The sequence below is a fragment of the Malaclemys terrapin genome, chromosome 2 (assembly GCF_027887155.1).
Source record: "Malaclemys terrapin pileata isolate rMalTer1 chromosome 2, rMalTer1.hap1, whole genome shotgun sequence".
Classification (NCBI taxonomy): domain Eukaryota; kingdom Metazoa; phylum Chordata; order Testudines; family Emydidae; genus Malaclemys; species Malaclemys terrapin.
In genome coordinates this window covers 268,372,819-268,592,084 of record NC_071506.1, presented here as the reverse complement: position 1 = coordinate 268,592,084, position 219,266 = coordinate 268,372,819, and the positions used below count along the sequence as shown (strand labels likewise).

Below are 219,266 nucleotides of genomic sequence, written 5' to 3'. Positions count from 1 at the left end.
GGGACACAGGAGTGGGAGGCCTTATAGAGCAATACTTACTTTTTTAAAACTAAAATTGGACTGAAGCATGGGCAGGGGTACAATAGGCCTTTGCCTTCCCTGGCAGCCGGCCCTGAGGGACACCTGGACCGCAGTGGCCACGCCCCTTCCCTGAGGCCTCCCCACCCACCGCCTGCTGCTAATGCTGCCTGCCTACCTGCACTCCACCTCCCCCGCCCCCAGGTCCCCGCTGCTCAACATGTTGCTTCTCTTTGGGGGCGGGGGAGTGAGGACGGATGCTGCTAGCAAGCAGTGGGTGGGGGAGTCTAATGGGAAGTGAGGTGGCTCAGCCAGGCACTAGGGCCACGGGCTCGACGCTCGAGCAGGAGGGAGCAGCTCGGCTCAGCCCAGCGCTCTGGCCGGGTGCGTGTGTGTGTGGGGGGGGTAACTCGACTCAGCCCAGTGCTGGGGCTGGCCCGGCCCGGCCCAGTGCTGGGGGAGGGCAGCTCAGCCTGGTGCTTGGGCAAGAGAAGTGCAGCGCTCAAGGAGTGGGGGGGGGGGGGGGGAAAGAGGAAAAAACGACTTGACTCAGCCCGGCGGCTCAGCCCAGCGCTGGGAGCAGCCTAGTGTGGTGCTCGATTGGCGCGGGGGGGGGGGGGGACTGTCCCAGGGTGGTGGGGCCACCATTGACAACTTTGGCATCCAGACAGTTGTAAAAGCAGCGCCAATGGGATTTTAATCTGCCAAATGCACATCCCGCCACCACCCTACAGCTACTGAGCATGTAGTTGAACCTTCTTTTGCCAAGCCCTCTGAAATCAGGGCATGGTTTCACAGGCCATGCCAAAAAGGGGGTATGTGGGGCCCCCCTAAAATAACAGCGGGGACAGTGATTTCATCCATAATGCCAGTTGGTGGGAATAATATCCCAGCTTGACCATGAAGGTAGAGGCCTGATCTTAGGAAAACTCTCGCATCATGCACCTGGCCAGTAGATCTCATGTTTGTGTCCATGAACCTGCCTCTGTAGTGGATTAGGGCCTGCATAATGATGGAGTAGGACCCTTTTCAGTTTATGTACTCGTGCTCCTTGTGGAGAACAACCTATAGGCACGTGAGCCCAATCTCTCAAAGCTGGCAGTTATTTCAGGAGTGTTCTTTTTGCCTGCCACCTTTGGGTAAATCATAGTCCTCATCACTGCATAAAGTCCACTACCAGAACCCCTGCAGTTGACTTGCCAGCACCAAACTGGTTAACCAAGGACCTGTAGCAGTCTGGGGTAGCCAGCTTCCAAAAGGCTATAGTAATTTGTATCTGGACCAGCATTGCCTCTGTTACGCATGTGCCCTGATGCTGGAGGGCTGGAGAAATTCCTGGAACTGTGTGATCAACTGTCTGCTTCTTCATGCAGAAGTTTTGGACCCACGGTTGGTCATCCAAGGTCCATATGACAATGTGATCCCACCAGTCTGTGCTCGTGGCCCTGCTCCAGAAACAGCCATCTACACAATGGGGAATCTGCAGTTATGGAAACAGGCATGAGCAGCATCAGCTGGGTCATGGCTGCCGTGTCTGTATCCCGTCCAAGAGGTATCTTCAATAGGACAAAAACTGCCACCACAACATGCATCTCACAGTTGCATTGCCTGATTCCCAGAACAGGAGGGAAAGCATGAGCAGGAGAAGTTTTTCCACCAGTGCTGAATCCATGTGACTGATTCCAGTTGCAGGGAACATGAAAACCCAAAAACGGCTTGGCCAGTTGTATTAGTGGGCTAAGAGCACTTCCAGTCAAGTGCTGTGGGCTGGACAGACAAATGCTCCCACAATACATCATGAACAAGACCTAAAGTAGCTACAGTTAACAAGTGCCCTAAGAACCCTGGGATGTGCCTCCAGAACCAGCAAAGTCAAACTCATGTCTGCGTAGTGCATTGTGGATGGGCATGGGTCTGAAGCTCACATAGCAATGTGGTGTGGATGCTCAAGCATGAGCTTGGAAAGAATGGGTTTGCAGGTGCAGGTCCCCGAAACCCAGGTTGACTATGTACTGGAGATATACCCACTAGCTAGACCCAGCCTCTAAGGGCAGTTCAGTACAGGGGTCTACAGATAACCACATTATTGTAATGCCTTTGGACTGTTCTCTGGCCAGCAAACCTCAGACCTATATTCTCCTGCTACAGCTACTGCTGGCCCCCTGCCAGCACAGGAGGTTTCTCTGTCCACCATCCCCAGCCCCTAGGCTGCTGTCTTCAGCCTGTGGCTCCTGCACTAAGCCACTAATGCAGTCTCTGGGTATCTCCAGAGCCTAATCACCTCTGACTTCATGTTCTTCCCTTTCCTGTACCCTGAAGGTCAGAGTTCTCTGCTGGCTGGATGTTGAGCTGGGGCTAACACAGTGCCTAGTAATAAGCCCACAGGTTTGTTACAGATGTTTTGATTGAGCACATCTGCTAGGCAGCCTACGGCAGGGCTATCTGGCTTGATTTTAAGGCTGCCTCGCCTTAACAGAATCCCTGGGAGAGAGAAGCAGCTGTATTTCTGCTTGACCTTTTCTAGGTTGAATCCTCCCTTTGTCACAGCTGCTTTTATGGGCACAGTAGATGTGCCATTTGTAGCCACTGCAGAGAATCTAGCCCACTGTATAGATAAAAGCTTACATGTGTTAGATGCAGCGTTGTTGTAACAGTGTCAGCCCCAGGATATTAGAGAAGATGGGTGAGGTAAACTTTTAGTGAGCCAACTTCTGTTGATGAAAGAGACAAGCTTTTGAGCTTACATAGAGCTCTTCTTCAGGTCATGTGTGTAACCAGAGAACCCAGGCTGGAGAGTGCCAAATGTTGAAAGCAGCAGAAGGTGATGCCTGCCGGCTCTCAAAGCCAGAGAAATGAAGTCAAAGGGCAAGAAAGAGCTGAAAGCTGGAGAAATGGGGCACGGTGAGAGATGCTGGGGTCCTCTTGATGTACTGTTGGGGCTATGGTTGTGTAACCCACACATCTCCTGGGTGTGGTGTGGCCTTGGTGCCACTAGAGGGGACAAGACTTAGAGATTAAGGAGTCTGCCACCAGGGCTGGCTCCAGGGTTTTGGGCACCCCAAGCAGCCAAACAAACAAAAAAAGCCGCAATCGCAATTGCAATCTGCAGCGGCAATTCGGCAGGAGGTCCTTCGCTCCGAGCAGGAGTGAGGGACCGTCCACCAAATTGCCGCTGAACAGCTGGACATGCTGCCCCTCTCCTAAGTGGCCGCCCCAAGCACCTGCTTGGTAAGCTGATGCCTGGAGCCGGCCCTGTCTGCCACAGCCTTAGCTAAGGCACATGTGGCTTTTAGCTCATGCAATAGATGGTCATGCAGTTAGCGCCAGAAGTCCCAGGTTTGATCCCACCTGCCTACGCCAGGGGTCTGCTGGCATTACAGTTATAGGACTTGGCGTTTGGACTTGTTCTCTTACGGTTTATGTGCATGGGAGTGTTGTAGTAAATTAACCCCCCACCCCAACCCCCAGGACCATAGTACTCAGAAAGACTGAGTGAACTATTTCTGGGGATTCTGAAGGAGGCAAACTGAGGCAGGTCCACTTGCAATGTGGCCTGCCACAGGAGGAGGCTCCAGTCAGGGCCTCCCTTTGATACGAATGCCCTTCTCTTTTTCCATCTCCATCATTTTCTTGCCTTTCCCTTTATTTTTCCATTTTGAAAAAGGAGGCAGGGGAGGGAGAAGAGGAGGAGGGGCAAGTAATGACTTGGGGGGGGGGGGGAAGAATGTTCAGTCCAAGTAAGGAAAATTTAAGGAAAGTTGGGGGGGGGGGGGGGATGAACAGTTCCCACACGCATTCGGATTAACAAAAAAACAAAACAAAAAATTCAAGGGAGAACAAAGTTCTGGCTGCAAATTTGCAACCTGCTCTTTACCAGGCTAATGAGCAGCAATAAGGCAACTTCTGTACAGCAGCCCTCAGGAAGCAGCACTCTCCCTGAATTCACCCCAGGACAGTGGGTGTGAATCAGATCACCTGCACAGTTAAACACTGCTGCTAACAGATGCCTTACAGTGTATGACTAAAGTTTAGAAAGCATCGCATGCAACCAAAGATTAAAGGTCTTGAGAACATGACCTATGAAGGAAGGCTGAAAGAATTGGGTTTGTTTAGTTTGGAAAAGAGAAGACTGAGAGGGGACATGATAGCAGTTTTCAGGTATATAAAAGGGTGTCATAAGGAGGAGGGAGAGAACTTGTTCACCTTAGCCTCTAAGGATAGAACCAGAAACAATGGGTTTAAACTGCAGCAAGGGAGGTCTAGATTGGACATTAGGAAAAAGTTCCTAACTGTCAGGGTGGTTAAACACTGGAACAAATTGCCTAGGGAGGTTGTGGAATCTCCGTCTCTGGAGATATTTAAGAGTAGGTTAGATAAATGTCTATTAGGGATGGTCTAGGCAGTATTTGGTCCTGCCATGCGGGCAGGGGACTGGACTCGATGACCTCTCGAGGTCCCTTCCAGTCCTATAATCTATGAATCTATGAATAAGCTGGATACTATAATGAAAATGTACAATCAAGATACAATGCTCTAAGGCCTCTTGATCACTACGGCCCTAATCCTGCAAACTGAACTCAGTGGAGTTGCTCATATGCACAAGCATTTGCAGCATCAGCGTTTTTTGTTCCATGCTAAATTCAAAAAGGCTTGGTTAAAATTACATGACGATACTAGCACCATCAATCCTTACTTTATCCGAACCAGTTTATCCATCCCTAGTATACAGTATAGAATAACATGCTTAGCGTGGTCAGTGATGCATAAACTTGATGGGGGGGTGGCGGTGGGAGGTTCCCTTTGCATTCTATTCACAGCCAAGTTTCAAAACAACTCAGGCTGCTGCCTCAGAAACCAAATAGGCAATTTTCCAAACCTAAAAGTCAGCAACAAACTACAGTGTAAATAGAGATTTAAAACAAAAACAAACTACCTATGGCTAGAACACACCTTAGGCTCCAAAAGTACAGATCTTTCCCTGACATTTCCTTGACCTGAAAAATAAAGTTTGTGATATTGCCTTTACAACTGATCAGTGCAGAAATAAGAACCACCACCCCAGGACAATTCCAGGGTGTAATGGCACAGCACTCACCGTCGCACCATCACCTGCTGGTTGCTCCGGGAATTAGCTCAGTCCAGCTCCAGAGGCCCCTCTGCGGGTGGTGTCTTGCCCATTGTCTGCTCTACTCTGCTGTTTTGGACCCACGTTGCTCCCCCACTCAGCACTGCCCACTACTTCTTTCTCACCCCCCTTCCGGGGTCACAGCAGTCCTTTGGCTTGCACCCACTGCAGGGTGCAACTACAACCCGAAGTCTAGCCCCTCACTTCAGGAGCAAGTTGCAGTCTGTATTGGCTATGCTCCTCCACAGCCAGGTGCAGTGCAAGGGGGGGGGGGGGGGAGAACCCAGGCCTACCTGCTACTCTGGGTACCAACCCAGGGACCCTCTAGTGGCAGCCTTTCTGCCCTCCTTCTCTCCCCTTGTCTGCCTATTGTCCCTGGGCCACTTCCCCTTGCCCCTTCTTGGCCCTTTCTGACAGGGGCCTGCAGCCTAGCAAGTAACAGGCCAGAGCTCACCCTCTGCTCCCCTGAGTCTGCCCAGCACTGCTCTATCACCACTGCTATCCCTGGGAGCCAGTCCTCCTCCCTTGCTTGTCAGGGAGAGACTCCCCTCTGCTCTGCTGGGCAGCTCCTTATATCTGGGCTGCCCCAGCCGCTGCTTTCTAACAAGCCTCACCCTAATTAGCTGCAGGTTTCCACCGTCTCCCTGGCTGCTTCTGCCCCACCCCCAGCTGGAGTGTGCCACCTGCACGACTACACAGGGCCACCAGCAAGTAGCTTAGTTTACTTTAAATCTTTCAGGCAGAACCAATGCAAATTTGTAATGAAATAAAGAGATGCATATGAGGGAACAGATGAAAATCCATGATGTGATATTGCCTGTTTTTTCCATATACATGTAAATCTATGGCAGCATGCAAATAATAATCATTACACAGTACAGTTTGCAGGTGCGTTATTCAAAGGACATTCTGGGTATGTTAATATATGATATGGTGGGATGTACCTAAGGCTTACATAAACTTGATGCAGAATTAAATACAATTCTTCACCAGTTCAAAGACGCAGTTCCTCCTCATACCTCAAAGACCATGCAAAACGTACCTCATCAGTACGATGCCTTCCTTGTTCAATGACAATGAAAAGCCTTCAAAAGATAAAAACGGGGATATGATTGCAGAATTCTCTCATCATGAGCAGGGGGCAGTGATAATATATAGCACATGCTCTAGGTGGAAGAGCCAGATAAAAGGGGGCAGCCCAACTCAGATAGGGCTGGCTGCAGAGGAGGAAGGATGTGGACTGCAGACTCCTGTAGAGGTGCTGGTGATGCTCCAGGTGGCAGAGCATGTGGACTTGGACTATGCTGCAGATGACTTGCTGACTGCGGAGACTGACAGAGAAATTAAGCTACTGCCAGCTGAGGAGGTCTTCAGGATGCAACTTGTAGCAGGAAGTGACTCAGGGAAGGTGGTAGAGGCTGATGCCTGAACCCCTAATGGGCAGGTCCCTGGCTTCATGGGGCCCTGGGTTGGAACCTGGTGGAGAGGATGGGGCTGGGTTCCCCTACCATAGGCCCCCAGGCGTGGCTGCTGTCTGCTCTATGTCCCAGCCCAGAGGCTTATGGGCCATGGACTGCTTGTTTGTTTTGCTCTGCCCATGGGCTACAGGCTGATAGTTGTTCTGCCCTGTCCAGGGGGTCAGAACTCCAGTTGTGGTTGTTGGTCCCAGCCTGGAGGCTGAGGGGTTACGGACTGTTTGTTTACGCAGCTCTGCCAGGGAATTGGAGCCTACCTTGTTGCAACTCCCTGAACTAGCAAGAAATCCTGATGATTGGGTAATGGGGTGTTCCAACCCTGAACTGGGCCAATGGGGTGGCCCAGCTTGGCACTTGGAGCCCCCATCACAGATGGAATAATTTTCTACATTGATCAGCTCAATGATATTTTTGCACCTGTAACACATTTCCTCAGAAGAGAACAGTACTTTATGAACAATAGCTAACTGAGGGTGGTCTACACTGGGAACTTACATCGGCATAGTTACGTTGCTCAGGAGTGTGAAAAATTCACACCCCTGAGCAATGGAGTTAAGCCAACCTAACACCTGGTATAGACAGCGCTAGCTACCCCCTCTCAGGCAGGTGGATTGCCTATGTCGATGGAAGAACCTCTCCCATTGGCGTAAGTAGTGTCTACACTGAAGTGTTAAGTGTAGCATTTCAAGTGTTATGCAGCTTAGGACTGGTCAGCAACCTTGTGAGGTAAATAAGGGATATATCCCGATCATTCTTCCAGCCAGTGAAGTGCAACCACCTATGGGACGGAACGTTAAAGCTGTTTCAAGAATACAGCAGTGGTGCAGGATGAAAAAAATGAATGAAGGTATCATATGAAAGTTCTTTAGATCAGGACACCAGAACTAACCATTTTACTTTTACAAAAAACACAGGAACGATGAAATTTCTAGATTGGATCGGACTCATGGTCCCTCTAGTACAAAACCCCTGCTCTGATAGTGGCCAGTACCAGATGGTTCAGAGAAAAGTGCAAATTATTTTCACTTTTGATAAACATTTTCATGTTAAATGATAATAATCAAAACTAAAATATTTCAAATTCTATCAGCAAAAAGGGGAGGAGTAAAAAATGTGAATAAGGTGGGTTTTTACCCATCAAATCTATTCTCTTTAATTAAAAAAAAAAAGAATTTTGTGCACCTTTTTGAACAAAATGAAATTATTTTCATTTATTTCTAATTCTTTTGAGACATACACTTTTCTCTTTTGACAGCCTTTATTTCTGTCCCATTCACTGGCTCTATTTCTGACCCACTTTACAGCCATGCGTCTTGGCTGCTTTTCCAACCACCGCTGTGTAATGATCTGGGGTTCATTAAACAACAAACCAGTGAATGAGAAAGGAAAAAACTTTTATTTAAAAACAAAACAAAAAACCCCCCTAGAGAATGTCCATGGTAAAGTGCTGTACACAACTACACTTTGTTTTCAGCCTCCTGCTTCCAGGGCATGTCTCAAAATTCCTATACTCAAATATTGTCCCTTATGAGAGAAGCTCTCTAAATTATCATCTTTAGCAAATCTAGATCTACGTTTTCCCTCCTTGAAAAAAGTCAGCTCTTATATAAACAACTATCTAATAACAACCCAACTAGCACAGTTCCATATACCCAATGTGTCAATTACCTAGATGTGAGAAGTTACCACCACACCACTCCGGAGTGAACCTTTAGCACTCCCTTCTCCAGGCAGTTTCAGACATCTGAGGCCATGTCTACACTAGTGCGCTTACAGCGGCACAGCTGTACTGATGCAGCTGTGGCAGTGAAAGATCGCTCGTGTAGCTGCTCCATGCCGATGGGAAAGAACTCTCTCATTGACATCATTAAACCACCTCCAATGAGCGGTGGTAGCTATGTCGGTGGGAGAGCATTTCTCACTGACATAGTGCTGTCCACACTGGTGCTTCTCTCGGAGTAACTTATGTCACTCGGGTTGGTTTGTTTTCCCCCCCAACACACACACACACACCTGAGAGACATAAGTTATACTGACAAAAGTGCTAGTGTAGACATAGCCTGAGTCTTTCAGGACATTTGATCTCCCTCTTTGATTTTCACAGTACTGTGTCAGCTTTTCATTAGAGTCTTTGTTACTTGCCAGTTTCTCCTTTGTCTGTTGATGATAAACGATCCATTTGTTGGTAAATGCCAGAGTTCACATCTACTGTGTCAGCGTTTTGGAACTTTCTGGAATTATTCTTCGATTCCTTCAGTGACACTGAAATGTGTCCCCTTGTCCTGTCTGGACTACATAAGACTTTGAATGCAGCTGTTCTTTAATGGTCCCCTTTGTTCCCAAGCATTAACGGTGTGTGATTCCTCAGGCATACTCTATCACCTGATTAAGAGAAGGAAGGTCACGGGCCCTTTTGTCAAAATAATTTCTGCTTCCACTTCTGATTTTTCTTTCATCTTCCATATGGTTTCATTGTCCTGAGATTTTTGGCAAGTTATCAGTGATTGATAAATTAGATCTGATCCTTCTTCCCATTAACAGCTGAGCTGTAACACTATTCTCCAAAGGTGAACTGCAGTAAACTAATAAAAATTTATGGAAATCACTCCCACTATCAAAAGTCTTTTTCATAAGGTTCTTTACTGTCTGTATAGACCTGTCCACAAGTCTATTCAAGGGGGTAATTTGGATCTGATGTTTTATAACAAAAATCCCAATTTTAATTGCTTAAATCTGTGCTGAAAACTTGTGGCTCACTATCACTAAAGAAAAAACAATGAGGAGTCCTTGTGGCACCTTAGAGACTAACAAATTTATTTGGGCATAAGCTTTTGTGAGCTAAAATCCACTTCATCAGATGCATTAAGTGAAAAATACAGTAAGCAGTGTGTGTGTGTGTGTGTGTGTGTCTATATTTTACAGCACATGAAAAGATGGGAGTTGCTTTACCAAGTGTGTGGGGGGGTCAGTGCTAACGAGGCCAATGTAATTAAGGTGGACCTCGCCCATTCCCAACAGTTGACAAGAAGGTGTGAGTATCAGCAGAGGACAAACTACTTTTTGTAGTGACCCATCCACTCCCAGTCTTTATTCGGGCCTAATTTGATGGTGTCCAGTTTGTAAATTAATTCCAGTTCTGCAGTTTCTCGTTGAAGTCTGTTTTTGAAGGTTTTTTGTTGTTGAAGAATTGCCACTTTTAAGTCTGTTATTGAGTGTCCAGGGAGACTGAAGTGTTCTCCTACTGGTTTTTGAATGTTACAATTCTTGATGTCTGATTTGAGTCCATTTATTCTTTTGCATAGAGACTGCGGTTTGGCCAATGTACATGGCAGAGGTGCATTGCTGGCACATGATGGCATATATCACATTGGTAGATCACTAAAGACTTCATTTGGATTTCCATGTCTGGAAAATATTCCCTTCATGATGGCTATCACTGACTCACTACTAGCACTGTGCAATGTACAAATTTCTGAATACAGAGAATACTCATCTGTGTCTATTAAATAATCCTTTGATTGCCAGGTAAATAACTCAGTACCTACCGCCTCATAAGGCCTTTGTGGAACTGGATGAGGTCTCGGCAACTCTGCCTGTTGACATGGCTTGTATTTCAATCATGAAAAGTAGTTTCCTACAGCATTATTAATGTTGTGAGTGATCCACTGCCAATACATCACCTCTCATGCTCGTTGTTTGCACTTCTCAATTCCTAAATGACCACTGTGGATCTTCCACAGCATTTCTTTCTAAAGGCTGCTTGGAATTACAACCTTTCTGCTCCTGAAAATCACCCCATCTATCACAGCAAGTTACAATAGTCTCTTATACTTGGATAGTTACTGCTTATTTCTTCATGACAATTTTTTAAGGATCCCCAATGATTTGTCTTTTTCTCTGTCCCCTCTTATTTGTTGCAGTTTTTTGTTCGCCACAGGAATTGACTTTACAATCAAAGCTACATAGGCTTGCATCTCTATCTCTGTGGTCTTCTCTGGTTTCATAGTGGGACTCACCACTCTGGAATGTGCACCCGCAGTAAACGTGAATTTACTGGGCATGTAGATCACAATCAAATAATATTTTTTGAGTCTCATCATCATTCTTTGAATGCTTAAGATACAGCCATTCCGTGGTTGGCCAGACAATGCTACAAAATGTTTGTGGTCTGTTTCAACATCTACTGTCTGGCTGTAAATATTATTGATTGAATTGTTCGCAGGCAAGCAATATTCCTAAAAGCTACTTCTCAATCTGTGTGTATCTGGTTTCCTCAACAGTCAGTGATTTGGATACATCCACCACTGGTTGCCAATGATCATTTTGTTTCTGTAAAATCATTGCACCTAACACAGACTGTGAAGCATCTGCTGAAATTTCAATAGGCCTGGCCGGTGTGTAAAACTTCAACACTGGCTCTTGCATTTGTTGTTTCAAACCCATGATCCCTCCTGTTCTGCACCCCAGTACTTTTCCTTTTTTATTTTCTAGGCTTTTCCTCAAAGAGGTATGAATTTTCCAAGATAATTAACCATTCCCAGGAATCGTTGGACATCTTTCCTTGACTGGGTACGTGGCATCATTTCAATGGCTGAAACCTTCCTCTTATCAGGTTTGACACATTCAAAAGTCAGTTCGGTAACACCTGAACCACATTTCTCCCTATTTAATTTCAGATTTGCAGCTCTCACTGCTTGAGTTCTACAATCATGCTCCTCTTTAGTTGAGCCCCAGATGATGTCATTCACTGAGGTGTCAAAACCATTAATATGTTCATAGATCATATGTATGGTTTTGTGGTACACATCTGGTCCGGAAGCTATGCTAAATGGTAGGCATAAGAATCTGTATCTTCCAAATTGGGTGTTAAATGTGCATAGTTTTGAGCTTTCTTCAGTTAATTTTAGCTACCAAAAACCTAAGGAGGCATCCAATTTTCTTAAATATTGTGCGTTCCCAAATTGAGCCATAATCTCTTCTCTGGTTGGCAGTTTAAAATGTTCTCTGTTTATAGCTTTGTGGAGGTCTCTTGGATCTAAGCATGTGTAGCTTAGCCATTATTTTTCTCCACAATACTAGGGAGCGTGCCCATTCTGTTGGCGCCTCAATTTTTCATATTAGTTGCGCTGTTTCCATCCTTGCAACCTCAGCTGTGAGGTCATCACAGAGTGAAAATGGCACCTTTCTACATGGATGGTAACTGGACAGACCTGCTTGTTTATCTGGATTGTATGGTCATCCCGACAGCAACCCAACCCTTGAAACAGGTCATTTTATTCCCAAAGAAATGCCTCAGAGCCAGGTTCAGCATGATCTGGGAGTGAGAGCACCCATTTTACCAGACTGGGGTTTTTGATGGGTGGCCAGGCCTAAAACTGGTGCCACCTGCTTTGGTGCTCTAACAAACTGGAGTCTGCACACGGTGTTTTTATATTTGATGCTAGCAATGCACCTCCCTTCAATGGTATATTTGTTCCAGAATAACCAGTGACTTTTATTTTTGTTGGTCCCGGTTTTGGTCTTCGTTTCAGTCTCTCATAATCTTGTTCAGAGAGAATATTGATCTGAACTCCTATATCTAGTTTGAACAGAATAATTGTTTTCTTCACTTTCATTGGCAGCATCCAGGCCCTCTCATCAGTTTTTTTGCTTGATTCCAGCTCATTTACCTAAAATCCTCAACCAGGTTGTCATCAACTGAATGCACTTGACTTTTCTGCATTTGGGATCTGCAGCATCTTGCAAAACGATTATTTTTTTTCTATCTTTGTTACCCAAAGGCAAACCACTGTTGGGGGCAATGCTGCAATCTACACGTTCACATAACCATCTGTACCCAGTCTTCCCATTAGCAGTTGCTTTCATAGCAAGCGGTTCCACTTTTTGATTTGATCTTTTTTGGCTATAGTCTTTTGTACTTAGTACGTGGATAACAGCTCTTTGACTTGTGCTTTGATAGCTTTTTCCAAAGTTAAATCTCCTTCATGGAGCAGTCTCTCTCGTAACACATTGTCTTTAATGCAAATGATTCTATCTCTGACCAGAGACTGTTAACTAACCACAGTCACAAATCCTACTGAGTCCCCTTAATTCTGTGACATAGTGCCCTATGATATCATCAGCTTTTTGAATGCATGTAAAAAAATTCTCTCACAGGTCTCATTTCTTTTTGGCATGCAATGTTCCTCTGATTTGGGCAGTATTTTACTTAACTTCATGTTTTCACCTTCTTCAAACTTAGTTGTTATAAATATCCAATGCTTCCTCCCCAGTAACAGGCAAATAGATTGATTTCACTTGCTCTCTTTTCCTCTGTTTTCAGTTTCAAACACAGGAATTACTCTCACAATTACTGCAGCCTCTTTCTCATTTGGCACCTCTGACACCATGTAATGACTTTGGGGTTTATTAAATAACAAATCAGTGAATGAGGAAGGAATACGTTTTTATTCAAAACAACAAACCTAGAAAGCATCCAAGATAAACTGCTATGCCCTTTGTTCTACACATGCTATGCCCTTTGTTCTACACACACATACCCCCACTGCTTCCAGGAAATGTTTCAAACTTCTTATATTCATAATACTGTCCCATATGAGGGAGCCTCTCTAAATTGTAATCTTTCACAAACATATCTCTACACACTGCACATTAAGCAGAGATTTTGATTAAGCTGTCCACAGGGATGCCTGGGTCTTTTTCCTGAGTGGTTGCAGGTGATTTAGAATCCAGCAATATATATGAGTAGTTCAGATTGTCTTCCAATGTATGTGACCTTGCGTTTGTCAATGGTGACTGTTATGGAAAGACCAAGTGATCTTTAATGGCCACCTGTGGCCAGAACATCAATTTTGCACCTTACCAAACAACAAGACATCCACCATAACAGTGCCTTCTAACATCACGGTGGAACAGTGGCTCAGTATTAACCCAGAAGGATGCCTGTGATTAGAAAACCCAAACAGACAAAAAACATCAACCAAAGAAGAGATTTCAACACAAATCTCCAGTGCAGACAACTTTCAGTTATTGCTCTCCCCCAGATTAAGAGAAGGCCAGTAACATCCCCACCCCCTGTCATTTTTTTTCCCCATAGAGAGAACTCAACGCCTGCCAGCTTCATCAGCTGGGATTTTAAACCTTACCTAATGTGTAACGTCTCAGACTGAGCAGGCAACCAAAATTGTGTTATGTATGGCTCGGTGGGCTTTCAGGTTGGACTGAATCAAAAACTGATAGTGACGAATAGAGAGGGGGTCTCCTTAGTGCTGGATCCTTCTTCCTCCTGCTCTAGTCAGTCTGGCTGCAATGCTAGGCAGAAACAGCTGGGCAGCAAGTGTCACTGCCTGTTTGGATGGGCTCTCCCAGCACTGTTACAGTCAGCAGGTGAAGCAGCCAGTCAGCTGATTGTCAGGGATTTTAACCAATGAGGGAGCCACAGGTGGAGAAAGAGAAAGCCAAACAACCAGCAGCAACAGGCAGGTAGATCTTCTTGTCTTGCCCGTGAGAAAGCTCCAGCGAGGGGCCAGAAGCGAGAGGCTGGATCCCAAGGCACCATGGGGAATAACCACAGGAAAGGCCCTCCTGGGACATTTGCTTCTTCTTGGGTTTCTGGAGAATCCAGCGAGGCTCATCTTAATGCAAATTGTCCGACAGGGCTGCAGTGTCCAGTTGCTGAGAGCAGCTCTCTGCACGCCCTCCCCTCCCCCAGTGCCCGTTTCGCGTGAGAATCCGGATTGAAGTCACGAGTGGAAATGGCGTTTCACTAGTCCCCGTCTGGTTGCATCACAAAACCATTACCTGGACAAAACCAGGAGTCCCTGCTCCAGCGAGATCCAGGGCGGGGGCCGCTCAGGGCTGAAGGTTGTTGGCAGTACTCTGTGGGCACCTGGCACTGCACCAGTGCTGGCTCAAACCATTGCTTGCATGTTGGTTTTAACCGGTGCTAAGTACAATCACATGCACTGAAGGGTCCTTCATCCCAATACCGAGATGGATGTTAGGTTTAAACCTATCTTACAAGGTGACTCAAATGGTTTCTACTTGGCAGATCTGATTAAATGGTGTTGGAGGGAAGGTTGGGGGGGAACCTCTAACAAATCAAAAATGCAGGAAGGATCTGCCATCCTGTTAAACTTCATCTGGGGACTTCAGAATCTGAGTGTCTGAGGCTCGGTGGGAATACCATAATGCTGCTGTTACCAAACACAATGGTTGGGAGTTAGGGTACAAGAACTGAAATATAGATTGGGGGTGGCATCTGAAATCTCACCAGAATAGCAAGATTGAACTAAAGACCTGGAGTGGCTGTGTGGTTAGAGTACTGACAAGGATTCAGGTTACCTGGGTACTATTCTTGCTGCTATTTACCTGCTGTGTGACTTTAGGCAAACCCCTTCACCCTGTTGCTACCCTCCCATCAGCGCGCTGGCCTCAGGGAAAATCGCACCCTGGGCAAACCTGTATTTTGACACCCCTGACCCCTGCTGTCTCTCCATTCATCTTCCCCTCGTCCCAGCAGCCTCCCTGGGCTCCCCACCTCCCCCATCACCTCAGGGCCCCACTGCCTCTTGCCTGCCCCCCTCCTTGCCTCTTGATCATGGCAGCTGGAGAGCAGCAGCTGCTGGTCGGGTGCCCAGCTCTGAAGGCAGCGCTACTGCCAGCAGTAGCATAGAAGTAAGAGTGGCATGGTATGGTATTGCCACTCTTACTTCTGTGCTGCTGCTGGCAATGGCGCTACTGTCAGAGCTGAATGCCCAGCCAGCAGCTGCCCAGGCCAGGTTGCACAGGGAGGAGTTTCTGAGCCTAAGGGCTCCCCTGGCACCCCCTTATCACCGGGCCTGCAGGAAGGCGTGGCTCAGAGACTGGCCTGCTCATTCTTCGGGGCGAGCCCTGCTGCCTGCGCTTCCCCATCAGGCTGGCAGCTCCAGATGGCATTACCCAACCCCTGCCTGGCTGGACAGGGGCTCCAGTCCTGGGCTCGCCTGTACTTAACCCCACTCCAGAAGCCCTGGGCTGTCAGCTTGCAGCACTGGGATGGTGCCCCCCTTACCACATTGCCCTGGTCAATTGCCCATGTCACCCACTCCTAAGTTTGTATTAGATTGTAAGCTCTTCAGGGTAAGTAGGGACTGTCTCTCACTATGTGTTTGTATAGTGTGTGGCACAAAGGGCCAGATCTCAGTTGGGGCCTTTAGGCACTGCTATAATACAGATGGGGGTTGGGTTGAAACTCTTATTACATAGGGGAGGGGACAGAACATCGCTAAGGGGACAGAGGTTGCATTTAGAATACTTGTGATTGAATGGTGTCCTGTTCATGACCTTTCCTCACTTCATTCCTGACCACCTACCCATGGTCTGACTTCCAGTGTCCTCCATGCTGCTTTAAGATATGATCTTGAGGCCCAGCTACGTCTCCACATTGAACTTGGCTGCTTCATATCCTGGTCTCATGTAATGTGTCATGCTCCTCCAGAAGACATGACCATTCATTAGAGAAGCACCACCCTACCACAGAATCTGTAGGAAAGTTGTGGTGTATGGAAATGTGCAGTCAGAGAAGAAATATCTGTTCCCTGTGTTTGCAGATGGACTCTGGATGCTTACACATTCATGAAACACATTGTTTCTACCAAAATGTCATGTTTTTCTGAAATACTCGGTGCTACACCTTGGAGCATTCATTGGCTCTAAGTTCTCTATAATAATATATCTTGGTTCCCAGGATAGCACACATCTTACTTTAGCTTTGCCCCAACTCTACTCTTCATGGATTCGTAGATTTTTAGAGTCAAAAGGGACCATTATGATCATCTAGTCTGACCTTGTGGATAACAGTCTCATTGATCTACAGGATTGGTACTGTGCCCCCAGTAGTCTCTGCCTGGAGGAACCCCTTCAATGTTCCAGCCCCCAAAAGGTCTCACTCTTCCTTCAGAATAGGCCAGGCAGCCTCACCACTTCCTGAGACTGAACCTTTGGGCTCCAGCACTCCGGCTTCACATCATGAGCTCTACTCAGCAAGTCCAACTGAGACGGACTCCTGGTAGAGAGTGGTACGCTCTTCAGGAATTAATGCACCTCCCCAAGCATTTACAGTGATAGGCAGGTAGCATTTTCAAAAGGGTAGAATTTATTAGTCAACTGGATCACAGCATAGCAAGTCCTTAGGTTAGCATAGAGAAATGAAGGTTAAAGCATAACCCATTCTGGTCAACCCAGAGTCCAGCCAAGCTGTTGTGAACTCCATTTTCAGGCTCTGTCTCTGTCTGACCTCTTTATTCAGTTTCCAGGTGAGCGAGCACCCAGCTTCCTCCAGAAGCCAACACTTAACCTCAGACCTTTCCATCTTTTGTTCTCGAGCTGGAGTCTTTGCTCAGTTTACCTGCTGAGAGGTGGAGAAATTCATCAATCATTGGAGCTTTCATTGTTTCTCTGGCCCCCTTGTTGATTTGGGTTGGTTTCAACTAGTCCCTTCCAGACAGGGAGGTGACACTCACCTAGGTATCTTAGTCTGCCCTGATAGAAAACTTAATCCCTTTTCCCCCACACTGGGTAACAATGCAGCATATAGGGGAAACTGAGGCACGGGTAGGGGTCATAAAAATATTACAAAAAACTCCCATTTCATCACACACACACCCCCCCACAGATTTTTTTCCCCAAGTGATTCTTGCCTCAAGCCCATAATTTCTGTGTGAGTTAAGAGAGATCTTTTAGAAAGACACTCAATCTTGATGTAAAGATTTCCACTGGTGAGGAATTCACTATATCCCTAAATAGTCAGACACACACACCCCACATCCTTTTTTAGTTTGCAAATTTGAAGATCATCAAAACGGACTTATTTGTGAATTGTACACTGGATTAGTATCCAAACAAAGAGGAGTATTTTAGCTTGGGGACAGAATTTGAAGGCAAGTTTTGTTGCCAGCTAATACATTTTTGAAAGCACATGTCATTCAACACCCACTCCTGCTCCTATTCAGCTCAATGGTAAAACACCCACTGATTTCAACAGGAGCAGGACCAGACCTAAAATCTGCTAGTGATTTAAATGGGTGGTTTGGTTTCTAGAGCTGGTCAGGAATTTTTCAATGAAATGTTTTTCTTGGAAAACACCAATTAATTAAAACCAATTTTTTTCATGAAAATGTGTCAGCTGAGGAAGTTTGGGAAAGTTGATCAGAGGTTCCATTCTGGACTTGAGAAAAGTGAGCAAGTGAGACCCAAGGACAACCGACTGTTTAGGGTACTCATCTGGCCTGCAGGGCTGGAGAACCATCTTCAAATCCCTCCTTCAAATGAGGCAACATGTAATTTGAAGCTGAGTTTCCCACAGCCAAGGTGACTGACCTCATCACAGGCTGCAGACTCAATCTCTGTGTCTATCTATGGCCCAATTAATTTTAATTAGTTATACAAAGCAGAACAGCTCCTAGAGGAAAGATTGGCTTTATAGCCCAGTGGTTAGGGCACTCATCTAGAATATAGAGGATAGATGTGCAAGTCCCTCTTGAATCAGGCAAAGTACGGATTTAAATCTAGGGCACTGACATTCCAGGTGGGGGCTCTAACCATGAGGCTACTGGTTATTCTAGGGTGGAGTTTCATTTTTCACAAAAATCAGAAAAGTCTTGGCTTCATGCCAATACCGAAAGAAAACAAATTCTGAAATCTTGAAATTTTTCACAAAACAGAAATCTTGTTTTCCAGCCAATCTTACTCAGCAACATGCATGGCACCAACGCTCTCCTTTAGAGTCTGATACAGTGCAATTGCTCCTGTCAAGAAAAGTGAGGCACAAATCAGCAATACAGTTTAAATCACTTGCTCTTCCCTGTACAGTGGATGCCCAAAACAATTCTGAGAGCTGCAAGGGAAACTGGAGAGCTTTCATCTATCTAATCTACTAGGCCTAGGTGTTTCTACAGCACCAATCACAATGATATCTAAGAGCCATGCATAGGAGTCAAAGCTAATTTTTTTACTCCAAATTCTCTAAAGAAGAGGAAGTCATATACATTTATGGAGACTAAACAACAACTCAGCCCCATCCCATATCTCTATGTCCTGTTTTTTCCAGTGGTGCTTAGGATCAGGTATAAAGCCCGATCTACATTTTTGTTTTCTTTTTCAGGGTGTCAGTTGTTTCCTGAAGCAGAGATGATTAGGGAGACTATATTGATGACTGAAGATTCTCCTGAAGGGATCTGAATAGTTCAACTTGTTTGTTCTAGGTTCTAAGAGAGCTAAATTAAGGTATTTCTGCTTCTGATACTGTTGGCTATAGACTTTATAATGTCTACGGCCAAGTCTACATTAAAAACTTTTGCCAGCAAATATTGTTGGTTAGATGTGTGATTTGATTCTCTTCCCCCGCCCCCCCCCCCCCCCAACATTGCTATGCTGAGAAAAGCCTTGGTGTAAATGCAGTTATATTGGCATAAAAGTATTTTTGCCAGTCTAGTTTATTTAGCTCACTTTTTTGCTGGTATAAGCTGCATCTATACTATCAGGATTGTCAGTATAAAACTTTTAAATGTAGTCCACCTAAGTATAAGCCGAGTATTTAAATTACCAGTATGTTCCATTCTGACTTTTCCCAAATGCTTGTGGCTGTTTCATTGGATGTGGGATTTTCCTCATCCCCCTACAGTACACAAAATGTAGGGTTAGTATGGTCTGATTTTTTTTCTTCTTTTGGCTTACAGAGGAGTGGCTTCCTGGGCAAGTGCTGGCCATGCAATGTGCCTGATGACTGTTAACATGAATCCAAGGAACAATGTTAAGTCCATGATCATGTTTATATGTGGATATGTTTATTTTGCAATGTTTTTCAGGACTGACACATAGCAGTGGGGACCTTGTATGAGAGTATTTGCTAAGTTCCTGCTGCCACCCTCACCTCATAATCATCTTTTGAACACAATTCCCATGGTGGGGCTCAGATGTCTGAAACTTGTTTGTGCCACTATTGTATATTGTCAGGTGAAAACTGGCAATTATTTCCTCTCATGTTCAAGGAGATTTAACAAACATGTGGGCGTGTTACCCTTACTACACTTGGGTTTGTAACTATTAACCCTCTCCATGGCTTATTAACTGAAAACCAACAAACTGTAAATCAAAGCAAAAAGAATTTAAAATAAAGACAGGACGTTTTTCCTAATGTCCAACTAAACCTCCCTTGCTGCAATTTAAATCCATTGCTTCTTGTCCTATTCTCAGAGGTTAAAGAGAACAAATTTTCAGCCTCTTCCTTGTAACAACCTTTTATGTACTTGAAAACTGTTATGTCCCCTCTCAGTCTTCTCTTCTTCAGACCAAAAAAAGAAAATCCAAATTTTTAAATCTTCTCATAGGTCACATTTTCTAGACATTTAATCATTTTTGTTGCTCTTCTCTGGACTTTCTCCAATTTGGCCACATCTTTCCTGAAATGTGGCCCTCCAGAACTGGACACAATACTCCCGCTGAGGTCTTAACAGCACGGAGTAGAGCAGACTGTGGTAGCCAATTCCAGTGCTTAAAGCTTTCCAACTATGAGTATCCCACTGAATTGAAGTCAAGTAATCCCGTGTCAGTAGGGCCTTGATCCTGCAATCAGATCCATGAGGGCAGGCCCCCACACCTGTATAGAGTCCCACTGAAGTCAGTAGGTCTCCACACAGGTGCAAGGGTTTAGCCTTGCAGATCCACCAGCTGGAAGCATGGTTGCTCTCTGTGTATGGAAAACCATAAAGTCAGCACTATGGAGGGTTTGTTTTCATGGACAATGAGATGCCAAAATCTCTTGATGGGATTACAGCCTTATTAGGCATATTTGAAGTTGCAGGTGTATCACTGTTTAAAGTGACAATTGCTTTTATTTTTACACTTAGCCTAATTATAGGGACCATTACCAAACGCAGTGCACGAGAGCAGCAATGCTCCCACCCCTTTTAATTTTTGCATCTTAGTCATTTTCCCCACTCATTTCTGCTCTTATGCTGAGATATGAAATTTATAACCCCCCATTTTCTCTTAAGAAACAGGTTAATTGTTCCTCGCTTAAACGTACAAGAGAAAGCTCACTTTTTCTCCCATAGGTGTGTTTAAAAATAAATAAATAAATCAAGCTAGTTTCATTATGTCAATGAATGTTTTACCTGTCTCAAAGCTATTTAGTAGGACTTTCAAGATGCTTTACTCTTTGAGGCTGAAAAGTATGCTTGTCTGGGTAAATTTTGTCTATGCTTTGTTCCTTTGTCTAACCAAATAAATAAACTGGTGTGTGACCCAAGGATAATTATTGTATTTCATATCAGTGAGATCTTCAAAGAAAACATGTAAATTGTAGACTACAAAACTATTCTAAAATATTCACAGGCATATTCTGCTTCAGGAAACATATACATATTCATTGACAGTTTTTATTTGTCTTCAAAACACTGAAATAATTTGATTCTGAAAGAATAAATCACATGGAATTCTAAAAATAAATCCATTTGTTTCCAGCCAAGACTCCAGTATAGTTTCTCATTAAGTGATTAACATTTCTGCAATCATATTGAGCAGGCAAGAGTGCTAATTAAGACATATTGGTTTGCTATGGTGCTTTCTATCCTCAACAGGAGACTTTCAAATTATTGTAGTTTACATGGAAGTTTTCCATGAATACCAATTCTCCTCTTTCTAAAATTAAAGTTGCTTAAGATTTATAGCAATTCTTCTTACTCTACTTGGCTCATGTCATACCTTTCTTCGTATTTTAAAGTACTACACCTATTGAAATCAATTGCAAAATCCACAATGACTACAGTGTGAGCAGCATCAGGCCCAAAGTGTGTTTTCTCCGAGGCTAAGTGTAATTTATTGTGCTCTTTCAATGTGTAGCTGCATAATTTATGCAGGGGGCAGGGGGGCTGGTCTGCATACACTTACCTACAATACCAAGTTCCAGTGACTTCAGGAAAAGTAGACCCATGTTCTAGTCCAGGCTATGTTACAGACTTGCTGTTTAATTGTGGCCCTGCTATATAGCACAAGGAAAGATGGGCAAGTGGTTAGGATGCTAGTCTTGGATTTGAGACATCTGTGTTCAGTTCCATACAGCCTTCCTATGGGACCTCTGTGCCTCGGTCTCCCATCTGCAAAATGGGGATAATAGCCGCTCCTGGGATGTTGTGAGGATAAATATAGTAAAGAATGTGAGGTGCTCAGAAACTATGGTCATGGGGCCGTAGTACTGTAGAGAGATTAGACCCCACAAATGGTCTCTTTCATGCTCACATTAGAAGGCTAGGGCCTCATTTACAATGACATTGTGGGTGTTAAGCACTCATTGAAGGCACCCAAAAATTGAGGCATGTAAAATTAGAAGCTACTTCTGACTAACTGGCCCTCTATCTCCCATGTGACTCAATTTCACTCTCTGTAGATAAGGAATAACACCTGCCCTTGTAAAGTGCTTTGAGATCTTTGGATGAAAAGAGTTTATTCTACTTCCCAAGCCAGAATGAGCTATACTGGTATGACCACCTATATATTGGTATAACTGCCACACTAGTTTCCCCCCGACAAACACACTTCAACTATACCGGTATGGTTAAAAGAGCAAAACTTTCTAGTGCAGACAAGCCCTAAGCCACTAAAACCAGCTCTCACTCTGCCCTCTGTAAAACTGCACCAGAGATGAGGGGGAAATTTGAACACTGAGCATGCTGGAAGGCCAACAGAGATTCCCTTAGGCAACCACTTTAAAGGTTGATGCCTGTGGTCCATAAAAAAGGAGTGCAATGTAGGTTCTGTCAGCACTTAGCAAGTGTGCTGTTACTACATAATGCGTATAGATCTTGGTAGCAAAATCCTGCCTCTAGCAGGCTGGAAGGGCCCTCAGAGAAGAAGTAAAACCACTGCATGGCAGGGGGCAAGCTGGGGAAAAGCCATACAGGGCATCTCTGTGGCCCTAGCATAGTGCAGAGCAGTGCCCTCTCTACAATAGCAGGCAGGGGGCATTGGATGGTGGGGAGGCGATAGGCTGAGGGAAGGTAGAGAAGTGGCTGCTACCCACCCATCTTGTGTGCAGGTAAGGAAAGAGCTCAGTGCGGGAATCCTGGGGCTACAATCTGCCCCCACACATGCACAATATTATTTTGATTATTTATTATTAAAGTACAAGGTAAACCTTGTGCACGGACTGCACCTATGAACATGAACAGTGACCCTATGTAAATGGTATGAGATGGGACCATGGGTGATGGCATAAATGGCACTTAAGAGCGAGGTGATGGGGGAAGGTTGGGTTTGCCAGGCTCCCCTTGAAGCTGCTCAGGATCTGTACATTTAGGCACATTTTTACTTTTTCAAAAGTACTCACTAATTAAGGGGAAAACCTCTGACTTCTGCTTTGGAGCTAGCACTTCCTGTAGAGTGCCCCCACCTCCTTAAAAGGAGGCACCTTCCTTAGCAGAAAGGTGCCCTCAAATGCACAGTGCAGAATACTAATTTCACATAACTTAAGTGGCAGTGAGGTTTCATCATTTAAATTACACAAAAACCTGAGGTTGGCATGAAGTGGTGTTGCTAGCCTTAATGGTGATATTTTGAGAACACACTTAATTATGAAAGATCTCTTTAATAATATCAAAGTTTGAAAAGCAAACAAAACCACCCCAGTGCTATAAGCCATCAGCCCTGTGCTCTCCTACCGTATCACCTTAGTTGAAACAGAGGGATGAATACTCAGTTATAATTAAGGAGCAAGAGCTCAGTGAAAGCCTGGCTTTGTTTTGCTTTTAAGAGAGGGGTATTACCAGATTTGCCCATTACTTTTGGGTATGCTCATTTATTTGGTATCAGAGGGGTAGCCATGTTAGTCTGAATCTGTAAAAAGCAACAGAGGGTCCTGTGGCACCTTTAAGACTAACAGAAGTATTGGGAGCATAAGCTTTCGTGGGTAAGAACCTCACTTCTTCAGATGCAGGACTTGAGCAGGGGGTTGGACTAGATGACCTCTTGAGGTCCCTTCCAACCCTGATATTCTATGATTCTATGACCCTCTGTTGCTCATTTATTAGGGTTACTCTTCTGGGGAAGGGGATTCTGTAATCCTCTCAATATACTGCTTGTGTCACTTGTGTTTTCATATGGAGCTCTGCTCCCTGCAAGTCCCCTCCCAGTGGAGCTATCCTGCAGGACCTAGGTTCCCTAGGGCTGGGTTACTCCATCCCCAGAACCGGATGAACACACCCACACCCACACATATATTAACAGAGCAAGTCTGAGCGGACCAAGTCAATCAGCACTGTCAAGCTGACCCCTTATATGTCTCTGGACTCACTGGGCTGAATGAAGCAGCACGTTCAAGCTGCCTCTCCTTATATGTCCTTGGGCTTCATGGACTGGGTCAAGCAGCACTTTCAAGCTGTTACCTTTATGCGTCCCAGATTCAGCACGTCCCTATACCCACTCTCACATCACAATTGTACTTGCAGTAACCTACTTGATGAGCAAACCCCACAGTATTTTGGGCGCTGCAGGAATCTTTAGCTTAGGTAAAAGAAGCGTTGCTGTAGAGTGAATGGGGGAACCTAAAAACACAAAAGAATAAAGTTCAGCAAGAGAGAAAGAAGCAACCAAGTTAACCATAAAAGTTATTTATTGAATAATAGTGATAACTACACAAGGAGGGCTAAACCAACATAACATTCATTATTAAAGGTTAATACCTAAGGTAGAAAGGAAAACAGAGAGAAAGAGGGGGGATCTCACCTACTCCATGAGGCTTGAACTGGTTGGGGTTCCCAGGTGATGGTGGTAGCGGAGGGTCCTGAGTGCTGGAGACAGGCAGAGCCCCCAGCACGATCAGTCAGGAGAAGATGGATTTCCCGTGGAACTGATGCATAGTTTGGATCTAAGCATCAGAACCCTGACTAGAGGGTGAGTAGGGATTTTTGTAGAGAAAATACAATTGTTCAAGGGAGAACACTAGATTTGTTTATAGGTAAGCTGATGACTCAAGGGTTTTCTTTAGGCTAGACAATAGGAGCTGATCACTCTTGGCTATGGGTGGTGTCTTCTTCCAGGGAGCTCACAATGCAACTAGGCTGCTTCAGTATTTGGATATCAATTAAGGATTCATTACTAGAATTGGTCTGATAACTGCTGAGCTGGGTGTGTGCAGGGATAGGTTCATTAGCATCTGGAGCAGAGATTCCCAGGATGCAGTGCTTCCCTGCTTTTTCTGGTCCCAGAGTTCAGTGCGGTTCTATGTTCTCCATTCTGTATGGAAATTAAGATGTCTCCCTGTCCCATCTTTCATGCATATGAGGCTAGGGGAGTTGTCTTTGCTCTCCATTCTGTATGCTAATGGAGATGTCTTAATATTGTCACCCTGGTCTAGGTGTGTCTCCCAACGCCCTTCACTGCTCTCTGCAAGTTTTTTTTTCCTCTGATGGGTTTTGGTTTAAGCAGAGACCGGGGAGAGGGTGTCTTTCATGAGTCAGGCTGAATACTGCATCCTGGTTCCCCAAGAACACAGAGGTGTCTGGTATCAGGGGGCACGTTGGTTAGGATGCTGAGGTTGCTTTCCTACTCATTTGGAAGAGTCCCTTGGTAGCTTTAACTTCCACTTGGACAGTAAACAGAGATGAGCAGAACTCCCTGCTCTCCTGGTGGCACTTCCCTTGGTAGGAGGCTATCCTTCCGTTTTTGCCATGGTATATTGGAAAGGCAGAGCAATGGAACTATACTTTACTTACCAGCCAACTGAACTATAACCAGTGCAATCACCTACCATGCTGATGAACACAGTATAAATTACTCAATAGACAGGTTTTTCTATTTCCACATTGCAATGCACTGAAACAAGCTGAGTCTTTATTTATGACCGAAGCAAATTTATTCCAGACTGCAAAGAGACAACAGCTCTGAAACCCTTCCCTCCCCAGTACCAGTTTACTGAGTCACAGCTCAGAGCAGAACTACATTTCAAGCTGATTCATATTCTTCATCTAGTTCTGGTCCCAGTATGTGAAGCATGTAGCAATTGTTGTTGTTTAGTAATCGTATTGCAGCAGCACCTTAGTAGCCTTAATCGAAGATTGGAACCCATGGTGCTAGGCACTGTACAATGTTCAGCAAAAAAGACAGTCCTTGCCCTCAAATTGCTTACGATCTGAAACACAACAGATAGATCCAATGCACTGGGAGCATAAGGTTACAGTGAGTCAGTTAGCATAAGTGTAGTAAGTAGTAGTCACAGCACCCCAGCTTCATTAAAGACCAAGTCCCTCTCTTTTGTAAAAAGGAGCCTAGCCCTTTAGGCATTATCACAAGATACTATATATGTTAATCTCAAGAGGTTGGATTCACGGAGGGTGGTGTGAATTACACCCCCATCTTCCCAAAGGGACAGCTTTACCTGAGGTGGGATGTATTCGGGGGAGGCCAGGTAGCAGTTCCTATGTTCCCCTCCCCTAAGGGAGCAGCTTTAAGTTCTGGTCAGGTGCCACAGGAGCCCCTGAGAGAGGTGGCGTGCCAAATTCTACCAACTGGTGTCACCACTAGAGGTGTAAGGTAGAACAACAACATGGAGAGGAGCTGGACCAAAATGTATTAAACAGTAACAGGTGCTTGCATATTTGAAATCTTTGAAGGGGGAGGCCAATAGTTGCCCTGCAGCCCGCCCATTGTATCATTAACTCACCAACTGCACTTCACAAGCACTAGTGGCCAGATTGTGGCTTTTAAACCATGGCCTGGAGAGGGTGCAGAGCAGCCACGCTGAAGGATGAAAGCCCCAGGAGAAACTGTCAGACTCAGGGTACATCTACACTATGAAATTAGGTCGAATTTATAGAAGCCGGTTTTATACAGTCAATTGTGTGTGTCCCCACATAAAATGCTCTAAGTGCATTAAGTCGGTGGACCGCATCCACTGTACCGAGGCTAGCGTCGACTTCCAGAGTGTTGCACTGTGGGTAGCTATCCCACAGTTCCCGCAATCTCCGCCGCCCATTGGAATTCTGGGTTGAGCTCCCAATGCCTGATGATGCAAAAACAGTGTCGCGGGGGGTTCTGGGTACATGTCGTCAGGCCCCTCCCCCTCCGTCAGAGCAACGGCAGACAATCGATTCGCGCCTTTTTACCTGGGTTACCTGTGCAGACAACATACCACGGCAAGCATGGAGCCCGCTCAGCTCAGCGTCACCATATGTCATCTGGGTGCCGGCAGACGTGGTACTGCATTGCTACACAGCAGCAGCTAATTGCCTTTTGGCAGTAGATGGTGCAGTATGACTGGTAGCCGTCATCGGTTATCTGGGTGCTGGCAGATGTGGGGCTGCATTGCTACACAGCAGCAGCTCCTTGCCTTTTGGCAGTGGATGGTGTATTACGACTGGTATCCGTCATCGTCGTATTCCTCAGTGAGCTCAATCAGAGGCACCTGGGCAGACATGTTTTGTCTCCTGGCCTTTTGAACCATCTTAATGATGATGGCTAGCAGTTGTAGTACATCATTGTCTGCCAAGCACCCAGAAGATGCTGATGGCTATCAGTCATGCTGCACCGTCTACTGCCAGCTTAAGATGTAAAAACATAGATGGACCAGATTTGTTCTGTATTAATTTGCTTCCCCCTCCCTCCGTGAAATCAATGGCCTGCTAAACCCAGGGTTTTGAGTTCAATCTTTGGGGGGGCCATTCTGTGTGACAGTTGTTTGTGTTTCTCCCTGATGCACAGCCACCTTTGTTGATTTTAATTCCCTGTAAGCCATGTCGTCACTCGCCCCTTCCTCCCTCTGTCAGACAATAGTTTCGTGCCTTTTTTCAGCCCAGATGCCATAGCACTGGGATCATGGAGCCCGCTCAGATCACCGCGGCAATTATGAGCACTATGAACACCACGCACATTGTCCTGGAGTATATGCAGAGCCAGAACATGCCAAAGCAAAACCAGGCGAGGAGGCGATTGCAGCAATTGCATCGCGGCGACGAGAGTGATGAGGAAATTGACATGGACATAGACCTCTCACAAAATAGAGGCCCCAGCAATGTGCAAATCATGGTGTTACTGGGGGAGGTTCATGGCGTGGAACGCCAATTCTGGGCCCGGGAAACAAGCACAGACTGGTGGGACCGCATCGTGTTGCAGGTGTGGGATGATTCCCAGTGGCTGCGAAACTTTCGCATGCGTAAGGGCACTTTCATGGAACTTTGTGACTTGCTTTCCCTGCCCTGAAGCGCCAGAATACCAGGATGAGAGCAGCCCTCACAGTTGAGAAGCGAGTGGCGATAGCCCTGTGGAAGCTTGCAATGCCAGACAGCTATCGGTCAGTTGGGAATCAATTTGGAGTGGGCAAATCTACTGTGGGGGCTGCTGTGATCCAAATAGCCAACGCAATCAAAGACCTGCTGATATCAAGGGTAGTGACTCTGGGAAATGTGCAGGTCATAGTGGATGGCTTTGCTGCAATGGGATTCCCAAACTGTGGTGGGGTGATAGACGGAACCCATATCCCTATCCTGTCATCGGAGCACCAAGCCACCGAGTACATAAACCGCAAGGGGTACTTTTCAATGCTGCTGCAAGCCCTGGTGGATCACAAGGGACATTTCACTAACATCAACGTGGGATGGCCGGGAAAGGTACATGATGCTCGCGTCTTCAGGAACTCTGGTCTGTTTCAAAAGCTGGAGGAAGGGACTTTCTTCCCAGACCAGAAAATAACTGTTGGGGATGTTGAAATGCCTATCGTTATCCTTGGGGACCCAGCCTACCCCTTAATGCCATGGCTCATGAAGCCGTACATAGGCAGCCTGGACAGTAGTCAGGACCTGTTCAACTATAGGCTGAGCAAGTGCCGAATGGGGGTGGAATGTGCATTTGAACGTTTAAAAGTGCGCTGGCGCAGTTTACTGACTCGGATAGACCTCAGCGAAGCTAATATTCCAATTGTTATTGCTGCTTGCTGTGCGCTCCACAATATCTGTGAGAGTAAGGGGGAAACATTTATGGTGGGGTGGGAGGTTGAGGCAAATCGCCTGGCCGTTGATTACGCGCAGCCAGACACCAGGGCGGTTAGAAGAGTACAGCAGGGCGCGGTGCGCATCAGAGAAGCTCTGAAAACCAGTTTTGTGACTGGCCAGGCTACGGTGTGAAACTTCTGTTTGTTTCTCCTTGATGAACCCTCCCACCCCAGTTCACTCTACTTCCCTGTAAGTTAACCACCCTCCCCCCCCCCCTTCCAGCACCGCTTGCAGAGGCAATAAAGTCATTGTTACTTCACATTCATGCATTCTTTATTAATTCATCACATGACTAGGGGGATAACTGCCAAGGTAGCCCGGGAGGGGTGGGGGAGGAGGGAAGGAGAAGGACACACTGCAGTTTAAAACTTTAAAACTAACTCTTATTGAAGGCCAGCCTTCTGATGCTTGGGCAATCATCTGGGGTGGAGTGGCTGGGTGGCCAGAGGCCCCCCCACCGTGTTCTTGGGCGTCTGAGTGAGGAGGCTATGGAACTTGGGGAGGAGGGCTGTTGGTTACACAGGGGCTGTAGCGGCGGTCTCTGATCCTGCTGCCTTTCCTGCAGCTCAACCATACACTGGAGCATTTGAGTTTGATGCTCCAGCAGCCGGAGCATCGACTCTTGCCTTCTGTCAGCAAGCTGACGCCACCTATCCTCTTCAGCCCGCCACCTCTCCTCTCGTTCATATTGTGCTTTTTTGCACTCTGACATTGACTGCCTCCACGCATTCTGCTGTGCTCTGTCAGCGTGGGGGGACATCTGGAGCTCCGAGAACATCTCATCCCGAGTCCGCTATTTTCTTCTTCTAATCTTCACTAGCCTCTGCGAAGGAGAAACAATTGCAGCTGGTGGAGGAGAAGGGAGAGGTGGTTAAAAAAGACACATTTTAGAGAACAATGGAAACACTCTTTCACATTAAATTTTGCTGTTCACATTACACAGCACATGTGCTTTTGTTACAAGGTCGCATTTTTCCTCTTATATTGAGGGCCTGCCGGTTTGGTGTGAGAGATCACTCACGCAGTGCCAGGCAACAGAATTCGGCTTGCAGGCAGCCATGGTAAGCCACAGTCTTTTGGCTTTTTTAAACCTTCATAACATGTGGGAATGGTTTCAAACAGCAGCGCTCTCATTTCCCATACCAAGGACCCATTGGGTTGGCCATTTAAAATGGGTTTGCAACATAAAAGGAGGGTCTGCGGTTTCCAGGTTAACATGCAGCACAAACCCAACTACCCCCCCCACACACACTCAATTCTCTGGGATGATCACTTCACCCCTCCTCCCCACTGTGTGGCTAACAGCGGGGAACATTTTGTTCAGCCAAGCAGAAACGGGCACCTCTGAATGTCCCCTTAATAAAATCACCCCATTTCAACCAGGTGACCATGAATGATATCACTCTCCTGAGGATAACGAAGAGAGAGAAGGAATGGATGTTGTCTGCATGCCAGCAAACACCGGGACCATATGCTGCCATGCTTTGTTATGCAATGATTCCAGACTACGTGCTACTGGCCTTGCGTGGTAAAGTGTCCTACCATGGCGGACGGGATAAGGCAGCCCTCCCCAGAAACCTTTTGCAAAGGCTTTGGGAATACATGAAGGAGAGCTTTCTGGAGATGTCCCTGGAGGATTTCCACTCCATCCCCATACACGTTAACAGACTTTTCCAGTAGCTGTACTGGCCGCGATTGCCAGGGCAAATTAATCATTAATCATTAAACATGCTTGCTTTTAAACCACGTGTAATATTTACAAAGGTACACTCACCAGGGGTCCCTTGTGTGCCCTCAGGGTCTGGGAGCACACCTTGGGTGAGTTCAGGGGTTACTGGTTCCAGGTCCAGAGTGATAAACATATCCTGGCTGTTGGGGAAACCGTTTTCTCCGCTTCCTTGCTGTGAGCTATCTTCATTGTCTTCATCATCATCATCATCATCTTCCGCGTACCCCGAACCCACTTCCCTGTTGCGTGATTCTCCATTGATGGAGTCAAAGCACACAGTTGGTGGTGGTGGCTGCACCCCCTAGAATGGCATGCAGCTCCGTGTAGAAGCTGCATGTTTGCGGCTCTGCCCCAGACCTTCCGTTTGCCTCTCTGGCTTTGTGTTTGGCTTGCCTTAGCTCCTTAATTTTCACGCAGTACTGCTGTGCGTCCCTGTTATGGCCTCTGTCCTTCATGGCCTTTGAGACTTTTTCTAATATTTTGCCATTTCATTTACTGCTACGGAGTTCAGCTAGCACTGATTCGTCTCCCCATATGGCGAGCAGATCCCGTACCTCCCGTTCGGTCCATGCTGGAGCTCTTTTGCGATCCTGGGACTCCATCATGGTCACTTGTGCTCTCCACGCTGGGCAAACAGGAAATTAAATTCAAAAGTTCGCGGGGCTTTTCCTGTCTACCTGGTCAGTGCATCTGAGTTGAGAGCGCTGTCCAGAGCGGTCACAATGAAGCACTGTGGGATAGCTCCCGGAGGCCAATAACGTTGAATTTCGTCCACACTACCCCAAATCCGACCCGCAAAGGCTGATTTTAGCGCTAATCCCCTCGTCGGAGGTGGAGTAAAGAAACTGGTTTAAAGGGCCCTTTAAGTCGAAAAAAAGGGCTTCGTCGTGTGGACGTGTGCAGGCTTAATTCGGTTTAACGCTGCTAAAGTCAACCTAAATTCGTAGTGTAGACCAGGCCTCAGAAAGGCTTCTAAGGAGCACATGACAAAAATGGCATCTCTTCCACCCTTACATGTGTGCCTCTCCGCACCCAGGCAGCGCTGTTGGCCACGGAGTAGAGAAAAGAGGCCGTGGTCTCACCTTCCTGTTCCGGTTCCAGTACCTGTAAGTGGGTTCTCCAGAGAACCAACAAAGAGTGGGACCTTCACTCCCCAACAGGATTGTACTCTGTGGGGAATGCCGCCTGCTGCCACTCCTCCTCACTCTCTCACACACCTGCCCAGGACACGGTACAATTGGGTCCTAACCATTTGTATACATCAGAGGGAGCCCTGTCCCTTTGTAATGTCATCACCCGCTTGGGAGTTGTGCCTTTTTTTATAGGGATGTAAATGAAAAGTGAGGAGGGGGAAGTGAACTGATTCAGAATTCATTGCCTACACAGATAAGCCATGCTTTGCCCTTGGGAACCTTTTTTTCCTTCCAAACATCAAGTAAAATACAGTAACTCCTCACTTAAAGTCGTCATGGTTAACGTTGTTTTGTTGTTACGTTGCTGATCAATTAGGGAACATGCTCATTTAAAGTTGTGTAATGCTCCCTTCCAATGTCGTTTGGCGGCCGCCTGCTTTGTCCACTGCTTGCAGGAAGAGCAGCCCATTGCAGCTAGTTGGTGGGGGCTTGTAAACAGGGTGGACTGACAGCCCCCCTAAGTTCCCTGTGCTGCAGCTGCCCAGCAGGCTATCAATTGCTGGGCAGGTCAGCTGTCTCTCCCTGCACTGCCATGTGCTGCTCCTGCCCTCTGCCTTGCAGCTGCTCCCAGAGACTCCTGCTTGCTGTGCAGCAGGGAAAGGGGAGCCTAATGTCAGGGTGTCCCCTTCCCCCCTGCTCCTCACCCCACTTACCTCTTCTCCATATAGAGCAGGGAGGGGACACGGACAGAGAGAGACAGAGAGAGCCTGGGGCAGCAGCTGCTGTCTCAACTTCCTGATCCACTTAAAAAGACAATGCACTTAAGAGTAGGTCAGCTTATTTAAAGGGGCAGTGTGCATCTCTCTCTCTCTCTCCCACACACAAGGTGTGTGTCTGACTCTGTCTGCTATGCTGTCTCCCCTCCCTCATGTTCGTGCTGCCTTGTGTGAGAGGGTACATTAACAACAATGTGTTAACCCTTGAGGGCTCAGCCAAGTGCTAGTTCATCATTTAGCAGCAAGGCATTCCCTGGGACATATCCCTCCCTCTTCCACCCTCTAACTTCACCACCTCAACCAAGCTTCACAATCATCATAGCTGTGAACAGTATTAAATTGTTTGTTTAAAATGTATACTGTGTGTATAATATATAGTGTTTTGTCTGGTGAAAAAAAAAGTCCCTGGAACCTAACCCCCCCCCCCATTTACATTAATTCTTATGGGGAAATTGGATTCGCTTAACATCGTTTCGCTTAAAATTGCATTTTTCAGGAACATAACTACAACGTTAAGCAAGGAATTATTGTAACTTAACATTTGATCAACTAATTTCACTCTCTCCCCCCCAGCATAAATATAGTGCCAGTCCAACAACACTGGAGAGTACAATTTGCTCTATCTAGAGAAAGTACTGGTAACTTATAGCACAGCCTTTCCTGCACTGTGCCACTAACGTGGCTCAAGAGTCAGCTTTTAGTTCTAACTGCCAGAGGATAGTTCAGGATAGTTCAGTCCCTACACCAGGCAACTGTCCATCCTTGGTCTCTCTGGTGAAACTGTGAAGAAGGGCATCAGTTGTGATGTGTCAAGTATCAAGGGGTAGCCGTGTTAGTCTGTATCTACAAAAACAACAAGGAGTCTGGTGGCACCTTAAAGACTAACAGATTTATTTGGGCATAAGCTTTCGTGGGTAAAAACCTCACTTCTTCGGATGCATAGCACGAAAGCTTATGCCCAAATAAATCTGTTAGTCTTTAAGTTGTGATGTGGACACCTGTCTACAAGAAATGTGTCTGAGACTTTCCACTGATTTCCTACAGGCCATCAAACTGCCACTAGCAGCTTGGGCCAGAATTTAACCAGTGCCTTAGACGTAAAGGGTCCCTGGTCGATTTTTTTTTATGGCTGTTTTGGTGACTCACAGGTGGAAGGTACCTCACACCACCAGAGGCAGAAAAGAGGTGTCTCAGAACTTCCATGGTTTGTGTCTTCACGAAGTCTGAGAGCTGCTGTTTCACCCTCCGAGAGACATCCCAAATAGAGTGGGATTGACAGTGTCCTTTAGATACTCCCTCATACTGGAAAGAAAATTACTTCTCTCAAAACTTAGTTGGGAGCAGAGCACTAATGTATTTCATAAAGTAGAAAGGGAAGCTTGGACAACCCTCTGAGATACCATTACTGGCCAGAATGGAAAGGTGCATGGTTTTCACAACTTGATGCTGGGATGAGAAGGGGCGGGGGGAGGAAAGGGACAGCTGTAGCCTACCCAGTTGCAGCCTTAGCTGCATATGAACTGCAGAGACTCATTCCTTGCCACATACATGCTCTCGCTCCCCTGACCTGCCATCCAGCCACAGTCCTGCCAGACTCTGGCACCAGAGGCTGGAATCCCTAACCACTCTCCTCTGCTCTGAGGGTTGCTTTTCAGTTTCATTTCTGATCCATGTAGCAGGAGACCAGTGGAAGACTGAGCCTCACACATGGTTGAGGAGGTTGCCAGAGCCTGAGGTATGTAGCAAGCAGGCAGGGATGGAGATAGGGGAGAAGAGAGGGCCTTATTATAGGTGGTGGGGGGAGCTGGATTGAGCCCAAGAAAATCAAGGCCCCGCTTTGAGAGGATGGTATATGGAAGTCCACAGACAAGTTGTCTAATTACAGTGAGTATGAGTCGCTGCATGTGTGTGTTATTTAAAGATCACACCGTCTAAAACAAAGCAATGAGCAAGGCTTGTTCTTTGTTACCCTGACAGTTAACCTCTCCTAACGAGGATCATTAGGACCCTGATCCTGCACCCACTGAACCAATGGCAACATTCCCTTTGGCACCAGTGGATGCAGAATTGAGCTCTAGATGAAAACAAAAGTCCTTACTATCCTAGGGCTCAGTCCTAGCAATGACTTGGCACCCACCTCTCACGAGCATTCCTTCGGATCAGGTGGGCCTGTGGTCTTTAAATCATCGCAGTCCTGCTTGGGTGCAATGGTTTCACCCTTTTGGTCTATTCTAGCCCCAGCTGAGTAGTTCAGATCCCCTTCTGAGGGTTTATTATTGTCCAATTGTAGGCCATTTCCCTACAACTGGACAATAACAGGCCCACCCATTACTCCTGGTCCCAGCCCAAGGACCCCAAGAATAGCAACCACATGCCCCTATGTCCTTTTAACTACACTGCTTTCAGTTCCCTGGGCCACTTCCCCGCAGCCCCAGCCTTTGCCAAAGCTTCACCCGTACCTCAGAGACCATCTAAGCTCAGGCCCACAGCCAGCCAAAGCTCTTCCTCACTGCCCCAGTCCCTGCCAGCACTGAGCTATCCATGGGGCTACAGTTCCCTTTAGCCAACCAGGAGCACCATTTACACTCCTCTAGCTACAGGAAGGAACTGACTATCTCTAGCTCTGCAGCGACTTTTATACAGCCCTCCTGGGCCCTGATTGGCTGCTTCCCCTGCAGCCACTCTAGGCTGCTTGATGGACTCCTCTACTGCTCCTTTCCTGGGACAGGTGTTGCAGGACACTGAGGCCTCCAGCAAGGAGCCTCTGGGCCTAGTCCACCCTGTCATAGTCCTACAAATACCAATAGGCATAGAGCGTGAATAGTCCCACTGGCTTCCATGGGACTATGTTTAGTAATATGCTGTCTGGCAATACGTATTTGCAGGAGCAGGCCCCAGAGCTTGTTAAAATGGAAAGAATTAAACAAACAAACATGTTATAACCCCTAACGCTGCTTATCCAGTCAGTGGAATGACAACAGACTAGTCAGTTCCACTTCTGCTTCTATTATTATTTATAGTATGATGGCACCTAGAGGTCCCAACAGAGATCTGGACCTCACTGCACTAGACACTGGCCAGAGGCAGAGTACAAGATGGTCCCTGCTCTGAAGAGTTTATAGTCTAGATAGACAAAGGTGGGAAGAGAAACAGAGGCACCAGAAGGTGTCTTGCCTAAGATCTCAGAACAGGTCAGTGGCAGAACCAGAACTACAACCCGCATCTCCTGTCTTCCAAGCCAGTGCCCAGTGAACACACTGCCTCTCTTCCAACCACTCTCCCTTCTCTTGCACTCTGTTAATAATGCTGCTATGCTCTGACTGCAGGGAGATGTTTAAATCCAAACAATAGGCAGTTTTCATTAGTTTGCATTTATTAAATTCCTAAAACACCCTTTGCATTAATATTCAGTTTTGTAAAACTCAGAAAACTGCGCTAAAAATTGGCAATAAAATATGCATATTTATGGGACTGTATTAACACCTGACAGTGTCCTTTCAAAATCTGTTGCCTTCGACGAATGGCTGTACTACATTGCACATTTGGATGCACAAAACTTTTAAAACTGCAATAATAAAATTTAACCATAGTGTAATAGAACGTAATAGGATTGTTATTTCCTGCAAAATTATTACACTTGCAGCAGCTGTCTTTCTTGAATTTTTGCTTTAAGACTAAACGACTTATTCCTCATTATTGTCTCATATTATACAAAGTATTCTAACAGGGCCTGGAAACGGAATACCATGTTAACAATATATACTTTAGTAAATTTATGTCCATATTGATGCTGAAGGCATACCTGAGATTGCATAACCATACTGTATATTTCTATTATACTGTAAGTACAGTCTCAGACATAATAGGATTTATTCATAGTATATTTACTCCACGGATGCAAGCATAAATATGTAAATGTCTGAAGCTTAGACTGGGAATTGCCTACTGCTGCTTTCAAGTCATGCAGCATTCTCTGCACTCTAAATGAAGGTTGACAGCAGAAAAGGCAGAGCCGTACTTCCAAGGAAAAGTATTACAGAAGGATCAAGCTTGCATATCATTAGTTTGCCATTGAATTATAATACAGAATGACAGTGGACACACAGTTGGAGCTTCCACCACTACTTTCTTGAATTGAGCAACTGTGTAGTGTGAGAGTGAACATTTTTGATTTGGGAAGGTCCTGTCACAGAGTGGTTTGACCAAAGAAAGCCCTCTTTTTATATCAAATTCATGTACCAAGTAACTCTGTGTTGAAACTAATCTAATTAAAGGGTTCTGATCTTGTTTACAGGTTGTTAAGAATGAACAGATCAGCAGAATGCCTACAGAAGCAGTCAGACAATATTTTTTTTCTGGAATAAAAATTGGAATTCCAGAAACCTGTTGGGTCAGATCGTCATCTAGAGTAAATCGACATAGCTCGATTGACTTTAGTGGAACTGTGCCAGTTTTCACCAGCAGAGATCTGTCCCATTGCCTCCTCATCAGCAGGAGTTACAGAATGGGATGTCATAAGAAAAGGCGAGTTTGTGATTAGAACTTCCTCTGAGGCAACAAACTCAAGTCACAGAATCATTTTTCAAAGTTGGAAAAAAAAATTAATAAAAATTGCTCACAAGGCAGTTGCTGAAGGGTAGCTGGACTAAGAGAGAATAATCCAAGCTCGGCTGCTGCAGCTCCTGGTCTAAGTAAATATGTGAGTAATCGTCTTTAGCTTTGTATACATTTTAATTCACACCTTTCCAGCCACTTATGGCTTCTGCGTGCATATTTTTAAAAAAATGAATCAATTGCCCATAAAAGGTGTCTGATTGTCAACACTGGAAATGAAATCCTTTGGTTACTGAACAGACGCCAAACAGCATGTGCAAGCTTACCAGTCAATTTACCGCTAGTGTTACCTGGAGGTGCACACCTCATGGTGAGAAGGTGTCAGGAACAATTCCTCCAGCGGCTTCCATTGCAGTGTGACCCTTCCACAGCCTGTGACTTCAACCACAAACTAGCCCTTAGTCTCTTTTCTTTGCTTATGGCTTTGTGCCATTTGTCATGCTGCCCCCTATGCTGCCTGCAATGCTGTCTGGATCCTCATTTACCAAGTGTCCTCTCCTTCAGATTCCTCCCCAAACCTCACTCCTCCCTCAGCATTAATAATGCCTTCAACCTCCATCTGAAGTGTGATCTTGTGTTTTTCTTATTTAGACTGTAAGCTTGTCAGGGCAGGGATGTCTTTGCATTTGTGAAGTGAAGGGTAAATTCAGGATATTACACAACTGTTGTGAAATACTAAAATTAATGGGCCAGATCCTCAGCTAGTATAAATTGTCTTAGCTTCATTGACTTCAATGAGATTCAGCTCACAAACTGAGGATCATACCCAATAATTTTAAACAGTTGCCTTCAAAGTAAAAGGCTCTGTTAGAACCCTTTAACACTACTTCTTCTGAGCTTCCTGACACAGTGGGACAAATTCATTCCAGGAGTAACCACTACACCCCAAGATCAGCAATGAATTTGGCTCACTTAAGGGCCTAGCCCAGGGGTGGGCAAACTACGGCCCATGGGCTGCATCCGGCCCATCAGGCCTTTTAATCCATCCATCAAGCTCCCGCCGGGGACCGGGATCAAGGGCTTGTCCCGCTCCGGCACTCCAGCCGGGGAGCGGGTCGAGGGCTTGCTGCGTGGCTCCCAGAAGCAGCGGGGGGCTCTCCGCATGCTGCCCCCGCCCCAAGCAGCTCCCATTGGCTGGGAACTGCGGCCAATGGGAGCTGCAGGGGCGGCACCTGCGGACGGGGCAACGCGCAGAGCTGCATAGCTGGTACCACGCCTCCACGTAGGAGCCATTGGGGGGTATGCCACTGCTTCTGGGAGCTGCAGGGGTGGTGCCTGCGGACAGGGCAGCGCACATAGCTACCTGGCTGCGCCTCTGCATAGGAACCAGAGGGGGGACATGCTGCTGCTTCCGGGAGCTGCTTGAGGTAAGCGCCACCCGGAGCCTGCACCCAAGCCCCACCCTGTCCCAGCCCCGATCCCCCTCCCGCCCTCTGAACCCCTCAGTCTCAGCCCAGAGTACCCCCTCCTGCACCTCAAACCCCTCATCCCCAGCCCCACCACAGAACTTGCACCCCCAGCCAGAACCCTAACCCCCCCCCCACCCCATCCCGGAGTTCCCTCCCACACCCTCAACTCTTCATTTCTGGCCCCACCCCAGATCCCGCACCCCCAGCATGGAGCCCTCATGTCCTCCCACATCCCAACCCCCAATTTCGTGAGCATTCATGGCCCACTGTACAATTTTTATACCCAGATGTGGCCCTCGGACCAAAAAGTTTGCCCATCCCTGGCTTAGCCCCTTGAAGACAATGGGAAGAATCTTTTTGAACTCAAACTTCAGACCAGGCCCTCAATCTCCATCTGAATGGATGTCTTGATACATTGGAAATAAAATCTACAGGCACCATCACTTTCACCTAATGAAGGACAATGGCAACATTCCTTCTCATTATAATCTTCCTATAAAAACCCATCACAATCTTTACTGAACACTAAACCATCAGGTGTTGGAAGAAAAGGCAACAACCTAGAACTTAAAAATATAAAGGTCCTTTTAATTAAAGGTTTAAAACAGCAAGAAGGCACCAACGCATCTTTGTCTTATCTCTCAGATAAAGACCTCTTGGGCTAAGCTTGGCAAATCCTTATCTGACAGATAAAGGACCACTATCATGATGGGCCTTATCGCTTAATTAAATCGTAATACTATGAACAATGAAGTCAATAATTTGTTATACAAGAGAGCACTTCAAATTGTGTCTGTATTGGACAAAGCATCTCTATTGGCTCTCTGTATTGTGGATGCTGTAATGGGTCATGTTTTGTAACCTGTTCCTGGGCAGGAAGGAACTGATAATAAACAAAGCTTAACGTGGATAGCCTGAGATAAATAAATCTGCTGGACTGACCAGATAAATGAAAGAGCCCAGGAAGAAACTGATTTGACATATTAAGGGCCTGATCCTGCCAGCCCTTCATGTGTGGATGGACGTCAATGGAGGTTCTGCATATAGAACATTTATAGGATCTGGCCCAGCCACAAGGCAGCTCAGCAGCACAATGTAAAAGTGAATATATCCCTAAATCATTTTTAAAACATTGTGAAATCAATTAAACAAACACCGTGAATGAGAACAAACACCCAGGGGTGAGTCCTGATAGTAAGTAATAGAACTATAGTTCACATCAGTGTAACACTGATGTCTACGTACACCAGTGTGAGAGGAGAATTAACCCAATAACATATCAGTAGTGTTTACACAGCAACAAATACCATAGTACAGTGGTTTTCAACCTGTGGTCTGCGGATGCCTGGTGGTCCACGGACTATGTCTAAGTATTCCAGAGGGGTCTGCATCTCCATTTGAGATTTTCTAGGGGTCAGCAAACAAAAAAAGGTTGAAAACCACTGCCCTAGTATCAAGATTCCTTTTTTAAAATCAGCCTTCCATGAACATCAAAGCCAACCCAAAGTTATCTTGTTTGCTACTTCCAAGTGTATTTTTAGAAAACTGTTTAATACTTGCAATTCTTTACAAATAAACCCATTATTAAAATAAAGCACTGGCAAGATCTTTCATAGTATCAAATGCACATGCAAAACATCAAATAACATCCATTGTAAGGGACCAAGGCCTAGACAGTCTGGCCCTGTGATCACAGATGTGCTGGTGTCCAAATGCTGATGACTGCCATAAGACAAGTATCAGCTATGCATCCGAAGAAGTGAGGTTTTTACCCACGAAAGCTTATGCCCAAATAAATCTGTTAGTCTTTAAGGTGCCACCAGACTCCTTGTTGTTTTTGCCATAAGACAGTAGTCCATGAGCAGGGGTCGGAAGAATCACTAGAGCCAGGTTCAATAAGTAAGAGTCAGGGTTAGAGTCAGGCCTGGGTCAGAAACCAGAAGTAGTACGAGGTTGGAATCAGAAGGCAAGAGTCAAAGTCGGAGATCAGAAGACAAGATGTGGTCAGGAGTCACAACAGGCCAGAAAGCAGTGTGGTTGCCAAGACAACTTCCTGGGGCACCCTCCAGGGTTAAATAATGTACTTGACCAATCAGAGGGCCACAGGCTGTAGTAGAAAGAAAAACCCTGAGACACGAGGCCTGGTATAAGAGGCCCGGTATGAGCCTGAGGCCTGAACTAAAGTAGTAGTCAGGCCCTGCTAATATAAAGCAAAGTTAGCAAAAATCAGGCTGAGAGTAGAAGTCAGGCCCTGCTATAAAATGTGCCTACTTGCAAGTTCACAGAAACTAGCAAGAACAGGCCTGGTATTGCAAGAACACACACATTCCTAAGAAGTGCTAGGCACAGGACACTCATACAAACACATTAAAGAAGGGCATGGGCGGCGAGTATAATAGGCCCAGGGAGACTAAGCCTCCGCTAACCCAGGCCGCCCATGCAGAAGAGTGGTACCAGAACACCCCACTACAGGATTATGGTGTAAACGCACTCCTCAAAGATGATACAAGGACACACTGACCCCCTCGTAAAGATAAGGTTAGGTTGACAGGGTGATGAATAGAGATGTTTTGATCGAACCAACCTGTATAAGGTAAAGGGTTGTAACTAGTTATGTTAGAGGGGCAATATGTAACTTGTTTGTATCAATGTATAAAGGAGAGGCTCAGAGGGAGTGTCTTTGGCCAGCCAACGGTGGAATGGAAAGTCCTGCCATTCACTGAGCTGAGTCCATGGTCACGGGCATGCATCTCTTAGTATCCCTGTAGAGTCTGTCGGGTGCTATTAACATGCTTCGTCGACAGTAAACCTGGCTGGGTGCCTTCACTACTAAACCATGTCTTGTGGTCTTATTGGGCAGTTCAATGGGAGCCTGCTGTATGGGCTCTCTGGCCAGAACCATTGCAGCACACAAAGAGAACACACATGCAACCAATGACTAACTACACAGGCTACTGTCATTCTGGACCCTTTGGGCAGTACTTCCTGCAGCACTCAACTTCTACAGTGTTGCCTGGATCTGGCTCTGCCTGCTGTCCTAGTAGGAATGTCAGCTAGCTGTCGCAGACTCTACAGACCTGGGTTCTAGTCCCACAGATCCTTACATTACCCTTCTTCAGGGGTGCCCCACTGTTGGGCCTGGTTTGTCCAGGTGGTCTTGATGAAAACTTTTGACCAGGTCAGGGGATGGATATGGACACCAGGTTTCCAGGAGTGATCTTCAGGACCTTAGCCCTCCCAATCAACTAAGTAGTACAGTCTCCCCCTCTGCAGTTTAGAGTTGAGGCCAGCCTCTCTCATTCCTTTGGGCCTGGACTAGTAGGGGTGGCTGTTGGGACCAGTCAGGAGGGAGGTCCTCTATGTAAGGCTTCAGGAGGGATACATGGAAAATAGGGTGTATTTTAAGGGATCGAGGGACCTGCAATTTGAAGGTGACTGGATTGATTTGCTAACAAATCTGGAACAGTCCAAGGTCTAGGGGATGTCCTGTTTGTACAGAGATATTTTGCTGCAAGCCAGACCTTCTGACCCACAGTGAGAGCTGGGCCTTCCTGGTGTTGATGGTCTGTATAATGCTGGTAGTCCCTTTTCGCATCTTTGAGGTGGTCCTTGAGCTCCTCCTGGATTTGATGAATTCATTGGATCCAGCTGGCAGCTGCTGGATTTGGGAAGACTGCTGGAAAGGCCGGGTGGAAGTGAGGATGGAACCTGTAATTTGAAAAAAAAGGGGATCTGCCCCATGGAGAAGTGGTTGGTAGTGTTGTATGAGAACTCGGCATAAGGATGGAGGGAGAACCAGTTATCTTGATGGTAGTTGACAAAGCACCTTCGGCATTGTGCTAATACTTGATTCACCCCCTTTGTCTGCCCATCTGGCTGGGGGGTGTGATGCAGAAGAGGTAAAAGGCTGAAGGTCCATTAACCAGAACATTTCATGCCAAAAGCATGAGACAAACTGTGGGCCCCAGTTTGAATTGATATTGTCCCAAAGCCCATGAAGATGGATCACATGCACCACTAGGAGTCGAGCCATTGTTTCAGCAAAGGGCAGGCAGTCACAGGGGATGAAGTGTGCCATTTTGGTCAGTTGGTCTATAACAGTCAAGACTACTGTGTACCTGAACAAAAGTGGGACGGCGCATAGGTGGTCTGGCCTAGTGGTCACAGCTGGCTGGTGTCCACACATCAAGGACAGCCATAAAAAAGTAGTCCATGAGCAGTGTTCATAGGAATGGCTAGAGTCAGGTTCAGTAAACAAGAGTCAGGGTCACACTCAGGCTGAAATTGGAGACCAGAGATCAGAGGTAGTACCAGGTTGAAATCAGAAGGCAAGAGTCAGGGTCAGAGTAAAGCTGGAGTCAGAGACCAGAGATTGGAAAACTGGATGTGGTTGGGAGTTGCAGCAGGCCTGAAGTCTATGTGGATTGCCCAGGGTTAAATAGTGCGCTTGACCAATCAGAGGGCTGCTGGGTTCTGCGTCACACTGTCTGGAGCAGCATGCAACTGTGAGTGCCCACTTCAGGGCAGACTGTCAAAAACAGAGCAGACACCCCAAACTGATGGCATGTTCTATAATTAGATTTCACCAAGCCAGTTACAAATATCTCCTGTTGACAATAGTTCATCTTAATTAATTGGCCTCTTAGAGTTGGTTGGGCAACTCCCACCTTTTCATGTTCTCTGTATGTATATATATATCTCCTCACTATATGTTCCATTCTATGCATCCGATTAAGTGGGCTGTAGCCCACAAAAGCTTATGCTCAAATAAATTTGTTAGTCTCTAAGGCACCACAAGTACTCCTGTTCTTTTTGCGGATACAGACTAACACACTGCTACTCTGAAAAATGCCAGCTCTGGATCACTATACCAGTCATACCATAGAGTCATAGACAGTCAGTCCCCTTAGACTCTCCAGTCTATCTTGCCACCCTGGCAAGCTGGACTTAGCGATAAATGGTCAGTCACACCAAAAATCACAAAACATTCAGGTTGCTTCCAGTCCCAAGAGTCCAGTCACTTACCCCAAATCAACTGGTACTTTAAATCTTACAAAGACAATCGCTGTAACCAGTCCTGTAATAAACTATCTAAAGGTTCATTAACTAGGAAAAAGAAATAAAAGAATTATTTACAGGTTAAAGCAAGCAAACATATACACACACAAATGAGTTACCATCTATGATTCCTAAAGATGACAGAGATGTGGTAAACTGTCCTTTCAAAATATCTTTCAGGGTGGACCCAGGGGGCTCCTGTGGTGAGCTCTGCCTTTGTTTAATGTCTCTGGCCCTGTGACAGTTCAAACAGCAACGAGAGGATCAATTTTCCTGTGACCCTGTTTTATCTTTTACTTTTGGCCTCCCAGTCCATGAGACGAGCTCCCTTGCACATAGCATTTCCAAAGTGAGATAGGGCCATTCACCAATCCTTTGTATTGTGACATTTCTTAATGGCCATGCCTGGATTCACAAGTTCAGAGCAAACATTTTCAGAGTTGTAGAGCAAAACTTACGTATTTCCTTATAGCCTGGAATACTGACATTACAAGTGAGATTAATGCATGTAGCAACTTACAAGCATTCCATAGAGTCTAAACACTAAATACATTCTTATCAGACTAATATCTGTTTTTCACAAAACTAACATACACGTGAGCTGGTTTGGTTTCCTGCTATGCTTGTCAGTTCTTAGCTAATGCCTATGGCCTTGGCGAGAGCTGGCACTTAGCTTACCAGTGCCACATATTTTCACTCTGGACCTTTTGGGTGGTACTGCCTGTGGCACCCAGTCTCCACAGTGTTCCCTGGCAGTAGCTCTGCCTAGCCTTCCAGTGGCAATGTGGAAATATTAGGCATCCCAGGTTCTAGTCCCACAGCTCCTTACATCCGTTCAGTCACTAAATTCAAGCAGGATACAAGATCAGGATCAAACCCTACCCCATACTAATTCTGAACTCATGTCCTCCCAATCCATCCCAGCAGGCAGAAGCCTGACCAAATGGACAGATCCTGCTGTGAGCTCTTTAGGCCAATAAATCTAGATTCTGTTCTAGCAGTGGGTGAAGCAAAATACAAAGTAGAGGCCCTGTAATGCCTGCAGTTTCACCCCGCAGTGTGAAAATGTAGACTGTTAGAGAGTCCCTGAGACTACCTGCTGGAGTCGTTCTGTAACACAGACCTCTGTCTGCTAGGAGTAGGACATCAACATACTTAGTGCTTGTTACCAGGATGATCAATGTAGTATAAGCACTGTGTTTTGGATCTCATTCCCACAGAAGGCGATGGGAGTTTTAAAATGTATGTGATTAGTGCTGACAATGGGATTAGAATGGTACATTAAAAGCAGATTAAGACAATCCCTGACCACAACTAACGTCAATGGAAGAAGGATCAGGGCCCATGATAGACAGGTTATCACATAGCAGTTAGATGTTGGAGCTACATTCTCAACAGTGTCAAGCTGTAAGCCACCTTTCCATCTGCCCAAGGACCAAAATTGGCCATTAGTGTAGTTAGAGCAGTCACAAGGCTGCTCCAACTTGTATCAGCTAGAATGGTCCCCCTAGGGAACATTCTGTAGGCCTGAATTCTCTGGAGCTCAGATGATTGGGCCACCATCATTTCCATGCCACACTTCAGGCCCACCCTCACACAACCCCTGCACAGAACAGGGGAGTGGGTAGCATAAAGCCTGGGAAACCGCAGCTCTCAGTTTAGGATAGTCATAAGTATACTTTGTGTTGCTAGTGTGGTGCAAAGGGGGCTAACCTAGGGCCAAAGGTCTAGCCCTTGGATTTCAATGCTAGATCTTCCTGGTAAATTACACTCCTATGTATGCATTCTCTGGTCCCTGTAGGACCTGTGCATCCCCAACTCCTGCATATTTGGCAAGCTTTTCTCTATATACCTTCCAAATTTTAAAGGGCAGAACATCAACAGTTGGTAATTTATGCCAGAAAACCACAATGGGCCAAATTACTCCCTGATGTAATTCTAGTGAAGCCAATAGAGTTCCATTAGGGAAGCATTTGGCCTAGTATTTATTTTATTGAAATTTAAGGAATACACAGCATAAATTAAAGCAAAATTAATAATTGCTATTTATTATTTGCATTGCAGTAGTGTTTACGGGCCCCATTGGGACTGCAGCCCCTTTGTACCAGGTGCTGAACCACAAGCTTATATGTGGGGGAAGATCTCTCTATGCCTGTGCAAAACTCCACTGAATTCAGTGGGACTCCATGTGGGAGCAGGGCTCCGCTCATGCGTATGAGTTGGTGGATCTGGGTCACATTAGAAAGTTGTTGCCCTGAAGAGCTTAACACTGAAATGAGATGCAACAAGTGGGTTAACAACCAACAATAACGGGGTGGGAAACAGGATGAAGACTACAGTGATAAAACAAGCAGACATACAGTTTAGCTACTGCACAACATGGTTATTTCAGATTTCATTGCAGAATTGTTTTGTTTTTCATATTTATGGTAAATCCTCTGCCTATTTCCTTTAATCTTCTTTCTGTTCCCTCTTCTGCACTTATCACTCTGGGAAATATAATTAAAGATAATGGCTGTCTTATATGTGTATATATCTTTTAACTCTTCGGCTCAAGGTCAGCAACAACCAATATGCCATTGTCATCAGTGCACACGCCCCAACATTTGATGATGAGGAAGACAACATGGAGAAGTTTTATAGTGCTCTTGATGCAGTTCTCACAGCCACACCTAAGGCAGACAAACTCATCCTCCTGGGAGATTTCAATGCCAGAGTCGGATGGGACTCCCAACCCTGGAGTGGCACAATAGGCAAAGAAGGGGTGGGAAATGTGAACTCCAATGGTATTCTCCTCCTCAGCAAATGTGTGGAGCATGACCTGCTCATCACAAATACCATCTTTAGGCAGAGTAACAAATTTAAGACCACCTGGAACATCCTCGGTCCAAACACTGGCACTTCCTTGACTATGTTATTGTCAGAGCCTGAGATTATGCCGATACCAATATAACACGAGCCATGAGAGATACAGATCACTGTTGGACAGACCATCCATTAGTAAGATCAATCATGTACCTGCAGGTCGCTCCACCACACCGCAAACACCCAAAGACTAAGCGAAAGCGGTACAATGTGAAAGCACTTCAAGATGAAGCCAGCAGCGAGACATTCCAGCAACACTTGTCTGAGAAACTCTCTAAGTTGCCTGATAAAATCACTGACATTCAAGAGCACTGGGATCAACTTAAAAATACCATTCACAGTGCATGTGCTGAAACTATAGGATATTCCACTGATCGGCACCAAGACTGGTTTAAGAAAAACAACAAAGAAATCCTAGAATTAAGTCAACAGAAAAGAAATGCATTCTGTAACTAGCAAAATGATTCCTCTAACCAATGAAAACATGAGGCTTATCACCTACTCAAAGCCGAAGTCCATAGGAGGCTATGTGACATCAAAAATAAGTGGCGGCAAAAGAAGGCCTCTGAGATCCAGGGTTTCGTAGACCAGGATGACATGAGAAGCTTCTTTCAAGCAACAAAAGCTATATATGGATCAAGCTCCAAAGGCCCAACCCCCTTACATTCACAGGATGGTTCCACCCTGTTCAAGGACAATGCGGCCACTAAACAATGCTGGAAGGAGCACTTTGAGAGCCTACTAAACCGTGAATCCATGGTCTCTGAAGACACCATCGAGCCTATTCCACAACGCTCAGCAATGAAACACCTTGCTGATCCCCCATCTTCTGAGGAAGTCCAGCATGTCATCACAGAGACAAAAAATCACAAGGCACCAGGCCCAGATGGCACCCCAGCTGAGGTTTTTAAAGCTGGTGGAACAATGCTCCAGCACAAACTTTGCCAACTCCTCGACAAAATTTGGACCTGCAAAGAAATTCCACCTAAGAACGCCAACATTGTTACAATATTCAAGAAAGGGGACAAATCTTTGTGCAGGAACTACAGAGGTATTGCCCTCCTCTCCATCAGAGGGAAGATCCTTGGCCAGATCCTACTAAACTGCCTTCTCCCCCTTGCCAAGGGACTCCTCCCTGAATCACAGTGCAACTTCAGGTCATCCCAAGGCACAACTGACATGATCTTCCTGGCACGACACATTCAGGAGAAGTGCAGAGAGCAACACCAGGAACTGCTCATGGCATTCATCCATCTAACCAAGGCCTCTGACTCTATCAATCATGATGCCCTATGGAAGGTGCTGTGTAGGTTTGGCTGTCCACAGAAATTCATTTCCATCATCAGACTACTCCATGGGATGGCTGCCACCATTCTGTGCAACGGCTTAGAGACTGAACCATTCATCATTTGCATTGGTGTCAAGCAGGGCTGTGTCATTGCTCCAACACTCTTCTCTGTTTACCTCACCATGATCCTGCTTCTCATCCATGACTGCCTTCCTGATGGAATCAGGATATAGATGGCCAACTCCTCAATCGCCGACAAAAAATCTAAGATCACGAGAATTGGCTTAACTGATAACAGTGCTACCTCAGGAAGATTCTCAGGATCAGCTGGGAAGACAGACACACTAACATCCGCATTATAGAAGTGCATGTCATGAAACACCAACTCCGCTGGGCTGGCCACTGTGTACGTATGCCTAACACTTGCCTCCCAAAGCAAGTACTCTTCTCTCAATTAAGTCTGGGAAGAAGGGCTCGCAGAGGGTAGCGGAAGTGCTTCAAAGACATACTGAAAGTACACCTTAAAAAGGAAGGTGTCAACCCAACAAACTGGGAGGACTCAGTGCAGAACAGAACACAGCGGTGTCACACCATACACCAAGCCACAGCTCACTTTGAGGCGAGCAGACGTGCTCATGAGACAGAGAAGCAACAACAGAGGGAAGAAAGGGCACAACAGTCCAGCCAACAACTATGTCTCCTCCAAGATTACACCTGTCGCTTCTGTGAGAAAATCTGCAGGGCACAAAATGGGCTTCCTTGCTACTTAAAAACCCATCAATGAACCCCCTTAGCAGACATCATCCTCGCATTGAGGGATAGCGAAAGAAGATTTTTAACAAGTCCAGTCTCCCCCACTACCAGTATACAAGGCCTGATTAATTTCAGTTGGCATTGGATCAGACCAATAGACACCTATAAAAAGAACAACCTTGCACACCTTGTCACCTGTGTATTGAATCCACCATTTCTCATCAGGTACATGTTGGTACAGTGTGATGATTGTGGGCTTAACTGCAGCAGGAGCAACAGAATGTTTACTTGGCCACATGGCACTGTCATGACAGCCAAGGATGCACATACAGAATGCATCTTGTGGTTTACTTTCTGCACTGGAAGAGGCAGGCTGGGGCTGGAACTAACCTTGCTTAGAAGAAGGTTGCCAAGAGCTCAGACACCATTTTGAAAGGAAATGACGTGTCCAGGCTCACGATTTAAGGGCTGACAGGCTGGGTCTAAGGATGGGGCATCCATCTACCTCAGCCTGGAGAGATAAGAGACCAAAGCCATATGTATTTGTTCTGGCAGACTAGATGGGTACTTGAATACAAGTTTCTGAGGAGGGAAGCTGTGGTAAAACCCTTAACCCTAAAACTATGACACCAGAAAAACAATACAGGTTATTGTTGGGGTAGAAACTTTAATACCTCCCTAGCTCTTATATAGCACTCTTCATCAGTAGGTCTAAATTGCTTTACAAAAAGAAGTCAGTATGATTACCTCCATTTTACAAAATGGGAAACTGAAGCACAGAGAAGCAAAGTAACTTGCCAAAGGTCACCCAGCTGGCCAGTGGCAGAGCCAGGAGTAGAACCCAGATCCCTACTCTGTTCAGGGAAAAATCTTAATTGGTATGGTTCTCCTCTAGTCTCCATCTTGTTTTACAAAACAACAAGTAGGACTCCGTTTTGGGCACCCTCCTTCATGAAGAGCTCCCCGTCCCTTCTCCCCTGCCTTTGTCAAATTAGAGTGGGAAAGGGCATGGAGTTGGAATCACGTGACAGAATAGTCTGCCTAGCAACCGCAGACTATTTCGGTGGCAGCCTTACTGCTGCTAGGGGCTGTCCATCCTAGCGACAGTGAGTGTCTCCTGCATTGCCAGCCTGTGAAAGGAGTCCTAGCTAGGCCAGGATTGTAGTATGTGATACCAGGTTACCTCTGTTGTCATAAACCGCATGCACCCATTTCCATCAGCAAGTCCGCATACTACCACTCAGGATGACGCACAGGGAATGGAAGACAGAAGAAGGAAGAGGACAAGCCATTCACCTGGTGATCATCACGTCCTGTGTTCCAGCATTCCAAATTTCATTGGTTCAGTCCAGGATTCCAGAACCATCCTCGTTGCGTGGTTGGAGTTCGTTCCCTTGAACAGCCGGGGTTTGTGCCTAGGACAAGAAGACAGATGGTACTGTAGTTTCCTTTTATTGTCTTTTGGTTATCCCAGGGTATCAGGTTGATGGGCTCCGGGCTTCAAGTCCTTCCATTCTCTGTTAACAACCGAGCCCTTACTGTTATTACTTGTATTTGTGTCTGTTAATTCTTTGTTAATTCTATAACAAGGGTTCTGCTTAAGACCACGTTGGTCTAATACATCTCACTGTATTTACTCCTTAACCCATTGGCTTCATTCTTAACTACCCCGGTGATAGATACGGGAGGGGGAAGGGCCTGCAGATTTTCCCATCTTCTGAGTGGCCTCAAAAGGTAAACACCTTAAATCTGTTTCGGGCTAGGTCTAAAGTGGTTTACAAAAGGAGGTCAGTATGATTATCCCCATTTTACAAAATGGGAAACTGAAGCACAGAGAAGCAAAGTAACTTGCCAAAGGTCACCCGGCAGGCCAGTGGCAGAGCCAGGAGTAGAACCCTGAGTTCTAGTCCAGTACTCAATCCCCTAGGCCACATAATTTTCCATAGTTATGATTAATCCACCTAAAAGATGATCTGCCATATTCCCAGGTCACGGTCAGCTAATGACTCTGCACTGGAAGCCATGATGACAACACATGATTTTCATTAAACTCTCAGTAATATTTAATAATTAGCTCTTCTATACTGGTTTTCATCCATAGATCTCAAACTGTATTGAGAAGTATCTTTAACCCCACTTTACAAATGGGGAAACTGAAGCTCAGGGTCTTCATACAATGTAACTACTGTACACAGTTAGGTACTACAACTACAGTCCTAAATAACAGCAGAGGGAGAGAGAAACTGAGAGATGTACAGTAGGAAAGAGAAAAAAGATAGAGGCAAAATGTGCTGGAGAGAGAGTCAGTGAGTTCTAGAGATACAGGGAGGCTGTGTTGGATAACAACAGACATGGAGGAAAAAGCTCCTTCCACCAGCAGTGATGAGAATGGATGGAGAGGGGATTGGATATTTTTCTTTAAAAATATGCTCTGATTCAAACAGGAATTAGTTAATTCAGGAAAGTTCTGTGGCCTGTGTTATACAGGAGGTAAGACTAGATTATCACAGTGGTCCCTTCTGGCCTTTATAATCTATGAATCTATGAGGTCAGCACTAGATAAGCATAACGCAAAGGAAACGGAGCAGAGGCAGTCAAGGTCCAAGCAATCCAGGAGATGCGTCTAAAAGAATCATGGTAATTCAGAAGAAAGACTTAAGGACTTTGAGCCTGGAGAGTCCTTATGAAAAATAAAGAGCATTTACAGTAGCTTGATATCAAAGATGAAGGACCACAACCTCACTTAAGGGAAAGTCTCAAGTAAAAGAGAATGGTGCTAGTAGAGCAGCGCCCGCAGCCATACTTTTATTAAATGCAAATTCTATGTCAGGCACAGTAAAAATCATAAGAAGTCAGGAGGAGATACAGGCACCTGTTTGGACAAGGCTCAAGACAAAGGTCTGAGATATCATCATGGCCTGAATCATCAGAAGCTTTAAAAATCAACAGCACAAACTTGAGATGTAAAGAGCACAGGGTGAATGTCGTAGGATAATGGTTGTTCAAAACAATCAGCAAACATGTTGCTGCATTCTGACCAAGTTGTGAACGATACAAGGGTGCAGCCAAAAGCCAGAGACAGTGGGAATGATGGTAATTAAACCTCGTAGTATGAGGGCATGCATTACTTTTGCAAAGTTGTCACAAGGTAAATAGGGGAGGAGCCTGCACAAAATGTGCAACTGGAAAACACCGTTGTACAATAGCTGACACATGGCTTTCCACGAAAAAGTCATACTTATCAGGATTCTTATCAGTGTTATCAGGATTCTTAATCTTCCTTTGCATATCATCAGCAAAAGGATGAAGCTCTAGCTTATGTTCTGAAATGATCTCAAGAACCAATGATACAAATCTCTCATTGATGAGCCATAGTGCCCCATTGCCACAGATTGACTTTTGTCTTTTGCTTTTGTTGCCTAAGCATTGTCCCACTTGTGGGATGCATGCACTAGTGCAACTGGGGTTTGGAAACCTTAAAGAAATGGCCTCTTTGTGCCATCAGAATAGTATCAAGTGCCCAAAGCAGGATGAAAAACTTAGCCCGAAGTGTGATATCAATTTAATATAACATGTTTGTTTAATCCTCTATATGGCTGATATAGTATAACTCAATGAAAACGTTTAATATACATTACTGGTCATTAAAAGCAATCAAACTGGTAGAAAAAGAAAACAATAAAGAAAATACTATAAATGCCAATTTATACATTGATGCTATGTCCTCACTTTGAATACTGTTTTCAATGAACACAATTTTCCATCTGAGAAATAGAAGAGGTTCAGAGAAAATCTGCAAAAATAATTAGAAGCCTGGGCAGACTTGCATCTTGTAATGGCTTTTCATTAGGGGTCATTGATGCAATCATCAAACCTTTCCTTAAGGAGCATAGGCAGGTTTAATTCACTGTCCTGTTTGGAGGGAAACCTCAATGAGTTTCCTTTTGTGTTGCAAAGCATCTACACAAAAGGAAGGTTGACACCAAGATGTACTGGGGGAAGTCCTGGCTCCATTGAAGTCAATAGAAGTTTTACCTTTCAGTGGGGTCAGGATTGTACCTTCTGACTCCATAAAATTCAATCTGAAGGGTTGTGTTAAAGTACCAGCAGGCAGTTCCTGCAGAAGGACTATGTGTTAAAATGCAGTTAATTTTTGGCTGTAAGTCTGGGTGGGCCCCTGGAAAGAGACAAAAAGTAAGTCTCTAATCATTATTATTGAGACGAAAACCTCAAAAAAGAGACTGAATTTACAAATTTACATTGGCATAACTACATTGCTCAGGGGTGCAAAAAATACACACTCCTGATTCGTCCTGAATGACAGTTATACTGACCTAATCCCCAGTGTAGACAACACAGTATGTTGATGGGAGAGCTTCTCTCGTTGACATAATCCACTTCTGCGAGAGGCAGTAGCTAACTACACTAATGGGAGAAGCTCTCCCATTGGCATTATAGTATCTCCACTAAAGTGCTACAGCTTTTTAGGGTAGACCTGCCCTCAGTGTAACTGATGCAGAGATGAGACTGGCACAGTAGTTCTCAGAGGTATGAACCATCCATTCATCTCAGTGGCAGCTTAGTCAGATGCCCTGTGGTGGTCAACATAAGTGACCCCTCTTTGGTGTCACCAGTGCGTGGCATTTGGGAAATACAACTTTCCCCCCCCTACAATCAAGGAGCTGAACCCAAGAATTCTGGCTGGGCCCATGGGCATATTCAAGCCCCAGTGAAGGAGCTAAACTCAAGAAGGCCATCTGCACAATTGACTGTGTAAATAGCATCTCATTTTGGTGATTCAATGGGTGGGATTTATTTTGTGGGTGGAGTTTATAGGAGTACTGCCACCTTTTTTCACCCAATCTGAGCCCTAGGCAGGGGGATGCATGATCTAGTTGGTCTTTTCTATTTCTAAGCACTAGCACAGATGCTAGAAAAGATATGTGAAAGCATTATAAAATTATCAGCTCAGACACAAAATCTGTTTGCCTGCACTGAGATGTGACCTCTACTTGGCACTGGTCAGGCCTCAGCGTGGAGTACTGCGTCCAATTCTGGGTTACTCACTTTAGGAAAGATGTGGACAAACTGGAGCGAGTTCAAAGGAGAGCAACAAAAATGATAAAAGGATTAGAAAACCTGACTTATGAGGAAAGCCAAAAAAAAAAAAAAACGAGCAAATTTAGTCTTGAGAAAACAAGACTGAAGGGGACCTAATAATAGTCTTTACATGGCAAGGGCTGTTGAGGATGGTGATCAATTGTTCTCCATGTCCACTGACGGTAGGACAAGAAGTAATCTGCAGCAAGGGACATTTAGCCAGGTTAGCTATTAGGAAAAACTTCTAATTATAAGGATAGTTAAGCACGGCACATGCTTTCCACCACTGAAGACTTTTAAGACGAGGCTGGACAAAAATCTGTCAGGGATGATCTAGAGCAGTGGTTTTCAAAAAAATTTTCTGGCAACCCAGTTGAAGAAAATTTTTGATGCCCACACCCCAACGGAGCTGGGGATGAGGGGTTTGGGGTGTGGGAGGGGCTCAGGGTTGGGGCAGAGGATTAGGGTGTGGGGGTGAGGGCTGTGGCATGGGGCCAGGAATGAGGGGTTCAGGGTGTGGGAAAGGACTCTGGGCTGTGGCAGGGGGTTGAGGTGTGGGAGGGAGTCAGGGATGAGGGGTTAGGTGTGCAGGAAGGGGCTCTGGGTTTAGAGAGGGCTCAGGGCTGGGGCAGTGGCTTGGGGCACAGGCTTACCTCTGGTGGCTCCTGGTCGGTGGCGCAGCCAAGATGCAGAGGCAGGCTTCCCGCCTGTCCTAGCACCACGGACCGCACTGAGCCCTGGAAGCGGCCAGCAGCACGTCTGGCTCCTAGGCGGAGGCTCGCAAATGGCTCTGCATGGCTCTCACCAGCAGGCACCCAGCTCCCACTGGCTGGGAACCAACCAATTGGAGTGTGGAGCCAGTGCTCAGGGTGGGGCCAATGCGTGGAGCCCCATGGCTGCCCCGCCTAGGAGCCAGACTTGCTGCTGGCCGCTTCTGGGGCACAGTGCGGTGTAGGAACAGGTAGGGACTAGCCTGCCTTAGCCAGGCAGCACCACTGATGGGACTTTTAACGGCTGGTCGCCGGTGCTGACCAGAGCCACCATGACCCAGTGCCTTACATTCAACCCTCGGCTTGAAAACCACTGCTCTAGAGTTAGTCCTGCCTCAGCGCAGGGGGTGGGAGCTGATCTCGCAAGGTCCCTTGCAGCCCTACATTGCCATTATTCTCTGATCGGATTTCTACACATGATCCCTGACCGGCCACCAGGGGCCCCTGGGTCGCCTGGGCAGGAGGGTGCAGCATCTTGCCAGACCAGCTTGCAGCTCTCTCTGTCAGGCAGCGCGGGTGTGCTCGTCCTAGGCCCTGCACCCACCAGGGCCTGGGTTTGCCAACGCTCTGAGCAGCGCTGCGCCGCGTCACTCCAGCGCAGCCAGTGCGCACGCCCTAAGGCGGGACGACTTCGGCCCACCGCGCTCCCTGGAGCAGCTTTCCTTCAGCCCAGCGCCAGCAGTCCTATGCGCATGCGCACTGAAGCCCGCAGCTCTGTCTCCAGCATCCCCGGCTGTAGCTACATGCCTGTCCAGTAGACTGCGGAATACGTCACCAAGATTGGCTCGGTCACTTTTGGCGCATGCGCATTGCGTCTCAGCCAGTCTTTGTATTTCCTGCAGAGGCAAGTGCGGCGCATGCGCCCATCGTAACAGCCTCGGTGCGGTCTTCCTCAGCCAGCTAACCAGCGGCCTTTCTTTGCCTTCCGCTCTTGGGGGGAAGGGTTAGCCCTCCACGATCCCATGATGCGCTGCGGCAGCGAACCCCAGCCGTCAGTGGCGGCCGCCATGTTGTGTTAGTTTGTTGTTCTCTTGCGGCTGGTGGTGCGGAGCAGGCGGCGGGAGGGCGGAGTACCCTCGCCCCCTGCAGCCGGGCGCCGAGCGGGGCCTGCGTCCGAGGCCTTCCCCCCACTCCGAGCCCTCATTGCAACTGCGGGAGGCACCGCCAGGAGCGGCCGCCGCCCGCGCAGGAGGAGGCGCCATGGCTGCTGCCTTGGGAGGAGCAGGTACCTGAGACCTGCGGTGCGACTGCCTGGGGAGGGGGCGTGGGCAGCAGTGGCGCTAGGAGTTATGGCGCGGGCCTAGGACGACTGTGGGAGAGCTGACGAGAGCTCTGGCTATGGGGCCTAGCAGGGGGCTGGGGGCTTACGGCACTGAAGGGGGCCTGCAGGTGGCGTCGATGGGAGCGAATCTACCCCTTCCCTGAGGGTTGTCTCCTGTCTGGCTTCCTGTGCTAGGGATCATAGTTTCCCCAAGCAGAAGTGTTGCGGAGCGAAATTGACTCGGTTCTGGTCAGTTTCGCGTTTGCTCGACAGGTTTCGAATAACTGAGTTGCTCTTCTGATGCCTGGGGAAATTGTGGGCAGCAGCCAAGGGGCTGGTGTGGGAAGCCTGAAGGTCTCACTGATTCACGTTTAGAAAGACCCTTTTCCATTCGTAAGGGCTGTACGCTTTTACAACATGAAAATTTCTATAGTTTGTGTTTTTGGCGCTCTCTTGCCAGAAGAGGCTTCTTTCTCACCACTGGCACAGCAGATTTCCCAAGCTCTGGACTGGATGGGACCTAATAGGTCCATTTTCATGTCGTATTTTTATTCAAAGCCTTTTATTCCCGTGCCATTTATAATCAAGAGTATGTGACCACTTCCCCAGTATTAATAACTTATCCTAAAAACCACCTTGTGAGGTAGTTATCCCTATTATACAAATGGAGAACGGAAGCACAGGCAAATTAATTAACTTGCTCATAGTAACATAGAAAATGTGTGACAAAGCCAAGATTTCAACGCCGGAACTCTTAACCACTTGGCCATTCTTCCTTGAGTTGTATGAGTCTATAAAATTAAAATAGCATATTGCTTTGTCTTGTCTAAATATTTCAAGCAATATTTTACATATCTACAAAATGCAATCTTTAAGAGTTAAAGATTGCAAAGATATGCTGAGTCACATCTAATCAGTTCTTCAGAAAAGTATAATGTAAAAAACGTATTCAACTTCTCCCTGCCCTGTAGCTCTTGGGAATCAGTTTCATTAGGAAATGTACTTGTATTTAAATACTTTTTAACAGTTTTTTTACAGTTGGGTTAGCTGATAGGATGCTGCCTCTTTGGTAGAAACAATGGCAAGTTATGATTATCATTTGCACTAATTATGAGCAAACCCAGTTCGGAGCAAGATTTACTCACAAATAACTGTCATAGTGCTCAACATGGCTTATCCTTGTCTCACATAAGTCAGGTAACATCATGTTGACCATAGCGCAATTGTTTAAAAGAATGTAAACATAATTAAAGTTCCTAGTGAAGCTAAGCCCTTAAAAGAATATGATTGTCAATATTTAATTGTTAAAAGTTGAAAAAGTGGGGAGGATTTTGGGGTAGGATCAGAATGCGAGCAACACGGGTACAAGTATATATGATTGTAAATACCTTTGAGGGCATCAAGTTTTAATGGTGTCAAATATTGTTTTGTATGTTTTTTTCAAAACCTACTTGAGGTGACTAGATGAAAGAAACTAGTGCATTTATTATGTGAAAGTGAACTCTGAAAACTTGAGTTCTGTTACTGAGGTTTTTAAAATTCACATTGTAAAAACACTTGATAGTTTGTGGGAAGGAAAAATATGTCATTTTTAGATGTATTTTAAAAACTATTACAAACTGCATGGGCATCCTTTTGTGTGAAAACGTGTGCATGACCGGCAAGATCAGGGAGCTGGAGTTGATCGAAATGTTTCAAGTTACAATTACATTATTATTTGTCCTACTGTAGTGCCTAGGAGCCTAGTCATGGACCAGGACCCCATTGTGCTAAGTGTGGGTCAAAAAAATGTTTGTTCAGTGTCAGCATTGTGTTCAGCAATGAACAGGGGTTGGGAAGATGTGGCCCTTGTCCCAGTGAGCTTACAATATAGGCTATGTATTACTTTAAAAAAAAAAAAAAAGTGTTGCACGTTGAAATAGGTCTCCTGATGTAATAATATTCTAGTGTAGACAAAGTGCACATAAAGACTATCTCAATGTAGCTAGTAGAGGTGAACCCCTGGTTGGGCAACAAAGAGTCCTGTGACACCTTAAAGACTAACAGATGTATTGGAGCATAAGCTTTCGTGGGTGAATGTCCACTTCCTCAGACGCATGTAATGGAAATTTCCAGAGGCAGGTATAAATATGCAGGCAATAATCCGTCTGGAGATAACGAGGTTAGTTAAATCAGGGCCGGTGAGGCCCTCTTCTAGTAGTTGAGTTGTGAACACCAAGGAAGGAGAAACTGCTTTTGTAGTTGGCTAGCCATTCACAGTCTTTGTTTAATCCTGATCTGATGGTGTCAAATTTGCAAATGAACTGAAGCTCAGCAGTTTCTCTTTGAAGTCTGGTCCTGAAGTTTTTTTGCTGTAAGATGGCTACTTTTACATCTGCTATTGTGTGGCCAGGGAGATTGAAGTGTTCGCCTACAGGTTTTTGTATATTGGTTAGGGTGGTGGTTAAATATATTATTCAATATTCCAGGGTCTGAAACTGTGCTAGATGCTTTAATGTGCAAATAGAAAGATGTAGTCCCTTTCTGAAGAGTTTGCAATGTAATTTTAAACCTAAGTCACAGTAGTAAACAGTAGGCCAGGGATGTGCTGAGGAAAAACAAGGAACACAACAATGAGGTCATATTCTTACTCAATTTAGGTATGTGCACATCTTGGTCAGTTTTAAAAAAAATATGCATTGATGTTGTAGATTCAATTCTTGTTCCCATCGCAGAATTGAGTTTAAGGAATGAGGAGAGGAGAGTAATGTCTGGGTGGTCTAGAATAGGGTGGCCACTTCCTGTGTAGGGGGTGATACAGTAACGAGACATGGAGATGGTTGTGGGAGTAATGAGCAGGTTGGTGTTATTAGCTAGGTAGACAATAAAGGACAATGTTGGTTGCTATGGCTTTGAAAGTAAAGATAAAAGTTGAAACTTGATGTAGTAACGAAGCGGGGAGCCAGAGAAGGGGTGCAAAGAGGGAGTGTCAGGACTGAGATCCCCACTTTGAACTTTAGGGTACAAATGTAGGGGCCTGCATAAAAACTTCTAAGCTTAATTACCAGCTTAGCTCTGGTTCGGCTGCCACCATTTTCAATGGATTCCCTCCCTGGGAAACCTTGAAAAACCTTCACCAAATCCCTGGTGAAAACAAATCCAACCCCTTGGATTTAAAACAAGGGGAAATTAACCATTCCCCTCCTTCCTCCCACCAACTCCTGGTGAATCAAGATCCAAAACCCCTTTGGATCTAAAACAAGGAAAAAATCAATCAGGTTCTTAAAAAGAAGGTTTTTAATTAAAGAAAAAGGTAAAAATCATCTCTGTAAAATCAGTATGGAAATCAACCTTACAGGGTAATCAAACTTAAAGAGCTCAGAGGACTCCCCTCTAGTCTCAGGTTCAAAGTACAGCAAACAAAGATAAACACTCTAGTAAAAGGTACATTTACAAGTTGAGAAAACAAAGGAAAACTAACACGCCTTGCCTGGCTATTTACTTACAAGTTTGAAATAGGAGAGGCTTGTTTAGAAAGATGTGGAGAACCTGGATTGATGTCTGGTCCCTCTTAGTCCCCGAGAACGAACACACTCCCAAACAAAGAACACAAACAAAAGCCTTCCCCCCCCAAGATTTGAAAGTATCTTGTCCCCTTATTGGTCCTTTAGGTCAGATGCCAGCCAGGTTACCTGAGCTTCTTAACCCTTTACAGGGAAAAGGATTTTGGAGTCTCTGGCCAGGAGGGATTTATAGTACTGTACACAGGACAGCTATTACCCTTCCCTTTATAGTTATGACACGCCCCCCAAATCACAGATAGTGTTGGATGTTTGGTTCCACACTGGCTGTGATTTCTTCCTGGAGTTCTAGGAGAAAACAGAGTTAATAAGACACATGTACCTTTAGACATACTACTGATTGTATAAAAACTAACAATATGTTTCATTCCAAAAACAATTGTTAACCAGTTAACTCTGGGAAACTTTCCCGGGAGAGTGCATCAGCCACTTTGTTAGAAGCTCCCGAAATGTGTTGTATTTCAAAATCAAAATCTTGGAGAGCTAAACTCCACCGAAGAAGTTTTTTGTTATTTCCCTTGGCGGTATGAAGCCACTGTAGCGCAGCATGGTCTGTTTGTAGTTGGAAACGCCGTCCCCAAACATATGGGTGTAGCTTTTCCAGCGCATACACAATGGCATAGCATTCCTTTTCGCTGATTGACCAATGGCTTTCCCTCTCAGACAGTTTCTTACTGAGAAATACGACAGGATGGAATTCTTGATCCGGTCCTTCCTGCATTAAAACTGCTCCCACGCCTCGCTCGGACGCATCTGTGGTTACTTGGAACGGTTTGTCAAAGTCTGGGGCCCTTAGCACAGGGTCAGACATGAGTGTTGCCTTAAGCTGGTTAAAGGCCTTTTGACACTCATTAGTCCACTGAACAGCATTTGGCTGTTTCTTTCTGGTTAGGTCTGTCAGCGGGGCGGCGATTTGGCTGTAGTGGGGTACAAATCGCCTATAATATCCAGCCAAGCCTAAGAAGGATTGGACCTGTTTCTTAGACTTTGGAACCGGCCACTTTTGGATAGCATCCACTTTGGCCTGTATGGGATTTATAGTTCCTTGACCCACCTGGTGCCCCAGGTAAGTCACTCTGTTTTGGCCTATTTGACACTTTTTAGCCTTAACAGTTAGTCCTGCCTGCTGGATGCGCTCAAAAACTTTTTCCAGGTGCTCCATGTGCTCTGCCCATGAATCAGAAAAAATGGCCACATCATCGAGGTAGGCAACTGCAGATTCTCCCAATCCCGCTAGGAGACCATCTACAAGTCTTTGGAAGGTGGCGGGTGCATTTCGCAACCCGAAAGGGAGTACATTGAATTCATACACCCCTGCCTGGGTGACGAAGGCTGACCTTTCCTTAGCGGGTTTACCTAGTGGTACTTGCCAGTACCCCTTGGTTAAGTCTAAAGTAGAGATGAATTGGGCATGTCCCAATTTCTCCAATAGCTCATCTGTGCGTGGCATTGGATAGTTGTCAGGACGAGTTACAGCATTTAGCTTACGGTAGTCCACGCAAAAGCGTATTTCCCCATCTGGTTTGGGAACTAGAACCACTGGAGATGCCCATGCACTCTTAGAAGGGCGGATTATACCCATCTGTAGCATGTCCTGGATCTCCCTTTGTATAGCAGTTTTGGCATGAGGTGACTCCCGGTAGGGTGGGGTTCTAATAGGGTGAGCATTACCTGTGTCAATGGAGTGGTATGCCCGTTCGGTCCATCCTGGAGTGGCTGAGAAAATTGGTGCAAAGCTTGTGCACAGCTCCTTGATCTGCTGTCGCTGCAGACGTCCAAGGGTCATGGAGAGGTTCACCTCTTCCACGCCACCATCCTTTTTTCCTTCGTAGTAGACACCTTCAGGCCACTCCGCGTCATCTGTTTCCTGGGCTGTAAACTGGCAAACGTTTAATTCTCTGGAATAAAAGGGCTTAAGAGAATTAACATGGTATACCTTAGGCTTTATGTTGGAGGTGGGGGAGGCTATGAGATAGTTAACAGCTCCTAGGCGCTCCTGGACCGTGAATGGTCCTTCCCACGACGCTTCCATTTTATGGGCCTGGAGCGCCTTTAAGACCATGACTTGGTCTCCTACCTTGAAGGACCGTTCTTTGGAATGCTTATCATACCAGGCCTTTTGCTCTTCCTGAGCATCCTTTAGGTTTTCTTTAGCAAGGGCCAAAGAATGTCGGAGGGTGTTTTGTAGGTTGCTTACAAAGTCTAGAATGTTAGTTCCTGGAGAAGGCGTAAACCCCTCCCATTGCTGCTTCACCAACTGTAATGGCCCCTTAACCTCACGGCCATACACAAGTTCAAATGGTGAAAACCCTAAACTGGGATGTGGTACAGCCCTGTAGGCAAAAAGCAACTGCTGCAACACGAGGTCCCAATCATTGGAGTGTTCATTTACAAATTTACGTATCATGGCCCCCAAAGTTCCATTAAACCTCTCCACCAGGCCATTGGTTTCATGGTGGTAAGGGGTGGCAACCAAGTGATTCACCCCATGAGCTTCCCACAGGTTTTCCATGGTTCCTGCCAGGAAGTTAGTTCCCGAATCTGTAAGGATGTCGGAGGGCCAACCTACCCTGGCAAAAATGTCTGTTAATGCCTGGCACACACTTTTAGCCCTGGTGTTGCTTAAGGGTACTGCTTCCGGCCATCGGGTAGCAAAATCCATGAAAGTCAGTACGTACTGCTTTCCTCTGGGTGTCTTCTTTGGGAAAGGACCCAGAATATCCACAGCTACGCGCTGAAATGGGACCTCAATTATGGGTAGTGGCTGGAGAGGGGCTTTAACCTGGTCTTGGGGCTTTCCCACTCGTTGGCACACCTCACAAGACCGGACATAATTAGCAACGTCCTTGCCCATTCCCTCCCAGTGGAAGGACTTCCCCAACCGGTCTTTGGTTCTGTTCACCCCAGAATGGCCACTGGGATGATCATGGGCTAAGCTCAAGAGCTTTACCCAATACTTAGTGGGAACTACCAACTGCCTTTGAGGATGCCAGTTTTCCTGGTGCCCACCAGAAAGAGTCTCCTTGTATAAAAGTCCTTGTTCTACAACAAACCGGGATCGGTTAGAAGAGCTGAGAGGCGGTGGGGTGCTCCGCGCCACTGCCCAAGCTTTCTGAAGGCTGTCATCTGCTTCCTGCTCGGCCTGGAACTGTTCCCTTGATGCTGGAGACATCAGTTCCTCCTTGGACTGTGGACTGGGGCTTGGTCCCTCTGGAAGTGATGCAGGTGCTGGGGCTGTTTCCATTGACTGTGAACCGCTGTCCGCTGGTGCACTATGTGGTAACTCAGGCTCTGGCTGAGCCTCTTGGGTAGGGTTATCTGCTGCTTCTGCCAGTTCAGGCTCGCTGGTGCCCTCTGGCATTGGAGTTGTAGACGGGTTTGCAAGCGCTGGACTCAGGGCTGGCAATGGTTCTGGTGCTGGTTGCGTTGCCAGTTTCGGTTCTGGGACTGGCTTTGGCTGGGTCTCTGGGATTGGATCCACTACGGCTGTTGCAGTCGTTGGCAGGGGATCCAGTTCCACCACCTTTGTCTGGGTCTCCGGTAACACAGACGGGGCCCTGGTGGACGGCTCAGGAACAGGGATGGGGGTGAAAGCTTGCTTAGCCTGGCTGCGGGTGACTATTCCCACCCTCTTGGCTAGCTTCACATGGTTGGCCAAGTCTTCCCCCAGCAGCATGGGAATGGGATAATTGTCATAGACTGCAAAAGTCCACATTCCTGACCAGCCCTTGTACTGGACATGCAACGTGGCTGTAGGCAAGGTTACAGACTGTGACACGAAGGGTTGAATTGTCACTGTAGCCTCTGGGTTGATGAGTTTGGGGTCCACTAGGGATTGGTGGATAGTTGACACTTGAGCCCCAGTGTCCCTCCAAGCGGTAACCTTCTTTCCGCCCACTCTCAAGGTTTCCCTTCGCTCCGAGGGTATGAGAGAGGCATCTGGGTTTGGGGATCTTTGGTGTGATTGGGGTGTAATGAACTGTAATCGGTTGGGGTTCTTGGGGCAGTGAGCCTTTATATGTCCCAGTCCATTACATCTAAAACATCGCCCTGCTAAGGTATCACCGGGACGAGGTTGGTTGGTGGAGACTGGTGTGGTGGGGTGAGAAGGCGTCTGGGGTTTCCCTTGGGATGTGGGTGGGGCCTTGGGTTGTCCCCGGTGGTAAGGTTTTGTTTCGGCTTGCCCCTTCTGATATTCGCTCCAACTGCTACTAGTTTTTTTCTTTTCTGCCACCTCCACCCATTGGGCTCCAATCTCCCCCGCCTCAGTTACAGTTTTGGGCTTCCTATCTAGGATGTACCTTTCTATTTCCTCAGGAACACCCTCTAAAAACTGCTCCATTTTTACTAGGGAAAGCAGATCTTCCAGAGATTTAACATTTGCTCCTGATACCCAGGCATCACAATTTTTGTCAATGTGGTAGGCATGACGGGTAAATGACACATCCGGTTTCCACTTTAGGGCTCTGAACCGCCGACGGGCATGCTCGGGTGTTAGCCCCATTCTGAGTCTGGCCTTGTTTTTAAAAAGTTCATAACTGTTCATGTGTTCCTTAGGCATTTCAGCCGCCACCTCTGCTAAGGGTCCACTGAGCTGCGGCCTCAGCTCTACCATGTACTGGTCTGCAGTGATGCTGTATCCAAGGCAGGCCCTTTCAAAATTTTCTAAGAAGGCCTCAGTATCATCGCCTGCCTTGTAGATGGGGAATTTTCTGGGATGGGAAGTGGTACCTGGAGGGGGGTTGTTAGCATTGGCTGGTGCATCCTGCTTAGCTTTTGCTACTTCCAGTTCATGCTTCCTTTCTTTTTCTCTCTCCTCCATCTCTTTCTCTTTCAGCTCCATAGTTCTCTTGTGAGCCTCCTCTTTGGCTTTTTCCAGCTCCATCTCTCTTTCATGGGCCTCCTTTTTGGCTTTTTCTTCTCTTTCTTTTAGCTCCATCTCTCTCTTGTGGGCCCCCTCTTTGGCTTTCTCCTCTCTGTCTCTCAGCTCTATCTCTCTCTTGTGGGCCTCCTCTTTGGCTTTTTCTTCTTTGGTAGTCATTTTCCTGTTTTCTTGTGCTGGGTCACCCCCTTTGCAGTTGACAAACTGGGAAGCTCTCAGCTCTGGCTGCTGCAGAGTTAACAGTAACTTTCTAACTAGCTACTCCCGAGGATGTAAAAAGAAAAAAAAAACAATTCAGCTTGTAAATATCTTTTACCAGTCATTTGCTAATTGAACCCTTCTCTTAACAAAGGACCTGTAAAAAAAAACTTAACACCTCTGCCTTCAGGCAAGGAGAGATAAGATATGCATCTATCTACTTCCAGCTCGGCTTTCCAAGCAGCTAGAAGGAAAAAAAAAATCTCACTGGCTTTTGGGTTTAAAATGATCCCACCGCTATTCACCATGTCAGGACTGAGATCCCCACTTTGAACTTTAGGGTACAAATGTAGGGGCCTGCATAAAAACTTCTAAGCTTAATTACCAGCTTAGCTCTGGTTCGGCTGCCACCATTTTCAATGGATTCCCTCCCTGGGAAACCTTGAAAAACCTTCACCAAATCCCTGGTGAAAACAAATCCAACCCCTTGGATTTAAAACAAGGGGAAATTAACCATTCCCCTCCTTCCTCCCACCAACTCCTGGTGAATCAAGATCCAAAACCCCTTTGGATCTAAAACAAGGAAAAAATCAATCAGGTTCTTAAAAAGAAGGTTTTTAATTAAAGAAAAAGGTAAAAATCATCTCTGTAAAATCAGTATGGAAATCAACCTTACAGGGTAATCAAACTTAAAGAGCTCAGAGGACTCCCCTCTAGTCTCAGGTTCAAAGTACAGCAAACAAAGATAAACACTCTAGTAAAAGGTACATTTACAAGTTGAGAAAACAAAGGAAAACTAACACGCCTTGCCTGGCTATTTACTTACAAGTTTGAAATAGGAGAGGCTTGTTTAGAAAGATGTGGAGAACCTGGATTGATGTCTGGTCCCTCTCAGTCCCCTAGAATGAACACACTCCCAAACAAAGAACACAAACAAAAGCCTTCCCCCCCCAAGATTTGAAAGTATCTTGTCCCCTTATTGGTCCTTTAGGTCAGATGCCAGCCAGGTTACCTGAGCTTCTTAACCCTTTACAGGGAAAAGGATTTTGGAGTCTCTGGCCAGGAGGGATTTATAGTACTGTACACAGGACAGCTATTACCCTTCCCTTTATAGTTATGACAGGGAGTATGAAATGGTCAGAGCTGGTGAGGCAGATAACTTTAGCCAGGTGCATTTTATGAGGACTGGAAGGGAGGTGATGTCTCAAGGAAGCTCTGGAGGAAGAGGTTATAGTAGACAGTTTGGGTTTGGATGAGAGTCGGAGCTCTTTGGATAGAGAACGGTTGGACCTACGAGAGAGAAAACATAATTTCTGCCACTAGCACTCTAGCATCCTTCCTTTCATCTTTGTCTGTTGTTGGCCATTACACAATTCAGAGGTGTAGTACAAATTCTCCTGAACGCTTCACAGGTCCAGTTGAAATTGTTTGTCTCACTTCACTTTAACTTAATTTCACTTGACAACAAAAGGCAGAACCTAGAGAGAGATTCCATTTTTGTGCAGTCAGATGGGCCGAGTCCTGGATATTTTTGTGTACCTAAGATGCATGCTACTTTGTCATGCTGTCTGACAGTTTACCAGTACTGTGTGTGTTTTCCATTTTGGCTATATTGAAACTTACTTTTGACAAGGGCCTACAAAAGTTAGGGTTTTGAAAATGACACTGATCTGAGGTCAGGACTAGTTGTATCCAGTATGGACCAGTGCCAATAAGGCATTACTACTTTTAGGGACTAGTGGCAGATAGTTTTCATTTTCATGGCTAAAACCAACTCTTTTCATACCTTTGGAAAGCTGTCCTTAAAAGTCAGACCATTCTGATTACAGTATTCATAAAATGCCAATGACTTCAGTGGGTGTATCTCAATGAGTAAGTGCTCACACATGCATAAGGATTGCACAATTTGGCCCTCAATGAGTGTACTTCAGATCTTTTTGCCTCTTCAGTACATACAGACCATAATATTATATAATTGTAATTTGACAAAATAAAGTTATGTCAAATTATGTAAAGTCCTGCAGGTGATATTTATTGAAATTATTTTCCGTTTTTTGTTTTGTTTTTTAAAGTCTTAGATATCTGTTATCAATCGACTTAATGATTTGCTACAGATGATGTTGTTTATGGCAAACAATTAGCAAAGAATATTAATTAATAATGGTACATTGTCAGGGATTATGCACTGCTCTCTTGCTGATCATTGATCCTAGGACTAGTGTTTGGAAAAACAACTAATTCACAAAAAAATTTCTGAGCCCTGCCAGGTAAAAGAGAATGGAACTTAAAGAAAAATATATTCATGTAATTCTGATTAGCTGTTTCTTCTCCCATCTCAACTTTAACAGTTTTAACAGCCCTTGTCTCTCAAACACACTAGACACTAAAGTTCTACACCATTTGAAAAAGATTTTGAAAAAGTAGCAGCACTGGTTAGACTCTAGCAGTTGTCAAAATAGCTGATGCAAGGTTGCATTGAATTAGCCTGGAAAGATGGTACAGTAATTGAGTTACTCAGCTTTCCCTCCATGTTAACAAAAACTTCCTCTCGGAAACAGTGCCAGCTTGGTTAGTTTGTTAAAATACCTCTTGAGGAAGCAGTTAACTAAACATAGAAGCAATTAAGAAAATACTTCTTGCCTACTGAACATTGGATTATATTGTAGGATATAATTTTTCTCCTGACTTCTACACATGTTTTTTGGACAAGGGGGAAATTTACAAAGTTTTTTGATTTAATAAAATAATGGGATGTTATATGGTATCAAATTCTTGTACTTTGACCAGCAGTAATGAGAAGCAATGAAATGAAACATACAGAGTGGATTGATTTAAATGAAAACGATTTACGCTAGATCATGGTTATAAATTTAGTTTAGCATTTGTACTTTTTAGTTATTTTCCTAAAGAAAACTTGGTTCTAATTGATTGGTAAGTATTAAAACATGATGTTTGCAATTGAATTTAGCCTCTGCATTAAATTTGGTGTTTCTTTTTGCTAACCAGCAAGATCTGCTATAGCTACAAACATTTATTTAAGCAGTTTTATAGCTTAACTTACATTTTATTCAGATGCTTAATTTTTACATTTTTATTATGTTAGAAAATGATTCTTATTTACTAGGTGATTTTTTTTTACTTATGATTTGTCAAGGTCTATTTGGATGGAAATTTAAAATTTAATAAACAATTTTAAGATGCTGCTTGTATTTTTAATTAGTTAAATAAAACTATCTGAAATGTCCTGGATATATAAGAAAAAAAGATTTTTTTAAAATTTATTAAAACGTGTTGCGTTTAAAACTAGCTGATATATTCAACAAAGTATTATCAGTATTATCTTTAGTAAGTGAATTGAACTGCTTGTTTCGAGGTCACCATTTTCTTCAAGATTTTAGAACTAGTAAAACTCATCCTTTCACACTTGATTTTTATTCGTAGGTCGGAAAAGGAAAACAAGGTTTCCTGCTTTTTCACCTCCCAGTTGATTTCTTAACTCTAGTTGAACTGAACTAGTTGATTCAACTGAAATGAAAACATTGTGTCTGCATCTGCAGAAGAGCTACTGCTGTCAAAAACTGGTTTAGCCCTTCAACCAGTATTGGTTCTAGGTGCTTAGTGACTTCCACCAGTTCAGTGGTTTGACTTTCTTTAAACTTGGCAGCAAACATGTATGCTTACTATTTTTAAAATTAATTTAAATGATTTTAATAGATTGTAGTAAATTTAGACCTTAATGTAGGTTGTCATGATTTCAAATTTAATTTTAATTAGGTTTATTTAAAACAATGTATTTCATTTACATTTAAAAAGTCCAGTTGAAATAAAAAATGATTTTTATCCCACACTGAAAACATACAATTTTCATACCGTTGGAGGCTTGCGGACTATTTCTGTCTGGTGATTGTGTGTGTGAGTGAGGGAGAATGGTGTGGTCAAATGTTTTGCTTGGATGAGAGGTTTTAGCCATCTCATCCAAGTGAAACGCTTGAACACTGCATCTTAATAACAAGTATATAGGACAAGCTTTTTCTTAGCCTGCATTGGTATTGCTATAGGAAGTGTTATAAGAACACTGCTATGCAATCTTCCAGCTGATTCATCTATCTCCTAATGGGGTCTTTAAAGAGCAATTTTTTTATTTTAGCCTTGTACACAAGGCTTTATGTATTTTAGTGAAGGTTTTTTAAAAAGGAGCTAGTAGATATAGAAAGAAAAATGAGATCTCCTTGCTCTGTGGAAGCTTGTTCTCAGAAAATCCTTATGATTTGCTGCCCTTTTCAGCAGGATAATACTTGTAAACTTTACCTGCTACACAACACTCAGAATCAGAAAATAATCAGTCTACCAAATCATGGAAATGTGACTGTCAAATGCATGCAACAGTGCTCCCATGTACTAGGAAAATGTAATGCAAGGAAAAATATTGCCAGCAAAGTGAGCCTGCTATGTTAAGAAACTTTAATGCATGTTAAGGGATTGATTTTGGCCAATTCCAGAGGGAGGCCAAACTTGTCTAACAAAATGGCTGACTTTCAGCCAGTGTGTGTGCAGTTTTTTGCACTGACTTCTTTCTTTGATAGCAGGGTTTCTTTTGTTATATTATTGTAGCGATACAGAGCCGAACAACGGACCACTTTTTTCCACTGATGTCCTTTAAGTTTACCCTTCAATTGGGAAATCCTGGTATGTTTTAGCACACAAATTTTCTTGTTTTCTTCCCTTGCCACCTGTGAAAGTTAATGTAGAGTGCTGGTGTCCTTAGTGAGTATCTGTCAGCCTTGCATCAAGTGCCTGATATTATCCAGGGTGGCGAGGTGGGAAGAAGGAGAGAGTCATCTTGTTGACTCACTACCTACTGTAGGAGAGCCTCAGACATGCATGTGGCCTGGTAGCACTTTTGCAGCAAGTCTTGTGGTTTCCTGTCAGGTTGGGATTTAGTTTTTGTGTGAATTCTTCCTGCTGCTGTCTGAGTGTTGTGGAAAATGTTTGGCTGTCAGTCTTACACTACCTTGAATCGTCCCTTACAATATGTACTAATTACTTATGCTAAACAATCTGTTTCATCTTGCATTTTGCTGTGACGCTGGGACTACTTTTCTCAGACATGAAGAAGAGTTGTGTGGCTCGACAGCTTGTCTCTCCCCAACAGAAGTTGGTCCAGTAAAAGATATTACCTCACCCCACCCTGTCAGTTTTACAGTTGGTCTTTTGTGCTACTGCTGATGCTGGGGAGCTTTCCTTTCCCCTTACATGTTATATTTTATGGGCATGTAACCATGCTTGACATTAACATGAACTGCTTCATAAGAATTTCTCTGGGAGCATCATCCATATCCATATGTAAAGTTTTATTCATTTACTTTTGGTTGTATTGTGAATTCCTGATATAAAGGCCTAAAAAGAAGGGGGGGGGAACCCTAAAATTTTTGTAGCTTCAGAAATGAAAAATTTACACTTGATTGTGAGTTGATATTCTCCAAATAACACTAGTCATACAATGAATCAAAAACCACTTTGATGCTTAATATCTTGCAAACCATGTGTTAGACAGGAATGCTGTTCACTAGGGGTTCCTAAATTTATTTCTGTCATGACCCTGTTCTTGACTACACAAATACTTGTAACCCTCTTATGGGCTCGTCTAACAATACATTTCAAAGTGTTGAGTCAAATTTTGATAGTACTATGGTAATTTGTAACTCACTTTTGGTCTGTAGATTTATTTGTATTATGCTAGGCAAAGTACAGAAATGAAAGTATGGTTCCTTTTCCCCAAAGAACTTACAGTCTAAATACATGAAACAACGAGAGACTACAACAGACAGACATGGGAGGCACAAGATAAAAGTGTGAAAATCATGATTCTTGTAATAAGCAGTGTCTAGCCATTGTTGAGTCTTTGGTAAGAATCATGGCAGAGGAAACTTTAATGAGAGATTTGAAAGAGGATAATGTAGCTTTGTGGATCTTTACAAGGAGTTCCTCTCATGGATAAGGGATGGCATGGGAGAAAGTGCAAAGATATTTAGAGGACACTGATGAGTGATAGAGGGACTAATGGATAATAAAGGCTGGTAGTGTTGGTAGAGTGGAGGGCAAGGTCTACAGTAGAAAACTCTTGCTGGAATAGTAATGTTGATTAGGACTGATTTTCTTTTCTTTTTTTTTTTTTTTGACACACTTCTATGCTGGGAAAAGCCCTGGTGTAGATTGTTATACCACAAAAGGACTTTTAAACTGGTATAATTTATTTTGTTCAGTATAAACTATACTGGCAAAAGCCCTTTTTTTTTTTTTTGCTTATTAAAGCTGCATCTATAGTAGGAGAGGATTTGTCAGTGTAGTTTCCCCTTTTCTATTGTAGACCAGGCTGAAGTAAAGGTTGATAGCAGCATAAATACCATTATAAGAAATAAGTACGATGAGGTGAAGCCCCAAAGAGCCATAGGGCTTATCTACACACACACAAGTTGGTTCTATTGCTTTAACTATACCGATATAGTTAAAGTAGGGTTGGTCTACACTAGGGGGGATCGATCTAAGATACGCAACTTCAGCTATGAGAATAGCGTAGCTGAAGTCGGCATAGCTTAGCTCGACTTACCTCCCGTCCTCACAGCGCGGGATCGATGGTCGCGGCTCCCCCGTCGACTACGCTTCCGCCTCTCGCCCTGGTGGAGTTCCGGAGTCGACAGGGAGCGTGTTCGGGGATCGATTTATTGCGTCTAGTTGAGATGCAATAAATCGATCCCCGGTAGATCGATTGCTACCCGCCGATCCGGTGGGTAGTGAAGACGTAGTCGTAGTATAACTCCCCCTTAGTGGGCACGATTATACCAGTATAACCTATTCTCCTTTTTGTACAGAATAAGCTGTACTGGTATAAAGTACCTTTTTACTAGTATAACGTGCCCATGCTAGGGGCTGTACCTGTAGAACTGTTGGTAAAAAATCACACCCAACTGACAGAGTTATATTGGTATAAACACTATGTAGAGTAGGCCATGCCCGTGAGTGTATGGTGAGCAGGGGAAAATGGAGAGAGTGGTGACATAAGCAGAGCTATAATTTGGGAAAATGGTCTCTGCGGCAGCATTTGACTATATGGGAATCAAGATGGTATTTGGTAAGGCTGGAAAGGAGGAGGTTTTAGTGGTCAAGAAGCATGATGTGTGAAGTCCTGGACAAACATTTTATCTGTGTGGGCAGAGAAAAAGCTGGATCTTGGATGTTGTGGAGGAAAAAAAATATTAAAATGTAGATACTGCTTGGATGTGGAGTGCTGCACTAATATGCTAAGTAGTTGAGTTCCCTTGGTTAGGACCTTAAAAAATGGTGTATTGTTTCTTTGCCAAAAGAAATATAGAACAATGTCTTTTCCTTTTTATACCTCATCATGTATGACTTGACTTTCATTGGGTCACAAGCTACTGCAAACAATTTTAATGGCATGGGAATGTATAGTGACTACCATTTTAGTTTGAAAACTGTTGTATTAGTGATGACTGCCCTAGCTGAGTTTTCATTATTTTTTATGCTCACCTTGGGTTTTCCATGAGTGCCATCAATGAAACCTGCATTTAAATTAGACAAAAGGAAGATAACTAGGGTTGGCCATTGGGTGGGGAAATTGTCACAGAAGGATGCCCGGTTGAACTGGAGGACCTGAACACACACAAAATCCTAAGTGGCAATTGAAAAGGTATAGGTTTTTAAAGGCTTATTTCAAACCAAACCATCAAAAAATCATTCTGAGATTAGCCCTAATTTGGTACCCCTTTGCTGTAAGAGACAAATAATTGTACTTATTCTAGTCAGGAAAGTGATTATGTAAAAATGGCACCTGTCTTATAGAAACCATTAAAACAAAAAACATGTTAATCCAAAGTTGTAGTGATATCCTTTTTTCATACTATAACCATATTCTACTTGGGGGCGAGGAATGGATTATTCTCTCCTCACAAGAGATGGTACCTCTGAGTTACAGGTCAGACATATTAGTTGGGCAATATGGGAAGATTGTCTGTACGCTGCATGCTGCACCTGTTTTGTGGATAAATTTAGGAGTTCAGTTTTTGAGGCTGCCAAATTGTCGCCACTTAAAAACAAATTCACTTAAAAGCAAAATATTTCCTGATAACCAGTCAGCACAACTTGGCTTTTTTAGGTAGTGTTTAAATACTTTTTACCATCTGAAATTTGGTTTCACTTTTCAATCAATGTGCTGACATACTTTCCTATGTTTGATTTCCCCGCATTGCAGTCTCACCTTCATTAGCAATAAGACCTCTACATCTTACTATTACTACTTCCTTACTAACTAAGACCAAACTACATCTTAACTTTTTGAATTAAACAAACACTAGAGAAAAATTGTAAAACCAAAAAGGGGTAGGACAGTAATTCCTAAAGAGAACAAGTCATTGCTTCAGGATTAGAAAACTTCTGCGCTTCTTTTATATTCCAGTAAGAACGATCTAATGTAGTCTTCTACTTTACAGATGATGACTTTGATCAGTTTGATAAGCCTGGTGCAGAAAGGTCTTGGAGAAGAAGAACTGGAGACGATGACTGGGACAGGTAGTTAACATTTTTTCATGTTCAGACATTGAATTACATTGTTTTAGTTTCTTGGAGTGCCATTTTGTATTCTAATTCTTAAAACAGTGCAAATTCAGATACTAATGAAGCTGTTGGCAGCTATGTGTCTGTCAGCGGATGCTAAATGTTGCCAAACATATATACCTACCTTGACAAGCTTCCAGTCTGAAGGCATGAACAGCTACAATACAGCATAGATTAGATTTTTTAAATGTTGGAAATATGTAACTGTTTTTGCAGTCAGCTTTCTGACTACACTTACCTTCTCAATCACTGAATATTTAAAGCTATTTTAGCCAGTCTTCGGCGGCACATGCCATAAACAACTGATAACTTCTGTTAAAACTTGTGATCTTTGGCTACCTTTTTTAAAAAAAAATTCATGTCTTTAATCTGAGTCATTCTTTTTTTTTTGGCGGGGGGGAAGGATGGGCGGATTTCTTTTAGATTTTCTATTGACAAATATAAATCTATTGAAAAGATTTGAAAGTGTAACCAAACTTAGGGCTTGTCTACACTGGCAAGTTTCTGTGCAGTAAAGCAGCTTTTTGCACTCAAACTGCAGACGTGTACACACTGTCAAGCCACTTTGTGCACAGAAACTCATCAGTTGCAGTGCTGCAAAAAAATCACCTCGAGGAGAATCTTAAGGCTATTTGCGCAGAGGCTCCAGTGCTCTATTGCCAGTGTAGACACTTGATTGCTTTCTGTGCTGTAATTGGCCTCCGGAGCTGTCCCATAATACCTCAAGTGACCGCTCTGCTCATTGTTTTGAACTCGTCTGCCCTAGAGACATGCACCACTCCCCATTCAAAGCACCTTTTCTGACAGCCATCGTGTGCTGTGCTGCTCTGCTCCGGGACACAAAGCAAACCATTAATGTGGAATGCTTGTGCTGTTGAACACAGAGGCATGTGTCTGTGTGAGAGAAAGAGATTGCTCTGCAGAGAGCTCATGGAGGGAGGCGGGGGCTGATGTCAGGGTTTCCCCCTGCCTCAGAACTGGTTGCTTCCTGCCGCTGTCTGAACTTACAAGACAGCATGCTGACACACTCTCTGTCACCCAAAACACACTGTCTCTCTCCCCGCCCTCCATACACACACACACTCCCTGTCTTTCACTCTCCTTCACCCCTCCCCGCTTCAGTTGAAAAGTAGCTGGCAATGTAGTAGGATGCCCATGGAAAAATGGGATTGGGAAACCTGCATCATATGATGCTGTGCCTGCCCCATGAGGCATTGCAAACCCTTCCCAAAGCACCCTGCAGCCAGTCGTACAGTGGGATAGCTACCACAATGCACTGCTGTCTTTGCCGTTGCAAGAGCTGCTAATGTGGATGTGCTCCAGCGTCACAAGGAGCACAGTGTGGATGCACAAGAGCGGTTTAATTCCAGTGCTTTAATAAAAGTGGTATAACTTGTGGCGCAGAAACTTGCCAGTGTAGACATACCATTAGTTGGGAAACAAAGCTATGTTCTTTTGTATTGAGTCCTACGATCCAACTACACTTGTCAAGCTACTTGCCAAAAAGGTTTACGCTTTCTCTTCTATGCTAGTAGCATGGTGATTTGTTCAGACATTTAGTATAGTGAAACCGATGTAGAGTCTAATCAAAGTCCCTAATTGATTTAATGCTTTTGTCTGATCTTTCACTCTGTTTACAGTACAATTTTTATCCACTCTAAGGACATGTCTAGGCTACAAACTTTTGCTGCCGCAAGTTACGTCGGCATAAAGCTGCTAAAGTTAGTATATCGCTTGTGTGCATGCATTCTTGGCTCTTTGCGTCAGCGCTGTGCATAGTCACCAGAACTGCTTGTTTTGATGCACAGTGTGATGCACTATGGGTAGGCATCACCGTGTACAAAACTCTACTGTCCAGCGTGATGTCTTTTGGGACATTTTGGCAATGCATGGTGGGGCAGAAACAAGTCACGCAGGGGTGACTGGGACTGTAGGGTCAGGTTCCCATCATACAACTTTCTCCACCCCATAGAGTCTTCTCTATCCCCAAATTTTTGTGCCTGTATTGAAAATTCCATGAACCTGCTGTGACATTCCCCAGGATACAGTCTGGACCAGGGGCTGGCAAACTTTTTGGCCTGAGGGCCGCATCAGGTTTCAGAAATTGTATGGAGGGCTGGTTAGAGGAGGCTGTGCCTCCCCAAACAGGCAGGCGTGGCCCGGTTCCCGATTTCCCCCCCTGCTTCTCGCCCCTGATGGCCCCCCGGGACTCCTGTCCCATCCAACCCTCCCCGTTCCCTGACAGCCCCCTCCAAACCCCCACACCATCCACTCTCCCTGCTCCCTGTCCCCTGACCTGCCCCTAACTGCCCCCCGCTGTCCCATCCAAAACCGGGCCGGGCTCTGCAGCTGTGTTGCCCCAGGAGCTCGCTGTCCAGAGCATTGCGCCGGTGGCGCAGTGAGCTGAGGCTGCGGGAGAGGGGGAACAGCAGGGGAGGGGCCGGGGGCTAGCCTCCCGGGCCAGGAGCTCAGGGGCCGGGGAGAATGGTCCGGCCCTTGGGCCGTAGTTTGCCCACCTCTGGTCTGGACTGTTGAACAGCTGTGTTCCCCCAATTCTCCCACCTGGTGTACCTTTTACACTGCTTCACTGTGAGAGCAACAACTCCTGATCTGCCCCAACACAGCCTCCAGCATGTAAATCACTCCCAGCTATACTGTATGAGTGTTACAGCCAGCCACCCATGAATTATACTCCAGGCAACACCAGCAAACACCCAGTCCCAGACTTTCCCCCAGAAATGTGCATCTTGTACTGCCCAGCACCCTCCTGGACAGTACAAGCTTATATAAAGTCCATCATTTCATTAATAGATATGCACAAACCTTATCTCAAATGGAGTTTCCCAGACACTTCAATCCAAACACACACACGTTTAGATAAAACAATAAAATGAGTTTATTAACTACAAAAAAAAGATTTTAAGTGATTACAAGTAATAAGGCATAAAAAGTCAGAATTGGTTACAATGAAATAAAAGCCAAAGTTTCTCTCACCACAGGCTCTAGTAGTCTCTTCCCCCACAGTTCAGTGTTAATTTCCTTGTCTTTCAGGTGTGGGTTGATGTCATGAGTAGAGATGAAGGGAGAGATAATTTGGGGCCTCTGCTCCCCTTTCTTATAGCTCTCTCTTTATTTGAAAATTATCTCCAGCTGAGGTTCAGGAGACTGCCTTGCATCAACCTAGTTGTGCATGTGTCTACACTTAAATGTCTACCACTAGTGTAATCTCTCCATTACACTGACATGGTAACACCACCTGCCTAAGCAGCGCTGAGCCATGGTCAACGTATTGGGATCGACGTAGCACGAGTGTAGGCACTGAATTGCCTATGTCAACCCTAACAGTACTCCAGCAGCTGTCCCACAATGCCCAACACTGACCACTCTGGTCACAATTGTTAACTCCACTGCCCACGGGTTACGGTGACCAGAAGCCACACACTCCATCCCTTTAAAACCCTCTGTGACGGGTTGGATCACAGAAACCCCCTTGGGAGCTGCCACCCGATGCGCAAAGACTACCCCTGCTTCTGCTTCCCCTGCCAGCTCAGGACTCCAGCACCCTGTCTTGCTGAGCCAGACACTCCCGTCTGGCTCCAGACACAGATCAGGGGTCTGAATCTCCTGTCCCAAAGCTGCAAGTTTACCTGAAAACAGCTCACAGTAGTGTGCTTGTCTTTAGCACTCAGATGCCCAACTCCCAATGGGGTCTAAACCCAGATAAATCCGTTTTACCCTGCATAAAGCTTATGCAGGGCAAACTCATAAATTGTTCGCCCTCTATAACACTGATAGAGAGATATGCACAGTTGTTTGCTCCCCCAGGTATTAATACATACTCTGAGTGAATTACTAAATAGAAAGTGATTTTATTAAATACAGACAGTAGGATTTAAGTGGTTCAAAGTAGTAACAGACAGAACAAAGTAAGTCACCAAGCAAAATAAAATAAAATGCGCAAATCTATGCCTAATCAAACTGAATACAGATAATCTCACCCTCAGAGATGCTTCAGTAAGTTTTTCTCAGACTGGACATCTTCCAGGCCTGGGCACAATTCTTTCCCCTGGTACAGCTCTTGTTGCAGCTCAGGTGGTAGCTTTGGGATTCTTCATGATGGCTCCTCCCCCTCTCTGTTCTCTTCCACCCCTTTATATATCTTTTGCATAAGGCGGGAACTCTTTGTCCCTCTGGGTTTCCACCCACCCTCACTGGAAAAGCACCAGGTTAAAGATGGATTCCAGTTCAGGTGACATGATCACATGTCACTTCAAGACTTCATTACTCACTTGCCAGCACATACATATACAGGAAGACTCACAGGTAAATACAGCCATCTGCAGACAATGGGAGTCATCAAGATTCCAAACCATCATTAATGGTCCACACTTTACACAATTACAGTAGGCCCTCAGAGTTACATTTTATATTTCTAGTTTTAGATACAAGAGTGGTACATTCATACAAATCAGATGATCATACTCAGTAGCTTATAAGCTTTGTAATGATACCTTACAAGAGACCTTTTGCATGAAGCATATCCCAGTTACGTTACATTCACTTATTACCGTATTTTCTCTAAAACTATCTCAGTTACATTATATTGACTTATTATCAAGTTTTTATAAAACCATATAGACTGCACAACGTCACACCCTCCAAATTTTGAAATGCCTTTTCCCAATTGTCCATCTTGGCAAGCACACGTACCAACTTCCCACTGTTGTGTGAAACTGCCCAGCTGGCTCCACGTTCCAGACAGGAGTACACAGGAGATATTGGATCTCCTGGGTCTGTGGGGAGAAGAGGCTGTGAAACACAGCTATGGACTAGCAGTAGAAACATGGACATCTATGAGCAGATTGCACAGGAGGTGCAGGAGAAGGGGTCTGACGGAGATCAGCAACAGTCCTGTATGGAAGTGAAGAAACTGCAGCAGGCACATGAGAGGGACAGGGAGGCCAACAGTTGATTCAATGCCGAGTCATGACCTGCCACTTTTACAAAGAGTTGCATGCAATACTTTGGGGGAGACCCCACCACCACCCCACACGCCACCGTGGATACCTCTGAAGAGTCCAAGTCACAGGCTCCTGACATGAATAGGGGGAAAGTGGAGGAGGAGGAGGAAGAGGACCAGGACATGTGACTGGAAGGTCCAGCTGTGCCACAAGCCAGGACCTGTTTGAGACTCCACTGCAGTCCAGTCGAGCATAGGCAAGCCTGATGCAGAAGAAGGAACGTTGGTTAAATGGGTGAATTTTTTTCCCATCACAGTGATGGCACCCCCAACTTAGGACACAGCTATTGACTTTTCATTAATCTAGTTGTACGAGAAGAGGTAGTGATACAACAAAGAGCTAGAGCTTTTATCTGCTTTTTGTGTCCCTGTAGAATTAGGCCGGGGTGGGGGGCATGAGGAACAGTTTATCTCTCAGGAGGATGTCCTTTGAATCGTTCTGAGAGATCTCGATGAAACTTCCATGGAGGTACACAGCAATCCTCTCCCAAAGGTTTCTAGGGGGTGCCTTATTTCTTCCTCTGCGGTAGGACACTTTCCCATGCCAATCAACAATGTCTTCAGAAGACACCAATGCAGTAAAAAGATTAGCAGCATACGAGCCTGGGTGGCTTCAGGATGCCTGCAGCGGCTGTGCTGTCTGGTTTTGTTACCCTCACGAGTGAGATATCAGCTAAAATCACCACCACCTATGGAAAATGCTGCCACTATTCAGTGCCATTGCCCTATGCTCAATTTCATGCAACTGAGCAACTCCCTCCTTGTTTCTCATATCCCTGACAGGCCATACTCACCACAGCTGCCGAGCACAAGTACTCTGAAGCAGAACTGTCAATAAGCATGTCTTGTTTAAAAATTTAGGGGAGCAAGGGAAGGTAGTTCCAAAACTTATCTTTTGCTTTCCATTTGTGACTATAATGGTGACGTACCTCTGTGTGTTTTATCTGTGGCTGCTGCTGTTGGGGGATTCCCCCTCCACACCCAAAGAACACCTGAGCCAGATAAGGAGGAAAAAGAAGAGGACTTGGGATGACATATTCTGCGAGTCAGTGCTGCATCAGACAGTGAACAGAGGGCCTGGAAGATGAATACTGCAGATTGTATGGAGAGGGAAAGAGTGGACAGAAGAAAAGCTCAAGAGTCCCAGCAGGAAAAGGAGAGGGAGATACACCAAGAAGTAGTGGGACTTCTCCAAGAGAAAACACGGATGCTGCAGACACTTGCAGACCTACAGTTTCAACAATCCCAGGCTCACCTTCCTGTGCAGTCCATGGAGAACTCCAATATAGCACTTCCCTGCACCTCCCTCTGCCAACATTCCACATGGCACCAGGGCCATCTCCCTATCCCTACCGCTCCACACTGGCGGACATTAAGGACAATATACATACAGTGACCTGTGAGTGCCACGCTTGATGCATGTGTAGCTAAAATTGAAATGACTGTTCCTTTCTGTTCTGTTCCATAAATTTATTAAGGTTTTAATGTATTGCTTTTAACTTGAAAAGAATTTTTGTAGGTGTTTTCATTAGTAAATAAAACTGAATTGTTCGGAAAATAATTCATCATTATTAGTTCCCAGCATATGTTGCAGAATGCCTGAAAGTAGTGAAAGCACCCACACAGCCAATATTGTACACTGTGACAACTCATAGGATCAGTGGCAAACAGCCTAAATCATAAACAGCAAGCACCATAAAATTAATAGGCGCATTGTCAGTGTTGTATTGATAGATGTGTGCAGCAAGCACCACATAATTTGTAACAGGCCCCCAAACTGCAGGGCCAGATAGAGCACAGTACACCACAACCCATTATTGTGGCTCTCTGTTGAAGTGCTCTTTCAAAGCCTCCCTGAGCCATAGAGCTCCACATTGAGTTCTTCTGATGGCCCTTGTGTCTGGCTGTTCAAACTCAACAGAGACACAGACCACCTCTGCACTCCGCCCCGGCGGCAACTCTTCCCCTTTGCTTCACAGGTATTATGCAGGACACAGCAGGCAGCTATAACAATTGGGATAATTTTCTGTCTGAGATCCAATCTTGTGAGTAAACAGCGCCAGCACCCTTCAGCCTACCAAAAGCACATTCAACTGTCATTCTTCACCTGCTGAGACAGTAGCTGAATTTTTCTTTGGTGCTATTGAGGTGGCTGGTGTACAGCTTCTTGAGTGAGGGGTAGACTGGGTCCCCCAAAAACACTACTGGCAGTTCAACATCGCCAAAGTAATTGGATGTTCAGGAAAGAAGGTCCCTGCTGGTAGTTTTCTGAACTGTCCTGGGTTCTTAAAGATGCAAGCATTATGCACCTTCCCTGACCAGGCAATATTGAGCTTGGTAAAGTATTGCAGATGATCCACCAGCACTTGCATAACCATAGAAAAATAGCCCTTTCTGTTGATGCACTCTGTGGCAAGGTGGTCTGGTACCAAAATAGGGATGTATGCTGTCTACCACTCCACAGCAGTTCAGAAACCCCACTTCTGCAAATCCATCCATTATGTCCTGCACATTGCTAAGATTCACAATTCTGCATAGAGGAGACAATTAACAGCCAATCCGTCGTTACAAGTTTCCACAGTGTGGTCGCCACTCACTTCTCCACTGACAAAGCAGCTCTCATTTTTGTGTCCCTGTGCTGGAGGTCTGGGGCAAGACTTGGCACACAAATCCAAGAATGTGGCCTTGTGCATGCAAAAGTTCTGCAGTTTGTCACCCCACGTCTGCATTATGACGCAATTCCACCGGTCAGCGTTCATTTCTCAGGCCAAGAAGCAGCACTCCACTGTTTGCAGCTGCTCCATGAACGGGAGGTGGTGTTACTATGTTAGTGTAATGGAGAGATTACATTGGTGATAGACATTTAAGTGTAGACACATGCACAACTAGGTTGACGCAAGGCAGCTTATGTTGACCTAACTTTGTAGCGTAGACCAGGCTAAGCAGTTTCCTTTGAGCTAATGTCCTAGAAGTGCAGCAGTTATCACCTACTAACTTTTACTTGCCTTCTAGAGTAATTGTCTTCCCTTCTGCTATTGCTCAGCAGAGGAAGGAGGGAGTTGTCACAGCCTTGTGAGAGAAAAGGCGAGTAGGAATCAAAGGTTTCCCATTTTTCTGCCTTTTGCTTTTAGTAGATAGTGAGACAATCTGATTTATTTTCACTACAGTTGACTTCCACTGACAGTGACTAGGTGACCTTCTAGACATTGGCCAGTACTCCTTCCTATCCCACCCCACAACTGTGCTGCTATTGTTGTGATGAAAATGAGGGCACTGTTTGCCATGAGCCTCTTGTTATGGTAAAACTCCACTTATAATGAAGCTTTTTTGGTTTGTTTTTTGTTTTTAAAGAAATGGGGAAACACTAATTTTTTTTTAGTAAGGAGTTAAGGCATATGAAGGTTCAGGTTTTGAGGAGAGCTAATCCATTTCTTTAAATGTAGATAGCCTCTTCATTGTGCTTCAATTTATTTTACTTCACTTTATATTTTAATTATATGAAGCAGTAACTTGCCAGCATTAATTGAACAGTACAGCTGTGATCTGCTTTGTTCATACAAATTAGACTTTTTTTTTATTGTAGTTACTACCAGGTGCTTATTATTTTAAGATTAAGGATATGATTTAGCCATGGAGGTCACGGCAGTTACGGATTCCTCCCTGACTTCTTTGGCTTCAGCTGTCAGAGGCTGAAGCTCAGGCCGGGGTTGTGCATTCCTGTCCCCCATCCCTCCCCCAGTGGTGGTGGGCCTTGTGCTGTCAGTCCCCCCACCACCACTCCAGAGCCCGCACCCCCAGCCGGAGCTCTCACCCCACTCCTGCACCCCAACCCCCTGCCCAAGCCTGGTGAAAGTGAGTGAGGGTGGGGAGATGGAGTGAGTGGGGGGCAGGAGCAGGGCCTCAGGGCGGAGGTATTCGGTTTTGTGCAATTAGAAAGTTGGTAACCCTAACCCCCCTACGTGTCACCTCTGGTAGTTTTGATCATCTCCCATAGTCTACCCCCATGGCTTCCACCTTTTTGGGTCGCTACTTGGCCTAACCCCATCCCCCCACCGTGAAGCCCTTTTGAATTCTTAGATCACCTTACCCTTCCTTGGATATTGGAGCATGGTAACCAGGAGCTGGAGGACCTCTGTTACTTTGGAAGAGATATAGGGAGCAATCCAGAATGCAAAATAAGACACAGTTCTGGAAAATTGTTTCCCATTAGAATTTTAACAGTGCCTTTTTGAAACACTTGCCTACTTGATGGGGTTTGGATTTAAATTCTACTGGATCCATTTCCTTTACAGAGGTCTCTGCCTCTGTGCATAAAGGGGCCTAATGTCTGGTCACTTTACTGGGGGTGCACGAGACAGGTGTCTCCTATACCTACTCGTTTGATATTGCTACTGAACCTTTAGCAATCAGTTTAATATACAGGTATTCATGGGATGAAGTTTGAGAACAGTAAGCATAAATGAATGTTGTGTGCTGATAATCCCTTCCTATTTATTGCTGAACTGAAATCTCTCCTCATCTTTTGACATTTAAGAATATTTTTTTGAACATTGTCAGGCAGTAAAACTAACTCAGCAAAACGTATCTTATCCTTTTCTAAGGGCTACTTTTGGTACCAGCATTAGTCCTGGAATTTTCATTGGGCTTCAGCTGTGTTGAAATACCTATTCCATATTCCCAACCAACTCTCCGATCTAGCATGCGTAATTTGGATCTGCAGCTAGACTTACTGGCAAATAAATTGGAAAAATGGCAAGTGCTTAATCATTTCACTATGGGCTTGATTAAATATTAAGATGAATGTTCTACTTTGGTCATTGAACATCCTTAGTTACCTCCCTGTTTATATATCCCAAACTTACTTTACTGTAATTTATGGGCTGTTACCTTTTCCCACAAAGGAAATCAGTAAAAATCAGTTGTCTCTTCAAGCTCTGCTTGCCATACATCTAAGGGTAGATTCTTATTCCTTAACACTAAGCCATATTCTGAATCCTTTATGCAAACCTTCAGAATCAGGGCTTGGAGATCCTAATATTGACACTTACAGAATGGGAACTTCAGTTCCCTCCTATTGTTGTGTTTTGGGATCTACATGTTACTCTCTCTCTCCCTTGTTCTTTATGCCACCGGAAAGATCTGGGCAGATCTAGCAAGGGCCCTAAAGTTTCTCACCTGCAAAAGTGGTTCTTTGGGGACAACCCAGAACTTAGTTATGGGAGAGAGGTTACGGGCAAGTCTGCGCTACAAAATTAAGTCAACTTAAGTTACCGCAGCTTACAGCCACTGCAGTAATTAAATCGTTTTTTCATGTCCACACTATGCTCCTTCTGTCGGTAGTGCGCGCTCTCACCAGGAGTGTGTCCATTGATTTAACCATCAGCATGGGGCATTGCGGGTTGCTGACAGTCGGAGCCCCGCCGCCCGGGGTGCTGACAGCTGTCAGGCAGCAACAGGCAACATAAGTAACGCAATGTCTACACAGACATTGTGTCAACCTAACTACATTGACCTAAGCACTACTCCTCTCGTGAAGGTTGCATAAAGTCAGTTTAGAGGGCGACTTACATCAGTGGGAGCTACATTTTAGTGTAGACTCTTAGAGATCATAGAATATCAGGGTTGGAAGGGACCTCAGGAGGTCATCTAGTCCAACCCCCTACTTAAAGCAGGACCAATCCCCAGGCAGATTTTTGCCCCAGATCCCTAAATGGCCCCCTCAAGGATTGAACTCACAACCCTGCGTTTAGCAGGCCAATGCTCAAACCACTGAGCTATCCCTCAAAAGCATTCAAACACTCTTCCAGCTTTGAACAAATCTTTTCAAAGGGGAGGGGTCTGTTTCCCCGGGATTTCTCTTGCCCTCCAAATGTAAGTTCTTCTCACTCTTCAGCTGTTCATACTGGGTCTAATCGACTACCAGGAATTTAGCTTCTTTGTGCCTCTTTAGTGGCTTAATCAAGTAGAATTACAGAGATGAAAGGCATGAAGATATCCACATGTAGGGAATTGGATTTGAGTACTATGATTTGGCTATCTTGGGAAGGATGGCTTATAAAAGACTCCAACATCTTGAAAACATCCACCCTTCCCTAAGATAGAAGTTCAGTGCCTATCCCTTGCATAATGTAAACCTCTTTCCTGAGTCGTCATATTAATGTGCTATATATTTTATCAAACAAAAAGTATTGTGGATTCAGTAACAATTGTCCTCTGACCAATATTGAAATTACTGTATTGAATAATTATTCCAGAAAAAATATATTTTTCTTCATGTGTGAGATATGGGTACTCTTAACATTCGCTTATATTTTCCAGTGAACTTGAAGATGATTTGCTTGGAGAGGATTTGCTTACTGGTAAAAAGGTAAGAAATAGACCTTACAATTTTAAATGTGAAGCTATATTTTACTCTCAACTCATGATGTCATGTTATATGACCATTTATAAATGATCAAGGATCTCCTATTTATATGGGTAAAATCAACTTAAATACCGAAATCTAAAAGACTCCCAAAACAATTCTTGCAGTCCACTGCGAAAGACAGCACAAACAATAGCAGACCTTTCAAACTTATACATATATTAATATCACCTAGATCATCTAAACAGTAAAGGTGGTTGGAGAAATTCCAATACCAACTTTTAGTGGGGAAAAAAAATTGAAATGTTTCACAGAGATTGTTCAGTTTCGACTAAGTTCCTCTTGACCCCAGTGCTTTCAGTGTCTGTGACTCTGGGGCACCCTGCCTTGCAGATTGCCCCAGGGCTTCATTCCCTTTTGCAGAGAATTTCTAAATGTTTTGGTTTTGTTCCAACCAATCCTTTGTGAAACGGAGTTACTGTTCTCCACCCAGTTCTACTCACCAGTCCGGAGAGGTAGTTCTCAACACTAGTTTCTGCTTGGCTTATTCTGTCACTTAAGCAGTGCAAAAACACCACTTCCCTGATGCTACCCAACATTCTTCTCTTCCCTTCCTGAGGCCTGGCCTGCACTAAAGCTGTAAGTCGACCTAAGTTACGTCGACTTCAGTTATGTAAGTTACATAACTGAATTGGCCATAACTCCCACACCGCTTTGTATCGACGGGAGACACTGTCCCGCCAACTTACCTTCTGCCTCTCAGAGAGATGGAATACAGACATTGACGGGAAAGCGCTCTGCCATTGCAGTAGTGCTGGTTTAGCCATAAGTATAGACAAGCCCTGAGACCCATTCCAACAGTCCTAGCCTTCTTGATTCCTTCCAGTCTGAGATACCAGTGCAGCTTCTACAACCAGTGAACTGCAGCTCTTCTCTATCAGGGATGCATGGGGAAGGCAGGCAGCAGCCAAAGCTCATAGCCACTTCCACTTCTTTCTGTGTATGGGGCAGCTACTAGGCAATGGCTTTGTCCTTCCCACAGTAGGAAAATCCCTAAGGTCAGTTATTGGGGGACAGATGGTACTGAAAGGTCAGATCCCAATAAGAAGGGCTGCGAGGAGTACGGGACGTCTAGGGGTCCTCCCTCCTGCATCACAGACTCCTGGAGAGAGAGACCCATTCCCAAAACAAAACTTCCTGTGGTGCCAAAAACAGGTTTTACTTGCTTCAGCAGGCTTACTCTGTCTTCTGGAGAGAGTGGGGCTTCTCCTTAGAAAATAGGAAGAGAAAATAGAAAAAGAGGAGGCTACTCTGTTAAATACTAAGTAAACAAAATTAAAAAGAGAGATTGTTTTCTGAAAATTTTTACTCACAGCTGGAGGATAGATTTTATGATATAACTTCATGTTAAACAGACCTCAAGTAAATCTGAGGTCTGGCAAATCTGGCTTTCTTTGGTGCATTTTTAGTGGTTTGTACCATAAATATAAATTTAATTCCATTATTTTACATTTTTTTAAGATGGTAGGAATAATACCTACATAGGAAATCCTTGCCATAATAAATTGGTGAAAAAACATCTCTCAGAATGGTCGGAGTTAGACAAATAAATTAATCCAAATATGAATAAATTCTAATCCATCATACAGGCAATACAGGATTTCTTTTCAAAGTTACCTACTTACTCCTGGGGGAATTCTGCGTGACTGTGCAATGCAGAATTTTGCAGAAATTAACGTGCATGCAGAATTTCCTTTCCCCCACAGAAATGGGCTGCAGTGCTGTTAATTGCTAATAGGGGCTGCTGGACCCGGCAGAGCCCAGCTCGCACATAGAAGACCCTGCCAGAGGGAGGGGGAGGGAGCTAGAGAGTTGCTGGCAGCTGCAGTTCCCAGCATGCCGTGAGGAAAGGAGAAGGCAGCGCGCACAAAACTCCGTGCAAGCCTGGGACCGAGCATCAAGCTTTTTCTCCCTCTGGATCGGTGGACTCGGGGTGTGTGTGGCTGGGCTGGGCTCTGGGAGGGGGAAGGTGGCAGAGAAACAGGAACTGGGTTGTCATAGGGGTTTCTTTAACTCCCTACTCCTAGGGGAATTTTTGTGTGTCTGTATTGTTACCAAATTACCAAAATTATTGAAACTGGTATGATTATGTAGTGTTATTTTGACAAATATTTGCAGAGTTTTAAAATGTGCGCAGAATTTTTAATTTTTTGGCACAGAATGCCCCCAGGAGTACCTATTGTGCTTTGTGCAGTCTTATTTTAAATTTTTTAAATGGCAGGACTCCCACCACTTTCTGTGAGATACTGTTCAACAGCCTAATAATCTTTTGGGAAGTTATTTCACTGATATTAAGCCTAAATTGGTTTCTTCTTAATCTCATCCCATTACTTATAGCTAAACCCACCTTTTACTACTTTGGGAGGATGGGAATACTGTCACTTAGCCAAGCTATGTGTAGTTAGCTCTTTTAGTTAGTAACTCATTGTTACAGTTAAATAGAACAGTTGATAGCACGGCTGACAAACTGGAAGCAATTCAGAGAAGGGCAGCAAAAATTACATATGCCTGAGTAATTTTTTCTCTCTTTGAACTCCTTCCTATTTACCCATATTTCTAACCTCTCTAGATCCTTTCCATTTATTTGTCTCTCCCAAGTTAGTATCCTCAAGAAATGGCAGTAACATGATGTTCCCTCCCATTCTGTGTCATGCTACTAGATTAATTAAGTTGTTTGTAAGAAGGCACTTAATATCAACCCTTCTGATACTCCACTAAACACCTCCCCCAACTCATTACATTGCTGGTTGATCATTACCTTTAGTTTGTCCGTCAGCCAGTTTTCAGTCCCTGTGGCAATGTTGAAATCTAAGCCAATTGGAATGAATTTTGCAAGTTTTCATGAGAGACTATATCAAATGCTTCACTGAAATTTAGATATGTTGTCTTCTACATCATTCCTTTCATCAGCTAATTATAGAATTCTTTCAAAAAGCAATCAAATTTGAACAGACGTTTTTATTGTCAACATGTTGCTTATTGCCAATATTCTTTTATCGTAGTGTTTAGAGAACCTTTAACTTCTCTTTTATTTCAAAGAGATACTGTGTTTTAAAAAAAGTCATGAACATTTGTTCTTGTTTTATTATAATCTAGAATCAGTCAGACTTGTCAGATGAAGAACTGAATGATGATCTTCTACAGAGTGACAATGAAGATGAACAAAATTTCAGGTATGTGTTCTACGCCCCTCAGGGAGGTGGTGGTACTAAATGGGCATAGAAAGACACTCACATTGCCAGGAGCCACAGCTAGGTTGCCACAAGGCAGTTTACATTGACCTAACCCTGCAGTGTAGCCCAGGCTCCAGAGTGTCACAGCTAAATACAAGATGAAACAGATTGTTAGACATAAAGAGTTAGCACATGCTGCAAGAGACAATTCAAGGGGACGTGGACAGTTAATACTTTTGCATTCCTAGGACAAATAGGAGTCCATGATTTTTAGTGTCTAGAAAAAGTTAGGAATTTAAGCGCCCAGGCTCATTTTTTGATGGTGTTGTGCAGGTTTCCTGTAACCCACTAGCCCTCCTGTGTCCCATGACTGCAAAGGTGTTAACTGTCCATTTCACCTTGAATGGTCTCTTGCAACATGTGTTAAGTCCATATGCAATTTGTTCAACCTTGTATTTAGCTATTGACACTCTGAGTACCTTTCTTGGACTGGAAGAAGAGTTCTGCAAACTCAGACTGTGTCTACACTGCCACTTTCAGTGCTAAAACTGTAGTCATTCAGGGATGTGATTTTCCACCCCCACCCCCTCCCCGAGCAACAAAAGTTTGAGCACTGAAAAGCACCAGTATAGATAGCACTTTATCGCCGGGAGCACGGCTCCCAGTGATAAAGCTACCACCCCTCATTCGGAGTGGTTCTTTTTTATCGCCGTGAGAGCTTTCCCCCGACAATAAAGCGTGACTACACTGCCCACGTCACAGCATTGCCACGGCCGTGCTGTAACGTGGGCAGTGTAGACATACCCTCAGAAGCTTGTCTCTTTCACCAATGGAAGTTGGTCTAATAAAAGATATTATCTCACCCACCTTGTCTCTATAATATCCTGGGAGCAGCACGGCTACAACTACACTGCAAACAGTAGGTATTCTTACTGACTTTTAATGGAGTATTAGGCATCAGGAATGCAAGATATTCAGGTAATCATTGCACTAGTAATGCTATATAGTAAAATCTGTTCATCAAAATCAATTCTTGCAAAAATTTCCATGTTCCAGAATAAGGTTGTATCTGCATTATTTGCTTTGAAATGCTTTCCCTTGTATCTGGATATATCCATGACATTTTTTGTATAAACCAAACATGCTTCTACTGTATTTATGGTTGAGAAAGCAATTGTAATCTTATAATTGCAGTGGTTTGTAAAACTATCCCTAAAATTATCGCTTGACCTGAAATTGCTTATTATTTGTTTTCAGCCCATCATTTAATCATATAGTTTGAGCTATAAGACATTTCAGCTATGCAATCTTAACTTTCAGTTAATGGGTTTTTGTTTTTAAATCATTGATATCAGCACAAGTCCTGTTTCTCCATCCCACCCCCATCACCATCATAAGCCATGACTCCTGCAGAACCCCTGGAATGCCCCCTTAACTTCAAGAGGGTATCTGACATCCTCTGAGTCTGTGGAGGGTGGCTCCAAATGCATGAAATTTGAATCGAGGACTGTATTGTTGCATCCCTTCTTGCACCATGCAGTACTGAAACTTATACAAAGACTTGTACAAGGCTTTAGAGATGAACAGTCACTCCCTGCTACATGAATGTTCTGTGGTGGTGGTGTGTCCCTAACTCACTATATGCTGTTTGAGGGTACAGGCTAAAGGGGTCATATGGTCCAATATAATATATCTGACAGCTTGGAAAGCTCACTCTAGGAGACAATGAGTGTCTGTCCTAAGATTTTTTTCCCACCCGCAGTCCACATTGGGCAGGGAAGGGAGGAAAAGGAGATAGCTTTCTCTACTGCAGTTATGGGAGTAGGGTCAAACTCCCTCCATCCTCAGACTAGCAATCTGGGCACATAGTGCTGTTCTCTCAGCAGAATTGAGCTAAAGAACCATCAAATCAAGGATTTTCCTTTAAGTAGGAGATACCCAGTTGTGTGTCCTTTATTTCTTTCCCCTGCTACCTTTCCCTTCTTGTGCTGTGCTTGGGGTGACCAGATGTCCCCCCCCCCCCCCCCCCCCCCGTCCCGATTTTTCACACTTGCTGTCTGGTCACCCTAGGTGCAGCAGGGGATAGCTATGTGACTGCACAGGTGGTGAAAGGAAAGAGGAGAGCACTCAGAATAGGCAGTAGTGCTGCCCAAGGGGAGGGAAACTGAGGCCTGGTCTATACTAGGAAATTAGGGTCAGAGTGCGTGGGGTGAGAAAAATTAGATCCAACCCCTGGTGTTGACAGTGTTACGTCGATGGGAGAATTCTACCGCCTCTCATGGAGGTGAATACCTGCGCCGATGGGAGAACCCTTCCCGTCTGTGTATGCGGTGTCTTCACTGAAGCATGCCACTGCAGCATTTTAACTGTGCATAAGCCCTGATTTATATGAACTATTACTTTTCCATCTCTGGCAGCTGTATTACTGTTACCCATGGGGTGAACGCTTTTGCTGCTTTTCCCTCCAACTTCCACTCAAAGCCCTTCCAGTCTGGGGCCAACTTGGTGTACAAACAGCATACAAATCTGTTTAGAACTTGTGGTCCCAAATTTTGCAAAAGTAGATCCCTTTTAAGATAACTTGTAGAATTGTAACATGGTAAAGGAAAAGGTTTTTAAAAGTAAAACACCCCTCCAAAAACATTTTTCAATCAAAATGTTCAGCAAATTAGTAATGGTGCATTTCAAGTAAATACAATTTAAAACATCATATTTGTGAATCAACTTGTTTTCCTACTTTCTCACCAAATCTCGAGTTGGAGATTGACTGTTTTTAGGTGGTTGTAATATCAACTGTTGCAAATTAAACATCAAAACTTAAATTCTAGCCTTAGCTCATAAGAAGAATCTGAGTTTTCAAACAATTTCTTAAATACTGTTTTTAGGTTCACACAAATTCTGTTACTGATATAAAAGAATTTTTTTAAACCTCCACAGGTCACCTTTAAAAGACAGTTCTTGACTGTATAAATTGTATTTTTTTTTTCTGAATGGAAACTTAAATCTACCATAATTAATACAACAATCTAAATTCAAATTGCTTGTTTCTTGTCTACATTAATATAGTAATAAAAATGATTTAGTAGCTTACTTGGAGGTATTAGAAAGCAGATGCAGTTGAAGTCATTTTGTGTATTTTTGTTAGTCTGGGAATTAAAATTGAATCCAGTCTGCTTGGTTACCATGCAGGACTTCTGCCAGCCTAACCTGTTAGACCATCTGGTTGGTTTGATTCCCCTGGTCAAATAATCTGCAGCTGGTGATAAGCTGTGGTACAGTATGCATTGTGAGTTTATGGCATGCAGTCAAGTTGATGTGTGAGCTATATTTTTGTTCAATAATTTAGAGTACATGTATTTGTCTGCTCCATTGTACTAAATCCTCACAAATGTAGTTAATTGGTATATTTTCAACTTTGGTCTGAATCTTTTTTCCCCCTTCCACTGCAGTTCTCAAGGTGTCACAGTTAGTCTTAATGCTACATCTGGCATGGTTACATCATATGACTACTCTGAGAACGCTAATGATCATTCGATAGAACATGAGTCGGAATATGACCAAGGGGAGGACGAAATAGCTTATGACAAATCGGATGAACCTGAAGTATACTCTCAAGAGTACACAGGGGAAGGACAGTATGAAGGCAATGATGCTGAGCTGACAGAAGACCAAATAGAATATGTGGAAGAACAGGGAGAGGAAGAAATTTACAATGATGAAGTGCTAGACCTTGAAATCAATGAACCTCTAGATGAATTTCCAGTGAGTTTCTTTCTATTGTATCTCCAAAGATCACATTGCTTCACGTGCATCGGTTTTTAGACTGATTTGAAATCTGTTTACTTCCCTAGGGAGGGGGGGAAATTAGACCTATTATCACTGTCTGCCAGTTTCTTTATCTAGGCTGTGACAAAGTTTGTGTTGACAGCTTGTTTGGCGGTAGGTAATGCTCCTTTGTCATGCTGGAAGGCAGTTGAGAACCATGACCTTGAGGGTTGTATCCTTAAGGAAGAAAACAGCTTTGTGTGGTGGAGATACACTGCCAATTGTTAGAAGTACTTAATGCAAAAGCTTTTATCCAGGCTTTAGACAAGATCTGATAAAGTCCTTCCAAGGTGAAAAGATTATTGACCTGCTAAAGACATCTTTAAGGTGCTAATATTCCAAAGTGATTGATGTCCTGCTCATTCATCCTTTTTGTAACTGAGAACTGTCTAAATCTGAATAAAGAGATTGGAGTTAGTTCAGAAAATGTCACATGCATAATTTGATATCTTTTAAGCAGCATACAGAAGAGCATGTACTGATTTTAATTGCAAGTAAATATATTCCATAATCACAGTTTAAACTTCATGCATTTAGTAAGAAAAAAATCTGCTTAAAATATCAGCGGACATATTCTGAAAAGTTTTTTGCTTTCTTTTTTATTCATGTTTGTACAGCATCTAGCATAATAGATGCTTGATCCTTGTTTGGGCCTTCTAGACAACACTTACATACAAATGAATAATAGCTGTATACAATTAGTAGAATAACTTTTTAAAGAATAATGGAATATTTTATTTTTCCCTTTTTAAAATAAAGATGGCTATTGTCAATATAGTGCCATGGAGCAGATGGCACTTCAGACAAGCAAATATTCCAGATTTACCTCCAAAGAATTTAAAATCTAAGGGCCTGATCCTCATCCCACTGAAATTAATGGGATATTGGTTGTGGCATCAGCTGGATCACACCATATTAGTTATCTGTGTTGCTGTACAATGTTATTAATATAATATTGTCAGCATTAAAGCCACTACAACTGTCCTAAAAACCCTGCTAGATTAACTACCACGTGTAATAGAAAATCACAGTAATAGCCTGGATTTTGATGAAACCTGTTTTCAATTGCTGTAACCTAGACATGTATAGTTCTGAACTTTTACACATGTGGCCCTTCCTTGTAACTTCCTTTTATAATTGTTTTAGGATGAAGATTATATACAGTCATATAATGAACAACAAGGGATGGAAGAACAGGAAGAATATGTAGCTGAAGAGGAATTGGAGGAGGTTGCTGATTCCCAAACACCTACAAATGAATCAGAAGAGGTATGTCGTGCACCTTACAGAAATCTTGAAACAGTTACTTATTGCAGTATTTATAATAATTTAGAATTGTTCAAATTGCTGGCTAAGAATTAATGCCAATTGGCTGCAAGCTGGCTAAATGCCAACAGTTCTTGAAATCATCACGTTGTTTTTAGGATGTATGGTATGTTGCAGAAATGTTTTACTGTCCTTTGCTAGTTTTGCTAGCATCTGTGTTCACTTTTTTCTAATGAAAGTGTTGGATTTATTTTTTTTCCCCCTGAAAACCCGAAGGCAACAGATAAGGGTGAAGGGCATATTTCCTTTAATGTTTACACAACTGGAATTTTTAGGTGGGAGAATGATGATAATTCTGCACGGTATCTGTGATTTTATACATACAGTAGAACCTCAGTTACAAACATCAGAGTTATGAACTTAGTAATGAACCTCACACCTCATTTGGAACCTGAGGTATGCAATCGGGCAGCAGAGACCAAAAAAAGCCAGTACTGTTAGATGTAAACTACTAAAAAAAAGGGGAAAGTGTAAAAAAAAAAAAAAAAAAAAAAAAAATTATTTGACAAGGTAAGGAAACTTTCTTTGCTTGTTTCATTTAAATTAAGATGGTTAAAATCTGAATTTTTCTTCTGCATAGTAAAGTTTCAAAGCTGTATTAAGTCAATGTTCAGTTGTAACCTTTTTAAAGAACAAACATAATGTTTTGTTCAGAGTTACAAACAACCTCCATTCCCAAGGTGTTTGTAATGCTGAAGTTCTACTGGATATCCCTAGTAACTGTAATGTGACACCTCCGTGCCCAAATGAATATATTGGGGTCAAGATGGTAATATTTTCAAAATTGCCTAAGTCCTATATTCAAAGGAAATGTAAGCATTTAAAAGCCTAAGAGTCATTGAAAGTCAAAAAGACAAAGACCCATCTGGTGCCTTATGTGGGAGCATCTTGTGCGTGGGTCTGAAAATTCTACAAGCTTCTCCTTGCAGTTTTCTCTTAAATCTTCCATCAGGAAAGACAGCGAGGTCCCTTGTTCCCTTCTTACAGAATTAGACAGAGGCTTGATGCCAAAAACCTACAGGTATTTGCTCACTGGCTACAGTAGGAAGGGGTTGTACTGACTCTTCAGCATTAACTTGCAACAGATTCCTGGTGGGGGTAGTAAGGAGATTTGTTGTCTACCACCTGCCCAGGAATCTGCTGCAGTATTACTTTTATCCCAAAGTTTAATTTATAGGAGCTATTGGAATACTCGTTGAGGTGGAATGGCTGAATATTGGGTCTTGTGTATGCTAAAATGCTTAGTTGACCCAGCTATGTGCTCTGGAGTGTGGAAAATCCACACCCCTGAGGGATGTAGTTAAGCCAACCTGATCTGGTGTAGACGGCGCTAATTCAGAAGAATTCTTTGGTCGACCTAGCTACTGCCTCTTGGCTATATATATATATATACGTTGAAGTTATGCCTCTGGAGCAATTCGTGTAGATAAGCCCTTGGTTCCCTCTCCAGAGTACAAATCCATCAGCTAGTTCAACCCCAAGAAGTTCAAAAAGTGGCATTTTTGTTTGTATCCTCACTCAATTTTAGAACTTTTCAGTCTCTAGTTGTATCAAATAAACAAACTACACTGGAATAATCTTCTTTGGTAGATTAATATTTAATAAACATTTTAAAGTCTTAGTAATGTTTTATAGATCCATTTAGTAATACTTCATTTTGTGCATTTGTTGGCCTATAAACGCCCTCCTTCTGGTACTCTGCTGTACTTTGACTATCCAGAGCCAAGGTCTGTGTATTGACTGATGAAAGCATAGTCCATCATGTTGTTACTTAAAACAGATCATTGTATGTAATTAACACCCTGACAAGTATTAAAAAAAATTGTTGTGGAGCAGAAACCTAAAATGTACTGCGTAATTTGACCTTAGTGGGACTGAAAATGCCAGTCTCTAAACTCGCATAATTTTCAGTCATTCTACAGTTTGAAACTACACCTTTTCAGCACATTGAACTCTTGAATTCTGCAGCTTTCTTTCTTACTATTAAATATTCTGGAGGTCAGAACAGAAACTGTACTCTGCACCCTGATGAAGCAACCCTTCTCTTTAGGACCACCAGAGTGTAGTTGTGGGTAAATAGTTTGATGCTAACAGATTCCATCTTATGTGCAATATGACTCTACTTCAACATTTTGTTGCAAAGTTATAAATTCATAGAGGAAAAATGAGATTACTTCTGAAGTAATCTCAGTAGTAATTCTTTCAGAGATTCTTCTGGACAGCTAAAGAAGACTCAGAGGCTGAGCAAAATCAGATCAGTCATCATGAGTTTACAGTTTGAGACCTTAGAGGAGTTGGTTTGCTGTTAGGCATATGTCGTAGACTCCTTTCCAGGAACAGCAGAAAAATTTAACCAGCTCGAACCCACTGGGAAAATGAGACAAATTGTATAACTAGAAAAGACATAATTAGTAAGCTTGCATATATGCACTCTGTATATACTTTATTATCTACTTTTTCCATCAGCTCAAATCCTTGGAGATTCTTTTTAGTCATTGATTTAAAGCAGATGTTGTCAGCCTATGTATGCCCAAATTTTGACCTACCTTAAAGCTGACTGTACTTGCCCTGTAGCCTATATTTTGAAAGAGAAACTTCAGACTGCCTCAGATTTATAATTTGAGCACTGCCTGCCTGCAGTTTTTCAGTAAAAGCAATTTACTAATGAGCTTTGTTCCTTTTATTCAAAGGAGAATCAATAAATTCATGATGTGTGGTGTTATATGGCTGTGATCTTAGCTGTTTATGTTCTTGCTATTGACAAAAATGTCAACAGTATTTGATCTTCATTATCAGCTTGAAAATGCAGTGCAATCGAAAGTGTTGGTAACTGAGATCCACCTCTTAGGTAAAGAAAACATTGTTTTGTCTGTCCTGCCCATTACTAGCCTTCCTTTCCCTGGGAATGGAGATCCTCCCCATTCCTGAACAAAGCTGGAGTATTCATTTCTGCTACATTTCCCCTGCCTTTCCTCTCCCACAATCATTGCCCCACTTCCTGGTTGTAATCTGCTGGGTAGAACGTGCTTGTGCTCATCAGTGTGGCTCCTATAGCATCTGGAGATTCTGCTTTTTAGCAGAATGACAGTATCCTAGTGACAAAGCAGACAGAGACAAAGCAGAAGTTAAATGCATCTCTCCAGCATGGCGTGGAGTATTAATGCTAAGCCTTCCACATTTTTAGTGGTTTAATGTATGTGATTGAATAATAGATGGATTGTGCTTTGACCTCTGTTAGTCTGATACCTGAACCCTCAGCTTCAAGCTCTCATTCACTGAAGCAACTGAATTCTTCATGTTGATGGAGACATTATGTGTATGGAGACATCTCCATCATGTTGATGGAGAATAAGTTTTGGATGACAGTTATTTATTTTTCTCTGCATAATCCTTCCACCCCCATTTGGGGAGGCATATCATTCTGTCCATGGTAATTAGTTTGTGATATGGGACAGAAATACTGTTGAATCCTGAAGTGTAGCCCAGCTGTGGTGTTCTACAAAATGCTACTCTCATTGTGTTTGTGGCCAGTCCCTACAAAACTAAAGGTTTCTTTGCTTTTTGAATTGGAGTTTTGTTATCTTTTGGAAACACTTAGATTATCACTATATTGTAATATTCTTTTATTATAGTGTGCCTCAGGGCACTACTCATAGACTAGGACCCCACAGTGCTAGGTGCTGTACAAACACAGAACAAAAAGATGGTCCCTGCCCCACAGTCCATATAAAATAGCCCTGCTGGTAAGATTGATTTTGTGATAAGGAACTTCATGTAAACAAATTCTATTTGAATGAAATCTAATGCTCTCTTGTAAGAATAAAATCAGAATATATATTAACTTTCATCTTGAAATACATATTACCCATAAACTCTGTATGTAAATACTCTATGAACATTCATTTTGTCTTAAAAAATAATTTCACTGCACATGCAATTATATATTTGGTGTAAAAGATAAAAGGGAGATGATAGCTGCTAAAAACAAACTGCAACTGTATTTTTCTGGAAGTAATCCCTAGAGATTCCCACTCCTGGGTTTCTAGACACAGATGTGAGATTCAATAACTGCCTAGAATTCAAAAAGTTAGAACTTTTGGAGGAGTCACTCATCATAAGACCCTAGTGTATACCCAGAATATCATGTTCCTTGTCAGTTACTTTTCAGACTTAAAAAAGCTAATACAGTTCCAGGGAGTTTTTTTTTTTTTTTTTTTTTTTTTTTTTTTTTTTGTCTCTCTAAAACTTCTGCATTTACTGAGTTTTAATTACAGGGAAGTATATTTCCTTTTGCTAAAGTGGGATTTCCTTTTTGTCCTAGCATTCTTTCTTAATTTAAAAAGGGGGGAGGAATTTAGTTTAAAATTACAAGCCAAATTATACCAGCATATCACTCTGGATAAAGTAGAACTTCAGAGTTACGAACACCTTGGAAATGAAGGTTGTTCATAATTCTGAAATGTTCGTAACTCTGAACAAAACATATGGTTCTTTCAAAAGTTTACAACTGAACATTGACTTAATACAGCTTTGAAACTTTACTATGCAGAAGAAAAATGCAAGGACCTTAAATTGGGAATAAGATGTCATATTTTGGAAATCTATTTTAAACATAACTAGGGATATCCTGTTTATATTTGCTTGTGGGATCATGTTTGCTGCTCTAAGCAAATGAGGAATCACTGAATATATGATATCAAATATACAACACTGGACTCTGGCTTTTACAAGTCGTCCATGAATAGTGAACCTCATTAATTTTCACTGGATAGATGCCATCGTGAGAGAGGCTGCTCTGTGGTGAAGGTTTTATAGATCCAACTCTTCTATATTGCAAAGTACATTCACATTTTTAATGGGTTAGCGAATCCCCCGCCCCAAACCTAGACTTTCCCTGGGCAAACTTTGTGCCCCTTGCTTACACGGAATAAATATTGCTATAGTTTATTTGTATTGTAGTGTCCAGGGGCCAGCCAAGAACCATTTTGTTAGGCAGTGTATAAATATAGAATAATAAGTTCCTGCATCGAAGAGCTTACAATCTAAATAGACAAGGTTGACTCAGGGTAGAGGAAAGGTTGTAACATATAGAGGGAACACAGTGATTGCTTGCAAATCTCATGCAATTGCCTTGATTTAAAAAAAAAAAAATCTGTGGGGTTTTGTTAAGAATTAGCTAAATAGAGAGCAAGGAAGTGAGAAGGGCAGTAGAAGGAAGCGCAGTAAGCCAGATAAGATGAGAGAAGAGGGAAGGAAGGGAAGTGGGGAAGCATGGAGTACAGCTACAGAGAAGATTGTGTGTGTGTGTGTGTGTGTGTGTGTTGTGAGAGGATTTGAAGCCAATAGCTAACTGACACAGGAGAGAGAGAGAGAGAAAGTACAGTAGAACCTCGGTTACAAACTGACCAATCAACCACACACCTCATTTGGAACCGGAAGTATGCAATCAGCCAGCAGTAGACACACAGACGTACAAAAAGGCAAATAGAGTACAGTCCTGTGTTAAACGTAAACTACTAAAAAAAAAAGAGAGGAAAGCAGCATTTTTCTTCTGCATAGTAAAGTTTCAAAGCTGTATTAAGTCAATGTTCAGTTGTAAACTTTTGAAAGAACCATATGTTTTGTTCAGAGTTACGAACATTTCAGAATTATGAACAACCTTCATTTCCAAGGTGTTCGTAACTCTGAAGTTCTACTTTTATCCAGAGTGATATGCTGGTATAATTTGGCTTGTAATTTTAAACTTAGTCTAATAAAAACAATTTCTGCTTAGAGTTCCATTGAGACAAGCTACAAATGTTGCTTTAGAGAATGTTTTTCCTATTAAAACAGTCATATTCAAACCTCAGTGGTTCGGGAGCCAAATTAGCCATCAGCGTTACCCAAAAAAGCCACAGTACTGTGAATTCATTGCTTCGTTTATTATAGTACTATATTTTTGTAATTAAACAGTATGACAGGAAATATTTAGTTTTTCTCTCTCTAATAACTTAGATTGGCTGATAATTAAATCAATGTTTTAATATCACGTGCTGCAAGCAGCCAGAGGAGACACATTAAAGAGCCATTTGCGGCTCGCAAGCCTTAGTCTATATATCACTTTCTTAAAATATGCACAGTCCAATATCCAGATGTCATGACATCAAGCTGCCAAATAGGGTTGACAGTTACTCTGAGTGTAATCTCTTACATGTTACTGTATTTCTGAAGAAGTAATAATATTGACTACTTTTACCATATTATTCAGAATGTGACCTTCCTTCCCAAATTAGAACTCATTAGTCACCTTTTTATTCATTATTCCAGTCATGTTGATGATTAGTATTTATTATATGTCTAAATTCTGCTTCAAATTGATGAGTTTCTTTTCTTGGTACAAAAGGCACATAACTTTAAAAACAATGATAATCTGTGACTCCTTTGGAAAAACACACTAAAACAAACCTCTCAGGTTGGGCATCATTAAGCCAGTTTCTCAAGGATGTCAGCACCCTGCCATTAGTGCTAAATATGACTAATTAGCAGTGGAAATAAGAATTGTGGTGTGTTTTTAAAAAAAAAAAAAAAAAAAAAAAATTGGGTAAGCAACATGGGTTACTTGAGCACACAAAGGCTTTTATCCCTTTTCCGGAGGAGCTGAAAGATTTCTTCACTATGTGTGGATGAATCCATATCAGCTAAACTGGAAGAATTCCTCATATTGAATTTGACAATGAGGTTGACAAAAGGTATTTTGGTGTATACATGAATTTTCTTGAATATTAGACTCTTTGTATTCATCCATCGAAAACTGGAGGATATTTGTACTGGCGTTGATGAAGAATTGCAATTTAATCATTCATTTCCTGGAGAGCTCCCAGAATTGTTTGTAAATAGTTGCAAATTTGAAGTCAAGGCTGCAATAATCAAAGATGTATGCCTGTTGCCGAGTGTGGATTGCTGATCTAAGCTGGGCTTTCTCTGCTCTGGAATACTTAGGTCAGAACCTAAGAATGGTTTGGCAGGGGGTCACAAATCCAAAAACCCCAGATTACTCATCAATTCCACATTTGAAAAGTAGTTTTACAGTTATCTGTTTCTGTAAAAAAAATTATCTGATTACATGTAAAATAATGGAACACAATAATAAGTTAACAACCCTACAGCCAACATTGTAAATGGAACCCCTCGTGAATCGCATGGGCACATGCTGAAGGGTAGAAGGCTTCTTTTTGTATAACTTAACTTGCTGGACCCTTTAAACCATATATTAGGTGATGTGATTAAAATATGAACAATGCAAACATTAAGCAAGAACATTTTTCATGCAGAAGTGCTGCATAACTGCTAAGTTCCAAAGTCTCAAAATTCTGGCAGAAGAAATTGTGCTATTGTCCATCTTTACTCTCAGATGTTCTCATTGTGCAGAGTAAAGTTTACAAACTTGCTCTCCTCTCAGGACTTATGCTCAAATTTGTATACGCTTTGCCCCAAAGATTAAAGTCTATTTCTTACACACTAGAAGGAAATCTTAAAAAAAAATCTACAAAGAGTTGATGAAGCTCTGCACCAGAAGGATCCAGTTCCAAAATCTTACGTTTATATATGCCACCATCAAGAATGTGTAAAATAAATATTTGAAACACATTTGAAAATTGACAGGAGTAGTGTAGTCTCTCTGCCTTCATTCCCTTACCTAGAAAATGGGGATAACATTCTCTTTGTCTCCTGTATAAAGACCAGTGGTTCCCAAACTTCGTTCGCGGCTTGTTCAGGGTAAGCCCCTGTCGGGCCGTGAGACTCTTTGTTTACCTGAGTGTCCACAGGTACGGCCACTCACAGCTCCCAGTGGCCGCGGTTTGGTTCCTGGCCAAGAGTAGATAATACCTCTATAGAATACAATTGTTGAGACACATTCATTTTTCACAGAAGCTATGTATAATTGTCTCATATGTTTCTTGTGGTATGATTTTTGTTTGTTAATAATTTGTATTTTTTACTAAAGGACAATTTTGTAAACTTGCAAGCTTTTCAACAGATACTTCCTTATTTAGTTTATTAAAATTCTACGAAACTTCATATTTCATTCCAAAATATTTAAATACAGCTGTGGCCCTGATCCTGCAATCTGATTCATGAGCATGCCCCCCACGTGGAGTCTCAAGGGTATGGGTTCCTGTAAATGGGTCAGATTGCATGATTGAGGCCTACTTCTGTAAAAACAGTGGCAAGGAAAACATGTCAGGTTGGAAGAGACATGAGGGAGGGAAAATTGATGTCAATAAGACTTGTGCTGCCAAGTCACTTAGGTGCTTTTGAAAATCTCGTCCATAGATGCCTAAGTATAGACTAGGGGAACCTTACTTTAAGTTTCTATTGTTGAAAATTTTGGCCACAATCATTAGTAGAAATGCCTAAGTTTAATAGGTAACAAGAGTTTTAGAGTGCTTGGGTGAGCCTAGACATTGGGTTATATTACCTCTTACCAGAAAGTGGAGATAGGAAATTCAAAGTAACTTTTACCCCCATAGGAGAGCCAATAACAGTTGAGCAATCAGGTCATTGCTGTTAAACAGAGCAAAGATCAGGTTTCTTTTCCTTTCTTCTTTCTTTGTAAGACTATCTTGACAGTTTTAGCATTCATTGCTACCTTTTGAGGTAGGAATCACCCTGTGAGCTTATCCATCCAGATTCTAGGTTCTCTGTTTCTTTTAAAAACACAGGCATTTGGGCCTTGGTTATGGAGTTTTACAGAGATCTCCTGTGTCTTCCCTACTTAAATCACAAGAAAATGACTTGTCCAGGCAATGCAGAAAGAAAAACGAAATGCAACAGATGTGATTTAATTTGGCTGCAACTTTATTATATTAACATACCTGGAAATACCCAACAATAAATTGCATAGGGCAGGTCTTCATTAATTCTTCTCTTAATCATGTCCATCTCTTTGGAAGGGCTGCCATCAGCTCTCCTGCTTCTCAGCCTGGTCCCAGCCAGCCTGTTGCTAGGACCTAATGACCCTCCCCATGTATGAAGGTTAAGGGAGCCTGGAAAAATGGTGGGGTTGCCCCAAAGCACCTTTTTTTGGCAGCCTTAGGGGACGCCTCTTCCTAAATCCACTTCCAACTCCTGTTTATCAGGGAATCATATCCCCTTTGTAATGAAAAGAACGAGGAGTACTTGTGGCACCTTAGAGACTAACAAATGTATTTGGGCATAAGCTTTCGTGCTAAAACCCACTTCATCAGATGCATGGAGTGGAAAATACAGTAAGAAGATATATATATCTACACACACAGAACATGAAAAGATGGGGTTGCCATACCAACTCTAACAAGACAAATCAATTAAGGTGGGCTAATGAGTACTTGCACTGGACCCCTACCAGACTTTCTACCTACATAGTTGCGATATCTTGACCTGGTCTCCATATCGATCTCACCGTGTCCCTGACCTGTTTGGGGAAGGCAAAAAACCCACCCCACCTCTGCTAGTCTAGTGGTGAGGAAAAAAATCCTCCCCAGTCTTAAAAGAACAAAGGGGAGTAGGGAAAGTCCAAAGCAGATCATAAAACATGGTCCTACTCTGACTCCATGGATAGGAGGAGGGTGCTGATGATTGGTGATCGATGGGAAAGAGTTTTGTCTGTAATGCATGGCATGTAAATATACTGTCCTCCTCCTGGTGCACATGATGGGCCAGAGGCCACTTCCTAGTCCCTCCTTGGCTCCACTCAGAGAAGTCTGTGTCCCTCCCTTTCTCTTTCCTTGTAATCCAGATGTAGTAGGGACCCTTAAAGGTGCTCCATCCTGATCTTCCTGTTGCCTAGACAGTCGCTGCATTCAGTTGCGGTGAGGACATTAGGCTTGATGTGTGTCGCCTGTGGAGCTAACTGGCTCCTATGAGTTCCTGCCTTGCCTCCTTTCTAATAATTACTATTTTAAGCGCCTTAATTTATAAGACAAACTCATGTCTTGCTTTATGTTCTTTCTGTGTTCACCAAACAGAAAAACATGTCATAGTTCATGTGTAGGCGCTAAAAAGATCTAAACACTGTGTGTGAGACCCAATAAATCAGGAATCGGACTGCTAGTATGTAAAAAACCCCAAACCCAATCTTTCATGGCAAATAATGCTATATTATAATATTTTAAATTCCAAACTATAAATCAAATTTAAGATGAATGTAACATTCTTAACTTTCTGTCCACCATCCCAGGACAGGAAAACTTTTTGGGGGTGTGGGTGGGGGAGGGGGGACTGGGTGGAGGTTAGGCTGGAAAGAGACACTGACACTTGGGACATGGTCTTCTGTGAATAATAAAGGTTTGCTCCCACAAGAAGATCTCGAATGTGACTTGAGAACAAGGGCATAACATTCCATTATGCAGATTTAGTATATTAAAATTGGGTACTGCATAACAGTACATTCTTTTGATGAGATGAGAAACTGCTCAATTTAAACTTCATTTCCACTAGAATATTTTCTCATGACAAGCAAAACTGTACCTAATCAAAGGAATCTAATTTAGAAATTGTGAAGTTATCTAGTCTTTATTCTTTCATGTTATTGACAATTGCTCTGAGTCATAAACACTAAGAATAATTAATTTATTCTTGTAATGTTTTTTTGAATAATCCAGTGTTTTTTGGATACTGATGGTATCCAAACCCTGAAACTATGGAATATCATTTTTCTACATGTCATCACAGGATATTTGATGCGGTTTTGTTTTTTAAAAGCTGTGGACTAATCAGATTTGGTTCTGGTAGAATATTCAAAATACCCTCTTAAGCATTGAAATAACAATACAAGATATGTTCCAAGAGTTTGGCTAGAAATGTTTTACAGAAATCAGTTATACCTCAGATATGTAGCTACTGTATATTGTAACCAAACAAACCTGTAAGATATGGTGAATCGCCTGCTGTTCCCAAACCGTGCACAAGAATTCTTTATAATAGCAGAATGGTACAGGCAGTGGAGCCCTTATATAAGACATTTATTTTGTGTTTGTTTGGTTTGTTTCCTGTCTTGACAAAGATTCTTTCAAAAATGGTAATATTTTTAGCATGTTGAAAATCTGTCTCAGGCAACGTTAGTTTGTACTCATCTTTCTCTCTTGTGATGCAGGCAGCTATTGAAACTCTGGAACTTCAGGAGGAAACAAAAGAAGAATCTGATGAAGAGGAGGAGGAGGATGAAGAATCTGGACGACTACGTTTCAAAACTGAACGAAAAGAAGGAACCATCATTAGGCTCTCAGACATAACGAGAGAGAGGAGAAACATTCCAGAAACTTTGGGTAAGATTCTGTGGCAATGGACTATAATAAATGACTATAATAAAAGAAAGGAAAAGATTGGATTACTTAAAGCCCTATTAACCAATAAATGTTATCCTTAAGGTAAAAGAATGTAGTCTGCCATAGACTCTGCTTGTCTATATCCAAGCTGTTCGCAGCTTGTTTTCCTAGTAGCTTTAGTTCTCCTCCTCCTTCAGAATATCAGAAAAAGTATATGCTTTTTCAAAAGCCAATGCAATGTATATTCATTGAAGTGTTTCAGATTCCTTAAACCTGGCTGTCCTTTAAACAGGGGTGCTGGAACAATTTTTATAGAGGGAGTGCTGTGAGCCATTGAACCAAACTGAAAATCCTGTATACAATGTAAACCACTTCAAACAGGGGGGGCTGTAGCACCCGTAGTTCCAGCACCTATGCCTTTAAACAGCAGTTGGCTATACACTGGGAAAATTCCACTACTGTTTTAATATTTCCACCTTTTAAATGACCCCCTCAGATTTTCATGCATGGTGTAAGGCTCACAGTTCAAGTAAACATCACACTAGTTGAAAGCAACTTGCTGGGGTACGTTGGCACACAGCATATATCCAGCTGCACTGACTGTATATTTGGCACGTGTTTCAGCATTGAAGTGGGAAAGCCATTATGTGCTCAATCCTAATAAGACTTTTTCATCAATTAGCTTCTAAACTGTTGTGACGTTATGTGCGATTTCAGTGAAAAAATGATAAATTGATTTTCGGCTTCCCCTTATTTGCCCAGTTTTAGTCTGTCCAAATAAAGTCACAGTGAGGTATCTTGGAGAGGGGTTCATTTCACCAAATCTTTTTATGCTCTGGATGCTGAAATATTTGATACTGTGATATAAAAAAATCCCTTGTTCTGTTGGGGATCACTGAAGCTGCTGCTCATGTTAGATTTCAGATAATGGCAGCACTTTTAGTATATATTGAGGCCACAATCAATACCAGCATCTGATGTCAGAAGTGCTTGGTATTACTGGGGTTAAATGCTAAGACACAATGATCTAGAATCAAGACTGCCTAGATTCAAAATATGGCAGTCCATGATGACGATACAGATGCTGGAACACCTTTTGAAGAAGTATCTGCCATTGCGCAGTGCTCACAGTTCTGCAGAAACTAAGTATCAATTCAAACTGTGGAAAAAGGTTTGGATGTCTTCCTGAAGAGAGTCAAGGTATGAAGCAGCTAACTTGAGAAGGAATGGAGGTAGCTTATCAGATACCATTGGTCTATAAAGCATTGAGAGCAGATGGTGCTTGCAGATCTGTATGGCTGCACTCATCAGATCTTCATAAAGACTTTCTGTAGGATGTGTGGAATATTTTTTGGAAGACTGCAGAGGCTATATTCACAAGAGCAAAGGGCACGATCCACTTTGTTTTCTCTGGTCCCTCTTCAGGCAAAGAAGGTGGCAAGGGAACGGCCTCAGCCTGGAGGTTAGCCTAGATAGCTAGTCTGAAGTCAATAATCAGGCTGCTTCTACTTTCCTTCCAAAGAAAGCCAACGTGTCCTAAACCTCCAGGTTTTTTGAAGGGTCCCATAACACATAGCTAGACTGCCAGTGCTTTCTTCAGAGAGCTTTTTTATGGGGGGAGAATTAAGAGCCTTTTTACCTTCAATAAACACTAGTTACTTAAGATCCAGCAAGGCAACAGATCTTGCTTCAGAGAGACTCCTCCAAATTGCCCTTCTTGAGATTCTTCTACAGTTCAACAGTAAGAGGAATAACGCTGCAAGAAATTTGATTCTTCTTGGCAAAAAGTCATTGAGTTCATGCTATTGAAAGAAGGAAGGAGTTTTTATTCCAGAAATTTATTCATTCTGACAAATCCTGTCAGCAAGGACCGTGCTACAGATGTTGGCCTGATTGGCACAACAAAATTAATGGCATGTGATCCATGTCAAACCTCAGTGGATCATAAGATTTCGGTAGTTTCAAGTCAGGGGAAAACTCTTATTGAATCTGGGCAATTAATTAACTAATTAGCCATGCTTGTTTGGTATTTCGGGCAAAAATCTTTAATTGGGAAAAGTCTTCCAATCCACATAGTTATAGAATGATGAATGCATCCTGACTAGGATGGGAGGAGCCTCTCCAGAGGGGCTTCACGTCCAGGCGCTCCAATAATAATGTATAAGGAGTCTAGAGATGAGGTGTGATACTGAACGCACTAAGTACCCTCAGATGTGTTTGCCTTATCTACACACAATGTGTCACTGGCTCAATTAAAGTGATTTTTTAAATGAAATTTGTTAAACTGATGTAAACCCTTGCATAGAATTGGTTTATAGTTGCCTAGTATTAAGGTAAATGGCAGCTGTAAACAGATTTAAGTGTATCCAGGTGGTTTTGTAACAACTGTGAATGCTTAAGGAAAAAGCTTAAAGGGAAACAGTGCTTTTATATTACAGTTTTTATCAAGTTTTTGGGTTACTTGATATATCGCTCAGATACAAGCAAAGCAAGGTAAAATGACTATCCAAATATGAACTAAAATAAATGGCATTTGGTTAGTTCTATTTTTGTATTTTTTGCCAGTTGCTTTTGTTAGAACAAAATGTGATTGGTTTAATTTTTGTGTTTGTTAATGAAAGGACATACAGTAAACTACAGTAGCCGTTAAACTAACAGCAATGCAAAATTTGTCATTTGCATATAAATATCAGCTCTGCTTTTGGGATTACTGTTAATAGATATTACTGATTTAAAAATGAAACTTTGTTGCATAGCTACATCTCTTTACTTTAAAATCTGGACATAGTTGAGAAAACACTTAAAGAGAAATTAACATTTCAGTTGAAGCTACAAACGTAATTTCCATCCTGTCACATTTTGGTGACCTTTTGTGACAGCTTGTCTCTATTGGAGGGAAGCATTCTTACTTGCTGATTAAAGATGTCATTTGAAACCATTTTATTACCAGGGGTAGTGAAATTAATCTTGACACTTAGAGCCACTAGAAAAATAATTGCTGATTCACTACATTAACTGTGTATGTGTATGAAAGAGAGAACTGTGTAGTCAAGATTAGAATGTGTGTGCTTGGAAAATAAATATATAAAATGTAGAAATTATTCTCTCATGAATGATGTTGAAACTTTTCCTAAATTTTTTTTTTTAACAAAGAAAATGTAATAGGTGGTTTTGAAAAGATTTTAGGGAGACATGTTAAGGAAAGGATATAAAATAAGTTTCTGAGAATACTGAATTCATCCTTTAAATAAAGCTTTTTATGTACTCATTATTACCATGTAGAATTATTGAGTGGCTGTATAGAGCTTACATTATGGATGGATGTATACAACAGACTTATTTTTCTTTAAGGAAAGAGCGGGAGATAATTACCTTATTTGTCCTGGTACAATCAAAAACCACCAGCATACTTCAAAGCAGCTCTGCTCCGCTCTCCTGCTCTTCCCAGGAACTCTTCCCTCTAGGCCTGATTTAAAAAAAAACAAACAGTATGGCTTCCATGCTTATGGAAAGCCATACACAAAGCAGTTGGAACTATTAGTGATGCTGTACTGATGCTGATGTCAGCAAGAATATGCACAATGTAGTCTGTTTATGCTTGGTATAACATCTAACTTTGAATATACTGAGTTTTTGGTCTGAAATCTCAATGTTTCATTAAACTTGTTGCCCTTTCACACACACTCATGCAGAAATGAGTAATGTAATAAGGTTACAAGTCTGAGTGCTCAAATCAGGAAATATGCAAAATGTCACCTAATTTAACCTTGTCCCATCACTAATGCATACATAGCACCCAGTTTCTCCCTCTGATACATCCATGGCACTCCTGTTGAAAACCATTCATGTTGTACATGTGTATATTAAACAGAATTATTCTCATGGTAATTTACAGTATGTTTATCAGCATTGTTCCAAAATATTCTGTGTATGCATAGAGGATGAATGAAGGATACTATGAGAACCTTCACTTTTGCATTATCTGACTTTTGAGTGTTTAAGGCTCTGAACCGCCACATCAACGTACAAATAGTGTACTTCTCCATTGTGTGGCGTCTTAGGCCAGACCAACACTACAGACTTCTATCAGTATAACCATGTCGCACTGGGGTGTGAATAATCCACCCTCCTGAGCAACATAATTCTACTGACCTAACCCCTTATAGATAGTGCTGTGTCAGTGGGAGAGCTTCTCCCGCTGACATAGCTACCGCCTCTCGGGGAGATGGCTTAACTATGCCGACAGCAGAAGCTCTCCCATCTGCGCAGTAGCTGCAGCACTGTATGTGAAAACAGGCCTTTGCTGATTGCAGGGGGATACCATGCAGATGCACATTTGCAGGGCTGGGGCATAAAGTTGGAACCTCAAGTTGATTTCTTTGTTCTTTTAGGAAAGCTAGAGAATTAAAACAATGAATATCTCTCCTGACCTCATAACGTACTTCCACAGTCCCACAATCAAAATTTTTTTAAATGTTTCTAAACTGCAATGAAGTAAACAACATCGTATCCAAATAATCACCGTCTTCATAGTACACGTGTAGCAGTGCCTGCTGTAGTTTGTTGCAGAACAGTAACCATTATATAACCCTGTTATTTTACATTCATAATTGTATGGAACTGTATTTGTTGACTGAAAAATTGAGCAAGTCGTCTGTGCTTATGTGACCTAAAATACATTTGACAGCTGTTTTTTAGTTCAGTGAGTAGCTTCCTCGACAGTTTAGCCACCTCTCCTTTCCCTCAACTTAACCACATTTTTGGAGACCAACACAGCTGAAATTTGAACCTTGAAACATAGCATGGGCATTATCCTGGACACACAGGAAGAAAGATGAGAGACAAGGGATATGGTTTTAACTAGATCAGAACTTCATTAACTCGTTTGGAAACTACCTGGCCATAACGTGTCCAGTTCAGTTTGTCCTTCCTTCCATAATCCAGTCTATCTGGTGAAGGGCTGCTGTCAGCTTTCCAAACCTTTACAACTGCTCCCAGCAACCCTCTCCTGGCTCCATCTTCTCATCAGCAACTGGCAACAACTCTGTGCAAATGTATAATGAATGTTAGGGTGTCTGCAGTTTTTGCCACATTTTGTAATACTCCTCAAGTTCTAAACCCCTTTTTAAGGGCCGCCTAAAACATTACGCCACTAGTTATCTTTTCTGTTGCAAATATACAGCCTTCACAATCGAAACACACAAAGTATCTCCAGCCAAATAAGAATAGCAGCGGGTTCCTGTTTCTGCTCCTCCCATGCCTACACATGCATGCCTCAGTCAGCTGTGAACTTGAAAGCTTAATGAGATCACTTGTAAGTAAGTTTAAAACAGTGATTTAAGTAGCTTTAGTCATTACATCCCCTGCCATTTTTGTGGCTTTATCACATTCTTACTTTAAGATTTTTCTCCCTATGGTTGTGTGAAAGACCCATACAACATGGAAAAATGACTCCGTAGGAGCAGAGCAACTGATTTATACCCAGCATGCTTTGATACGCAAACTAAACATTTTTCTCTCTAAACTTTCAATTTTAGGTATTATTTGTAATACCAGCTGAGAAAAATATTTCATACAGAAATGTGACTATCTTGATGCTGTCCCTTTAAATTGTAACATTAAACATGGATTATTTCTTTTTATGAAAAAAAGGATCTGTAAATGTATTTCAGCATACAGCAAATACATATTCTAATAGTGTTAAATTTGCACAGTTAACAAGATAAAGGGAAAAGTCAGTTTCAAAAGTTTCACCGTATTGTTTATTAGAGATTTTCTAGTTAAGCGTTTAGCTTGTTATATTGCTTGTCACTAAGTGGACCCCATTAAAATGTACAACATATAAAGTATCGCCTGGTGCATGCTGCTGATGAAACCTTCACTGTGTCCTAATATTTAGTACAAACTTTGTAGGTTAGTCCACACTTCTACTGTAATCTAGTGCCCTGATTCATAGTTATCCCCTGATCCGGTTTGCCATGGGTTTTAACTTGGTTCCAGGTACCATCTACTCTGCAACATTTAGCCTTGTTATAAATGAACTGGGGGCAACTGTTGTTACCAGGTTCTCAGTTGTAGATGGGCCCAAAATCTATAGTATGTTGTGTTTAGTCTGTTTGTCCCCTGTAAAGTTCATATGCAGGAAAATAAACTACATAAGAGTGTGTGTATCATTTAGTTCTTTCATATTTCTCAAAAATGGCATTAGCTGAATTTGTTCAAATATTCAAAAAAAGATCTTTGGCATAAGACAAACGTACAGAACAGAAGGTGAAGCGTTAGAAAACTATGGTTATGATGGAAGACTCAGCATAACCTTTACTATAGTGTTTCCTGCTGCTTCCTTTTCTGTATGTCTTTTCTGTGGATGAACAGAGAATTAAGTTACCAGTGCTGGCAGTCTAGCTCCTTTCACATAACAAACTTCTTAAACAACAAGCAACAAATGTGAGGCAGACTTCAATAGTAAAATAACATTTTCCTTCATGTTAGTTTCATTAACCTGCCACTACATGTTTACCTTTGCAGCAGATACAAATACACAAAAAGAAAAACATTGATTTTGCTTTAATGAAATGTTAACATGCCATTGCCACCTTAAGGTGATCAAAGAGCCTGCAAATTTTATCTTAGTTGTAGTGACACTTTCCTCTCGTTATAATGGTGTCCTTTCTAATCCTTACTGCAAATACCTAACATATGCATTTTTCCCATATAACAGAACTCTCAGCAGAAGCCAAAGCAGCGTTATTTGAATTTGAAGAAAGGGAAAGACAGCTTAAACAGGGACGCTACGGCTCAAGGAGAGGAGGGAGGAGAGGAGGTTCCATAATGTGTCATGGAATGGGAGAACAAAGAAGAGACAACAATGAAAGGGGAAGAATGAAGGATCACAGGCCTGCACTGCTGCCAACGCAGCCACCAACAGCGGTAACTAATGCACAGTATTTTCTTTATGGAATTGGTACTTTTAAGAAAATAATTATGGCTGTTATTACTGATTTGTAGATCTTTATGTAGCTCCTTGTCTTGCAAAACTGGGGTGAATTTTAGAAAAACTTTACTATTCTTAATCATTCACAAAGATTTAAAAACCCCAAGCCTTAATTTACTGCTGCCCCAGTGGAACTTAAGGTAACATGGGCTTCTCACCGTCTTGTGATTAGAACTTGACACACATTTTTGACCAAAACATTTGTATGTGAAAAATACAGATTTGGTAACACTGAAATATTCCACAAATCCGTAGATTTCATGTATTGTTTTGGTCAGTGAAAATTTTTTTAAAAACCCCAAACAATGGAATTTAGACATTTTTTGCAATTGAACTGTTTTGAATTTTTTCATTCAAAATGACTTTTTGTTTTGAAGTTTCCTTTAATTTAAGTTTAAAAAAATTAAAAATGTTAACTACTCAAAATCGAAATGAAACACGTTGTTTGACGCAAAACATTTTTTTTCAACTTCTCGATTGCAGAAAATATTTAATAAAAAAAAAAATTGTTTGACCCAAAACTCATCTTTTCTTCCCTGATTGTTTGGACTTGCCAGCAAACCCAAAAATAATCCATTATTTTCCCAACTATAGTTGTGATTGTGGAAGTATGAGAAGGGTCACGTTTCTACTTCAGAGTTTGATACCTTGGTATATCAAAGTATCCAAATTTCAAGCATTTTTCAAATGACGCAAACAGATAATCAGGCTCTCTGTTTTTTGCATCAACAGAGAGAAACAGGTTAACTCTAGTTGTATAGGAAAGCCACCTCTGCATTTGAGATTGTTCAGTCCAACATTACTGGTTGCTACTTACCCTAGCATGGAAAAAATGTGACCAGATATTTCCTTTTCTGTTGAATTCATTCTGGTGACTTTCAAGATTCTGTTAAAATAGTGATGTTACTTAAAACTCAGTATTTTTATATTTCTAATATTGTACATTATGCTGAGGGGAAAATAAAAACCTAGAGCTTGTCTAGACTACCATTTTGTCAGTATAACTTACATTGTTTAGGGGTGTGGAAAAAACACACCACTGAGCAACATAAGTTACACTGACAGAAGTGCCAGTATGGGCAGTGCTATGTCGGCGAGAGAGCTGCTTCTGCTGACATAGCTACCGCTGCTCGTGGAGGTGGTTTTACTATGTCAGTGAGAGAGCTCTCTCCCGTCGGCATATAACAGCTACATGAGTGATACTATAGCCACGCAGCTGCATCAGGACAGCTGTGCCTCTGTAAGCTCGCTAGTGTAGACAAGCTCTCAGAGAGGAGTCGTCACCCACCATGGAAATGTAGTCACCTGTGGGTTAGCACACAGCAATTTTCTACATCAATAATACTACACAATGGTTTTCTAAGATTGCAGGTGAAGTATAACTTCTGTAATTGAAATTACTAGGGAATTTAGGTAGGCAGATTAGTTACCCACATTGGAATTTGGCCAGGTTCTTGGAGTTAATGCCTCTGTTGCTATAAAAAATGCCATGGGAACAACAATGATCACAAATGATTAAATCTTAATTTAATATCTTATCCTAAAGAGAACACTTGAGTGGTCAAGAAATAGAATTAATTTTTGTTTGTTTTTGTGAAGTATTGTTATCTGGGATCATAGAATATCAGGGTTGGAAGGGACCTCAGGAGGTCATCTAGTCCAATCCCCTGCTCAAAGCAGGACCAATCCCCAGACAGAGATTTACCCCACTTCCCTAAATGGCCCCCTAAAGGATTGAACTCAGAACCCTGGGTTTTAGCAGGCCAATGCTCAAACCCATGAGCTATCCCTCCCCGTTCCTAGATTAGTCTGTGTATGGGTATGATAGAGGTGATGCATAAAAGTGAGGGAGCAAGGTTTTACACTGGAAATATTAATTAAACCATAACAGACTGTTAGTAGGTACTGCAATAATACTTGATGGTTCAAAACATGAATGTCAGTATTTCATGATGTAGAACAGAAGGGGGGGGCATAAATTACCTTTGTTTTTTCACCTACTGTATTGCTGCAGTCTTCAATTAATTGATGTATTTTAAATTTAAATCTAATAATTTTATTATAAGCCTTTATGTGCTCTCATCATCAAGGTATCAAGACACGTTTGTTTATGTACATCTGTGACTCTTCATGTGGAGAAAGGCTATCCTATCCTCCCCACCCCTCCCATCCAATACTTTGAAGCTACTTGTTCAAGTCTGCAGGTTATGTTTAGTTAAATGTGACTTTTCCATGCAGCTACATCCTTTAGTGAATCCAAGTACTTACACTGGAACAAAGTACAACAAAAAGATGCCAGTTTTCTTAGCGAGGTCCTACCCCTGTACAGTGATCAGATGCTAGTGGATTTATTATGGTATCTAAACTGTGCTTCCTAATGACACATACAAACAGAGCTAATTGTTTGGTACTACATTGCAGTTGATCCTCACTAGTAATGCAAGCCATTCTGCACCATATGTTAGTTTTTTTTCCTACTTTTCTTCATTTTCTGACAGCTACACCCGGTACTTGACAGTGACATTTTATTCTCATCTGTCTTTTAAATTTTGTTTGGATACTGGTAACATTCCATATGCTAGGCTCTGGCCCCAGACATAAGAATGAACAATCTCTTACCCCTTCCTTTACTACTTGTTTCCTGCCTATTTTCCCTTCATGCAGACATTTTTTTGCTTTCAAATTATTCCTTCCCATGCTGGTAGTTCCAATAATTTCAGCTGGTTTAATGATGGGAATAGGAGGTGTCTTTCTTTGAAAATTAGGCCTTGAACATTCTCAAAGAATCCCCGTTGTATTTTTTGTTACTGATTTTTCCTTTTTTACATCTGTGTACTTGGATTTTAACTGAATGGATTTTGGGTTTTTTTGGTTATTTGCAGGGTCATTCACAGAGGTTAATTCCTCCTCACCAGCAGCAGCCTATTAGGAGTCTGTTCCAGCAGCAACAGCTACAAACGCTGCTTCCTATGCAGCATCAACACCATTCATCTCCTCCTCCAGGACTACATATGCCACCCCAGATAGAAACACCTGGAATAATGATGACTCCACCTCCAGTGACACCCCAGCAACCGAAGAACATACATATAAACCCACATTTCAAAGGGACAGTAGTGACGCCTGTGCAAGGTGAGTGTTCTGAATATTGTAAGTTTTGTGTTAGTGTTTCCCTGATCCCTGCACTGGCAATGCTATCTACAGGGTCGGTTTTCTGTGGTCATTCAGTCATTACCTACACAAACTTATTTCAGGCTAAAATTCTCCTTGCTTAATCATAGAGGAAATATTTTGCCAAAGTTAGTAGTTTGTTGAAAAAACAAAGCCTCTTCTAGCTCTTCTTTAAAATGACACTTAAGGTAAAACTTGCATTATCCTGTAATAAGGAGCAATTGAATTGCCAGCTGTAAAGAAGATATATTTAAATAGTGGACATCAGTTTTTAAGAACTGGCTAAGCATTGCAGTTTAAAATTTCACAAGTGACATACTAGCTTCAGCAAGGCACTCTCAGATCATCTACCCAACTATTTGTGTGTGAATATACTGTGACACCCCTCAAACTGCAATTATTGTGTGAAAGGTACAAGCTGCATCCATGTTATTTATGATTAATTTGACATGATATGCTCTGTTCTTTTCTCAGCTCCACTGTTTTTAATGGATTATTTGATTCAAAGCCTGAGAATTAAACACTTTTTCCATAACTTATTTAATTCAAGCACCCATTGCTGGGCAACTTTTCTGAGAACTTGCAACAAGGTTGTTGAAGTTGCAACTTCTTTGGCTGTGTTGAATCTGAGACCATGTCTACACTTAACGGGGATGAACGCTGCTGTGATCGATGCAGCGGGGGTTAATTTAGCAGGTCTAGTGAAGCCCTGCTAAATCGACAGCAGAGCGCTCTCTGGTCGACTCGGTACTCCACTGGAATGAGAGGAGTAAGGTAAGTTGACGGGAGAGCATCTCCCGTCGACGCACTGCTGTATAGACACCGCTGTAAGTCAACCTACTAAGTCGACTCCAGCTACATTATTCACTTAACTGGAGTAGCATAATTTAGGTCTACTTACCCCAGTAGTGTAGACAAGGCCTGAGACTAAAGAAAAGAAATACTTGTATAATTTGAAGTCTCTTTGTGACTGTAGTCAGCACTAGAAAAAGCAAATATTTTTTTACCTTCTGATCTGATAGATATTTTGTCCTCAAATGAGCAGAGGTCCTTGCCTAAAGCTAACTTTCTGCTTATCATTCTGTCAAATAAAGGAAAGTTGGCAGGACTAGGGGCTTTGCCAATTGGGAGAAATCTCAAGTATGTTAGTCCTGTATCAGATCTGCTTCTCACAGATGGGTTTCAGAATGGCTGTTCCCTGGAGATTTTAGTTTTCCATATCTAATAAAAGCAGTACTTCCCACCTAGTCAGTCAGTATACCTGCAATAGTCCAGAAGCTCCTTAGTCTTGGATGAATCTCTTTTGTTCAACCTTCTTAAGATTTCCAAAGCAACTGCTGAAGGTATTTGTTTTATGAAAAGCAAAGAATCCCATTCAGCCTGTCCCACACCTCTTCAACTAATCAATGAAAGTCTTGCATCCAGATGGACAGCCTCCCTCTTCTAATTCCAGCAAACAGCATTTGGGGATTTTTGCTCTGTCTGACCTCAAAAAGCATACCAGCACTTCCTCCATCGACCCTTTTATGGCTTTCTTCTTTATATCAGTGGTTACAGATACTGTCAGTATGTTGCTCACACTGGACCTTGCCACAGCACCCATAGTATTTTCTAAAATCTTGGTCATGCCAGTGGTACCTCTTCATCTCAAATATGGCTTTTGTTGTCTTGATTTGTTGATCAAAATATCGCCTTTCAACAACTTCTTGTAAGCTCTGCGAATTCAAAGTTCAAAATGGATTTGTAATCTCTCTTCAAAAATTCATCTCTGCTCAAGATCTCTTGTGTGGGAGCTCATTTTTTTAGCCAGTGAAGGGTCTAGCTCTATTCCCAGGAGATAGGCACCTGAAGAATGAGTCTTGTAACCTTTACATATTAGAATTTCAACTTGACAAAGTTTTTGCCTTCTAGGTCTCATGATTTGTGTTGACACAGTTCATTGATCTCTTCTTCATCTGAAACTCCAGCAAATCTTCCTTTTTTTCTGAACTGACCATCAATAAGACAATTTAACACTTGTGTTAGTGGACATGCAGAAAACTGCTAAATACAGTCCTCTATGTAGACCAAAATAATAGATTCTAGCTTGTTTGGTTGGAAATCCTGGTCTGTTGAGATGGCTTTAACTCAAATCCAGCTATTCATCATTCTCTCAGATTGTAGCAGTAGATTTACTGTCACTTGAATGCCTACAAAGTGTATACTTATGGAAGATGACGATAGGACGTCAGTAGTGTAAATCTTGAAGGGGGAAGACACAGAATGATACTCCTCAATGAAGAAAAATACAGTTTTAGTAAACATATCCAGCACAATTAGTTGTTCAAGCGGACTGACTGAGTCACCATTCCTTTAGCTCAGGTAAGTGGGAGACAGAGACACAAATATTAAAGGAAATTTAGACCTATTTTCCCAAAATAGGTGTTTGTATTGGCCATCAATAAAACAAAATATTCCTTATGCTCAGTTTCTGATATCTCTGTATGGTACCACAATAGCAAAAAACTGGTCAGTTGACAACTTCAGCATGCGGTGAATGGGTCTTTGACTGTATGACTACCTCACAACTTAATATTGGCATCACAAATAACTATCCCACCAAGGATTTTAGGGCCACCAAAGTTCAGAAGTGAGCTACCAAACTGTCTTTTAGTAACTTACTAAATTGCTATGCGGTGACTCAATTTTATCCTTTAAAACTAACTTTAAATTAAAGCAATTTTCTGGTTTGTCAGAAAAAAATACTATTAAAAAAATCCTTTAAAACATGAGACAGGGATGGTTTCTGCTGTCTCTTTAAATATTTCCTGGTCATTTACCATCAGATGATATTTACTTCCATTCTTATTTAAAATCCTGCCCCACACTGTGCTGTTTCAAAATGTTATACCACCAGTTCTTCCACTTCTATCATTAAAAATTTGTGCCTTAATTTGATGTTCCGAAAAGAGTGCTGGTTTGAGCCATCTTTGCTGCCTCAGCAGAGAGGCCAAGGATTGAAAGGATTTGAACTATCATCTTTCACGAGTATTAAATTCATTTGTGTGCTTAAAAAAAAAAGGGGGGGGGGGCACTGCCAGAGGCACTATACCAAAACAGATAATGACAGTTGAACAGAATGCTGGCCTATTTTTTGTGTGTTCCTTCCTATACAGCTTTTTTTATTGCATATAGGCCCTGACCTGTAACACGTAAGCTATTTTAGTCATGGTTCTGTCAAACTCCCCATCTTTCCAAATTGGATGATGATTGTATGATACTGACAGGTGTTCAGGAAGAACTAAGATGAGACCATCAAACTGATTTTCACCTGTAACCTAATACAGAGGTTGAACGCAATCTTCCAAAGGTGAAAAGTTAGTGCATTTAGCCCAGTATGTCAATATATAAAATAGTAAAACAGAAATATGCAACAGAAGTGTACGGAAGTTAGACATAGGTGTGAGCTAAGAAAAGTTACTAATGCATTAGTTCTTGTATCTTACTCACTTTATAAGAAGTGAAGTTTGAGAAATCTTTGATAGGAGTTGGATTCCCCAATATGGAATTTGCTAATTCAGTGATGAAGTGTCAAGTGCTACTAATTGGTGTGAATACCACTAAGAATTTATGTATGCAGTGTAGTTGTAGCCCAGTTGGTCCCTGGGTATTAGATACAAGGCCGGTGAGGTAATACTTTTTATTGGATGACTTTTCTTCTAATGTTAATTTCTCCTGTTCAGAAGCGTAGTATAGTGGCGTCCGTTAAAGTCAGTATTTGATAACTAACCATTAGAGATGTATGGGAAATAATTTCTCCATCCTGGGAAAATTTTGGAAAGGTCATCCCAAATTAGGATAAAATTTCTCATTTCACAGACTTGCAATCAGAAAGAAAAAATTGTTTTGGGTCAGTCAATATGTGTTTTGTTTTGATAGTTTCAAAATGCTTCATTTTAATTTCAACCTATATTTTATTTATTTTTTTTACTAAAATTAGCTCACATTTTGAAGTGGAAAAATGGAAATTTTCATGTAGAAAATGTCCAAATGGAATGTTCCAACAATTTCAAAACTTTGTTCCAAAACTTTTTTGAAGCAGCAAATTTGTTCAAACCAACGCTGTTGAGATAAATCTGCATTTTCCAATGGAAAAAAATTATTTTCTGGAATGTTTCCCAACCAGCTCTAGTTACTACATCAGTTGAGATGTTCTCTTGTGCACCATATAGGCAAGAACTTTGGTAATTGTGTGTATTGTGGTTTTGTTAATAACAAGAAGCTCATTAATATAGAGAAGTGCTGATCCACTGCTGAAGTTTTGAAATTCAGTTTTTAACAGCTTTCTGTTTTTGAGGCAGGGGATCCTTTGCCTGCTGCAGGCTTTTATAGAAAAGTTATTTTTCATTTGAGATATTATACTGATTCTGTGAATATCACAAATCGAGTGTGACCCTTTTCAACCTGCAAGGTGTTTAAGGAAAGAACCTTGTGTGTGTGGAATGTCCCATTCAGTAATGTTAATAGGAGACATCAGAGCATAATTCTGAACTTCTTACTCTCTCCCTCCCATTTTAGGTTCTCTGTAGTCATTCCAGCTCCTGATCCGCTGTGATGCCTTAGCATGTATAGCGTTAGGATACTATAAAGACGCACTGAAGCGTGGAGTCTGTCGGGGGTCACAGTGACAATCTAGGGCCTTGGCTACACTGGCAATTCACAGCACTGCACTTGCTGCGCTCAGGGGTGTGAAAAAACACTCCCCCTGAGCGCAGCGACTGCAGCGCTGTAAAGCGCCATTGTAATCAGCGCCTGCAGCGCTGCACGCTCTCTCACAGCGCTGCAAGCTATTCCCCTCGGAGAGGTGGAGTACTTGAAGTGCTGTGAGAGAGCTCTGGCGGCGCGACTACACTCGCGCTTCACAGCGCTGCTGCGGCAGCGCTGTGAATCCGCGAATGTAGCCAAGGCCTAAAAGGGTCAGAGGGAGAAGAATCTAGGATGTATATGTTGAATTCCCTCTTTTTTGCATTTGAAGCATTGTTTAAATGCTGTATGGTTATGTCATTTAGATCCACCTTTACAGGCCTAAAAGAGTGTACTGCCTTCAGTTTGGCCATATGTAGTTTTTTTTCCCCCTCTGTCAACAGGGTATTTAATTCTGGAAAATTCAGGATTGCATTATCTAAATTATGCTAGGAGAATATTAATTGCCTGTTGAATGTTGGAAACAAAACTTGTCTCCTCTCAGCTAATTTTAGGGACTGTGGAGCACATGCTTAGTTCTTAAAGGTAAACATAACCAGCCGTGATTAAGATCTGCTACGTGACTACTTTTGGAGAGAAAGTCAACAACTGTTAGGTAAAATAAATTGTATTAAAAGGTGTTTCTTGTTTCAGTGCCCTTGTTGCCAGTCCCAACCCAGCCAAGACCTGCTGTAGGACCCCAGAGATTTCCTGTGAGTAGCAGCTGCTGCTTCTTCTGTAATATGGATAAGCATACATTTGCAAAGAAATATTAATATAGCAAATAAAAGCTGTTCCAATGAAATATAATTTTAAGGATTTGTAAATATTGACAGTAATCTCCGCAGTTGAAAATGTTTGTTAAAAGCTTAAGGTCAATGGATTTTTGAGAGCAGAATTAATTCTATTTAACTGTAAAATTGTTGAACCGGTCTCTCCAAAGGGAGAGGTACAAATGCATCTTGTCTTAGAGAACTTTTTTTCATTTAACTACTGGCATCCTTTAAAAAGGCTGTTGGGGGGGGGGGGGGGGGAAAGGGGGGAATCTCTCCGGCTAAAAAGCTCCATATTTTTATTCTAAAATCAGTGCCTTATTTTCTGCTTGGTTTAAGCATTTAAAAGGTTTCATTATTTTTTATATCAAAAATGGATTTGGCATTGAATGATCAATCCTTCCCTTCTTGCTTATCTTTGGCTTCCAAAACATACTAGCTATCTTTTAGCTCTTTCTCTAAACTAATCTGAGCGCCTGACTTATTCTGAGTGGATGAAGTGTGCAAAATCACTTGTTCATAGTTTTCCAATTTGTGGTAGTTTTCATCTTAATCTATTGTGTTGTATCATTTTAATTACTTACAATTGTTCACATAGTATCAAATCATTTAAATGAGTAATTTTTGTGTAATGTTACCTTCATTTGCCAAAACTTGGAGACCCACACATGCTTTTCTTGTACATGAAGTTGTACATGGGAAAGCTAAACCTTGGTAATATATGGAATGTGGAAGGGGGAAGTAAATGTTCGTGTATCAAAATATACTAATATACAGCGTTCATCTGTATAGAAATCAGTTGTAGCTGGAAAAGGCAGATCACAAAAAATTGTGCTGGTTTTGTGATTTCCATATGCATATAGTATGAGGATTATTTCTGTGCAGAATATTTCCTCTCAAAGATCCTTATCCATTCAATTACTTATGCTTGTTCATTTTGTACAGTTACTGATAGTCATATTCATTACCATAGAATCTGTTTTATGAAGTATAAAAAATGTTAAACAGCCTAAAACTCTAGCTTTACAAAGTCTGGTTATCGTTTTACCCAATTTTGTCATACTTCTGTGAAATTTCTATACTCCAGGTTACCACAATTTGACTGTGGTGTAACTAGAGGAAATACTTTTATCTGCGCAAGTCCAAGTGCAAAACAGAGAAATCTTCCTAGCATTTAAAAATGTTAATTTTAATTGTTCTTTGTGAAAATTGGAATTATGTTGTATCCCCGCATCTTGCACTTTGTTTTCCTGTGATATATATTTTAATTGATCTGCTAGTGAGCAAATTTTGAAATGAAAAGAAATCGGAGGAAGAAAGAAAGTATAAATCTGTTGTATTTGACATCCTTGGAAATGTGTTTACACCAACATACTAAAATTAGAACTTGATTTCTTTAAATAGGTTGTACAATTAGAATTTTTAAAATATTTTTTCCTATTTGCAGTAGACAAATACTAACTAACATACATATAGCAAAATAATTTATATACAGCACAACTTTTAAATGGAATAAAATAACAAAGATTCAGCTTACTTTTGGTATAGAATTGTATTTCTCTTTTGGATAGGAATATTTTCTCTTCTCCCCTAGAAGTTTCCCTAGAGAAAATGGGGCATCTTTCTTATGTAAGCATGACACTGATACTTGCTGTAATATTAAGTAGCTGATATTCAGAACTAAGAAAATTCTTTTGGTTAGAGTCTCTTTCCATTAAGTGGAGAGGCAGTGCATTGTAGTAGACAGAGCACTGGACTGAGATTCAAGAGGCCTGGGTTCTATTCCTGGTTCTGCCACTGGCCTGCTGGGTAAGACCTTGGGTAAGTGATTTCCATTCTCTGTGCCTCAGTTACCCGAATCTGTAAAATAGGGCTAATGATACTGACCTCCCTTGTAAAGTGCTTTACAACTGTTTACATAGAGTACCAAAGCCTCTAGGTAAGAGCTAGGTATGAGTAGCATTATACATATTTCACTTTTGTTTGATCAAATGTATTATATAGCTGTTGAACTCAAGTCAAATTTACCTTCAGATTTGAAAGTTCTAGGTGTTCCATTTATCTGTTCAGCCTGTTTTCCATGAAAATAAAATATAGTGTGATATTTGCATAATTATCAGAGGTATAACATTTTTAAAATATCTGTATCTGGAAGAAATGCTTTTGTTATAGAGCAATTTTTTTTTGCTCTGATGCATGTTAAAATCTGCAAATATTTCTATTCTATTTTTAGTTGATGTATATTTTAACAGGTAAACCAGCAGTTAGAAAACTTTGCAAATACGGTTTAAAAAAACCTGTAAGGTTGAATAAAATGTTAGAATTCCTGTAAGTCTTTGACTGAGAGAAAGAAGTCTTTTAACTTGATTTTACTGCTCCTTTATAGGACCACCTAAACAAAGGACATGTGTAGTCCACAAAGCAAATCAGATTTTTTTTTGTTTTCATTTTCAAGCTGCTTAAGTATTTCTAAAAATTGTTTGGGACTGCAGTTGATTTTTTTTTTTTTAGTATATGAGAACATGTAATCGTTCATTTTTAAAACCTTTAGTGTTAAATTCAGCCCTTCTGTAAGAGGACACAATTGTATTGACTTCAACAAAGTTGTACCAGGGCTGTGTTTGGCACATTGAGCTTCATGTTATAGGAAATTGGTAGAAAGCATAATGCAGTGCTTACAATGACTGGAGTTGAGCAGTGATTGGAATTGAGACAATTGTTAAACAAATCACTTGCCACTAAGTACAGATTTTGATACTGCATTTTCATATTCAGTTGCCAATAGTAATAAGTAAAACTTTAACATTTTCATCCCTACTTATTTATTTAAAGCTTTGTCCCTTGGGTGTTTTGGGAGGAAGTGGGGAGAAGACATAAATGGAATTACTTTTTTGGCCTTCTACACATTCCTTCTGGTTATTTCCTAACATATGGGGTAATACAGAATCAGAGTAAAATCTTGGAATATTCAAGGAGTATATCAAATACCTCACTGTCTAGCATTTTTCCTTTCAGTAAACAGTGACTACTTTGTTTAGTGTGCAAACAAGTCTTTATCAATAACCATATTAAACTCATTGGAAACTGAGTAGATAATGGTTCTGAAATGGGGCTGTCAGCCGAAGGCTATGGCACACTTGCACACAGGGTAAATATTAAAATTGTCGGTTCTGAAGAGTGCCTGTCATTCTATAAAAATTGCTGAAGACTCCATAGGTTTCCATTGTATTCCAGATCTTATTAGTTTGTGGCAATAAAATTTATGCAGAGATTTTAATCAGCGTGCAGTTGACACTATTTAATTCTTCCAGTTATTTTTAAATAGTCTATTTAAAAAAACAGCACATTAAGCTAAGACATTCCACTAGGTCTTATGTTATCTGTGTATCTTGGGCTTTAAGCAAATCAGAGCAGGGGATTGACTTTAGCTTTTGTCTCAAAGTGCCAATCATATAGTTGTCATTTAACAAATAATTAGTATCTAAAAGCCCATTCTCTCGCAGAGGTGTGGCAACTGGGCCAAATAATCCACTGTCTCCTCATACAGCCAGTGAAATTACTGTGGAATAAAGGTGGTAATTTGTCGTCTTCTCTGATATCAGTGGTCTAGGACTCTTGGCATGGCATTGATAAATGCCCTACTTTAGCTGTACGCTGCATGGATATCATTAGTAAAGTCAAAATGTCTGAGAACTTAAAAATTGGATGGTAACAGACGGTGAATCCCAGTGATGATTAAACGAAGTGATATTCTATACAAAAAGCTCTCAGGCTCATGCTTGTACCTTTTCCCATCACTTCACACTGATTCAGCCGACATTCTAGTGATAATCTGGGATTTTATTATATAGATAGCCAGCCAAAGATCTGCTCAGATGACTCTGCCATTTTTGGCAAAACTGACTGAAGGCTTTACCCATGGAGCAATTAACTAGGCCTTCTGTATTTTTATTACTGTTTCCTGGCCATATTATTTTATATTACGGTAGTGCAGATATCCCAATCAAGGTTCAGGACCCCATTGTACTAAATGCTGTTCAAATGAATAAGACGATGACTGTGCTTGCCACAGAGAACTCATAATTTAAGACAATAACAAAATGTAACAAGCAGATGGGGGACACTGGGGGGGTGAGGCAAAAGAAAGGGAGGAAAAGTTAAAAGTAAAAGGGGGACATCTTTCATAAATCAAGGGTTTTATTATCCCTAGATTGTCACCAGTCCAACCTGATGGCTTAAGATCCTCCTCAGTGGCTATAAGTTGGCATAACTTCATTGAAAAACTGACTTCAGTGGAGCTCTGCCAACTTACTCCAGCTGAGGAGGCTGGCCCCAAGGTCTTCATAGGTGATGCCTTGAACCTTGTGCATTTGAAAACTCTGTCAGCAGCTCTCTCAAGAACCATTCTTGAACATTGTTTTTGCTATTAAAGATTCTAATTTTCCCGTGGCCTGGCCACTAGGACCCAACTTAACAAGAAGCCATTTTGCAAATGGTGTTATAAACTGGGTAGTGCATAGAAAAACTGTCTTATAGCACTAATGTGCAAAAGTACCACATTTCTGACAGGAAAACATGTTTACATATGGTTCTTTAGTAAGCTACTAGGCTCTGTTTTTACAGAGCTAGGAACCATGCTTGCAAAGTCTTTAAACGCTATTTGGCCAGGAAGTATAAGCAGATAAACAAGGGCAGGGGAGGGATGAAAGCCTAGTCAGACAGTCCATCTCTATAGCCGTTATTCCACAACTCCACCCAGGATAGAACAGTCATCCTGAAAGACATTTTTGACTGGATTTGGACCATTCCTTGCGGCGGTAATAAATGAGTTTAAAAGTAAAAAGGGGTACTGTGATGTTGTGCAGTCTATATGGATTTATAAAAACATAATAAGTGAATATAATGTAACTGGAATAGTTTTATAAAAATATGATAAGTGAATATAATGTAACTGGAATATGCTTCATGCAAAAGGTCTCTTGTAAGGTATCATTACAAAGCTTATAATCTACTGAGTGTGATCATCCCATTTGTATAAATGTACCACTCTTGTATCTAAAACTAGAAATATGAAATATAACTCTGAAGCCCTATTGTAATTATGTAAAGTGTGGGCCATTAATGATGGTTTGGAATCTTGATGACTCCCATTAACACGGACCATTGTCTGCAGATAGCTGTGTTTACCTGTTAGTCTTCCTGTATATGTGTGTGCTGGCAAGTGGGCAATGAAGTCTTGCAGTGACATGTGATCATGTCACCTGAACTGGAATCCATCTTTAACCTGGTGGTTTTCCAGTGGGAGGGGGGAGGGGGTGGAAACCCAGAGAGACAAAGAGTTCCCACCTTATGCAAGTATAAGAGGGGTAGCAGTGTTAGTCTGAATCTGTAAAAAGCAACAGAGGGTCCTGTGGCACCTTTAAGACTAACAGAAGTATTGGTAGCATAAGCTTTCGTGGGTAAGAACCTCACTTCTTCAGATGCAAGTCATGGAAATCTCCAGAGGCAGGTATAAATCAGTATGGAGATAACGAGGTTAGTTCAATCAGGGAGGGTGAGGTGCTCTGCTAGCAGTTGAGGTGTGAACACCAAGGGAGGAGAAACTGCTTTTGTAGTGGGATAGCCATTCACAGTCTTTGTTTAATCCTGATCTGGTGGTGTCAAATTTGCAAATGAACTGGAGCTCAGCAGTTTCTCTTTGGAGTCTGGTCCTGAAGTTTTTTTGCTGTAAGATGGCTACCTTTACATCTGCTATTGTGTGGCCAGGGAGGTTGAAGTGTTCTCCTACAGGTTTTTGTATATTGCCATTCCTGATATCTGACTTGTGTCCATTTATCCTCTTGCGTAGTGACTGTCCAGTTTGGCCAATGTACATAGCAGAGGGGCATTGCTGGCATATATAACATTGGTGGACGTGCAGGTGAATGACCCGGTGATGTTGTAGCTGATCTGGTTAGGTCCTGTGATGGTGTTGCTGGTGTAGATATGTGGGCAGAGTTGGCATCGAGGTTTGTTGCATGGGTTGGTTCCTGAGTTAGAGTTGTTATGGTGCGGTGCATGGTTGCTGGTGAGAATATGCTTAAGATTGGCAGGTTGTCTGTGGGCGAGGACTGGCCTGCCTCCCAAGGTCTGTGAAAGTGAGGGATCATTGTCCAGGATGGGTTGTAGATCACTGATGATGCGTTGGAGAGGTTTAAGCTGAGGACTGTAGGTGATGGCCAGTGGAGTTCTGTTGGTTTCTCTTCTGGGCCTGTCTTGTAGCAGGAGGCTTCTGGGTACACGTCTGGCTCTGTTGATTTGTTTCTTTATTTCCTTGTGTGGATATCGTAGTTTTGAGAATGCTTGGTGAAGATCTTGTAGGTGTTGGTCTCTGTCTGAGGGGTTGGAGCAGATGCGATTGTACCTCAGTGCTTGGCTGTAGACGATGGATCGTGTGGTGTGACCGGGGTGGAAGCTGGAGGCATGAAGGTAGGCATAGCGGTCGGTGGGTTTTCGGTATAGGGTGGTGTTAATGTGGCCATCGCTTATTTGTACGGTGGTGTCTAGGAAGTGGACCTCCCATGTAGATTGGTCCAGGCTGAGGTTGATGGTGGGGTGGAAGCTGTTGAAATCATGGTGGAAGTCTTCCAGGGTCTCCTTCCCATGGGTCCAGATGATGAAGATGTCATCAATCTTTGATATGCAAAAGATACATAAAGGGGTGGAAGAGAACAGAGAGAGGGAGGAGCCATCATGAAGAATCCCCTAGCTATCACCTGAGCTGGAACAAGAGTTGTACCAGGGGAAAGAATTGTGCCCAGGCCTGGAAGGTGTCCAGTCTGAGAAAAACTTACTGAAGCATCTCTGAGGGTGAGATTATCTGTATTTAGTTTGATTAGACATAGATTTGCACATTTTATTTTATTTTACTTGGTGACGTACTTTGTTCTGTCTGTTACTACTTGGAACCACTTAAATCCTATTTTCTGTATTTAATAAAATCACTTTTCATTTAGTAATTTACTCAAAGTATGTTGGGGAAGTGAACAACTGTGCATGTCTCTCTATCAGTATTATAGAGGGCGAACAATTTATGAGTTTGCCCTGCATAAGCTTTATGCAGGGTAAAACGGATTTATTTGGGTTTAGACCCCATTGGGAGTTGGGCATCTGAGTGCTAAAGACAAGCACACTTCTGTGAGCTGTTTTCAGGTAAACTTGCAGCTTTGGGACAAGTGATTCAGACCCTGGGTCTGTGTTGGAGCAGACTGGAGTGTCTGGCTCAGCAAGACAGGGTGCTGGAGTCCTGAGCTGGCAGGGCAAACAGGAGCAGAGGTAGTCTTTGCACATCGGGTGGCAGCTCCCAAGGGGGTTTCTGTGATCCAGCCTGTCACAGGTACTAATTAATAACTTTAACCAAAAAGCCTGTCACCGTAATTTCCCTCTTGTATGCCAAATCACCATCCTGTCTTCTTTCAAAACTCTCCGTAAAGTGCACTCAGTCCTTCAAGCCTGAAGGTTAATCCATTAAACATTGTAGACTAAAAAGAAGAAAATATTCTGATATTGGGCCCTCATATGGTCAGTTGAGATACTATGCTTAAATTGTGTTTTCATAGGTTCTAATACCATTGATATAAGGACCATGTTTCCAATGTGTTGTATGACATCAAATATAACAATGCTCAGCACTTACATGGCATTTTCCAGCTGTCGATTTTAAAGTGCTTTACAAAGGTTGGGTAAGTGTTCTTATCCCCATTTTGGCATAAAATGGGAGAGATAAGATCTCTTGGCAGAACTCTCCTGTCTTTCTCACTGCCAAATTAGAAAGCCCAAACAGCCAAATCAGAAGGAGATTTTTAATAATTAATAAAACAATTGCTCTGAGAAGAAAATCCAGCAGAGCCTGCCTTTTAACTGCTGGAGGCGGAACAAAGTGGATGGCATCTACACATGTGAGGGCACACCCATCCTTCCCTTACTGGAAAGCTTGGTTCTGTCTCTGAGCAAGCTGCAAACAGGATGCAGACCTTCCCATTGGAAGAATGGAAATTTTCAGGGAAGTCAAGATACATTTTCCTACAGTTCAATTTTGCAGCTGGGAAAACAAGCACAAAGAAGCCAAGATTTTCCAAAATAGTTGCTTAGGCCTGGTCTACACTGGAGGGGTGGGGGAGGGATTGATCTAAGTTACGCAACTTCAGGTATTTGAATAACATAGCTAAAGTCAACGTACTTAGATCTATTCACCGCGGTGTCTTCACTGCGGAGAGTCGACAGCTGACGCTCCCCCGTTGACTCTGTCTGCGCCTCTCGCTCCGGTGGAGTACCAGAGTTAACAGGAGAGTGCTCAGCGGTCGATTTATCGCATCTAGACCAGACGCGATAAATCGACCCCCGCTGGATCAATTGCTGCCTGTTGATCCTGCGGGTAATGTAGACAAGCCCTTAGTTAGGCCCCTAAATATATATTTTAGCACCTAAATAGGAGGCCTGATTTTGAAAAGTGTAGTGCAGCCAGGAATACCCATAAGAATTTTGGAAAAGTCTACCCTAAGTGAGTTAGGCGTCTAACTTAGATGCTTTTGAAAATCCTACCCATTGACTTCAAGTGGCAAAGTCAATAGTAGGTGCTGGCTGCTCAGCACTTTTGAAGATCAGACCGATTAATTGTAGTTTGAATTTGTAATATGAATTTATTAGCTTAACAGTAGGGAATGAATTTGAAAAATTTCATGTTTAAGTGACTGCCTTGATCACGGTTGTGCAGCCAGTGAGTCATCATAACATTATATAAATACAGTATTAAATATGTGTTCTGAATTTAAGCAAATGTGTTTGACACAATTGGCTAAAAAGTATTTGTTCTCTAGCAAGAACTTTAGCTTTGTGCTGAAGTAACAACCTGTGGCGCAGACTGTTTCCCCATCACACTGCTTGGTTCCATCAAGCTGCTAATGGCAGCTGGTATGCTCCATCTGAGAATAGGGGACAATGGCCAGTGGGTACCTATAGTTACAGATGCACTGACTGACCCTTCTCTTTCGCTGTACTGGTCAAACTTATTTAACTCTGAAGCACAAGGTGTGTGGGGACCTCCTTAGTTGGATCTTGGAGTCATGTCCTCTCTCCACAGGCAGACCTGCACTAATTTCATTATATTTAGGGCCTTTTGTTCCCATGGGGTTAAAGTAAGGAGGCAGAGTTTGAGCCTTAGACACTTATTCATAGATTATAGGACTGGAAGGGACCTCGAGAAGTCATTGAGTCCAGTCCCCTGCCCGCATGGCAGGACCAAATACTGTCTAGACCATCCCTGATAGACATTTATCTAACCTACTCTTAAATATCTCCAGAGACGGAGATTCCACAACCTCCCTAGGCAATTTGTTCCAGTGTTTAACCACCCTGACAGTTAGGAACTTTTTCCTAATGTCCAACCTAGACCTCCCTTGGTGGAGAGGGTCCTCTAGAATGGAGAGGAAAGGATTGTGGGTAAGAAGTAGTAACTGAGGCATCTCTTTACACCACCTCTTTGGTGAATCTTTGCTTTTTTGATCCCGTTTAGATATACCCTTAGTGGCCCCTGGATGCACCACCAGTCATTTTAATTTGAGATCCAGAAACTTTATTCTTTGATAAAACACTTGTGTACAGAGCAGAATTCAAATCTACCAAATTAAATAATTCTTATAAATGCTCTGTTTTATTCAATATAAAAAGATTTTTAATAGACGAAAAAGTCCTCATGCGTTCATGAACAACTTTCCACGTTTCATAGTTATTTCCTCTTTCTGGTATCTATCCATTTGTATCCCTTTCTATTTAAATAGCCTTGATTTCTATTTCTCTGATTGTATTTTTCTTACAAAAATAACCATCATTATTAAATATTCTTTCTATTTTCTGATTGCAGTATGCTTCCATATATCTCCATTGCATCAGCTCTTTTTAAAAATTTCAGTATGTAAGATTAGTTTTGGTTCTGGCATTGAACCCTTCATTGTAAACTTCTTGCTAAAAAAAAGTTTCTTAAAGCAGTATCTTAAAATATACGTCAGAATATAATTGTGTGTGTTATTTGTGGAAGTCTTTAAAATAGCTGTTTAAATTACTTTTCACACATTTCAGATAACTTAAGGTAGTGACGCATTTTTAAACTATTAATGTTTTATCTCTCTCTTTTACCGTTCATTTGCCACTTGTCTTACATTTTGAGGTCTGAGGCAAACACTGTCTAGGATTGCTAGGGCAATGCCTCAGGTATAAACACTACTATGATACGAACAATAAATGTTGCTACTAATGTTAAAAATTCTAAGTAGCATTATAAAGGGGAGTACAGGCTGAACTTGTGGTCCAAAACGGAAACCAAAGTTTTAGCAAATTTAGTAGCAGAACTGATTTTTTCGTTATTATACGAAAGCATTTTTTGTTATGTAAAAATATCTTTCCTTTAGTGGATCCTAGACACTGCAACATTTTAGGGGAATGAGGCAAAATGAAATTGTTTTCATTGTACTGGAAAGTACAAAAAGCAAATTGAATTACATGTCATTTTCAAAATTATTTCAGATTTAATAATGAGGTGGTATAAAAGTAAGGAAATTGGGGGTTTTAAAAACCTAGTATCTAAAGTTTTTGGCTCACATTAACAAGTGTGTTACTCTTAATTCATGTCTTGCAATTTACATCGTCAGAGCAGTCTGTCATTTCTGAATGGTATTCAGTGATGGGTGGTGATTAACTATTACATGTTTTGTAATAGCATTTGTTTAGGAAGTAAATTACTGATGGAAATGAAAGAACACTTGTGAAAACAAGTCTACTGAAGTACTTTCTCAAAATTATTCTGCTTTAGTTATGGCTTTACTATAATAACAGTAACAGTAAATGAAATTTTCACTGGATTACTGTGTAGCAACAGCAGATCACAGGTAGTGTAAAAAGCATTTTGTTTCCATTTAACAGTATACATGGTATCAGGTGGTGTTGATTGACATTTCTTGGATAGTGCTTTATATGGCATTTCATGCAAATCATGTTTGAATGAGACTGCTGCATCAAATTACATTTCTTTCAGATTATAGCCCTTGCAGATGTGAGACTGAGCTTTGTTCAACATCTACCAAAACGCTTTCGTTTTGAACATTTACTGTTTTCACAACTGGTCTGCAAAGCCCTGTAATTACAGCACTTAAGATAGTGAAGGAATGATGGGCATTTTCTCTTATCAGATCTATAAGTAGTAGCAAGCAGATGCAGCATGAGATCCCTCCAGCTGTCAAATATTGTCAGGCTGGCATAGAGGGAATGCAGTTTAAAATGCAGGTGACATAATACCCAACATCCTCCATTTGCTAGTAGGCTTCTGATTAATCACGATTACCATACATTATCATACCATCAAATTTAATCATATCAGTGAATTCCCATCTGCAAGAGGAGCAGCAGCAGCTAAACATGATGGTAACAGCTATTAAATAAGAGAGGAATACATGGTTTCTAAAATGCAGTAACCCTTTAACTTGTCATACTATCTCCACGGTGCACATGCTCCATAGATGTTAAAATCAAACAAACAGAGAACTCATACATTTATATTTTATGGTACTTGCCATATTTGGTTTCTTTGCTAACTGCTATTTCAGACTTGTGAGCATCCTGAGTTGTGGAATTAAAGATACGTAGAATATTTTTTTAAAGTTTTTTTTCCTGCATTAATGAAATCTTAGATTTTTCAATAGTTTCATTTTTTATTATCTAACTACTTAAAAGTTGCTAAAAAAACAATCTGAATGAATGCAATTTTAACTTTTCTGTAAGTCGTCTTGTGAGAAAAATACAAATTCTCTAGAGGGGAAACCAGCACAAATTATTAAACATAACTATATAGCAATTAATTAGAGGCCAATAAGGAAACTCTGATGGCAAAAGTCAAGACCCCTTCCTCCTCCCATAAGGAAATCCAGTGAACATGTTTCACACCATTGTATACAGGAAACAGTTGTATGAATGAATTCTGTCCTACAACAAACTGGATCTGCATCTGAGAGATTAATAGAGTCTGAGTGCAGAAAGGCAGATGGGTCCCAAACCTGGAAATACATGTGTGCATAACATTATGCACACACATAGTACCAGTGCGTTCAGTGGGAGAGCTCTCACATATAAAATTACTCAGATTACTCCTGGGGGGATTCTGCATGACTGCACACCTGGAGAACTCCTCTTCTCCCCTCCACCACCCTCCCCGCCCCCGCGCAGAATTTTTGTGCTTCCCTGCAGAAAACGGCAGGGAAGCCACGGGGTGTGTGTGTGTGGTGGGGTGGGAGGAGAGACACTGCCATGGGTGCAGTTTTTTTGGGGGGGTTGCCCCCTCTAAAGAGGGGGCACACAGGGTTACATGGCACTTTTCTGCAAGCACAGAGCTGCCCAATTGAAGGAGGCTGCATCTTTGCTCTGCTGGCTCTGCAACTGAATGCCGCCTCCTGGGTGCTATTGCCAGTCGAGCTCCCCATCTGTGTGCTGGGAGCCTTCCTGTTTTCTGTGCAACCGTGAGTGCTGGCAGTGGGGCTGGGTAAGGGGGTGTGAGGGAAATGAGGAAAGGGGGTGGATACCTGGTGCGCCTGGCACAGAGTGACAGGGCCCAGGGATGTTTCTGGGGTAGGCCTAGCCCTTGCACTGTGTCTGGGTCAGGTGCAGCCTCACTGCCAACTCCTTGTACCGAGGCAGGTGGGAGCTTCAGGGTGATCTCCCACCTCAATGCAGCCAGCTGTGCTCCCCACTGCCATGCTGTCGCCACATTTATTTATTGACCTAAAAATTTGCAGAATTCTGCAGAATTTTACAAATATTTTGTACAGAATTTTTTATTTTTTTGGCGCAGAATTCCCTCAGGGGTATCAGATGCAAGTATTGATAGGGTCAGGGCTATGTAAATCACTTTCAAAATCTAGTTTCTCTGCAGAAATATAAACCAGGAATCATGTAATTTAACAACTGTATAGCAAAGTCTTAAATGTTGTTTACTGACATATCTCCTAGTCTAAGTCAGCTGTGTCAGTAATAGTAGTAGTTTGTAAAGCTGCTTTTAGTTTGGGTTTTGTTTTTTGGTGGAAATAAAACATACTTCTTTTCATTTTTAAAAAGATATGATCACTCCAATGTTTGTTTTGCTTTGAGGTTCTCAAATTCCTTTTATATTAGTTACAAGAATATCCCTTTGCACCACCCCAGGCTGGAATAAAATGTAGAAATCCTGAATTTCTTGTATTCATGATCTGATTAGTGCTAGTCTTTTTCAGAATTCTCACTGGTAACTTGCGGGACCACTAAGACACACCAGGTCATAAACATTGTTAATAGTCTTCCCAATTAATAGTCTCTAATATAAGGAAGAAGAAATGCTCTTAATGAAGCTTAATCTCAATAGTCCTGAAACAGAGGATTTTCTAAAATGTGCTTTTCTTATTCACATGTTTGGGGACGCTGATCAGTCTGAGATTTCTAATACATTGTAAATTTCCCAGCACATCAATCTTCAAAAAGATCTTTACTGTCCTTAAGCAAAGTGGTTGCTGGGTTCTCTATTGCCAATGGGAAATTTTCTAGTCTGCCACCCTAAATTTAACTGCTATTTTGTACCAGTCCTCCAGATTCTGTTGTGTGCACTATTCCTACGTTATATTGAATCTTCAATTAAACATTTCAGTGGTAGTGGTAATGGCCATCTTTAACTTTCTTATGCAAGACCCTAGAGGAGAGACTTGTAAACCAAAGATGAAATTGAAGTTGAAGCTGCAGAAGACTCATTAGTTTTAAAACTAAACAGCTATACTTTTAAAAAACATTTTGTCACGTTAGGGTTTCTAATCTCATCTGAGATATTTAGGGTTGCACCTCTCTTCCTGCAGATAACAGAGGCTGCTCAGGTTTGTTCATGAGGTTTCATCACTTTGCTATGCCCTTTCCCTGCTAACTGTAAATACTCTTTTTCCAGCCATGCATACAGAGTAGTGAGCGCTCAGCTTTCAAGAATCATTGTTACCATCATGGTTTTAAAGCAGGAGTTTGGGACAAAAGTGAGCAGTATTTCTTGCCTTATTTACCTAAATATCCTAACCTGAAATTCCTCCGTAACTCTCCTTGCCTTGCACAGATCTTCCACCCTCTCAGCCTATATAAGAGCATGGATGGAATTTTTACTGATGTAAAGATAAAGAAACCAGGTGTTATAGCTCTTCTGGATTTTCCAACAGGATGGCTCGGACTTGGGCCTATACCTCCCAATGTGATTTCTCATGTCTTAGCATTATAAAGTGTCAAACATATATTCCACATCTAGTGGATCACCTAATATTATTCAAAGTTCCTTTAGTTTTGACTTAATTTGGACAGACATTCCCAACTTATTTTCCCATCCTGGATCTGCGTATAGTCCTACAGCTCCCACAGCCCTTCTGTTTGAACTAATTTTCTATTTCCTGAGACAGTTTGAATAGAGCTAACCACTGTTATGATTTTTTTAACAGACTCCTGAGTGATCTGATTCTGTTGAAAGTAGTTATACATTCAATATCACATGAATCTGTTTATTACTGTAAACTATTATTGTCCTACTTTTGATAAAGGCATATAAAGGCTTAAATAAAAGGCATAGTTTAAGTATGTATTTAATTAGAGAAAATAATTATGCCAGTCAGTGGGCTATTTTCCCCTCAATGCAAACGCATCACTGTAATAAGCATTAAATGGAAGTTATTGGGCAGATTAGGTCCCAAATTTAGGTGTTTAAAATAGTATTAGAATGCGTATATTATTTTTCAATTTCAGTGAATCATTCCTCATCCTAAAAACATTGTGCCTAGTAAATGAGAACCAAGTGAAATTGATTAGAAGTGTACCTCTTAAAAGCATACAGTGGTGTGTATAAATTCTACATTAAAATCTTTTATAATGCACTCAAGGTATATAAAATGTGTCTAGTTATCCACGACAATAAGTGCTTTCTCCTAAAAGGTAGGCATTTTAGGAAAGCTTTTTGAAAAGTCTGATGACTGCTGAAATAAGAGGATTAACATCTTGTGACAGATGGCTATAGTTTTAATTGTGTCATAGGTTATAGCGGTCATTATTCTTTGCATTAAACCATATAATAAGAATTAACTGAGTGGCCCTGCTTAACTGTCAATGGGGTTCTCATAGCTCTTTGCATTTTAAGTGAGATTAATAAATGAAAACATGTTGTAGAGCCAGGGTATAATTTATTGAAAGATTCATGAAGTTTCAATGACATTGTTAAGGTATTTAATTAGTCTCGTGAAAAAAGTATAGAGTGACCCTTTTTGGGAAGCTGATAAGTCATATAATAGCTGTTAGATCCTCTTTATTCCTTGCTTTATAAGATTAACTTTGTGCTAAGCAATTTATGCTAAGTTTTCTCTTTTATTGGTAACCAAAGTTATTGGTGCTTCTTGAATAGATTATTCCAGATAACATCATGTAATTAACAAGAGATGCAGAAAAGTAAAAGTACAATTTGTGTAAGAATTGTATGAGAGAATGTTAATTTCTTAACTAGGAAGGATATTTAAGGGGATAAAAAGGAAAGCAAAATAGTGCAATTCTTTGAAAGGATTAAAGTAACCTTATCTCATATTCTTTCAGAAGGAGGATTGCCTGAGTGTGTGAAAGTCATGTTCAATGAGCTATTCACAACTCTAATGAATTGTAGACACAACTTGGCATTGCAATTTTTGCAAAAGTGATTGATAGCATGCAAGTTGTGCCTTAGATATATTGAATAATGGAAGTCAGTATAATGGGAAATTGCATAACCAGCATAGCATGTAAGACTGTAGAAAGAAATATTTGTCTGTGGAGCCATAATTTGTAGTATGAGGGGAAAAGTGATGGAGGAGTGGATGGGGGCTTCTTTTTGTGGGGGATGAGGGTGTCAGGTAAACTTAACACACAATATTTCTGAGATTTCTAAAATTCAGCCATGAACAGTTAAATACAAAGTTAATTTTAAACATAGTTTATTTCAGGAATTTGCCTGTCACCATGGAAGCAGGGCAAATTTTACATGTTATTTTTTAGGTATCTATCCACTGCCACTTTCCTAACTTTTCAGAGTAGAACTGCACTTTCAAGTGCTCTGGGATAAATGGCATGCGAGAGTTCAATATCTATTGTTTTTCAAAGATTTCCAGAACAAGTTAATTCAGTTTAAAATTTGTAAAGATTTTTTTTAAATTAACAGTCTGCATTCCCAACATGGAGTCTGGAAGTCGTCATGTTTCCATTTTCTGAGAGATTGTATAGTGGGGACACGCAAATAAGGAAATGTGACGACCGTTGTCTGTTCCCCTCCAGACTTGCAACTCCCTTTGGAAAGCTCATAAGACCTGAGCAGTGGGAATGAGTCTCTAACATCATGCCTTCAAAGAAGGAAATTAATTACCCTCTCAGTTCTCTTGATATATTCTCATTACTGTTAGTTGGGGTGCTAGTCTAGCACTTTAGCAGGGACATTGCCAATCCTTACCAACCTTCACGGAAAAATACACTCTTAAATGCAGACCTTACGTGGTAGTACTGGGCTTGCCTACAGCGATCCTTTGTCACACAAGCTGCACGTTTGAACACATTTGTCTGTCATCTTTCTATTTATAAATGGAATATTTTGAGCAGTAAAGATCATAATAGAACATGAATTGCTCCGTTCACCTCAGTACTATCTTTGTAAGTAGGCTTAAATACAGCAAAACATTCATTTTGGAGTATTCTATTGGGATTATAAACTTCTCTGTTAATAAGTAAAAGAAATTAATCCTTTAAAAATATTAATGTGTAAATTTACATTGTAAGAGCTTTGAGGCAGATATACCCTCTTTGTATTTCTGCAAAGCACTATGTAATTTACAGTTCTTTATAAATTAATAATCAGTTGTGTACTCTGTTTGCCTTCTTTGACCTTAGCCTTCCATGATGTAGTGGGGTAATTTATTATTATGTAATCAACCTTATTTCAAAGAGCCAATTCTATCCTAAGTTATGTTAGTACAACGCATGAACTTCAGTGAAGTTCACATCCAGGCAACTGAGCAATATTTAGCCCAGTATAAACAGTGATATCCACAAACTGAATGGTAAATAGCTTTTCACTAGCGTAGTATCACCCTTTTTTCAGTTCCGACCTTGGAGTCTCCAAAAAAAAAAAAAAACAAGCGAATCAGTTCTCTAAATCTAGCTACGTAACGTTTTAGAAAAAAAAAAAAAAAGCTAATACCAACACTTTTTCTCTGTTAGGGAAAATGAGCAATAAGAATTCAGTCCCACTGTACATTCATAATTGAGTCAGTCCTGCTCTCTTCTAATGAGCCTGCATTTGCTTTGGCTCTGTCCTGTAGAGTTGCAGATTTCAAATCCCAAATGATAGGGTTTGTCTGCTTATGGGTAGTAAGAAGTTTGGAGCCTCCAGTCCCTTCTCGTTGAAGTTCTACTTACCTTTAAACTCCGACAATAGGAAGAGTACAAGAAGTACCATAACTAGAAAATGGTTTTCCTGGCTTTTGTACTATCAAACCCTAAAGCCAGTAGAGCTTAAAAATGATGTAGCATTTAAATCAAACCACTGCAGAAATAGAGAAGCCTCTCTGAGATTTTTCACCTTGCTACCTTTTTTCCCCCCCACTTCAAGTGAGTGGTGCTGGTGACTAGTTGGTGTTAGTCCTAGATTTTGGAATAGTTCAGGAAGCTTTACTTTCTAGGTTAGTTTATCATCTTCCATCTAGTGGAATATTTGTCTTGTGTAACGTTTCATTGAAATATATAGTACAGATGGATACAGTATGGTTGTAGTAAAAAATGACCAATCCCATGGCAAATTGTTGCCAAAACTTCTTGTGCCTGTTAAGTCATGACATGCATCATAAACATTCAATATTGTACATTCTTATTACATTACGAAATCAATGATGAAACTAGTATTCCCCATTGTTGATGGAAAGGACTCCTCCAAGTACCATCGACCCATCTTTCTTCCCACATCGCACTGTAGGTCCTGCATTACAGCTGCCTTCTTTCTGGGATGGAAGTCAGGAAGTTAGTTTTGTGTAGCCATTTATTTCTGCTGTTGCAGTCCAGTCCAGGTTGGTCGCTGGAGGATGACAGTGAGACACTTACTCCTTTTCTTTCCTCAATTTAAGGACAGATCTCAGCCTTGAGATTAAGGGATTTGACCTCTATTACCTTGCCTGACAACACTAGCTTGTATGAGCCTCTTTCATTTAGTTGAGAACCAGTTACCTTTTTTTTTTAAGTATTCAAGGTTGTAAGATTAATTGAAGTGCTTCTACGGAATCAACGTACTGATTACTCATGCAAAGTAATGGGTCAAAATAAATTGTTTTTTGCAAAAAGACATCTTAGTTGACATGTTTACTCACTATTTTGCTGTAATTTGAAACTGGGCAGATATAAAACCATGAAAAATGGAAGTAACTACTGTGCATATCAAGATTTATTATGCATCTGTGTTACTGTATGCTTATTTTGGCAAAAATATGCCATTATGAAAACTGGCTGCTGCACCTGCTCTGTTCATTTTTAAAGTTAAATAACTGCATGTTCTGCTTTTATTTTTGTTTGCCAAATATCAATGGCAGTTGGCGGTATTAGAGAGTTGCTGACTTTAGAGGTTAGTATTGTGATGAGTCATTAAAGTAATAATTCAGCGCTGGCATTCTAGTCTGTAAATTTAAGACTAAACTGCAGTTTTTCTAAATATATTTAAATGCAGGTTTGACCTTTATCTTTCAGAAATGTATGTAATGTGCATCTATCAGTAAAATAGTAAGTCTAATATTACTGTACCTTATTTCTCCATTAAAGCAACTGCAATGAAGTTTCATTCAAAGGTGCCATTGTGATTTTGGTGCTTAAGAGTTTACAATGTTTTATATGAATGAGAAATTTAATGATCTCACAGGCAAATAAATCCGTATCTCAACTGATTTGACTCGGCTCATCAGTACCTCAAACGCAGTGCAAAAACAAACAAAAACTGGAAAAAAATTCAATCTACATGTATGCGCATTGTCTGAGAATTTAAATTAATGGAAGTCAAAAAATAAATGATAGCACTGGATAAAATTTGTAAAATTAAAAACTTGGAAAGTTGTACAGCACATATCCTGCTCACAATACAAATTAATATTTAATAGAATTGTATTGAAACTGCTGAATCTATACAAATCTATAAAATTACACATGATTACTATGTAATTTAGGCACAGTAGTAAATTCTTCCTCCAGTTTTTAGTAAAAGTCAAATCAAACCCTGCTTAAAAATCATAGGGGCCCGATCCTGTTTCCATTGACATTTGGTAGAACAGAATCATGCCCATAGTTTGTCCTTACAGGAATAAATGTTACTATCCTTGAAAAATCTTCGTCCTTCACATTTCTTTTCTATGAATAACAAATCTATTTATAATTGACTTTGCATGACTTGTCCTTCATATTATCAGCCTAACAGTAAGTGGTAGTTCATGTAGTTTTTCACTGGCTACTCAAAATAACCAGTAAAAACCTTTAAAACATGTAAGTGGCAAAATGTACTCACCGCAACTGTTTGTAGTGGGTCTTTGTCCAGTTGACCAAATGAAAAGGAGTGGCTTTCCCTTTAAGGGCTCCCTGTACAACTGGTGGTAGAGAGGGAGGAAGGGGAAAGTTTACCCCCTGTAGGAGCGGGAAGCGGCTAGACTAGGTATCTGGGAGGAGCGAGCATTGCCCTTCCAGCTGCTCAGAAAGAAGAGGGGTGTTGATACCCTGTGCAGTCCCAGAGGAACCCTCTTTTACCTGGACTGAGCTGGCAGCATCCACCCTTCCAGCCATGATAACTGAAAGAGGATGGGGCTCCTTCATGATCTGCTGTGAGCATTATGCTAGTTGCCTCTTCTTTTTCCTTGGGGACTAGGAAGGAATTTTTCCCTTACCACTGGATTGGCTGAGGGTGTGGGTGTGGGACCCAGTGGGGTAGGGCAGGGGAGTAAAGTTATAAGGTTGCAACTTAGATTTGCGCATTTTGTTTTATTTTGCTTGGTGACTTACTTTGTTCTGTCTGTTACTACTTGGAACCACTTAAATCCTATTTTCTGTATTTAATAAAATTACTTTTTATTTAGTAATTTACTCAGAGTATGTATTAACACCTGGGGGAGCAAACAACTGTGCATATCTCTCTATCCGTGTTATAGAGGGCGAACAATTTATGAGTTTGCCCTGCATAAGCTTTATGCAGGATAAAACGGATTTATTTGGGTTTAGACCCCATTGGGAGTTGGGCATCTGAGTGCTAAAGACAAGCACACTTCTGTGAGCTGTTTTCAGGTAAACTTGCAGCTTTGGGACAAGTGATTCAGACCCTGGGTCTGTGTTGGAGCAGACGGGAGTGTCTGGCTCAGCAAGACAGGGTGCTGGAGTCCTTAGCTGGCAGGGAAAAACAGGAGCAGGGGTAGTCTTGGTACATTGGGTGGCAGCTCCCAAGGGGGTTTCTGTGATCCAGCCCGTCACAGTGGCATATAAAATATGCAAAACTTGTGGCAGATGTCCAGTGCAGGTACTCATTATGGAAGGGATGTGATTATTGGATCAAATGGATTGGAAAAGGATTTGAAGGGAAAGCATCCCTTACGGGAGCTGAGGAAGGAGGGTTTGGGGCTCCTACATGTGATACAGTGGGAAGCCAAACTGCTTCGTTTTATAGCCCCCTTAGTCTTCTTAGGAGGGTAGGGTGACAGTTCTTGGCAATTGGATGGCAGGGGCCATGTTGGGGGTTATGAGGAAATGATAACCTTCACTATGCAATTTATTGCTAGGTACTCCCAAATACTTTAAGTGAATGATGTTGCAGCGTAATTAAACCACATCCATTGCCTCCTTGTTGCCTTATGGCTTGACTGGACTGGACTGCAGTTAGATATTTCCTGCTGTCGGGTGGGATGGATTAACAAGGACTAATGCTTAAATAATACATCTTAATGTCTGAATAGACAGTATCCAGTGTTACTTTACTGATGTATATTCTACATCAGTGATTTAGATAATGTCATAGAGAGTACACTTATAAAGTTTGCAGATGCTACAAAGCAGGGAGGGGATGCAAGTTCTTTGGAAGATAGGATTAAAATTCAAAATGATCTGGACAAACTGGAGAAATGGTCTGAAGTACATAGGATGAAATTCAATAAGGACAAATGCAAAGTACTCCACTTAGGAAGGAACAATCAATTGCAAACATACAAAATGGGAAAGACTGTCTAGGAAGGAGTACTGCAGAAAGGGATCTGGGGGTCATAGTGTATCACAAGCTAAATATGAGTCAACAGTGTAACACAGTTGCAAAACAAGCAAACATTCTCGTATGTATTAGCAGGAGTGTTGTAAGCAGGACAAGAGAAGTTCACCTCTACCCCAGTATAACGCGACCCTGATATAACATATATCCACTAATTTGGATATAATGCGGTAAAGCAGCGCTTCGGGGGTGCAGGGCTGCGTGCTCCGGCGGATCAAAACAAGTTCGATATAACACGGTTTCACCTATAACGCGGTAAGATTTTTTTTTTGGCTCCCAAGGACAGCGTTATATCAGAGTAGAGGTAATTCTTTCACTTGTACTGTGCGTTGATTAGGCCGCAACTGGAGTATTGTGTCCAGTTCTGGGTGCCACATTTCAGGAAAGATGTGGACAAATTGGACAAAGTCCAGAGAAGAGCAACAAAAATGATTAAAGGTCTAGAAAACATGACCTATAAGGGAAGATTAAAAAAACCTGTGTTTGTTTAGTCTGGAAAAGAAGACAGAGGGGACATACCTTTTCAAGTACATAAAAGGTTGTTACCAGGAGGAGGGAGAAAAATTGTTCTCTTTAACCTCTGAGAATAGGACAAGAAGTAATGGGCTTAAATTGCAGCAAGAGCGATTTAGGTTGGACATCTGGAAAAACTTTGTCAGGATGGCTAAGCACTGGAATAAATTGCCTCGGGAGGTTGTGGAATCTCCATTATTGGAGATTTTTAAGAGCAGGTTAGGCGAACACCTGTCAGGGATGATCTAGATAATACATAGTCCTGCCATGCGTGCAGGGAACTGGACTAATTGACCTCTCAAGGTCCCTTCCAGTCCTATGATTCTATGCCTGCCTCATTTATTGTAGAAGTGGAAAGGTGTGTGGTGAATGAGACAGGGCATTGCAGTAAGAAAAAGGACCGTCTCATAACTAAGGCAGTTGACTGATGCATTGGAGAGTTGGATGCTATCCCTGCTTCTACCACGGAGCTCCTGTGTGATGCTGGACAGATCTGTTAAACTTTTTGTGACAGCAGGGGGGAGGGGGGCACTAATTGTGGTGTTCATTTTCTGGTACCTGAGTTGAGACCTAGGGATTGATTTGCAGAACTGAAGACTATGGGAGCAGTACTTTGAACATATTAAGTGCTATGAGATGCTGAATGCTCTGAAAAATCAAGGCCTTGGTGTTTAGAATTGGGCACCCAAAATTTGGTGGATACTTTTCATCTTAGTCTTTTTGTGCCTCAGTTCTCCATCTGTAAAATAGGGATCATAATGCCTCTTCACCTTATAGGGGAATTGTGAAAATAAATTGTTTGTGAAGCTCTGATACGCTAGAAAACTCCATGAGGAAATTAATAATTCTGCCTTAAGAACAGGGCTTGAAGAGTGTGCAATAAATACAGACTTGGGCTACACATTGAACAATGAGAAGACAAAATAGTGAATCCTGTGCAATGAGGCTTGGGTCCTGTGGAATAAATAGTATGTTATGTTATTAAAGACCAGCATAGTTCATGCATACATGTGGATAGAATTAAGGTTGCATTGACAACTGTAAATCTGGAATTTTCTACCTTTGAAGTACTTGACTTTGCAACCTAAATAACTTTTTTTACCAGTTGTTTTTATATGCAGTTTGCTAGGTTTTTAAAAAGGGAAAACAGTTTCTCTTGTGTGCAGCTGTAATAATTTCCCAATCATGCATTATCAGCAGGGTTTGAACCTGAATCTTTGGCTCTGCAACACACACTGCTACCACTTGAGTGACAGGCCTTAATTACATTGGCTAGCAGTAGCAGAAGTGTGTTTTTGTGGGGGTGAGGTGTGCTACCAACACCATGTGTGCTGGGTAAAGTAGGTGGTCGGGGGAGCCCTGCCTGGATCTGTTTTCCCATCTCCTTTCCAGGAACTGTGGGGCTCCTGTCCCATGTGTAGCCCCAGAGGAGGAGGAGATGAGAAACTGGTACCATGTGCCAGGTCTAGAAAAGGAGTTTGGTCAGATGGGGTAGCCTGGGTTGGTGTGCTCGCCTCCTCCCCCACTCTACTACAGGTGCTCTGGCAGCTCCTGGGTGTTCCTAGTACAGTGTATGGTGATGGTGCTTAGGTGGTAGCACAGGCCTAACTCTTCAGAATGGTCAGTTGTCATATTGGCAGGCTGCCAGAATTTTCCTGCACAAGTGAGAGAGAGGCAATATTTAATAGTAACATTCAACTAAACCTGAATGGAATTTCCTGGGACAAGAAAAGTCACTTCTCTAGCCCGAGGCTTTTTCCTTACTGAATTTCAACGGCTGGCTGCTTACAATGGAGGTATTAAGATGTTTCAAGAAAAGGTCCCAAGAATATTTTATAATGGAAAATGTTAGGCAGTTTAAATAGAGAAGCCACTATCAGCTCTTCCTATAAATTTTTACATGTGTCGTGAAGACTTTCATGCTTGAGTTTGAAATAATACCTCTCCTCTAAATGAAGTAGCCACTGGAGACTGGATGGTTCAGGAGACTGATAATGGGATATAGAACCTTTAATCTGTAGGGTTGCTAAGTCCAGTCTAGTGCAGGGTAGGAGTGACCAAAAGTAGTTATGTCTGACAGCTGTTTAGTGATGTAAAATGAGTGATTGCAGCCCTGCTCTTAGTGGAAAGGTGTTAATTGCTCAAAAACCTCAATTTTAGCACTCTCAGCAGAGAGGCCAGAAGTTTTATGGGCATGGAGACTCAACTGTTCTTAAAATTGATGACCAGCATAGTAAAAATTGCCCAACTTGCTTAAATGATATTCTTGAATTATGGTTAGCTCTGTGACACCTACCTTTTCCCATGCGCACGTGCACACACTAGGATGAGTGGTAGGGTGGAGGCCTTGGCACATGTTTCTTCTGGAAGTATGCTAGATTTGGAATTTGGTAAACTTCCAAGTGCCATTTTAAGATCTATGTTGTGTTCTTTCAGACTTTTAACGTTCTCTTACTTAACTTTGAAAGGGAGTGTCTCTTCTTGAATCTGTTTATTTTGAAGGGCTTTTTTTTTTTGCTTAATGTGGTTCTAATTGTTGGTGAATACCAGGAGCACGTGTAATACATCGCTAATTTCTAAATGCATATTAGTTTGAAAACAAGGATGTACTGAGATGACATTGATTATCTTTCTGACTTTTTCATGCATGCTTATCATGAATATGGTATCTGTTTCCTTGTGAATGTACTGATAGATGGGAGACTGCCTCACATTTTCAGTGGATGGTATCAATTTTTAAAATTGTCAAACATTTCCATATAAAAGCAAATAATGATAGTGGTAGTATGAATTACTGAATTAAATCTGAATTATTCTGCGTGCTCCTGATTGTGCAATAACAGTACATTAAGCCAGTGTTTAAAGGCTTATTTAAATTTTTTTTTAAAAAATCAAGAAAAGACAGATTCTGTGTAAATTTTTCATATGCCTTTTGAAATGCTTCAGATGCTTAAGTATTTAAGTTTTATGTGAATTGGTAGAAATGTTAGTTCCTGTTATTTATTGAAAGATGATTGCTCTAATTTTCTGGATGTCACAAATTGATTTTTTTTTTCCTTTTTGAAGTAAAGCTGCTTCATTTCTGTAGCTTAGGTTGTTCTAAATAGATGGCAAAGAATAGCATGGTTTAAGAAGATAAATGTCAGGAACGTTTTCTAAAGTAGACATTCAGACTTTTGGATTAATGGGAAAGAAGGTCAATAATTGCATGGATTTCAATAAGCTTGAAAAGAAATGGCATTCCTGTGGTGCTACAATGACTATTAAAACGCTGTGAAATCATTTCAAGATCCTGTTCTCAGCTTCAGTGTCTGATCCATTGTGCAAGAATGACTCAGTAGGGCTGCCAACCTTGTACATATTACAGGAGATAATTGATAAGTCAACTGGTTTTTTTAAGAGTATTTTTAATAGACTATGGATGAATTTCTTAAAGATGGACTTAGTTTTGCTGATTTTTGTTTTATTAAACAGGGCCCTCCAGATTTTCAGCAGCACCCTCCTGGACCAGTTCCTACCAACTTCACCCAAGCCCCAAGAATCCCTCTACAGGACCAGTGGAGAGGCCCACCTCCACCACCTATGCCTCCTCCTCCTCCGCCTCCTCCTCCTCCCCAGGAAAGAGACCCTTTCTTCATGGGAGGTATATAATTTTTATTTTAGATTATTATACAGGGTGACCTTTTTCATTTCAAATATACTATTTGAATATTCTTCCTTTTCACACAGTATCCCCTTCTCATATGTGTGGATAGATTAATTCATAGATCTGAAGATCAGAAGGGACCATTATGATTTAGTGTGATCCTGTATTTTTGTCATCTCTCAAAAAGCAACCAAATAACATTTTTAGTTTGTTACAGTTCAGATATTAAATATCAACACCATTCCTCCATTCATCTGTGGTCGTTCCCCCATTAACAGTTGTATCTATCTGGAATATTTGGTGCCCTACAAATTTAACTTTCTATGAATTCTGTGCAATCTTTCAGTTAATGTTAGTTACAACACAACAAACATGGTGTCAAGTAAAATACAAACATGGAATAAAGTGGCTTGACTAGGTCTTTGCGTGGATTGAAAGGGTGTTAGTTTTGTTCAGATTGTCAGTGCTTGCATTTCTCTAGTCCTAATTGCTGCTTGGAGTTAGGTGCTTTTGCAGTAGAAATAATAAAAATAACTATTAATGCCAGCTAGTTATCAAATTGTCCTCTTTCTCCCAAGGGTCTGCATCTTCCATTCTAAGGTGGCTCTTAGCACAAGCAAGAGGAGTATCTCTCATATAACCTTGCGGAGCTGCTCTTCAACTAAAATAGTTTGTAGTTATTCCTCAATCAAATTATCAAGTTACTCTCCTGAAGCTGAAAATATGGCAGGACTGTATTTAAAACACATTTGTATTCATGAGGAGGTTGTCACTTAATTAAATGTTTTGATTTCAACAGATCCAAGATTCCCAAGTCATCATATGTTCGAGCAACGGAGTCCCCCACCTCCACCCCCTCCCCCACTCCTTAACAGTACCCATCCTGTCCCTAACCAGAATCCTCTGCCTTTCAATCAACCTGGACCAGGATATAATCAGCAAGGGCAGCAACCAGTATTTCCCAGAGACAGACCAGTAAGACCAAACATCCAGCCTCAGAATCCTGCCGGAATTCTTCACTTCAGCCAACCAGGTTCAGCAAATCCACGGCCTTTCATGCAACCCAGACAACAATTCTTACAAAACCCAGGACAGCCATTTCTAGCAACACATACACAGCCCAATATGCAGGTATTAATCAATACTAAAAGGGACTTATAAGCACTATTTAGAACTTTTGCATTTAGAAAGCTATATTGCGATCATTACGTTCAGCTCATAGCAGCGATCTAACCAAAATACCTAAGTCTTGTTTGATATTACACTTAAATCTACTTCATATTTGTATTGCCTATCAATGTTAGAGAAGCTGATTTTCATCACCATATTAACAACTCAGTTATGAAACTTACACCAATGTATATTTCAAAAGTGAAATTATTAAAATTGCTGTGATTTCTGCTCAACTGCTTACAGCTAATGAAATTAGAAAAGTTCTTAATGACATATTTTGTTCACCCACGGTTCCTTAAATTAATTTACTCCAGGAGAAATATGAAAGTATTGTATTGTTCAAAATGTGTGTTTACAGAGAGAAGTGTATGTATACAAAATAGACATTGCTGGGTTATTTCACCTCTTGTCACAGGTCTTGGGTGCCCTCTGCTGATAAAAATGAGCTGTGTGTTTTAGGGGACTAGCAGTGAGAGAGAAATCAGTATGGCTTCTTAAAAATTAGTTTTTCTTTTAAACTGTTTGTTAAAGTAGACAAATGGTTTGTATGACCATGAAAAATATTATGCAAAGGCCCTTGAATTTCGGGGGGAGGGAGGGTGGTTGTTATAGATTCATGATGCATACACTGTGGATTTCTTCTTAAGAGTAAATATCATATTGTATAAAAAGCAACAGAGTCCTGTGGCATCTTGTAGACTACCAGATATATTGGAGCATAAGCTTTCATGGGTCTGACGAAGTGGGTATTCACCCATGAAAGCTTATGCTCCAATACATCTGTTCCAAGTCTATAACATGCCACAGGACTCTTTGTTGCTTTTTACAGATCCAGACTAACACGGATACTCCTCTGATATTATATTCTAATAATTCTTAGAAGCAAGTAGGACAATTAGACTTATTTATTGTAGTCTCATTAATATCATTATTTGAGATTTTTTTCACATTAAGAAGTTGAGCTAAAATCTAAGTACAAATGTTCAGTGACCAAGTGATATCATTACCCTTTACGGCAATCAACAGTCCTCGTTTACCGCAAATACTGTTGCCCCAGGAAAGCCTATATTTCTAGAGCTCCTTACTTACCAGCCAAAATATTGTTGCCATACAAGAACAAATCTGATTGCTTAAGGAGCTTATTTTCCTTAGGATTGAAAAAAATGTGTAGAATGTCTTTTTTTTTTTTTCTTTTTAAAATGTAAAGGGTCCCTTGCACCCTCCTCTACCGCCTCAGCCTCACCATCAGCAACAACAACACCAGCACCACCAGCAGCAGCACCAACAGCAGCAGCAGCAGCACCAGCAGCATCATCAGCATCCGCATCAACATCAGCATCACCATCATCTTGCTGGTCCACCACAGCCTTTGATTCCCATTACCCAGCCACAGTTCAGACCTCATTTGCAGACTTCACAGCAACAGGCAAATAACAATAGAATGCAATGTCAACAGCGGCAGGGTCCAATGAATCCAAGACATGTAAGTACCAGTAAATACTGGCATACATCAGTGTTCCCTCATTTTGTGTGTGTGTGTGTGTGTGTGTGACGATTGTGTATCTGAGCTCAAGTTTAAAACCTTTGAGCATAGGCTCTCCCAAGGACAGAACAAGGAGCAATGGTCTCAAGTTGCAGTGGGGGAGGTCCAGGTTGGATATTAGGAAACACTATTTCACTAGGAGGATGGTGAAGCACTGGAATGCGTTACCTAGGGAGGTGGTGGAGTCTCCTTCCTTGGAGGTTTTTAAGGCCCGGCTTGACAAAGACCTGGCTGGGATGATTTAGTTGGGAATTGGTCCTGCTTTGAGCAGGGGGTTGGACTAGATGACCTCTTGAGGTCCCTTCCAACCCTGATATTCTATGATTCACTCCTATTCCTTCTCCTCTTACTCTGTCCCCTTCATTCACTCATCCTCTCCTCTTTCCTTCCTCATTTATTCAATATCCTATGTTTATAACCACATCCCCTCCACCTCTGTCTCCCCCTTGACTTATTGTCTTTCCCTCTTCCCTATTCGCCTCCTCTTCTCACTCACTGTGTGAAAGAAAGAGACAGAGACAGTGCCCTCTCATGCTAAGAAGCTAGAGATCATGGATGTTTGGGAGGGTGGAGTAGGGGGAGGGTTGTAGGGTCAAATGTAAAGCTGTGATTGGGGTTGGGGAGCCTAGTGCTTCAGCAATGAGGAATCTGTGCTTGACGACCTCTCCATAGCACTGCTGACTAGGCGTCCTGGTGCACCATCAAGCAGTGCCATGGGGGATCCCTTGTTACTCTGATTACTCCAATGCAGAGAAGTTTTGCCCCATTTCCTTCTGTCCCTCCTCCCTTCGCCCATTCACTTGGTTGGTGGGGGATCCAAGGCATAGTACCTTGGCTAATCTGGATATAGCTCAGAGCAGTTATACTGATCAAACAGTCACTCTTTGGGCTTATTTTCGAAATGGTGTATATGTGAGAGAAGTCTTAAGTTTTGCTGTTTAAAGAAACCTAAAGATATGTGGTAGAACTGAGAAAATTTCAGCAAGAGGACACTTTTAAACACTTAGTCCACAAAAGTTAGTGGGTATTTTACTAAAAAGCTATATTGAAAATGCAATTGTCCTCTGAAGAGTTAGTGCCAATTTTGGAGACTAAATGTTAGTCCTGCTTGAAGTGGAAATCTCAACATAACCTGAACTCTGAAATGGCTACCAAGGCCTCCATATTATATATGTATGTTGTCTTTTGCCTCTGTCAGAGTACACCAACACAGAACATGGTCAAGCGTCCGAATCAGCAGCTACAGTCAACTGCTTCAAGAAATAGCAACTTGCGTGAATTACCAATAGCACCTTCGCATGCTATTGAGATTAGTAACAACCGGCGAACCGCTGCACCTGCTGCGCAGGTGAAACCCATTACCAGCACAACACCTGCTACAAGATCTGTAGTAGGTGTTGGGAGCCCACATGGAAGGACTGAAATGAAAGCTAGAGCAGTCGTGCCAGTGGTCCAAACTAAAGTAGAAGTAAAATCTGAACCAGAGGTAAGGGAGATTTTCCATTAATGTTAAATGGCTGTTTGTAGTACATGCATTTCTATTTCTTAATGTAACCGGTTGCTATATAGGTACAGATAAGAAATACCTGCAAAACATACCTGTATGGTGCTGCTAAGTAGGAAGTCATGGCCAAAAGTTAAAACATTGGCTAATCTATTCACCTTTCTTAAAAGAATAAGTTTATACATTTGCTACTCTGATTTGTGGAGTATAAACTCACCTATATGCACCCATGTGCTACACTTCATTACCACTAGGTGTCCCACTTCCAGGTTGCACTCTCCTCGTAGTGTTGTCAGAAGGGGAGAAGGGGATTAGCTGCAAGCTCCTCCCAGGAGAGGGGTCCAGGTCTTGAAGGTTGGAAGGGCTGGGTGACTCAGTTTTGGGAGGTAAGGGAACTACTCCTACAAAAGTTGGGGACAGGTAGCCTACTTGATTTGGGGCATCCTGCTTTGGTATATGATGTGGTTAAAGTAGGAACAGCTACTGAATGAGGAAAGGAAGAGAAGAAGGAGGAGGACACTGAATAGGAATGAATCAGACTTAAAGTTGCTTCAGAGATGGTATGGGCAGGACATTGCTGACCTGAAATCTGGTGTGGAGGTGAAAGTATCTGAGAGAACCACAGCGAGTGACATGGAGCTAAATGAGGCTGGAGTAGGGCTAGCAGCAGCAGTGCTTCTCTTCCCTTGCCTCAGGTCCTGCAGCTTCCCATATCCGACTAAGAGGCCTCTGGGTCCAACCAGCTCCCTGCTGCTCAGTTTAGGTTTTCTCATAAGAACTGCCATACTAGGTCAGACCAGTAGTCCGTCTAGCCCAGTGGCCAGTACCAGAGCTTCAGTGCAGTTTTGGATAGCTCCATTCCTGTCTTCCCCTCCTGGCTTCTGGCATTTAGAGGTTTAGGGTCACCCAGAGTATGGGGTTATCCCTGGCCGTCTTAGGTAATAGTCATTGATGGACTTGTCCTCCTTGAACTTGTCTAGTTCTTTTTTTAACCCAGTTACATTTTTGGCTATTACAATATCCCATAGCAATGAGTTCCACATATTAATACCACCAGATACTACTTTCTCAGCAATACCTATCCCTATCTAATACTTCATCTTCCAACCTGGTTCCTTACTGCTCATCACTTCCTCCCCAGTCTTGTGAATAAGACAGCCACCAGATCCCTCCATTCCTCTTTTTTTCCATTTTCTACTCTCTCAAATGAGACCCAAATGACTTCCAAACATGGCTTCCCAGTCCAGCCAATCTCCTCCAAGTCCTGGAGACCTGATGATAAGCTGCAGTTGAGCCATCCCCTCAGGCACCTCTTCTGCTGATGGAGCGGATACTCGTCCTACATCTCATCTGGAGGAAATATAAAATATTTTGTTTTTATTATTTTCCGTTTTGAAAAAAGTTGCTATTTAATTTGCCAGGACCCCCCAAGAGTGTGAGGTATGTCTGTACTCTGAACCTCACTCAGGTCTTGATCCTGAATGCTGCTGTGTGTGGATCCTTACCCCTGTATGGAACTCCATTGAAGCAGGGGGGCTCCCCATGGTCACAGGGAGTCCTCTTGTTTGGAGCAGTTTGCAGGATTGGGCCCTTAATGTTGACCGCTATGAGACACTGTATCTACATGATGGTTAAATGACTGTTACAATTTTCAAATGTCAAGTCATTCCAAGCAGAGCCACAAATCCTTCATGTTAAGTTAGCTATGAACCCCTCTGTCTCAAACACCAGGTTTCTTTTAAGAACTTCTTCTTTTAAGTTGCTGGTGATTAGCTCCTCTTCTTTTTCTTGAATTAGTTATGATCATCTCTCATTTCCACAAATGAAACGTGCAGTTATCGGTATTTAACTTCCTGTGCACTTATTCATCATCAGGAATAAAAACCCCTTGGTTCAGCTTTTCAAGAGGTCACTTATTTAACTTTGCTCTTTAGTTTCAGCAGATACTAAAGGTTTTTTCCTTTTCATATCAGTTCCTCATAGAAGAATCTAAAAGTAACAGAAAATAACACAGATCTTGGGGAAAATTCTGCATCTTTCAGGCCAGTAAGAAAGGTGATAAAGATTATAAGCTTGTTACATATAGTTACAGGCTTCCTCTCTCCAGTTAAATATGAATTAACTCCAAAATGTATACATTAGTCATTGTCTTTTGTTACTGTCTTTGACTGGGTGTTCCCTACAAGACAAGACAGAGCAGCCTTCTTGTCCCCTCAGATTTAATTTAAATAAATCCCTGTAAACTTTTGTATGTTCTAAGATTAGGCCTTACCTATCTGAAACTTTAGTCTCACAGAACTTCTGTATCCCTTATCTTTTTGTGGGTGCTTCAAAACTTTATTTGGAAGCAATTTCTGAAACTTTCTGTTCATGTAACTTGCAGAAAGCTTTTTTTTTTTTTTTTTGGTCCTGGAACAGAGGAAGTGTCTCCTTGTAATTCCCAGTAGAACCCATCACAGTAAGTGCGGGAAGATGCTCAACAATTAACTGAGACGCTAATAGAAAATGGGGCTTAGAAAGCAGCAACAATTCACATACTATACCATATTAACAAATGTGTCCTTTCAACCTCACCACAGTTTTGTACATCCTGTGCATTAAATCAGTACATAACTTCTATTTACCTGTAGTGGGATACTTCTGCGCTCTTTTTTTTTTAAGTTGTGTTCCGATAATTCTCTTTAGGGCAGACCTGTACAGAACTCTCTCTGGTGCAGTCATTTTTCCATATTTTTCTTTTCTTTCAATAATTTCACTCTGTCCGCTTCTTTACCTTTATGGTGTTAATGAAGAGTGAGGAAATGTTCTCTTCTCTTGTCATATTGTTGCATTGCTCATAAACGGCAAAGCCACAGATTAGTTACGCAGGTCATTTTTCAAGTGTGTAAGAGCTGAAAAACTAAATTATTGGGACTATTTCTTGCGTCCCTCTTTCTCTAAAGCCAGCGGCCTTATTTACTAGGGATCCTACTAGGGATCAGAAGGAGCCCTACAAACATCCAAATATGACCTCATATAGATTTTGGCGGTATTTTAAAAGTTTGCAGCTCTGCAGGACTAGAAGCAAGTGCTGGGTCCCACTGAGAAATTGGGAATCTACTCTTCCCATAGCATAAAGCTCCTCTTTGTAGCCCTGCTACAGGGCTGCAAAATAGAATTTTTAAAAAATGGATTGATATGTCTATGTATAGAAAAACTATTACTGTGTTATGCTTATAAGAAGCACACGGGATCTTTTTCAGGAGAAAAGGAAATACGCCGCGTTTATTGAAGATACAGCAATTAGCATGTGCATTCTTTCTCTCCCACTTCTTCCCTCCCCCCACGCCAGTTGATGTTAGAGTCCAGATCAATCCAGTGGCCAGCTAGGCTGATCACGGGTAGGGAGGAGCCGGGTTCCGTCAGTCACGACACGATGCTCCAGGGAAGTCTTGGCAGGACAAACCCAAAGTTTCATGGCAAGGCACCCTGTTTATATAGTGATTTTCCTTCATTGGGACCAATGAGTTTTGCACTGTCATGCTGTAATTAATTGTTGTTTGACGAGTACTTGTTTCCTATTCATCCTGAGCCACAGACAGGTGTGATTTTTGGGAGTGAAATTGGGGAGAAGTAAACTGGTGTAATTTTTCTAAAGGGCTCAGAGTTGGTCTAATTCTGCTCATGTTGAAATCAATTAAATAGGAACAAAATTAGACCAATATTGAGCACATTTGAAAATCCCATCCCACCCTTATTCTTGCAGGTGAATTAAAACAAAGAAAAATGTTTATTTTAAACTATTTAGGGCAATTCGAGTGTTAGAACTCAGACCTGGGGAGATGAACTAATAATCAGAGGGTAGGTGAAGCCATCAAAGCTGCATTTTAAATGTATGATATTATTTTAAAAAGTATAATTGGGATATTACTGCCAACTGTATATATAAGCAACTTGCAAAATTCCATTCTTCTGGGCCAAGTAATTACTTCTAAAGGAACTCTAAACTCTATTAAAATCAGTCATCACTATAAAGGGCAGAGAAATGAATTTTGTGGATGGGCTGGAAAATTTTCACAACAGTTTTGCAAGGCTGGCAATATATGAAATAAAGGAGCCTTATTAATTTGTGAGCTGCACAAAGAAAAGTTTTCTTTGCCTCTGTTAAAATAAAGCATTAATTTCTCTCGATAAATCTTTCCCTCAAAGTGGGAAAACGGGCTAACTTCCTGTTCTATGTGGTCATTTTTGGTCTCTTTTCAATTTTGTATAGGCTTTGGTTTCCAGATTTAGGAGTGTTTTCCTCCTATTTTGTTTGAAGGTTGTTTGATTAGAGGACTTTTTTCATCATTTCTTTTTCCTAGTTCATCCTGTTAATTTCTTGTTAAAGAGAGAGGACTGAAGGAGGACAATGCACTTCTTCAAAAGCAACATATCTCGTTATTTTTCATTCTCTGTTTTTTGGTATAAGTAAGATGTTTTAAGACCTGCATCCTGTGGGATGCACCCACCTCTTCAGAGGCTAAGAGCCTATCATCAAGGCTGTCATAAGAAACCTGAAGTTCATTTCAGATCTTTGGGTTATAGCTCATCAAGCGTCAGACCGTCAGCATTTTGATTTGGGGTAAACTTGAATTTAAAACAGATGACTTGACTTTCATGCCTATGTGTTCTGTTCCCATCTCTGACACATACTTGCCTTTTTTCTTTGGACAAATTACTTAACCTCTCTGTGACTGATACTCCATCGGTATAAAGGGAATAATAGTACTTTGAGTGATTGTACACGTGATTCCACTCATGGTGTTCATTTACGTGAAATTGGATTTTTCTGGCTATCCGAGTCCATTGGGGCTGCTCCTATACCCTCCTCAACCCACCCAAGGTCATAAAAGGCAGAGCAGACCCCACCATCACTCAGCTCCTTCTTATCGCTGGTGCGCAGTGTCTGCCTGCTTCTCTGCGACGCTGTTACAGTTAGTGTTAATGACTAATTAGTTAGTTAGTTAGGTAGTTAATTACTTTCCGGTTGCCCATTGGTATTAAAAAGATCATTTTTACTAATTCTTCATAGACAGTAGGCTCTGAGTGTCCTCCTCAGTACTGTGTCTTGAGTTGGTATGGCAGAAATTGAATCTCTGGTTTGACATGCCCCTCTTGTGATGGGCAGTCTTAAGTACCTTTATTTAGACAAGGAGCATATCCCTAACTGTTGATTCTTCTGCCGCTGTCTTTCCAAGTGGACTCCAAAGGCAAGGGATGCCTACCTAAAGTTATCCTGGAGCGTTCCATGAAAGCCTATTCAGAGGAGGATGTAGCGAAGGCTCACTCCTCTCTCCATTCCTGCTCAGCAAGTGCCACAACAAACTGTTGTTCCTTCCCAAGCTCCAGGGCTAAGATGTCTAAGAGACTGCAGTTGTCGACTTCAAGAAGGGATTGAAAGGAACCATGCTCCAGAGACAAAACATCGGTCTCCCTCTGTGGGACCCTTAGAACAGAGATGCAAGAATCCACATATTACATTGTCTCAAGGTCTGCATTCAAAGGGCTGCAAATGGCCTAACATGGGTGCCTCTGGAGCCTCATTACCAGGTATGAAAAAAGTGCCTGTGGTACTAGCTAAATCTGCTGCCTGCCTTCAGCATCAGTTCTTGTAATCTTGGTATGCAGCTCCCACATTACTAGCCTTTTTGGTGCCTATGGCCTGTTCATCACCAAGTGACATATCTGTGAGCCAGTACCAGAGTTTTCCCTGTTGGAGCATACGATCTCAAAATGCTAACTAAGCCTTCAGTCACTGAAATCATGGTACCGCATAGAGCTGTTGAGACATTGGGTGTCATCTACTTTTCCTGCTCAGGGTGGGACCCTCAGGGTGGGACCCTTCCATCTCACAGGATCCTAGAGCTTGAGAGCCAGCCTGAGCCCTAACTTCTACACTGCAGTTAAACAGCCCTTCAGCCCGAGCCCCGCGAACCCAAGTCAGCTGTCATGGACTAGCCACTGGTTTTTAATTGCAGTGTACACATAACCTAGGGGACTTGATCTGTTCAGCAGAAAAGTCTGCTCCTCTACCAGTCTCCAGATGTACATAGTCATTTTTCTGGAAGCATCTAGTAATTGGCAATCTACACCGGGACACATTGTCTTAGTTTATGGAAAGACTCATGCAGAACCATGGAAGAATTAAGGTCCATTGTGCTAAAGGGAAATCTAATAGCTGGGATTTCCTTGCTGGCTGCTTTTGAATGTATCTGATCTATCTACATACAGCATGATCACATCAGCAGTGATGCAAAGAGCCTTCTTTCATCAGGAATACCCAGGTAGGCCCAGTGTAGACATCTCACCCCTCTTCAGCTACAGTGCACTTAACATCTTCCTCTTGACAGGAGGCTTCATGCCACAGTTGAAAGTCTGGCAGAACCTTTGGAGAAACTCTGCCCTCAGCCTCCTTCTGGCAACTACCTTTTTTTCAAGAAGCTGGGACTAGGAGCATCACTGCTGAGAGATTGTCAGCATTGGGTATTGCATACAATTCCAGTTCCTTCCTCCCATCTTCCCCATCCACACCTCTCATGAGATACTGTTGAAGAAAGAGATGGACCCTGTCCTGCATTTTTGAGGAGCAGAAAAGGTACCCTTAGAATTCAGAGGCAGGGGGCTTTGTTCCCATTATTTTCTCATTCCAAAGAAGGGGGCTTGAGGAGCTATTCTGAACCTTCGATATCTCAAGAACATACGTTTTACTAAGAACATGATGCATTTCCTGTGAGCTGGAACATCTCACTAGCAGTACAGGATCCTGCCCATTGGACTTTCCACAGTACCATGTGTGTTCACCAAATACTTGACAGTTGTACCAGCTCTCTTAAGGAGGCAAGAGATACAGGTTTATGCATATCCTATTAATGTGTTGATCCGAGGAAGATCATTACATCAGGTCATCAACTCAGTTCAAGTAATCTTAAATCTTTTTGCTGCAGTAGGACTGAGTCAATAGACAAATATCCACTCTTTCTCTCACACAAAGCATAGAGTTCATAGAAGCCATCTTAAATTCCAGGTCACTGAAAGCCTGTCTCCCACAAGAAGGATTTCAAATTAGAATAGACTTTATCAACCAACTTTAAGCTACCCCAAAGATGTCACCGTGAGCATGCTTTAAACTTCTAGGATACAGGGCTTCATGCACCTGGGTGATGCAGTTCACCAAACTTTGCCTGTGATCCATGCAAGGGTGGTTGAAATCAGTGTATCTAATCGGAAGACACTGCATGAACATGTTGGTCCCAGTCCCACAAGAAGTCTCCTCCTCATTAAACTGGTGGAAAGACCCACATCCCTATGCAATGGAGTACCCTTCTCTGTATCTTTGCCGACAACGATTCTTCTGCTAAGGGATGGGAGAGCTCGTCTAGATCACCTACAAACACAGAGCCTTTGTTCCTCTCAAGATGCTCACCTGGACTTCAGCATCCTGGAACTCAGAGCCATCCATCTGGAATGAATAACATTCCTGCCTCTGCTCCAGCAATCCCCAATCCAGGTGCTGAGAGACAACACCACAGCTACGCAGTATGTCAGCCAATAAGGAGGAGCCAGGTCATCTCCACTCTTGTCAGGAGCCCGTTCCAATCTGTATTTGTCACCAGATCACACTGATGACCCTGCATTTTCCAGGAGTTCAGAACTTACTAACAGATCACTTCAGCAGACAGTTCTCAGACATCCATGAGAGGAGGATCAAGAACCCAGTGTCTCAGAGCATCTTTTGCAAGTGAGGATACCCCTTAATGTACCGATTTTGCCACAGTCAAGAACAAGAAACTCCAAGTGTTCTGCACCAGAGGGTGCTCTAGACTAAACACGTTGTTAGTGCCTTTCTTATCCTGTTACTCTGTGACAGATGTAAGTCCTCCCATCTGTCACCATGATACGAAGGGTCCAGCGTAGTCTGAAGCAGGATGCTGGACTGAAGATCAGGATAGCTCCGACATGGGCCAGGCAGGTCTGATATTCATATCTGGTGGATTTTTTGTTATACTTCCCTATTGTGTTGGCTGCTCTGCCCAACAGTCTCACAGAACAATGGTTGGCTCCTACGCCCAGACTTGTCATTGTTACGTTTGACAGCTGTGATGTTGGCTGGCTGACCCACTGAAAGAAGCAGTTCAGCTGAAGTTCAGAAAATTCTGCTCCAAAGCAAGAAGGTCTCAACTAGACTGACATATATCAAAGTGGAAGAGAGAGTTTTTATTCAAGTTCCTCCCACCCCCACCCCAGTTTGGAAGCCCCCACAGTCTTCAGACTTCAATATAGTATTAGCAAGGTTGATAGATTCCCCCTTTGAGCCTTTAGCAAGCAGTTCCCTATCCCATTATCAATGAAGGCTGCCTTTTCAGTAGCTATTACATCAGCTTGAAGGGTAGGGGAGATGTATGTCCCCTGATAGTTTTATAAGGATAGGCTTAGGGTTAGGTATCATCCCAAGTTCCTGCCAAAAGTTGTTTGAGTTCCATATTAAACTAATTTATTTATCTCCCAGTTTTGGTTGGGCTGTTCTGCAGTCATTGGTTAAACAGAATTCCTAATACCCGCCTCCAAACAGACAACTACTTGTTAGTCATCAGGAGTGGAATCCATGTGGACAATCACTCAAAGAAAGAAAGAACAGTTACTTATCTTTTGGTAACAGTGTTTTTTTCAAAATGTGTTGTCCACATGGATTCCATGATTCCCTACTGCTCCAGAGTCTTACTTCTCTGAATTGGAGAAGGAACCGGGGGGTATTTGCACCCATTCTACCTCTTATGCCCTTGACCGGGGTGTAGGCTCAAAGACATCTAGGACACGGGTACGGCCCTAATGAACACTACTTGCTACAATAATTCAATCTCACATGCATACCCATATTTGAATCTGCATGGACAGTACATCTCAAAGAACCAGTATGGTAAGTAACCATTCTTTACTGGACACACAGATTGTTTGTGAAATACTTTAGTATCTTTTTATGGAAGACTTTACTAAAATGCAATGTATTATTATTTGATGAAAGCCTAATCTTATTTTATTTGACAAATATATCTGGTAAGTATAGCCTAAAATCAGAATGATCTGTTCATTGAAATAGTAAATTCATTATATAGCGTGTTTTATAGGCAGATTGCTTTAAAAACAATCTTAAATCCATTTAAAATGGAATCTAATTTCATCAGGTATATTTTGTAATAAAATATGTACATCCTGTTGAAGCAGCTATCTCAAAAGCAATCTGGATCTTTTTTTCATGAAGATGGGCATCTACATTTCTTTAACTGTAAAAAGCAACAGAGGGTCCTGTGGCACCTTTAAGACTAACAGAAGTATTGGGAGCATAAGCTTTCGTGGGTAAGAACCTCACTTCTTCAGATGCAAGTAATGGAAATTTCCAGAGACAGGTATAAATCAGTATGGAGATAACTAGGTTAGCTCAATCAGTGAGGGTGAACTAACTTCGTTATCTCCATACTGATTTATACCTGCCTCTGGAAATTTCCATTACTTGCATCTGAAGAAGTGAGGTTCTTACCCACGAAAGCTTATGCTCCCAATACTTCTGTTAGTCTTAAAGGTGCCACAGGACCCTCTGTTGCTTTTTACAGATTCAGACTAACACGGCTACCCCTCTGATACTTGATTTCTTTAACTGTTCTCTGTTTCTTATAGCTTCCTATAAGGACACTTTCTGCCAAAGTTGCAGGACCTTTAGAAAGGTTATTTGACAGAGTATAATACTTTCAGAAAGGCTTAGGGATGGAATATTAAAGGCATTCTCTATATACCATTAATATTCCAACACTGCATGTGGCAACATTTTGATTCTGAGGAGAGTGCATGAGTTCAAGGTCAGAGAGATTGACTTGTGCTGTTCATTATAACCAATTATTGTGTGACAAATGAGTTTGAGATCAGGCTGAAAATTCTGTAAGAAAAATCAATAGTTCTAATCAGGGCCTTTCAGGTCATTTACCACCCTACCTTTTGTTAGTTTGTCAGAAGAGAGAAAGATAAAACCTGTGTGACAGTGGATTGCCTCTGTATTGTTACTTTCCATTTGAAACATATTTTGATATCTTGAATTATATTAATAGTTTAATTGGTTTCAGAAACTTCTACAAGAGTTCCGATTTATAAGACTTAATTTTTAGTATTTTGATAAGATTTCCAAACTAGCAATATAGTGGGCCCTCTTCTCTCTCTCCCCCTCCCCACTCCCCACAGGATGTAGTATATTTAATTCCTAAAACAGATTCAAGCTGCTTGTCTCTAATGAATAGCAAATCTTACTGGAAGATATGTCACTAATAGTTTTAGCACAATGTCGGGGTAATTTCAAAATCTCTTTTCAGAGTTATGCCATTATGACAACTTGTAAAATAATAACTTCATGTTAGCTTTGACTAAAATGGACATATTTCACTATTTCAGTAAATGCCTTTCCTGTCCTTTTTTTAGTTTCCCGATGAAGATGAAGAAACCAGATTATACCGTTTGAAGATAGAAGAACAGAAACGCCTAAGAGAAGAAATTCTGAAACAGAAGGAGCTGAGACGGCAGCAGCAGGCAGGTGCTAGAAAGAGAGAGTTACTTGAAAGACTTGCACAACAGCAGCAACAGCCTCCTAGTCAACAATCTTTCACACAGCAGGAAGAGGAATCATCAGAGTTTCCCACCAATGGAAACCCATTTATAGTCCATCCTGGTGCACAGGCCAGGCAAAATGTGAAAAATAGACTTCTTGTTAAAAAGCAAGACATGGTGGTTGCAAATATTCAGCCCAGACCCACAGATTTCATGCAAGATGGGGCTAATGTGCATTTTCAAGGACAGCAAGTGAAAACAGTGAAGCCTTTGAGACAGACTAGAACAGTACCACAAAGTCCGCTTCAGCCATCGCCAAAAGTATTACAAACAAAACCTGCTGCAACTACAGCATCGTTCACCCCAGGACAGACTGCTAGGGTGGCATCGATACAAGGAAGGCCTCAGGAACTGAAACCTGGTGTGAAAAGGACTGTCATGCAACGGGCAAACAGTGGTAGTGGAGATGGGCCCCATGTCGGCACCAAAGTGAGGGTGATTAAGTTGTCAGGAGGGGTAAGTTTCCAAGGCTCATCTATTTTTGTGTTGTTTTGTCATGGTCTGTTTTTGTGTGTTCTATTCAGTGCAATCCTAAAATAGGAAAAGAACGTATTTTGAAAAGACAACAGCAAATTCAACAGAACTCATAATCCATATTTCAGAAGATGATTTTCAGAGCTATAGAAGAGTTATTTTTAAAAAACTTGTAGGAACAGAGGTTTGCTGTAATACATTGCACTGGAGTGGGGTTACCATTAAGTTTACATCACTGTTTCCTGAATAATATCTACTCATTTTGGATGCTTGTAACTTGAACCTAAAAATTCTTCACTTGTGAATCTTTGCATAGAGCAGCAGTTCTCAAACTTTAGCAACCCGATGACCCCCATTTTGATTTAAAAATTTTTGCAGACCCCTAAATCCCTCGCTCATAGAATATCAGGGCTAGAAGGGACCTCACGAGGTCATCTAGTCCAACCCCCTGCTCAAAGCAGTACCAACCCCTAACTAAATCCCCAAATCCCTAAATGGCCCCCTCAAGGATTGAACTCACAATCCTGGGTTTAGCAGACCAATCTATCCCTCCCCCCAAGTCCTACCCTCTCTCCTCCCAACTCCAGCCCTTCCCCTTAAGGTCCCATCCCTGCTCCACCCTTGCCCCTCCTCTTCCCCGCCTCTTTCTGCCCCGTCCCCCGAGCGCACCCCGTCCCCGCCCATCCCCCTCCTTCCCTGTGCCTCCTGAACTCCACTGAACAGCTGTTCCACAGCATGCAGGAGGCACTGGGAGGGAGGTGGAGGAGTTAATCAGCCAGGCCAGCAGCCCCAGACATGATTTGCATGATTTCCCCCTGGAATACCCTCGCGGACCCCTTTAAGTTTAAGAAACCCTGGCATAGAGCATTTTGGTCCAGAAATGTTTTGATGTATGGGAGAAAAGAATTTGTGTGGCTATTTCTACGTTTGAGGGGTTACCAAAAAAAAAAGACAAGATCTATGCCCTGTCCATCGTGCAGTTGAAACCGTACTAGCAGCCAGTCATGTTTAAGCATGGCTGGAGCTAGCATAGTTGCTTGAACAGTGTGGGCAACCCTTTTTCCTTTGAGAACCACATTGCAAAAAACAGAATTTGGGAGAGTGGGAGAGGAAATTTTGTACTAGGGACTAGATTGAAAATGCCACCATTTCACTTGTGTCTAAATCAGATTTACTTCTCTTTTGACAAAGGGGTCTACATTGGCCCCTGAGCACTGGTGGTGGTCCTAGTAGCATTATATATTCACTACGTTTTTCTGTATTCATCCAGCAAGTATCTGTATCGGTGGTTTTCAACCTTTTTCATTTACGGACCCCTAAAAATTTTGAATGGAGGTGCAGCAGACCCCTTTGGAAATCTTAGACATAATCTGCAGACCTCCAGATGTCCACGGATCACAGATAGAAAACCACTGATCTATATTAAATTTGATTTTCTATTATTGAAAAAAATGGGAGTGCAGAATAAGATGAGAATTCAGAGGGTCTAACTACAGGATTTTCCCAGAGAGCTCTGGCCTCTGCTTTGCCTTGGGCAAAAATATTTAAATATAAAAATCTTTCTTTGCTGTGGTACCTTTTAGGAGAGGGGCAATCTGAAAGAAATCTCTACGCTAATTGAGGAAACCACTAGAACTGCACTGAGCAACAAGCAGGTGGACATACTGAGTGTGTTAGCAGAGGTTGAACAGGACCTCAGTTACAGAAGTTGTTTCTCACTCTTCTCTCAAAATCCGATTTTGTTAAATAATAGAATTTAGCAAATAAGTAGCCCAAAATGTAGTCTTAGGTGCTCAGATCCCTTGGTAATGAGCACAGTATACATGTGCAAAGGGAGACAGATATCACTCTTGGTGTTTTTAAAAGGGAAGAGGAAATTAAAATGCTAGAGAGACTTAAGTATTAAAAAAGAACAGGAGTACTTGTGGCACCTTAGAGACTAACAAATTTATTAGAGCATAAGCTTTCGTGGACTACAGCCCACTTCTTCGGATGCATATAGAATGGAACATATATTGTTGTCTTGACAACTCCCACCTGTTTATGCTCTCTGTATGTGTGTATATATATCTCCTCAATATATGTTCCATTCTATATGCATCCGAAGAAGTGGGCTGTAGTCCACAAAAGCTTATGCTCTAATAAATTTGTTAGTCTCTAAAGTGCCACAAGTATTCCTGTTCTTTTTGCGGATACAGACTAACACGGCTGCTACTCTGAAACCTGTCATTAAGTATTGAAGGTGACTACTTTTCATAAGGATTTTATTACATTACAAATAATTTCAAAGTGTTTCAAATTGTATAGTTACACGGTGACTGTAAACGTCCTCAACATCTTTTTAAAAGAAATATATTAGCATAATGGAAAGAATATGACTAATGAGGATCTGGTTAGAGTGGAGGATGACTTTCTTCAGACATTGGTAGTAACTTTAGTCCAGTAGAAGGAGTAAATACACCTTTACCTCGATATAACGCAACCCGATATAACACTAATTCAGATATAACGCAGTAAAGCAGTGCTCTGGGGGGGGCGGGGCTGTGCACTCTGGTGGATCAAAGCAAGTTCGCTATAACGCGGTTTCACCTATAACACAGTAAGATTTTTTTGGCTCCCAAGGACCGCATTATATCGAGGTAGAGGTGTACCAGAAGTTGTAGGTAATCTGTTCTGTTGGACTAAATAAAAATATAATCATGCTTTCAGGAAGCCCATTGGCCTGCAAGTAGTGTGACTGGCTTATTTTATTCTTGGTAATTCAACAAAAGCAATCGGGGCCCCAACTTTTCTTTTTATCTGGTAAAACAAAACATCAAGCTGCAACCCCAGCCACCAGTGCATAGAGGTCTCTAGGGTAAATGATTCAGTGCCCAGTGTTGCAAGTGTCATGAAACAGGTTTTTTTTTTTCTTAATGTTCTCTTTTTCCAGCAAACCATAAGTGACTTATTTTTTTACCGATTATACACTAAGGTTGCTTGCCATCAGATTTAGCCACATTAAATACACGTCATTCCTGCTGCATTGTATGCTATCTAGACTTGCTCTTGTCCCCTGAAAATTCAGTTCATATCTGCAGGATCATCAGCATAGAACAGGCTGTCTATGCATGGTATGTAGTTGCTTTTCCTTGCCACCATGGAATATTTGTTTTCTTTCAAACTATAGAAAAATGAAAGCCAGTGTTACCATTAGCTTTTTAACTCTGATCAAGATGGTTAATTAATTTTTTAATAGTGTGTCAGAAAGCTGAATCTATATTACTTTGTTCCATGTGCCACACAGAGAAAAAGGAAAATCTCAGCAACAGGGGGCAATCTGGCCTATTTTGATGCTCAGTATATTAAAAAAAAATTAACAAGTTTATGAGAGGCCTGCAGACTATAAGGATCTCAGATCCTGTTTATAACTCCATTTTTTAGTACTGCAGCATACAGCACTTATTGCCAGACCTTTGAGACGCCCAGGTACTGTTTTTTTTTTTTTTTTAAAGAACATTTACTCCCTAATCTTTCTTCCTCAGTCTAAAATAGGTTTGCCTGACTTCCCTGCTGGCAGCCACCAGAATATGCTTTGGCTCCTTTTATCTGTAAGCAGTGACTTGATTCTGCAGTGTAGTAGCCTCTCTGCTGCTGTCAAAACTACAGATCATTTATACCCATTTCCCTTTCTCTTTAATTTTTTGTGCAGATGAAGTCTTTAATGCCCATGGAATGGTGAGATTGATCCTGATTAGCCACTGTGCAGGCCACTCTACCCAGCTGTGCCAGTGTATGTCAGTACACACTTGAAAAGTCCTCTCTTTCAGCAGACTGGCAATAGTACTGAATAATGTAAAGTAAACAGTTATCTAACAGGGAATGGACTGAGATCATGCTCATACCGCCTTTTATCTAAACCGGTTTCGCTTTGCACAGGAGCTGTTGGCAAAAACTGTCCGCTCATTAGACTGCTCACTGATACCGTGGTGGGTAGAACAGTTATCAAAGTGGCATTCTTTGCTAATGATGGGTTTTATTTAATCTCAAAGCAGCTGGGCCAAATTTGATTTCCCTTGTTAAGAAAGTTGTCAGTTTTCTTGGTTCAAAATTAGTTTCAGAGAACAGTGGCTCCAGCTGTTGAGTAAGAGCACACCCCAGTGTGAGTCTTTATTTTGTGTGCAGCAAGCCCTTTACGAAACTAGGTGTTAGGGTACCAGCTAGAGTATCTGACTCCAGGTATGCAATATCCCCAGATCGCTGAATAAAATAAGATGGCCTGTCAAAGTGGCGATGACTGCACTTCGCACTCCTGGAACGAATAGGCTTTTTAAAGAAGAAATTGCAATATTTACCAATTAAGTATCTCAAAAAAAAGATACTTGCTGTCCAGTGTGTCTGACACAGTAGATCAAGGGTGGGCAAACTTTTTGGCCTGAGGGCCACATTTGGGTGGAGAAATTGCATGCAGGGCCATGAATGTAGGGCTGGGGCAGGGGGTTGGGGTGCAGGAGGGAATGCAGGTTGTTGGAGGAAGTGCAGTGTGCAAGAAGGGGCTCAGGACAAGGGTTGGGGTGCAGGAAGGGGCTCAGGGCAGGGAGTTGGGGTGCAGGAGTGGTGTGGCAGGGGGATCGGCAGGGGGTTGGGGGCTCAGGGTAGGAGTTGGGGGTGGAGGAGGGGGTGCGGAGTGCGGGAGGGGGCTCGGCAGGGACTTGGGGTGCGGCAGGGGGCTTTGCAGGAGTGGTGCGGGGTGTGACGGGGCTCAGGGCAGGGGGTTGGGGTGCAGGAGGGGGTGCAGAGTGCGGGAGAGGGCTCGGCAGGGGGTTGTGGTGAAGGAGGGTTGCGTCCAGGAGGCTTGGCAGGAGATTGGGGTGCGGGGTGTGATGGGGCTCAGGGCAGGGGGTTGGGGTGCAGGAGGGGTGCAGCGGGGGCTCAGGGCAAGGCATTGGGGGTTCAGGGAAGGGGTTGGGGATGTAGAGATGTGCGGCAGAGGGTTCAAGGCAGGAGGTTAGGGGGCTCAGGGCAGGGGGTTGGGGTGTGGGGTGCAGAAGGGGTTCGGGGTGTGGGGCCCCACACCGTTTACCTTGAGCAGCTCTGGGGTGGCAGTGGGGCTAAGGCAGGCTCCCTGCCTGCCCTGGCCCCGCGCCACTCCCGGAAGTGGCCAGCATATCCGGCAGTGGCTCCTGGGGGTGGGGTGGGGTAGGCGGCTCCGCTGTGCGCTGCCCTTCGTGTATGTCACACTGCAATGTATTGCGTGCCCTATCAGGGACTAGTGGTGTGATGCAAGGGGTTAATGCTAGGATTTATCCTTATTTATTCCATGTCACAGCTATCATTTTTACCAGAATCCTAGTTCCTCAAACATTTTAAGGCCAACCCTTCCTTTCATGTCTCTAGATGAGCAAGGAAGAATACCTATGTGAGTGGCTTTCTATTTTGATTATTCCCTTTCAGTCTTGGTAGTCCAAATATGGTTGGCAAGTTTAGTCAGTTTGATCTTTAGAACTTGAAGAGACAGTGGGATTAAGTGTTCAGCGGATATATTTGATATCAGGGCTTTGCTTTTTTGCAGAGCTACAACACCTCTGTTGGCATAGCTTATCTAGCTTCTGTCTTACTTTGTTGCATATCTTCAGGACATCACTTCACTGTGTCTTGGATACGCAAGATCAGCATTTTATTATCATGCTGTCTATGAGAAAAAGTCTTAGATTTGTCTAGCTCAATCAGAGGCCTGATCTCAATACTAGATAAAGAACACAATAGGATTCAGACAGGATAAGATCTTGAAATGGTAGTTGTTGGGAGGAAATACAGTAATAAATGGATATTTGTAGGCAGGCATAGTGGATACTTCAAAAAATATCTAGTGCAGTTGAAATCTGTAAAACCAATATCATAGAGCAGGAATGATCCTGGTCATGAGGGAGCAGGTTTGTACCCAGTGTTAGCCATACATGTCTTAAGTTTTAAAAGGTTATACAAACTCGGCATGTTAGACATGTCCATTGATTGGTCTGAAGTTCTTTTGGCATTGCATGATGTTTTAAAATCATTGTTGTACCACTCAGTCATCTTATATTATTATTGGGTGATCTCTCCCTAGCCAAAGACTGGTCTTCCTTGCTCAAAGTGATATGTCTCAGCCTCTGTGGCCCGAAAATGCTGAATCTTATGCTGGACCAAGAATACACCACTCTTTGTCTGTGTGGGCCTTTTGTATAATTACCTATGTTCTGTTTGGATTAAAAGTGAAGTCTTAGATTTTCATGAGTTACGGCAACTACTGCCCGACACTGCATCTGAAAAGCTTGACCGAAATAGCTGACAAACTATTTTGGTTGGAAATTCAGTCTGTAAGGATATATTAGTTGTATAAAAAAGATTGAAGAGGGGAGTTAAAGGACAGCTAGCTTTGCTTTATTTAGGATAGCGGTCAAGGAGGGAGGTAGTTGAACACTGAATTCTAAAAAATGGGAAAAAATGTTCTTGGTTTAGACAATCCTGTTGGATGATGTAAATATATCTACTAAGATTTGCTTGATGATTGTATTTGTTGTTTTGCTTGTATGTTTATTGTTCATTACAGCCAATAAAAATTGTTTAAATAATTTAAATTTCTATAGCGCCTTTCGTCCAAAGACATCAGAAGAGCTTATACAAACGTTAATTAAAATCTCCAACACTTATGTGGCAAGAAGTATATAGGGAGCTTTCAACCCATATCTGAAATGCAGCTCTGAGGTGTGGAACGTCAGAATGTTAGCAGAGTACAGTAACATTATTTTCACAGTGGGAGGATGGCATCAGCATCAGTACTCATCCCCCACCATCTGGTAAGGTCAGTGTCCATGTCTTATTAGGTGCACAGGCAAAAACTTAATGTAGGCTAGCATTTTAAATTGCTTCTTAATGCCTCTTTTTCACACTTACAACTCAGACAGCACAAAAAGTGTGACACCCAAGAAGCTGCACTAATCTAAACATCAAGGAGATTAAAACTCAGTCAAAGGTGATGGATGGACAGACTTCCAGTATCTTTAAAATTTCAGTCTAGCAATATTTCGCAAATTATAATGTTCCCTACTGAAAAACTCACTGAAATTCTTGCTCTGTTAAAGTACAGTCTAAAGGCACAGGTTGGTGCAAAATATTAAAAACTATATAGGTGCCATTGGGGCATAGATTGATATGGTTCACTGAGCTGGAATAAGTCATGATTTTCAGAATTTTTTTAGAGGGGGGGTAAGGATATTGCATGTTAGTAGATACACCTCTTATTGGGGTGGTACGAAAGGAGACATGAATTTACACATGGGCAAAGGAGCAGTTAATGGGAGGGCAGTTCAGGTAGGTGAGGTCAAGAGCAAGAGAAGAACTAGATGGCACTTTAAGAAAGGCTAGCAATCAAATCCTGACTAAAAGGAATCCATGTTTAACTGATTAAATTAGAATCTAATTTCACTGCAAATAACTTAGAGTATATGCAAAATAAAATGCTTCCTCTTATCAACCTGAGAACAGGCTGAGGCTCCTGGTAGCTTTTACCTTTTCCTCCCCAGACCTTTAAAATTTAGTCAAAATTTAAATATACAATTGTAAGACTAGGCTTTCCATTGAATACTGTAAAAGCAGAATCCATCATTCCCTTAAAATTGTAATAGAAAGTCTTCTGCAGTTTAATTTTGGAATTTTATACTGTAAAACAGTCTCTCGTGGTGGGCCTGATGTACATTATTGCAACATCAAGCAGTAGTTGGATTTCATAAGAGGAAATGGTAGAGGACGACCATGACCGTGTAAGTAAAAATATGTTGCTAATGGAAATCTTACTTTAAAGTGGAAAATTGGTCAACATGGGATTATTGGAGTGGGAAAGGATGCAGATTTGTCCCATTTAAATTTAGTGACTCCAAGAGCAGTGAAATGCTTTAATATAAAATGTTCACAGTTTAAGAAATTAGAGGAGCTAGCCACTAATACAAGTATGCCTCGTGTCGAGAAGACACTCAAACGCAAATGGAGAACTAATTAACTGAATACCATCAGTGCCATGGAAAACATAATGCTAGAAGCTTGGGGCAGGACATTACAAGAGTTGAACGAACATATTTGTGTAGCCATAGCAGTGTGGTACGCACTGGGTTCCTGTTTTGGATTGGTAAAGAAATTGTTAGTCTGCAGGGATTTGTTCGTCTAAGCAACTCTAATGCTGCAAGATCCATGTGGCTGAAGAGGACTACATTAATGCAAACTAGGGAAAATTTTATTTCAAGTGCACAGCATCCCCGTGGGGGAATTACAGTGCAGCACTTTAGTGCACACTGCTATTCATACCATTCATTGTCCAAACTATGGAGCAGTGTAGATCAAGCTCAAAATGACTTTACCGTGAGGTGAGACCATTATCTGAGTCTCTTTCAGAAAGACAACTCTCAAATTTACAAGCATTGACTTTTCTTCCAAGGTTCTAGGTGGTCCTACTTATGGATAAATACCACAATCTGTTGAAGAGCCAACCAGAGTTATTGGTTGTGGGTATAAAGTGGGGTGCACTTTCCTCCAGGAAAGTGGGGGGCACAGTCAACAGTTTCTAGAAATGAGCATCCTGTAAGTTTTACTGTTCTTTATTTAAATGGAAAAAGTATGAGGTGAGAATCCAACACCAATTTCATGGCATAAGTACATCAACAGTCAGAGGTACTTGCTGTTGACATGTAATATATCAGTGGCTCACCAGCTTTTAATGTAGGCAAAAAGAAACCTTCAATTAAGCCAGGAATTTTAAGTTACAGGAAACTTGAACTAGAAAAATTAGGAATGAACTTGCCGACCTGGAAACTCCAGTCAGTTCAGAACCTAGCAGCTTGTTTGCTCAGCAGCACAGTCCAACAAAAGCACATCATCCCAGTAATCTCTCTTCACTGGCTTTCCGTTGAATGCTGGTTCAAGTTTAAGATTTTGGTTTTCATGTTGAAAGTGCTACATTAGGATAGAGTCCCACTGATATTTGAGGCTTTCACTCTGTAAAGTAATGACCACAGTGACATTACCACTAGTGTACTGTCAAGATTGCAAGGAGGAGGCAGAGTTGTTTTGCCTAGCAGAAGAGATCAGAATGACACATCTGGGCATGTTCAGAACCTATTCTGACCTATCCACTCATGATAAGCACACCAAAATCATGTTTTGAAACAAAACAAGCATCTTGCAGAATGGGGGAAAGTGAAAGGTTAATCTTGTTGTGCTTAGTTTAATGGCGTAAGAACGTAACAGCCATACTGGGGCAGACCAATGGGCCATCTAGCCCAGTATCCTGTCTCTGACAGTGGCTGGTGCCAGATGCTTCAGAGGGAATGAACAGAACCGGACAATTATGAGTGATCTATCCCCTGTTGTCTAGTCCCAGCTTCTGGCAGTTGGAGGTTTAGGGATACTCAGAGCATAGTCCTTGACTATCTTGCATCCATAGGGTTGTGTCCTTGATCTATCCTCCATGAATTTATCTAATTCTTTTTTTGAACTCTGTTATAATTTTGGCCTTCACAGCAGCCCTTGGCAATGAGTTCCACAGATTGACTGTTCACCATGGGAAGAAGTACTTCCTTTTGTTTTGTTTTAAACCTGCTGAATATTAATTTTGGTGCTCACATATCTCAATGATGGGTGTGCTTTAAGAATCAACTCACTTAGAGGGAGAAAGAACTGCTTATAGAGGTTTTCCAATAGAAATGCCTGACATGGAGATTTTCTTTGAAAGACGTACTGCACGACTGGAGAAACAAAATAGTGACCAACTTCTATGGTCTTGGTAGTCCCTAGCATTTTGAATGGATGTTCTACTCCCAAAACAGGAATTTTCCTTGACAAATCCCTTGTCTCCATCCAAAAAGGTGTGTCCCATTTGCAGATATGCATACTACACACCATTTATTCTATGAAATATGAATTATGGGGCTTTCTTTACCTCTGCTAAAATGCCCAGTGTACTTGCTCTGAAGCTATCTTTTTCTGTTGCTTAAAACAGTGCATTGGTTTTGGTGGAAGGAGGTAGATATTTTAAAATAGAGACACACTAACTCAGTGAAGGCTATGTACATAGCAAGTTTCAAACTTAGTGGATTTTACTGTATCTTTGCAGTTATATTTACATTTTATTGGTGAATTTCCCATACAGCACGCAATAACTCAGAGGTTGAGTCTACCCTAGTAAAGTAAGTAGCGATAATTCACCATTTGTGCAGTTACTTCAGTCATAGTAATGGCTAAAGCTGTAGCGTAGATAAGGCTTGTGCTCTTTTACTGCTGTTGTCTAACCCTGTCTATGCTACAGCCTGTGCAGTTATGAACAACATACACTTTCAGGCAGAGGCCAAGCAAGGAAATTTTCAGCCCACTTTTGAAGGAGGCATGCAGGGTATTCAGTACATCATTGCTCACTGAATGCCCGTCTGTAGTTTGACTGAAACATGTTTCCTTTTTACCGAGCTGGAAAGGGAATGTGGTTATGCTGGGAATAGAAATAGTCAGTATTTTTCTGCCCACATTGTTTTGTATGGTATTTATCTCTTTGTGTATATTTGTTCTGAGTAAGCTTGCTTCATGATCAAAGTTTCAGGAATCAAAAGGGGAAAAATATACATTTCCTCAAATATCCGCTTTAATGCTCTGATAAGACTTAGAAAAGGTCGGTTCCTTCAATATAAATGGAGACTGCTTGACTGGTCACCCAGTTATTTGATTTCAGTCATACTTAATCTAACCTTGTGTCTGCCAGGCATATACTTTTCTTTTTGTGTGAGAGTAAATAGTTGGAACTTAGATAATTAATTTCTGTCTTAGATTGCTCATCAGTACTGAATTTCTCTTTTAAATAGAGATGGCTATGATCCAATATGGGTGGAGGGAGCGAAGTGGGAATTGTATTCAATCAATGTATTGTTGCTGTTCTTTCATTTAAAAAGTAATGACCAGCATCAGACATGTCCCAGTCAGGGAGAACACTGAACTTGAGTCTGAAGCCTGTGATGGTTCTGCCACTGACTTGTGCGATATTTGGTAATTATGCCTTAGTTCCCCAATCTTTAGAATGGGAAAAATATTTGCCATCTTTGTACACTACTTTCAGTATCTATAGATTAAAAAGTGCTACATAAGAGTTTCTTTTTGTCTGACACCTATTCTGCTAATACTGTTGATAAATGTCCTGAACTATTGATTAGCTGTTTTCCTTACATTTTAGTGTAGATATCAGTGGCTTGGCTTTGTTTTTTACAGTGTTTATTGTCTGCTGTGTGGACTTCAGTCTTTTTAACTATAACCCATTGTAGTATCAGTTTAAAATCTATTTACACACAGAGACCTATATACTGTAGATATATGATCAAATATAGTGACTATCTTCTGCCATTGAAGGAGAATGACTTTAGTGATCTAATAGGTATTTTCTCTCTTAACTGCTGTGATGTATAAAGTGACTTTTTTCTGGAAATACTGACTTTTAAACTGCATGTGGAGTATTTATTCTCCCCCCCCCTCCCCCCCAAGGAAAATCAATTACAAAGACCATTTGGGGCTTTGAGGTTTTCAGGGTAAGATGTAAGACTTCATCTTTTGCCACATGCTCTGTTTGAATTCTGGTGTATGCTAAACAAATAGGCCCACAGAATGAGGTGAGCATATTGGAACCTCTTTTGTTGTTGTTGCCTCTGTGTTTTTATGCATGTGATACTTAAAGTAAATAAACTTAGGTTGATTTGTGAAGTGCTTTTGCAGCATGCACATCCATTTACTGTTGGGTGATTTTTGAATTAGCTTTTTAAAGATTACATGGATAGACACAGCATTGTAATAGTTAATAGAAACCTGTGCAGTGAGGTCTATGGGCTGCAAGATCAGTAACAGTGCCGGTGACAGTGAAGTATGGCCTTATCGAAAGGAGAATGCATAAGAGGCTGCCCTGGGACACTACACCACTGTCCTTCTGTGTATCCTGACAATGTTATCTGTCCTCTCAGTACGGAGTATCAAATGTCTGTCATGAGTATAGAAATTAATTTAATGTCACCTGAAGACATGCAATTAATCTTTTAGAGGTTTTCATAATACCTTTACAGAAAGAGTTGCCAGTTTGGCGGATTTGGATTTTGGGGTTTAGCAGAAGATAAGGAAAATTAATTTTTCATCAGGGTTAATACAAGCTAGCAGGGCCACAAAGGCTGAGAAAAATGGTTGGGGAATTTGTCAAGTGTTGTCACTCTAGAATAATGCTGCTTAACGTCTGATAGGTGTAATCAAGAGTTGAGATTTCTATAGAGAGGGATTAATCAATTTGCTCACTACAGAATGCAAGTTGGTGATATCGCTCCTTCATGGGGTTTAAGAATGAAAATAAGATTTGATCTGTCAAATTGCAAGAAGCGCTGACAGTATCAATGGGCATTTTTATCAGTACATTTTTAAAGCATTTGTTATAAATAAATTTGTCCTGCTAATGTTGGTGGCAAACAAACTTCATCTGTATTGTAAAACTGTCATAACATCCCTGATAGAGTACAATGCCTTAGCTTACTAAATTCAGGCGCCCCTCTTAAAAAAAAAAAAAAAAAAAAAAAAACTCCCTTTATGAACTCATTTTTATATTGAATTAAGACAGGATGACTTTTAAATTTCTGAAGATGCAAAGAATTGATAAAATAAACAACTGAAATATTATATAGCAACCATTTTGAAATATGGTCATAATCTGTATCTGACAAATCTGTTTTAAAATCACTGGCATGCATGAATGAAACGATTTCTGTTCATTACAATGTTTTAGAATACTTTGCAAATATGTTCTCTAGCATTCGAAGTTTGAAAAAGATATTCATAATATAGACCAAATCCACTTGCTCATTCCTTTTGAGTTTTCATTTTTAAATTATATTCAGTATTTAGAACTAGTAGGTTTTTTATGTCAGGTGACTTTTAAGAGCAGATTTTCTTTGGCAAATAACCAGTTTCCCTTATGTTCCAAAGACTTCCAGGTGAACAGATAGAACTCTTGCTACACATAGCAGCTTTTGTCATGACTGCCGTTTAAACCCAGTTTTTCAGGGCTTTGACCAGAAATGTTCATGCCTGACTGTAAATTAGCAATTGGGGAACAAGCCTTGGGTAAAACTTGATAATTCAAATTGCGAAGGGGAAAAATGGTTTGTGCTTTAGAGTTTAAGGCACAGCCAATATCTCAAGAAAATATTTTTTCATCATTGGTCTTTAGACGAAGGGTGAAATTTTCCCCTGGGCAGAAGCCATTCACCACTTAAATCGTCCCAATTAAGTCCTCAGTATAGGTTTTAAGTGGATTTGTAGTATAGGATTTAAGTGGATTTGTGGTCGATAGCCATGTGTTGGCTGTGTGGATGGGGTAAATTTCACCTGAAGAGTCAAAACTTTGTGCATCAAATTGTCTGATAGAGTAAATGAATGATAGATGTCTCTTTGTAAGATCTGGTATTAAAATACATATCCTAAAAATCAAGTGTTTTTATGAACTTTTTAAAATCAAAATAGATTTTGAGGACAAAAGTTAAAATGATGGGTGGGCCTGCTAGCCCCTTTCTTTTACCCTGGGTGTTAAAAACTTTTAATAAATTAAAAATAGGCTGGTGAAAAGGGTTAAAAAACCAGAAAATTTGTAAGAAGTTGTCAAATTTTTATTTTTGCTTCCAAGAAAAATCAGCAAGAATTAAGAGACTTAACAGTTATACTAGGATATACTAGAGATACTTGCATCTCAGGCGTATCCTTCTACAAGCGGTGGACCTGATTCTTCAACAGCTCAACCACCTGCTCTGGCCTAGGTATCACAGAATCTAGCATCAAGTAGAATTCAACACCACCACCCTCTTCTATCTACCATTCTACCATAAACCAGAGAACCTTTCCCGATTTTAATGTGCAGATTAGAAGCTCCACTACTGTATGTATTGTTTGCCCTCGGGATCCCACCTTAATGTTTCCCCGGAAGGAGAATTGGGAGCCAGCATGTGTATTATTTTTTACATTTTCCTTTGTAGGTAGTATGCAAAAAATTGTTGAAGTTGATGCTGTATCCCCATCAGGGATAAGTGATCTGTTAGTTATTTTTGTAGCATGAAGTCCAAATGTTCTGACTCTGAAGTATGTGTAGTTAGTGTATCACAATGGGTCTCAAACTTTTTTACTGGCGACCCCTTTCACATCACAAGCCTCTGAGTGCGACCCCCCCCCCCCAATAAGTTAAACACACTGTTTAATATATTTATCACCATTATAAATGCTGGAGGCAAGCAGAGTTTGGGGTGGAGCTTGACAGCTCGCGACCCCCCCATGTAATGACCTTGCGACTCCCTGAGGGGTCCCGACCCCCAGTTTGAGAACCCCTGATGTATCAGCATTACTGGCTTAGTTTTTCACATTTAGCACTTGTGGAAACTGACATTGATTGTGTCGAATGTAAGGAATTGGACTTAAAGCATGATGTGGATAATTATTTTAATATTTGAACTGTGATATAAACATATTGACACATACACTTGGTTCATTTTCACCTTGAGCTACCTTTTTTGGCTTGGATAATGTGTCTTTGATCAGCTATGTCTGTAATAGGGTTACCATATTTAAAAAAAGAGGACACTCCACGGAGCCCTGCCCTGCCCCTTTCCCACTCCCGGCCCCGCCTCAACTCCGCCCCTTCCCCAAAGTCCCCGTCCTAACTCTCCTCCTCCCTCCCAGCCACGCGAAAAGGGCTCCCCTAGCGCTACCTGCATCACGGTTTGCCTGGCAGCCTCCAGACCCTGCGCCCCCGGCCGGCGCTTCCTCAGCGCAGCTGGAGCCCGGGAGAGGAAGCGCCCAGCCGGTGGCGCAGGGTCTGGAGGCTGCCCAGCAAACCGTGAAGCCGGTAGCTCTTGGGCTTCGGTCAGCCCCCGGAGCCCGGGAGGGGAAGTGCCCGGCCGGGGGCGCAGGGTCCAGAGGCATGGGGGCTGCCCGAAGCCGGTAGCGCTCGGGCAGCTCGGCTCTTAAACAGAGCCGAAGAGTCAGGGGAGGAGCACAGCCGCAGAAGTGCCCGGCAGGCGGTATTTTTCCCGGACATGTTCGGCTTTTTGGCAGTTCCCACGGGACGGGGGTTTGATTACCAAAAAGCCGGACATGTCCGGGAAAAACCAGACGTATGGTAACCCTAGTCTGTAACAAACTGAAATGAATAGTACTAAGACAAATTCATTTTACAAGCCTTTGCTTGCTCCTGGGCAAGTGCTGACTTGGCAGCAATATTTGCTCTTGAACTCCCCAGAGAAAGACAGTGATACCATCTTAAGTTAAAATCTTGAATCTTTATGCAAAGAAAAAAGAGAGAACTTGTTGCTGGCTTGCAATGAACTGGGGGTGGCGCTGTTGGCCCTTTAGCTTCCAAATAGTTTTAATGCAGACACAAGTCTCTTTCAAGAGCTGCTGCTGTCGATCTCTCTCATCACATGCATGGTACTCCTGCACTGTGAGTTCCAAGCCATCTAGAAAAGCAATAACCATTTGGGCTTGCATAAGGGACCTGTGGAAATCCTAAATGTTTAGAACAAGGCTATAAAAATAGATTTTGAATCCAGCTGCCCTTCTTTCTCCTTTGCCAGGGTCAGTTGTGGGTATCACTTCTTTCTTTTGCTTTCACGGGTATTTGAGTTAGTGAACCTTCTTCGTTTCTTTTTATAACTTTTCATTTTTCTCTAAATAGTTTAAGCTTAGTAAAATTTTGAGATAATTTCCCATTGTTTGGGCTTTAGCGATTAGAATTCTGCAAGATTGTGAAGCAGTGTTGCTGCATTAGGATGACTCCATGCCATTAAAGATTTTGTATTGCTTTTATTCATCTTTCAGTCTGGTCAGTTTCATTGTGTGATATGTGGGCCCAGTAGTTAAGCATTGGTCTTTCCGGGGTCTTTTAAACAGGCCTATTTGAAGAGTTGTATGTTGTCTCATTCTAAAATATCCATCATGCATCAGCATGCCACATACTGCCTCTTGTATCTCTGGATTCCTCACACTGAGGTAGTGTTTTATATATGTAGGGTTCATTTCTTGGACTTGTAAGAAAAGAGAGCATTGTTTAAGTCTCTCCTCCTCCCCCTACCCCTCAGCAGGCACTTAACCATCAGGTCAGGCTTTCAGTCCTGATTCTTGCATCTGAAGCCATTTTAGGATCCTAGTTCCTCACTCCTGTGTTCATGCAGACGTCATAATTTTCTAGCCTCCATAATGTTTAATTCAAAATCTTTAAGATATCCAAGATATTTTGTTTTTTTGCTTTAAAAAATTGTCAGCTTTGATCATCCGAAATATTTGCTTCAATTTTTTGCCAGTGTCAGAGTGCATTTGTCAGGCATTTCAGCAAACATACAAGAGGAGTTTGAAAAGAGAAACTGCCTGATCTTGAATGTTTTTCTGGTATAAAACCAGTAAGAAGAGTGAGCAAGTTATGGGTTTCAGTTAATTATTTTCTTTTAGAGTATCCCTTGAGATGAAATTCTCAATCATGATTTTATCAAAAAGTTACTGTCTTTCAGACTATATAGACCTGTTGTTCTTCCCAAAACCTTGTATGTTGTCTGTCCTGATCAGTACAAAGTTGGCATGTTAGGATGAAACCCTTCTGTTAATTCCACAAGTTATTCATAGATTTTGGTGACAAGTCAAAAAGAGGGAGGAAAGGGAACTGTGAGAACAAATGCTTTCAATATGGATTAGATTTTGTGTTCACTCACATTCTAGTTTAAAGACTCAGTTCATTCCACAAAATTGGACAATTTATGACAATTAACATGTTTCACAGAAATTTGTGAAGCCAGTTTGTGTATGTGTATACATTTGTGCGTCATGACACCCTATTTGGTATTTCATTGCAGTGATTGTTTTGGGTGAGTTAGGCAGTTCTCTTTTAATCACCTGGCTTCCTCCAGGGGTTGGGCGCTAATCTCCCAGATTGGGAATCTACAAAAGTAATTCCGAACAGAGAGAGACTGTTTTCCAGTAACCACTGTTCAAATCTTGATACCTCTGCTCATCCACCCTCTCCGTCCTCTTTCCCCTCTTCTTTGAGACCTTCTGTAGATTCTTTGAATTAGTGAAAGAAACTGAGTAGTTGATGCTGCGGGGCCCTTCTGTTACCTTGGTCTTCTAGAATATTCTGTTCAGTGAGTGGGTGCTCATGCAGTCATGACAGGCACTAGGTGCCACCAGGCTCCTTGTTGTTTTTGTGCATTTCTCAGTGGTTCTGAGTTAGCAGTTCTGTGGGAATGAGTGTTCTGAGTGTGGGTCTGCAGAGGCAATATAAACTCAAGCAGAGTTACTGGTGAGTAGCCTTTTCTCTACTATTCTGTAACAGATATTGAGTGTTTTGACGGGAGTCCCCTTAAGCTTTTAATGTGCTGCATAGCATTGCAAGCTAGAGCCTCCATTTGAAACACTTTATAGTTGTGACTTCTCAGGTTCCCATAGTAGACTAATTATATTGCCTCTTGCTGTATGTAATCTTCAAAAAACTGTGTATGGTGACTGTAAACTTGGCCGTATCTGATCTGGGAAAGGTGGACATGTATCCATGTGAGAGAATCACTGGTTCCTTGGTGGAAGTAGCCGAGCCGCTGCACACCTCTACTCTTTTCTTCCAGGCTCCTCTCTTCTACCTCTTCTCTCATCCCAAGCATGAATTGCAGAGACAGCTCATTTTGGGAAGACTGTAGTACTTCCATATATGACTTCAGAGGCTGGGACAGGGACATGGTTTGTCACCTCTGTTTTTATTTTTATTTTTTTTTAAGGGAGAAAAAATAAAAACACTTGGCGGAGAAAACTACTCTAATATTGGTCATCGTTAGGGTGAGGAGACTACTTAGAAGCTTATTTTAGCTATAAATAGGCAGCATAAATGTGCACTTAATAAAAATCACCAACCTTTAGTCTTAGGTTTGCTTGGTTTGAAAGATGCGTAAAGGTTCAGACTGGTTCCTGCTTCTTTGAGACTGCTTTGCCGCCCTTCTCTAGTCTAGAATATATGTCCCTTAAAAAAATGTAGTTAGCGGAATGTAAACGTATAGCCTGAAAAGCTGGAATTATAGAGAAGAATGAATAGGTGGGTCCTTGGATAAATAATAGGACATTTTCACTGTCTACTGAAAGGAAACAATTGAAAAACACAGTGAATTTAATATCATACCAGATGTAGTATTTTGTACTTCCTGCATTATGGATTGTGTAACTAAGTATAGTTCCTAGCTGAAGTGTGTACCATACACCCTTATCTTGCGGACGCTAGTTTGATTTTAGTATGCAAGTATGTGTTCTTCTAATTCTCTGTGCGCTAACAAAGTTCTTCTCCACAGCAGGTCTCACAGGAAGTGAATGTTTGCATTGAGTAGATAGGTACTGAACAGCATGTTCTGGTTTTGATTTCAGCAGGAGGGGGAGAATGTTGGCTTTGTGCAGCCAGAGGGCCAGCTCCAACGCCTCCAACAACCTCCAGAACTGAGACAGCAGCCAGTGCGGAAGGTCACATTGACAAAGGGACCACTCCAGCAGCAGCAGCAACAGCAGCAGCAGGCTCAGATACATTCAGCAGTTCCCCAAGGAGTCAAAAACATCCAAGGGATTCATCCAGCTAAAAAGGTGATTTTTATATGCATTGTTGCTGCTAGGATCTGTATTATCTGCTGAATGTGTTGCCATATTAATGTTAGCATTATTTAAGAAATAACCAGAATCCTTACCAGCACTGAAGAAATTTAAACTGTATCTGCCCAGGTAAAGTTATTAATGGAAGGCTGGATGACTCAGGAAATTGATAAGGGGATATAAAGCTTTTAACCTACAGGATACGTGTTTGAATCCAGCCCAGGTTGGTAATGCCTGAAAGTTGTTCCGATCTCATTGTGGTTCTGGGGCCTGTGTAAATTCTGTTAGGTGATATCAGTCCAGTATTCCAGTGGAGGAATATCCACTACTCGAAAATCATTATCACAACTGACAGTGCTTTTTGGCATTATGAGTAGAGCTGTCAAAGATTGAATTAATACTCTCTCCTTCTAGAAGCGTTCCCAAATTAGGCTACTTAGGGCTTGTCTACACTACTGTGTGGGGTCGATCTAAGATATGCAACTTCAGCTACGTGAATAGCATAGCTGACGTCGACATACTTAGATCTACTTACCACAGTGTCTTCTGCAGTAAGTCGACAGTTGACGCTCTCCCGTCGACTCCACTTGCGCCCCTCGTTCTGGTGGAGTACCAGAGTCAACGGGAGAGCGCTCAGCGGTCGCTTTATCGCAAAATTGACCCCCGCTGGATTGATCGCTGCCCGCCGATCCGGCGGGTAGTTTAGACAAACCTTTATTCTATGTATATGTTTGGTGGACAAAGGATTAGCACTGTCAGGATGGTATTTTCCACTAGGATTATAGATAAAAATTAAGTATTTATAACTGTTTTCTCTATTTAAAATTATTAAGCATGTTGTTGTTTTTTAATATGGAGATATACCTATTTCATAGAACTGGAAGGGACCTTGAAAGGTCATGTCCAGTCCCCTGCTATGAACCAAGTACCGTCCCTGACAGATTTTTTCCCTCAGATCCCTAGCTGGCCCCCTCGATGATTGAACTCATAACCTTGGGTTTAGCAGGCCAATGTTCAAACCACTGAGCTATATTACTGCCTGGGTAAAACTAAGTAGGGTAAACCTCTATTTGTAAAAGTCCTACTCAAAACCTACTTTATTAGTGTTCCAGGATTTAAGTATGAGATAGTGGCTGTAATTTTTCCGAAGTACCTCTGTCATCTTATTGCTTTCTGGTTCATCTGTTCGACTATATTAGGTGGTACTGCTATACCATATAACCCTTTGTCAAAACATTCTCCCTTCAGCACAGAATAAGTATTTGGACCTCCACTAACATAAACATTTGTAAATGGAGAATACTGGGACAAGGAACCTTTATGGGGCAGTCAGTAAAATAGTACTTTTGTGAGGTATAGATTTCTTGGTGGACAAGGCAGCCTCCTTATTTTTCTTCCATGCTATGACTTTTCTATTTTGGACTCAAACAAGGAACATCCCTCTAGTACTGAATATTCTATAGTTGATTCAGGTTTGTGTAATTTTTGGGGGAGAGGGGCTTAAAAAAGTCAGCTATTGGTACACTTCTGTTGTACCTCTTTTGTATAACAATGGCAGTATGGAGTAGGCCATTAAAATTGCCCTCCAAAGCAAACACAAAAATTCGGTTCAGAACACATTTGCTGAATTCCCCCTAACAAGGCTCTCAGAGGCACTCAGCACATAAATAAGTTTTAACCATTTTTAAATTAATCCCTATTTGTGTGATCTCCTTGGTACTGTCATCTTTACTGAAGAGATCCCATAAGTCAATGGTTCTCAAACTGTGGGTCGGGATCCCAAAGTGGGTCGCCACCCTGTTTTAATGGGGTCACAGGGCTGGCATTAGACTTGCTGGGGCCCGGGCCTGAAGCCAAAGTCTGAGCCCCACTGCCCAGGGCTGAAGCCCAAGCCCAAGGGTTCAGCCGTGGGCGGTGAGACTCAGACTTCGGCTTCAGCTCTGGGCAGCTGGGCTCAGAATACAGGCCCCCACCCGGGGCTGAAGCCCTCAAGATTCAGCTTCAGCCCCTACCCCATGATGGTGGGGCTCGGACTTCAGCTTTGCCGCCCTCCCATACCCCCGCTCGGGGTGGCAGGGCTCAGGCTTTGGCTTTGCCGCCCCACCTGGGGTGGTGAGGTTCAGGCTTCAGTCCCCCTTCCCAAGGTCATGTATTAATTTTTGTTGTCAGAAGGGGGTCACGGTGCAATGAAGTATGAGAAACTCTGCCATAATACATGAGTCACAGGTGTAGTAGTAATAATAATAATAATACACGATATCACAGGTACCAGAAATTTCTTTGCAGTCTATGGTATTTGTAAGATCACTGACTGATGCATTCTCTGTTGTGAAGCTGAAATTGCCAAGAGAATTTGAGGGAAAATATATTTTATTTTTTAAATTAGTTGAATTACTTCTGTGCTTGTCCCCTACCTTCTGGAGAATGATGACATTCACCACATGAAACTAAGTTAAAGCAAAACAAATGTGTACTTGCAGTTCACCTAAGTTGAGCCAAACATTGCACTGCCTACTGTTCTGGAGCCTTCTGCCTTTGCTTCAGGGCATTTCCTGTTCTTTAGGGAGAATTATATTGAATATCCTTGAGTTCTTGTGAATTTCAGAAGGAGCAACACTTGGAAGACATTTCTCCTGAGAATAGGAATTTTTTCATAGAATCAGAACTGGAAGGGACCTCGAGAGGTCATCTAGTCCAGTCCCCTGCACTCAAGGCAGGACTATGTATTATCTAGACCATCCCTGACAGGTGTTTGTCCAACCTGTTCTTAAAAATCCCCAATGATGAAGATTCCACAACCTCCCTAGGCAATTTATTCCAGTGCTTAACCACTCTGACAATTAGGAAGTTTTTCCTAATGTCCAACCTAAACTGCCCTTAGTGCAATTTAAGCCCATTGCTTTTTGTCCTATCTTCAGAGGTTAAGAACAAAAAATTTTCTTCCTCTTCCTTGTAACAACCTTTTATGTTCTTGAAAACTGTTATGTCCCCTCTCAGTCTTCTCTTCTCCAGTCTAAACAAACCCAGTTTTTTCAATCTTCCCTCATAGGTCATGTTTTCTAGACCTTTAATCATTTTTGTTGCTCTTCTCTGGACTTTCTCCAATTTGTCCACATCTTTCCTGAAATGTGGCGCCCAGAACTGGACACAATACTCCAGTTAAGGCCTAATGAGTGTGGAGTAGAGCGGAAGAATTACTTCTCGTGTCTTGCTTACAATACTCCTGCTAATACATCCCAGAATGATGTTTGCTTTTTTTGCATCAGCGTTAAACTGTTGACTCATACCCCGATATAACGCTGTCTTCTGAAGCCAAAAAATCTTACCGCGTTATAGGTGAAACCGCGTTATATTGAACTTGCTTTGATCCACCAGAGTGCGCAGCCTCGCCCTGCCTCCCACCACCACTCTCCGGAGCGCTACTTTACCGCGTTCTATCCGAATTCATGTTATATCCGGGTAGAAGTGTATTTAGCTTCCTCAAAAGCTCTTAGTCTTCTGATGTTAATTATATTTGCCAGAGACAGCTGAAGAATCAAGCTCAAGAACTGGTGTAATGCTGCTAGACATTACCTTCTGTGCTGTTTCATCTTGTCCTGCCAGCCAGGGTTAATATTAGGATATTTAATTTTAGTAGTTATAAGTATGTTTCTGACAGTGACTCAAGACCACATGAATTGTGCATCAAATTAGACATGAATTCTACAGCAAGAACCTCAGAATAATTCACACTTCCCTGTTCCCTGTAGCTTTCACCCCTTTGTCCGGTCCAGTGTAATCAGAGTTTTTATTCCTTTGATATTCAGTTTTTGTGATTGACAGTATCTACCCCAACCTGACAATAACCCCACTGGATCCCATCACAACATCCGCGCTACATCCAATGATAATGCAAAAAATGTTGTCTTGAAGTTTCTCTTAAAATAGTCAACAGTCAGATAGTTAACGTTTACATTTTAGGAAGGGTCCTCATTAATTTTCCACATTATCTCCCCAGTGAGATGACCTGAACCAGTTCACCTCTCTCATAGCTAATGTTTCAAACTGTCTGCAGAATCAGGCAGATGTTAAGGCTTTGGTTACATCTGGCTTACATTTTGAAAATTGTCTTTGCAATCATAAGAGCTTAGAGACCTATATTTTATTTTATTTTGTTTGTTTACTATAATGGAAGCTTATATTCTGAAACAGAATTCTGCAGCAAATACTAAAAAGACATCTATGCAGCTGCAAAAGTGCATTATGCATGAGGTACTGCATTAAATCTTAGTCAATGTTGCCATCAATACTATAAGATACCTATGAGAGCCAGTTTTTAGGGTCAGAGGCTCTCCAACAATGTGTTGGTTTTGTAAGTGTGTGAAAGCTAGTCTCCTCTTTTCTCTAAAAATTGCTTACTGTTTTCATTATGGAGATTATATTGATAAACCGGTTACTAGAATTAAAAGCTTGATGGTGACTTTCCCTAAGAGTCCTAGGTTGTCTTCCCACCTCATTTGCTTCCAAAAAGCTGCTCAGGGCTAGCGTATGAGGCCAGTGAATTCTGGATCCCTGGAAACTTTTGTTTGTGAAGGGGAATTAATTAATGTATGGTTAGATTGGCAGCAGCCTAAGTGAGTCAAGTCCTACAAATCAGGCTGGGGTTTTTCCTCAAGTTCTTTCCAGTTCCTGGCTATAGATTAGCCATACTGATCAGCCAGTGTGGACTTTCCTCAAAAAAAGAGGGGCAGTTCAGGGTAATGGTTAGCATGGTCTATTGAGCAACATTTTTCTGTAGCAGTGGAGACTGGGGTGGGCCTGCGTCCCCTTCCTATATATAGAAATAGAGATAGAGATCTAGAATCTAGTTTGAGGTCTGGGAAGTGGGAGAGGGCAAAAAGTTGTTTAATGACCCATCCCAAAATGTTAGAGCTGATCACATGCATGTGATGCAATCACTGTGAAGAGGAGTAGACTCTCTAGTTTTTGGCATGAGATGGTCAATTGCTTTGTAAACCCACCTCAAAATGCAAAGGCAGACTTTGTACCCATTCTAACTTCTTGTAATTTGGGGAGATATTTGGATAAGAAGCAGATAAATATGTTAACATGTGGCCTTTTAAATTAGCAAACAGTGACATGCTGCTTTTTATTGATGTACTTTAATCAAGTCTTTAAATAAATTAACTTTCATATTATCTGTCAAAGTTACTTAACAGAAGCACTAACTAAGGAAATCAAAATACTGTTACTTTTGTTGTTGGCAGGTCATTATGCATGGGAGAGGCAGAGGAGTAGCAGGCCAGATGGGCCGAGGACGCTTGATGCCAAATAAACAGAACCTGCGAGTGGTGGAGTGCAAACCTCAGCCCTGTGTTGTGTCAGTTGAAGGGCTTTCTTCATCAACTACTGATGTCCAACTGAAAAACCTGCTGATGTCAGTAGGACCCATTCAGGTAGGTCAAGCTCGGTTTATAATTTTTGTGCCAGAAGTCTTTCATTCTAGAAAACTCAGTTAATTCTCTGACACTAAATACATTATTTTTATTGGCAATTACTTATATTTGAAGGAATTTTTTCCCACTTTTTGAATAAAATGCCACAAACATAAGCATATAATGAAGTGTTGTAATCATGTCCAAAGAAAGCGTCTTTAGTTATTTATTATCCTTGTTTTTTATTGTCGGTTTACTAATTCACAACATTCAGTAATTATTGTTAATATAAGTTAGTGAGGCTCTTTTGTGACGTTTAGGTCTGATTCTTTAGAATCACTAATTTTTTAAAGGATACTGTCAAGTGATTTTTTTTTTTAAACTGGATGATTTTTAAATGATCAGTTTTCAGTAGTATATTCTGATATCATAGCCAGACTTTAAAAAAACCTTTTTTTTTGGAAGGATTTATTCAATTTTTTTACTTCGTGTTATTTAGAAAAGTCTTTTCAGGAGCAGTTTGTGAACAAGCCCAAGAACCATACCAAATATGACCCAGCCTAACTCTTGTGCCTATTTCTGTGCATGCACTTCCTGCTAGTGTATGCGACTTATCAGCTAAATAGTGACGATGACTTTAAGCAAAAGGGGAGATTTTCAAAATGCCTATTGAATTTAGAAGCAGAAGTCCCATTGATTTTCACTGAGGAATAACTCTGAAAATATCCACCAAAGTGCTGTGAAATACACAAAGCAAACTTAAAAAAAAAAAATGGATTCTTTTCCCCTATCTTATCTTTCAGTTTTAGTAATTTCATGTGTTCCTTGTAACTCTAGAAACAGAATTTGCAGACAGAAATACAGTTTGTCATATTGATGCTATTTCTTGCCTTTGAAACCTTTTGAGTTAGGTTATACTATATCGTTGTGTATCCTAAAAAACAGATGTCATAAGGAGGTATGCCTCCATCTCAGTTTCCTTCTTTATTAAATGGGACCCTACTGATTTACCTATGTCTGTAGTTCTGAGAGACTTAACTTTGGTTTGTAAAAAGCTTTGATAAGTGCTACTGTATATGATTAATTATAGTGTTTAAAGAAAACATTGTTAGGTTTTTCTGTATTTACATACTCAGAACATTCACACACAATAATTTGTCACTTCATCTCCTACAGTACTTTGTACAGAAATTATTTTAAGCCATTCATTGTGCCTAAAATCCTGTACTACAAGGAAGTAAAAGTAAGGGTGGCATTTGCACTATTAAATTGGTCTGCTTCATTCAATTTCTAAATGTAGGTGTAAGTCCAGCAATTTCTGTTCTAGGGTATGATGAAAAATCAGAAAACTCTGTGCTGCATTATCTGATTTGTGCATGCAGAGTTTCCATATAAAGGGTCAGTTTTGAAGCACATTTACTCAATTTTTACTTGCTTACTCCTGTTTGAGAATATTAGTAGGAAATTAGCACAAACCTTGCTGTGGAATTATTCAGAGTAAAGAAAACTTACTGTGAACGTGCTGGAAAACTTGTTCACCACTTCCTATTTCATATCAAATACCACAATCGCTTGATTCCTAATGCAGTGTCACAGCACAGTCTTGCCGAGAAGGGCTCATCTACAGTATGGAATTTCTTACCATTTTTCAGCAGAATCCGATAACGTGGTACAAGTTTGTATGCCCAGGCTAACCAATTGGTAGAATGGATGCAGCTGCACCATTGCTGAAAAAAGAATATTTTTTAGTATAGCTACACCTAGTAACGATTGAGCGCTGGCATTACATCAGGAATCTAAAGGTTATGGTATTAAGAATTAGGCTAGCAGTTAGTAGCAAAAGCACACCTACATTTGAGTTTACACCATTGCTGGGAAAAACAGGTCAGAATTTTCCAGGTGTAGATATGGTTGAGAGTGGTTAAAAGGCGGGGCGGAAGGGAAGAGGGAGAGGATTGAAAGGATGGGTATTGTACAGAAGCCTGTTGTATAGAACACCTGCTGCTTTTCATCTTCAAAGTACTGTAGTGATATTAACTAATCCCCACAACAACCTGATGAAACATCTGTGTTTACTGATGGGGAAACTGAGGCCAGTAAGTTCCTAGGCTGCAAAGAAAGTTTGTGAGAGAGCTGGAATTGAAAAAGGTGAGAGTTTAAATTGACATTTTTCATAGTAATGACCCATGTTCACAGGGATGCTCCCTTAATTTTGAAAGAGAGGCTAGAAACCCCAAAGAGAATGAATCTTAGCTAAGTTTTCTTGTGATCTTGACTTAATATTTTTATTAGCATCTGTGCTCAGCACTGTGCAAGACAGAGTTGTGCACAGAGGAATTTGGAATTTAAATAATTTAGAGGGCGAGATGAGCTTGGGAGCACCAGAAGAGGGGGATGTGTGTTTAAACATTTTCTACCTCCTGTTTCCTTGCTTTCTTATTCCTACTCTCTCTTCCTTAAAAATGTGGATAGAAAAGGCATTTGACACATGTTAATGGCTGTGGGTAATACAGACTTGGGCCATTAGGAGGGATCTGAACGAACAGAGGAAGGGGGCTCATTGCACAGAGATTGGAGGTTTAAAAGGCCAGAAGGGCAGTGATGCAGGAGAGGGGCAAAGGGAAGGTGATGCAGTACAAAACAAGGTCCTAGTGGATCAGTATTGTGCAAATCTCTGAAGGCCAAGTTGAGAGGTTTAAACCTGATACACTGTGCACGAGTGATTCAGACAGGAGACTGACATGATCTGAATTAGCAGTTGTTTTGGACGGACTTTGGGAAGATGGTCTGGGTTTCAGGGAGGACGACGTTCCGATAGTCCAGGCAGGGGGTGGCCAGGCCATGGACAAGTATTTTAGCTGTCAGAGATAAGAAATATCTGATTTTTTTTTCCTCAACATTGTGGAGGCTTGATAACACATGGATGTGTCAAAGGGGAAAGTGGTGCCAGGGTGACCCTGAGGGGTGAGATCCATAGTGACAGGGAGGCTGGAGTTGTCCTCAGCAACAGAGAAAGGTGGAAGTGAAGAGGATTTGGGGTGGAAAAGAAACTCAGCTCATTTTGGCCATGCCAAGATTTTGCTGGCAACAGACTGCACCAGACAATATACCAGAAAAACATTTGGATACATGGGAGACTGGTCAAGTGTGATAAGCTAGATTTGTGAGCCCTCATCATAGGAATGATAGTTGGAACCATGTGAACAGATGAGATCACCCAGGGATAAAGTGTAGAGGAAGAAGAGCGGGGACCAACAACAGAGCCCTGACTCCACTAGAAAGAGGGAAAGGGAGAAGAAACACCTGAAAGAACTGTTAGGTAGGAAGCAGACTGAGAGGGAGGGAGGGTGAAGAAGGCCAAGAGAGCACAGGTGCTGAAAAGAAGAAAATCACCTGTACTGAAGGCTGCAGGAAAAGCAGGGGTGAGGTGAATGGAGTATTGGTCCCACAGCTCAGCCAAGAAAAGGTTGTTAGAAACCTTGGTAAGGGTATTTTCAGTGTAGTGAAGCAGGGGCTGTAACAGCCTATTCAGATTGCTTAGTTGTGGAGAATAGAGAAGATATTAGGTATTTCTGAAGGCAGTGGGATATGCAAAAGCTTTGACTTTGGGTAGGTCTACACTTACCTCCAGGTCCGGCGGTAAGCGATCGATCTTCTGGGATCGATTTATTGCGTCTTGTCTAGACGCGATAAATCGATCCCGGAAGTGCTCGCCGTCGACGCCGGTACTCCAGCTCGGCGAGTGGAGTACACGGCATCGACGGGGGAGTACCTGCCTGCTGTGTCTGGACCCACGGTAAGTTCGAACTAAGGTACTTCGAATTCAGCTACGTTATTAACGTAGCTGCATTTGCGGTACCTTAGTTTGAAATGGGGGGTTAGTGTGGACCAGGCCATAGACTTGCCTGTAGAAAAGTAAACACTTTCCCTAGCAAGTGAGGGACTTTTACCATCAGTTTCTATAGAGTCTGTGATGTTAAGTTTGTTGGAGGAGGGGGGGTGTTTCTGGCCCTTACAGTGAGCAACAAAACCAACCAAATCTATGTCAGATGTAAGCCAGTGTTCCCTTCCTCGGTCAGCAGGCCACCCTGATAAGGGGTGTGGACTGCCTGAAGTCCAGGTCCCTTGCCCTAGAGCACTGCCTGAACAGTCCTTCCTCTGGGATAAGGGAAGAAATTCTTCTGACATCCTATGGACTCTACAGGGGCAGAGCCACTCCATGACCACTAGTCCATCCTCAGTGCTGGAATAGTCTCCCGAGTAGTGGGAAGTGACTCGTGTATCCACATAACAGTTGATCCGCTTCCCCTCATTCCCAGTTGCGTAATTGCCCTGCAGCTGGGCTCCTGGTTTCGCAGGGGCACCCATGCCTTGCCTAACCCCCTGTATGACAAAAGTACACTGGTTCCACTACAGGCAAACCCTCTGCATCTATGGGGAGAGGGGGCAGGACTTGCCACTGAGAGAGGTATGCATTTAGAACACTGGTGGCAAATAGAATCAGTCTGGGTGGTACCTACTGGATAATTTGTTAGTCGGAATACTGTAGTGTGCTTTTACATTCCAGCGAAGTATTGTCAGATTTGGTTGTTCTCAGATTGTGGAGGAAGCAGAGCAAGTCCACTGCCATGCCTCAGAGACCTGCCATGTGTAAAAGCTTTGACTTTCTTTTACCCTGGGACTGCACATGAATTTTAGTATCAGGATACACCAACAGGCAGCTGGAAAATGAAATTGAAAAATGAATCTAGTTCTCTGCTCCCTCTCAACATTGCCATCTTAGATTTCACATTAGGATAGTGATGCTGTGAATAAGGGCAATAGGTCAGATCTGATAAGCTGGGAACAGTTGAACTCTGAGGTGGGAGGAGGTCAAGAAGGTGTATGCAGTTCGTGGAAAGGGAGAATGCACCATAATTTTTCATCCGGACTTGGGAAGCAGGGGGGGTAATTGTTTTATTCCTTCACATGAATGTTTGAAATGCTTCCTCCATCCTGTCTCATCACTGGACTTCTCACTTTCCCTGTCCCTCTGTAAAGCTGCTCTGTTCTTAGAACAGATGGAAAACCATGACCATGATTCCAGGGATACTGAAAAATGTAATAAAATGCTTTAGGCTCCAGCATAGTTATTGAATCAAGTGCTCTGTTTAAAATAAATAAATAAATATATCCTAATTAAAATACAAAAAATGCTGCTTTTTGAATATTTTCCACTGTCCTCTTCATAAACTCTGTTATTTATTTTTAAATAACATGACATTAAACTAGGTCATAATCAGAGTGAGGAACTACAAGATATGCATTGTTTTACATAATCACACTTTTTAAGTGTTTGAAGGTACAAAAGGCTCTCAGGAACTATTGTGTGTTTAAAGCACAGCCTCATAGGCCTGGTGCCAAAGTATGTAATGACATTCAACACAGTTATTGCTATGTAGTAGTGCTTACTAAAGTAGATTGTTAACATGTTGAATTTAAGCAGACTTGTCTGAACTGGTTTTATTTTTGGATTGCCAAGATCATGAGTGTCTCTCATTTTTCCAGCACTACCCTGAAGGTTCCATGTAGTGCTACCTTAACCCGTCTAAGGAGGCTTGATTGCAGCTAGTCGTTACTCTTCTGTATCTGTTGGGACTGTATGGGAGACAGGAAATAATCACGTGAGAGAAATCAGATTGTTCCAGTCGCCAAATAACTTGAGTAATGATGGACCATTTTAGGCAGCAATTCTGTAATAACCTTTAATCAAATATTTCCTTGCACCAAGTGTTTCCCAAAATAGACCATGAGTGTAGACTCCTAGTACTGCTTTATTAAGAGTTAAGATTAGAAAGTTTTTCTCTTGCCATAAAAATAGTTTTTCATGATTGTATGTAAATACAGCTCAGGCTGGTGTAACTCTAGCCATACTCTGAATAAGTTTCTGAATTGTATCCTGATCTCTCTCTTACCGTTCCTTTTCCAGTTTTAGAAGGGGAAATGATTGTGCTTTGTTAATGCATCCCACTTAGCTTTCTTAGAGTGATGGCACTACCTAGTGCTCAGTCACAGTAATGGCAAGTTTTTCAGTAGTTTTATTCCATAGTGCTGATTCTGTTTTCTGAGCTGAAGCTTATAAGTGACCATGACAAATGGAGTAATGATAGATGAATAATCCCAGCCCATGGGGTTCTTATAGTATCAACAAGGTTCATTTTAGAGTGTGACATTGCACACAAGTCTGGTGACCCATTTGTTCCTCTAGGCTGTGACAACCTTGTATGCTGTCACAACTGAGAATTTTTACTGTCTCCATTAGCGCACTCTGGGAGCAGAGATGGTCACCCCTGCCATAGCCTCCCCATCCTCTTCCCTGGAGCTGGAGGAGAAGGCTGACCCACCAGGGGCATCATCTGGAGTCTGAAGTTTTGAACCAAGCTTTCCTGAGTCAGGAATTCCCTGTGTGTGTCTGAGACAGAGACACTAGTTGGTTTGGGGGTCATGCTTTTTTTCCATCCCAACTTTTTTTTTAAGCAGCTGCAGTTTTGCTTCTAGAATCTGTTGCTAGCAATAGACTGAAAATCCTATGTAGTACACAGAGATATTGAAGCAGTGACAGTGTCGAGGGGGTAGCATGAAAAGAGAGAGAGAGTGGCAAAGGGAAAGGGTAGCAGAAAGGAAAGAGGTCAGACACAATAGGAGAAGAAAAGGCAAATGTATCCTGGACCAGAATCCGTGCTGCTTGTCACTCTCAGAAATGAAGTGCAGGCATCAGGAAGTGGTGGAACAATAAAAGAAGGCTGAGTTATGTGACCTAAGCTGAGGGAGAAACGAAAATAGAATCTGATCCTTTTAAAATGTTCCTGCTGTGCTATCGCTTCACTTATTGGAGAACAGGTTAGATCACACACCAGCGTGGAAGTTCGTGCTTTATTCTAGTGTGGATCATTTCCTGCAAGCTTTTCTCTCTTGGGCTGCCACCTCTCCTAATCTGCCCCATTCACAAAGCCACACCGACTCAACAAGATCTGCAGTCACTGGTGAACTGGTACATGTACAGTTAATATTAAAATCCATTTCCTTTTTACCAAAATCTCTCCTTTTTACTTCACTTTCTTTGTCTATATATGGCTCCCATCAGTGAATTAGCTGAACGCCTCCTATCTGTGCTTCCGTTTCCTCCACTATCTGACTAGTCTCCTGTTCCCACCCTCCATTGTCTCTTCTCTTCTCCCTCCTTGTTCAAGTACCTCATATAGGAAGCTCTGGTCTGACCAGTGACTCTTAGCTGTGTCCCCATTGACAGATCTTTTGCATCTAGTCACCAGGCTTCCCCATTCTGGTTCAGTGGCCCCTAGTGGAGACTGCTAGTTTTGCTGATCCCTCCTTACTAGCTGCTTTTTACACGTGCCTTGGGATCAGCTGTGAGCCTGGAAACTTGTAAATGTAATTTTAAGGCAGGAGAAGCCAGTGTAACCAGCAATCACTCTGTAGACCAATAGTGCACACGGCCACTGTTAAAGAAATGTTGATGTAGAGAATAGTCCCTTTAAAATGCCAGGGATCAGATTGGATGGCCCTTGTTGTCTTTTCCAGCCCTACTGTCTGAGTTGACGCTAAACATGAGCATTCCTTAGGCCCTGGCAGTGTTTCTCGGTGATTTTCTTGGAAAATGATGTTTTTCCTAAATTTGCTCACTAAAATAATACATTGTAAAATAAAGGTGATGATAAAATGAGTTATCAAAGCACCAGTGATTTTAAAGTACTGGTTATTTGTACTTTTCTTTTGCACAAGAATTCTGTACACCCAGTTCTACCCATCAGTACACGAGGTACGTTTACTCTGCTAACAAAAAACCAACAACTCCCACCTATGGCAGCAAGTCTGAGAGTCTGGATTATCTGACTCGGGCTCATGCTAGGGGGCTAAAAATATCAGTGTAGAAGTTTGGACTTGGGCTGGAACTCGGGTTCTTTGACCCAACACCTACAATGCTATTTTTAGCCCTGTAGTGTGAGCCCCTTGAGTCTGAGTCAGTTGATCCAGGCTCAGAGATGCATTGCCATGGGTCTTTTTTTGCAGTGTAGACATACCCAAGGAAGCAAAAGAATGGGCAGTCAAGATTGGTATTAACCTCTGTCCTATAGCCACCTAAGTCCCTTTGCTTCTTCTATATAGCAAACATGGAGTCTTATCTGAGCTTTTTGTTTGGTTCTTATCTAGGAAATGGAAGATAAGTGGGAGAGGAAAAGTGGGAAGGTTTGTGGGAGCAGAGGATGGGAGGGAAAGATGGGTAGAAGAGTATCATTCTTTGGTGCCAGCTGGCCACTGAGCTGCTCTCAGGACAGGGCAGTCATGCTGCCTCCTCCCCTGTCATACTCTGTTACAAGTTGTTTTTGTTAACCTGTGAGCATTTCTGCAGATCTCGCATGGTATGCTGGCAACCTCGTCTGTACAGGACTTCCAGCTTCTATTCACCCTCCAGCCACTTTCGTTCCTGGAGAGGTTAGAGGCAGAAGGCTTCTGCTATATTTTCTACAGTGGTAAAACACCGTCTGAAATGTATGGCCTCTCTTCCCTGGGATTAATGGAACTGGTTTTTGGTTTTTTTTCCAAAGTGTGTGTGTTCTCCACTTTTCATTACACTCTGGTTTATTGACAGGTTTCAAGTGGAGCCATCACCTCCAACTCCCCTCCCTGTTCCTCAGTTTCCCAACCAGTTCAGTTGGAAACAGGTTTTTTACTGCTGAGTGTTCCTAGGGTCTCTCTTATCCCATGGGACAGACAGGGAAAAGAACAATCTGCTGAAAAAAATCAACATACATAGTTCAGGCTTTCAGGTGAATAACTTTGAGTCCCTGTTAGCCTGAATTCATTTTTCTTCAACAGAGTATCAGTCACATAGGCTTAACTGTTGATGCAATTCAGATTGTTGAGCAGTGCTAATCTATAACAAACAATGGTGATCTCTTAACTTTATACATTTCTCAATCTTAACTATAACAGTGCTATCACCCCATTATAATACACGAGTGCTTCCTATGGTACATCTGTGACTGTGTCATCTTCCACCTCCAACTGTTTTTATAATACAGCTTTGGAAAAAAGACAGCTTCTTCTGAATTTTCAGGGCTCAGAGCTTTTGTCTTCTGCACCCTTCAGGAGAAAGGATGGATAAGGGTTTATAGAGCTGCAAAGTCTCTCAACTGAACTCAATTGGCTGGCCAGCCCTCCTCAGTCAGATGTATCAAGCTTAATCTCCTCCATCTCTCATAGATCTAATTTTAAAGGCACTTGATCTGTAGGCCAGGGATGTGTCTTCACTTTCAGGAGAGGAGATGGGTGGGAGGTAAATGATCAGAGTTAGAAAGTGCTTCTAATTCCCCTTGGGGGTGATTCTGTGTGTGTTTCCAGGAGTTGGTCCATTGTAGGTCCTTCTTAACTTTTTCTGAATGATCCTGCTCCATTTCCTCTGGATCTGTTGTAGTAGCAAATCCTTTGCGTCTGAGATGGATCCAAGAGGAGGGCCTTCATCCTCTGCTGCTCCATCCAATTAGGCCAAGTTATCCAAATGAAGAGTATGTTCCTTGAAATTTGAATCTGTTTCTTTTGAACTCCTAAAGTCAGAAGAAATCTACTGCTTGAAACTAGAGGTTGCTGAAGAGTGACTGGACTTCCTGTGTAGCTCAGTGCAGCAGTACCTAAGCCACACAGGAGGCAGAGCTGCAGAACCAAGCTGCCATAGGGGGAATCCAGCTAGCTGTTTTTATGAAAAATTACTTTCTAGGATTGGTAGGGTAGTGTGAAAAGAAACCAACAAGTTTTTAAATTGTACTTGATAGCTATATGATATTGGTTGTGCGGAGATGGTAGATTATAAATAGATGTATTATAGTGAAACATAGATAGGCATTGAGACTTCATATTATGAGTAACTACTGTCTTTATATGTGCAAGATACATCACTGTATAACATATGGATAGTACTGGGTAGCCCTGATACACAAAAGAAGCAAAGTGAGCACTTGAAAATGTAAGGGATTTTTTTTTTTTTTTTTTTTTTTACATGAAAGAAAGTACACGGGTGAGGGAGTGGGACTAACAGTTCTGAAATGCTTCCTAGGGAGTTTTGTACGAGTCAGCTAGATAATTGTTAAAAGGAGGAAGGAGTTTTTAATAGTGGTTTGGACAGAAGTCTAAATAAATTTGTACAGAGAATGCTGAAAATAACAACTTTCTTGTGAGGTTATTAGAATGTGTGTGTGTGTATATACACACATATACATATATATGTACACACAAACTCTTATGAGAAGGAGTTATATATACTAGTAATGGTTAGTTTTGGTGTAGAGCTGTCTTTAGCAGGGAGACAAAACTAAGGCTATTACATTGAATATTATAGCAATGTAATTATGATATACAGATTAATTAATTATATGTGTATTTTCCTAGCACCTGCATTTGGAATCCAAAAAGCAGAAGCTGGTAAAGTAAGTTTTAGGATAACAAACTTTTACAAAATTATGGGATTCTAAACTTCATAGTATAATTTTTTTTAATACCATAAGGCCTGATACACCTCTACCTCGATATAACACGACCCGATATAACACGAATTCGGATATAACTCGGTAAAGCAGTGCTCCGGGGAGGTGGGGCTGTGCACTCCGGTGGATCAAAGCAAGTTCAATATAACGCAGTTTCACCTATAACGCGGTAAGATTTTTTGGCTCCACGAGGACAGCGTTATAGCGAGGTAGAGGTGTACTGCATTTTTCTTGTGCAAAAGTTTCATTTTATTCAGAGTATCACTGTTAGCTTCAGTAGGAGCGTGACCAACCTAAGTTTGTGTATCACCCAACATTAAATATATGGAAGATAATGCAGTTGATTAATATGGTAACATGTCATCTATTGAGACTTCAACTGAAATGCAGTTCAAGTCAGTTCAATGGAACCGTTTCCCTAGTTGGCGTTAATTTATGTTTCATACAACTCATCAGTGATTGAGAAGATTTTCTAACTCAGGGCTAGAATAATAGGTCAACACTAAAGTGCACTGTCAAAATTGCATGCAGACAACATGTACCTGCACTGTGTGTGGTTATAGCCCAGTGGTCCCCAAACTGTCGGGCGTGCCCCCCTGGGGGAGCACAGACGAACATTCAGGAGGGCATGGCAGGGCCCAGGCCAGCCTCAACAGGGGGCAGGGAGGGAGCACTACCCAGCCCTGCTCCCAACTCCATTCCAGCCCCGCCTGCAGCCACAGCTGCCGCCCCGGCTCCCGGCCTCCACTGCAGCTCCGGGTCCTGGCCCCAGCTCCCGACCACAGCTCTGGCTCTGTTCCTGAGCCCACTCCCAACCATGGCTCCCAGGAAGATGCAACAGAAAAAGTTTGGGGACCGCTGCTGTAGCCAGTGCCATCAGTCCTTAGTTTCCTAAGCAGAAAGTTCATAGTTTAGGAAGAAATAAACTGAAAAAATATTACCCCAAAACCAGAACATAACTGATTTTTTTACCAAGTTTTCATTGGTGAATTGAACAATCCCCACAAATCTGTTGGGCTGTGACATAAGTACACATGAATTTTTTTTTTAAATAAAAGGCAAAACAAAATACATTTGAAGCTAAGATGCTACACGCTTTCTGTCTGTAAGGAGGCTTGGGGTAGCTATTTAAAACTATAGTATTGTATATGCCAAGTAGTTTACAGTTTAAACTAGTGGCCTAGTTTATTTTTGTCCTTACTAGAAAAATTATTTTTTGATCCAAAATAAGCCTAAACTGTATTGTATGAACCAGATATTGAGTGTAAGATTGAAAGTGTCAAACTTAATATGATGCTAAACTATATGTTAAGTGAAGAACAGGAGTACTTGTGGCACCTTAGAGACTAACAAATTTATTAGAGCATAAGCTTTCGTGGACTACAGCCCACTTCTTCGGATGCATATAGAATGGAACATATAATGAGGAGATATATATACACACATACAGAGAGCATAAACAGGTGGGAGTTGTCTTACTAACTCTGAGAGGCCAATTAATTAAGAGAAAAAAAAAAAAAAAAAAAAAAAAAAAAACTTTTGAAGTGATAATCAAGCTAGCCGAGTACAGACAGTGTGATAAGAAGTGTGAGAGTACTTACAAGGGGAGATAGTCAACGTTTGTAATGGCTCAGCCATTCCCAGTCCTTATTCAAACCGGAGTTAATTGTGTCTAGTTTGCATATCAATTCTAGCTCTGCAGTCTCTCTTTGGAGTCTGTTTTTGAAGTTTTTCTGTTGTAATATAGCCACCCGCAGGTCTGTCACTGAATGACCAGACAGGTTAAAGTGTTCTCCCACTGGTTTTTGAGTATTTTGATTCCTGATGTCAGATTTGTGTCCATTAATTCTTTTGCGTAGAGACTGTCCGGTTTGGCCAATGTACATGGCAGAGGGGCATTGCTGGCACATGATGGCATAGATCACATTGGTAGATGTGCAGGTGAACGAGCCCCTGATGGTATGGCTGATGTGATTAGGTCCTATGATGATGTCACTTGAATAGATATGTGGACAGAGTTGGCATCGGGGTTTGTTACAAGTTATATGTTATATGTTATATGTTAAGTGATTTTCAGCTAATGTTAAAAAGAAAAAAACTAAATAATACCAGTTTGAAACAAGCTTGCATCATTTTCACTACAATGCTAGTTTAAGTGCAGCAAATGTTAGTTTTTGTTCAAGCTGTTCGGCTTGAATTAAGATCCCTTTACGAACATGTTTTATTTAAGATCCAACCTCGTTAGTAAAAGAAATTAGATCTTTCACTTTTGTTTTGCAGTCTTTAATTTTATGTTGCCAGTTCATCTTCAGTATTACACAAGATAGTCCTGTACAGTATTTATATACAATGTAACATAACAGAAAATGGAAGAAAATAATTTTAGCTTGAGAGGTTTTTGTTTAGCCTTGTAACGTACTCTTGACAATAACCCTTCAAAAAGTACTCAAAAGGACAAATTGAGACCTGGTTCTAAATGAGCACAAATCAATCTTGATATAATGAAGTTAATTAGCCAATAAAACCTATATTCTATCTAATGGAATTACATTTGTAAAGTCTTTAATTGTTTTCAGTTACAATATGTAGTTGCCTTGAGAACAAGTAATATTTTGTAGGTAGATCTAACATGAAAAAACGTTCTAATTGCAATAATTGAAACTGTAATTGTTTGTGGAGATACAAATCAAAATATTTCCTAAGGAAACTGAACAAATCAAGCACTTGGAGGTAAATTTAGACCTGATGTAAGTAGATACAATTTCCACTGAAATTCATTGGAAATATTTTCATTTTCGTTGCCACAGTATTGCATATTTGCAGCTGAAATGAGCATCGCTTTTCCATACTAGTTCTATCTGGAAAATGGCACCTTGACCTCCAGTCCACACCAATAAGTAGTATAACTGAAAGTAATTTAGAAGTACTTTTTTTAAATGGTTGTGTTTCTCTGTGCAAATGCACGCCACAATGGAAGAATCATTGACAAGCGATGATGCACCTGTACCTCAATATAACGCTGTCCTCGGGAGCCAAAAATCTTACCGCGTTATAGGTGAAATCGCATTATATCGAGCTTGCTTTGATCCACCGGAGTGCACACCCACCCCCGGAGCACTGCTTTACTGCGTTATATCTGAATTCGTGTTATATTGGGTCGCGTTATATCGGGGTAGAGGTGTATAATAGCCAAACCCTTTTGTCAACAAAATTTACAATCTCACATTAAGTACAGGTAAATACATGCCGTAAGATTATTTTTTAATGCTTTCTAATTCTATTTGCTAACATATAGATTTCCCTGGTGAATTAATGTACCCTTTATCAAGATGGCTCTCTTTAGTCAGTCTCCTTTTATTACCCTATTGTTTTAATTATGGAGGCAACTTGCTCAGAATAATGTCACTGTTAAAGGGAGATGGGCTGTAAACTCACTGGTTAACCAGTTTTTGGCTTTGTGCATCTCAAGTAGGTTTGTGGAATGATACATCAGTAGTTATTGTGAAAAATTGTTCTGTAGCTAAATACAGCTTCTTCTTTTTTCCTCCCTTCAATTGACTGTGACAGGAGGCTGGAGCCTAAAGCAATGGGAGAATGTCCTGCAGTAGTTGAAAGAGAAACACCTAACATTGTTGTGAGGATCAGTTATTAGCAAAAGGGCTGAAGATTGTTCAGGCAAAGGGAGAGAGCAGCAAATGACAGAGGAGGACTTGCGGAGTGCAGCTGATGGGACATATCCCTGTGTTTCTTTTTCACTTACACTGGCTGATCGTACTCTTAAGTATTTCATCCCTTCAGTGAAGTTAAACGGATTTTTCTCTTGTTAAACTGCCACATTCTGTGGCAAGCGACACAGGAACAGGATTTGCTTCTCTTGATTTGATTATACTAATTACTTCATCAACCTCTGTTTTTCAAATGTTTGCTGCTGCTTGCTTTAGTTACACCTAAGCACTCTGTTATTGAGTATGCAAGAACAAGTGACAAATTCAATAAATATTTCAAAAGTGTTTCTCTAGTCTGAATAATAAGATGGTGTTGAGAAAGTAAATGTATATTAGATACTGTTCTATAAAAAGGGGAGAGAGATAGCTCAGTGGTTTGAGCATTGGCCTGCTAAACCCAGGGTTGTGAGCTCAATCCTTGAGGGGGCCACTTAGGGATATGGGGCAAAAATCAGTACTTGGGCCTGCTAGTGAAGGCAGGGGGCTGGACTCGATAACCTTTCAAGGTCCCTTCCAGTTCTAGGAGATAGGATATCGCCATTAATTTTATTTTATTTATAAATCATAATAGTACAGACTCCACTAAGGATGAAGTCAGAAGCAGAATCTTTTGCAGCTCCTCACCCAGTCCAGTGGATACGGTATAGGAGAACTGAGCTCATTTGCAAACTCCTCAGCAGATGTTGTGTGGTACTTGATTTCTATTATTGTTTCTTCATCTGTAAAATGGGGTGATGGTACTTACCAACCTTGTAAAGAGTTCTTGAAAAATGGTAACTATATAAGTACTAAGCGTATAGGTTTTGAAAAAGTGCCCTCTGTACTGAAGAGCTTGCAAACTACTAAATTGCAATGACTTAGGAATGTATTTTTAATGTTGTGGTAGACTTTAGCAAAACAATACAATACAAACTCGCCAAGCTGTTGCTGAGTAGGTTTGCTAAATCATATTTTTGGGAAAGAACATGGGGGAGCTATTTGGGATATTGTTTTCCAATACACCCATGGGACTGCTCCAATGAAAATATTCTGCTCCTAAATGTTTAAAACTTAGTGTTCCATTTGTTCTGTACTCCTTACAAAAGTCTCTTAGCTTTCCTATTAGGGATATGATCCAAATTACAGCACCCCAGTTTTTACTTACTTTGCAAATATGAAGGTGCTAATTTCCGGTAATCTATATATTTTTTTTTCCAGTGGATTGCTGAAACAGGAAACTTTAAAAAAAAAAAAAAAAAAAAAAAAAAAAAAAAGTTATATTCTAAAAATATAAAGATTTTTTTGGCAGGCACAGAATTTCTGTAGCATAAATATTTAAGATACTTTTATTATCATTTTAAGGTTCAGCTTTCCTTTACATGTTCAAAATTATTTTTAAGAATTACTTGGAAATATACACAAGTACATTTTTTAAATTACTATTTTTCAGCAAGGTAAACAACTTCTTGCAAACACAAAGAATAGAATAAGTGTCAATGTGCATACGATTACTTTCAACAGCAATTTAAAGATCAGAATTGTATTACGTAGTTAAACTGCTCAACTTTGACTTGGAGTAATGGAATAAATTACTTTAATTAATTAAGCAGGACAAGAGAATGCAATTTTTTCCCCTTATGTAAAATTTTAGCTAACGTAATTCAAAATCCCAAAGAAAAGGGAAAGTCCACATGAAACTTTGCATGTAATGTGATCTCTTTGTAAAGAACACTGTAACTTTAACAATAAAACATTAAGACTTGCTGTTTACAGTGGAAATGTAATATTAAACTTACCCTGCCAATGTTTCTAAGTTTAACACTGACCAGCCTCCAAAATTTTGACATATTGAAGATCTTGTTAGGTGGCTGGAAATCCTTAAAGTAATAACTTCCCAACCTTTCTTAGTTGTAGCCCTCATATGGCATAGAGTATCCGCACCTGACCCCCTGGATTGCCCATGTCTTACCCTGAGACTGTTGCTACCTGTTCTTTGCCCATCTTCTCACTCTCATGGGTTTTTGTTGTGATTCTTCCCTGTCTCATTTTCCTTCATATGTATTTTTCTGCAGGTTGCTTTCCATTTTTCCCCAGTTTCTCTCCAGTTTTTCCATTCCTTCTGCCCATTTTCTTCAACTCTTGCTGTTGTCGCCTTCTTTCCTTTCTCTCTCCTTAGTTCAACTCCCTGTCTTTATCACTGTTATCTTCTCTTTTCTTTTATTTTCATCAGGACTCTTCTCCCTTCTCCTCACCCCCAACCCCCACCCCTACCGGTGTGCTGTCCTCCCTAATGTTTCCCATTCTCATTCCCCCACTCAGTCTTCCCATGCTTGGAAAGGCATTCCTACAGTATGTTCCCTCTCACCTTTATCATCTCTGTTTCTACTACTACCCAGTGCTGCCCTCACCACAGAGCACAAGGAACAGCGCTGTATGCACCACTTAGTGTAGAGGAAGAGAAGGAACCTAAGGTCAGGGACAGTTGGAACAGCAGCCCCCCGAGGAGGGAACAGAACTTGGCACCCCAAAGGGTCAGGAATGCTAGGCTGGGATTCCCTACATGGAAGTACAGTATCTCTTTTTAAAATGCTTGATGTGCATGACGAATCCAACATCCTTCCCCTTTCTAGACCAGTGCAGCATGCCTCTGTCAGCTCCCAGAGGGGTATGTAGCAAATCAGACTTACCTATTCATGTACATTATGTGCTGCAGCAGTGGGATGTATGTACTCTATCTGTAAAAATGATACAGATTAGTGTGTGTAGTTGGACTCTCTCAACCTAGGCATGTGAAATGCTCATCCTGCGTCATGCAGACACCAGGCTGACAGGAAAGTGGGGAAGAGTAATGTGGAAATGCAGTCTTTTCTTGTTTTCTTTCTCCGCTTACGACTCCTTCATTCTCTGTTCCTCTTGCCTTGGAATTCTGATTGGTGCCCCATGATGCCTTTGGTATGAGCAACACCGGCAATGAAGGGCCAATTAGGGGAAGGGCAATGAATGCTCTGAAGGAATCAGAGGGTGCCAAAGTACTGGGTGATAGGCCCAGTTAGCAGACTTTTCTTTGCCTTTCAGACTCAGTGCTGGTCACTTGGGAGTTATGTTTAAATAAAACGTTCAATAATGTTACGTCAGTTTTCAGCTCCATCAGTGTTGATAGTATCCTTGTATAAGTAAAAAGAGAATAGTTTGAAATAGTTGCAGCAGGTGTGTTTCTCCATAAACCACAACTATCACAATTAATGTGGATATTTGTCTGCCACTTAATAGACTCTGAATCCTGGTAATAAAATGGCAAATATTTGCCTTTGTTTGCTATAATAGTGACATCCGTATGCTTGATAAATGTAGCATGAGATTACTACAGGAGCCTCACAACTGTGGATTTGTATTAATTTTTTCATTCCTATGCTAGAATGTAGCTAGTGAATTTTGGCTGAATACTGACTGGATAATGTACTCCAAATACTCTGGACTACTGACAAACATAATTATTCACGTTACTCAAATTCTGTGATTGAAATTAGCATGAGACAATTATGGAGGCAAAAAACACTACAGAAAGTCTTTTGTCAGTGATAGTGTACCACATGACTAAGCAAATAAGTTTGTGCCAAATACAGGAGTTATAACTAACACATTTTTCTCAGCATTTCTTTGAAGGGAATAAAGCTTCTTTGCCCCAACCTTCACATCCAGGGTGAAATTTTAGGGGTTCTTTGTCAATGAACACCTTGTATATATGGCAGTATGTCCTTTTCACTTAAATTTTAATATTTAAAGCCATGCAGTAAATTTCAGTAAAGCTCCAAGACATAATATACCTATCTCATAGAACTGGAAGGGATCCCAAAAGGTGATCGAGTCCATCCCCCTGCCTTCACTAGCAGGCCCAAGTACTGATTTTGCCCCATATCCCTAAGTGGCCCCCTCAAGGATTGAACTCACAACCCTGGGTTTAGCAGGCCAATGCTCAAACCACTGGACATGTAGCATATCTCCCTCGCAAGGCCATACAGATAAGGACTATCGACCCACATCTTGTCTCCAGAGGGGCAGGCTTTAATCTTTGACTCCTCATTTCCAATAGATGGGTGCCTCCCAGTAGTAATACCTGTGCTTGTACCATACTATGCTCTTCCTCATTCCAGGAGGCACCAGCAGCAGTGAGAAACTATAAGGAACAGTGTCAGTTTCATAATATTGGTACTATTGTGAAATAGCTATTGTTCAGGAATGTGGTGCTGACTGAATGGCCTCATTCTGTTGGAAAAGACTGAAAGGAAGAGAAAATGAGGGGAGACCACAGAGAAAATTGAAAAAGAAAACGGCAATAAAGGGCAAGAGAGTGGGAAGTCACAGGTTAAAGGGGGGAGGGAACAGGAAAATGAATGAAATCTCAAGTATTTCTCATTGGGTCTGATTCTCATTTATACTATGGCCCTTTCACATTGCTGTGGTAATTAAAGGGGCCCTAAAGTGAGCATAATTTACACTGCTAGCATGGTCTTAATGTAAATGAGAATCAGGCCCATCGAGATTTCTTAGTAACAGTTTTTAGTTTTGGGGAGGAGGGGTTCTCAGTGCCGTCCACTAGCTTGAAGAATTTGTGCTGAAGTTTTATATTACAAATATACTGTAATCTTTCTAATTTAGGGGGGGAAAGTTTGTCTAATGTAGCAAATGTGATCCATTTGCAGATCTTCTCAAAAACCATTTAATTTACACACCTGCACTCTTGTTACTGCATATAGTTATTTTATATCCTGTACGGGCAGAAGAAACATGTTGAAATCATCATGCCTGTTGCTATTTTTTAAACGACTGTCCAACCTGAAGAGCCTGTCTAGCCCCTGCAATCAAGTTATTTTCCCTATTTTTTGGTACAAAACTTTATTTCATGCTTTCCCATAATCAAACAGTAGAAAATGTCAGTCACATTAATGTCATGTTTGCGATTTAATTTTAGTATGTAACAACTGAAAAACTGGTGTTTTTAAAGATTGTGTATAATATACAATATGAATAGAAAATGCTGTAGTGTATGATGGGAACATCATATCCTTGTGAAGAAAGTTTCATGTTTGTAGTATATACATACATTGTATGTAGAAACGTGAATACTTTCCTGTTAAATTGAATGTTTTTCTGTGTTCATGGAAATGTCTCACTGAAAGAAGAGTACAATTATTTTCCTATTAATGTTCCATAAGTAGGTTACCTACATCTTAAAAGAAAAAATTAAAGTAAGAGCCTTACCTCACTGGTGCCAGTGTAGTTTTCTGTTGTAATCAAAATGCGTCTCTAAACATGCCCTAAACACTCGGTGAACTTCAGACATTTATGCTTCATGCATATCCTATGAAGGAAAACCCCCAAAACCCTCAGTGGAAATATTCATACAAGTTTACACTCAAATTCTGGGACACAGGTGGAATAAATGGCATATTAGAAGCAGTGTCGTGGTCCCTCCTCTAAAATGTAGGCGTTTAGGGCTGTTGCCACAGTTATGTTCATGGTTGAATCCTATGTTGATAATGTAAGGATTACTTTAGCTGATCGATTTTTTTCTTTCCTTGGGATTGCCACCTAGTAATGGAATTTTTGGGTCAGGTGTCTTCAATTATTATTTTTCTTCCCTTATTCTTTATGGGACATCACAAATGGTGATGGATAGGATATGCTTGCCATTCTGAGGAAGTTGTCTGTTAAGCAAACCTACCTGGGTTCTCCTGGTATAACATGTGTTCCATTACACACCTGACTTATTCCTGCCTTACAGTGAAATTAAGTTATTCGTGAAAATAGAATAGTTGTTACCCAAGGTCAGGGAGAGTCAGTATGCAATGATTGTCACAGTCACCCCTCACTTTTGACCATTTCCCTTTTTGTGTGCTCCAGGAGTCATGTTAACATATATGCCTATGCTAATCATTGTTTTTTTATTGGTTTCACTTTTAGCACAAATGCACATTCCAAGGTACACTTCTTTCATGCTTAAATTGCTCATTTTTTGTCCTTCCTTGTTTGCACACCTTACCTCTACAATGGGGCCATTGATGCTTTAATGCCAGCTTCTTTGCCTTAGATGGTAAAATAGTAGTCTAGGATCCATTTTGCAGGATTAAAATTGATAGAAAACAAAAAAGCTTAATGTATTTGGCAACCAGTTAAAATGGGGACACATCATTCTACTGCCTTGCAGTTCTTCACTGAGAGAAATCGCAAAGACCACACTAAACTATCTAGCATAAAACTATGATATCCCCTGCTAAGTTAAGAAATATGAAGAATTTAAAGAATGAATGTATTCAAGGCAGAATACACTGCCCCCACTTGCTGTAAAGTTATAGCTTTTTTTAGCTGGTAACAAACAGTGACCAAAAAAAGCAGTAATTTTGTCTAGAAACTCCCAAAAATGATGCTGCTTGCTCCCTGCTTTCAAATATTTTGGAAAAATCGGGGTGTTGAAGGCTATTTAAATAAATATTTTTTAACTTCTATTTTGTAAAAGAGCAAAACATCTTACGTCCCCCACAGTGACAAATCTGGATATTGCCCCTGAAACTTTGATAATGCTCCTTTAATTTGAAGCAAAGGAAAAAAGTTACTGTGCAAGTACCCATTACATGGCACTGGCCAGAGGAGTCCTTAAGCAGCGGAGATAAATGGAGAGCCTCTTGCAGCTACCACACAAGAGCACAGGCAGCATTTACTTGAGATCAAGTGAGGAAGCAGCCATTCAGAGCCATGCTGGCTACATGTGTTTGATTTTGTCTCCTCATTCTAAGGAGAGTAGTGGGTTGCTGTAGAAGAGATCTAGCCCCATTTTTTAGAGATGCTCCATTCAGCAATGGGGATTGGAGTGTGCAGTCAGGTAGTAATTCTGCAATCACAGAATTGCGAAGCACAACAGATGGAATAAAATGCACAAAAAAAGGGTCTACGGTCTTTTCCTTGTTGCTTCTTTGTAATACAAAAAATAGGTGATAAGTGATTTACAAAAACCCCAAAAGGTAAAATCCCTGCTCCAGACAGCCTGCTATACAATCTAAGGGTATGTTTACATTGCCCACACCCTAGAAAAAGTGTGTTCTGAACTCAGGTTACTAACCTGCATCACCAAACTCTTCTTAAAATAGAAGAGAAGACATGGCAACTCAGGTGAGCAGCTCGAATTAAAACCTATAGGTGAGTCTGGGGGGAGAACTCAACCAGCTAACCAGAGTTAAAAGCCAAGTTGCTGTGTCTTCATTCCTGTTTTAACCATTCTAACTGCTGGTAACTGGACAGCCGAGGCCCTGCCCTTGCCCCACCTCTTACCCCCAAGGCCCCGCCCCCATTGCTCGCTCCTCTTCCCCGTCCTCTGTTGCTTGCTGGATCGTCTCAAGTAGCCTACCTGCAGGTAGGAGGCAGCTCTGGCTGAGCAGGGACTGGTATAGGGTAATGACCCAGCACCTCCCCCGGTAACCGGACTTTTGGTTCGTGTGCTATTTTGGGTTGCTTGTTCCCCTTTTTGACTGGATTTTCCAGTTGAAAACCAGGAATCTGGCAACCCTAAATGGCACCTGGACACAGAAGCCAAAAACCCAACTGTCCGGGTAAAGGCCGGATGGGTGGCAACCCTAAATTGAACCTGAGTTCACTAATATGCGTTACCTAACCTGAGTTAAGAATACACCTTTTTTTTGCAGAGTAGACCTGCCCTTAGACATGATGTAGTGATACTGTGACAGTCGCAGGAACAGTGTGAGGAAGAACAATTGTTACAGTAGTAAGATCACATGTTGATTCTGTTTTAGATTGTGCATGTCTTGAAATTTTGTTGTGTAAGATGATATTCCAGCCTTTATGGCTGGAATACTTTAGAGTCGGGATGTGTCTACACTGCAGCGTAAGCCCAGGGTTAGTAGAACTTGAGTTAGCAGACCCTGGGTTTATTAAGCTAGGGCTTGAGCGCCTACACTAATTTGTAACCCCAGGATAGGAATTGTTGAGTCCTGGGTCACAGCCTGGCGCTCTTGTATCTACACTGTATTATGTAGACCTGAGTCCAGCTATGGATATCTGAGACTTTCTAGCGCCCTCCCAAAATGTGACTACTTTAGCACCTGTTCATGATGCATTGTGGGAAGACTCGACTGTCCATCAAACCTGACTGTCCAGAGGACAAAGAAAGGCTGTCTGTGGGGTTATGGGATATTTTTGGCGGACTTCCAGCACACAAGTCCAGTGGGGGTGCATCTACACTGCACAGCAACAAGACTTGAACCCTGGCTCCCGGCTTGACTCAGGCTCGGATCCTCCACCCCCATGGAGTCCTGGGACTCTGGGTCCGAGCCCTGGGTTAGTGCAATTTGTGTGTAGATGGAAGGGGGGTGGAGTGCCAGGCTTTGAGCCAGAGTTTGAGCTTTGGGCTTATATTGCAGTGTAGACTTACCATTAGTTTGAAAAAATAATTTCCAGAAACATCTTTAGTAGTGTGCTGCAAATTGGGATTAATACTTTTAATTATAGTTTTATCAATTCCCATGAAAGTTGAAGGGTGCCTTATATACAGTCTCTTCAATTAAATTTTCCCTCTCCCAACTTGAACATAACTCTGGACTTCATAGGTTGTATATTGGTCTTTGGAGAAAGGGATGTGGGGCAGATCTTCTTTTAGGTCAGTCTCCAGTCATGCTGAACATTTATGTTTATGTATCAGTAGCTGCTTATTATGCACATCATGTGTAAATATATTTTTTTACATTTCTCAGATTTCTTCCAGTTGCATTATATGTGAAAAGTTTGCCATTATAATAATTAAAATGCTAGTTTGTAACTTTAGTTTCTGATCTTAGCTGGCAATCAGGAGTTACCAAAGCACTGTAACTATTGTATTTCAGTACATTCTGTAAATTTCCCCTAATGTCTATCAAAAGCCAGTCCTATATATTTTTATGAAAATACAGATGGAATGTGGCCTCGTGGTTACAGCATATGGCTTGATGTCAGGAGATCTGGATTTTGTATCTGGTTCTGTCACTGTCTGTCTTGTGTGTATCCCTGATCTTTCAATCTGATCCCCGTGGCTAGACCCCCGCACCTGGGCCCATGTGGATACTCCCAATGAAGTTAGTGGGGCTCTTTGCAGATGCTGTGGTCCATCCACATGGATCAGATTGAAGGATTAGGCCCTAAACTTCAACAAGATACTTAGGCATCGCTGCCTCGGTTTCCCCATCTGTACAATTGTTAGTTTGGACTCTTAACCTCTTCTCTTGGAAAGCTCCAGTGCGTTTCCAACTTGAATTCTGACTGAAAACTCTCCATATAGAACAGCAGGGAACTCCAGTTTCACATCTCAGCTATCTAAATAATTCTATTTACAGTCTAATTCCCTTTTACAGGCCAAAAAGCATTTCTGGTAACAGAAAAATGACCAGTTTTGCAATGTCTCTGAAACAAAGATAATGAAATTTTTTGTAGAAATTGATCATATCTGAGAAAACTGTGTTTTTTGTCTTCCATAGAGTTTACAGATGCTTCCTCAGCAACGGAAAGCCATAGCGAAATTTAAGGAACCAGCACATGCATTAGCATTTCAACAGAAATTCCACAGGTAAATATTTAGCCATTGATTCATTCTTTAGTTTTTCTGCCCTCTTTAAAAGCTGAAATCATGGTGGTCTATGACAGTTTCATATTCAAACATATATTTTACTACTGACCTTCAATAAAACCTTGTTTTCTACTCTCCATACACATAGTAGTATAAGTTTGTGTGCCGAATATACTAACTATTTCTTTAACATTTTACAGGCATATGATAGATCTATCCCACATTAACGTGGCTTTGATAGTTGAGTGAGCATAGCTGATAACGCTAATAGAAGCATACTGTGGAGCTACATAGGGAGAAGATACGAAGGCGAAACCATCAGGATCTGAAGTCTTTTCAGTTTACAGTCTTTCTTTAACTGCTCTGTAGAACTACAGAAAGTAACAAGATTTCCTCAAGATAAGCTGAACTTAAGAGGATCTAGCAAAGTGGAGTTTTGTGTTCAATTTCTTCACATTCGGTTGTAACCCCATGGAACTACAGATTTTTTTTCAAAGTGCTTACAATGCATGTAGACATTGTTCTTCAAGATCGTACTGTGTGATCACAGTGACTTGAGTTGAGAAAAAGAACACTTACATTGAAAAATTTAAAAAAGTTTCTTCATAGCAAAGAATATTTGATAATGGTTGCTCTTATCTTCAGTGCAGGGTATTTAAATGAGAACTCACTTCTCTAAACAAAACACATGTATGTTGTTCCTCTGAGAAGATAGAAGGTGCATTCTTATATAGATTAAGACGTGGCCTACTTGATTGATGATGATATTCTGAAAGGCTTTGGAGGTGACACTGGAAGGCTGTAGTTTCTGTTTTTGTAAATATGTTAGATCGGTTTTTGCATCTTCTAGTCTGACACGTTCCCTCTTTACTCCCTCCCCCCTCGTTTTGTGAAATGAAAACACGCTGTAGGAATAACATTGCTACATTTTCCCCCATAGTTTAAAACGAAGGATCTCGATCTTCACTTTTCAGTAGCATAATGGGGTAGTTTACTCCAAGTAGTAATTTATTACAGTTTAGATTGTTTTTTAAATGGGATTGCAAGATACGAGGAAAAAGTGAAATACTTAAGCTCATTTTAAAAATAGGGTGACACAGAGAAAGTGGTACATTCCCAATAGCATTTTTGTGCCACTATTGCAGAGTATGCTTCCTCTTAATCTTTGTCAATTAGTATTTTTCCTTGAAATTTAGTTTGTGACTAATGCTAAACCATTTAAAAAAAAAATCATAGTAAAGGCATTAGAATTGAGACATGGTGTTCCCCACAAAGATGGGATTATGAGGATGTTGTTACGCTGCGGGTGAAATTGGCAGTTCTAAAAATTATGTACAAATATTAAAGGAGATTGCATTTTATAGTTGGTAAAATCCATTATACTTCCTTTGGGTTAGAACCATCTGGATGGCATTTCCAAAGGAACACATTTTCAGTTACTTTTGGACAAATTTAGCAAAATGCCATTGTTTACATCCGATTGCAGGTTTTATGAAACATTTTCTTAGTTTTTATTTGGTGGGGTTTTCCTTCATTCTTTATTTTTAGGATATACTTTTGAGTGCTGACGTACATTTTGAAGTGGGCACCTACGGAAACTTCATAGTCTTTGAGGATACTCAAGTAACAGAAACAGAAAAAACACTAACATGATGTAGTGAATCTGCAGGAGCTTGTGAATGGGGTCTAAACAAGTGCCAGAATATGGAAGAATGACAGTTTGAAGCAAATTCGTTGCAGTAAACCTTAGCTTGTATGTAAGATTTAGTGGTGACAGAGTTCACATAGGCTTTCTAATCGGCTTTCTCACAGCAGAGTTTTTTGTACTGATTTCCAATAAAGTAGAAGTTACTAAAAATTAAATAAATAGTGTCTAAAGTCTCCTGGGTAAAACTGCTTTCTTTTTCCACTGAAATAATAGGAGAATAATGTAGTGTATTAACATTATTACAATGGGAAAATGAAAATGTTTAAGGAATAGTGGTTTCTAAAGCCATTTGCATCTTAGCAAAGCGTGTATCTTAGCAGATCACAGTAAGATCATTAGAATATTCACATATGAAAGTGGGTTTTCTCACATTTGCATATCTCTAAATCCTAACATTTGGCACAGTGCAGCACAGTTGATGTTCTCTGCTCAGGACAGATCCAAGACTGGGAGTAGCAGATGTGTCACAGGTAGAAATTAGTTAGTGGGGCTGTATGTGAAGGCTTGCATGACACCTGACTTCCATGGTGGTTGGTTCTCACTAGTACTCTTCCCTCCTCACGTCCACCATTACTAAACCCCACAAATATTGTATTTTGTATTGTTAAAAAGGAATTTTACATCTTAGATGGGCCATTAAAGGTGGTGATGTACCCACTGTTAAGGAACAGCTTCTCTGTGGGGGGGAAGATTGGAAAAACATCCAGAAAATAAATGGATCCGAGTGTCTGCCCATGGAAGTATGGGCCGGATGTGACTACAAATAGCTCAGTAGGGGTAGTCCAGCAGTGCCCATGGAAGTATGGGCCGGATGTGACTACAAATAGCTCAGTAGGGGTAGTCCAGCAGTGCCCATGGAAGTATGGGCCGGATGTGACTACAAATAGCTCAGTAGGGGGAGTCCAGCAGTGAGCAAGTCTGCAGCTGATCAGCTGTTCTTGTAGAAGCAGATGATGATGTTGGAATATGAGCTTTTTTGAGGCCTAAAGAATAGGGGCCCTATCCAAAACCTGAAGAAGTCAGTAGAAAGTCTCATACTGACTTCAGTGGGTTTTGAATCAGTCCCTAGGAGAGCAACATTTTGCAACTACAGGATTAAGAATTTTTAGTCAGGGTTTTTTAAACTTTTCCCCACATAACCATCCTGTGGCATTGAAAACAAAGATATGAGCAATGTATCCTTAAACTTACCAAATAGATTGGAGCGATGTAAGCATTGTTTAATAATTGTATACATCCCTCTTTATAGACTTTTACTTTAGATTACTGCTTGTGCATAGATAGAGTGCAGACATATTCGATAGTGACTATAGCTGCTTATCACAGTAGCTGGGTATCATATGGGAACTGTGAGTATGTTCTGTATGTATGTATGTCTATATGGATACGATTATGTACATACATACGTCCTGTATATTACAACTCTTTTTAACAGGATGATCTTCAAAAAAGTACAGTAGTAACAACAACCATTAGGTTTAGGCATGCATTAAAAATGTTTCAATAAAACATATCTTCAGTAATAAACTCCTAACTTAAAACTGGATTTACTGGCAATGACCGATTTGAACCATAGCATCACAGTTTGGTTCCATTTGTTGTGGCTCCTCCCACAAAAGCAAAGGAAGTAGAGGTAAAATTAGAAAACTGTTATTTCCATGTTCTCTTACAGCACTTCTTTAAATCTGGCCATCTTAAGTTAATTTTCTTGGAAGATCTGTTGCAACCATTATCTTGTTCTTTCTTTATCATGCATTTAAAATAAGATGCAGAATGCAAAAATTGCATTTAATATACAATGTAAATATGGAACTTTTAAAATTAAAAGATGTTACTCAGAGTGCTTACAATTCAACCACATCTTAGCTACTTGTTAGTTTTTTTGTGTTGTCTTATCTAAGTTTAATGGACATAGTTCCATAAATGTTGATGTGTGTTTGTGTATCTCTTCAATTTTTTATAAAGATGCTAGTAAGTCAATACATATATCCTGATCTGTGTATTATTTGTTCACAAGTTTCAGAGAAACTTAAATTTAGTAATGCTATTTTAAAAGGTAAATATCGTAGGTGATTATGTGGAGCCAAATATATATTTTTTTTCTTTTTCAGTTATCTTGTTTTGGTCTTGTGGCACTTCTAAGTTCATTTTACTCTATCATCACATCTTGGCTACTAGATTGATCTGGCCATATTATGTGTGAAATTATAGAAGAATGGTCTTAATTTCTTTAAGAGGCCTTTGTCCTTAAAGGTTAAACGGATTATACATTACACTAGATCTTCACATTCTCATGTCGGACCAAGGTTTGGGTTTTTGGAAGGGTTCTTTATGTTGTATAAGTACAAAGAGGTCGGTCTAAAGATATTGTTCTCAAAGATTGGGAGCTTGGGGTTATTTTAGTTTTTGTTGTTCAACACGTAATTCAAGTTGGTCATGTTAACATTTTATTCTTTTCACAATCTCCGAGAGCAGGGTGGCACGTTGTGTATGATGAAAAGAAACCATTAAACAGAATTGAGGAGCTTGGTTAAAATCCTATCGATAGGGAGAGGCAGAAGTGCAGACCTATAGAATCTTCATAAATACAGGAATTGCTACAAAATGTTTTATAAATTATAGTGACCGATTTTTTTAATTTAGCAGGCTGATGTGGGCCAAGAATGACTGATTCATCTCCAGTGTAACTGGACAAAAGATTATGATGATATTTATAAATATTGAAGTCAAATCTACAGAATATAAGACAAAAATACATCTTCAGACGAATAGGTTTAATTTCCATTTGGGGATTGGTTCTGAAAACTCACTTTTAATTTTCACAGCCCTGCTTAAGGCCCTTTTAGTAAGTAAACTACTAGATCTTCATTGGGCATCTTAATTCCTTTCATAGTTGGATTCCATTGCAAAGATTTAGTCTGAAGAACTTTTACAAAAGTGTAGGTATTCTCAGCATGCCTGTGTATTACTACATTTATTACCTTACACGTATAATAAATACATTATAGCAACTAATTTTGACTACTTTGGGGAATAAATAAGAGCATTTTATTTGGTCCTGAATTTTTTTTTTTTTTGAATGTTTATACCATAAAGTATCTTCAATCTGGTCAGTTTTAAAAGTTTTGCCCCTTCTAAGACGATGCTGTGGGCACTTCCTAGAATTAACAGAAGTAGCTGTGGGTGTTGCCTTTATCCATAGTTTGACTTTTCTGGATATGTCCTAGATTTGTGCTCCACTATACTCCTATAGATGTTGTATTGTCCTCCCCATTAGCACTGCAATATTCTATGTATGTTTCTACCCCAAGAATATGCTTCTGGCTTCACATACTCACTGTTAGACAGGATTTTTAGTTTTGGTCCTCTAGGTGTAACTTTTTTCTTTTTAGCAATTTTTGGTACTTTGATTTTTCTAGCAGCAGTGTTGGATGAAAAATAAAAGTGGGGGAAAGAGGCACTAGACAGATAAAGAAAGTCCACTAGATTATGAGAGGAATAAATCATTAGGGTAATTTAAGGCTCTTGTTTCAATGTTACCTTTAAACTGGCTTTAATTCTGAAATGTTACTTAACACCATTCTTTAAATATGAATCAATTCAACAGTTTTAATACTAGAAGTATTTTATCTTAAGTTAGTATTAAATCCTAAGGATTTTATGTAAGGTTTTTTGTAACCTAGTTAATTTTATCATAAAAATTGCCTACATTTTAACTTCTTATCCACATGAGCGCAAGGTCTTGTGTACAAAAACACTGATTCATATTGGATCCTCACGTATACCATCTTCTGGTATAATATGGTTGGGAAGGATCATTTGTTTTATTCTTTAGCACTACCTTTTGCAGGGTTTTTTTTTTTTTAATCTTCAGTTTCTATTTCTGTGCTTATTTTGGTGGGAAGTACATTGTCTTTTGCACTGTGTAAAACTTAATGGGAAGGCTAATTTCACTGGGTCTGTAAGCACTTGCATTGCTTTCTCACTTCTCAAGTTGGACACTTTATTTTTCTAACTCTAAATGGAAAGGGGTCGTTGTACATATTTAATAATTTCTCAACAGGTTTACATCAAGGATTTTTAATTTAACAGCATCCCAGTTAATTGAGCTTACACTATTTTAAAATTTATTACAGATTAAATGTAGGGTTTTTAAAAAAACAGCCCCGTGTACAGTTACATAAAATATATTATGGCTGAAATAGTATCTGTGATTATATGGAAAATCACTGTTAAATGAAGGATTTTACTGCTATTTTTACCTTTTTTTTTTTTAAATGCATTTCATAGTTCAGGCTTTTCATTGTGCATAGTAATTTTTCTAGTGTCTGACAGGTTTACTTTGCATAAACAGAAATAAAACTACTTATTTTCAATAATGAAAATTTTTTGCAGGACTACTTTGCAGGAGATGGGAGTTTTTCAGTAATTTTAACTTTCAAATTAATACACATTTTCATTTACAGATTCAGCAAAGACAAGACTAATGAATTTATTTACAGTTGATCATCTGTCTCTAATGGACCATATAATTCATACTCTTAAGAAGATACACCATTAAAACAAGTCATAACACTTTATTTTTTTACAAAGTTATCCCTAGTCACCTTGGTTCTCCTCACCCTTTCTCTGTCCCCTTCCTATTTCCCCTCACTCCTAGTTCACCTGCAAGAATGTTAATTCTTTACTGCTGTCTTTTCCTTGATGTTCTTCTCATCTCTGTCCAAAACTTTCTCTTTCTGCCTGTCTGACAGTTGTAGTACCCATCTCTCAGAATCCTTCTCTATTCCAGTTCCCTAATACAATGTTTTGGTCGCCTGTATTGAAAGTAAATTATAACTGCTGCGTCTTTCCTACAGATGTTAGTTGTAAATGTTTGAACATAAACAGCTGCCACCCAAAGGAGGGGTCATTTTTTAGAGGTTTCACACTTTAGGATGTGTTGAACATTCCAAAGATGGGGAGAAAATATTACTTAACCATTTTGTTTCACAGCTCTTTTCCACTTAGGGGAGTGACAGCCATTTCCAGATATGCTCTAGCTTCTGTGGCATACCAGCAGATTTAAGACTAATTACTAACTTTTTTCCTACCCTTTACTTTTGCAGGAGTTCTATTCTTGAATTCAGTGATAGTAATAGTACTTTATCATTGCCACTTAGAAGTAATGAGCACCTGTCAACACAATTCTACCTCTATTACTATTACTGAATGTGATCCTTCCTAACCTATAAACTCTTAAGTGCTGGATATTGGGTATATTGAAACTCTAATTTAAAATGTACTGTTCTAATCTGGATTATGAAGCTTGTGTTTATTAGGAGTTCAGAATATAAATTCAAGAGGCGACTGTATCATGATACTGACTCCACTGTGGGTTCATCTGCTTCATGTTTTCTACTGCATCCTCTACACACATTATTTTACTTCTCATTTCTTAAGTGGTATATGCCTGATTATACCAAGTCCTTCCATTTGCATTAGATACCTTTCCGTGGAATATGCTAGGTGTGAATGTAAAAATGAAAACACAGAAATAATGTACAAGTTCCTTGTATGTGATTCCATACTTCAAATGTCAGTATGTATTTAAGTGTATTTATTGTAACTAAATTGTGTCAATAAAATATTTTTTCCTTTTCTTTGTAGCATATTGCCTTTGTATCTTGTTCGTATGTACCACATGAACGTCACATTTGTCACTAATTACAAATATCGTGTATCATTATTATTTCTTGGTAACACCCACAGATGACCAATCACATGGCAATGTCTCTCTTTCTAGGCACTGCAAATGAGTAGAACAAAAAGACAATCCATAACCCAGAGAGGCTGCAATTAAGTTTATTTTTTTAAGACCCCACAGGTGAATAAGCAGACAAAAGGGGATGGGGGCAGGTAACAGTAAAGATATGGCTTTTTGCATAAGTTAGTAATCTAAATGTCAAACAGTTATAAATTAAATTAATGGAGATATCCTATCTCCTAGAACTGGAAGGAACCTTGAAAGATCATTTAGTCCAGCCCCCTCGCAGGCCCAAGTACTGATTTTGCCCCAGATCCTTAAGTGGCCCCCTCAAGGATTAAACTCACAACCCTGGATTTAGCAGTCCAATGCTCAAACCACTGAGCTATCCCACCCCCACTGAGGGCTAGGCAAGTATTCCTTATTAACCTGAATATTGCTCTATTGATTTCAGTAGGGCTATTCATGAGAATGAGGACGTACTCATGAAGGTTGCATGATTGGGCCCTATTGCATCAAGGCCACATGCCCAAAGTTAAGTTCTAGCCCTTTTAAGAAAGCTCACATCTAAATGTGTGTTTAGATCTTTTGAACTGTGTTGCTGCTAAGGGAATTCTGCATCTGTGTGGCTGAATATCTACCCTTCAAACTAAACAAACTTCTTCAGACGGTTGGCTGATCACATGGTGCTGGTGCTCCTTATCTCCAAATGTTACATTACATTAATAGACAGCTAAACATACATTTACATATCTTCTCTATCTTTCCATGTAAGCTCTCGTTGCAGTTATCACAGGAAAATTATAGCTGCAAGTGGGAAGAGAGGTTGCCAGTAATCGAGAATGGGAGAAAGGAGGATCCATGAGAATCTTTCTGGTACGATGTGATCCACACTATGAAAAATTTTGCGACTCCTTAGGAGAGTGAATATTTCAGGTTTTCCTGTTTCTTGTCCTACATTCCACCAATTGAGTACTATTCGAGTGACCTCTTTTTGTGCAGTTCCCTGGCCAGAATGTATTACTTCCATGAATGTGTGTGGTGGGGGTATACAGGTTTTATCAGCATGAGTTTGGGGGTCACATGTCTCAGAACCATCTAAATCCCAAGTAAGTTATTCAGTTGATCCCAAATGAATGTTGATGAAACGTTTACACTATTCCACACCGTTCCATAGTCTGCATGGTACAGAAACTGTTTTAACAAATAGTTTTAGGGAATTTTTAAAATGTTCTTGGGACTATTTCATGATCCTGTCTATCTGTAAAACCAGGCGCCTTAGTTACCATGAATCCAAATATGCAGGGCTTGGAGGGCATGACATTAAAATTGTAAGAGCTAGAGAACCTGTTACTTCCCTGACTCTGAACCTTGCCTGTCCTCAGCCTCTGGCATATTGAACTTTGAAAGGGTTTGCAATGTTAGAATAAGTCCCAGATAGATGGGTTAAGCCTCATCTATACGTAAAACTATTTCCTGTATAGCTACACTAGCATAACTGTCCTCGTATAGACAGTTTATGCCAGCAAAAAAGTGTTTCTGCCAGCATAGCTTATACTGGGTTAGCGAGTGAAATAAGCTATACTGGCAAAAAGTACTTTTTTACACCCCTCTCCCCCACATACAGTTGTATCTACATTAGGGCTTTTGCAGGAATAGCCATGTGTCTGTCAAACTAACCAGAAACTCAAACCCATAACTGACATACCAGTAGCTATGCCAGCAAAACCTATAAGTGTAGACCTGGCCTAGAGGGCAGGTGATGCAGTCATAGGCAAGTGCTAAGTTTCCAACTTAAATAAGGTACATTTTCCTTCTATTAAGGAGTGCTATATAGGAATTACCATACTACATAAAAATATAAGAATGGCCAGACTAGGTCAGACCAATGGTCCATCTAGCCCAATATCCTGTCTTCTGACAATGGCCAGTACCAGGTGCTTCAGAAGGAATGAACGGAACGGGCAATCATTGAGCGATCCAGCCTTTGTCAACCACTCTCTGCTTCTGACAAACAGAGGCTAGGACACCTAGAGCAGTGGGTCTCAAACTTTTGCATTGCTGAGCCCTTTCACACAGCAAGCCTCTGAGTGCGACCCCTCCCTTATAAATTCAAATTTAACACTATTATAAATGCTGGAGCAGAAGCAGTATTTAGGGTCGGAGGCTGACAGCTGGTGACCACCCATGTAATAACCTCATGACCCACAGTTTGAGAACCCCTGACCTAGAGCATGGTGTTGTATCCCTGCCCTTCTTGGCTAATAGCCATATGACGGACCTATCCTCCATTCACTTATCTAATTCTTTTTTGAACACTTATAATTTTGGCCTTCACAACATCCTCTGGCAATGAGTTCCACAGATTGACTATGCATCATGTAAAAAACTACTTACTCATGTTTGTTTTAAACCTGCTGCCTATTAATTTCATTGGGTGACCCCTGATTCTTTTGTTATGTGAAGGAGTAAATAACACTTCCTTATTCACTTTCTCCACACCAGTCATAATTTTATAGCCCTCTATCATATCTCTTCTTAGTCGCCTCTTTTCTAAGATGAAAAATCAATCTTTTTAATCTCTCCTCATACAGAAGCTGTTCCATACCCCTAATCATTTTTGTTGCCCTTTACCAATTCTAATATATCTTTTTGAGATGGCATGACTGGAACTGCACATAGTATTCAAGGTGTGGACATACCTTAGATCAGATCCAAGGCCCATGTAGTCTAGTCTCCTGCTTCTAACAGTGCCCAGTTTCAGAGGAAGAGAGGAAGAACACTACAATAGGCAGATTTATGGTAATCGGCCTCTGACATTAGGTCTCATCCTGATCTCTAATAGATCGGCTTAAACCCTGAAGTATGAGATATAATATCCCTTGCAAAATGTGTTGTCATTAATTATGATTATTCTCTATATTCTTGCTATCCACATAAGTGTCCAATTCTCTTGATTTGCTAAGTTCTTGGCTTCAACTTTCGGTGGCAATGGGTTTCACAGTCTAGTTACACATTTTTTAAAAAATTTCATTTTATCAGTTTGGAGCGTATATTTTGAAACACCAGAGCTTTGCATGACACTTTACAGGTAGATTAAAATAAATATGCTCCCTATGACAAATGTATTCCATTTTCTTGTGCAACTTTATGGCTATCCCCTCCATTTAAGATGTGCATCTATGTACACACACTTTGTTGTAGCCCATCTGGTAGGCAGAGGCATATGTTGGGGGCCTTGCAGGTCAGTTTTCCATTGGAGGAGAAATCACTGATGCGGTGTCTGGATATTGTCTAAAGTGTAACATCATTTCAGATCATCTACGCCAGCCCTGAAACAGAGATGGCAATCCCCTCTTTCAGGAATCTGAGCCCATGCCAGTACCCGATTCCCAGGAGCTCCACCAGCTTTTCTGCCGTCCTAGGTGGCGGAAGGTCCCGCCCCGAAATGCGCCCCCCACAGAGGCGGTGGAAGGTCCTGCGGCCAAAATACCACCGCGGTCGCCGCCCCCCAAATTGTAGCGCCCTAGGTGACCACCAGCCCTGCCGATTCCCAGGAAGCAACTCTGCCCCCAGAATTCACTGGAAAAATCCCTTCTTGTTTGCCACAGCTCCTCCAGAAGGAAACCACATCACAAAATATAAGCATTT

At 41.7% G+C, this 219,266-nt stretch overlaps 1 protein-coding gene across 2 annotated transcripts; it reads left to right on the top strand.

The window, feature by feature from the left end:
• Positions 1–55,076: 55,076 nt before the first annotated feature.
• On the top strand, positions 55,077–210,654 carry RBM33 (RNA binding motif protein 33). Of its 2 annotated transcripts, none has more exons than XM_054021129.1 (19): positions 55,077–55,354; positions 72,535–72,613; positions 83,997–84,045; positions 87,199–87,275; positions 90,725–91,037; positions 92,247–92,369; positions 103,540–103,711; positions 110,433–110,641; positions 113,588–113,837; positions 119,253–119,311; positions 144,708–144,876; positions 145,679–146,010; positions 147,260–147,535; positions 148,794–149,081; positions 159,579–160,220; positions 178,692–178,898; positions 184,151–184,339; positions 208,073–208,161; positions 208,362–210,654. In XM_054021129.1, the coding sequence occupies exons 1-19, from the start codon at positions 55,330–55,332 to the stop codon at positions 208,408–208,410; spliced, it is 3,597 nt and encodes a 1,198-aa protein (XP_053877104.1). In that variant the 5' UTR covers positions 55,077–55,329; the 3' UTR covers positions 208,411–210,654. The 2 variants fall into 2 exon arrangements, with proteins under 2 accessions (XP_053877104.1, XP_053877102.1); XM_054021127.1 differs by having other exon boundaries at positions 178,689–178,898.
• The last annotated feature ends 8,612 nt before the right edge of the window (positions 210,655–219,266 follow it).

Excerpts from the sequence above, each read along its gene's own strand:
- RBM33 (XM_054021127.1), top strand. The coding sequence starts at position 55,330 with ATGGCTGCTGCCTTGGGAGGAGCAG. Across the intron at positions 103,712-110,432 it reads AAACATTCCAGAAACTTTGG|AACTCTCAGCAGAAGCCAAA; the intron begins GTAAGATTCTGT and ends CCCATATAACAG. Across the intron at positions 149,082-159,578 it reads AAGTAAAATCTGAACCAGAG|TTTCCCGATGAAGATGAAGA; the intron begins GTAAGGGAGATT and ends TCCTTTTTTTAG.